We start from the raw sequence: 288,358 nt of genomic DNA, 5'->3' as shown, positions 1-288,358 counted from the left end.
ATAATATGGCTGGCTTAGGGCTTTAGACACTGCATTAGTTTTTTATTGCTATGTAACAGATTACCAGAAATTTAGCTTAAAGTGACCTTCATTTATCATGTTACCATTTCTGTGGGTGGGAAGTCCAGGCAAGGCAGGACTGGGTTCTCTCCTCAAGGTCTTACAAGGCTGAAATTAAGGTATTCATTGGGCTCTATTCTTTACTGGAGCTGCTTCCAAGCTTACTCAGGTTTTTGGCCAACTCAATTTTTTGCAGATGTAACACTGAAGACCCCATTTCTTTGCTAGTTGTCAGAGCTGGGACTGTTTTCAGCTCCTAAAGGTCATCTACATTCTTGACCACATGGTCCCAGCTATCTATCCATCCTCAAAGCCAGCAATGGAGAATCTCACTCCCATCAAAGCCCTCCCACACTTCAGATCTCTCTTGCTAGTCCATTGGAGGGGCTCACTTGATTAATCAGACTCACCCAGGATAATCTGTATTAAAGTCAGTGGCTTTGGGACCTGAATTATATCTGTCAGACCCATTCCCAAAGTTCCTAGAATGGCATTTAGTTGAATTAATGGGAGAAGGCATGTATAGATCAGGGTCCCGGAACTTTGGGGACCATCTTAGAGTTCTTTCTACTAAAGATACATTTTCTCATCAAATCTGCAAGATGTGAGAGTAAAATAATGAGAGGGACTTCTTTTTTACATGCAAATTTCTTTACATTTCTTTACATTCTTTACATTTCAAATTTCTTTAAAGAATTAAAGCAATAATTCTTTAAAGATTATTTTCATTGTTTTATAATTATATCCCATATATGGGATACCCAAGACCCTTGGCTAGCACTTAGCAGAAATAAGGGTTGAAGATGCTACATAGTAACGTATTATTAGAGTCTCTAGAAATAATCCCAAATACTCCTCAACACTGGTTATAAGGCACTTAACATTTTCATACTTATTTTATCACCTGTAAAAGGAAGAGATGAACATTTACCTCACAGGGCTGACATCAGAGTCTAAGGATATTTTACATAAGTGATAATGTTGATGAACAGCTGTCATTTCTTGCCAGCTTACCTGGTGCAGGCACTGCACATACTTGGTGGTATCACTGAAGGTGTGCAGCCCCAGAACTGAGGCTGGAGCCATGATTCAGTCCCAGCTCTCTCTCACTGGGTGAATTTCTGGACTACTTGGAATCTCAGTAACTTTAGAGAATGGTGATGGAAACATAAATGTGGACTTCACCCTAAATACATGGTCAGGAGTGGACTCTACACAAATACTTTTTTTTTTTTGAAAGATTTTATTTATTTATTGGAAAGAGTGAGAGAGCACAAGCCAGAAGAGTGACAGAGGGAAAAGCAAGCAGGCTCCCCTCTGAGCAAGGAGTTGGATACAGGACTCGATCCCAGGACCCTGAGATCACAACCTGAGCCGGAGGCAGATGCTTAACCGACTGAGCCACCCAGGTATCCCTACATAAATACTTTCTTTCTAAAACTGCAGTCTTTCATGATTTTTGCCCTAACTGCATACCATCTATTCATACTACCTACATACCATATATTCATTAAATCAATTTTTTTCATATTCAGGCCATCACAGTCTTGATGTACTTCATTTTTTTTCTAAGCTTATATTAAAATAAATACACAACTGTCAAAAGTGCACTGAGCAGTGGTGTCTGGGTGGCTCAGTGGGTTAGTCCTCTGCCTTCGGCCTAGGTCATGATCTCAGGGGTCGTGGAATCGAGCCCCACATTGGGCTCTCTGCTCAGCGGGGAGCCTGCTTTCCCCTCTCTTTCTACCTGCCTCTCTGCCTACTTGTGATCGCTCTCTCTCTCTGTCAAATAAATAGATAAAATCTTAAAAATAAAAAGTGCATTGAGCAGAATTACCAAGTGTGTTACTAGGGTGCATGTTAAGAGAGAAAGCAGTAAAGATATAAAAATTCCCTTCTAAATAAAAGGTAGTGTTCCTTGAGGTCCTTGGGGAAATGAACTGAGAACTCCCCAGATTTTAAATGACTTAATTTTGATTTTTTTTGAAAAGGTGACTGGAAGTCGAATTCACAGAATAATGAAAAGAAAATGAAAGTATACTCAAGTAGAACTCACACTTATCTCTTCCTAAATCCAAAATTCATGTTATTTTACCTCACAGCAAAAAATGGGAGCAAGGGGAAGGAGGCAGAGGAGGTGACTATGGCAAGTGCAGGGGGAAAACTAGAAATACAGAAGAGTGACAGGCAGAGAGGGAAGGAGGGAGGAGAGGACATATCAGGAAAGAGATGTTTGGGGCGTGGGGGGGATTTAGTAAATCCTTAAGTGATTATAAACCTTCCTTATTATCCATACTTGGGCTCCAATGGGTTGTAAAATGTAATTACCACCTAACACTATTCACTGTATATTAATAGGTGACGGACAGCTCTTTGGGTGTGTTTTCTTTGAAGCCTTTAGAACCCCCTTAGCATCTATGTGATATGGCTGCACAGTAGGGCAAACTTACGAACTGTCTGGCATGCTCATCATCAGGGCAAGGTGACTCCAGGATCTGAAAATCAGTCTGAGATCCTTAACTGAGTCCCTGTCCTCAGTCTAAAAAGTGGCCACACTAACGGAATTCTGGTGACCAACTTATGATCTTGAACAAGTGAATGAGGTGGTTTCAGTGTTTCTTTTTGACTTTCTACTTCTTGCTAAGTGGTTCTCAAGAGGTGGATTTCTTGCAGCCATTTGCTTCAACAACTAGAATTAAATTCTCTGCCTTTGCCACTTCCTGTCCCAAGAAGCCCCACAACACTGACTGCTCAGCACCTAGGGAAGAGCACTTTCATTCTATATTTTAATTAGGCCCTGACATCTGGTGTGGACGGAGTGCTTATTTGCACACCTGCAGGCTATTGGCTGTAAAGGAGCCCAGCCTATCTGGAGATTACTCCTGCAGATGGAGACTGCAGTCATTTAATTTAATAGAGCAATTGTGTGGGCCTTGTAGAATGTGCCGCAACTGTGGAACGCAGGCCCCATCTCAATTCCAGGTAGTCAGTGCTCTTCTTCAAACAAGGCACATTTCACCTCTTCTGTCAATCTTTGTAACAAATACAGGCAGTTAGAAGAGAAGCTTGGCAACAGAGCCACCTTGAAAACCTTTCAAGGAGGAGACGGAAGAAAGGTGGGGCTCCCAGGAAACAATTAAATATAGAGAGACAATGAAACTTGCCAAGGGCTTAAATGATCATCTTCCCTCCTCTGTTCAAACAAAGGTGCCCTGTGCCACCCTCGCCTCATCTAATGAGACACTGTCTGTCCCTGGGAAGGAGGAGGGGCATACCTGGTACCCAGACGGAGGCGAATGTGACAGGAGGTGGTCAGTGGCCTCAGGAGCACTTGTGTTTCCATGACACTGGGGACAGTAGCTTACTTTCCCATGACAGACTGCCAACTCAAGACTGAGGTTCCTGTTTTATGGAACTTCGCCTGCAACATCTGTTTTATTTCCCACTATATCCCAGTACCTCCTATGGGGTCCACCATTTACATTCTCAATAAGCGTTTGTGGGAAGAAAGGAAATGAATGATTAGTCAGCTGAGGTTGTATTGTCAGACCACGGAGACCCATGAGCTTCCTGAATGCATCCTTCTGGACATTCTCAAAGCTCTGGGCCCACCTGGGTAACTTCCTGGAAATTCTGCCCATCTGTGTTCACGGGCTATGGAAATAGTGATGCTCTTAGTTGATTTACATTGTTGCCTAATTATCTCTTGCATACCTGCTTAAATTTTCACTGAGGAGAAAGGGCATTCGGTAAAATAGTGGCAAATGATTCAAAACAGAAAAATGCCTAATGTTAGGTACTAATTAAATGTTGGAGGAGTTGTGATGCATGTGTGGCTCAGTTGGTTAAGTGTCTGCCTTTGGCTCAGGTCATGATCTGAGAACTGAGTCCTGCATCTAGCTCCTTGCTCATCGGGAAGCCTGCTGCTCCCTCTACCTGCCGCTCCCCCTACCTGCCGCTCCCCCTGCATGTGTTCTCTCTGACAAATAAATAATAAAATATTTAAAAAATAAATGTTGAAGGAGTTCAGAGGAGAGGGAATTTCTGTGGCCCAGGAAAATAAAAAAGGCCTTGTATAGGTCTTAAGTATGGGGAGTCAGAAGAATTGTGGAAAGTCTACCAGATAAAGAGGAGTATAAAGCAGTTAGCAGCATGCATTATGGTCAAAGCTGTCTTTCTTTTTAATTAACATATAATGTATTATTTGCCCCAAGGGTACAGGTCTGTGAATCATCAGGTTTACACATTTCACAGCACTCACCATAGCATATACCATCTCCAGTGTCCATAACCCAACCACCCTCTCCCTACCTCCCCAACCCCCAACAACCCTCAGTTTGTTTTGTAAGATTAAGAGTCTCTTATGGTTTTCTCCCTTCCTGGTCCCACCTTGTTTCATTTTTCCCTCCCATTCCCCTATAACCCCCCCCCACCCTGCCTCTCAAATTCCTCATATCAGAGAGATCATATGATAATTATCTTTCTCTAATTAACTTATTTTGCTTAGCATAATACCCTCTATTCCATCCATGTCATTGCAAATAGCAACATTTGGGGGTTTTAATGGCTGCATAGTATTCCATTGTGCATATCTTGCATAGCACATCTTCTTTATCCATTCATCTGTTGATGGACACTGAGGCTCTTTCCATAGTTTGGCTATTGTGGACATTGCTGCTATGAAAATTGGGGTGCACGTGCCCCTTTGGATCACTACATTTGTTTCTTTAAGGTAAATACCCAGTAATGCTGCCAGTTTTACCATTTTCCAGCCACATGAATATAAGTAAATAGCATAATCTCTCTAAACCTTGGTCTCCTTTTTTAAAAGTGGGAATAATTATGATTATGCCACATACATGTCAGAAAACACTAGGATTAGAATATTTCAAAAAAATCCAGACACATAGCAAGTGCTGAATAGATAACGATAATGATAACGATAGGAGAAGATGATGATGGTGAAGCCAATGATAGCCAAGACCCCATAACAGAAGTTGCTCTTTCTGGAAGGAAGGAAAGAAGCTCATGCACTTGGGGAAGGGGGGTTGGCGCTAACAGAGTAGGGCTCTTACTCAAGAAAGACTTGAAAATTGTGAAGTGACAAAGAAATACTGAGTGGTAGAAACATTCAGGACAGGAAAGGAAAAGTTTACTTGCATGGAGTGCAAGGAAGTCAGAATTATAAAGGTCAGGTTCACCAAATGCAAAATACAAGTGTTTAAAGGACTATATCCTCAAATTGCCAAGATACGAAGTTTACATGTATCTGTTCCTGTTGGAAAGACAGCAGCTTCCTCATGTGATTACCATATTCATAAAGTTCAGGACATTTCCACAGACGTGAGCATAGCAAACATCTGGAATTAAATTCCTTTGTTAGGATTTCGAGGTTTATGTGAAATAATCAAGACTCTAACATTTCGGGGAAAAGAACCAGTCAGAAATTTTATGAGGATTGATTCTCCCCTCACCCCAAGTATCCATTTTTGCTTCTACTGAAGTAATAGCTGTAATCCATTTCATGGCCACAGATATTTAATTCCAAATCAAGGATTTGGGAGTCAGATGTTTGTTCAAATGTCAGAATTACCATTAAATGACACTGTGAGTTCAAATTGCTTAATCTCTCTGAAGCATAGCCTCACCATTTGTAAAAAGAGGATGAAACTCTTGTGTTATTTTTTATGGATTAAAATATAGGTAAGCAGTAAGCACAGTGCCTGACACGTCAGGAATATTCAGTCAGAACAAGGTTTTCTCCCATTGCCCAAAGCTGTGCATCCTCACATCTACCTCAGGGAAGATGCGAAGGTGAGAATATTGATCCCAACGAGCCTGGAACTTCTCCATTATGTTTAGGAAATCCCCTGGAGACTGAGTGGAGGCCAGTGTCAAACTTCAGATGTCTTTTGTCATGTTCTGGAGGAATGTGTCTGTGTGTGGATGAAATAGCACTATTGTTGCCCTCAAGTCAGTCTTCAGCAAAGTGAGAAAAATTAAAAAATATAATAGGGTTTTCATAAAGTGAGATTAATTTAACTTAAGGACTATCATTTGTTCTAAGATCATATCATTCCTAATGTTGACAGAATAAAACCATATGAGTATAAAGGTAGTTTGGGGGTTGGGTTTTGTTTTTCACTTAATCAGAAAAGTAAAACCTTAGCAATCCTAGATCAGCTCCCAACATTTCTTTGTAAATTTTATTACACTGTATAAGGCAAAGGATGGGAACCCTTGCAGGAAATCTTCATTTTGCTGATTAGGACAGTAGTGGCAATCACAGTACCTTCCCTTCAGAATTATTGTCTTTGGATATATACTGGAAGCAAGGCTGTGGGAAAAGAAAGATTCTAGTCTTTTTGGTTATTGATTATTTCAAGCCACATGCACCCAATTTAAAACCCACTGCTGTTGTGTTTGTGACGTGCCTGTTACCAGTAAGTGGAGGTGTTGACTTACATTCTGTGGGTAGCATATGCTCAGACTGCCTGATTTTCCTAGAATGAGAATGGAAGTTGATATCTCTCTCTCTCTCTCTCTCTCTCTCTCTCTTTCTCTCTCTCTCTCTCTCTCTCTCTCTCTCTCGGCTTCGAATTCGAGAGTCCTATCCTAAAATTGCTGGCACTTCCTTCTGTTGTCTAAGAATGCTGCTCTGAGGATATTTGTGAAATGCTGAAGTGTGGGCCTGACATCCTCATTGTGGGGCATCATTGCTTCATCTACAACGGTGGCAGTAATGATAGAGGATGCCCAAGGACTCCAGAATTCCTATTAATAAGCACATTCTGGAGCAGAAACAGCCAACATGGGGACTGACTTACTGTATTCAAACAGGAACAGAATTAAGTAAATAGCAACAACATTCAGATTTCCTCTTGCTCCTGAAAGGAAAGCAGTTTTCTTTTTCTGAGGATGGGAGGAGAAGCATGAAATGTTTGCATGAAGGTGATGACTTGGGGTGATCGAAGAAGGCATAGGAAAGAACAGACAGATGGATATTCCTTTGGGTACAGACATCCTAACTCTTCTTACACAGCCTGTTGCCATAAGTGTCTACAGAACATGCTCTGGTGTTTGGAAAGACTCAATCTACAAAGACCTCAGATGTTCACTCGTGCCTTACTGAGTTCAGTAAAACAGATGGAGAAGCAAAGGTCTTTAAAAAAAGAATGGCTGTTTTATTTTCTTTGTGTATATATTCAGTGAAAGATAACTGGACATCATTTATGGATGACAAAGCTATTCTCTTCTTATCAGGGTTAGAGCTTTCGAATAAGCTATCATGCTTACCTCTGCTTCCATCATGATACAATTTAAAGACTGAGGTGCTATTGAAAACATGAATTGTCATTGCAGGAGAGACTTTGGGAAAAATCATAATATAGATTGATCCACCAGAGAGATACCAGGCAGAGCTTTCCTTATCATGAAGGGTGCAGTATATTTCATGGTGTCTGTGCCTAAAATTCTATGAAAATGTGGATAACTCAGAGAAAATAATTACAGCTTAAAAGGATCCAGAAAGGCAATCCTAACCTTCTTTTACTGATTCTTGAATCATACATTTTTTATTTGCCAAAGAAACTCTAAAGATTACAATGTAAATTATGATGGATTGGGCTGCTGGATTGATGGTTATTTTGTAAATATAAAGTCTGGGACCCTAAGATGCCCAAAGCCAGCTTTGTTAATCATCCCACTACTTTATGGGTTTCCCAAGAAAATCATGTAAAAGGAATGCAAAGTACTACATTATTAAGAGTTTGGGAGTGTTGCAAAGCTCTGATACTAAGGTTAGATTGAATCACAGGGTTTACTGAGGTCTCAATTATTAATCTAACCTTTCCTCCATGTCTCTCTACTCCCCATCTGAATCTTTTTTTTTTTTTTTTTTTTTTTTTTTTAAGAAAGAGGAAGGGAGAGACAGAGAGAATGGAGGGAGTAGCAGAGGGAGAGGGAGAGCGAGAATCCCAGTCAGGCTCCATGCTGAGTGCAGAGCTCAATGCAGGGCTTGATCTCACAAGCCTGAGATCATGATCTGAGCTGAAATCAAGAGTCTGATTCTTAACAAACTGAGCCATCCAGACACTTCTACTCCTCATCTAAATCTTGACCCAGTATTCCAAAACATGCCAGTAAGAAAAGAATGATAATAAGGCTCCAACAAGAGCCATGTCTACCTACCCAACTGGGAACACTAAATCAGGAAAAAAAAAAAAAAAAGAGGTTAGCAGACTCTCCCCAGTGGCCAGGCCTGCCTTCATCTGTTTACCATGCAGAGACAGGAAGACAGAAGTATGAGAAAAAAACTAAAATTTTTCAGATTACGGCAACCTTGACAGCTCGTGAGCTCTATGTCAATGCTTTGATCAGTCAGGAAAACATCTTCTCTTGCCTTGCAGAGGAACCAGGAAGAGAATGGACAGAGGCAAAAGCTTCTTGTTGTAGGAAAGTGATTCTAGAGTGCAAGTGTTTCTGAGTCCATAGTAATAACAATGTCCACTACATATTAAGTATATACAATGTGTTAGGTGCTGTTCAGAGGTTTTATGTATTACATCTCATTTAATTTTCCCTGAACCTATTATGCTCTTAGAATTATCATACATATGTAACAGACAAGAAAACTGAGTCTTAGGAAGGTCAGGTTTCACCTCCAGCTATCCTATTCAGTGTTTAAATACCCACTGTGATATGTAGCCAACCACTGGTGACATAATAACATAAAATTCACTTTCACCACCACCCAACCTTTAAGCAGCTTGGATCAACCACTAGTAATTTTGAACACAATGAAGTTCCCCCTGCTATTGAAAATGTTGTTTCCCTATAGCCTACTACAATAAACTATTTGTATCCTCTATAGCCTTGGCTTTCAACTATGGTGATTTGGCCCCATAGACATTTAACATCTGGAGACTTTTTGTTGCTACTTTGGGAGTGCAGAGTGTTGGTAATACTGTAAACATCCTACAGTGCACAGGATAGCCCCCCACAACAAAGAATTATCTGACCTAAATTGTTAAGGTTGAGAAATGTTGCTCTGTTACCATACACAGTAAACTGAACTACTTTCTACATTAGCATTCTTTTTTAATGTTAGCCTTTAGATTTCTGGAGAGAGCAAAATGTCATTCTAACCTTTCCACCTTGTATACATCCCATCCTTACCACACGAACTCTCCAGTCTTCTGTTACCTGCTTGTTTTAATATTCCCCATATATAAGAATGGAGACTTAGACAACTTAGTCTGCTCAAGATTAAATACTAGTGAATGACAAAGCCAGCACTAGATCTAAGATTACCTAGTTTGTATTTCAACTCTCTTCCAGTTACACCATGTCTAATCTCAATCCATTCATTGGCAATAAGGGTGAAAAAATCAATATCTCTGTTCTTACAAAGTTTATCCTCCAATGAACATTAACCCAATATATTCCCTACACAGGTATGAATAATCCCCTTTTGTCATTTGATTTGGTTGTGTTTACTTTTAAAGCCAATAAAAAGATTCTAATAATCCAGGGCTTCAAGGAAAACATGATGAATTTCAAGTCAAATATGAGCCTGTACATATAGATCAACAGAACAGAGACCACAGGAATGCACCCACATACATATAATCAATTGATTTAGACAAAGGTACTAAGGCAATAAAATGGGAAAAGGATAATCTTTTCAATACATTGTGCTAAAATAATTGGATAGTCATATGCAAAAAAATGAATCTTAAACCTTTACACCAGAAACCGCTAACTCAAAAAGATCATAAATCTAGATGTGAGATCTAAATTATAAAACTTCTGGGAGAAAAAAACCTAAGAGAAAATTTTAGTAACCTTGGGCTTGACAAAGATTTCTTAAACATGATACAAAAGCATGAACTATAAAAGAAAAAATTCAGATTTCATAAAAACCAGGAAGTTTGCACTGAAAAGACACTGTTATAGGAATAAAATAAGCTATAGACTGGGAGAAAATATTTGCATGACATATCTAACACAGAACTTATGACTGAGATATGTAGAGAACTTGTAACTTAAAAATAAGACCAGCAACACAAAAAAATTTTAAAAAAATAGGGAAAAGATTTGAACCAAAAACAAATTGCAAATTAAAAAAATACATGAAATATATGCAGAATCTTTGGTCATTAAGGAAAGGCAAATAAAATTCATAAGGAAATACCCCTGCAACATATTAGGATGGTTAAAAATTAAAAAGACCACAAATTGGTAAGAATTAGGAACTAGAACTTTCATACACTGTTGGTGGGAATGCAAAATGGTAAAAAATCATTTGTAAAGCAATTTGGAAGTTTCCTAAAAATTAATTTTATAATTATATATCCACTTATACCCAATTATATTGAATTGATTATATCTCCACTATTCAACCTAAAAATTCCCTTCCTAAATACCCAAAGGAAACAAAGAAACTGGTATCCCACTCATAAAGACAAATGTTTAGAACAATTTATTTACATGAGCTCAAAACTGGAAACACAAATAAATAGTGTGTCGTATACGCTGTACAAACAGCAAAAAGGAATAAATTACTGATACATAAAAAACAGAAGAATATTAAAATAATTGTGCTGAATAACAGATGCCAAACACAGCCACACACCCCCTCCAAAATACTGTATGATTCCATTTATATAAAATTATTAAAAATGTCCCGCATCGGGCTCTCTGCTTAGCAGGGAGCCTGCTTCCCCCCTCCCCACCTGCGTGCCTCTCTGCCTGCTTGTGATCTCTGTCTGTCAAATAAATAAAATCTTTAAATTAAAAAAAAAATCTATTAAAAGGGGCACCCGTGTAGCTCAGTGGGTTAAAACCTCTGCCTTTGGCTCAGGTCATGATCCCAGGGTTCTGGGATATAGTCCTGCATCAGGCTCTCTGCTCAGCAGGGAGCATGCTTCCCTCTCTCTCTGCCTGTATCTCTGCCTACTTGTGATCTGTCTGTCAAATAAATAAATAAAATTTTTTTTTAATTATTAAAAATGCATGTCTGTAGGACAGAAAGGAAATCCAATCCTGGAAGGCAGGAGTATGAGGGACAGGGATTTAGAAAGAGGCAAAAGGAAACTTTTGAGGTGATAGATATATTCATTAACTGGATTGCAGTGATAATGTCAGGAATGTATACTTATGTCAAACTCATCAAATTGTATACTTTAAATAGACATAGTTTATTATACATCAAATATACCTCAAAACTATAGAAAAATGAAATGAAATAAAGTGTGTCTGTGGCAAGGAGAATGGGCTGTGTCCTCTAGCTTCCTTTTCACAAATGGAGGCCTGCTGCCCAACAGTGAACATCTGTATCTATCCCTGTAGTGTTAGCCACAGTGGTCATTCCCATGATGACTGCTTCTCTAGGGCCAGCCTACTGCAGTCTTCTGATCTCAGTCATCTCTAGGAAGGTTCTGCTGGTGCAGCCATTCACTGGTCAACCAGCACACAAAGAACTGAAAAGGCAATGATTGCTTAGAAATTGCACATCAGTGACATCAGTGGCCTCATCTTGGGTAATCTTCATCATTAAATATGGATTGAGTTACACCAGTCATTTTAGAGTCAAAGGCATAGCTTAGAGGTCATACAAGTCCCAATCTGCTAAAACACAGGGTCTGAGCACATATGTCACTGCCATAGAACCTTACAGTACATGATCCTTCAGTTTCATTTCACATTTTTATTTGTTCCCTGATGACGTATCTTGGAAAGCTTATTTGTTTTGACTCTCCTTTGTCTTTTTCCTGACAAGAAACAATAAAATCCTGAGACACATGAAGACCACAATTTGTCAAGACATTTATTTCCCAGCAACCTTCTTTTTGGGAATAGGTTAACTATGTGTTTAAGACTTGGGAATCTACATTGATGATATTTGGGAAGATGACTATAATGCTCTTGGACAAATTTCTGTAATCTTACCATCATCTGTGTGTATATATATATATATATGTGTGTGTGTGTGTGTGTGTGTGTGTGTGTGTGTGTGTATCAGAAAGGGGTGATAACATACTATACATGACAGGCTGCTTGCTGTAGTAGAAACTATCACAAACTTTGCACTCAAATCCAAACTCACAGACTATAATTTCCGAGCTGTATGACCTTGGGCAAGTTTCTTAATGTTGCCTCAGTTTTCTCTTCTGTAAGGTGGGATAATTGTTGTAATGGTTTAGTAAGATAATTTCTTTAAAGGACTTAGTACAAGAAGAAGTCATAGTACAGACATTCAGATCATGGAATCTAAAGCCAGACACACTACATTTTAATTCTGGCCTTACCTTTCATTGCTTAACTTGGATTACTCTGTGCCTCAGATTCCTCATCTGTAAAATGGTCATACCTCACAAGGTTGGCATGTCAGGATTCAATTAATTAGTAAATATAAAGCATTGACAACAGTACCTGGAATAAGATGAGAACTCAGTAAATGTTAGCCATCATCAGCATTATTATTGTAGTCATTTGTTATGATGTGTGCAACATAGTAGGCATGGATAAGTGGTAGGAATTGTTCATTTAAGATGGTCTCTTCTGGTTTTCAAAACAAATTCTGTTCCCTATAGTACCCCTGAAGTAATTCCAAGAAAACACAAATGTTCTTCAGATCACGGTAGGAATGACACTTTTTTTTTTCCCCTGTGTGTGTGTGTGTGTGTGTGTGTGTGTGTGTTGCTCAACAAAGCAAATAGAATAATAACTAATGTGAGATTTTAATTATCATGTATGTCAGTGATGCTGCTTTGTAAATCAAAGTTAATTCTGAGTACTTGCTACTTCTTCGATCCTCCTACCATCTCAGGAGCAAGCATGCTATTTTCTTTGTAAACAACAAGGGTGCTTCTAGAAAAGATGTTCAGAACAAGCAGGGTGCCATCTATACTAACCAATTTAGAAGGCTGGGAATTTAGACTTACCATATCAAGTTACACTCGAAGTATATATCCTAGAAAGGGAGGAGAACATGATGTTTCCTCACTGTAATGTTAGAGCACAGCTTCCTCCAGCAGTTGTCTTTGGACTAATCCTTCAAAAGTTGTTCCAAATTTTTTGAATCAATGATTTTGTCTTAATAGTCCTCTGCAGCACTCCTTTATATAATGGATTTTTCTTTTGTCTAAGTGCATAGTTTTCAAACTTATGTTTACTCACATTAAATCTTGCATGGAAATGTAATTCACCAAGCAGAAAATAAGAGGAGCTGAGGGGTTTAGTTTGAGAAATAAAGCCAATTGCCTCCCAACCAAACCCCACGCGTACTCCTGTCCCCTAGAGCTTCCCCTGAAGTACTTCCAAGAAACCCTAAATGTTCTTCAGATCACATCTTGAAAGTTTCTATGCTGAAGAAACTTTCTTCACTCAGTTTTCTAAAGAAGCTGCTTCATCATTACATTTGTGTATTTCATGAAAAGCCCATAATCTCTAAGACCCCTGGTTTTACCTTTATCCATTTCAATCAGGTTGTCTTTAAACTGCCTTCTTTGCAAAATGAAAAATCCAAAATTTTTAATAAATCAAAAATCCTTCTTCCTTCCTACTATCATTCTCCTAATCAGTATAATGATTTTTTAAAAAGGAAATATAGGGAAGCTTTCAAGATTCTTTAGTCTGGAAAGATACAAGCAAAAGTTTGGAATGATTAAAGCCCATGAAATTATCATGGGGCTGGAGAGAAAGAAGATGTGTTTGTTCAGCAAATCCTTCACTAACAGATACAAGGAGATTCTTCCTTGTAGCTTGACAATAAATATCCACTCAGAATGAGAATTTATTACTAAAGCAAATATAGATCAAAAATAGAAATTGCTTTGCCAAAAACAGACCAAATAAAGATGACAAAGCTATCAATGTTTACTACTCATCAGTCTTGGGATGGCAACTCCATGATATGTGCCCCCATTCCCACATCCAATGGCCAAGGCAGAGATCACTAAGTGATCAAGGCTTAGGTGTAGCTTCAGAGTCCTTCACAACACAGCATTCCAGGCAGCCACTACCAATTAATCAGATTAATCAGGATTGGCATGGGATTTGAAGTCTTTCTGCCAATAATAATCAAGTTCAACCTGCAGAGTTCACATATAGTTGACAACGTGCCCACCATCACACAGCTAGTAAGTGGTGGAGAGCCACATCCTTTCACCAATACAACTCTGGGTCCATTACCCTGAAGAACCTTCGTTGGACCCTGTTTGAGAATGCCTGTGTTTGTATTCCCCACCTCCACATATAGGGAGCTAAGAGCATCTCCTACCCTTCTTTAGTCCTCAAGCTGTTCCACAGTTTTTAGTTTCCTGAAGCTTTTCAAAATTGATGTCACTAATACTATATATGGGTGCTATCTTGCAAAGGTTAAGAGCATAGGGATCACCTGACCAGGCAGAACTGAGTTGGTATTTCTGCTCTGCTACTTACTTGATGTATGATTTCCAGGACACAGTCTAAACTCCTTGAACTCAGTTTCCTCATGGTTAGAACAGATCCCATCTCACAGGGATGTTATGAGATTAAATCCAATACCGTATGTAAAAGTACCCAGCATGGGGGCCCAGAGCTCAGCAGGTAAAAGATTTACATGTAAGAGTTTTCCTTTTTCCCCTTCCCTTCTTTCCTTTTCTCTTTTCCTCAAATTCAGTTCCATAAGTTAACTCCTTGACCTTGGGCAAGGAACTTAACTTTTCTGAGTCTTCATTTCTAGAATGAGGATCACATTATTAGTAACTACACTGAGTTGTTATGATGGGTATACAAGATTAGAGCAACAGTAGCAAACTCAATTTACAACATGGGTATTGACTCCATACAGAGAATCTTCTAGAACACTAAACAGTTTCTTTGCACATAAATATCTAGCCCCGGAGGCTTTTTCCATGAACGTTTATGTTACAGCCAGTGGAAGTAGAACTGGCAGCTACTGTTGGAAATCCCAGTTCTCTCTTAAGAGGGAGTCCTTACATAATAGGTAGGGATAGTCATTGGATTTCAGGTTTACAGATTTGGATTCCCACTGACTCTTTCATGAAGTTGCTCTGTGCCCTTTAGGAGATCTTTTCATTTTTCTGGACTTCAGGGTAATCCACCATGCCCACCTTAAAGTATTAGTAACCCAAATGAGAAATGACCCAGGGAAATCTAAATGATCTACAAATAGGAGGAATTTCTTTTCTTTTTTTTTTTTTTCTTTTTTCCTGGAATAAAAAATTAGGGTTGGGGGGAGAGATCTGCCCCCTTAAGTTTGAACTGGCTATAGTTTATCTTTATTCTCTTGTATACACAAATGTCTTTTTCTGTGACGATTTTTTTAACTAAAAAATTAGAAATGTGGCTGCCCTACTTAGAGTCAAGAATGTCTTTGAGCAGCCGTCTCTAACTCCTACACATATAGTCAATTAGAGGTTGTACACTGATCCAGCGCCTCAAAGAATCTTCTGATCTTTATAGTAAAAACTTCATGTTCAGATAATCTCTGAGTTGATACATCTAATGACCTAGTTGATCCACAAAAAAAAAAAAAAAACCATGAAACATACCTTTCTTTTTACCTGTTCCCCACTGCAGACAGACACGTATGCATATGTGCACGCAGATAAACACACACATATTCCTTTCTCCAGACCCCTTGGGTCAAACATTTCAGAATTCCTCCTGCCAAGCTTCTGTGAGATTCCAGAATGACAACCGTGGGGACAGCATCAGTGACAGTGTCAGTTGTGATGAATCATTTGACCAGCAGCAAAGTTTCCAGAATGGAGTGAAAGCACTAGGTAATTGAGAACGAGTCCTTTGGGCTATTAGGTATCTAGCAGATGGTAAGATAAATCCTCATCCCTTGCTAGTTATTAAAAAGAGAGAGAGAGAGAGATTTTTCCCCTACAAAGAAAGTGAAAGGACTAGACCATTATCAGTTACCATGGCAACTCAGATCCACTACATGCTCAGTTCATCCTGTCACTACGGACGACTGGAGGAAAAAAAGGAAATAACACTATGCTTCTCTCTGTTTTTTGTCAAATATTTTGAAGTGACATTTCATGGCATGAGCCTAAAACAACTTTTTCTGAGAGGAAAGGCAGGGAGAACCTGAGAGGTAGATAAAGGGGGAGCGAAAAGCCTGGGGAGGCTGGGGATGTGTTTGAGAGGAACTAAGTGTGGCTGATGTGGTCAGTGCCAACGAAACGGAGAAGGATGGAAAAGAAAGCAGTAAATATTTATTGAGTGCTCACCACATGACTGGCACTGCTTAAGAATAAATAGTCTACAACTTCTCAGGGTTCTCCGTCTGGAAGAGAAAGACTAAACAAGCAATTGCCACATAAGGGGCACTTTGTTCCAGGTCAGAAATATAGGAAGTAGTGGGAGTAGGTGTCATATGGGCTGACATAGGTGTTTGGAGTGGGAAGTGGTGGGGGTGGTTCCCAAGAAAATGTCTGAGGAAGTAGTAGGGGAAACCAGGTGAACAGGTGTTGGGCCATTGTTGATTAAAGGAGAAAATGTGCAAAGGCCTTGAGGAGAGAGAAGCCTGGATCCTGAGAGACTGTAGGAGCTCATTATGGCTGGAGTGGAGCTTCAGAGGACTTAAGAGGAAGGATGAACTCAGCGGGAGAAGTTAGCCGAGGCTAAACTGCAACTTATGATGAGTCACATTTAAAGGTTTAGAATGTACCTGGAAAGCAAGAATACAATTTGGTCTTTTAAACAGATTTGTAGCATAATGAGAATCATGCCAGCAGCCGAGTGGAGGGTGGTAATGGTAGAGGGAATGAGAGACACACTTGACCAAGTCAACAGTGTGGATGATGGAATAGACAAGACTAGTGGCAGTGGAAAGATGCTCGTGGATTCTGTAACTAGAGCCAACAGAACATATTGGGGATGAAAGGGGGAAGTGAAAAATGAAGCCCAAGTTGCTGGGCAATGGAGTGAATGGCTGGGCCACTGTCTAAGAGGGGTCAGTGATGGAGAAACGAATTATGGGCCATTTTGGTTAGTTACCAAAAAAAAGCCAAGTTTGTTAGAATTTTAGAAGGCCACTTGTCACACTTTTGTGTGAGATTGTGTATGGGTATACTCAATTTAAAATAGGCCTTGTAATACTATGCAGCCATCAAAAGAAATGAAATCTTGCCATTTGTGATGACATGGATGGAACTAGAGGGTATTATGCTTAGCGAAATAAGTCAATCAGAGAAAGACAACTATCATATGATCTCCCTGATATGAGGAAGTGGAGATGCAACATGGGGGGTTTGGGGGGTAGGAAAAGAATAAATGAAACAAGATGGGATTGGGAGGGAGACAAACCATAAGTGACTCTTAATCTCACAAAACAAACTGAGGGTTGCTGGGGGGAGGGGGGTCAGGAGAGGGTGGTTGGGTTATGGACATTGGGGAGGGTATGTGCTATGGTGAGTGCTGTGAAGTGTGTAAACCTGGCGATTCACAGACCTGTACCCCTGGGGATAAAAATACATTATATGTTTATTTAAAAAAAATTAAAATAGGCCTTGTGACTCTTATGAGAAGATTACATGTTTACATAAGACATAACAAGAAGGATCCTAGAATGAGATCTTGTGTAGACTCCATCTTCAGATGCAGAATTGCAACCACAGCAGAACAGTTCCCAGGGTGTCTTCTTATTCTATCTTTACTTACATCCTACACTTCTTCTGCATCTTTCATTACTGCTGTCTGCACATGAAAGACCAGAGATCATCCTTAGCCTTGGAGGAAAAAGGAAATTTAATTTCCCTGTTGCAATTTGCACTAATATACAGGAACTTAGCTTTGGTGGAGCTCAGCAGCCTCAGACGTGGTTGGAGAAATTTATAGTGACAATGCCAAAGGTGGGCCATGCTGGAATCTGGTGAGAACAGGATTTGGCCTATATGAGTTCTATCTGGTGGTGGTTGGCCAGCTGGCTGGCTAGAGGATTCCATCTGTGACCCTCACATGCTCTCACTTATGCTCTCTCCTTGAGTAAGTCCCGTGATAAACTCATTGTCTTCTTCCAGTGGTCTGTAGGCTTGCTCCAAAGGTTGGACTCATCCGTAGACTCACCCATATGTAGACCATGCAAGATCTTGGCTTCTGCCATTTTAACTGCTGGTACTGTGCATGAAGTCAGAGGATTTGAGACCTAGTACCACAACTGGATGTCGTGTTAATCTTGAGCAAGTTTCTTAATTCTCGGAGAGTTTCCTTCTCTGAGTTAGAGGAATAATAGGGACAATAGTGAACCCCACCCTTCCTCCGCAAGTGGTGGTGAAGACTATCAGTAAGACAGGGCTTGGAAAGTAGGTGCGGAAACTGAAACAGGAGTTGGGGCTTGCTTTCATAGCATGGAGAGAGCATCTGAATTATAGAAAGAGAAGGAGCAAATCTCCTGATTCCTCCTTTCTGCGGGCATGCATGTCTAGACCTCTCTGTCAGGCCTTCCCTTAAGGGTAACCGTGAATTTTCCTATTGGAGGGTACTGCAGTCTGAGAAGACAGAATTCTGAGTGTCATGGAGCTACCACTCCCAGGCAATTTTTCCTCCCACATGGATAAGACTGTGAAAAAAATAAACTTTCCTCTATACCTGTACCTTTTGTCAACTCTGTAAAGTAGCCTTGAACACAGACCCCTAAATAGGGTTACTCAGTTTATGCTTCCTCCAGTAACTAATTAAAAGTTAGTTTTAATTAACTAATTAGAAGGCATTCCTTCTAATTAGTTAACTAATTAGAAGGCATTCCAAGAGTGGTAGAGTGTGGATTTGGATTCAGACTATGTTGACTCAGCTCTGACATTTACTGTGGTATATGGTCCTGGATAAGTCATCTAACTTCTGTGAGTGTCTATTTCCTCATCTGTAAAAACACATATAATCATTCTTAAACATTCTTAAAAGGATTAGAGGTACTTTATGTCAGAGGCCAAGTGTAAGGCCTAACACAGAGCAGGCACTCAATAAGCAATAGCTATATTATCTCATGTTTTTCATTTTTAATTTCTTTAATAATGGGGAGGGAGGAAAGAGCAGAAGGAGGGGGAGAGAGAATCTCAGGAAGACTCCACACCCAGTGCAGAGCCTGACATGAGGCTCAGTCTCACAACCTTGAGATCACGACCTGAGCCAAAATCAAGAGTTGGGCACTTAACCAACTGAGCCACCCAGGTGCCCCTATATTATTTCATTTTAATAAATCATACTAACAAAAAAGGTGCTATGCTTCCCCAAACCTTAGCCCACCCTCTCTCAAACTTTCCATCAATTATGATGGCTCCATAATGATTCCTCCCATCCTGAAGGAAGCATCTGAATTCAGTAGTTATAAAGCCAGTTGACATCAGAGAAGATGGGGAAATACCACATCTCTGACTAACCCTGTGACTGCTCAGAAATCTCAGCTGACATCACCCTAGCTGGCTTCTAGAAGTCACTCCTGCATCTCAAGAGCCAGGTCCTCTGAGAGAGGGTGCATGTCTGCGGGCACAGGAGGTAGGAGGCAGGAGAGCTAGGGGAAGAGATTTAGGTGGGTGTATGCTCCCAGGCTCTGCTTTGTAGCCCTATGACTGCATAAAGGGTGGATGAAGGGTATTTGGTTTTAATTGGGAAATGCTATCAATTGTCCCAGGCTCATTTAAAAATCCATTAGTATCTGGAAGCAGACAGATTAAGCAATGAGGAAGAGCAAAGCAAAAAGGCTGTCAGCGCCCTGCTTTGTAGGGAGCGAACGGCCTGTCTAAGCTTCGCCAGAGTGTGCTGCACTGAATGCTAAGAAGCTACTAGAGTCAATTTCGAGATGCTGGGGAGAGAAAGGAGGTGTCTGGACCAATTCACACAAAGTCCTGGGCAGGCTTGTTGTTCTCACAGCTTCCAAAGGTGGTACCGCAATGATCTGCACTATACATTTCAGGTTTCTGCAGCTGTTTCTGGCAGCCTGGCAACTATGCCACCCAGCTCTGAGCCATATCAACACCTGCAGATAGTTACTCCCCTTTGTCACCTCCCTATTTGCCAAACTCTGAACTGGTTCCAGCAACCTTTTCATCCTGGGAGACACCAGTGAGGCTCAGAGTCGATAGTGGACCTGAGGAGGACAGGGCAAAAGATGACAGAGATACACCAGAGGGGGGATGAAAATAAACAGGACATGGAAAAGAAGGGAAGACAAAGATAAAAGCAAGCTAGAACAAGAAATGAAAGGGATATAAGTAGGGCTGTGTGTTCATTTCCTAGGGCAGCCATAATAAAGTACCAAACTGAGAGGCTTAAGACAACAGAAATTTGTTCTCCTATAGTTGTGAAGCCTAGAGGTCTAAAATCAAGATGTCTGCAGGGCCATGCTCCCTCTGAAGCCTCTACAGACAGGATCCTTCCTTGCCCCCTGGCTCCTGGTAGCTTAACTCCCACCTCTGTCTCTAACTTTACATGGCCATCTTTCCTCTGAGTCTGTGTCTACATCTCTTCTCCTCTTCCAAGGGGAGTAGGTCCACCCTAATTCAGTATGACCTCATCATAACTTGATGACATCAGCAAAGATGAAAACTATATCTAGAAACCTATCTGAAAACTTGAGTGATCTCATGCAGTTGTTCTGAGGATTATATAAATGGATCAACTTAAAACCACTAGAAAGTGCCTGCCCCGGCCTAATGCTGAATAATCCTTCTCCTTGTGCTTACCTCCTTTCAGGGCTCCTTTCTCAGTGAGTCTTAGCAGCTGTTTCAGTACAGTGGCCCAAAGCATGAATTCCAAATGCAGAGATGTGAGGAAAATATAACCGGGTGGGTAAGAAAGGCAGCCACAGATTGCAGACAGAAAAACTTCAAATCTTGGCTTTAATGCTGCCAATGACAAGTTTGTTGTGCATATTCTCTATATGAGATATTGTACTAAGAGCTGTTGTGGATTATTTGCAATTAGTCCTCGTGCCAAGTCTATGAGGAAGATATTATAATGACTCTTATTTCATTGGCAAGGAAACAGAAGCTGAAACTCCAGAGTTTCAGGTGGGATGCAATCCCTTTAAATTATGACAGCTAAACCAAATATTTTTTAAAACACTGTATACTGTAAACAAGCCCATCTGCAAATTGGACCCATCCCACAGGCAACTACTTTGTAATCACTGATAAAGAGCCAGTGCTGGCTTTGAGCCAGTTCCAGTCCCATTTTCTGTGTGACCTTGGGTGAGTTACATACCCTCTCTGGGCCATAGTTGAGATGTTCAATAACTTGCCAAGGTCACAAAGCTTGTAAGTGGCAAAACCCAGGATTTAAACCCAGGCAGTGCAGTCACTATATTTAATCACTACACCAAAGGCTTCAGTAAGTGTTTCTGACAATTCTAAGACCCTCCACCAACAAAGCTACCCAGATCTAGGTAGGACACAGGATACTGACCCACTTGCCCTGGCTGAAATCTTTAACAGATTCCAACAAAAGCCAGTAAAAATGAAGGTGAATACCTGGAAGATTGCATAGACTTCTTTAAATGTGAAGGGCAAAGAAGAGGTAGTGAAGGTCCCTGCATCATTTGGCCTAAGATTGTTTCACTGAGCTTTTTTCCCAGTCATGTGACAATTTTAATTCATGCTTCAAAATAAGAGGAATCTGGCTTTAATATTGTCATTTAGTCCTAAAAGCTCTTGATGTGAAAATGAAGCTGTCCAGTGGTTTTTCAAATTTATTTTTAGCAGAAAACCCTTTTAAAAAAAAAAAAATGGAACCTTACATAGAATGCCAGCATATAAAATAGAGTCAGCTGGTGTCCATTATGTGCTGCTAAGGCATAATAATCATGATGATGGTAATAATAGCAGCTAGTCCTAGCTGAGAACTTGCCGCATGCCAGGCACTATTGATTCTGCGACCTGACCCATGGTAACTCATCCAAGCCTTACAGCAACCCTCTAAGGAAACTGAGGCACAGAAATAGTACATCATTTGCTCAAGGTCACAGAGCTCAGTGTGAGAGGCAGGCAGGCTGCCTGGAGGCCTAGGGCTTTTCCCATCCTCCTGCTCTGTCATTCACTCCGGTTCACTACAGCTGCTTGCAGATAACAACCAGCTCTACAGAGCTGTGCCTTTGCAGCTTGTGACTCGGGGTCCTATCAGACCATTGTTCAGTTTTACTACCCACGGGGACGTAATACATGTGAAACGTCTCACCTAGCTGATAGGTACACAGGTCTGTCATTGTATCTCAGTCTTAGCTAATCTGTCTTTGAGGTGTTCCATCAGGTATTTCAAAAAGATATTCATGTCTGCCTCAAAGCATACATTTTAAGGCAGAATAACCCAAATGTTGGCATCCAAATTTGGTGAAAATCTGTCCAGCCTTCAGAGCACTGACAAACAAGCCAGCACCACATCCACTGTATTGACATAGATCAAGGAGGAGCTACAGTGATCCAAGGGAGCCAAGGGCCCAGCAGTAGCCAGGAGGCAACCTCAGGGAGCCTTAGGCTCTGGGAACCAGCAGGAAAGCCATGGTTCTAGACAAGAAGAATGTGCTTGTCTTCTCTGGAGAGAAATGATATATTTGGAAGTAGAGTCAGTTTGTGGGACTATGGGGTAGGGAAACACAGCAATGATGGGAGTTTTGAAGCACCCTCTAAGACATTGGTCACAGCTTCCTTGGGATTCGCAAAGGCACTGGTAATGTCAGGACCAAACATGGTATTTAATTTGCATGAATGAGCTGGTGCTGGTGATACAAACAATAATAAGATAAACTTCTCTTGAGCTTGGTTTTCTTTACACTTTGCTGATGAAATATAACATTTAAATAAAACATGGAATTTAAACATTAAGCTTCTGGGAAGTTGAACCAGAACAAATTTCTCTCAACCTTGGCATTATTGACATTTTGGGCTGGATAATTCTTTGTCATAGAAGTGATCCTGGGCATTGTAGGATCATTAGAATCATTTCTGGCCTCTACTAACCACAGGCCATTAGCATGAACCTCCCCTTCCCTAATGTGTGACCATCAAAAATATCTCCAGATATTACCAAAATGTCCCCTGGAGGGCAAAATAAATCCCAGTAGGACACTGAATTAGATGATTTCAGAAGTACCATTTGGCTACAGTCCTATGATCTCTGTGATATTTTAGATGTTTTTATATAAAAAGTCAAACTTGGTAGATTTTTCCTACTGTTAAACTTGTCCTTTATCTAGATGCCCTAGTGGATATGTTGAGGCCAAGAGCACAGTGGTTTGCCTTCACTCCAGTTGCTCCTGGCTACTTGACCTCAAGTCTGTTACTAAAATAATTTAGCTTTAATAATCCTTCTCAGGTTCACCTCTCATCACCTCCTGTTGCTTCCAACTGTACCTACCAGCCTTTCTCTTGCTGCAAATGTGAAACTGGAAGAAACATGAAAATAAATGTCAAGGGTCTTGGTTAAGGCTAACTCACATACATAGGCTTTCTCTTATCAAGGGGTATCATTTATTTTTTACTTTATATTTTTAAATTGTCTTTCCCCCATCAACTTTCTCCAGTAATTCCTACTTAATTAGTTAAAGGCTTAAGTCACCCTCTGTTTGTGAGCATAAGCATGAAGAGTTTGAACCTCATACTCAAAACATAGGCTAGGTTTGAATGCCAGCTCATCCAACCACTAGTTTCAGACTTGTGGGTAAGTTCCAGAAAGTCTTAGCTTCAGTATCATTATCTACAAAACGGAGACAGTGATAGTGCCAGCCCTCCAGGGTTGTTAGGAGGATTTAACAAAATGCTGGATATAAAGTGGTTAGCAAAGTGCTACGCATATAGTAAGCATCGATAGACACTATTACCCTTAGCATCATCACCATTATAATTATTTTTAATTATCACTTCATTCCCTTTCCTCCTATTTAGCTAGAAGTACCTGGAGATAATGACTTCAGGCAGCCGGGGAATTGCTTTAGGAACTTCTGTAAAAATCAACATTTTGGAAAGCAAATGATAACTTAGTTCATTATCCTTTTTCACCATTCAAATCACCAAGCAAGATGTCCACAGGATATCTACAAGGGACTCAGCCAGCCCGAACCAGAAACCAGGAAGTTCCAAGAGACCCCTCCCCCAAGTCCCCAAATTACTGTTCTTTCATAGGCACCCATATATGGCCTCCCCAACTCCCTCCACTTGCGTTTTCCAATAGTAGCGACCCCCATCCTTTGAAGCGACTACCCTCGACTCAGAATGACAGGGGAGAAAAGATCTTGTTTCCTTGGTGATATTTATTTTCTCAGCAGGTGAAAAACAAAGACTTGGAGGGAAAAGGTGAATCTTAGGTGCAACCAAAGTAGCTCCTGCCCCTTTCTCATCACCCAATATTAACTCCTTGCTGCCTCTGTGTCCAGCCTATAGGAAATCACCCTTTAGGATTTAGGGGTTTAAAAGTCAGACCTCTTTTTTTTTTTTTTTTCATCAGCAAAGATTTAACTGTTTACCATGGAGTCCTATTTTTTTCTGTGTATGTGATCACCCATGAGGGGTCTGGATGGTAGCTTTCTTTGTATATAATTAGTATACAGAGTAGCATCACACTTATACCCTCAGTCTGGAAATGCCCAGACCTGGATTTAAATCCCAGTTCTGCCATTTACTAGCTATGAGGGAAGGATTGTCCCTGCACACATTTCAAGACACTCTCCCATCCAGCAGCACAGATGGTCCCCGTGCTAGCCAACCTCCAGGAGACCAGAGTACATAGAACCATTAAACAAAGAATGAGAGAGGTTGTTTTTTGCTCAAGATGATAGATCAGTTTGTCATGAATCAGAGAATATCTCTGGTGAGTTATTTGACCTGTATGAGCTTCAGTTTTCATATCTGTGTTTTTTCTGCACTGGTTCTAATGATTCACTTTGTAGACAATGCTTATGATACACTAAGCTCAAATCCTGGCATCTAATGAATGCTCAATAAATCATTCTGAAAAGAATGGTTATTTAGATGAAGACAAGATGGTCTATGAAGAACAGTATATGAAAAGATCCCCCACAGCAGCAGTTAGGACACCAGATCTGTCCCCAGTGGGGAAGTTATCTTGAGTGATTATCTCAACCTCTGCAGCCCAGTTTCCTACTAGGTTAAAATGGAGTTAATATTATCTGCCTCCAGTTGTTTAGAAAGAGAGGGAAAGGCTCATCTGAGCTCCAAGGTGGTATCTTTGAAAAATGTAAAGTACAAAACAGATTTACTAATAATAATTTCCTCATTCTTTGCATTCTTTGTTGTTATTGCATTTGATCCTGGCAATGGCAGCTAACAGGCTTGGTTACCGTTCTGCCCTTCTAGCTCATTCCTAGACAAGGAGAGCCTGCTGTAAACCTTTGCTGAAGACACCTCAAGGCAGAGTCAGATTGACACCCAAGTGTCTGACCTCAAGCTTAGTTTCTTTCTCACTCACAGAATGTGAGGAGTCCTACAGAAAATGTTCCCGTCTTAACATCCCAGGGAGCCTGGATATACTGACTAATGGCATTAAACAGAATGAGAGGGGCACCTGCGTGGCTCAGTGGATTAAAGCCTCTGCCTTCAGCTCAGGTCTAGGGTCCTGGGATCGAGCCCCGAATCGGGCTCTCTGCTCAGCAGGGAGCCTGCTTCCTCCTCTCTCTGTCTCTGCCTACCTCTCTGCCTGCTTGTCTGTCAAATAAATAAAAATCTTTAAAAAAAAAAAAAAAAAACAGAATGAGAGGCATCAAGTGATTCTGTGTAGCCATTCTGTTTGTTAAATTTACAGAAGCATTTCTTCAGAGCTGTTTGTCTTTCCTTCCTTTTCCAGCTCTTCAGGGTAAAAGAGCGTTCAGCTGCTGACAGCTGGTGACATGCTTACCCTGGGAAGAGTTCATAAAGCATCACTGCTCCCAGGAGAGCTGTTTGTACAAGACTGGGAGAGGGCTCAGTCCACTAACAGGAGCAGCAGAGACTGCCTGTAGAATAAACATGCAACTTCTTGAAGATCATCACTGTATTTTGAATAGCTCCCTAATAGAGGCCAGGGCGAGGGAAGGAAGGATTGAGGAGGCCATTTCTATTCCATGACCTTATAAAGTCCCATTGCTATAAGAGCTGAGTGGGTTAGTGAACTGTCAAGGGATGGTGATCTCCCAAAGCAGATCAGCAGTGTGTCAGGGATGAAGGTCAGGCAAAGGTCTAAAGTCATTCACCACTGCTACTCCTTGTCACAGAACTCAACTGGAAAAACCAGTGCGGGCACTCTTCATACTCCAGGGCCACCCGTGCTTCTCAGTAGCTGAAGTTAAGAAACTCGAGGACAGGTGGTACCAAGGGACCATTGTCTGATTTGGCATTTGTTCTGGGCTGAGACCCCAGACCCTTGCTGGGCTGATTACAGAAGGTAAGAAAAATCAATCTAGCACTAAGATTGTTTAGTTTTGGAAAGAGAAGACCAGAGGCAAATCCGATAGCCCTTCAGATATTTGAAGAGAACTCTTAGGGAAAAGAAAACCATGTTTTTAACCAGGCTCCATAGAGCAGAGCAAGGGCCAAAAATGGAGGTCACAGCAAGATGACTCTGCATCTGGAAAATTGACATGTCGTTGGTCCAAAATGGAATGGACTGCTTTGTGAAGTAACAAGTTCCCCACTGGAGGCATCTAAGCACAGAGTGGTTTACAAATTGTTGTAGGTAGGCTTAGAGTTCTCTTAATGTTCAATAAAATCACAGCATGTGTAGGAATTAGCTCTGACAGTTGGCCCTGAAACAAAAATCATATTCGGTTGATTCTGAAAATCCTTTAAATTGTCCATAAAGTACTCTATCTATATATCCGTGTGATTTTATTTCTCACAGCCCTGAACAATTAAGGCTGGATTTCCTCTGGGGACCATGTGGTTGAAAATGGGTCTTTATACACTGGAATCACTTTCAGTGGGGTTAGATGTTTGCGGTTTGGAGGAATCATAGCTATTCACGTCTCTCACCAGAGCATGAGCTGTGTGAGTGGATAGATGAGCAGGAGGACCCACGTACAGTATTTAATTGCTATACATTTATATGTGTGTGTGAGCATATGGCACAGAAGGTTGAGGGCGCCAATCAAAAATGAAATATGCCGCTGGTTTATGAATCTCACAAAATGACTGCAGAGGTAAAATCTGGGTGAAAATTATAGCATCTTTGCTATAATTTTAAAGGCTTTTTATCTCTGTCTTACATGCTAGGGTCTTCGCCCCCACACACACCTTTATTGGGGTATAATTTGAATATAATAAAATGTACCCACTTTAGATGTACATTCTGAGTTTCAACAATTGTAGTTTTGTAGCCATCGCGATCAAAATATAGATCACTTTATCACGACTGAAACTGCCCTTGCACCCGGGCCCCTTTGCAGCCAATCCCTTCCCCTTCCTCTTGGCCACTGGAAACCACTGATCTTTTCTGTCACTATAGGTTTCCCTTTTTCAGAATTTCATATAAATGGAATCATATGGTATACAACTGTGTTTTGTGTTTGACTTCTTTTACTCAGGATAAATGGTTAAGATGATGCAATCATCTTGTTGAGCTTATCAATAGTTCATACTATTTTATGGTTGAGTAACAGTCTGGAGTATAAATATATGATAACTCTTTATTCACCTGTTGATGGACATTTAAGTTGTTTTCAGTTTTTAACTGTTATAACTAATGTAACTATAAATATATACATTCAAGTCTTTGCTCTCTTTTCTCTTGGGTGAACACCAGAAGTGGGAATGTCAGGTTGTTTGGTGAGTATCTGTTTGACTCTATAAGAAATGGTCAAACTCTTTTTTGAGCCAGCTGTCCTTTTTTGCCCTGGCATCAGCACTATATGAGAGTCCTAGTTATTCTGAATTCTTCCCAACACTTGATATTCTCACTCTTCAATTTTAGCCAGCTTAATCTGTGTAAGTGGTTTTAATTTGCATTTCTTTAATACCTAATGATGGCAAGTACCTTTTCATGTGTTTGAGAATTGGAGGAATCATAGCCACTCATGTCTCACCCATGCTTGTTTTCAAGGGCTCATTTTATCTTCTTTTGTGAAGTACTTGTCCAAACATCTTGTCCTCTTTCTAAATTCAGTTGCATTTCGTCTTATAACTGAGTCGTTAAGAGTTCTTAATAAATTCAGGAGGCAATCTCTCTGGTGGATATATGTTTTGCAAACATGTCCTATGATAGTATATCTTGGTTTCTCTTTTTCTCTGTGTATTTCAAAACCCAAAAGACTTTAATTTTGTCATGATCTAACTTGTGAATTATTTTCTTTTATGGTTTGTGCTTTTGGTGTCCTATCTAAGAACTCTTTACCTAACCTAATGATCATAAAGATTGTCTGCTATGTTGTCTTCTGGAATTTTGTTGTTGTTGTTTCAGCTCCTATATTTTGGTCTATGATGATTTCAAATTAGCTTTTGTGTATAATGTAAATAAGAGTCAATATAATTTCTTTCCCCTCACACAGATATCTAGCTATTCCAGTACCAGTAGTTAAAGAGAATATCATTTCCCCCATTGAATTACCCTTGGCACCTTTGTCAAAATCAACTGATTATTTTTAGATTCTCTGTTCTGTCCCACTTATCTGTCTATAATTACACTAGTACCACACTGTCTTTCTTTACGTGAGTAAATCAGGCAGAGAAGGTCCTTCAAACTTGGTCTCCTTTTTCAAGAATTTTTTGGTTATTCTAGGTCTTCTGCACTTTCATATAAATTTTAAATTTAACTTGACAATTTCTTCAATGTTTTTCTGCATCTACTGAAAGGATTGCATGGGTTCTCTTCTTTATTCTTATCAATTATCAATATGATGAGTCAAATTGATTGATTTTGTATGTTAAATCCAACCTTGAATTCCTGGAGTAAATCCAAGTTGACCATAATGTACTGTCCTTTTTTATAATACTACATTTTATTTGCTAATATTTTGTCATAGGTTTTTAACCAATATTCATGAGGGATATTGGTATATAGTTTCCTTGTCTTGTGATGTATTTGTTTGATAATACTGAGCTTATAACTTGAGAAGTGTTCCCTTCCCTTGTCTTTCCCAAAGGAGTTTGTATAAAGAATTTTTTTTTTCCTTAAATGTTAGGTAGAATCCACCAGTAAAGACATCTGTGCCTTGTTCTCTTTGTAAAGAGATTTTTATTTTATTTCAAATTTTTAATTGACATAGGAGCATTCACTTCCTTTTTTTCTTCTTGTGTACGTTTTGATCATTTATGTCTCTCAAAGGAAAGCTGTCAAATTGATTGCCATAAAGGTATTCACAATATTCTCTTATTATCATTTTATGTCTTTAGGATGTATAGCACTTAGTGATATTGGTATTTTGGTTATTGTATTTTTGATAAATTGATACATCGATTTATTGATTTTTTCAAAGATCAATTTATCTTTTGGTTTCATTTATTGTTTGGGGGTTTTTTTTCCGGTTTTGTGTCCAAATTTTATTTCATTGATTTCTATACTTATGTTTATTCATTATCTTTTTTCTTCCTTTACCTTGGGTTTACTTGGATGTTTTTCTAATTTATTAAGGTACAAACCTAGATCCTTGATTTTTAGATCTTCTTTTTTAATATAAGCAAATGAAGCTATAACTATCTCTCAAGACAAGCATTTAGCTGTATCACACAGATTTTGATATTTTATTTTAATTACCATTCATTCAAAATATTTTTTCTTTATTTATTTCTTCTTTAGTGCACAAACTGTTTAGAACAGCATTGTTTACTTTCCAAATACATGGTACTTTCATAGATAACTTACTGCTGTTGATTTTTTTTTAATTTTATTTTTTATAAATATATATTTTTTCCCCAGGGGTACAGGTCTGTGAATCGCCAGGTTTACACACTTCACCGCTGTTGATTTTTAACTTAATTCCAATGTTAAAGAATATACACTGTCGACAAACCATAAGTGACTCTTAATCTCACAAAACAAACAGAGGGTTGCTGGGGGGAGGGGGGTTGGGAAAAGGGGGGTGGGGTTATGGACATTGGGGAGGGTATGTGCTATGGTGAGTGCTGTGAAGTGTGTAAACCTGGCGATTCACAGACCTGTACCCCTGGGGATAAAAATATATTATATGTTTATAAAAAATAATAATATAATTTTTTTTATTTTTTAATAAAAAATAATAAAATAATAATTTTTTTAAAAGAATATACTGTCTCATTTCAGGCTGTTTAGACTTATTGACATGTGTTTTATGACCTAATACATGCTGGTGAGCATGTGCCCTTGAAAATAATTTATAGCTAGCAGTTATTAGTAGTTCTATAATGTCAATCGCATAAAGGTGATTGGTAATAATGTTCAGATATACTGTCTTTACTAATTTTTTGGCTAGTTCTACCAGTTGCTAAGAGAAAGGTATTAAATTTCTAATTGTAATTGTGGAATTGTCTGTTTTTTCCTTTAACTGTAACTGTTTGTTTCATATATTTATTTAATTCATATTTAAAGGTCTGTTATTAGGCTCATATATGGGCATGATTGTCATGTCTTCCTAATAAAGTAATCCTTTTAATGTGAAATTTCTCTCCTTACCTGTCTTGAAATCTTTTTTCCCTGATATTAATATAGCCACCCCAGTCCTGTTACGCTTGCTGTATTCACAGTCCTTTTTTCCTATCCATTTACTTTCATCATATCTGTGTATTTTTATATTCTTTTTATAATAATTCATTTATTATTCATTGATTTTTATCCATTCTGGCAATTTCAACATTTTAATTGAGGTGTTAGGTTTCTTAATATTTAATGTAACTTTTATTTGGTTATGTTTTATTCTACTATTTTGGTATTTATTTTGAATTGCCCTCTCTGGTTTGCTTTTATGCTATCATTGCTTTTCTATTCCCAAAAAAATTTGGATTATTTTCATAAATTTTAGAATTCCATTTTAATTTTTCCCTTGGTTTTTTAGCTACACTTCTTCATATTATTTGTTGTAGTAGTTTTATTTGGTCTTAAAGTATAAATCCTTAAATTTTAATGGTCTACTTAGAGTTAATGTGTAACATTTCACATGAAATGTAAAAGCTTTAGAAAAAGTCCATTTATTCTTCTTCTTCTTTTTTTTTAATTTGACAGACAGAGATCACAAATAGGCAGAGAGAGAGAGGAGGAGGAAACAGGCTCCTGGCTGAGCAAAGAGCCCAATGCGGGGCTTGATCCCAGAACCCCAGGATCATGACCTGGCCCAAAGGCAGAGTCTTTAACCCACTGAGCCACCCAGTCACCCCAGTCCATTTATTCTTCTACTTCTATCCTTATGCTGTTGTTATATGTATTATTACATATTATATATGTATTATATACATATATAATTTCCCTAGATCCAGTCCTCTGTATTATTACATATTACATATTATAAAAATCCCAGAAGGCAATGTTATCTTTTTTCTTTACACAGGCACATGTATTATAAACAAATTAAGAAGAAAAAAGCCCAAAATAAAGGTATTTTTTCTTTTTTACATTTAGACAGGTATTTACCATTTCTGATGCCTTCTTTTTTCCTGGGGATTTGAGTTTCCATCTGGTGTCATTTTGCTTTAGCCTGAAGAAGTTCTTTTAGTGTTTCTTGTAATACAGATCTGATGGCAACAAATTCTCATAGTTTTCTTTCATGTGACAATGTCTGTTTTGCTTTATTCTTGAAGAATTATTTTTGTTGGTTATGTAATACTGTTTTTTCCCTCTTTAACTCTTTAAGAATGCTCCAATCTCTTTTGGCCTTTAATCAAACCATTGTTCCCTTATATGTAATGTGTTAATTTCTTTTTTATTCCTTTCAAGATTTGTTCTCTTCCTTGGCTTTTCATAGTCATTGACACATGTATGTGCCTATGGCTTTTTTCATATTTATTTTCCTTATAGTTTATTGAACATTTGAACTGGTAAATTTGCCTTTTATCAAATTTGGGAAGTTTTTGACCATTATTTCTTTACATTTGTTTTATTCCCCATTCTCTCATTTGTATCCTTCTGGGATGTCCGTAACATTCATATCAGACTACTTTATATTATTTAACAAGCCCCTGAGGCTCTGCTCATTTTCTTTCTGTTCTTCACACTGGATAATTCCTGCTCTATCTTCAGATTCACTAATCTGATCTTCAGATTCACTAACTTTTTCCTCTATCATGTCTATTCTCCATTGTCTATCTAGTGAACTTTTTTATTTCAGATATTTTATTTTTGGTTGTAGAACATTATTTTTTGCATCTTTATTGTTCCTGTATCTCTGCTGGGATTTTAAATTACTTATTGCAAGCATATTTTCTTTTATGTCATTGAAAGTGATTACAGATTCTTTTAATTTGATATCTGCTATTTCCAGTCTGTGTCATCTTGGGGTTAGTCTTAGCTGATGGGCTTTTTTCCTTTTTAGAATTAGTCACATTTTCCTGGGTTTTATATGTTGGGTGTCCTGGACACTATGAATGTTAAGTGTGGAGATTCTGGAGTCTGTTGTTTTTCTACAAGATACAGTTTCTTGTCTTTTAACAGGCACATACTCGGTTGGAATTGAGGTGTAAACTCTTTTTCTTTCAAAGCAGCTCCCACTTCAGTTCAAATCTGTTCATTTTTAATGGGTATTCTTGGATTCTGTTCCATCATGCATAGTTCAGGAGTGAGCTAGAGATGTGAGCAAACAGAACTTGGAGTTTCCCTCCCTGACTCATTCCTGTCTGAAAATACTCCCCCATCTTTCTACAGTGGGTGCGGTTTCCCTAGATCCAGTCCTCTGGCTACCCATGTCACAAAGACAGATTTTTGCAGAAACACTCCCACCAACGCTCTTCACCAACCACACTGCCCCCTCCCATCACCTCCTCTTCCACTCTGAGCTTGTCTTCTCAGCATTAAAATCATTTCTATTGACAGGGAAATGCATTAACACATAAAAAGTTTTATTTGTACGGAACTCTACTCAGGTGAGGTTTGCCAACATTCCATTTCTTAAATACTTCTTTATCATTTCTACCGATACCTCTTTACTTTTTTTTAATATTTTATTTTAATTTTTCACTGTTCCAAGATTCATTATTTATGCACCATACCCAGTGCTCCATGCAATATGTGCCCTCCTTAATACCCACTACCAGGCTCACCCATCGCCCCCTCCTCCCCTCCAAAACCCTCAGTTTGTTGATCTTCCTCTCATCTTGATGCCTTCTCTAGTGCTGCTTTGGTTATTCAGATCCTACTATCTAAATTATAACTCTGGTCCCACCTTGAAACTTGCTGCCATTCTGTTCCAAGTTAGCACTGTGTCCTTTGAGTAATGTTTTGTTTTGTTTTGTTTCTAGAATTTCAGCAGTTCCATCACATACAATGTCTTGGGCAGGTCTTTACCTTTTGAGATAAACGGGGTTTCTTTTCCCTCATAATTGGGCTAAACTCCATGACCACAAGAAATATGTCTTATGCAATTATTTTCTTCCTCCATAATAATTAAAGGCAGATAGATAAAGATTAAATCCAAAATTTGCTACTTATTTACTATCTATTTCTTTTTTTTTTTTAAGATTTTATTTATTTATTTGACAGATAGAGATCACAAGTAGGCAGAGAGGCAGGCAGAGAGAGAGGAGGAAGCAGGCTCCCTGCTGAGCAGAGAGCCCGATGTGGGGCTTGATCCCAGGACTCTGAGATCATGACCTGAGCCGAAGGCAGAGACTTTAACCCACTGAGCCACCCAGGCGCCCCTACTATCTATTTCAAACAAGTTACTTATTTCTCTAATTTCAGTATCCTAATTTCTTTTTTTTTTAATAAAGATTTTTATTTATTTATTTATTTGACAGAGACACAGCGAGAGAGGGAACACAAGCAGGAGAAGTGGGAGAGGGAGAAGCAGGCTTCCCACCAAGCAGGGAGCACCATGCAGGGCTCGAACCCAGGACCCTGGGATCATGACTTGAGCTGAAGGCAGATGCTTAATGACTGAGCCACCCAGGCACCCCTCAGTATCCTAATTTCTAAAATAGATTTTACAATACCTGATTTATGGGGCTATGTTAGGATAAATAAAATTATTTCCCCAGTACAAATACTCTATTATTCTTTATGAATGCTCTTATACCTTCTTTTTTCCTTCAAATTTCCAATGCCTCTGTCCCTTCTTCATTTTCACTGAATGAATTTTTGCTTCTGATTTCACTGAGAAAACTGTGAAATCAGTAGCAGTGAAAAGGAAGGTCCCACACATTCCCACCAACTAATCTACATTTATACCTACATATATGCCCATTTTCCCTGTCTTTCCTCTTGGGAAATGTCAGCACTGCCAAAAAAGGCAATTCCTTCACTTGGGTACTTGATGACATTTTTTAACTCAAAACATTGTTCCTGCAATTATTCCCTTTCACTCCTTGTCATCAGTGTTCCATCCCAACTCAGTCATCCTACGAACATGGAAACATGCAGCGATGACTTCCATCCTTAAAGCAAAATGAACTTCTTCTCTTGACTTCATCCTTTCCATTGTCATATCCCCTATTAACAATCCTCAAAAGTTGTTTGGAATCACTCTCTACCTTTCCTTGTCCCCCATTTTCTGCTAGATCAATATGCTCAGGCATTTCTATCAATCAACTGATGAGAACATTTCTTGTTAAGAGCTTCATTTTGGCAAATCCAATGACCAGTTAACACTCCTCATTCTTCACTTTTTTCACTAGCTTCCAGGATTCTATTTTCCGTTGATTCTCCATCTATTTCACGGGCCATTCTTTTTCAATCTCCCAGATTCAGTTCCTAGGATACTTTTCTGCATTCATTGTCTAGCTGATCTCATATTATTCCATTGCTTTAAATACTATCTACACATTGATAACTTGAAAATGAGTATCTCCAACCTAGATCTCTTCTCCAGATTGCAGATTTAAATAACCAGCTGTCTACTGGTTATTTTCACTTGGATAATTAATAGTTATTTCAAACCGACTTATGTAAAACTGAACTCCTAACCTTATCTCTCAAGCCATCTCTTTCCATAGTCTTCCCATCTCAGTACATAATTACTCCCTCTGTTTCAGTTGCTTGTGTCAAATATTGTACTCTGCCCTTGACTCCTGTTTCTCTTTTACCCTGTATGTAATACATCAGGAAATTTTTTAGGCTCTTCTAAATACCTTTACAACCTGACTGCTTATCATCTCCAACACTAGCTTACTAGTCTAAACCACCACAATCCCTCAGGTGGCAATATTATTTTAGTAACCTCCAAACTGCTTTTCTTACTTCCATTCTTTAGCTTCTGCTACACTGGTCTCCTTGTCCTTCTCAAAAATGACAAGCATGCTTCTGCTTCAGGGCCTTACACTGGCTCTTTTCTCTTCTAGCAGTTCTCCTCCTCAAGATATCCTGTGGCTTTATTCCCTTGCTTCTACTCTCTGGTCAAATGTCACCTTCTAAAAATTTTCTCTGACCTGACCATGTAAAATAGCAACCATACCTTCATTAACTAGTCCTCTTACCCTGCTTTATTGATAGCACTTCATTGCACTTATCACTATCTGAACTCTCATATAGTAGTTTCTCTTCTTCTCCCTCCCTCCCTCTCTCTCTCCCCCCAACACACACTTGGAGACAGGGATTTTGTTCTGCGTTGCTTCACTGCTGTATTCCCAGGGCCTAAACAATGCCTGACATACAATAAGCACTCAGCAATTATTTTTGATTAAACGGCTGGATGAATAATACAAATTGAGGTCCTATCACAGTACCTGGAGTACAGTTAGCACTTAATATATCCTAGATTTTATTACCAGGCACTTGATAAATATGTGTTGAATAAATAAATGAGTTTCTTCAAAAGTAGCTGAAAGAATGTTATCTGTATTGAGCCAGAACCATGATCTGCCTCTTGATCTTGTGTCTCATCTCCTGATTACTTCGCTAGATTCTCCATCCAGACACTAGGTGCCCAGGGTTCAGGAACCCATTGCATCATCCTTGTGAAAGATCCCATTAAGGTAATCTTACCCTCAAACACCACCAAAGATGTCAGGAGCCCCTACCTGTTCACTTTGCCAGAGAAATCCTCTGTGCAAAGCCAAAAAAGAGGGGTTCAACTCAGATATGGCCTGGCTGGTCCTGAAGACAGAAGACTGGGTCAGGACAACATGGCTGCTCGGAACTTAAACATTAGAAGCATTTTTATTCCCTCTGTTTTCCTTAGACCCATGCACTGCAAACAAGACTGGTTCATCTCAGTAGGGGTCCAGAGTTTATGACTTTTAATATTTAGAAGGAACTAAAAATAATAATGGAAACTATTGTTGAGTAAGACAAAGCAGCGTCTACATCCTCCTCATAGTTTCTCTAGTCAGAATTAGCTATTTCCTTGGTTAAATTTCTTTGATTCACATACTTTAAAGTAGAGGAATCCAAAGACAGGCTGAACCCAGGCCTCTGGGAGGGCAGAGGTCCAGGACCCTTTTTACCAGTATTCTGCCATTAGATTGACACATGTCAGCTCCAAGCCTAGAAATCATTTGATTGGGTCAGCTGATTTTGAGATACACAGGCTTAACCAACTGTTCCAGCCAATTGGCTGGAGGAGGTGGGGTTGGGTCCTAAGAGAAACATGGTACTAGGAGTAGAAAAGTTGTAGTTTTCAGAGAATGAAGAATAACTAGACAAATATCCTGGAAAGGGTCTCAAACACATAAGAGAAAGTAGAGGGAAATTTAGAGGAGGGGCTTGATAGGCAACATACACATACAAAAGAAAAGTGTTTTGCTGCCTCAGTCATCTGATCTAACAACAAAAAAAAATATTGATTTTTCCCAGGAGCTCATTCAGCCTTGAGCATATGCAACAGCTATGCATGCATCATTACAACTCTCATCAAGCAGGGGGAAAGTGCATCAGGAAGACAAAGAATTAATTTCCTACCTCATCATGTGGTCTTGGGCTTATGATTTAACCTTTTTTTTTTTTTTTGCTTAAATTTCCTCATCTATAAAATGGGAAGAATACTATTTCCCACACAGGGTAAGAATGAGGTAGTGTAGTACGGAAGTCAAGAGAACAGACCTGAAGTCCAAGCAACTGTTCGACCTGAAGTCCAACAACCTCACCTTCTCAGAGCTGCACACTCTGCATCTCTAAAACAAGGACAGGTGTATCTACCGTGGACTTTGTCAGCACAAAATAATTTATAAAAGAACAACACATAAGGCCTTATAGTTCAAGGGCTTAAAACTGTAGTTAAAAACTTTTTAAGTAAGTAATGGTACTTTGAAAAATATAAAACACCTGTGGGTGCACACTGTGGTTTTTTATATTGTCACTATTACTATTATCATAGCTTCACCACTGATTCAAGGAAGCACAGTAGGAACAATAACAAGGAAAATACAACTTCAAAGTATGTTCTTATCCTTCCTTCTTCAAAAGACTCTTCCTTGCTACCAAGTAAAATAAAAATACTCTGCTTTGCTGGATAAAGTCATCTCCAGCCTCATTTCTTGCATTCTCTCCCCCCTGTTCCTGTTGCTTCCCTTGCTGTATTTAATAACCCAAGCTCACCAGCTATGGGTCAGTCCCCAAATACACATGTGACTTAAAAATCCCTGTGACTTTATTTGAGTCACTTTCTTCTCTTGGAAAAACCCTTTGATTAAGCGCTACCCATTGAAATTCTTATTTTAAATCCTATATAACTTCCTAGACCCTTATTGCGATGACTACCATTGCTACCTTCTGAGTTATTCATTCACTCCTTCAAATTTTCCTTGTACCTTCATTCATAATTAGCCCTTGTTTTATTTAGATATTCTATTTAGTTATTTATATGACCCAGCCTCTCACCCCATTAAAAGCCCCTATAGAGCAAGGGACAGCTCATTGTTTTGTAATCCCTGCTAGCCATCCCAGTGGCTGACCTATGGTAGAATACAGAGTTGTTGGAAGGGGAGGGAAGGAAGCAAGGCAGGAAGACAGTGTGCTGGAAAGGACCCTCTGTGGAGCTCCCATGCGTGATCCTGACAAGTATTAGCACTGTGTTCCAGTCAACTGGGCTACCCAGCCTAGCAAGAGTACTCAGAAATGAAAAGATAAACTTCTGGTTATAAACCTTGGGAAGGTTTTCACCCTTTCCATGCTGGCAATCATGGAATCCCAGAAAATCTAAACCCTTAAGAGACCTAGTGATAATTTAACTCAGTATCTCCATATTAAACATAAAGAAACTGAGGCCCAGGGAGATTTAACCTCCAGTCCCCCAAAGGCATTACATGAGTGAACAACAGACCTGAGGCTAGGATCAGGGCCCCCTCTATGCCTGCCATGTCCAGACCATCTTTCCTTAGCTTCCATCTGCCATTCCAGGGCTTTACCTGATTTCCATTTTCCTGGGCTTGACCCCTGGCTTGTCCCCAGTCCCTTACTGGCCCAACCCAGTACTACAGTGGCTCATTCTAGGGGCTTGTTACTTTGAACTTAAACAAGGAGAGAGGAGTAGTACACAGCCCAGACTGAAGCAGCCAGCAAAAGGGCTAATTGAGCCCACAAAGTTAGAGAGAATCACAGTCCATACACCCACCTTCACCTTTGACACCAGTTGCAAGTTTTGGGGTTCCCAAGACCACCCTTGGGGTTGTTGACTCACTAGCAGGACCCAGAACACACTGTATGCTGTTAGACTCATGGTTATGGTTTATGACAAGGAAAAGATACAGAGTAAAATCAGTCAAGGGAGGATATTCATGAGGCAGCTTCCAAGAAAGTTCCAGACATAGTTTCTACTGTCTTACACCCTTAGAACTGGGAATAGTGTTACTTTCCCAGCATCAATGTGTGACAACACATGCAGAATATTTGCCAAACAGGGATGCTCCCCTCACACTTTGTGTGCTGAGTTTTCACTGGGCTTTCATCATGTAGACACAGCCATCTGCCCACATGGCTAATCTCAGTCTCCAGCCACTCTGCATGTTGAACTGATACTACATGACACAAAGTTCCCACAGTAAATTGCATTGTTAGACTATCTAGCATGACCCAACATCCACAGGCAAACAAAAACACTCTCAGACATGACTTTCTGTGGCCTTAGAAGTTACTTCCCAGAAGTAGAGGGAGAAAGGCAGACCTCTTTCAGGCAAGGTTAAAATCTTCACTATTACACAGATTCTCTTCCTGACCCTCTTTGCCCTCACTTCAGCATATTGGGAAATTCTTGAGCTTTGGAGACAGATAGGCCTGGGCAGGCTTTATCATTTACATCCCCATGACTTCAGCCAGGCACTGATACCTATAAGCCTAAGTATTTCCCTTTGGAAAATGGAGATAAAATACCTATCACTTGCAGTGTTTGTAAGGATCAGAGTTAATGCTTTTAACATACTTCATATAATTCTCACATGTAGGAGGTACCAAATAAATGAGAGTTGGCATTAATACCTTCTGTTCTGCAGTCCTTTCTTTATCCTTTTCTCTCTTGTGATCTCTCTCTTTCTTTCTCGCTCTTTCTCTCGTGATCTCTCTCATTCTCCCATGTCCTGTTTCCTTTTCCAACCTTTCATCCTCTCTCAAAATAGGAGGATGTCACTTCAGTGTGCTGTGAGTAAGAAAATGCCAAACGCAGAAGAACCAAATCTTGCAGCAGCCTTGGGATATGCTGCCCCCTAGAGACAGCCCCTGAAGGTCTATGTTGGACAGAACCAGCTGTCCCAGGCTGGGATGAACAAGAGCTAACACATTGTAATAACTTAGCTCCACTCCAGATCTGGTGTAAATTGAAGATGAAAATGTGTTTTCCAAAAATACACGGGCTGCTACAGATATCTGGTCCTGTTTCACCTTTGGTTATACAATAGTCTTGCCTGGGCTTCTCTTCTGGGTTCACAGGGATGGCTGGGCTCACATTGCAGGAAACGTTCAGAAGAAAAGCTCTGTGAGTAGCAACCAGCACACTCACTGCACAGAGAGAGAATCTAAAGCACCCAAGAGTAACCTTGACCCTGTTCTAAAGGCAGGTCTTAGACCACGGAACTCATACCCTCCTGAGCTGTTCTCACGCATCTTTCAGAAGCTCCCCTGATGCTGCCTGGAATTGTTCCAGGATTTAGGAAAGGTAAAACTTCTCCAGACTCCTATTCTGTGATTCAGATCAGCCTGTGTACACTTTTCCTTCAGAATACGTTCTCCTACATAGCTATAATCATAAAGAAGGAAACTTGAAGAAGTCCTGGTCCGGGACCTCTGTTTTCAGACTGTTAAAGACCCGCGTCACAGGTGTGCTGTTCCCTTCCCTGCACTGCTTCCCACAAACACTTGGAATGGTCAGTGGTAAGGAGCCTGTACATTTTCTGCATGAGAATCTCATGACAAGCCTATGATGGATTCCCAGGCAATAAAAGCTGGGTGAGACAGTTAAACACTGATGCACTGCCTTTATTTTACCTGCAAGCTCTAGAGAGAGAAAATCACTTCTCCAAAGTCACAGATGTTCTTAGTGAGCTGAGTAGGTGACTCCCTAATCTTGGGTAATGAGTAAAGATTGAACTGAACTAAACAAAGATTTTGCTTTCCATGACTCCTGGCTATTTTTATACTTGGCCTCTCTTATTTGGCTCGAAATGATATTTCCCCTGTGAACATTCCTTCCTTCCTTTCCCTTATTTGTCATTCTCCCTCCTCTTCCTTTTCTAAATCAGGTATCATTACCTTTTTCAATCTTGATATTTTTAAAATTATCAGGTCAGAGGAATAGGGTCCTCTTCCTTAGTTAATTAAAGCAACAGATATTTATTAGGTCATTCCTACACACAAACTAGTCTAGGCTATCTAAATACTGGAAAGGACAAAACAGACAAAAATCCCCACCCTCATATAATTTATATTTTATTAATGGGAAACAAATACATAGGAAAATAAAAAATAGCAAAAAAATATATATCAGATGGTGATAAATGTTTTGGAGAAAAAAATGTAAGGAAGAATAATAAAGAATATTGAGGCATAGGGGGCTTGCTGTTTAGGGTGGTTGGGGAAGTCCCTAGTGAAAAGACAACATCTGAGCAAGAACCAGGGGAGGTGATCAAGGGAGCCCAGTGGGTATTAGGACAGACGTAACAGCAGGTTCTTGGGCTCTAGGGGGGCATGTCAGGAGTGCCCTAAGAACAGTGGGGCAACTATGGCTAGAAGAAGGGACTTAGGTGATCAGAGAAGAGAGGAGGGTCCAGAAAGTATAGGATCTTCTGTTGTAACTGCAGAGTAACAAGGCATACAAACAGAAAGGAACTTCAGTTACTTTGACTTTTACTCTGAGCATATGGGAAGCCACTGGAGACTTTTGAGTGTAGTTATGAAATCACTTGATTTATGTTTTTAAGAACAAGCATGGCTACTCTTTTTAGAATAGACTCGAAGGAGCCATAGTAGAAAAGCAGTCAGCTTGGTTTTCATTGCAACAAGCCAGTTGAAAGATGATGGTGTTTCAGACCAGCATGTATCAGTGGTGAGAAGTGCTCAGACTCTGTATATATTGAGGCAGAGAAGAGGTGGTATTTCTTGATTTCCTGTATATGATCGGATACAGGGTAAAACAAAGAAAGAAAGTCAAAGGCAAATGAGAATGACACAAAGGTATTTGACCAATGACTGGAAGGTTGGAGTTGCAATTCGGAAACAAATTATGATTAATCTCTTTATGCCTCCGTTTTCTCATCTGCCAAATGGGTAAGCTAATTGAAATGATAAGTTTGTAAAAGTTAAATGAGCTGTTAAAACCAAAATGCTTGGGATTTTTCCTGGTCATAATAAGCAAATGTTAGCTACTAGTCTCTTGATTCTCCTCTTTTTCCTGCTTGCTTCTTTCAGAGAATCAAGCATAGTCTCTGATATGATCTTGTGTGTGTGTGTGTGTGTGTGTGTGTGTGTGTGTGTGTTTTGTCATCTGTTTCCTTCACCAAAATGTAAGCTTCATGAGGACAAAGATCTCATATATCAAGTTCATTCTGTATTTGTCAACTTCTACAACAGTTTCAACCTTAACATATGCTTGATAAATATTTATGAGTAGAAGTGTGAAAAGACAGAACACTTGGACTGCCTGGATTTCTCATGATGTTTTTGTTTGGCATATGTACTGTCGGTTTCATACACTCATACTTGTCTGTTTGCTGTTTAGAAAATTTGGTCCCTGACATTAAGGAGAGCCTTAAAAGGTAGACCACACATAAGTTGGTGCACTCTGAAAAGTTTCTTTGTGCTATGACTTGATGAAAGGAAAAGTTCTACCTAAATACAACCATCAGCAGGAGCTCTGAGATTCTGGCCACCACAGTCCATGCCTGCTCCTTCTGAAGCTGAAGTGAATGCACCTGGTTGTTCTTTAATTAGCGGAGTCATTGCTCTGCCTCCACCCCCTGGTTCTGCTGTCAAGATGTCGCACATTTCTGAGCTAGCTTTCCATCCCAAGATGGTTTAGCTTGCTGTGCATGGCTGGAAGAAGGCAGGAAAAGGGCAAGGAGCCAATTAGATTGAAATGGAATCTGGTCTTTGGAGGCCCCTTGTCAGGGTGAAGAGTATTGGATGTTCCCAAAGATGACAGATGCTTCTTTATTTGGGCTGATCTTAGGGGTTAGAGGTCATTTGTAAATAAGATTTGCTCCATTTGGTATGGCAAGTTCTATTCTCTGTGCCTTGTTGTTTTTTTTTTCAGTCCCTGAGTGTTTTCTCTGTGTTTTGACATGCTCACTGCCAGCAGAAAGGCCATTTGGTCTAGAATGAATATTTCAAATCTTTGGGAGCAGCTGAAGTAGCAACCAGCAGTTAGATAGGTTCCCTTAGGGCCCAATGATCAGTTCATATATTGCTAAAAGGAATTCAATGGAAAGAGAAAAGGTAGAACAACTGGTATGATGAAGGAAGAAAGGAAGGAAGGAAGGATGGATGGATGGAAGGGGAGAGGGAAGGAATATTAGCAAAGTCTCAAAGATTATTTTCTCTTATTTAGCTGAGAGGAGAGGAAATATGCTAAACACTTTTAGTCTTTATTTTGTTGGTCTAAGTAATCTTTGTATAGATGATATTCCATGGAATGTAATTTCCAAATAAATAAAAACCCATTCTGAATACAAACACAAATGTTAATCCAAATCAGGGAATTTTAACTCAGGTCAGTGGACTCACAAGTATCCATGAAATGCCTGAAATATGCTTTTTAAATATATTTAGTTAACAACCACCTGTAAGGAAAGCCCTTAATATGGTGCAGTCTTTGTTCTAACATTTTAAAAGTTTTATCTCATGTAATCCCCACAACCCTAGGAGGTAAATATTATTACTATCACCATACAAGTTCTGAGATATTAAGATACCAAGATAAGTAGGACTTAACAACTAGTAAGTGGCAGAGCTAGAGTTTAAACTCAGGTAGTTTGGATCTATTGAATACACAGTGTAATGATAGGTCAAGGAGAGGACGTGGATATAGATTGTTGTTTTTTTGTTTTGTTTTTTTTGCTTTGCTTTATAAAAGAGGATATATTGAAAAGAATCAGAACATCTCATAGAATTCAAAGGCAAAGAGAGCAGCTAGCCTCATGAGGCATTAGAACCAGAGAATGCTAAGACATCAGGAGCCTTTGCAACAATCTATCTGGTATCTTAGCTTTTCTTTGTGTTTTCTCTGCAAAACTGGCCTATGAACCCACTCATCAACTGAATGTGGCCCATCATAGCTGACAAACACATAACCTCAGCTTCTTAGCCTTTCCTATCTGGCTCTCACCTTTACCTCTCATCTGTGGCTCCATGGATAAATAATGATTGGCCTAAGTTGATGGGGTTTAAAAGTTTAATTTCTAGAAGCTTCATTGGATATTGTGAGTTGCACTTCAGCAACCTGTTCAGAACTGTGCATTCCATGTTTCTTCCTTCATGCCATCATACTCATGACAATGAACCTGAGCCTTGGGGAAGACAAAAGTGTGGGCTTTAACCCAGGGATGATAATGTTGAAGATCTAGCAGAACCCACTCTATATCTTGAAACTTTATTTTCCCTTTTAATAAAATCAATATTATAAATCAGGTCAGCATCACCATAATTACCTATCAATGCTCATTGCTCAGGAAGTGATAACATTTGAGAGAAAACAGACTATCCCACCCCAGCATATGCCACTTTGGCACATGGATTATTTCAAAATGAAGACAGGGCCGATCAGACTGAGAAAGAGCTTTTTACCTCCCCCTTAACTGCCTAAAAGAATTCAGACAGGGGTCTGTACGAGGAAGAGAGCTTTATATCAGAAAGGCTTATCTGCATGGCATAGTAAATATTTGTTTATAAAACAATTGCTCTTCACATCTTCCTATGAATTATCTTTCTTCTCTTTGAAGTCTCAAATCCCTACCCCTTCTCCTTAGAGTGATAGGTAAGTCTCAGTTACCTGATATTAGGGTCACATATTTTTATGGGGCTCCCACACATACAAAGTTTGTTTTTCCTGTTATCCTGTCTTTATAAATTTAATTATTAGATTAACCAAAGAACCTAGAAGGGAAAAAGAGACAAGATTTTCACCCTTACACATTCCATAAGGACAGAGCACCATTATTCATGAATTCCTAGGTGTTCTGATGAATCCTGACCTCTGATTCAGGAGAATAATGTGTGTACATTGTCCCCAACTTAAGTAAGCCCAAGTGGCAATATTCTACTTATATTGCTTTAATCATAAGTAACATGGCACACACACATACACATTCACACCTTGGCAGCCACAACTTGTATTAAAACTGGCCTACTCACTAGGTCAATGTAGACCCTCATGTCAGTTACCATCCGAGTGAATTAACATCAAGAATAATAAGAAAAGGCAACGGACTGAGTCATGAGATGGAATAAGTTTTGATTGCATGGGTTTATGACCAAACATGCAAAACATATGCTTCTTCATCGCAGCTACTATTCTGACCAAGGCAACATCTCCCTTTGAAAAGTGGACAACAGATGTTGTGAAGCATCAAAGAAATTTTCAGCATAAGTAAAGGATAGTTTGAGCTCTTCAGGAAGAAGAAACTATACACCCAAGGAAAAGCTACATATGCAGAAAAGAGGCAAGGCAAGAATCTTTCAGAGAGTTCAAGAGTTGAAACTACTGATGTAGGATACTAGCAATTGCATGGTATTTTACATCACAAAATAAGGATAAAGATTTTCTGGACCCATTGCACAGGTTTTCAGGTATATTGACTCATAAGAAAAGTTTAGGAGTGTTGATTTTATTTTTTATTATGTTATGTTTGTCACTATACAGTACATCATTAGTTTTTGGTGTAGTGTTCCATGATTCATTATTTGCATATAACACCCAGTGCTCATTACAACACGTGCCCTCCTTAATACCCATCATGGAGCTAACCCATCCCCTGACTCCCCTCCCCTCTGAAATCCTCAGATTGTTTTCTAAGTCCATAGTCCCTCATGGTTCATATCTTCCTCTGACTCCCCCTCTTCAGTTTCCCCTTCCTTCCCCTAATGTTCTACATGCTATTACTTATGTTCCACATATAAGTGAAACCATGTGATAATAAGTCTGCTTGACTTATTTCACTTAGCATAATCCCCCCCAGTTCCATCCATGTTGATGCAAATGATGGGTATTCATCCATTCTGATGGCTGAGCAATATTCCATTGTATATATGAACCATATCTTTTTTATCCATTTGTCTGTTGAAGGGCATCTCAGTTCCTTCCACAGTTTGGCTATTGTGGACATTGCTGCTACAAACGTTGGGGTGCATGTGGCCCTTTTCACTACATCTGTATCTTTCAGGTAAATACCCCTTAGTACAATTGCTGGGACATAGGGTAGCTCTATTTTTAACTTATTGAGGAACCTCCATACTGTTTTCCAAAGTGGCTGTACCGACTTGCATTCCTACCAACAATGTAAAGGGTTTGCCTTTCTCCACATCGTCTCCAACATTTGTTGTTTCCTGCCTTGTTAATTTTTGCAATTCTGACTGGTATAAGGTGGTATCTCAATATGGTTTTGATTTGAATTTCCCTCATGGCTAAAGATGTTGAACATTTTTTCATGTGTCTGTTAGCTATTCATATGTCTTCTTTGGAGAAGTGTCTGTTCATGTCTTCTGCCCATTTTTTGACTTGATTATTTGTTTTTGGGTGTTGAGTTTGAGAAGTTCATTATAGATCTTGGATACCAGCCCTTTATCTGAAGTGTCATGTGCAAATATCTTCTCCCATTCTGTGAGTTGCCTCTTAGTTTTGTTGACTGTTTCCTTTGCTGAGCAAAAACTTTTTATCTTGATGAAGTCCCAATAGTTCATTTTTGCTTTTGTTTCCCTTCCCTTTGGAGACATGTCATGAAAGAAGTTGCTATGGCCAATGTCGAAGAAGTGACTGCCTGTGTTCTCCTCTAAGATTTTGATGGATTTCTGTCAGACATTGAGGTCTTTCATCCATTTAGAGTTTATCTTTTGGTAGGGTGTAAGAGAATGGTCGAGTTTCATTCTTCTGTATATAGCTGTCCAATTTTCCCAGCACCATTTATTGAAGAGACTATCTTTTTTCCATTGGATATCTTTTCTTGATTTGTCAAAGTTTAGTTGACCATAGAGTTGAGAGCCCAGGCTCTGTTCCACTCATCTATGTGTCTGTTTTTGTGCCAGTACCATGCTGCCTTGGTGATCATAGCTTTGTAAGATAGTTTGAAACCAGTTTTTCAATATAGTTTGAAACTTGATGTCCCCAGCTTTGTTTTTCCTTTTTCAACATTTCCTAAGTGATTCAGGGTCTTTTCTGGTTCCATACAAATTTTAGGGTTGTTTTTTCTAGCCCTTTGAAAAATGCCATTGATATTTTGATTGTAAGGGCACTGAATGTATAGATTACTCTGGGCAGCATAGACATTTCAACAATGTTTATTCTTCCAACCCATGAGCATGGAATGTTTTTCCATCTTTTTGTTTCTTTTTCAATTTCTTTCCTAAGTGTTCTGTAGTTTCTATAGATTCTTTACCTTTTTGGTTAGGTTTATTCCACATTATCTTATGGGTTTTGGTGCTATTGTAAATGGAATCAATTCTCTGATTTCCCTTTCTACAGTTACATTATTAGTGTGTAGAAAAGCAACTGATTTCTGTGCATCAATTGTGTATCACATCACTGAATTGCTGTATGAGTTCTAGTAATTTGGAGGTGGAGTCTTTTGGGTTTTCCACATCAAGTATCAGGTCATTTGCCAAGAGAGAGAGTTTGACTTCTTCTTTGCCAATTTGAATACCTTTTATTTCTTTTTGTTGTCTGATTGTTGTTGGTAGGACTTCCAGTACTATGTTGAACAATAGTGGCGAGAGTGGGCATCCTTGTTGTGTTCCTGATCTTGAGAATAATATTTGTTGTGGGCTTTTCATAGATGATTTTATGAAATTGAGGATGTTCCCACTATCCCTACACTCTGAAGAGTTTTAGTCAGGAAAGGATTCTGTATTTTGTCAAATGCTTTTCCTGCATCAATTAAGAGGATCATATGGTTCTTGTCTTTTCTTTTATTATTGTGTTCTATTACATTGATTGATTTGTAAATGTTGAACCACCCTTGCATAACAGGGATAAATCCCACCTGGTCATAATGGATAATCCTTTTAATATACTGTTGGATCCTATTATCTAGGATCTTGAAGTATTGACTTTAATCTGAATTCAGTTCAAAGGACCCTGAAGCAAAGAATGTTTAAGAAGCTTGTTGGAGTGATATTGGCCAGGAAAGGAAGCCAGCATTTTCATTTCAAACTCCATTGCACTCAGAATTTTGTCACTTCTTAAAGAAAAAGAAAGAAAATACAACGTAGACTTTACATTCACTATTTGATTTTTGCTTCTTAATAATGTTTATAAAAGCACATATTTGGGTGTTATTTCCCCCCTCATTTATTTTCATAATTAGTGTTGGTTTTTTATGCTATACAAAGTTTCCATAGGGTAGTAATAATTCATAACATCTGTCCAATGGAAATAAATGTTTACATTATGTCAACTAGATTTGCCAGCAGAAAACAATTAGGTTAGGAGTTACATATATATTCAGGGTATATTCATGAGATAAGTAGTCAGTGCCTTGGGAGGGGTTGTAGTGCTTCACATTTGATAAGCTCTCAACCAATTTACTCCTTTTAAAGCAGGCACTCAAAAAACTCTGCCCTTTGGAACAAACTATTCCAAGTCCAGTAAGGGTTTGAATTTTTAAGAGGAGAGGAAACTCTGGGGGATCTAGATCCTTCTCTTCAGGAAGAGAGTGTGAAAACCAAAGTCCAAAATGGTGTCACTTAGGCCAAGTCACCAAACCAGAGCTTACTACCAATTCCAATTTCAGCCTCAACCTCCCCTAGAAATGTAGTCTTAACTACTAAGTGAGGAATTTTCTGATGAGCATCATTGAGGTAATCTGCCATATGGATCCTCTCCATCCCCCTAAGGAAAATGTAGCAATCCACCTAATAAGACCCCTGATCTTTCCGCCTAACAGAAGGTGGCCTTGCCTAGAACAATATTTTTTTTCTTTTGCTATTAACTTGCTTATCCCACCCTCCTTCCTATAATAGCCTTCCATTTTCTACAACTCCTCAGAGCTCCCCTCTACTTGCTAGATTGGATGCTGCCCAATTCCTCAATCAGAAAGCAAATTAGATCTTCAAATTTTTGTTCTTTAACAAGAGAAAAAAGAGTGAATGAATTACTCAAAAGAAGAGGAGAACTAGAAAACACACATACCCTTCTGAAAGACACACTGGATCTTACCCTCCACCGAACTTATCAAATTTTAACATTATTTCATTTTTGCTTTAGAGGTTTTTTTAAAGGTTAGACATATAAGTGAAATTTATGGTGTATCCCTCTGTAGTGCTTCTTCTTCCTTCCTTCTCCAAACACAACTATTGTCCTAAATGTGATATTAATTATTCCCATACATGTTTTTCTACTATAAACAATATATAGTATTCTTTCAAGCCTTACCTAAATGGTGTTTGGGATAGAAACTCTTAATTTCCTATTCAACATTTATTTATTAGTTGACCTACTCATTATTTACTCTTCTGTTTTATAGAACAGGTAGTATAATCTGGGTAAAAATGCGCCCTACTAAAGACCTACATTTCTCACCTTCTCTTACAGCTTTTAGGACAGCCAGTGAGAGGAGAAAAGGTCATTGGGCAGGGCTTCTGGGATGACCCTTTAAAGTGACTCAGCTGACAGCTATACCATTTGCTCCTCCTTCTTTTTCCTTCCTACTTGGAACACAGCTGTGGTGGCTGAAGCTCCAATAGTGTTACGCTCAAGTTTTCGAATCTGAGAGACCACCAAGGAGCCAACACCGATGCAATCACACGAGAGTTTATTTGACAAGCTTAAGCTTGGGTCCAAGTATACTGGATGCAGCGGAGTAGGGACTTAGACCCCGAGACTAGTTAAGGGAGGGGTTTTTATGGGTCATTACAAGACACTTGGGGAGGGGGTGAGGAGGAGAAGTTTCAGACTTCTCTGCAGTAAGCAGATTAGCTGTTGCCGGAGTGTTGCAGGGTGGGGTACTTTCTTGGAACTAAAGCAGGGTGGGGGTCTCTGGAACTAAAATAAAGTAGGGGAAAGTTCAGCCCTTGGGCCTGAGATGGCTGCCATAGCTAAGATGGCTATACTTGTGCTAATGCTAAACCTGAGGTGGAATGGCCTTAATTTTCTCGGCCTCCACAATAGCTCTTTTGTTCATGATATCACCTAAGGTCAGAAACCAGTACTAAGAATCATGGAACAGAAAGTCTAGGGTCCCTTATGATCCTGAACTGTATCAGCCCTGAACTGCCTACCTCTAGATTCATTTTATGTTATAAATATGAATATAAATACAAATATCTTGTTCGAGGCACTTTTTATTGTTAAATATAGTTGAACTTCACCCTAAATAATAGAGAAACAGTGTGAATCCTCTTCCAAACTGAATTTTTCTCTCAACATTATATTTTTGTTGCTCAGCATTCTGAGTGTATTTTATAAGGCAGGTACAGTGTTAAAATCACTAACTCTGGGATTAGACTGGCTGGTTTACAGCCCAGCTCTGTCACTGGTAGCTATGAGACTTGGGGGTAATTAATTACATTTTTCTGAACCTTAGTTTGCTCATAAAACAGAGATGAAATAGTACCCCTGCCAGAGGTCAGAGAATTAAATGAGTTCATATGTATATGCAAAGTGCTTACAGTAGTACCTACAGCAAAATAATTAAGCTATAGAGAATTATTAATTATTATTTTGCTATTTATCCATGATGATACAGTTCAGTTTTAAGTGCCATATAATATTACATTTTATAAACATGCTATAATTTATGTTTTCATTTTGTTTGATGTGTATGTTTCCAGTTTTTAACTTTTACTAAATGATGATGCATTGAACATTTCTGAATATATCTTCTGAATTTTGAATATACATGTGAAGGTTTCTCCAGGGTATCTACCCAGAAGTAGAAATTCTGAGTCTAGGGACGTGTGCACTTCCAGCCTGGCCTGATAAAGCTAAATTGCTTTCCAAAGTGGTTGTAACAATTTATATAAGAAAAGTGCCCATTGCATTTCATCTTTGCCAAATCTTAAGGTAATTAGAATTAATTTTTGCCAATCTGATGATACAGCAAGGTATCACTTTGTTGTTTTAATTTGCATTTTCCTGATTACTAACAAAGCTGGAAATAATTTCATGTGATTTGGAGCCATTTAGGTTTCTTCTTCTGATAATATCCTGTTCCTGTCATTTCTTGTTTTTCTCCTGGGTTGTTTATCTTTTCCTTTTTGAATTTGTTTATGTAATAATGTTACAAACATCTCTTCCCTTTCTGTGACTTGCCTTTCTACAATCTTTAGGACACAGAAAATTTAATGCAGTCAAATTTATCAGTCTTTAATTATTGATGTCTTTGCCTTAAGAGTTGCCTCCCTACCACAAGGTCATAAGGATTTTCTTCTATATTTTTATTGCAACAGGATTTTTTTTTTTTTTTGGTCTGCTGTGTAAAGTAGAAATTTTTGTTATCGTTGTTTTTGCTGTTATATAAGTTAACAATCTCAACACTATTGACTGAGTATTCTGTCCACACTGATTTGTAAGGCCACATCTGTCACGTATCAAGTCCCCATATGTACACAAGTCTGTTGCCCAGCTCTCTGGTATGTATCATTTGTCTATTTGCTATTTTGGTGCCAATACGCACTGTCTGAATCTGTCTCCAAGGGGTCTTTAATCCATGAGATAATTCAAGAACCTTGGTTTTTGGCATTGTACAGATAAATCAAATCATCGGATGGATTTTCCCCCATTCAGACAGTTCTTCCAGCACTACGTAGGACCAGTCTCAGTGCCACAGAGACACAGCAGAAGGGAGGAATAGGTTTAACTCAAAGCTGCTTTTTACCTCTCTTCTCAATATATACCCTGTGGTGTTTCAGACTCCAAAATCCATACACGCATTCTGCCACCATCAAAGTCTACTCTACATGATGCTGTACTTGCCAGTCTCCCTTCCCCACATTGTTGCACAACAAAGCCATTTGTCTTTCTAATGGTCTAGAGGAAAAGAATGGTATCTAGGCAATATTTATAGCCTGCATAATATGAAGTGCTTGTGACAGAGACCATCATATTGGAGATGTAAATCGTCACCAAATCCCCACACACATGACCCTAAAAAGACTGAGAGAATTGGAAATAAATTATCCACTCACCAGATGGAGTGTTATCTCCTTGGCTCTTTCATGAAAGGACAGAATGAAGTGATCAGAGAGTGGGAGGGGAGGTGAGTGTAGCTATCTACGTGCGTTAATTTGCTTTTTTCTCATTTTCCAACATCAGAATAATAAGCCAAACAAAGTATACCAGAAATAATGCTAATTTTGTCTTATAAATCAAATTTTTAAAAGCCTGCAACACCCTAAAAATGTTTAAATGGTTGCCAAACCCCCTGGGCACCCAGGAAATATCAGTGAGTTTGCCTTAGCAGCCTCAACCACAATCAATCAGACAGGAACATAAAAAGCAAAGCCCAGTGGTTTTCCTAAACATCCAGGATCTCTAGCCAAGGATTGAGGTTTAATGAAGAGAGAAGAATTGAGCCTCAGGGACTAAGGCTTCAGAAGGGGAAGATTACCTAGAGGTGTGGGCAGCTCCCAACCCCTATCAGACAGTCCAGCCAGGGGACATTACTCTGTCATTCTTCTTCAAGCTTTTGGTGGCAGATTGATTTATCCCTGTGCTGCTTTTCCACATCTCCATGGACCTTTGCCATTTAAACCATAGGAGTATTCAAGTGGTGACAACTGTTTCTCTACTTTTTTCTCATTGTGTGTGTGTGTGTGTGTGTGTGTATGTGTGTCTTTTCTCTCCTCTTCTGTCTCTGCATTTACAGGTTTGTGGTTTTGTCATAAGAGACTACAGCCATTTTCTCCTTCACAGTCTTTTTCTTTTTCTTTTTAAGATTTTATTATTAAGTAATCTCTACACCCAACATGGGGCTCGAACTCACAACCCTGAGACCAAGAGTCACATGTTTCAGTGACTGGGTCAGCCAGGCTCCTGCCCTCCTATTTATTTATTTATATATTTGTTTGTTTGTTTATTTGACAGACAGAGATCACAAGTAGGCAGAGAGGCAGGCAGAGAGAGAGGGGAAAGCAGGCTCCCCACTGAACAGAGACCCTGATGCAGGACTTGATCCCAGACCCTGGGATCATGACATGAGCCAAAGGCAGAGGCTTTAACCCACTGAGCTACTCAGGCGTGATTCCTTCACTCTTACAGAGCTCCTTCCACACACCCAACTTTAATAACTTCTTCTTGACTATAGGAAACAGATTAACAGTTATGGTGTATTGTTCTCCAGAAAACTATCTGTGGATCTGTTTGCTCCATCCTGAAGATAAAATGTGCATATTTCAATAGACAAAAAAGAATATGTGTTGTTTTCACCATCCAATGCAAAGTCTCTGTCCAGAAACTCTTGCTTACAGTTTAATGAGTCTTCTAACAACCAGAAAGTCCTTTTAGAATCTCAAATGATGTAAAAAAAAAAAAAAAAAAAAAAAAAAAAAAAAAAAAAATAAAGATCATGGAGAGTCCAGGCTCCCTGCACCGAAAAACCAGACTCCTAAGCACCCATACCAGCTCGAACATTCTACTCATATTGGGAGAGCCAGAAGTAGTGTGAATTGTACCAGAAAGTCACTTAGTATGATTTCAGGTATAGATAAAGGGATATAAAACAAATGAACAATCCATAAACAAACCTTTGACCAACTGAGTTTCTTGGTGCCAATGACCAAGTATCATTATAGCACTGGGGTCGAGATCTGTACTGTTCTCCAATTTAAAATGCTCTGTAATTTAAGAAATGTTTTAAATGTCCAGATGAAAAATAAATAAAGTCTATAGTTTAGTTAATTGTTAATTGTATGGTACTGATGCTAATTTATTATTTTGAGAAATATAGCCTGATTCTATAAGATTAGGAGAATGTCAGGTAAAGGAACTCTCTGTACTATCTTTGCAATTTTTCTGTAAACCTGGAATTATTCTGAAATCAAAAGTTTATTTTTAAACAAATAATCCAGGGCAATAACAGATATCAAAAGTTATAGGAACAAACACAAATGGCTCACACTGAGGTAGAAAAACCAAAAGCCATGCTGTCCAGGCTGTGCATTAAGAAACTGACAATTCTACAGATTATCTTTATGACCTTAAGCCACCTAACCTTTTTTTGTTTATTATTCCAGAGTAAAAGAGCCATCAGATTGATCTCTAAAACATGGAAAAATTCAGAATTATTCACAGCCATGCCCTCCAAACCACAATTTCAGCAAATATGAAAATTTAGTACAAACAAATTTAATCCTGCAATCTTCTAGTTCACCCAGACAGTAGCAGTTCTGCTGTGTGCAAATATCAAGTCATTTCTAAAAAAACAGGGAACTGAAGAGCTGGTAATAAATAAAGACAATGTATTGGAAGTAAAGGTTTACATGAGATAACATTAAAAGATAAATATTGAATGCATATGAATTGTGATCCTGGAACTGCAGAGAGAGCTTTTGCTAGGAGGTGTAAGAACACCGTTTTACATGTACTTTAGTCAGAAATGCTCCTAAGCAGTTAAGGACATGCAATCCTATGTCATGGGGAGAGAGTTTCAGAAACACTTCCCCGGCAATTTATCTCAAAGATCCAGCCATAATCATTGAGATCTAAGAAGCCAGAAATCAAAAACACTATTTCATAAATCAGAATAATTTTGTTTGTATGCTTCATAACAGATGTTAGCTACAAACAGAATTAACTTCCAGTTTCTTGTATTAAGAGAGGCAAGCATTAGAAAGATCTAGAGAGCAGATTCTGAGTGAAACTGTATCATATCTGTTGTTACTTTAAAAGGAAAAATTTCATTTATATTGAAATTATGTAGTATGCTACATCAATTGTCTTTTTCAAAACATTATATATTATTTTCTCAAAGCTTGGTCACAAGGAAGGGGAACTTCTGCTATGAGTTCTCGAATTCCTTAATCACAGATCCTTCTAGGTGGGCATATTGAGGAACTTAATGCCTATGGCTAGAAAGAACCACCATAATACTTCAAAGGATCATTTGGAGGGAAAAATGGAATAATAGGTTGAGGTTTTTTGAAATTCTTAAAAATAATATTGCAATACAAATTTTTTCTTCATCAAATCAGGCACCTCTTGGTGTCTATCATTGTACTGGGGAAGGAGGTGTAAAGAGTTGATTGTTTCCAGGAGGTACTGGGGTAAAGTCATGACTAAACACACCAGGCACTGGGGAAGAGTGGTGACTACTCCCAGAATGCACTAGGGATGTTAGTGGGGACTGCTTTCAAGAGACATGGAGTGGGGTTATTAAAATGGTGGCTGCCCCAAGAAACATGGAGTGTAGAGTGGTGACTGCCCCATAGAAGCTTCAATCCAGACAAACGCATAGGCTCAATACACAGTACTAGGAGTTAAAAGGGGATAAGGACAGAGTACTCTGAAGCATATGAGTAACCCTTAAATCATACTTTAGGACCAAGGAAAGTTTTCCAGGGGAGGGAACATCTAAGTCAAAAAATGAATGAAGATTAGCTAGGCCTGGTGGTGGTGGGGAGGGGTAGAAAGTGCTGCTGATATTGGTTGTGACAGTGAGAGACACAAAAACAAATACAATAATTTCCTATGACTAGAATAGAGCACAAAAAAGAGGTAAGAGGAGCTCTATCTAGTTCATGGAGAGAAGGATTTATAAATTACTTTAAAGTTCAGTTATTCTATCTGATGGAAACTGAAAGTTAGAAAGGGTTTTGATCAAGGCAGTGACATGAATGGATTCACAATTGGATGACATCTTTCTGACTTCACTTTGGGAAGACAGATTGGAGGGGAGCAAATATGGAAGCAAGGGGACCAACTATGAAACTATCCATGTATTTGAGGCAACTATGGCTTAGACTGCTGTGGTGGCAAGGATCCCAGAGGAGAGTAGACAGAACTGACAGAATGTATATAGGATGGAATCAACAGGACTTGGTAACTGATTGGATACATCAGGTGGGAGAGGAATCAGAAGCCTAGTCAACTGAAGGCATAGCACTGTCACTCCACGAGATAGGGACTGGAGTTAGCATCAGATAACGGGGGTAAAGATAATAAGTCTCTCTGGAAGCAGAGATTGACATTCTTAATAGACATCCAGGTGATGATATCCAATAGACCATTAGGATCTGGCTTGAAACTCCTCCTTATATTAGGAATGGAAGTTTGGAACTTGTAGAAGCCTTTTGAGAACATTATCATGGCTATATTAATGTAATAAAAAAGGATAAATAATAAAGATGAGAGGGTTTAGGTGTTGTTTTGGAAATGTGAGAATATTCAGCCCAAAGCATGTATAAAAAAATAACTCAACCAAAATAGATCTGAGAAAAAGACTCCATTTCTGAAAAGAGAAAGGATCAGCCGCTTAGCAGTCACATGCTCTGAGACCTGACCTTTTAAGGATAGGCTATCATCTGGGGAGGAAATAATCTGCCCTCTGACAAGGTCCCTCATCAAGGTCACTCATCTCCTTGACTTCTGAAAAGTCAGGGTGAGAATTAAACCTGAAGCAAAAGTGTTAGAGACACACATGGGTGTGAGTGATTACCTAGGCAGATTCCCTCATTCATAGAGGAAGGAACTAAGGCCCAGAGAGAGTAAACAACATGCCCTCTGGTCACACAGCTAGTCAGTGAGATGTATAAGCCAGGTGTCAGCTTGGCTTGGCTTACCCCACCCTTTAAAATCCGAGTTAGATGAACTTGAACCCCTATGTTATATCCTATGAAAAACCTCATGCCACCATTTGCCTCCCAACTTCTGTGAATTCTTATGGGATTTTTGTTTTTCCTCGTCATCTCTACTTCTGATTTCCAGCATTTGCTTAGTTTCTCATTCTCTACTCTTTCTTGTGCCTCTTCTTTTATCTTCTTCCCCTGGCATTGAGCCAACCAAATATGGGAACAACTCTTTCTTGACTTCTAGACCTCTACCCCTAATCAAATGCTATCATTTATACAAGTCCACTCTGTGTTGTAAAGTTTTATGAAAAAATTTCAAGTAACATGAAAACACATTATACATATTCCAATATCATACATATTTTTAGTGAATATTTGACCTTTAAAAAAAAGTTCCATATATACAATGGAATATTATTTAGTCATAAAAAAAGAAGGAAATCTTGCAATTTGCAACAGTACCAATGGATCTTAAGGGCTTTACACTGAGTGAAATAAATCAGAGAAAAATACTGAGTAATCTCACTTATATGTGGAATCTAAAAGAAAAAAAAAAGTGAGCTCATAGAAATAGAGAACTTGGGCATCTGGGTGACTCAGTCAGTTAAGCATCTGCCTTCAGCTCTGGTCATGATCCCAGGGTCCTGGGATCAAGCCCTGCTTCAGGTTCCCTGCTCAATGGGGAGCCTGCTTCTCCCTCTTCCTCTGCTGCTCCCCCTGCTTGTGCTCTCTCACACATATGCTCTCCCTCTCTGTGTCAAATAAATAAAATTAAAGTTAAAAAAGAAATAGAGAAGAGATTGGTGGTTGTCAGAGGTGGTGGTGCTTGGGGTGGGTGAAATGGATGAAGGAGGTCAGAAGGTACAAACTTCCAGTTGTAAAATAAGTCCTGGGTATGTAACATAAACACATGACTGTAGTTAATAATACTATATTGCATATTTGAAAGTTGCTAAGAAAGTTCTTAAATATTCTCATTATAAGAAAAAAAAATGTAATTATGTATGACAATGGATATTAACTAGACTTACCATGGTGATCATTTTGCAATATATACAATTGTTAAATCATCATGTTAGACACCTGAAATTATTGTAGTGTTATGTGGCAATTATACCTCAAAAAATTTTAGAAAGTCCCTCTACTTTTTTCTGACAATGCAAACACCAACTATCTTAATCTCTATTTCTTATACTCTTGCCAACTAATTCTCTCCTCCTTTCCCTTCCCCTTTTTTTCTTCTACTTAATTTGTGTTCCCTAGCCTTTCATCCCAAGTGTTGATCAGTGTGCATTTCCTTCCTAAGGAAACTCTAGAGACACCCACTAAAATATCAGTTTTTCTCACCCCATTTTACAGATCTGGTCCCATTTTCTTTGCACTGAGCCAGTTGTCTAGTCCATTTGACCCTGAGAAAACTCCTCCCATCTTTCCCAGGTCCTGCTCTCTCACTGCCTACCTCACCTCAGGCTTTCCTGGAAGTATTAGCATGTAACTCACAGAATCATGCGTATGTTTGGAGTGAGGTGAACTGAGCACATCAGTGTGTCCTATTGTCTTTTAACTGCTTTCACTCCTGCAGACTTCGAACAACTTTCTTCACCCTTCAGCTCAGCACTGATTTATTCAGCTTGTGCAAGCAATTTGTTCACTTTTAATTAGACCCAATTTAATTATTTTATCAGTAAAATAAACCAAAAGAACTATAAAACAACTTTTAAGTGAAATCACCTTTCTGCCTGAAGGGATATAAAATATGAAATTATGCATCTCATTTTACCTACCTCTTACAAAGAGAAGATTGCCTACATTGTCTTTTTATTTCCCAAGATCTTCTGCCTTTATTAGGAAGATACTTGTGAAATCAGGCTTGGAATAGAGGAAAGAAAATAAGTAAAGGTAGTTTTCAATAGACAGCAGATATTTAAGGGCATAAGGGAAGGTCTTTCCAGGTTTGCCCTTTAGCAGTCCCTACTTTACAATGATCTGGGAGCTGGTTAGGAGTACCAGTTTCCTATCCCATTCCCAGCATTTCTAACTTAGTAGGTCTGAGAGGTGGGAACAAGAGACCTTGCTTCTGGGCACCTAGGCTTTTATTCACTAATTGACCACTTCTGCTTCTCCAGAAAGTTTGCCTTGTCCTACTCAGTCATTCATGTTTTCTTCTACCTTTGGCAACTTCCAGAGCTTGCTGTTTGTGTTTATTCAATTCTCTGTTGATAGCCTATCTGTTACCTTTCCTGTGTATAACCTCATCTCTCCAACCATCTTGTTGGGGCGGGAACTGTGCATTACAGAACTTTTTCTCTGCACTTAGCCAAATACCCTGTATTCAACTCTGTGCTCCCTCCGCTACACCAGTCTTTCCAACCTTTCAAAGCCCAAAGACCTCTTCTTTCATCAAAGAATTTCATAACCTACACCTCAGATTTGGTATAATTTTAGTATCTTGGATTGAGGAAATATATAATAGCAAAAGTTTACCATGAAGTCACTAAGGCCCTTAAACAAATTTGCAATATATCCATTCCAACCCTATCTGCTACACATTTGCAAAGGTAGCAGCTCACATTTGCAACAACATGGATGGAGCTAGAGAGTATAATGCTAAACAAATTAAATCGGAAAAAGGCAAATACTATATGATTTCACTCATATGTGGAATTTAAGAAACAAACAAAAAAGAAATCAAAGGAAAAAAAAAAAAATAAGAGAGAGAGCCTCACCGAAGAACAGGCTCTTAACTATAGAGAATAAACTGATGGTTACCAGAAGGGAGGTGGGTGAGGGGAGGGGTTAAATATTTGATGGGGATTAAGGAATGCATTTGTCCTGATGAACACAGGGTCATGTATGGAAGTGTTGAATTATTATATTTCATACCTGAAACTATTATAACACTGTATATTAAGTGAAATTAAAATAACTGAATAAATAAAAACTTTAAAAAGAGAGAGAGAGAAAGAAAAAAGAAGTAGTAGTTCACATATGTATGCAGCATATAATGTGTTCCATCTACAGACTATGCCTGGAGCACATACAAATTCTCTTAATATCTCACTATCAACAGCCTTAACCCAGGGCAGCAGCTAAAGGCCAGTATCTACAGATCCCTCTCTTGGCCTCAAATTTGAAGGAGGGCACCCAAATAGAAGGTCAAAGTGTTCAGAAAGTGTAGAATCCCTTTCTTCAGCTAAGAGGAAATAATGACAGGCCTGACCATATCCTAACTGCCACATTGACACGTTGCCTAGTAGCCCTCAGTGGATTAATCCTATGCCCAAATCTATGAAGAAATGTCATTTAACTTGGGACCTGGTAGAAACCACCAATTCTCGCCAAAGATTCTATGTATTTGCCCACATAGCTCACCCTCCCTTGTAGCCGAGGTTAGACCATGTGGCTGATTCTGGCAGCCATTTGATTATGAGCAAAGTCATGTAGTTCACGTCTACATCTCTGTTATGGCTCTATTTAAAGCCACATGTTAAGATGATGAGGCAGAGGGAGCCTGGAGCCCTGAGCCACTGGATTGAGGAGAGCTAATTTGGAGCTGCAAACCCTTAGTGGTTGTGCTAAGCCACTGAGATCTAGGGCTTCATCTCACAGCCTGGCCTGTGGCTTAGCCTGACTAATATACTAGGCAAAGCCTGAAGAAAGGGCCTTCAAGGGAGACAAACTACTAACTGCCTAAATTCTCACACATGTGCACACGTGCACATGCACGCGTGCACACACACACACATGCACACACACACATGGGGTGGGGGAGGCAGACGGGAGGTAGAGAAAGAAAGCTTGGAGTATTTGAGAATACTGAATAAGAAAAAAAGATATAGGTGGGAGCTGGGTCACATGAAGTCTAATGTAGGCCACAGTGAAAAGTCTGGGTTTTATACAAAAACAATCATAATCATTGAAAGTATTAAGAGACCTGATATGATCTGATTTGCACTTTAGAAAAACAACTTTGGCTGTTAGGAGGAAACCAGGGTGGAAAGGGAGCAAGCAAGGATGTAGAAAGCCAACAGGAGTCTGTGCAGTGGTCCATACAAGAGACAATAATGTCTTTTCTTATATTGGAAGCAGTAGAAATGTTGAGAAGCAGATGGATTTGAAAAATATTTAGGTGAACACATGTAGAATTTAAAAATAGCTTGACTGTTCATCAAAAAAATGAAATTTTACCATTTGCAACAATATGGATGAACTAGAGGGTATTATGCTAAGTGAAGTAAGTCAATAATAGAAAGACAAGTATTTTATAATTTCACTCATATGTGTAATTTAAGAAACAAAACAGATGAACATAGGGGAAGGGATTGGGAAAAATAAAATAAGACGAAATCAGAGAGGGAGACAAACCATAAGAGACTCTCAGCTATAGGAAACAAACTGAAATTTGCCTGAGGGGAGGCAGCTGGAAGGGGTAGGGTAACTGGGTGATGGGCATTAAGGAGAGTACTTGATGTAATGAGCACTGGGTGTTATATGCATGTGATGAATCACTAAATTCTACCTCTGAAACTAATAATACACTATATGGTAATTAATTGATTTTAAATATAATTTTAAAAAATAGACTGTAGCAAATGAAGAAGAAATCAGAGATAACTTCTAGGTCATTTGGGTAAAGGGAGATGCTACTCATAGGAATGGGGGCTACTGGAACCAAAGTGAATTTTGGAGAGAATCCAAATCTTTAGAAATATTAAAGCTGAGATACCTAGAAAAGAAGAGAAGATGGCAAAGAAGCAGTGGGACACTCCTGTCCAAAACTCATGAAAGATGTCTGAGCTCCAAATACACCTAATGGGAGACCATCTTGCTGGGTACCTGGTGATGCCCTAAACTCCAATGAACCTGGGGAGTAATGAAGTAGAGTATAGCAGACCATAGAACTTTCTTCTTGTCTGTTTAAGAAACAATTGCTGTCCTTGAAAATCTGTTGGCGTAAGGCTCTTATGGACCAAGATGCTAAGAAAAAATCAGGGTAAACCACATTCACAAAAAAGACTGGTAATGGAGACTGAGTGTGGTATGCTATTAATACTTCTATAAAGATCTACCCTCTGGTCATTCCCACACAACCCCATTCTGTAGGATTTCATTTGTGACATGTCTTCATTATCTCCTACAGAAGTACCTCCTTCAAATTAAATTTTATCTAAGGTGATTGCTATTTCCTTCTCGCTCTGCCTTTGCCTTTTACTCCCAGCAGCCTCCAAAAGCCACAATTTCCACCCCACCCTGTGCAAGGGCCTCAGATGCATTTCTTATTCAAAATTTCTTTCTCTCTGGAGGAAGTCAGCATCTGGCATCCTAATTATAGGACACGTTTTGTACCCGGTGAATGAGGCACAATCACAGCTCCTGCTCCTCCCAGTGGGAAGGACAGAGCACTTTCTGGTACTTACAAGAACTGATTGCCCACAGCAGCTATATGTAGAATTCTGGAGCCGCATAGAAGGCAAATGAAGGCTCTGACGTTCCGCCATCCTCAAGACTTCTAGCCTCTCTGAATTCCACTGAAGAATAAGGTCTCCCCTTGGGCCATTCCTTTCCCAGCTTTCTCAGCCAGGTTCTGGAACTGGAAGCCTTAGTGACAGGCTTTTAAACTGTGATTCTGTTCTGTGGTCTGCAACTAAACGTATTTCCTTGAATCTAAAATGTCATTAGCTTAATAATGTGTTGTGAGGGTAAAAAAGAAATATTATCATATCAATTATGTGACATATCCTAGGTTCAAAACATTAAAATGTTAAAAAAAGTACATTTTGGATTCTAATAAATATAGGTTTTTCTAACAGGGAGGAGGAAGAAGTTTCCATAAAGGAATCATTCTATTCCCCTTACTTTTGTTTCTCCATCTATAAAATGGGTAGGGGTAAAATAGGTAGAGGACTACATAAAAGTAGTGGCCATTTCCTTGAGCAAATCCAATCAGAATAAGTGGGGGAAATAACAAAATGAATAGGGAATTGGTAATAACCTTGTAGTATTGCAAATTTTTCCTTGATCTAGTAGAATATTTGGGAAATGGATAGGAAGCAGTTTCTCTGGATTTTTTATTTAATTCAGGGTTGATGAAAAGCCTTTTGTTGTTTTGACACTTCTGTGGGAAACAAAGAACTTGCAAAACATGTTAGCAGCATTTCCTGCATTAGTAGGTAAGCATCGAATAATGAAAATGATACTTTCTCTATAATTGGTGATGTTTCTGAACCTGGTTCCCCCAATGGCAAAGGGCGATATAGAAGGTCTAGGACAGTGTTGTGATAATGGGCCAGCAGTTTTTATTTCAATAAAAGTAGGTCCATGTTAGTGCCTATGAAAAATAATGTGTATCAAACCCCTAATTTCAGATATCAGTGTTATATCAGAGTTATAGTCAGTGTTATATCACTGTTAAAGTCAATATTTAAGCTTTAAAAAAAAACGAGTTGACTTAAAACATATTGCATTTAATAAATCAAATGATCTTTGGGTATGGTAAAAATTGGAAAGGTAATTCAAGAATGATTGCAATTTGGGGAAAACTGATATAATTGATTGATTTAAGGACATACTAACCCTTGACTACTCTAAGGTGTTATGGTTTGTTAACTAGAAGTCTAAGAGGAAATTATTTTGTGAGATTCATACATTTTGTAGGGCTCACGGTAGAGTGTTTTAAAAACTCCTGTGGTTAATTGAAGGCCAAACTTTCTTAGATTCCAATTAATTTTAATATCAAGATAGTGTACTTTTTATCAAGAATCTCAGTGTAGACTAAATTTAATTTTATAGTTGTTTGTTTGTTTGTTTTCCCTTCATGGTCCTGCCTAACTGATATACTTTTTAAGGAACTGGACACGAAGGGAAAATAACTCTCTAGTCTCCACTTACTACTACTTTCTAGCGTTACTTGAATTTTCTTCCCATTTTTAAAATCAATATTTGCTCTAGCCATAGGACACTTGTAAATGTGGCTTCTTCCTAGGATGCTTTCTTACTTACAGGCACAATGCACATATATACACAACACATATACACTTATCCCATCCCCCTTACAGACACAATGCACATATACACACAGCACACATATACTTATCCCATCCCCCCTGATTTCAGCTCAAACCCCACCTCTTCAGGGACTAGGCCACACCCCTCTGTAGTACAATCACTTTGGGCCCTTTTCTCCTTTGTGACACTTATCATGGTTGGTGAATATACTTGACCCTTGAAGATCACAGGGGTTAGGGGTGCAGACACTCCGCACAGTCAAAAGAATAAGCACAAGTCAAAATCTACATATAACTTTTGACTCTCCAAAAACAACTACTAATAACCTACTATTGACTGGAAGCCTTTTGGATAACATAAACAGTCAATCAGCACATATTTTGTATGTCATACGTATTATATTCTTTGTTCTTACAATGAAGTAAACTCGAGAAAAAAATATTTTAAAAATCATAAATTACATTTACAGTACTGTTCTGTATTGAAAAAAAAATCTACATTAAAGTGCACACAAGTGTTTCAAACCCATGTTGTTCAAGGATCAACTTTACATTTATTTCTATGAGTGTGTGTTTAGCTTTTGAGTGCCTCACTAAAGTGCAAGTTCCAGAAGAAAAGAAATGGATGTGTAGGTTTTACTCACTTAGTACAAAACAAGAGTTCAATAAGTATTTTTTGGTTCGAAGAATGACTGGTTGATTGACTCCTTAACAGTGAAAATGGGATTTGCTGAAGATGGGGTTTCCTTGGTTTGTTAAAATAAAAAAGTAAAGGCCTAGGGTTAATTGGAATGTGGGCCAGGCTAGATGGAGAAAGTTGGGGAACAGGATTTCTCAGTAAACTGTAATTAACTGTAATTAACTCAGTACGTTAGGCTAATGGTCCACCAAATAGAAATGTACCCCCTACCATCTAGAGGACATTCTGCCCAGGGGAAAATGATAGTGGTGCTAGAAGGAATTACTACTTCCAGCCAGAGGGATCGGAGTAGGAATTAGCAAAACTAGAAACTTCTCAAGCTTATTGTTAGTGGGAGGTACCATTTCAGAAAATTAGGAGAGAAAAGACTTTGTAACTGATGGACCTTACAGAGTTGCTTCAGACAGGGCCCTCCCTCTAGGCAAGCAGTAATAAACCACACCGCAGATAAAAGGATTACAAAATACCGCCTAGTTTCCTGATCTACTTTTCGAAAGAACTTGCTTACTTGGAAGAATGAGTAAACAGTGGGTTAAGGAACAGCTGTCCCAACAGGGTCTTGGCCCCACCCAACCCATTCCAGTAAGTTTCTGGCAGAGCAAAGCCTGGGATTCACCGCTCTGGTCAGGTGCTTTCCCTGCCTAAAACTCTTCAGGACTCCATTCTACTCTCCCCACAACAGCCTTAACAAGCCAGCTGGTCAGGCTCCCCACTCAGTGGGGAGCCTGCTTCTCCCTATCCCTCTGCTGCTCCCCCTGCTTATGCTCTCTCTCTCTGTCAAATAAATAAATAAAATCTTTAAAAAAAATAAAATAAAGGGTTCCTGGGTGGCTCAGTTGGTTAAGCCTCTGCTTTAGGCTCAGGTCATGATCCCAGGGTCCTGGGATTGAGTCCCACATCGGGCTCCCTGCTCAATGAGGAGCCTGCTTCTCCCTCTCCCTCTGCTGCTCCCCTTGCTTGTGCTCTCTCTTATTCTGTCAAATAAATAAATAAAATATTTGACAAGCCATCTGGTCCTTGTCTGGCCCTCCAGCCTCAACCCTTGTTCTTTGTCCCATACTTCATGTGCTCTATAGGACACTCCTATGAACTTTTGTTTGTTTCTAGAACCAGTTCTTCTCCATGGAACACCCCTGCACAACCTTCCTACCTAGCTAAGTATGTATATGTATATATGTATACACACACATATACAAACATGGACATTATTTTCTGAACCACTGAAACATCTTGCCCCTTTACCCATAACTACTTTAGGATGAATTTTCTAGGAACAAGAACGTTTTCTTATATCACCACAATATAATTATTATAATAGGAAAATTTGACATTACCAAAATGCTATTACTAATCTTCAAATAATTTTTAAATTTTATGCATTGTCCATTTATGTCCTTTATACCTATATTATCCCCCCCAGGCCAGGATCCAACCCGGGATCACACATTACACTTAATTATCATATCGTTTTAGTCTGTTTTATTTTTTTTTTATTTTTTTAAGATTTTATTTTATTTTTTTTATTTGACAGAGAGTTAGAGAGAGATAGATCACAAGTAGGCAGAGCGGCAGGCAGAGGGAGAGGAAGAAGCAGGCTCTCCACTGAGCAGGGAACCCGATGTGGGGCTCAATCCTAGGACCCTGGGTTCATGACCTGAGCCAAAGGCAGCCCTTTAACTGACTGAGCCACCTAGGAGCCCCTTTTTAGTCTGTTTTAATCAGAAATAGTTCCTCTGCCTTTTTTGATCTTTGACATTTAATACCTTTAAGGTAAGCTGATTATTTTGTAAAATAATCCCCAGCTTGAGGCCTTTCAGTGTTTCCTTGTGACTACCACAGAGATGATGCCATGTCCTTGGTACATCATAACAGGAGGCACAGAATGTCAGGTTATACCATATTGGTGATTTTGCTTTAATCTCTTAGATTAGGTAGTGCCTGCCATGTTTCTTTACTACAATGATTCTTTTTTTACTATTGTAATTAATAATTTGGGGGAAAGATATTTTGAAACTATGGAAATATTCACTTCTTCATCAAACTTAAATCTACTTGTTTAGCATCCATTTTATATCTGTTTTATTTTTAAGAAAGTTTATTTTACAGTGTGAATAAAGAAAAGCAAAAGATAGGATATGAAAAATGGACTTTTTAAACCACCCTACCTAAAATACCTGCATCTCCCATATCAATTCAGTCTTCCTTTTTAAAGTCCTTATTGCCTAAAATTGAGAGAAGCCTGATATGTATGGCATTAGGCACGGCAAGATTTCTCATTTGCATTTTCAACCCTATTCATGAATTATCTTTTCATTTCCTTTTCTTTTACAATAATAAAAAAAAAATCCTTGAAAGGAACATTTTTTTATAATGAGAAAGAAGATATACGATATTATTTCTGGCTTATCATATGTCATAATATTGCTTTTGGTCACATTATGATGGGCATCAGTAATTGCATTTATTTTTTCATGCTTGCTACAAGGGCTCACTTAAGACTCTGAAGAGCTCTTCTGGATTGAAAATCATTTGGATTGATTAAACTCATGAGGAGAATTATGATAAGGGTCAGATCATATGGGCATCAGGAAGGTAAAATATTACCATTTAAACTAGAAATGGAACTTTTTCTCCTTTAAAGAACCATATTGTCAATGACAGGTGAGGTTGTCATCGTAAGATAAATAATACCTGATGTTTACTGGTCTATTTATTCAAAAGAAAATCATCCTGTGAGCCTAAGTGAGAAGCCCCATTATATGCAACTTCTTACAAAGGATGTCTTTGAATAAAATCCTTCAGGGTCTTTAAGTAAGAATGGCCAGAGGGAAACTTGAAGTCTTATTTATAGGTTCCATTAAAAGAGCTCAGGAACCGGAATATCCTAGATAAAGCAGTACTTTGTCCCCCATCTAGGAGAATCATCTGAAAAAGTGCTCAGTTTCAGAAACCACAAAATGGAGTTGGAGAGGAAGAGAAGGGTGTCCCACCCTCACACCCAGTCAGCCACATTAAAAAAAAAAAAAAAAGGTGATGTCCCCGGAACGACATTCTGTACAGCACAGTCACCTTAGGCCAAAGTTTCCTAGGAAAGAAACTATCTCCTCTGTCCCACCTATTGCTCTCATTTGAGGTTCTGACCACAAACAAAGTTCTCCAAAATATCTGTACCAGAGAATTTTAGAGATAGAGAACACCCTTCCCTTTAAGATATGACTCAGCATATTTTTATGTACTATTTAATTCACTCCTTACAAAAAGCTTGTGAAAAAGGTAGAATAAGACTAGTTTTCCTCATATTATAGTGAAGACACTGAAGACTGTGAAGATGAAGGGACAGCTCAGTGTTAGGAACAAATCACAGATCACATTCTGACCTCTGGGGGTCGTAGCCCACTGGGCTATACCTTTCCTGATAGGCTGAACAAGGTCATCAGCACCCTCCCCCCATCTTAAATGCTTTCATGGTACTTACCACTGTGCTAGTTGTGTATTATTTATATGATTATTTTCTTTATGTCTCTCACTCTTGAACATATGGTTTATAGGGATTGAACCTTTTTGGTTCATATTGTATCCCAGAATCTACCTTGGATGGATGGGTAAACAAGTGGGTGAGCCAATATACCACTTATTTTCTTCTGACCATGGCAACTGCCTGTGTCTATTTTCAGACCGTAGCTTGCTATCAGAAATGGCCCTCTCAGTGGACTCATCTTGGCACCGGTGGCAGTGGCGAGTCAGAGATGGCCTCCCCCAGTCTCCATCAGAAGCCACACCTCTGTTGTCCCAAGCTAGAAGAAGGCAAAGCTACAACCTGACACAGCAGCGGGTTGTGTTCCCCAACAACAGCATGTGCCACCAAGATTGGGCAGCGGTCTCCAGGAAATACTCTGGCAACAGAATCTGCACGACCAAATATACCTTCCTCACCTTCCTGCCTCAGAATCTCTTTGAGCAGTTTCATAGGTATGCAACCAGTTGGCCAAGTAATATGTGCTTTAACCAAGTATTTGCTAGTATTTCTGAAACAAAGATGCTGCCCTCGGGGCCACTTAGCCTTTAATATCCAAATGCATAAACCTTGAAAAGACTTGTCATTCATTTGCTCATTCATTCATTAGATAAATATTAGATTCTACTCTGTGTTAGGCCATGCATTAGCTGCTAGAGATACATGAGGGGAAGAAAAGAGAGGGATTGTCCTGACTATTTTCTAGTAGAAGAGATAGGCATTAATTTTAAGAATTACATAAATTGATATAAAATTAGAACTTAGAGAGATACTTCCAAGGAGAGGTATATGGTGATCTTAGAGTGAATAGGAGGGAGATCTGGCCTAGTTAAGAAAGTCAGGAAAGACTTCCAGGAGGAAGTGACAATTGAATTGAAGTAACCTGAAAGAAGAGAATACATTAACTGGATAAAAACAGAAGTCAGGAAGGGAGCCAGGGGAATGTTCCTGCCAACAGAACTTCATAGTGGCAAGAAGGAGCAAAATGCACTTGGAAGACTTAAAAATGTAAGCCATACTTTCAAGATAATATATGCAAGATCATCTTTTATTTATAAAGCAAAATACATACCAAGCTATCATCCTAAATTTTGTAATTACTATTACAAGCTATCATTTATTGAGCAAGTACCATGACTGAGAACCCTCTATTGTGTATGTAACAAATATTATCCTTTGTAATATTTATATGAGCCCTTAAAAGTAGATAGTACTATCCCCCTTTTATACAAGTTGAAACAAGCTCCAGAGGGTCACACAACTAGTGAACACTTCAAGTTTGAATGTATCTGATTTGGCTAAAAGGCCCAATTACCATAATTCCAGGTGACACTGAAAGAGAATATCATTTCTGTTGGTAAGGGCCAACAGTAGGGAAGAAGGAATGAGGAGAGTATATTTTCCTCTCCGTGGTTTTCCCTCACACTTTGCTTGCTCCTTCCAGATGGGCTAACCTCTATTTCCTGTTCCTGGTGATTCTGAACTGGATACCCTCCATGGAAGTTTTCCACAGAGAAATCACCATGTTACCATTGGCCATTGTGCTGTTTATCATCATGGTCAAGGATGGCATGGAGGACTTCAAGAGACATCGTTTTGACAGAGAGATCAACTGCTCCAACATCTGGATATATGAAAGGTAAGAGAAATCACTCTTCTGTTTGCTTTCTTGCAAATAGGTTATACATATTCACCAGCCTTTTCAAAGGATTGGTCTCTCTTCTCACATTTTATTTTCTTAAGTTCACTTAATTCAGTGACTCTCAACCAGGGCAGTTTTTCCCAGGAGGGAACATTTGACAATGCCTGGAGACATTTTTCGCTGCCATATTGCGAAGGAAAATGCCAACGGCATGTAGTGGATAAAGGCAGAAAGATGATGCTAAACATCTTACGCCATGCAGGACAGCTGTCCACAACAAATAATGTCAGTGATATTGAGATTTACATACCTTAATTTAACATGTATAAGCACTCAAATTATTAAATACAAGAATGCTATATTATTAATAGTACAGTTGGAAGCTCAAGAATTGATGTCTAAAATTGACTAGATTGGGGCACCTGGGTGGCTCAGTGGGTTAAGCCTCTGCCTTTGGCTCATGTCATGGTATTATGGTCCTGGGATCGAGCCCTGCATTGGGTTCTCTGCTCAGCAGGGAGCCTGCTTCCCCCTCTCTCTCTGCCTACTTGTAATCTCTGTCTGTCAAAGAAATAAATTTTTTAAAAAATCTTTTTAAAAAATCTTTAAAAAAATTTTAAAAAATAAAATTGACTAGATCATCTCAGGAGACCAAGTTTAAAAGCAGCTCTTTGGAGAGTGAGTGATAGGCTATGTCTCCCATACAAGAAAATGTATACCATTTTTTTTTATATACCATTTTTAAAGCATCTGAGGCTTCTTGTTTTTAAAACTTAACCAGGTAGGTTTTAGGACCTAGAGTTGGCACACCTGTTCTTGGCTGCCTGGGTGGAAAAGGAAGATCCCCGTGGGTGCTGTCGATATTCCAAGAGGCGGAGTCTCAAGAGGTAGAAGGAAGTGGCCTGGCAGGTGCACACCTGTTCTCTGCAAGCTTTTTCCTTGTCATTTCTCACCTGGTGTTTGTAAACCAGCTTTTTATTTTTAATTTTCCTTTTGAAAGAAGAGAGAGAAATTTCCAGCAGAGAAGGCAAGTAAAAGATGTCAGGGACATGACTCACTGGCAGCTCAACAATGGGACTGATTAGGGAAAAACTCTTTTATGGGGAACTCATGTGCCGTGCTGTAAGAATTAAAGAGACGAATTGAGCCGAGATGAGAAAGGAAGGGAAGAAAGGGCGGAAAAGGAAAGAAGACAAGAAACGAGTGGTAGTCTCCAACCTGCCCTTTGAAGGATGGTCCTGCAAAGAGAATCCCAACAGGCATTATTGTGGAAATCAAATTAAGACCAGCAAGTACACTGTGTTGTCCTTCATACCCAAGAACATCTTTGAACAGCTACACCGCTTTGCCAATCTCTATTTTCTGGGAATTGTGGTTCTGAATTTTGTCCCTGTGGTCAATGCTTTCCAGCCTGAGGTGAGCATGATACCTATCTGTATCATTCTGGCAGTCACTGCCATCAAGGATGCTTGGGAAGACCTCCGGAGGTACAAATCTGATAAAGTGATCAATAACCAAGAGTGTATCATCTATCGCAGGTAAAGCAAAACCCACTGGGGAAGTCTTGTGGGCCCAGCTCTGATATTTCTATGGCTGCTGCCACTACCGCTATGGTTGATAGAGGAGATGGAATAGGGAGAGAGCGTTATTTTATTTCAGTGAAGCTGTTTAATTCTCCACAGTCAGAATTATGATCTAAAAGCAAAAAACAGATTAAAAAAAAAAAAAAAGTCTTGAATCCATTGCTTATTTTTGCTAAAGGTTTTATTTATTTATTTATTTATTTATTTGAGAGAGAGAGTGCACAAGCCAGGGGAGGGAGAGGGACAAGCAGACTTTGCACTGAGCATGGAGCCCCAGGCAGGGCTAATCTTGCAACCCTGAGATCATGACCTGAGCCATAACTAAGAGTCAGACACTTAATAGACTGAGCCACACAGGCACCCCTTGAACCTGCTGTTTATTAAAATTAAGAGGTCTTTATTATGTGGTATTTTCTTTGGTGCTTCAAATGTGTTTAACATTTAAGAATTTTGCATAAATTTTTCATCCGCTCTTAGTCTGGTGTTACTATGAGCGCAGTGGAGCATATCTGGAGAACTTTAGATGGAACAGGCATCACTCTTTCAGGAGAGCTGTAGAGCATTTTTTTTATTAGATACGCTGGAGACACACACTGCCTGAATCAAACTGCTCATTAACTACATGACCGTAGGCAGGTGACCCAAACTCTCTGAGCCTCATTTTGTCACCTATAAAATTGAAATCCTTCCTGGGGTGGTCATGAGAATTGCATCATTCGAAAGTGCTTAGCACTATGCCTGATATATAATAAATGCTCAATACACAAGCTGTAATTGCTTTATTTTTAGACTATAAAACTCATGTTAGCTCCATCATCAAGGCTTTCCTTAAGATTTCTCTTTGATGTCGTGCCAACAAAAGCAAAAACGGTGAACCACCTGTCTTGCCACATTTTTTAAAGTTATTTCATACATGCTTTTGTTTTACAAAGGTTCCACTGAGGGTTGTTAGGGAAAGGACATGCACTTGGTCAGCCATATCCATGTCCTTCTTTAGTGAAAGAGAAAAAGATAAGAGTTGTTGTAGGTCTTAACTTTATGACTGTACATGTAGCCAACAAAGAAGCAAGGGAGTCAAGTCTGGGCTTGAAGAGCAACTGCCTGCGGTGACTGAGGGCTTTCTGGGCTAGCAGTCTGAAGCCACTGATGACTAAGTCGCGAGCAGGGACGGTCTTGACTTTTTTGGCAGATGAGGAAAACATCCATCTCTCTCAAAGGGCACCATCCCTCTCACTTTATCAACCTCAACTCAGCAGAAGTTCTGCCGTCACTTTGGTCACTCTTAAAATGAGAAGGACTGGCTTCAAGGTGTGCACTACAGCCTTTTAGTGGCTTCCTTCTCAGGAGGGTTTCTATTCCCCAGGGAAATGGAGGGTGACCGACTTGGAGCTGGCTGATGAAAGGTTTTATAAGAGACCATTGAATAGAAGGGACTCATTTGTTCCAGGGCACCTCTATGAAAAACTCCACTCCCTCCCTCAGCAGTAGCTGTGCTTCTGGTCTTTTTGCTTGCAGGGCCACAGTTGCATGTCTAAAGAAGTTAATCGGAAGCGTGTGTGTGTGTGTGTGTGTGTGTGTGTGTGTGTGTGTGTGTGTGTGTTTTCAGCTGAATCTAATTGTCTTGATTGTTGTTAGCACACTGAACACCTAGAGATGAGATTTAGTCATTCCTCACCTTTGAATAATAAATTATAAAGAGAGGGAAAATAATTGTCAGGTTGCCTTTGTTTGAAGAGACTGTCAACCAGTCCACCCCATCATTTTTTGTTTGTTCCTTTTCTCCTTTGTTGTTTTCCTCAGAGAAGACATACAGGGGTGAGCCAGGAAACTGTTTCCTTAGGGAAGAATGAGTGTGAGCACCTCAATTAACCTGATCCTATTCTCCCTCATCTGCCAGAAATCCTCTGCCCTAAGCCTCCTAGAGTCATGGGCCTGTTCTTGGGGATAATCTCAGTGTTGATCAGACCCTAGACTGACCTGTGCTGGGAGCTGGTCTGACATAGGCCACAATGTTGTTCTGTTCTCAAAATAGCTTCCAGGGAACAGTGAAAAACGGAGGCAATAGCAATCCTAGCAAAAAGAGACCTTGGTTCACAGGTTCACTGGCAGTGAGGGGCATAAGAGGTTTTAGAATAGCAGTATTTCCCAAAATGTATTCAGTGGAATAATAATGACAAAGAGGTAGTCTCTGAGAAAAAAGGCATTCATGATAAAAAAAATAATACATTGGCCCTCCTAACCTGTGTTCCATGAGGGAACTGAGAAAAGAGACACCATAAAGAAATCTGTCCATCCTTAATTCCGTGTTGTTCCTAACTTACTTAACTTGGAAATTTTTTCTAACGTATATTAACATCTCAATTTGGGGAATTTTACCTTCTTCAATATAACAAAATAATTGACTACAGGGCCAGGCAGGTAATTGAATGAATGAAGTGGACTAGATACAGAAAGGAAAGCAATATTATCTGTGTACAAACAAGTGGGAACGGATCCTCTGCATCAGTGCTAGGATGAGCAAGGAATGGTGAGCACTCTGGGAAATGGGGGGACCCACGTTCTCATATCAGGAGGCAGAGCTGGCCACCATATGGAAATATAGACCTAGTATTGCCAGATTGTCTGAATTTTATTAAAGGAGCTTAGAAGTTAGTATTTTTATTTTAAATAACCTGATACTTAAATGAAATAATCTGATATAATTTTTTCAAATACTTCATGCCTATTTTGTTTGGTCTGAAGTTCTTATTTTGCCTGTGAGTCCCTAGTTTGCAAATTTTGCTTTAGCCTCTGGCCCTAGGAATCTGGAGTCTCTGAAAAAGAATAATTAGATTCTTCTTTTGAGATTCATCTTCAGTGAAGGAACCTCTTAACCTCTTTGCTCAGGGATGGGGTGTAACTTTGAAGTGAGAATACAGGCCTGGTATTCAGTAGGTCTAAACTTGAAGCCCACATCTACGACTGACTATTAATAATAGCTTAGAAAAGTCATTTAATCTTCTGGATCTGTTTCCACTTTTGTAAGACTTGGGAGTCAGACTAGATCTTGTCCTGTGAAATGGGCTCTCAAAGAAGAGAATCCACAACCAAATAAATTCGAGAAATAGAAAATACTTGACATTTCTCTCGAATCTAACAATGCACAGCAATATAACAAAGGTCCTAGGAGGACATTCCATAAGTAACCTGTCCAATTTTGTTTAATTGAGTTGTGTCTGTTGGAATACGCTCTACTATAAGCAGCAGAAACCAATTCAAATTTAAGCAACAAACAGACTTGTTGGTTTAAGTCACTACAAATGTTCTGAGGTGGTCAGGTGATCAGGTATAGTTCAGTCTGCTTTCTCGATCTAGCACTTAGCTGTCCTTCTCATTCAGTCTCCTCTGCATTATCTTTACCCTGGGCAGATTTCCCTCATGGCAGTGAAATGGCTGCAGCAGCTCCAGCCTTCACATCTACATGTGGTAACTCACAAAGGGAAAAAGAAAGGCACTTCTGGGAGTATTCTTGCAAGGGCAAGAAAGCTTATTTTCCCAAACCTCCTCACACCTCAGTGACCCCAATGGGTCACACGCTCATCTTTGAACCAAACCCTATGAGTAGGAGACGGGATTATGTGAACTAAATTTAACTGAACCACAGTTCAGCATGAAGACCATTTCCCTGAATGCATATGTGCTACCCAGAGAAGATGTAAAACCCAAATGAAAATAATAATAATAATAATAATAATAATAATAATAATAATAAAGTAGTTTCTAAGAGAAGGGGGACCAGATATTGAAGAGGCCACTTCTGTGGACTCAATACCATCATCTTAAAATATGTTTGAGCCTAAATTCTTTGTAAATTGCTTTGTACATATTAACAGGAGCATATACTTTTGGGGACATTCTGTACTATATATCAGTAAGGTTCTTCCAACTCTGAATCAATTATTGATTCTATAAAAGACCCTGGAATAGGAAGCTAGGAAATTCTAGGTAAATGTTAGTTATTACCTTAATTGATGGATGCTGAAGGACATTTCCTTTTGCCAAATATCGATGGTACATGATAGGATGTCAGGCAAAGAATACAAGATCTAAGAGGACAATTTGTTTTTTGAGAACAATGTAAAAGCTTATATCTCAGGCACTAGCTCTATCCATTTTGTCTCAGCATAACACATTTGAGAAATGTTGCCTCTCTCTCTGTGTGTGTGTGTGTGTGTGTGTGTGTGTGTACATACACATGAGGGTCACTGAATACTAGGGCCCTTAGAATTTTGCTCAACCCAATTCTATGCATCATACAGCCCAGACTTGTTTATACTGTGAGAGACTCCTTTTGCAAACAGCAGAAGCCTTGTTAACAGAATTACAATCCTGTTAGAGCATTTTCTTTTAATATAGCAACTGTGCTTGTGATCTAAAGGTGATCCATTAATCAGATTTATGGAATGACTTCAAGAAGAGATTAGCTTCAGAATTGTATTAGCTTACTTTCTCCCAGGGCTCAGTTTAATGAATCTAGGAACCATACCCAGCAAGAGATTTCTATCCTTCCATTCAGCTTAGTAAATTTTTGTTTGTATTCAGAAAACATGCAGTAAGGAAGCAGGGGTGTGAACCAAGGAGATCTGTGATGGTGTTTGTTCCCATATTATAATGAAACTAAAGCCCTCCTGTGTCTCAGCAGCAGTTGGTCACTCTTTTGTTCCCAAATGTTCATTTGGGATCTATGTGTATACACCACATAGTAGGCCCTGAGTAGACCCCAGGGGTTCTCAGTCCAGGGATCACAAGGAACTTGTAAACAGCTACATTGTCCTATGCCTATGCACAAAGGGCACAGTCATTAAGGGGATGAGGTGATGCATCTGCCTGCAGAAAACATCAAGGTCGAGGGAAGCCTTCCCTGAAGAGGTGACATTTCAAGAGGCATTAGAACATGAGCAACATTTAAATGGGCAGAGGAAACGCATTTTAGCTCATAGCCTGTTCATGCATCAACTAAAGGTTGTATGTGTGGCTTATGCTGGTATCAAAAAAATGCGATCAAGAAACATCAGAAATTTAGAAGAATGGCTCAGATTAGAGATTTTGAAATTCTGGCTCTTTTACCAATTCTTGCCTGGAAGTCAGGTGGCCACTGTAACAGATGCTACAGGAGAGTGGCCAGTCTTCCGACAGCATGGCACTGAGGGCCTGATTTCCCAGCAGTGACCAGCTCTACTGGGAAGAAAGAAGCCTGACCTGCAACCTGTTTTTAGTTGTATGTCAGTCATCTTTAATGCCAGAGCCCCTACTGGAAAGCCTGAGAATGCAGAAACCAGAAGTCTGGTCCTGGGTCTGCCACTAATTAGCTATACGACATCAGGGAAGCCGCTTAAGCAGTTGGGGCCCCATTTGTCTCCTCTTTAAAGAGTGGTCATAATCTCTATGGCATATTTTGTGAAAAGACATACAGTTGACATACAAGAGGGCTTGAAAATAACAGAGCTATAGAAACAAACTATGCAATGCGTGCCAAAGGAGGGTGAAAAATGAGTGTCAACGATGGCATTTAAAATGTGACCTCTTACTGGATGCTTGGCGTCAAGGACTTTGGCCTCAGACCTAGGACTGTCCAGAACTGCCACATACCAAAGCCGTGACTGTGTTTAGTGATTTGATTCCTTGAACCTTCATTTCAACCCCTATAAAGTGGGAACAATACTAGCTCCTAATTCTTAGGGAACTGTGGAAGGAATGAGATCATCTTTATAAATTAACTTCCTGTTTGCACCATAAGTAGTACTAAGTACTTTTTTCCTTAATTTCCAGTGACTTCAACTCTAATTTTTTCAGCAACAGGCCCAGCCCGAGTCTTTAACTTTCATGCTACACTCCCCACACATGCAAGGGAGGAATCACTCATGTTAGTAGTGAAAAACAAGGCTCTGCTCCCTTCTTTCTATTCAATGTGGCAGAATCTGAAACCTGAAATCAAGAATCCCCTCTGAAACCTAGCCCTCTTTCCCCCTCCTCCCTTTTCACAGAGTACCTGAGCACACCCACACCAACAGTCACATTCAGTCAAAGGATCCAGAAGGCCTCGATTAGCCCACAACCAAGGGCACTTTGTCCAACCCAACTTCTAACACAGAGCATGCATTAGAATATCATACATGTGTGGTTATTAACAAGGCAACGGTTTGGGTCTCATTTCAATATTATTTCATCTAAATAATGGCTTTCACTATTTTTTCCTCTAAATAATGGCTCTGTGGAAAACCCTAAGGAGAGGAGATGGTTGATAAGACAGAATTCAGACTTTGCCAGGGTTATTCTAACATCGAGATACATAAAAACACTTTTCTCTAAAACTATGTCCCTGGGTTGCTGTGGGTGCTGAATGAGAGAATGTATGTAAAATGCTTAGCATAGTGCCTGACGCTCAGTAGCCTTCAGAAAATGTTAGCTATAATCATGATAGCCAGGAGTTACCATGAGTTTGACCCAAGACGATTAAGGAAGAAATGCCATTGGCTGGCATTTGAAACCACATGAGAGAAGACAAACTCTATAGCTAAAGAACTTGAACTCCAAGCTCTTGAACATAACAAAATGGGCCTGAGGGAAGAATCTGAAAAATGCAAACAACAGACAAACGTCTAGTGTCATCTGAAGCATGACCATGAAAAGCACCGCTGGCTGGAGTTTATGGATCAGCAGCCCACTGCATTCATCCCACACATCTTTGCTCTGCATTTAGCATCAGCAAACTAGGCTCCATTCTGAAGCATTGATTTTACAAGCACCCACCCTATTCCCGCTGCCTCCCCTGAGCTCAAAGAATGCCATAAACTATTTGGGCCAATTCAACTTGTCATTTCAGCATCGAATGCATTAGGTCTTCTCCAAAACTCAATGGATGGAAGAGTCATAAAACAAGAATCCAGGTGTCCCTGAAGCTCTGACCTCATGTCAATGGGCATGATTTATATTTTGGCAGATAGGGATTTATAGCCTCTTAAGGAGCTCACAATTCCAAAAGGTGAGGCTCCTATTTTCAACCTGGCTCTAGTTGTTTAGGTCACCAGTTTCTGAGACTTCATCTGCATTGTAGCTCACTCCCAAACAGAACCAAGAGACCACATCAAGCCATGAAGCTTCCATGTCTGTCACTTATATGTCCAAATAGACACACCTGTGTCACCTTATGCAAGTTAGAAAACCTTTCTGGGCCTGCTTTCTCATTTATGAAATGGAGATAATGGTAATAATAAAGGTTGTTTCATTATTAGGTAATATAATGTAGCTAAATAGTAATGGAGCTTAAGTGCTGGGCAGAAGATAGATAAGCATATTGTGTTGTATTGTGTTCTGTTGTGTTGTGTTGTATATTACCAGAAGTCTCCCCCCACCCCCGGCAAGTCCATAACAAAAAGCGAGAGACTGGATATTAAAATGACTAAAAGTTTAGGAAAAGCTTCTCTTCTGCTGCCTCATATTCAAAACAAATCTGCACAGAATAAGTTACTAAATACTTACCAAACACTTCCCCATATGCTAGGCATCCCCCACCAAATCCTATGTAGGAACAGAAATATAAGGCTCAGGAGTCATCCCACCTCTCCACAAGTTTGTTACATTGTTAAAAGTAAAAGAGACATGAAACAGTTAGGAAATAGGACCATAGTATGTCGGGAAATGGAGCAAAGAGAGGTGCACTACTGATATTCAGTGCCCAGAGTTGAAAGTGAAAGGTCGCATTTACATCTGCAGAGGCTCGAGGAAAGTCTTTTGGGGTGACATCTCATGCCTTCAGTACTCCCAAGCTGCTTCTCCATAATCTGGGAATGTGACCTTGATGACTTGCACCTATGAGTCTCTTGTCCCTTGAGCATGGTGTTTCGATGGCCATCACTGCTTTGTGCCATTCTGTGCTCATTTCTGCTTTGTGTGTGTGACAGGTGTGTGCACAAAGAGGTCAAAGAATGGACTATCCCTTGGAGCTTTGATACAAAGATGGGACTCTCAGTATAAAGAAGGACTTTAATAACAAACATAACTGGTTGTGTTAGGCTCATTGACCTCTGGGTGAGGTCACATTAATACATATACTCCAGTGACACTTAACCCCAAACTGCTGATTTGGGACATGTTCTCCCACCCTAATTTCAAGCCACCCCCAGACATGCCTAAGCATCCTCAGATACAGGGACTGTCACTGTGTCCCTCAATATTTCCAGTCAAGCCAGAAATCAAGGTACTCTGCCACTCCTCTGGCCCCCTACTATCCCTTTCTGGTACTTTTCTTAGTCCTGTAAGCCTGAAGCCCTCTCACTTGTGGACTGTAGCTGACAGGTGGGAAGGGTTAGCAGAGGGGAAGGAATAGCCAGGCAGGACACACTCACAACCCAGGCTCAGGCTGTCTTTAACGTAGATGCTTTAGCTTCTGTTCTATTTCCTGGAGCCAGGTCAGGGACAGAGGCCACACAACCCTTTTATCTCTTTGTCCCTTTTCAAATCTTCTATACCTTCTTGCCACTTTCCTCCCCCAAGGGAAAAAAAAGAAGAAGAAGAAGAAGAAAATACCTCATTCATATGAAATCATAAAAATAGACAATTTCACCCTCTCTAGTCTACCGTCTCCACAGCAGTGAACCTGTTTGCTCCAAGCTAATAATAACTACAATGATAATAATAGCAGTAGGAAATGCCATTTGCTGTGCAGTCATTAAACACTTCTCATATATTATTTTAGTTAGCTCTCACTATAACCTATAGAATATATTTCAGTTGTCCTATTTGATAGATGAATAAATTGAGGGTCAGACAATAAAGCAGTAGATTCAGGGCAGCACCACATGTAAGAGATAGTTCCAGGTTTCAAATCAGGCTCACCTGACTCCAAAGCTTTTAACCATTCTCTGGTACTGCCTCTACCTCATCACACCACTGGAAAAGCAATGGGACATTACAAGTATTCCTGAAGCAGCCACAGGGCCCTGGGTTCTCTTCCTTGGCACCATGGAAAGGGTACAGGTTCTAGAGCAAATTTTGTTACAGTGTACCTTGGCCAGGTCACTCCTAGCCTCAGTTTCCTTACCTGAATAATTTCCTTTCCTTACCTTTCCTTACCTAGAATTGGAAATCCATCAAATCCCTTCTCTCCTGATTTTGTTGTTGTTTATTAAGATTTTCATCACCATACACAAGGTCATCTGGATTTTCTCCTATGTTAACTTCTGAAAGTCTTAGAGTTCTGTGTTTTGCATTTAGGTCTATGATAAATTTTGAATTAATTTGGGGGAAAGGTATAAGGTCTGTGTCTAAATTCATTTGTTTGTCTGTGGACATCCAGTTCTAGCACCATTTGTTGAAAAGACCATCTTTCCTCCATTGTATTGCCTTTGGTCCTTTGTCAAAGATCAGTTGAATGTGTGTGTGTGTGTGTGTGTGTGTGTGTGTGTGTTTCTGAGTTATCTCTTCTGTACCATTGATCTGTTTATCTGTTCTTTCACCAATACCACATCGCCTTGATTACTGCAGCTTGAAGTCCTGAAGTCAGATAGTGATAGTCCTCCAATTTTGCTCTCCTCTAATATTGTGTTGGCTATTCTGGATCTTTTGCCCCTTTATATCAACTTTAGAATCGGTGTGTCATCATCTGCAAATGAACTTGTTGGACAGCACTGATTTTAAGGGTATTCTTTCCTGGGAGTTTGTGCCCGTAGCCGGAGCCCTAAGTCTTCAATCAGCTAGATTGAGTCCCTCTTTTCTGAACTTGGGAAAAGGATTCAGTATTTAGAGTTTCCTGTGTTTGCATATTGTGTCGCTGGGCCTGCCATAAAATGCAATCATGGGCATAAAATGGGTGTCCCAGCTGCGTGAAGGAGAGAGCGCTGGACCTGGCAGAGCGGGGAGTTAGCACTCACCATGATATTAAGAACCATTCTCATTGTCCTTGTCCTCATCATCGGCATCATCATCATCATCATCAAACGAGCTTGTATTTATTGAGTACTTACCAAGTGCAAAGCCCTGAGCTCAGTCCCTGTCATGGGTCATGTCACCAAACCTTTCAACAAGCCTCTGAGGGAAGTGCACATACTACTGTCAACTGAAAAAACAAAGGTTCCGCGAGGTTAAATAACTTGCCCAGGGTCACATGGGTAATAAGCTGCGACGCTAAACTTCAAACCCACTCGTAACCCCTACACTATACTCATTCTCCCTGGCATTCCTCTTTCACCCTGGGGTAGGAATGTGGACTCTTCTACATCTGCCATTCAAGCTTCTGGAAGGACAGCTGAGGTCAGCTCATCATCCTGTTTTGAATAGATACTCCTATAGACAACCAAACCTCCTGAGAAATCCTCTCTCCTCTAGTTCCTTAAAACTCTTTTTGTAAAACCCACACACTTGATGAATGGAGCCTTAAGCATCCTCTCCTTCCCCATGTCTCTCCTTTCACCTGCCTCCCCGTGGCATCCAGTTGGTTACAAACCTCTCTTGCTGTTTATTTCCCTCTTAATAAGCCCCATCTTCTCTCGGAAAGCCATTTAGCACAGCTCCACTTAATTTCTCCTTGAAGCAGAATCTGCCAGATGGAGTCTTCATCCCAAGCCATGTTGATCTGTCTTATTTTTAAACAGCAGTGAACACCCCATGAAACTAAAATAGCAGTCGGTTCCCAGGTGTGACTCACTGAGCAAGGAGGTGATCAAGAGCGCATGGAGTCATCCACCTGAGGCAGCTGTTCCGAATGACTTCCTCAGGTGGTGCCCAGCCAGCTGCTGACCACATCTGGGTGTCACTCAATGCAGGAGCATGCTGCTTTTCCACATCAGCTGGGCTCAGCCACTCATCACTTCCTCTGGCTGGACCCCGTTTGGCTATGCATCCTTGCCTTTCCCACAAACATGCTCACACTCCTGACTATTGGGGAGACAAAATGGACCCAGAGGACCAAGAGACCAGCACAAAATGGCCAAGTGAAAGAATGAAATGTCTCATTTTTTACCCTGTTATTTTTATCTCCAAAATACCTGATTTTTATCTCCAAAAATTCCTTTAAAATTTGACTCTGATTCTAGAACTAACTATATTTGAGTTAATATAAATATAATTCATCAAATTATGTACCAGCTAAATTGCTAAACCATATCCCTACACACACACACACACACACACACCAGGTTTTTTAAAGCTAACATCCCAAAATCATGTTGATTCTATAGCTTCATTATCCCAGACACATATAATAGGTTGTGTGCTTCAAGGCATATGTGCCTCTGTTTCAGGTGTACACTCACAAAGATGGGCAGTCTCTTTCATAAGAGAGGATAGGCCTACAACAGGGACTAAGAATGTTTCTTTACTTCCACATGTCATCCTAAGAAAGGATTAACCTAAAGGAAAAACAGAAGTGATAGTTACTAGTAAGGCAGTGACTTCCCTGGGATCTGAGGAATAATAGAAATCAGAGACTGGTCTGACTTTCTGCATCTTGGGTGGCTCCCTGACCTCATTATACCCATCATCCCAGTGGGAATTGACAACATTCAATCCCAGCTCACAGAAGTGACTGCTTGTAAAAATGTATATACCATAAGCTTATCTCCATAACTCTCCATCTTCCATAACCTTAAGAGCCCAGAGCCCATAATAAGCAGTGGAGTCTGTTATTAGAAGGTGAAAGAATGAGGGGTGTCTGTGTGGCTCAGCTGGTTAAGCATCTGCCTTTGGCTCAGGTCATGATCCCAAGGTCCTGGGACAGAGCTCTGCATCAGGCTCCCTGTTCAGTGGAGAGCCTGCTTCTCCCTCTTTCTTTGTTGCTCCCCCTGCTTGTGCTCTCTCTCTCTCTGTCTAATAAATAAATAAAATCTTTTTATTAAAAAAAAAGGGGGGGAGGAATGAGATTCAGTGTTCATAGATGAGAGTATGCTGGCCTTGCCTCTGATATGCCTATGTATGCAGCAATTCCAACTAGCACTTGCAAATCTTCTGAACCAGTGTGCTCTGGAAGTTTTGGCAATGGGGATATGGCTCAGAGTGTAAGGCATTTTCACTAAACTCAATTTCAAATACCAGGCAGAATGCTGAGATTATAGAGATCAACTGAAACCCACCATCCCCAAAGGCATTACCTGATAGGACATAGAAGTCAAAGCTGGGAGGTGGGGAAGAATGTGGACAGGTTGAGTGATAATCCTTTATTCCTTGGATGAATTTTGCTATAACATTTAGGAATTTTTTGTTTTGTTTTAAGCACCCTCTCAAAAAGAAGAACAACAACAAAAACAGTAAAGAAAGCTAGTCTTTCTTTGACCCTGTGAGGTTACTTCTCCCACGGAGAGTATGGGCCATTCCAGTTCCTTTAGGTAGCCTTATACTCAAACATTTATACTCTCAAGAAAAAAACAAATCCTTCCCGGAATCAGCAGAGAGACCATGAATTATTTGACAGTAATATTCACATTCCTGGCGGAGGAGTAGCCACCCCAAATACATCAAGAAACGAACAGGTATATTTCCGAAATGCCACTGAGAAAAAAAATGAGGGGTACTGTCCCTATTCTTTACAGGAAAAATAAGTGGTAAAATAAGTTGATGGAATCAAAAAAGTGTTTAGAAACCTGTTAAATGTCTTTCCATGGAAAGAAGCACTATTACTATTACTAAAATGCCACAGGTGCATTGCCACCCAAATCCTCAGAAGTGGTGGCATTAGTCATTTGGATAATATTGCCCATGGACTGATTATACCAGTGGCTGCTTTACTGTGCTTTCTGGAGCCATGGGAATGTCCACAGAATTCTGTGGTTCTTTAGCATGGCAAGATGCTCCCCAGGGGTGCCTGGGTGGCTCAATTGGTTAAGTGACCGCCTTCAGCTCAGGTCATGATCCTGGAGTCGCAGGATCAAGTCACACATAAGGCTCCCTGCTCGGCAGGGAGCCTGCTTCTCCTGCTGACTTTTCTCCTCTCTCTCTCTCTCTCTCTCTCTCTCTTTCAAATAAATAAATAAAATCTTAAAAAAAAAATGCTCCCCAGTACTAATGTCCCTGATTATCTTATAGATTCAGATCAGACCTTTCCTTAATTGGCCTTCCAGATGAAACCACACTCATTTCAGGGGATTAGGAGAGTCCTTTGCATAGATCTTTTGTGACAAGAACAATGGTGTCTTAGAGGGTATATTTGGGGTTCTCTAGAGGGCACCAAAGAAGAAAAGAAGACCTCAAACCCTTACCCACTTTAGGGACTTTTATGAAGTTAAAAAGGAAAAGCAAAATTCCAGTCACATCTCTTTCTCTGTGAAAGAGTAGTCTTGTCGTGACCAGGGCACCCAGATTCCAACAGAAACATTAACATGCCAGAGGGACTCAGCACCAGTGGAGAAAAACAGCCAAGAAGAGCCTGCTTCCCTGGGCCTGACTGGGCTCAGAGGTACCCAGCTGAAAACCAGCTGGGTTCAGTTGAAAAGACAGTGTGTACAATATTGGTTTGGTTCCAAATCCCATATTTGGAACATTTCCAAATACAGAGGAACATTTCCAAATACAGCCCTAGACAAAACAGCCCACACTTTCAGGACAGGTCTTGAAACTGTCATACAGGAGTAATGAAGGGCACTTGGAGAGTTAAATTTGACTTGGCAAGTCCAAAAGGCTTCCAGAAATACCTGATAAATGCCTTAAAATATTTACAAAATGGTAGAAGATGGAATAGATTACCCAGGAGAGCAGAACTAGTTCAGTATTTAGCTAAGTGGAAGGAGGACTTTCTAAGACGAGAGCTCCTTGAAATGGAATGTCTTGACTTGGGTAGTAGGGAGTCCTTTTGCTGATGGTGCAAAAGCGGAGGCTGCCATACCACCAGAGACCTGAGGAAAGAGGGGAATACTTTTGAGAAGGTAGGATCTCCAAGCATTGAAAACTGTGGGGTTGGATGTCAACTTGGATCTGGGCTTAGGTTTCAGATATTTTAATAAGACCTTGGGAAATTTTTCTTTGACCTTCGACTTCCTCATTTGTGAACTGGGTCTAATATTCATTTCAATAAGCTATTATACAAATAAAGAAAGTATTAACTATCACTAGTACTTGGCATAGTAGATATGCTGCTACATTTGTGATTATTGCTGTCATCTTATATCTGAGCTTGATAAATGGGGTGGGAAGAGAAAGTTCATAATTTCCTGGGATTTCTTTAACCCTCTGGTTCTATGATTACCGTGGGTCCCATCCCATCAAACTTCTGGTGCTATCTTTCTAATTCCCTGATTGCCCAGAGTTTTCCATTTCAGCATTGTCCCAGATCTTTCTACACAATGGTTTATATCCTCACTTTCCTAATCAGAAACACTCTTTCCTGAACAACCTTTCCTTGCAACCCTGCTTGCTACAGTGATAACTGGCTATTCTGGAAAATGATGTATATCAAGAGTACTAAAGTAATATGACTATGTAATCACCTTCTCCTTTAATTTTTTTTTTCTTCTGCTAGGAAGCAAGGATGAGCATAGTACCTAGTCTACAGCCAACAGTCAATCAAAACTCTAAAGGCTCATGAGGACAGATCTTCTATTAGTGGGATTCTATAGACCATACTTAGCTTTTCTAGAGAGTTATGACGGTGGTTATTTGGGGCAAGGTAGAACACTAAACAATCTTGTGACAGGCTCCTTGAGGGATATTTAGGCACAGGCCAGGCCTTCCTTTATTCACTTATTAATTCTCTAGAGAACCTTAAAACTCACTGTTGTTCTTCTACCCAAGAAAAGAGCGGAGCTACGTGCAGAAATGCTGGAAGGATGTGCGTGTGGGAGACTTCATCCAAATGAAATGCAACGAGATCATCCCCGCAGACATACTCCTCCTCTTTTCCTCAGACCCCAGTGGGATCTGCCACCTGGAAACTGCCAACCTGGATGGAGAAACAAACCTCAAACAAAGACGTGTTGTAAAGGGCTTCTCACAGCAGGTAGGGCTCTTTCTAACATCTTCATAGATGAGGTCAAAGGGAAGAAGCAAGCCAACTCTACTGGGAAATTGAACTTAGTCTGATAGCTAGAGGAAAGAGTAGGGGATGCCTTCTTTTCCCAAGCACTTAGCTATACTTAATCTTCCCAGCAAGCCTCTTGGTGACTATTATCCCTTTATCACAGATGGGGAAATAGTCTTAGGAAAGTTGACTAACTTCCTGAAAGCCTCAGAATTCCTAAGTGGGGTCGTACTCTATTAATGAAACTGTGTTCTGTGCTCTGAAGAGTCTAATATCTCTTCAGTTACCCTTAGGACTAACTCACTTTTCCATGCTTATGCAGTCCTTGCCCATCCTCCCCAGCTCCACTCCCTCAACCACTTCCTCTTTGAATCTTCTCCAGAACTACTTTGACTCCAGTATAAGCTACAGGAAGTTATTGCTAACTATTTTTCCACTTGTGTATATCTTACCTTATCTCCTTGAGAAACAGGGAATGATCATCACCACTTTTAGTTAACGCCCATATACTTACATGTATGGTACCATAGACATCATAAGGAAGTTACAACTGTTTAGTGGTTAAGAGCCCAGGCTCTGGAGGCTGACAGAACTGAACTCAAAGTCCAACCCAACCATTTATTAGTATTCTCACCTCAAGCAAGTTACTATTCTCTCACATCTTTATTCCCTCATCGGGGAAATGGGTACAAAAATAGTCCTTCTCCATTAGGATGATTCTGAAGACTAAAGGACATGTATAAAAATTATTTAGCATAAAGGTAGACACATAGTAAGAAACCCATAAATAGCTAGCAGTAAATGTCAGTGGTGTTCAGAGGCAATATGTGTTGATAAATTGAAACTAGATGCAATATTCCAATTTTCAATGAAAATTCCTCTTGGAAGGGTTGGTTTTTAATCTAGAACCTTCTTCTGCCTGTGGAAAAGAATAGAATTCTATCAGTTTCTTCACTCTGTCAGCCTTCGGTGAGAGAAAATTAAATGAGTCAGGGATTTAGGGGAAAGAAGGCAAGTGCTTCATTCCTCAGAGATTCTCTTGAACTAGAGTTCAGTTATCCAGATGGAAACTTCTTGAGAGAAGTTTCAATGACAACTTGACAACTGTGACAACTTGTTATACCTCACTTTGCCTCTCTCCAAGCACCCGATGAGCAGTTCTTGAAAAATCTCTTTGGTGTGATTGATTCAGTCCTCAGAAACCTGTTCTCTGACTTCTACATAGTTCTTCCCTAGTTCTCCTCTGAGATTCAGAGGAGATAAAGACAGCAAGGAACAAAATGTAAGGTTTGGTGCATAGTAGGCCCATAATAAATGGTCTGTTACTGCTACCTCAGCTGTATTTACTACCCTGGGCATGGAAACCACCATGACCACTTTGCTGCCATCTGCTTTTTCTTGCTATTTTGCAAGTTCAGTCTTTCCATTGGTCTCTCTCTGTCTCTCTCAAACAAATAAATAGAATCTTTTAAATAAATAAATAAATAAATAAAATTTAAAAATTAAAAAGTAGCCTCAGCCAGCTCTCTAAGAAGGAGGAATTTGGGCTGCTCTTTGCTACCTTGCTTCTCCCTTATATCAGTGTGAAAAGATCTCTGAACATAAGTAGAATTCTATTCTAACTCTTTACTATAGCATTTCTCAAATGTGTTGGACAGACATTGATGAGAGTTGCAGGAAAGTATATGTTGCAAAATCATAAAGTAGAAGACAATAGGTTACAAATTTTCAAATATTTCACAAAGTACTGCCTGACATCTCAGGTAATTTAAGAAAGCTCAAGGAGGAGAGAGGAGGGGGACTAGTATGTAGCATCTCTAACCATTTCACCACAAAGAACTTTTGTTCCACAGAACATACTCTAGGACTACTGCAGGAGACGTAGGATCACAATTTAGGGATTTGGTCCAAATATATTACAGGTGTTCAAGATGTACCATCATCACCACAGGGAGAAACTTTTAAAAATATATATGCATTCTTTCCCATTATCACTACATTATGGCTCTCTAGGACTGAGTAGGGGTTGGGCATGCATATTTTTTAAATGCTCTCCCATATGATCTTGCCATGAGCCTACCACATACCAGCTTTTTTGAAGACCTGTATGACAAAGGGAAGGTGTCACCTCAAGCACTCACAAAAAACCACTTTTAATAATAAGAACAAAACTACCATCTCCATGTTTCTTAGATGTGCCTGTGCTTTTCCATACATTGTCTCTTTTAGTCCCTGCAACCACCCTATGAAGTAGATATTACTATCCTCATTTTACAGATGAAAACTGAGCAATAGAAGTAGAATATTTCACTATTGTCTCAGAGAAGATTTTGAGCACCTACAGGTATGGTTTGTTGCGAAATTTGATATCTTAAAAAATAAGTAGTAAAAAATAAATTAAAAAAAAAAAAGCATTTCTTAGTTTTCCCTCTAACCCCTAATAGCTATAAGACCTTCACCTTGCCAAAAGGGTTTCTACTAACAGAGATTTATAGAAACTTCCCACCCCATCTGTACACCCATACCCATTTTTACCATCTTGAAGATGATGAGAGATTATTATATTTTGTTAATTTAGGGTCGATAAGCAAACTTTGTCCCAGCTCCCCTAGATCAGCATTTCTCAAGACAGAGTGTGCCAAATGCTTATTTCAAGAGATAGTTCTTAGAAAACAAGGTTCATTGTCAAATCTGATTGGAAAAACTGTCCTGTGGACCCCTCTTAGAGGGTCCAATGTACATTAACATAGCAAGGTCTCTGAGAAGATCCGCAGTCAACAGATCTTTTAAACTTTCTTTAACCCTGAGTTTTCAGAACTATTTCTTGGCACAATAATTTTAGCATTCCCATGAAAATTTGGGAGGAAAATTAACTTGGATTGTGGAGCATGCATGATCACAGTAGCTGAACAGTAAACAGAGAAGGACCTAGGCAATTCATCCTTCCCTTTCCTATATAGGTTCAAATGAAATCATAAACATAAAAGAGCTTCTCAAAAGTATCTTTCTCCTGTGACAAGTCACATCATTCTCAAGGTTGCCAAAGAGTCGCTTTCAAAATCCTTTTCTTAGTATTCAACTTGGACAAGGCCAACTTTTTTTTCAATTTAGAATTTTATCATGCTGGGTGATCTTTGAATTCACAAAATTATTGACCTGTTCTTAAAATATTTATTCCCACATCCCATTGCTGAGGAAAGGGAAGGAATCCAAAATTGGGCTTATGCTAAGGTCTGCTGAGCAGGTCAGAAGACTTTATTAGAGAATTAAATTGTACCATTCTCTCTTTGATGACATTCTGATACCCAAAATCTCTTCTTAAAAGGATTTCCAAGATGGGTAGGAGGCATTTAATACCTGAAAAGGAGTATGTGCCTTTATTTTGGTAAATAGAAAATACCAAAGCCAAAGAATCAGAAATGAATTCTTCCAATTAATATTTCAGATGAAACATATTCCTGGCTGTCTATTATCCAAATCACTGAATCCTAAGTCCTACTAAAACGTGCATCAGATCATTTCCTAGTGGCCAGCCAAGTGCTTACCATGGCAAGTAGGATATGTGGGTGAGCCTCTTTGTTGTCAACTGGGAGCTTGTTAAAAATGCAGAATTTCAGGCCCTGCCGTAAACTCAGTCGGAATCTGCAGTTTAACAAGATCCCCCACGTGACAGCCGTGCACAGCAGAAAATTGAGAACTCTGGCTTAGGGCATCATCAACTGATGTAATAATTGTGCTTATCTGTTTATTGCCCAAGTTAAAGATTTTTAATTGACTCTCCCTTTTAACTAGCTTGCCTTCCACGAAGGTTAGTGATTTTAAGCCATTTTCTCAGTTAGGAAGAACCACTGGAGCTCGGATCTTCTATAGTGAATGTGTGCACTGACTTGAACATATTTAGGCAGCAGAGCACTTTGCCGAAATACTTGAGGGAAGGTAAGGAGTCCTTTATCACCCTCCCATTTCAATGACGACACACCTAGAAAGAAGCAAAAGGTAGCTATCCTCTCAACCCTGCCTGCCCTGAGAACCAGAGGAAAAATCCCCTTTCCTGGGGGATTTTGTAATAAGACCTGTCCCTGGTAGGCTGTTGCAAGTTTCCCTTAAGAATGATAGTCTTTCTACCTATTGACCACTGCTTAAATGTTGAGCAGAGATCATATTTTCTAGAATCCCTTCAATATAAAATCTACATCACAATATATAATGATAATAAGTAATATCAATAGATAAGTTGATTGATCATACACTGTATGCCATGGGCAGGTCTCTTAAGTGTTTTAGACCTATTATTTTTCTCCTCTCCATAAATAACCATGCGAGGTAGGCACTTTGAATATCCCCATTTGACAAATGAGGCAAGAACAGTTAAGTAACCCTCCTATCAGTGAGCTGAGCTTGAATTTAAACTCAGGCAGAATTATTTTACTTTAACATTTTTTCTTTTCTTTTTTTTTTAAGATTTTATTTATTTATTTTTTTGGCAGACAGAGATCACAAGTAGGCAGAGAGGCAGGCAGAGAGAGAGGAAGGGAAGCAGGCTCCCCGCTGAGCAGAGAGCCCGATGCGAGGCTCGATGTGGGGCTCAATCCCAGGATGCTGAGATCTTGACCTGAAGGCAGAGGCTTAACCCACTGAGCCACCCAGGCGCCCCTTACTTTAACATTTTATTATGGAAATTTTCAAGTGCATTCAAATGTAGGGAGAATAGTATGATGAATTTGTAATGTGCCCATCACCCAATTTCAACAACCACCATAGCCAATTTTGTTTTATCTATAGCCTCGCCTTCTTCACTCTGCAAATTATTTTGAAGTAAACTTCAGTGTTGCAGCATTTCATGTGTAGATACTTTAATTAATCTAACTCTCAAGGATACAATTTTTAAAACTTGCAATGATACCATTGTCACTCCTAAAATATTAGCATTAATTTCTTGATGTCAGCTTTGAAGTCAGTGTTCAGTGTTTTCCAGTTTGTTTGACTAAGAATCCAAGTAAGTCTAAAGACCCAGATAAGTTTCTCTTTTACTCTAGGGGTTCCCTGCGCAGCTTTCTTTTTTTTTTTTTTTTTTTTTTTTTTTTTTTTGTTTTTCTTGTATATTCAGTTTTTGCTGCTGAATAAATCAGGTTGTTGGTCCTGTAAAATTTCCTACAGTCTGGATTTTGCTGATCACATTGAGTCCCAGCTGTGTCATTTAAACGTGTTTCCCTGTTCATTATATTTCTGTAAATTAGCAGTTAGAGCTCATGCCTAAATCTGATTCAGGTTAGGTTTGTGTTTGAGAGTATATATGTCACTTTTGCATGAATTGATTCCCTCCCATCTTGTAAAAGGTGACCAGTGAGTTTGTCTTTTTTGGTATCAATATGCACTGATGGATTTAAACAAATTTGATATGTGTCAAATCAGTGCAGTTGTTGTCTTTATTGATTACCCCATTTTTAGCTGGTGAGACCTTCTCTGAGTTGGCTCCTGAGCTCTTTTTCATGATCCCTGTAGTCTTAATAGATCAAGTCCCTTTCAATGTAAAATGGGATTTAGAAATCACAATAAGACATGTCAGAGGTATATACAGCTATTGGATTGATCATTATTTCCATGCCATTTAAATGGACACAACTAGGACTTTTTAAAGATTAAATAATCAAGATTTATGCTGATACTTGAAATTCAGGACTAGAAGACTTTATACAACCTCATCAATATGAAATATGTAAACCCTTCTCTCACATCAGACAAAGTCCTTAGCCACTGTACTACACAGCCTATTTTACTACACAGTCCCCTTGGATATTTGACACTCACAACAATCCTTGGAAGTAGACAAGGAAGGGATTAGTAACATTTTCAAGATGAGGAAACAATTGCAGAAAAATTAAATCTTATCAAAGATTACCCCACGAATGCAGTGTTATGCCAAAATTGGAACTCAGTTCAGATGTACGTGATTATTTTTCCCATTGCTGAAGTGATTCTTAGATCCTTTTAGGTATATATTTTATTTCTCAAGTAAATACAATTTTCACAGATATAAAAATACTGCAACTATACAAGTTTTGGTTGTAATTATTTGCAATAATAATAATTAGACCAGGAAGGAAATAACCCTACAAAAAAACTTACTTTTATTTTTGATAGCCCTCTGACCTATTTTTGGCCAGAGTTGTTCTAGGGCGTGAGCACCACACACACACACACACACACACACACACACAAAACACAAACATGGGAGATCCCCTCCCCTTCCCAGTGTTTAGCAGTATTTGGAAACTTCTATTAAAAAGTCTTTTTCTATTTTTGTCCCTTCAGGACCTTATGAGGAAGCACTGCTACGTTATGTGAAAGACATAATCATGCAAAGTGTTAATAGATGATAGCTTAAACTTTTCCTCCTCCCCACTATCTCCATATACCATGAGAACATAATTACCTTTGAAAAGTGGCCTTCGCAGTCATAACCACCAGGGATAATTGGGAATATTTCAGGCCAGTGTGGGAACTATTTGACGTCTCAAAAGAGAACCATACCAATCTAGTATAAGGATTAGGCAAGACTCTTCGTTGGGGCGCCTGGGTGGCTCAGTGGGTTAAAGCCTCTGCCTTCAGCTCAGGTCATGATCCCAGGGTCCTGGGATCAAGCCCCGCATCAGGCTCTCTGCTCAGCGGGGAGCCTGCTTCCACCTCTCTCTTTCTCTCTGCCTACTGTGATCTCTGTCTGTCAAATAAATAAATAAAATCTTTAAAAAAAAAAAAAGACTCTTCGTTGCATGTGACTGAATTCTGATTCATAGTAGCCTTGACAGAAAGAGAATTTACTGAAAGAAAATAAGGTGAATTGGGCCTTAGGGTAGTGTCAACCAGAAATTTAGAATCCATCAGTGCAACCCTCATTTCTTGTCTGGGTTTCTCGCCATGTTTGGCTTTCATCTCTCACAAATAGACCTAATACTCACAGCTTCACCTCCAGAGAAGGACTGGAAATTTTCCTGATGTCTGAATTGAAAGGTATCCCAAAGACAGGGACTGATTGGCCTGGCTCATACTGTGCACCCATCCTTAGACCAACCAATTAACTCTGGCTGGAGGGAAAGGATTCTGAGATTAGCATCCTCTACTTGGACTTGATGGTGGAGATTAGCCTATGAGGCAGGAGGGTTCTGAGCAGCTCACCAATAAATGTCCATTAAATATGTATTGTGAATCAGGGCTATATGTATCTAACTTACCTATGTGCCCTATCTCTGCCTACACAGCATCCTCTGTAACGTACCTAGAGTAAATCGTTCCTTCCTCTGTGCTCCCATCGACCACTTCTGTCACTCTCAACCTTTGTGCCTGCCTCACTGTAGTTCATTCAATGAATTCACTTTTCCAACCAGTATCCGATGAGGTCCTTTTATTGCCAGATACTGTGCCAGATCATTTTGTTGTTGTTTATTGGGGTGATGCACTACGATCATATCTTTTGTGAGCAACTGAATAAAAAAAGTTTCTCAAGTCGGAATTCATACTCTCTTCTCAGTGACTTCTTTTGCCAGAAACATAAGGTACAAAACATTGGCTCTCATGTCATTTTCTTTTGTCTCAGTTATCCATAGCCAGAAAAAGGTATGCAGAAAAGTTCTGTCTGTGCAATGGCCTGCGAAGGCACCACGGCCCATCTGGTGGCCATGTTTCAGGCGTCATGTAGTCCCTCATTCATTCACCAAATATCGATGGATTAGGTCCTCTGTGTCAGGTGCTGTAGTGTGCACTAGGGGTTCAGGTTTAAACAGGAGAGATACAAGCTGTGACTATATACGCTAACAGGGAAACACAAAGACAATGATTGACAAACACTCCCACAAATAATTAGTAATTGGTTCCTTCTAAGAATGACAGAAGAAGTCATTCTTTTTCCAGTATTCGCTTGGCATGCCAAACCCCTGCCTTAGAGGTTAGAAAATGTCATAGCGCAATTTCAAGATTAAATATAGTCTTAGCCCTGAATAAGAATCAGAATGTCTGTCCACTTGAATAAAGTCCACACAAGACTGTAAGGAATCCTTAGATAGGATCTCCCATCCACAGCCCTGCAGCCCAATCTGTGCGCTTTAGCGGGAATCTCTTGGGCAGGCAGGGAGACCCAGGGTGGTTGCATAATGCAGACCATCTCCTCACCCAGAGTCATAAAGGAAAGTAACTGCCAGTCACTCTGTTGCCGGTTATCTTGAAAAGAACTCTGACTCGACCGAGAGCAGGAAGGTTATCGAATGCTGGTAACTGTCTTTAGTTTTCAGATGGAATTCTCAGAAATCAGAAGGTCATCTAATTTGTATGCTGGGAAGGAAATCTTGGTCACCTGGCTTAGCAGCTAGGGAGTGACGAACGTTTGATTCTAGCATTATCCAAACTAATAAGCTTTAAAAAAAAAAAAAAAAAAAAGCAAAACTTTAAAATAGTATCCTCCTAAGGTTGCCTGCAGTGTATCTCCTGGGTAGCCACCTGGGGAGCGTTGTCTTTGTATCCTGAAATCTTGCTCCACCTACATGAACACTCCACTAATGAGCTAGTTCTGCTTTGTCATCCTCTCCCTGGTATGGGCTGGTTTTTCTAGTCATCTAGCCTGAGGGTCATGTAGAAACAGAATGAGAGCTGCACAGAAGTTTGGCAATCCCTGGTTCAATACTTCTTTTTCACAGGCTCAAAGTGAAAACTCAATAAATAAGTACATTCTGTGTTTAAGGAGTTTAGCTGATTTCTTTAGCTGATTTCCAGTTAACAGAATCTTTCTTGAATAGCTCCTCATAGCTATGGAGGGGTTTCAAGGTGATATAAAATGTATTTTTCTCCTCTAAGAACTTAAGACTATGGGCACCTATTTTTTTAATTTCAAGACCCTTTATGACTATCAAAAATCTTTGATAACCTTGCCCTGCCTAAGCCTTCTGACCTGAAAGCAATTGTCCTTTCAGTGTCCATTACTTAAGAAAATAAACCAAAAAGGTACCATGAATTTGGATTTGTAATTTACTGATCTCAAGAATTCCTAAAGAAATCAGAAAACTGGGGTGCCTGGGTGGCTCAGTGGGTTAAGCATTTGCCTTCCACTCGGGTCATGATCTTAGGTCCTAGGATCGAGCCCTGCATGAGGCTCCTTGCTCAGTGGGAGTCTTCTTCTCCCTCTCCCTCTGCCCCTCCCCTTTTTCATGCTCTCTCTCTCTTTCTCAAATAAATAAAATCTTTTTTTTTTAAAGAAAGAAATTAGAAAACCATGTATGAGACTTATGTTTCTGCTGTCTCTGGACAACATCCTGCTGCATATAGGGATTTATAGACAAGCTGCAATGTGTAATCTACCAGCTGGCTTATAGAAATAGCTTGATATTTAGCAATTAGAAGCATAAGATATTACAAGTTCCAAGTGAATTACATGGATATTAAGAATTGTCCCAGGGCACCTGGGTGGCTCAGTGGTTAAAGCCTCTGCCTTCGGCTCAGGTCATGATCCCAGGGTCCTGGGATCGAGCCTCACGTCGGGCTCTCTGCTCAGCGGGGAGCCTGCCTCCTCCTCCTCTCTCTCTCTGCCTGCCTCTCTGCCTACTTGTGATCTGTCTGTCAAATAAATAAAAATCTTTAAAAAAAAAAAAAAAAAGAATTGTCCCAAGCAAGACAGATTGCTACAATCTGTGGTGGACACATGGGTCCTATTGGGCCTGGCAATAAAAGTTTAAGAGAATTATCAATATGGAAAACTTACAAAGAAAGCATGATAAAGGAAAGGCCAAGAGGGTTTTTCCTTTGGGCAGACAGCATTAAATGCTAATGCCAAGCAAAGAACATGTATAACCTTTAGAATCAGACAAACTTGGGTGCTCATGAGCTGTGTACTCTTAGACAAGCTACTTAATACAAGCAACACTCAATTTTCTCTCCAATAAAATGGGGCTAACTTGTCCTCAGCACTTCACAGGAGAGCTGGGAAGATTGGATAAAATCAGGTCAATAAGGGACAGCATTCTGTGAACTGCAATTTTACCAAATAAATAAAAATCATTAATTTTTTTAAAGGCCAAGATATACCCATGGGACTGAATAGGCCACTGTTTTGATTAGACTTCTTTATTTGCAGGAAATGGAAATGATTCCGACTAACTTAAGCAAAATAGTAGCCTTGCAAAAATGCATCAGCAGGTAGGGTGGAGGGGAAGAAGCGTACCATGTGGCTCGCGTACCGTGTGGCTCACAGAATCAAAGGAAAGCTGAAAACCCAGGTTCAGAAACAAGAACCAGGAGCCTCAGTGCAATGGCCAAGTATTGGGAGCAGCAACTACTTAATGATCTCCATTGTTTTTTCTTCCTTGAGTCATTCCCCTCAAGTCAAAGTCCCACAGTGGGAGAGTCTAATGGGCAGGGCATCTTGACGTAGCGTCCCATCAAGATTACAAACCATGGAGGAGAGGTAGTTTCCCATAAGGAAGTGAAAGGACTTCTAATGAAAAGGAGGTAGACTGGAAGGCGGGTAGCCAGAAAACAACAAACAATTTGGAAACATCACTACAAACAATTTGGAAACATCATTCATACATATGTAATCATATTTATGAATCAACATGAAATTCATTTATGAAGAATAGAGGAAAATAGTCCTAGAAAAGTAAAAATTGAGACTGGTGCAGGAGAAATGGCCCATTCCTGTTACTGGAACATAATTTCATCCTCTTTGTTAAACCTCGGCCTTCCTGATGGGCCTCGGAGAATGCAGCTCGTTGATTCTGGGTCATAAGTCAGTGGATACCTTAACCGCAGAGAGTCATCTCACACTCGCACTTGGCCCACTTTCCTCTGCTTTCCCAGATACTGCCATTGATGCACCTGGGCTAAACTGGGAACTTTGAGTTGTTTTATGACTGCAATAACTGATTTGTGTCAAAAACCTCTCCATTCTTTCTGATTCTCTCTCACTTTCCCCCGTGGCTCATATTTTATGGGAATTCAATTAAATTTTTGAATATATGAATGAATGAGTGAGTGAATGAACGAATGGATGAATTGGAGACTAGTTTGGCCCATGTTGGAATGTTGGGATCTATTTCTTTTACTACTTTTTTTTTTAAATACAGATTTCTCATCATTCAATCATTAGGAACTCCCAGTCATAAAATCTAATCTTTTTTTCCCAATTGAAAAGAAAAGAAGGAAAACATCCTATCATGTCCTCTCCTGATAGACAGATAGGATAGAGTGTGTTCTCAATCTTGGCAACTTTATATCTCCTTAGCCTGGAATTGGTTCTAGAGCAATTCTCAGTTCTACCCCCAGGAAATGTCTATAAACATTTTTGGTCATCATATCTGGCAGAAAGAGAGGGTACTACTGGTATGAGATTGGTAAAGGCCGGGAGTGCTGCTAAAATCAAAGAATTAACCAGCCCCAAATGTCAGTAGTGCCAAAGTTGAGATACCCTGGTCTAGAAATGCCTTGACTGCCTACCAACTAGATGTTTATGTAGATACTAGAAAAAAGGATGAGACCAAGCCAATGACTCTAAGAAACAACTTTATAAAATGTAAAAGTCTTTTAGAAAAAGTCAAATAAAAGCATTTAATGGAGGCAAATCAAAGGTCAGCATGACAAGATGATGTAGTTTAGATTTTTCTTGCTTTCTTGTTTGACTCCCTTTAAGAAGGGTGAGGTGATCATGATGACTATAATAATGATGATTTCCAGGCACTGGGGCTTGCTTATTTTTTTACTAAGATATAATTGACTTATTATATTAGTATTAGGTATATAAACAATGATTTGATATTTGTATATATTGTGAAATCACAATAAGTCTAGTTAACATCCATCACCTCACAGTTATAATTTTTTTCTTGTGATGAGAACTTTTAAGATCTCTCTTAACAAGTTTCAATTATACAATGCGGTATTATTAACTATAGTCACCTTGCTGTACATTGCACTGCATGACTGACTTATTTTTTAACTAGAAGCTTGTACTTTTGACCCTCTTTACCCACCCCCACCTCTGGCAACCACCAATCCATTCTCTATATCTATGAACTCAGTTTTTTGGGTTTGTTTTTCAATTCCACATTTTTGAATTTATTATATCAGGTACTTCAATTATAGAAAATGGAAAAGAAACACAGGAAAGGAAATAGAGCTGAGGAGAAATCTTTTTTTTTAATTTTTAAAATTATTTTAATTCAATTAATTCACATAAAATGTACTATTGGTTTCAGAGGTACAGGTCTGTGACTCACCAGTTTTATATAATATCCAGTGCTCATTACATCACATGCTCTCCTTAATGTCCATCCCTCAGTTACCTCATCCGTCCACCCCCCTCCCAAAGGGAGATCTTAAACACTAATCTTTCCTTTGTGCATCAAAATAACACCATCGTTAAAAGAACCAAGTGTATGGCATCAGAAGTCCCATAGTTAAAGCTTGCCTTCTCACCTTGCTAGCTGTAGGTCTTTGGGGAAGTTACCAGGTCTCCTTAACCTTAGTTCCTTTACTTGTAAAATAGAGATAATAATAGTCTCTGCCTGGGGAACCTGGGTGGCTCAGTCAGGTAAGCCTCTGCCTTCCGTTAAGGTCATGATCTCAGGGTCCTGGGATGGAGCTCGGCTTTGGGCTCCCTGCTCAGTGGGGAACCTGCTTCTCCCTCTCCCTCTGCCACTCCCCCTACTTGTGCTCTCTTGCCCTCTGTCAAATAAATAAATAAAATCTTTAAAAAATAATAACAATAATAGTCCCTCTCTGATAGAGTTATTACGTGATTTAAAGGCAATAGCATGTATAAATATTTAGTTGGTTCTTAGCACATAACAAGCATTCATAAGTGTTAAAGCAATAATAATAAAAACAGGACAGAGAGGATCAAACGTATTGATGATGGTCACGATGATGACCACAGAGACAACAGTGATGATAATTGGCTTTGGATTCCAAAGATGTGAACCACAGTCACGGAGATTACTTACCAAAGACAATCGCTTTACTTCAGTCTCTATTTGCACATCTGTCAAAGTCTCCTACAGTCACTGGGAGAACTTAATGACACGTGCCTGGTGTATAGGAAGTGTTTGAGGGAGGAGGGTCTGGCCTGAAGGGTGGCAGAGACACACACACTCCTCTCCGGAAAGGGCTATCTTTTCCTGGACCCTGATGGCTCCCCCAGGCCATTTTGCTTATTAGTGGGGCTTTCTTAAGCTGAGTCAGAAAGAAACGTTGGATAGGTGGGTTTCATCCACAAGTTATGAAAATCTGTGCTGTAATAAATCAGAAGGGAATCAGAAACTCCTGAAGGAGGTTAATGTAAGGACCTTGCAGGGTTTGGCAGGTCCCTCCATGCCCTCCTGTCCTTGGACTCTCCTAGCAGCTCCCCGGAGTGACTACAGCAAGTCCTTCAAAGCAAGCAATCCCCAGAGCTTATCTTTGAAGATGGCAAGACCCACATGCCCCTCTTTACAGCCCATTTTGGGGAGGGAAGTAAGGAGCCCAGGGGACAGGTAGCTAGAAAGGGTCACCTCCTCAGAAAAAGAGGGAGATGGACAGAGGACCCAAGGCCAGTGCCCAGAAGAAAACGAGAACAAGGGACACTTGAGGAAGAAGGTCCCTGGGAAGCCCCAGCACAGGGACAAGGGAGGCCAACCTCACATTGCCGGCATCTGCCGGGTAGGTAGGATTCAGCAGACACCTAGGACTCACTGCAGCAGGATCATTAGCTCTGAGACCCGCTGCCACTCATACCTGAAGTGAGTTTGGATTTAGAAAGCCAGCAATGAGCCGAGCGGCATGGATCGGAGTGAAGCGCACACCTTAATCAGGGGCATGAAAGCAGCTGACAAATTACAGCGTCATTTGTCATCATCTCAGGACTCGGCAAGTGTTTGTCCCTGAAAGAATCAATCCCTGGAGAGAAAAGGGCCATATTTTTAGAAACTCCTGGGTGGGTAATTTATTTCAAGTGAGTGGAGAGTTTATTTATGTTGGCGCCCCCACAGATCCAATGGACAGTATATTTAGATGAAGCCAGAAAATGTTATCATTTCTTCTAATCAATTTGCCCCTTTGAACAGCTGCACCTTGAAACTTTCAGCAATAAATTCAGTTCCCATGCTATAAGCTCTACCGAAGAAACCATTTCTCACCCCACCTTTAGCATTCCTTCCTTCTACTGCATGGCATGTTACACCTGCTAAAACTTTCCATGTGGATTCTATTCTGTCTGCTGGGGCACAAATGAGACAGACAGGGGAGGTGGAGTTAGCCCCATTCCACAGATGGGAGACTGACGCTCAAGAGGTAAAAGGAGTATTAGCCCACGCGGGTAGAAATCAAGATCTCCCCTCCTCCCGTTGTGCCCTCCCCCACTGGATTGTAAAATTTTATATACCTAGATAACCTAATGAAAGAGAAATCATGGAGAAAAAGGCAAGCATGTGTCTGGAGTACTTTGCTATGGGAATGTTCACTGGGGGACAGCGTGCTGTGCAAGTAAACGACAGGAGTCCTCCAGTCAGACTTGGATTCAAATCCCAGTCCTGGGACAGCCATGGGCAGACTGCCTACCCTTCTGAGCCAGGGTTTTTCCATTCCTAAAGAGGAGATAATTGGTATTTCTACTTCACAGGATAATTGTAAGCTTAAAAATAAATAATATATGCAAAGTTCTCATCATAACAGCTGGCAGAAACGAATACAGTAAAGGCTGTTTATTGTGTTTTATTAGCTACAATTTCTACAGCATGTTCGTAATAGAAAAACAAATTGAGACAATATAAATGTGCCGTAGTGAAATGGTGAAATGAATATGGTGGCATTCATACAACAGGTTTCTATGGAGGTGTTAGTAAAGTTGTGTAAAAAATTTAAGATGTAAAAATTTCCAATTTACATGAACATCATCATTTTTTTTTTGAAATGTACAAATGTATGTATACCCATACATAGATGTATGCATTGGTATATTTTTAAAATTATATTTTTTTCAAATGCTACAAGTAATTATATACTCAAGAATATTAATTCTGGTTACTTCTAGGTGATGTAATTTGTAATCTCTTTTTGATTGTGTCTGTGCTGCCCAATGTGGTCGCCACTTGCCACAGGTAGCCATTTAGTTAAAGTGAAATAAAATCTAAAAATCAGTTTCTCGGTCATACGTCCACATTTCAATAGCCCCATGGGATGAGGGGCTTCCATATTGGACACACAGACTCAGAACACTTCCGTCATTGCTGCAGGTTCTGCTGGATGACGCTGGTCTGGAAACTCAAACCCAAGCCTGCCAGAGAATTGTGGGACGGGCAGGGACCTCCCTCTGCCGTGCTTCCAACTTGCCAGCATTTTCAGTGCATCTGATTCCTCCTTCTCACTGAGGATTTCAGTTTTCTTCTAACATTCTACAACTATCATGATGTGACAAAGCAGGGATTGCCTTAGCTGTGATGGTTTTAACAGTGCTTAGCTCTCCTAGTAAAATTAGATCCCTCTGATTTAATGCCCTCCTGCTGTTCTCTCCCTCACAGGATGTACAGTTCGAACCCGAACATTTCTGCAACACCATCGTGTGTGAGAAGCCCAACAACCACCTCAACAAATTTAAGGGTTATATGTAAGTCTCTAATGTCCCTATGCTGCTGGTAATTGTTTCCCCTACAGCTAGAATACCACATCCTTTCTTGAAATGGCTGAAGAGATTGAGGATGTGTCTTTCTTTTTACCATAAAGAAAACTAACAACATTGGGAAACTTTTCCTTTTTTTTTTTTTTTTTTTTTTTTTTGGCCAGAGTGGCATTTAATTATTTTGCTGGGCTAAATTTACTCATTTTTTTTAAACCTCTGGTGATGAAATAACATCAAAATCATGACCGCACTCTGATTCAGGAAAGGCAAGATTTCATTGAGGTCAGTGTTCTCACAGAGCTTGCATTGCATTGCAGGTAAGAACGGGAACTTCTGTGTTTGACAGACCTGAGTTTGAAATCAGGTTTTATCACTTACAAGCTGTGTGCCTTTGAGTGAATTCATTAACCTCTCTGGGCCTTGGTTGTCTTATCTGTAAAATACAGATTACAAGGTCTACATCATGGGACTTGTGTTTTCTATGAATTAAGTGGTTTATCGCACGCAGAACCCACAGCACAGCAACTGGCACAGAGTGAAGGGTTGATGGCGGCTGCGCTCTTGTCTATGCCTCAACTTTAGTTTGGCCTGAGAATTTGATGGTAATTCTGCACCCATATCAGACTACTGGTCTTAATGCAAAGATAGACCACAAAAGAGCAATGGAAACGATGAGAATATGAGCCCTCACACAGTGTTTTCACAGTTTCTAGAGTACTTACAGGGAACATCATCTCTTTCATCTGTCCAACCACCCAGGGAAGTGACGATTATGATCCTCATTTTCCAGATAGGGATAATCTAAGACTTTCCAGATACACCCAAAGGCGCACAACAGGTACCAGACAATGCCAGGACTTGAATCCTGATCTTTCCACTGGAGCCCCAGTATGGTTTGCATTGTTGTGCAGAACGAGGCTCAGCTTGGTCAGGTGACTTCTTGACCAATCGGGTCTGGAATGAGGCTTAAGTAGTCTTCTTGGAAGGCAGATGTCTATGCTTTCTCTCCGCCCACATTTTCTCTGGCCTGTGTTGTCAAGAGGAACAATGAGCGAGGGGAAAGGATAAGAACAATACAAGATAAACAGCGGCTTTTAAACACAAATTATTTTAAAATGCACAGACAACACAGATGGAGACAGGCAGAGAAGGGCCAGAGCTCCTGGCAAAGAGGAGGATTTGTTGCCTGCATCTGTTCAGGTGAACTTGCCACCTGCCCCAGCAAAGAGGCCATCCCTCCTGCCCGAGGTTTGTGGATTTAGTTCAGCCCAAGTCAGCTGTCAGACATTCTCATGTTAGAGTCCAAAGAATTGCAAATGGAAAGGACTCTGATTCAGTGCAAGTTAATGGGGCACTACTCTGGGAATCCTAGTGTTTGTGAAAACAGCATGACAGCTGCTATCTATGGCCTGGGTCCCTGAGTTCTAAGATGTCCCACGTATCAGGTGTGCGGCCTTTGAAAAACCTCTCGCCCTCTCTGGGCTTCATCTTTTTCATGAGAAGGATAATCCCCCTTCTAACTTCCCAGAAGTATGAAGAATCAAATAAAATGATATAAGCAAACTTAGTTTATAACCACAGTAAGGAATAATTGGTATTAAAAGGCATATTGAGTGGCAGGATAGCATTCTGGAGCCAGACTTTGTGGACTTGAATCTCCATTCTGCCATTTACTAGCTCTACAAACTTGCCTCAGTTTCCCTTTTTACAAAGTGGTTATGGTAACGTAACCTATCTTCCAAGGTTGTCATGATGATTAACCGAGTTAGTAAATGGAAAACAATTATAGCCAGACCTAGAAAAATGAAGTATTGAAGAACTAAAAGAGAAAGGCCCTAAGGGCTCAGATTATTATTCTTTTTGTTCTCCCTAATGCTTTGGGGAAGTTATATTTAAATTTAAATGATCCCAAAGGAAGGGCATCAGGGTTGATAAAGGTCAGACCCCAGGTAATAACTGGTGTTGGGTGGCTTTAGAAACTTCTTGTGTGAGGTGGAAAACTGCAATGCCCCTGAGACTAGAGCAAAGAAAAACCTCTTGGCTTTCAGGAGCTGCCTCCCCCATGTGGCACAGAGGGCTACTGTCCCCCTCCTGTGAGGTCCGTTTATTTCACAAGAGACGGAACAAAAGGAAGGTGGTACAGGAGAGAGGCAAGTGAGAGATGTAGCTCCATATAAGAGGACCCTTGCCAACTCACAGGGGACAGAGTGGGGGGGAGGAGCAGCACTGTCTGGTGGCTTTGGCAGACTTGCAGTCAGACCCCGTGGTCTGGTCCCTGTAGCCAGGCGAGACGGAGTATGGGAAGGCTGCTTGAGGGAACACTGTGTGGTCTTTGGGATATCCTATCCACACTAAACCATTCTGAGTGAGAAAACTGAAGCCAATGCTTTTTCAGCAGAACCCTGACTTTGAGGTGGGTAGATGATGATTTCCATAAGGATGGATAATTCCCTTTTAATGGTCTAGTCCCCACCAGGCCTCCCAGGAGCAATGAAGGTTGTACTTGAACTTGGAAACCAGATGCCAAGTTAATAATACCCATTGCTCTTCTGAAAAAAGGGAGGAGAGGGATCGTGTTCACTCACCACTTCTAATTCTGTGACACTAACCAGTGATAGCATGAAGAGGCCACCAAACCACTCCTGGTATTTCTTCATCCCCAGGGAGCATCCTGACCAGACAAGGACAGGCTTTGGCAGCGAGAGTCTTCTGCTTCGAGGCTGTACCATCAGAAACACCGAGGTGGCTATTGGCATCGTCATCTATGCAGGTCATTGACTTATGTTGTCCTTCCCCTTGTGCTCCCTCCTCCAGCTCCTCCAAGTGCACCTGCAGTCAGTGGGAAGCCACAACAGTTCTGAGGGGTACAAGCAACTTCCCATTTCTCAGCTAAGCAAAGTGAGACTAGAATCACAGCAGGTTATTTGGTTCACAGGAGATGTACTTAGATGCCAGGCTAACATCACTCATCTGAACAGGAAGAGGGATTCGTGCTCATTCACCTCTCATGGTCTTGTGACCCAAAGGCAGGATGAAGAGTGCTTTCTTGAGCCTGAGGAATAATAATCTCACCAAACTTAACAACTCCACCTTTGTGTGAAAACTGTGCCTCTGTTTCCTCCTCTAAGCAAATGGGAAGGACATTTGGTTCAGCCTCACAGCATACTCGTGAGGGTCAATACACGAAACAAATTATGTCTAACACAGTGAGCACTCAGGGGGTTTTAGTTGTTCCTTCTGCAGTTATGTGTGTATTATTTATTCATTTCGTGGTGCTCTAGCTTCTCCTTTCCACTTTGATCTTGCTTTCCAATGGAAATTTTTAAAAATCCTGGCAGCGCTTCTCACAATGAACCCGAAGTCTGAGAGGGCCATCTTGGGACTGCTGTATACCCAGAACTTAGCTAGCGCCCAGCACACAGTTGGTGCTCAATAAATTTCAGCTCTTACACCAACAACTGCAGACTCTTCCTCTGCAGAGAAAACTCAGTCTCCCTGGAGTGTTTACCTTTGCTGGAAGACCCCAAATTATGTTTTCCTGGGTCTCCCACTCACTAGGACATCTTGAAATATTTTGCTTGTTTGGTATTTTCTTTGGTTTGATTTGATGGATAGGGCAGAGCATTTAAACATCAATCTACCTGAAGATTCACTTTTTGGAACTGTCAGAGAAAAACAGGCTTTTAAACAAGTGATGTTCCAGTCTAGCTAGCTTTCCCTAACTTGGTGGAGGGGGATTGTTTGTCAGTTCAGGTTAATCTTTTCAAGGGTTTTTGGCAATGAAGTTCAATGCCATCTGGTAGACCTATGAAAGATAAACTCTGAAGCAATCCCCACTCCACCAAAAAAAATCCCACATGGGCTTAGAGTTTGCTTCTCTGCCTGATCAAAAGCAAAATTGTGAGTGTGTGATGAACATGGTAAATGAGGGGAAGATTGGGAGAGAGTGAATCATGACTCTGGGGAGTCAGGCTGCTTGGGGGTGAAATCTACTGGCTGGCTGCCATGTTCCTGAGTGTGTTGGTTAAGCTTTCAAAACAGGGATACTAATAGTTCTCACCTTGTAGGGTTATCAGGTTCAAATGAGATTGTCTGTGAAAGGGGCTTAACACAGTGCCTGGCACATATTAGGCTCTCAAAAAGTGTGAGCAAAAATGATACTAATTGTTTCAGTATAATTATCTAGAGTAAGAGGTTCTCAACCTTGGCACTATTGACATTTTGTTCTAGATTGTTCTTTGTGGTTGGAAGCTCTTCTATGGAATGTTTAGCAGCATCCCTAGCCTCGAGATGCCATTAAGATGTGACAAGCCAAAATTTCTCAATACATTGCCCGGTGTCCCCCTGGGGAGTAAAATCATTGCTGGTTGAGAACAACTGGTCTAAAGTCATAGTCTCTCTTCTGACAATATGGATGAACGAAATAGGAGCACCTCAGAGTCAAAGGCTCAAAAAGGTCAAAGTGAGCCTCCAGAAGGAAGAGATCCAACATACGTGTGTGCTCCTCACAAAAAACATGTATTGAGCTCCCGCTGTGTATGAGGAAGTAATTCAGATACTTTGTGTATGTTAATTCACTCTCCTGCCCAAACACACACATACAACTATTGTCTCTCATTCTGCAGATGAGAAATTGAGGTACAAAGGGATTAATTCACCCAAGGTGATTTGTCTCCTGAGATTAATTCCTTATAACCCAATGTCAAGTCTCTACGGAGATAAGCCCTGACTCTAAAGACCACATTCCAACCATTACACCATACTGCCTTCCCTGGGAGCCTGTTTACCAAAAGAACAGAGGGCTCTCAGAAGGTGGGAAGCAGGTCGGTAAAGAGGGAGGTCTAGGACCCTGATGTGAGGTGAGCCTGAAGCAGGTGGGAAGGCCACAGTACCATCAGCACAGTCAGCCTGTGCTCATTGCTCTGGAAACCCCCCCTTACAACTACAGCAACTTGAGTCTGATTAATAAGCCCGGAGTTTGCTCACTCCTACTGTTTTGTTGCCACTTTAAATCCACAAGGCAACCAGCTAAAGAGCATTAAAGCCATTCACTGCTAGAGCGGATATATTGGTTTTCTTTAATTTTGCACAGCAAATATGTGTTGTTGTTGTTGTTGTTGTTTTTTAATTTGCTGAGGAATATAACATGGTGTTTAAGTTTAACAGCCCCAAAGGAAAAGCTCTGTCTGAAGACAAAATCTCAACTTGGCTCTCAGCTCTTAGCTGTGTGGCCTGGGTACCACGATTGGTAGGAGAAAGAGTAGGAATCAGAATCCTGGGTTCTCAGTATGGCTCTGACGTTATGGCTCTTTCCCTTTAGTCAGGTTTCTTCTACTCTCTGGTCCCCAGTCTCCAACTGGAACAAGGGTAACTGGATGAGACTGGTAGTTGTCAAATTTTGTTGTCCTATCTTTGAACAAAATTTTATGCAGAATTCCAAGATAGGTGTAGAACGGCTCAAGGCTAATGCTGGGGTAGAGGCCTTTGGCCCCTACCACCCTTACACAAGCAACACCAACATCTTGGGCGAAGAAGCAAGAATGAAAACTACTGGCCTAAGGCACTGTCCTGCCACAAGGCCTTGGTATGCACTGTTTCCCAAGGCCAAAACCATGTTTGCCCAACTCTTTTGTCTCCCTTCAAATGTCCCTTATATGTCATCTCCTCTGAGAAGCCATTCCTGACCATGTTCTCTAACACCATCTCTTACTTTTTAGCTCATTGTGTATTTCCTAGGAGTTATTACTAACTGTAATTATTTATTTGTTTTCTTAAATATTTTCACTAAAATGTGAGTCATCTGCCTCATCCTTGTATCCTACAATTAGCCCATAACAGTGTCTTTGTGCAAATTAGGAAAAAAAAAAAAAAGTCTTTCCTCCAGTCAGTTTACTGTCATTTGCAGAAGTTTATCATGGTAAACCTACAAATCTAAAACAACTAAAAAATGAAGGGTGTTTCTTGAGTTGTACAGTGTAAAACCTGTGCTTAGTAGCTCTATCAGTGTGAACCACGGTGTCTGGTGTGGAGGTGATTCTCAGTAAATACATGGTGACAAATTGTGTGAGGCCTCTACAGCTGTTCTCAGCAATCTCCCTGAGGCAGGAAAGATTTGGGTTAGAGGAAGAAGCCTCTCTTCTATTGTAAGCTTCCGTGAGAAGAGCTAAGGATATGATCCAGGCCAGAGGAAAACAGATGCTAAAGACTTATTACCTCATTTTCTCTCAAAGGCCATGAGACAAAAGCCATGCTGAACAATAGTGGCCCACGGTACAAACGCAGCAAGATTGAGAGACGCATGAACATAGACATCTTCTTCTGCATTGGGCTCCTCTTCCTCATGTGCCTCATTGGAGCTGTAGGTATGGAATATTCTGGAAAGAACAAGACAACAGTAAACTTCTGTTTCTTTGGGCAAATTGTTTCAGCTCTCTGAATCTCAACTTCCTCATCTATAAAATAGAGTTAATGAAAATAAGTCCCACTCTGTAATTTAATAAGATATCAGTCAAATAAAAATGCTTATGGGACACCTGGCTGCCTCAGTTGGTAGAGCGTGCAACTCTTGAGCTCAAGATCCTGAGTTCTAGGCCCACGCTGGGGGTGAAGATTACTTTTTTTAAAAATGCTTATGAAAATCTGCTGAAAGTATTATGCACTCTAAATATTAGGAATACCATCTATCATTTATTTCTCCAAGAAATACTGAAACCAGGCACTCTCTAAGCATAAGAAAATAAAAAGATGCATCATTCTGAGGACTGGTCCTTAATGAGCTCACAGTTTAGCAGGAGGGAGTCCAACACATGAACAGAATTGGTAAAATCTGTCCTACACAGTAAAGACTGCATGCAAGCACTGTCTTAGTTTTCCATTGTTGCTATAAAAAGACAACACAAATTTAGCAGTTTAAAACAATCCTCATTTATTGTGTTACAAAGTTAGAGGTGAAAGATCCAAAATTAATTCCACTGGGTTAGTTCAAGGGTCAGTAGGGCTCATTTCGTCTGGAGGCTTTGAGGGGAGACTCTATCCCTTGTCTTTCTGAGCTTCTAGTGACTCCTTCCTCTTTCTTCAAAGTGCATTACTCCAATCTCTCCTCATACTTCCTTCTCCTTTTTCTGTAGTAGTATTTCCCTATGCTTCCTTTTTCTTTTTCTGTAGTAGTATCTCCCTTTGCCTTTTTCTGTAATAGCATCTCCTTATGCCTCTTCTTTATAAGGACATTTATAACTACATCATTGGGCCCACCAGGATAATCAACGATACTCTTCCCCATCTCAAGACCCTTAACTTAAATCACATTCTCAAAGGTCTTTTTGCCATGTAAGTTAGAGAGCATATTGATGGGCCAGGGAATTAGGACATGGACATTAGAGGCAGCCATTATTCACTCTACTATTGGTAATATGAGAGCATCAGGGGAGGAAGTCTTCCTTGAAGAGATGGATGGAGCTGATCCCTGAATGCAGTCATCATTACCACAGGAGGTAGATGGCAGAGGCAGGATGGGCAGGCAGCTGTGAAAAGAAAGAAGTCACTCTTAGCCTCGGGCACAGCACAAGTAAAGCACAGAAGTAGGAAGGAGAATCATTTTATGCAAAGGGGTATTTGGCTCTTTGGTGTGGCAAGAGTAAAGCCAAGCATGGAGACCTAATTAGAACCAGGCTGTGGCCACGTTCTGTAACTGCGGAGTGTGGAAAGCTGCAGGAGGTACAGACATGAATAATCTGAGCCATTTAAGTTGATTCTCAGAGTATAAGCAAAAAGGAATATTTGCTCTTATCCACTCTCTCTAAGGATGGTCCTCAGGATCCTAAAAGAGACCCCAAAAAGAACCAGGGACGATGAAGAGGAGAAATTCATGTGCTAAGTCCAGAACCCCCTGCTGATCCCATACCAGTGGGCAGCAATGGTGTGTGCTCTTTACTTGCCTTGGTCAGAAATTGTGCTCATCACTGTTCTTGGAAGATTGTGTCTGAAAAGATAAGACTTCCTAGGGCCCAGGGAGATTCTGTGTGCCACCAGAGTGAGGACGATGGGATTTAGTCTTGTGAGTAGCCGGGTTTTTAACTATGCTTCCCAGATATGTCCAATGGCACTCCAGGTGAGGGTGGCCCACAGCTAGCAAGAGAACACCCAGAGGGCCAGCAAAGTGGGGGGACAACACCATCCGGGTGAGGCCACCCTCATGCCCTCAGAGACACTACAGGAACTGTTGCCTCTGCTTCAGAACAGATTTTTCAGGGGATGTCAGAGCTGGAAAGGATGTTCGAGATCATCTCACTGTGTCTCCAGAGAAAGGAAGTTAATGATTAAAAGGTCACACAGGGAGATAAGGTATAGGCAAACCAGAATCTGCTTAGCAGATTGCCCAAAATAATAAATAAATTGAGAAAGTAACAGGGAGGGGCAGAATTATATGCTGTCTGAGAATCACTACTCATACACAGTGACAGGCCTCTGGTGGTGCCTAATTAAAGCCCAGCCCTTGCTGTAAAAGCTCTCAAGTGTGTGTCATTCAAGAGTTCTCTATCACATGCTTGCTTGGACTGTGCAAAGATGATGTTTCTTTTTCCTTTGCCCAAATGTCCTCCACAGGCTTTTCTGATCACTGATACGTTCCTGGTCTCCAGGACTCCCCAAGGGTTCCTCCTCCATGTAGACTTCCCTGGCTCCCTTGAGGGCCAGAGTTATTCATTCTATAATATTACCTTAAAATAACCTCATGGCTGTAAGTCTCCTTTCTTCTGCAGTATATCATGGTGTTGGGCCCAACCTCCTGGGAAAAGAAGCACAGGGAACAGGGCAGTATCCCCTGGGATTTTTATTCCCTGTAGTTCCCTAGGGCTGAGAGCATTATACACATTTGGTCATTCTATTTTCACAGTAACCCTAGAGAAGAGGTATTATTACTAACTGATAGATGAGAAAACTGAGATTCAGAAAACTCTGTAGCACTTCCTCCTATTAATCCTCAAGTGATGAATGTGGTTGTCCCCTTCTGTGGACAAGGAAATGGGGTTCAGTCTGCATTTGGATATGTTACTATGAGTTCTCATAACATTTCACACTCCGCATAGTACCTCTTAACACTCTGTGGGATTTGTCCCTTTACATCTGGTCTCTGAATTATTAGACCTCCTCAAACACAAGAGCTGAGACCAATTCCTTCCTGAATTAATAGATGTTGGATAGAGCGAGGAAGGGAGGGAAGCAGGGAAGAGTGGGTGAACAGAGATATGGGTGGATGGAGTGTGGAGAGATGAACTGTGGATGGACGGATGAATAGATGAATTGTGAAAATGTGGATGGGTAGATGAATGGATGGGTATATGCATGGGGAAAGAAGAGGGGCTAGCTTATGGGTCTATCAAGATCCCCAGCTATGAACTGTCTACCACACAACTGAAAAGAACTTGTGTTCCCTATTCTCTTTCCAATCCCTATATAACAGGACTTCATCAAAATATAAGTAATCCGCATGCTAGTCTCCTCCTGGTAGGACAGACTTTAATGCCTTCAAGAGATGGAAGTGTAGGGTATGAGAAGGACCACTTTAGATGAATACATACACACAGAATTAGTCTGTATAGAATAAAGATGGGTTCTTTCAAAGCAACTCACTTCTGGGAATAAATTAGGGGCTGATATAATAGCCCTTAATTAGACTAGTATAATTAAGTGAGGATTCTTCTTAATCTCTGATTTTGCCTACTCGCAGGTCACCGCCTCTGGAATGGGACCTTCAAAGAACACCCTCCCTTTGATGTGCCAGATGCCAAGGGTAGCTTCCTTCCTCTTGCCCTTGGAGGCTTCTACATGTTCCTTACAATGATCATCCTGCTCCAGGTAGGAAGCCCTCCCTAGCTAGGGGCTCAAGACCTGTGACCAATACCTGCACAACTTTGTGAAATAAAGAACAAATAGTGCTGTCCCCAAGAAAGAACTGACTGAACTAAGATGAGAAAATGGCCATTGCCTTCTTGTGAGTCTTTGAAAGCACTCACATTTGGGTTAATGTCAAGACCAGCCCTACCTTGTGGAAGGAACCTTGCCCCCCCAGATAACAGTGGAGGAAAATATTTACCAGGCTTTTCTATTTAAGCATAAGATTATCGTAATAATCTAAGCGCACCTACCCCTTTGCCGGATATAATAGAACAGGTAAAATCCTAATCACCTGGGAACAGAAGAAGATAAAATATCTCAGAGAACTACAGAGAACTGTCAAGCCCTAAGGATTGGGAGAAAGAAACCACAAGTTAGTGTTTTAGCATCTGATAGATTGAGAGGGAAAAAACACAGCTGGCCCTATAGAGGAGAAAACACACAAGCATAGAGCACCTATAAGAAAGGGGCACTAAGGAATAAAAAGATGAGTAAATTCTCGAGGCTCTGGAAGAAGTCACAGTCAATGGAAAGATGAGGGAATTTGCAGTTTTGTTTTTATGAGGCTCCATTTACATTCATTGCAGTATTTGAGGGTGCTTTGTTGTCCTCTTACAGGTGAACTTTTTTCAGTCATTAGTTCATTCATTCATTTAGCAGAGTAATCTTTTTTAAATGTGAGTTGGGCCATACTCTTCCTCTGCACAGAATCCTCCAATGGTTTAACATCTGCTCGAAGAGAAATACGCAGTCCTTATAACAGCGAACGAGGCCCTACATGATCTGAACTCTGACTTCCCCCACCGGCCTCATCTCCTAGCCATCTCCTGCTCATTCATATAAGACCTGCTTACTTTTTCTCCTCAATTACCCAGTCGGCTCATACCCCAGTCTTTGCCCCAGTCCTCTTCCCACAGATAACTTCCTGCTTCACACCCTCATTTATTTAGATCTCTGCTCAAAGTTCATGGTCTATAAAAGAGTCCCTTCCAGTCACCACCTTCTACCCCCTTGACTTTTCTTTCTCACTACCTGATATATATTTCTTTGTTTGTTTACTGGAATGTGAGGTCTTCAAAGTCAGGGATTTTGTTTTGCTTGCTGCCATCTCCAGGACCTAGCACAGGATCTGACATGCAGCAAACACTCAGAAGACGTTAGGTATTGAATCCAGAACAGCAATCAACAATGGATCTGAATACATATAAGAGTGAGCAACAGCCCTTGGTGGCATAGAGATCTGAAGGGCATCAGGAAACTCTGGACGGAGGCACTAGAGCTCCTCTCCCCCTAACCACTCAGTCATTAAACAACAAATAGTGAGAGCATACCCATACCAGACCTCCCTGGCACCTGTTTTCCAGATGCTCCTAAGAATTACAAGGGAGGAATGACGACGTCATTGACCCTTAGTTTCTCAGAGAAAGTCCATCGTGTGAGCTGACCTCAGTTTTCCATTAAATGCTTTTGCTGCCTACTGGTGAGAGTTCTGAGACAGGGAACTGGCCTGGTCTCTGACACTGTGGGACTCAATCTCCTCACAGGTGCTGATCCCAGTCTCCCTGTATGTATCCATTGAGCTGGTGAAGCTCGGGCAAGTCTTCTTCCTGCACAATGACCTTGACCTGTATGATGAAGAGACTGATTTGTCCATTCAGTGTCGAGCCCTCAACATCACTGAGGACTTGGGCCAGATCCAGTATGTCTTCTCTGACAAGACGGGGACACTGACTGAGAACAAGATGGTCTTCCGGCGTTGCACTATCATGGGCAGCGAGTATTCTCACCAAGAAAATGGTACGAGAGTTCCCAGGGGCCCTCACCACTCTTTCTAAATGAATCATCCTGCTATCCTAAAAGAGTGGTAATGAAAGACATTTTCCTGGCTCCCCACAGAGGTTTCCTGGCTCTGTGGCAGATTGCTTCCTCTATCGCCGTGGGCTTCCTTTTCATAGATCAATTGTGTTGTGTTCTTATCACCTGTGAACTTCCCTTGCTCACAAAGGCTATCAGTGACCTCCTGTGTGGAAACCCTCCAGTCAGTCTTTGCTGCCATTACACACAGGATTTTTATCTGCCAGAAATGGACTGGGGACATGTCCAATTATGTACCAGGTATATAACCAAGATTTAAGAATTTTGGGGGTCACTTTACCTGACATGTCAGGACGGGCCTCAGTATGGATGCATGATCAGATTCAATACATCCAGGAAAAGCCTTCCATGTTAACTGATCTTTTGGAATTTTACTGAGGCAGAACTTTGACTTAGGAGGTATAACTGAAGAATGCCAGGATGGTCATCACAGTCATCACACATGGACTGAAAGTGACCTGTAAAGCTGATCTGATTACCTCAGCAGCTCTCCACGATCACCACCACAAACATACCACACATACTTTCTAACTAAAGGAAGACACCCAAAAGAGCAGCACCCATTCTTTTGAGTGGGAGGAATGGAGAAGAAGAAAGGGGGAGATATTATGGGTGGCCCAATCACCTTTGCCATGCGATAACCATTTACATGGGAGCTTCTGATATCTTTTTAATAATAACAACTACCATGACCAGTACTCAGAGTGTATCAATCACTTTGACATACTATTTTATTAAGTCTTCCAAACAACCCTATGAGTTAAGTATTTCTTTTTAATCCCTAATGGAGGAAATAGGAGCACAGATTTAGTCAAAGCTCAGTCACATAGCTAGGAAGGAGTAGCACTGGATTTGAATCTGTGCAACTTAGTTGTACCCCTCTTTCTCCAGTCAAGGTAGCCCAGTTGCCCATGTTCCAGAGCAGCAAAGTGCTCTTACCTTGTGTTCTTTCCTCTACCTCCAAAGTCTGGTATCCCCAAGACCGTGACTTGGCCAAGGTATGACTAGTGCAATAACAGGACTCCTTTCTTGCAGCCAAGCGACTGGAGACCCCAAGGGAGCTTGACTCAGACACTGAAGAGTGGACGCAATACCAGTGCCTGTCCTTCCCAGCCCAATGGGCTCAGGGCCCAGCAACACAGAGGGGCCAAGGATGGGCCCAGCCTCTGAGGAGGTGCCACAGTGCCCACGTACCCATCCAGGGCCACTCTAGACAAAGGTCTGTGGGGCGCTGTGAAAGTTCACAGCCTCCCGTGGCCTTCAGCAGCTCCATAGTAAGTACCTGTTTTTTACTCTTCAAGCTGCAAGTGACCTCTTTTGGGGGATAGATGGGAGGGGGCTCTGGGGTGTGAAAGAGAAAAGACTGTGCAAATCCTGAAGAGCTCTCAAATGGCAGCCCTTGGTCTTATATTCAGTCCACATATGTTCTGTTGGGCATATACACTTCTTGTTCATTTTAAATGTTCAGTGTTTAGAAATTGGGAGATTTCATATAAACATATAGATCTTCTTCTTAAACAGGAATTGGAAAATTTCTCTACATTAAGCCAACATTTCCTTGTGGCAATAATTGGCTTGAATGATGGAATTGATGCTCCTTAGACTGGGCATGTTGTCTTCTGTTATCACAGGCTATCCCCCTTCTCTGTTTACCCCCATCACTGAACTGAGAGCCAGCAGCATGTCCATGATGAATGTTTTTCCAAAATACAATTAAAGGAAAGAGAAATGATCGTGGCAAAGAACATCTATGTCAAAATTACCCAGTACACTTCATTCCCTTAAATTAATTGCCTGGCCCCTATGGGGATTTGACTTTGCAACTTGGGTCTAGAGCTTTTTGTATATGTTTCCTTCATATCTGATCCAATGTTAGAGCTATCACTAAATCCCTGGCACATAAAGAAATTGAGTTTCTTCTCCAAGATTACACCGCATTCCCTAGAAGACAAGGTCAGAATCAGAGCTTTCTGAGTCCTGTCCCATTCTACTTTCCTCTGCACCATGTTCTTTCTCTAGGAGACACATCATCTAGGGTCTTTTGCCCTTGCAGAAAAAGCCACAGGGAGCCCCAGCTATGCTGAACAAGGCCCACATCTTAAGAAAGGACTGAAATGCTATTATCTCATTATTAGAAAATTAGATTTTTTAAATTATCCTCATAATGAATTTCCTTCCAATTTTTATTTTCTCCATTAAGACACACATAACTACGTATATTTAACATTTCTGCAGTCATAGTACCTACGAATTAAGTGTGATGGGTCTTTTTAATCTGAAATAATATCGAAAGCATATTCCATACTGCTACCTAGTTTTTAAAAAGTTTTTTTAAAAGGTTTTCTGATTGTGAAAGAAGAAATTCTGTGAGTCTATGTGTTCTGGGTTATTACTTATTAAACTTGAGGTGAGTACAAAGTTAATTCTCTTATGTTACTTCCACACAAAGAAATGCAACATTAGCAAGGAAAAAGCATTAGCCATGGGTTAAGACAAATGATGTTCATAAACATGCAAGAGGAATGATCCATAGATGCCTTTAGGAAGAGCTTTTCTTTCCTTCTTTTTCTCAGGTAAGATAACAGAACATGCATTTTGTTGCATCTTTCTCTTCTTCAATTTAATTTTGTCCCCTCTGACTATAATGCTCTTCCTCCAGCTGCTTACCTAAATATTTCAGCAATACATTTCAGCAATACATCTAGTGAATTCTCACCAGGCACAGATGCTAAGTCTTGCGTTGCAAGTGTCTTTTGACACCTTCCAGTCATGGATGCCGTGGGCATCCCAGGTGCCTGAGAATGTCTCCCCCAAGACACACAGAGAGAAACAGGAAGCTTTCTTTTGTAGATCTCACTTGGGACGACACACAGATTCTCTCCCCCTTGTTCAGCCTGACAAATCTTAGTGGCTCAGGAAAACTGCAGCCCTGAGCCAGCCAGGGGAACTTCTATTCAGGGCCTATCTATCACTAGGGCCTACAACTATCACCGGCTGTTCTAAAAGTTAAATAGCATGATGTTCATGCCGACCTGCAAGGTCCCTTTCAGCTATAAATTAGGTACATTCGGGCTCAAATGCTCTAGGTTTTCATTTCTGCTCCTTCATCTACTCTGTGACTTTGGTCAGCTTACTGAGCTAGAACCTCAGTGTCTTTGTCTTTAAGAAGGATTATTGTTCTGTCTCCTGAGTTTATTTTGAGGACTTAATTCTTAAAATCATGTGTTCCAGATAGATAACTAGTAGAAGTCTAAAACAGTGTTTCCCAAGGAAAGCTGTCTAGCTGGTATAAATGTTCATATCTGATGACCTGGGAAATGGGAGTTTTCATAAAATGCACTGTGAAGCCCTCTCCCGTGAGATTCTGGTATATATGGTTTAGGGTAGGGCCTGAGCATTCACGTTTTTTTATTTCTGATAATTCTAGAGAGCAACAAGATCAAGAACCTCTCTAAAACTAGCATTGCCCCCCTAGGAAATCATCTTCATTTGACTCAAATGGACATCTTCTATAGCTTGGGAGGCAGTGGCTAAAGAGCGTGATTTGGGCGGCCTTAAAGGGCTCTGACACTAACACATAAAATATCTGTGGCTGGAGTGGCAGATCCTTGAGTCAGTCCATAGAGAATATTGGTGGCAGCCCTGGGGTGGACCTCCTGGCTCCTGCCCCCACCCACCCTTGGCAGGCTCTCCAAGCTTGTGTCCTCTTCCATCTGCCCATCTGGCATTCAGTCTGGTTGGATAATAATCTCTTGGCACCACCGGTTCTTTACCTTCCCTTTGTAAATCAGTCAGAACTTGCCTCTAAAACCACCATGATGCCAAGTCCTGGCAGAGCAAGCACCCTACCACAATCTAAAGAAGGTGGTTGTTGGTTTCCTTGGAACTTTGCCCTAAACCCCGAACAAAATGAGCCATCAAGGCTAACAACAGAAGCTGGCTTTTTTTCTTTTACTACAAAGAACAAGGAAGTATCAGTTAATGCCTCTTAATTGGCTGCTATAAAATCTGTGGCTTTAGGGTGGGGATAATACACTTAGGAGAGTGGTGAGTTAGTTCTAAGCCAGTTTAAGAGTACTGGCAGATGGAAAATGAAATGGTTCCCCCACCCTCCCAGCTGCGTAAGAAGCCAAAATTTGAGCAGAGAGTCTTTGTTTAGAAGTGCCACTTACAAGAGGTTTTCCAGAACCATCAGACCAAAGAATATCTTCCTAATCATAAAATTTGCACTGGAGCCCTTACACTCCTCCACATGGCACCACCAATTCCTTCTGTGGGCATGGCCTCTCCCACCTGTCTGGAAAGAAGGCAATGGAGAAAAGTAAAGACAGTGTCTTTGGCCCTCTGCCTCCTTTCCTTAGTTTTGGTCTTACTTCCTTTCTTTGAAAGAAATGTGTGCAGCACTTCCAGTCTTCTCTGGACGGATGAGGACAGCCCACAGATACAAACTCCCACTCGAAAGTTAGATAAGAGTCCTGATTTAATTAGCCAAGCACACAAAATCTTTTCGGAATAATGCAGCCACACAGGGCAGGAACAGATGAAGCCTCTACCAGCTGTGCCTCCCATAGCTTCCAGGGTACCAGAAGGTGGCGCACAGCTGCAGTGACCCTGTTCACATGGCATGAGGTCTTGCAAGATCTGGAAAACTCCCTTCTTGCTAGACCACTTAGTTTCTTTCCTTGGGGCTTATGTCCCTTTTGGGAAGAGCTTATCTTAAATCCACATGCTTCTATTTAAGCAAATATTTGCTAACATTGGATTCTCCCAGTTTTTGTTTTTGTTTTTTCAAGATTTTATTTGACAGAGAGAGGGAGCACAAGTAAGCAGAGGAGCAGGCAGAGGGAGAGAGAGAAGCAGGCTCTCCACTGGGCAGGAAGCCCGACGCGGGGCTCAATCCCAGGACCCTGGAGTCATGACCTGAGCCGAAGGCAGCCACTTAACCAACTGAGCCACTCAGGCACCCCAGGTTCTCCCAGTTCTTGAATGAAAGGCAGCGTCCTCTAGGTCACAGCCTCAACCTCGGCAAAATTGTAACTTTCTTAAATCCTAGTTCAGCCTCCAGCTCCCCAGCAACCCAGAAAGTTTGTTTACACAATATAGTGATATAACCACATAATTAAGTAAGTAGTAGAAAGTAACTAAAAGTCAAATGATAAAAAATAAGTCTCCCTCCCTCCTCTTCTCTTCCCACAACCCTGGTGACAACCATTATTTGCATTTTCTTGTGTATGTCCCAGAGATGTTCTACCTATATGGGAGCATACAAGTGTGGTATACACATGAGTACATCCTTTAGTGCAAATATTAGCATACCCTGCGCATTGCTTTGGACTTTTTCTTTTAACCTAGTGAATCTGAGGGAATATTTCATAGATGTAGACAGATATTCAATGGAGAGCTGCCTCACCTTTTTTTAATGGCTGTTAGAATTTGTTGGGTGGTTGAGCCATTGTCTGTTTATACATGTGTATTTTTCTATAGTATTCTTCAAACATGATTGCTAAATTGTATCTTTTTTATTTTGATTGATACTTCCCAAGAGGTTATTAGTTCTGACAGTCACCCACAACAAATAGAAGGATGTGCTTCCATCCACTTCTGCCAATTCTGTGTATCTACTCAGTATCTACATTTCTTTGGAATAGCCTGTCATTTATTGTCAAACTTCAAGTAAGCTTCCACAGTATAGCATGTATTGTTCTAAACACTGGGATATAAGGTTTAATAGGGTCTCGTCCCTGATTTCAGAAGTTACAACCCAAAAGAGAGGAGAGAAGAACACCAGTGCCTATAGAACACTCCTTTTGGTGCTGGGTGTAGGGTGCCGAGGGGCTGTAGGAGCCCAGAAGGGGTGCGCCTGCATCCGATGAGGCCTCAGGAGGGCTGCCTGGAAGGGTTAGCACCTGAGCTTAAGTTGAGACAAAATTAAAGGTTAACCAGAGCAAAGAGAAGACCATCTAGTGGGGAGCAGCAAGGAATGCAAGTGACATGGAAAACTGGGGTTTTGAGGAGTAGCTGGAACAGAAGGTGCAGGTTGGAGAGAGGTTGACACCTGGAGATGGAGGCCCGGGAAGAACCATGCCACAGAGACTTTTCTTCCAGGTTGGACACCAGGGTTCCCCTTTTACTTCCACTGCTGGCTCCATGGATTCCTAATAGCTACACCCGATGAGTGATTGTTGTCAATATCAACTTGAGTGAGTTATCATTAAAACTGAGAAGAGAGGGGCAGACTGGAGGTTGGCCTGCTTTCCCTAGCCTTCAGTGGGGGACATAGCTCAGCCATGTAGCACACGGTGGCCATATAAATTCTCGCTGCTCAAACTGGGGTTCTGGGACCGGCAGCATAAGCACTGTAGAAAAGCAGATGCTCAGGCCATACTTCCAACCCACTGAATCAGCATCTGAGTTTAAACCAGAGGCCCAGTTGATTGTGTACATGTTAACATTTGGGAAGGGCTGGCATGGAGTTGAAGGGTTCAGGTGTTGGCATCAGGAGGCAGAACTGGGCCCACGCCCCATCCTTTTTATTAACTATGTGACCTTGGTCAAATTACTTAAACTCAGTAAGCCTCATTTACCTCGTAATTAAAGTGGGAGAATAATAGTACCTATTTCAATGCAGTCATGATAACTAAACGATGTCCATGAACACACTTACCAAAACACCTGACTTTGATATAATTTCTCAATAAATGTAATCTAATGATAATAATAGGATCCTTGAGGGTATAGTGGGAGGTCCAAGATCACCTTCATCAAAGAAGGTTTGAATGAGCTTTAGGTGTTCTGCAGTAGAAAGAAATCCAACCAGTTAGGTGGCTGGCTGCCACAGAGCTCTAACCTGAACAACCAGGTAACCCACAATTTTATATTTCTCTTCCCTCAGAGAAGTAGACTAGCCAAAGGGCTCAAAGGTGGGTGGGAGCATTGCTTTCTCTAAGTGTCCTAAGTGCCAAGTTCCTAAATGTTAATGGGCCAGACAAGAAACCAATGAGCTGTGGGCAAAGGGAACCATGAAGAACTTTGCCCTGTGGAAACAGTCTGTGGTGACAGGATAAAGCTTAACTGACGTCTGCTGCTGACACCTGCAGGCTGGGCCTGCTGCCAGTGCCAGAGAGAAGTAGGCCCTTTGCAGAGACTTTTTTTCCAGTGATGCATTTTTGTATGATTGGGTTGAAATAAGAAGGGTTTTAACAAAGAGATCCCATGAGTTAATCAGTGATGGAGTAGCATGGGTTTGAGTGCTTGCTGTCTGCCAGGCACTGGGGACATACCATAGGCTGTCTCAGCCCTCATGGCACTCATAGACTAAAGGGTAAATGGACAAGCAATAAATGGCCATTAAATCATTTTAACTGTGTCACCGTTTGGAAATATGTAACACATAGCTTGGAGCAAAGCAGTATGTTGTCAGAAGCTGGGAGTCAGCTGGTGTGAAAACTGTCCTAGTTCTGACCCTAATTCAATGTTCATCTTGAGTAGTTCACTTCCCACCTCTCTGACATTCAATTTTATCATCAGGAAAATGGGACATTTGGCTTTGCTGACCTCCAAGCTCGTCCGCAGCTCTGTGAATCTGTGCAAAGGGTTAAAAGCGTCCCATTCATGTATACCCTCAGCCCCAAATGAAATCTTTTTCCTGAAAAAAGGAGATTCCCATAATCCCTTTTATAATCTCACAGACCATCTGTTGAGTCCTAAGGATTAAATATATAAGCCTATTAGTTGTGCTTGGGATGCCAAACACCAAAGACGCTCACTGTCAGCAAGTATCAAAGGCTACTTCCTCCTCATGGGGGATCTTGCCTGGCACAGAGGTTAAGAGCATGAATTCTGTTTGGACGATCTCAAATCAAGTAAAGGAGTCCCTTTCACTTACTGTGTGACCTTGGGAAAAACACTTAATCTCCCAGGGCAGCAGTTTCCTCATCTGCTACATGGGTAACCAGGAGAATGATTGTACTCAACAGATAAGGTTGCTGTGGAACCACAGTGGGATAATGGAGGTCACCAGAATGGAAGAAGTACTGTACGCATAGAAACTATTGTTACTACCTTAAGAAACGAACTCAGAGCCCCTTGAGTGTTGATGGTGCACCGATAACAGGCAGTGGATGGGGTCTGGAATCTGGCTAGGGGCGTTTGCCGATGAGCATTAATAAGGGAGCACTGCCACTTTACCATAACCATGGAAAGGAAAGGAAGACTCTAGACTTGCAGTGAGAGGGTCTGACATCTGATTCTGGCTTTATACTGACTCACTGAGTGATTGGTTAAGTCAGCCCATCTTTCTGGGTTTCAGTTAGGTTGGGACTGTGAGAAGTCAGTGAGATCACATAAATGACTTTGCTTGGAAAAGTAGGAAGAGCTATATCAAAGCGAACTCCTGCTAGGAAAACTGCATTCAAAGGCAAAGAGGTTGGATAGTGCATGCTCCCTTCCTAGGCTTTCTGAAAATAGTGACACCATATGGTCTGGATGGTTCACCATTGCTTATCACAAGGCAATGAGAAGAAATGCAGACTTGATACAGTTTTACTAGCACTCTTCCTGTTAATAAGTACTTTTCTCTGGATGTTGTTTTCCTAAGATGGTGTGAACCGGAGGAGTGTAATGTTGACTCTTGGAAAGCACTGCAGATGAAGGCTGGAACTCTTTGCTCTAGTCCATTTCCCTTCACCTCCCTGTGCTGTTTGAAAGCCCAATTCATATCCCTGCAGGTATCAAGCTCCTCCCCTGTGTGTCTGGGTTTCCTCCCCTGTGCTCTCACCTGTGCCAGCAACCCCAGAGAGAATACAGTCTGACTTCTGGAGTCATCGCATTTGGTAATCAGAGAAAGACACAGTCTGAGGACTCTTTCTCCACAGGGTTCTGTTTCATTTTTTTCCTTTTTTTTTTTTTTTTAATCTCAACTTGGGTTTTATTTGGCACTCAGTCCAGTTCACTGGCACTCAGTCTTCACCCTACACAAATTAATCCAGATTCCTTCAGCCCATCTTTTTCAACCATTGAATTTCTTCTAAACTTTAACCTATGGACTATGAACACTGATAGAAGTAGTTTTGTGTGGAAACATCTTTGCTTGGTGACTTTTGTCGTATCTGTTAAGAGTCAGTGTTTGTTGAGCTTCTGCTTCAAACAAAGCAAGAGCCAGGGCTCTTGAATATACAGCTTTGTGGAAAATGCGGTCTCTATGTCTGAGGCTCTTACCCTATCTCCAGAGAGATTCAACATGGATATAAGAAAATTGAATTTTAAATATAGGTCAATATGTGGTGAATTCCAAAGGGACAGCACAAGTGCAGTTTCCGCAAGGATGGAAAAATTGGAAACCCATGAGTCAGATCCAGCCCACAGACTTTTCTTTCTAAAAAAACTGAGTTCTCACATCATCTCTCTTCATCTTGAAAAATCAATAGATCTGGCAAGCTGGACTAACACCAGAGCACCTCACTAGCAGAGCACTTGCCACCTTTTAGGCAGGGTAGGACTTGCCAGGGCTCACAGCCCCTGCCATCCACAGTGTCCTCATCTGTACCGTGGCCCACTACCTTCATTCACCTTACCTACATGACTCCTGTGGACATTCTAAGTTCAAGAACACGCTGTTGTGGCTCAAAAGGCTGAGAACTCATTGTGGGCTGGATAAGATCTCATGGACAGAGGGAACTTCTCATGGACAGAGGGAACTTCTCACAGCTACTGAAGTCTAGGTGGGATTTTGGCAGAGAGATGGTTGTTCCAACAGGATGTGGTCAGAGGCGTTTAAAGGGAGTATACATCCAAGAAGCAGCAAACGAATCAGCAGGCTGAGCAGAGGGTCTGCACAGAGAAGCAGCAGGAGTAAAGAGCAGGAATGCAGACTGGAAGAATTTAGATGCCAGACCAAACTGACTGTGCTAACATGAAGATCTCCTGAAGGTTTTCAAGCTCAAGAATACCTTGAGGGAAATGATGTTTTAGAAAGATGCATGGTTGGGGCGCCTGGGTGGCTCAGTGGGTTAAAGCCTCTGCCTTTGGCTCAGGTCATTGTCCCAGGGTCCTGGGATCGAGCCCCGCATCGGGCTCTCTGCTTGGCGGGGAGCCTGCTTCCTCCTGTCTCTCTCTCTGCCAGCCTCTCTGCCTACTTGTAATCCCTGTCTGTCGAATAAATAAACAAAATCTTAAAAAAAAAAAAAAAAAAAGAAAGAAAGAAAGAAAGATGCATGGCTAATACATACGAAGGGTTAGAAAGAAGAGAGGTGAGAAGCAGCAACACCACTTCAGAGGCTGATGCAGAAATCCACATTTGAGGACTAGAGATCTGTGCCTGGCTGAAAGCATCAGGAATGAAGGGCAAATGGCAGGGAGAAACTCTGAGGGAAGGGCTGCCAGAGTCTGTCACTGATGGGCATGCAAGGTGGAGGGAAAGGGAGGAATCACGTACAAATGCCTTGACCAGGCCTGTGGGAGGAGGAGATGTGCTGGAGGCATGACTTCGGGAAAGACTGTATCATCCTTTCCCAGGTGAGCAAAGAATCTGCTGGAGGGGCCTCCGTCCCCTGTCCCTTCAGGAAAGATTCTCATCCAGGCCTTTCCTTTTCAGGAAAAAGATGTGACTCCAGATAAAAATCTACTGCCCAAAGTGCAAGATGCTGCCCTGTGGCTGGAGACCTTGTCCGACACCAAAGCTGCCAAGCCTTTCCCCTCCACCACCTCCTCCATTGCTGACTTCTTCCTTGCCCTGACCATCTGCAACTCTGTCATGGTCTCCACAACCACACAGCCCCGGCAGAGGGTAAGGATCGCTGGGGTGGGTGGTGGGATGGACGGAAGGAGGGCTCGGGTAAGAGGTGATGCCCTGAACAGAGAGACAAGACACTTGATCCCTAGTCACAGAATCACCACCTCATCACTGTGACACTTTGAACATATTCTTTATCTTTTCTGAGCCTCGGTTTCCTCATTTTTTAAATAAAATGGCAGAAGTTATATATGCACTTTCTCTATAGCTTTCAAATTCTTTATCTGTCTACAGGATAGATATTAAAAGTTAATATTTACTAAGCACTTGATATGTGCCAGACCTCATGCTAAACACATTATCTGCATTACCATTTAATCATCATGACCCCAAAACCCTATAAGGTATGTCCTTGGATTTCACAAGAGAAGACAGAGTGGCTCAGAGAGTTTCAGCAACTTAACAAAGGATGTATATTCGATACACAGCAGAACCATCTGTACAACTCCATAATAATATCACATTACCCTGGTCTCTGCTTTTATGTGAGGGCAAAAAAAAATTATTATGATTATTATTATTAACACCATGGGTGAAGTTTTGCCAATTTAGAAATAATGCAGCTGGATGGATGTTTATAGAAGTTTATACTCTGAATTGGTTTTTAGTACTAAAGATGGATTGCTCTTCAATGATCCACAAACTCTCACCCAAGGTCCGTTATGAGTGACTGATGAGAATAACTGAGTGTTATAACTGGTGATGTGAAATCAGGAAAAAGAAGGCTCACCCAGGTACCAAACCAGAGCCTCTCATTATTACACCTAGATCCCAAACTGCTCTGAACAGTCATTCCAGCCACTGAAAACTCTCCAAGTTATCAAAAAATTTTTAGAGAGCTTTAGGAGACAGAAAACATTACCTGAGAAATTAGTTCTGTTTTCAAGAAAGGAAGAAGTACATTTTGGGAAAGACAGCATTTGACTCTCAATTTTCAAATTAATGGGGAGATATATTAGCTGTCATGGAACTCGGGAGTCCAATCTCTGGAGCCAGGCAGCCTCTGATTTGAGTCCAGCTCTATTACCTACACACCAGGTGGTTATGGCCCATTTATTTAACCTCTTTGTGTCTTGGTTTCCTCATCCAGAAGTTGGGATAACATAGCATCCCCTAGAGTTGCTAGCGAGAGTGAGATGAGATGCTGAATGCAAGGATAAAGCAAACAAAGCAATGGTAAGGACTTAGGTAATGTGAACTCTTAATATGGGTCTGGCTTTTGTCTCCTTTTTTTTCCTTTGTCCATGACCAGAGCAGGATGGTAAAATTGAGCATTATCAATCCCTAGGACATCAGGGCTAGAAAGAACTATCTTGCCTAATTCCCTCACGCTATAGATAGGGAAATGAGGTTCACAGAGAAGAGAAGCCCATAATCACTGAAACCCCAAATCATGCACTTACTACAAAATGACCTTCATAGTCTTCCATAAAACAGCTTGACATTTTTTCCAACACTGAGAGTTAATGTTCTACTTTCCTCCTTTGACCACAAGGTCACCATGCCACCCTCGACCAAAGCTCTGGGGACATCCCTGGAGAAGATTCAGCAGCTCTTCCACAGACTGAAGCTTTTGAACCTCAGCCAGTCATTCTCGTCTACTGCGCCCTCTGACACTGACCTAGGGGAAAGTTTGGGAGCCAACATGCCTACCACAGACTCAGAAGAGAGAGATGATGCATCTGTGTACAGCGGAGGCTACTCCACAGATGGTGGCTATAGGAGCAGCGCATGGGACGAGGGCGACATCCAGGGGTCTGGATTGGAGGTTTCCTTGGAGGAGGTGCTGGAGGCCCCAGCTCTAGGCCTGGCCAGCCCTGAGCTCTATTATGAGGCTGAGAGCCCTGATGAGGCAGCCCTGGTGCATGCTGCCCATGCCTACAGCTTCACACTGGTGTCCCGGACACCAGAGCAGGTGACCGTGCGCATGCCCCAGGGCACCTGCCTCACCTTTGACATCCTCTGTACACTGGGCTTTGACTCTGTCAGGAAAAGAATGTCCGTGGTTGTGAGGCACCCACTGACAAGTGAGATCATCGTCTACACCAAGGGCGCAGACTCAGTTATCATGGATCTGCTGGAAGACCCAGCATGCGGTGAGTCCCACCTCACCAGGGCTCTAGGAAGAGGGCTCCTTGGTTTAAGAGGCAGCACAGAACAGTAATAAGGAGCTTGAGTTATAGTGTCGCTTAGTCCCACAGATCCTAATTTGAACAGAGGCCACAGATGCTTTCCTCAAAGCAGGTTCCTTAAATCATGCTGCCTTCTGCATCTCCAATCCCTGGAGAATTATAGTGCTCGTGAGCTTATTAAAGACTTAGGGCAGTCTTACGCTGGAGAAACCTCTTTACCTTTATCCCAATTTCTGGTTTTTCAAACTCATTTAAACATGGAGTAGCCGTACACAGTTTTTTTCTACCATGACACCCATTAACATGCCATAGAACACACTGTGGTCCTAACTCTTAGCCAGCTGAACCCAGAAAGGGAAGTGACATAAGAGGGGTGCACAGCTAACCAGTGGTAAATCCTAGGCCGGGTATCCTGAATCCCAGTTTGGAGCCTTTTCCATGCCACCAGAATTCTGCACCAGGCCCAGTCAGCTCTGGGAAGCCTCAGGTGTCGCTCTTTATCATCCTCTTCCCCAGCTTCCCCCAAATGGATTTTCATAAACTTGAGCCAAGCCAGAAAAATGTTCCAAAGTCCCTACATATCCGTGTCCAATTTTGGAGCAGCATGAATTAGTGTGCAGCCGCTTCCTGATTGCTAACAAGAAGAAGACAGTTATGGGGCCATGATTCTCCCGGGATAGCAGATTCCAGCCAAGCTTTAGAATTGCCCAGGCAGCCCTGTTCCTCCTGCAGTATCAGCTGTGGATCAAAGCCAAGAGGTTCATGGGGATTGATGAGTGTTTAGAATGGGAAGGGAGCTAATTAGGTCTCTTCATCCCAGACTCTGGCAGACAATGAATTCAGTGTTTCTGAGTCAAGGGAACCACGGCACTCTATCCCTGGGCAACAGCCATCCAAACTGCCCTAGAGATGTTTTTTGTGGGTTTTTTTTTTTTTATTTTTTTCCTCACCTGATTCCAAAATGGATTAGAGATGCTTCCAATAAAAGACGTGTACACAATATTACCATAAGAATTGAGAATCAATGCTTTGAAAAGGAGAGAAGAAAATAACCCTAGGTATAATAGATTTACAGTGTTTGAGCATTCAATTTGACCCTGAGGTTCCTGGTAGCCTGAGCAAAAAAATAAACTCCAAGGCACACAGGTAGAAGGCAAAAGGGACTCATCTTGGGGAGCTAGTGTCTTTGAAAATAAAATATTATAAACAGTGCTCATTGGGACAGTAGTGCTCAATAAGCACAAAGATTGTGCTGAAAGCACCAGGGAAAAAAGTAACATCTGGAAAAATGAGATAATCTTTAAAATGATTTTTATATTGCATAAAAACAGCCTTGGAATAGTATCATGGGAAAAATCAGAGATTTGTTGCACTTCCTTATATTTATTTTACTGTAATGAATTGTATGTTTGATTTTGCATTATATGGAGGGAATAGATGAGGTACACAAAATCTGCTTACTACCTAGGGCCTCTGAAGATCGCAATCGAGCCCTGGTAAAGAAGAATTTGGAAGCCTTTTCCCAGCTCAGCTTTATACAGTGCTGCACCTGATTAGTGATGTCTGTGACATCTTAAGTAAAGGAGGTGGGGATGACATCAGAGCTGCCCCAGACCTGCCAACCCAGGCCAAAACATTCTTTTTATCTGATAGAAAAAAGTACTGGATTTTCAGGAGAAAAAGATAAAAGAAAACACATCAGACTTCATAAAGGGAACGTTGCACAACACAATGAAATATTTTTTTGAGCTAGATTTATAGGAAATGCAAAAAATATTTTTTTCTAGGGCCATTTCCTATTATAGAAAGAAAGCCTAACTCAAAAAAAAAAAAAAAAACCAATGTGATGAAGAGTTTAGCAATGAGATCTAGAGCTGTGGCTATCCTGAGTCCTCAGTTGTATAAAGACTGGAATAGAGGACATAGGGGATCATGGATGGTAGGTCTAAGACTTAGCAAACTGTTGATCATCCAGGGCTGACTGCTACATGGAAAACACCAGAGGTAACAACAAAGATTCAGACTTCTGTGTCTGGATTCAGCAGGGCTTCAACTGGGAACCTCTATTATTTGTGTAAGTTCCCAGGTTATTTTGATGCAAACTTGTGTTTGGGGACAATAACCTAAGACAACCCACCATCCCTAGATAGGACTTTTCTCAGCCAGGCTTTTGTGGATCAGATATAGAAAGCAGAAAATTTAAGGATTCCTGGAGTTATCATGACATCATGGCAACCAAGAGAGATCGTCCGTATTTCTGGGGTGGGCTATAAGGGGATTCCTCCTCACTCTTTCAGAGTGTTAGAAACAAGGATCCCCAAGCATTTGTACATGACCTCATGGAGGACAATGACTATTTGACAGCAACTGACACGGATGTGGAAAAGAAGGTGAGGAAAATTCAAGCCAGGACCCAAAAGCATCTAGACTTGTATGCAAGACATGGCCTTCGAACATTGTGCATCGCCAAGAAGGTAAAAATAAATTCTTTTTTTAGTAGCTATAAGGTCTCAACCCTGAGTCTGTCCTTTCTATTTCTTTTTAGAAGGCCCTTAATATTGGTTGTTTTAACATTTTCAAAATTCAAAAAAAGATATATTTTCAAAATTCACTATTCTGACTCACCATAAAGACCCAGGATCTTGACAATTATGCTGGGGCAGAACTCTGAATGGCAAGGTTCCATTTCAGTGTAGCTTTGATGTTCCCTGTTTTTCCTTATATATACATATATAATTGGTAACCCATAACTCATAAAATAATTTTTAGTGTTCTAATTTTACCTTCAAAGTAGACTTTTTAAATTTTGCATTATTTGCCTAGACTTGAAATTTGGGAGAGACTATGTAATCACATAAAAATCTAGATTTCTGGTTTCTCTTAAAAATTTAGAGGATCTGATGAACCATGTCTCCATTCTTGAAGAGCAACTAATAGCTAGAGCTTTGTAATAGCTGATCCCTTTAATATAGGGTATATTTTTCTGTGTTCTGCAACTGGTCACAGCCCCTACCTTCCCTGTTGCCTTGCCCTTGGCCCAGCTGTAGTCTTGTAATTACCAACCTCTTGCCCTGCAGACCTTTGAATTTGCAGACCCTGCTAGAGAGGCAGGCAAAGAGATATGAATCCCAGAGTAGGGGCATCTAATGAGGCACCTAAAAATCAGATAAGGGAGCTATGATGACATGCATTTCTAGATGACTAAAAGTTGTTTCTTCTCTATAAATTCCCAGAGCTCTTCATCTTTTTTATGACGCTTAGTGCAACTAAGTTTAAGAGCACCCACTTTAAACTCAGACCTACCCAGGTACAAGTCCCAATCTCACTACTTGCCTATTATGTGACCTTGGGAAAGTTTCTTCACCTCTCTGAGTTTGGGATTTTCTTACCTGTAAAATGGCATTAATGGTCCCTACCTCATACAGTTATTATGGAGATTAAAGTAATATATATACAGTGCCTTAGACAGTGACCATTGCTTACTATCCATAAATTGTAGGTATATCCTTACCACCTTCTATTTTCCATTGAAATTCTTTGTGCATTTTTGTCTCCTCTAATAGAATTATGAATTCCTCAAGAGCCAAGGCCTACATGTGTCCCCTTGGTTTTCCCCATAACGCCATATACAGAAGGAAAAGCAAGGAATATTTGATTGTTGGACAAAAGAATCATTTATTGCTATTAGAGACAGTATGCACATGATGCCAGCAGAGGGGTCTAATGTGCTATGGACTCTAAGGGAGGAAGATACGTCCTCCAGTTGGATTCTTCCAGCTACTGTTTATCTCCAGTTGCTGGTGGAATAGTCTACCAGGCTATACAAGATCTGACTGCTGCTTACCTTCCCAGCCTCATTGCTGCCTCTTCTCTATCTGGCTCTCCATCCTTTAGCCAACTGGTATATTCAAGGGAACAGAAAGAAAGCTAAGTTCATTGCTGTTTCATGGCTTTTGCCTTTGGCCCTCTCCATGACTGACCCCTTCTCATCATTGGATCTCAACTTGCATGTCACTTTGTCTAAGAGAACTGAAGATCCAAATGAGATAACCACACAGCTTCCCCCATCTAGTCACACTCTATCACGTCACCCTCTTTGTTTTCTGTAATCCCTTAAAGTGATCTGTCCTTTTAAGTAATTTACTTGGATTAATGTCTCTCACCCTCCACTAGTACATAAGCCCAGGCATGCAGGGATCTTGTCCATCTTGATCACTACTATACCTCCAGTGTCTAGAGCACAGCAGGGGCTCGCTGGTGATAATGGAACCTGAGGATCAATATCTCACTGATTCATGCATTCAAAAAAAAATCAATAAGGAGAAATAATTGTGTAGGAAAGTATAATTCCTACATCTAATTGTGTAAGGAACCTCAAACAGGCCCACAGAAAATGCTCTGGGATTCACCCTACATTTGGAAAGAGCCTCTTCCTTGTCCTGCAGGTCATAACTGAAGACGACTTCCAGCGGTGGGCCAGCTTCCGGTGTGAGGCAGAGGCATCCCTTGACAACAGAGATGAGCTTCTAATGGAGACCGCACAGCATCTGGAGAATCAACTCACCTTACTCGGTAACTAAAATAAGTCATCACTAAATTTATAAAAAAGGAAGGCTACACACTGTAGAGGGAGTTCTTGGCCCTGACTCTGGCACTGCTGCAGATGTGTCTCAATTAAAAGCCTTCCCTGGAGTGCCCTTCCAGGTATTTGGCACAAGTGGTACAGATACCCAATCCAGACTCCACAAGCCACTTCCTGAGGATGCCCAGGAGCATTCCCAAACTGCCTGCTGGATGAAGCCCAGGAGCTTGGTTACTTCTCCTCCAGTTATTCAAATGTTTATTGAGCACCTACTATGTGCCAAGTGGCATGCTAGGTATTGGGACTAGCAAACAAGAGCCATAGGCCCTTTCAGAGCTCAATCTAGCAAGGAAGCTGGATGATTAAACAAGGAATTTCAACCAAGTGTGATGAGGGCCGGGCTGGAAGATTCACCTGGTAGTATGGGCGCAAAATAGAAGGTACCAGCCTAGACTGGGGCCAGGGAGAGTGCTGGAAGGCAGGAAATGAGCAGGGCAGAGGAGCTGGTCAAGCAAAGGCAGAGAGTTGTCAGGCAGAGGGAGGGGCCTGAAGACGAGTTAGATGTGAGACAGCCCAGACGGACTGGAAACCCCAAGGTCTGCCATGACTGAACCGCAGAGTGTCGGGGAGAAAGCTCAGCGTGACGCAGGTCATGAAGGACACATAAATATATGCTAATGGTTGAGAGAGAAGGGAGGAAAAGCAGGGACAGACTCGAGCTTCACAAAAAGCTGCTGCTCTATGGCAGTTCGACCGATAACACTGAGGTAAAGATGAGAAGCGGGGAGACGGGCTACGAGGTAGTCTTATGTTTCTGTGGGAGGTAAAGCATTACCTGGGCAGAAGGAGGAGGCTCTGTTTATCAGGGTTAATCACCTCAGAGCTGGCAGCAAGATCTGGAAAAGGCAATGCCTGATGTGTGTACGTGCTGACCACATGGCTAAAGCCTTCTTTCGTCTTGGGAGGCAATGCTGAGCTGGGGATGAGGGCCAAATCCTGGTCCTGGGCTGTGTGCTCGGGGACCTATCCCCTCACCCCACTGAGCCCTAGCTTCTCCTCCATGTAAACCAGACTGTTCCGAACTCTCCGCCAGGCAGAGGTGCAAGGGGAAAGCACCAGGAGTGCTGTAAGAAGACGGTGACGACTTTATGGATTAAAGGTAGCAGCAAGATTTGTCAGGAAGGGTGGCAAATGAGGAGACCTGTTCCCCACCTCCTTCAGCCTTTTTTCTTTTCCTGTGTTTTGACTCCAGGGCCTTTGCCCACTGCCTCCCAAGGCCTTTCTGAAAACTGGCCATGAGAACTTATTTTAACAGGAACCAGAAGGTAGCCAGGCCAGACAGCTCTATCCACACGCAAGGCCACAGAACGTCATCCCACTCAGGCACATGACTCCCTCCTCACTCCCTCTGCACCCCCTACCCCCCCTACCAAACCCCCTCCAGGTTGCTTTTGTGTCAGGGAGCACTTCGGTCTCAGTCAGCAAGTGGTACTCCCCAGCTGGTTCTACAGAACAAGAACACGCATGTCGGAGCTGTCGGCTTCCCTTGCTGGGAAAGACTCACGGTGTTTCTGCTTCATTTTTTTCTTTCATGCAAAAAAAATGTATTTTTCCTCTTTTCTCCTTCACTCTGCTTCCCTGTAATATAAATCAGCTTCAGAATCTCACCTTCCAGGCTAAGCCTTGGAGGGAAAGACAAGGCCTGAGCCATCACTTTTCATGGGGTTGTTTGCGCATCTGGGCCTGCAATACAAAAGAGGTACATTTCAGGATAGAGTCATTATTATTGTTCCCTCAAGGTGGCTTGGGAGGGGAGGATTGGGGCTGGGAAGAGATTTCATCTTACCACCAAGAATCTGCTACACCACGAAAGCCGCATTGCATTCACCCTGGGTCCCACACTATGAAACGATCTTTTCAATATGCATCCACTGTAACTGCTTTGCCAACCTATTGTCACTAGGGATTATTAAAAGAAATGAAATGCCTTGCTCCTGCCAAGAGTAAAATGGGTAGCCATTAGTCTGTTGTCTGAAGTGAATCTCAATTTAAATGCAGATTAATTTATGCTTAATCACTTCACAACTATTTAATATTTGGCTATATATTCATCAGGGTTGGTGCAAAGCTTGAGATCATTCAAAAATTATAGAGTCTGCATATTTAATTCCAAGAACAGTATCAAAAACCTGAGTCCCAATTCTGCCGTGAGCTGTTACAGAGCAAAGTCTCTGCACTTCTCTCCAGTTTCCTTGGGGCTAGACCCACCCAGGCGGTTTCTCCACACCCGGCTCAGCCTCTAATCTCATCCCACCTCCCCCAATCTCCAGTCCTTCTCTACAATGATCTTCTTAAAACTCAAAACTGATCCCGTCACTCTCCATCTTAATTCCCTTTAATAGCTTTCTCATCTACCAAATAAATCCGAAATCCTGTAATGCCCTGACAAAGCTCTGTAGGATCCAGCAGACTTCCTTTCTTCCTGGCCCCATCTCTTACCCCGCTCTGCCTCCCTTTCTGTGCCTTCTTCTACTCTGACCTCTGGGCCTTCATATATGCTCATCCCTCTACCTGGAATTCTCCTCCTTTGCCCTTTCTTGGCCTTGTCTTCTAGGTCTGAGCTCAAATGGCCCTTTTTAACAAGATTGTCCCTGACTTTCTGGAGGAAGTTCAGGTCTCCTAGTGTATGGCACCCTCAGCTTTTCTTCTCACATAGTTCAGTTATAAATCCTCCTTCAACAAGCTTTTGAGTTGCAAAAGGGTAGAGACCCGCTCCATTTCACGGTTGTATGCTGACTGCTTAGCACAGCCTAGGACATGGGAGATAGTTAATAATCACTATCTGGTTTGAGAGGGCTTGAGGGAATTTAAGCAGTTTTTCACGCTAATTGTAAGCTCTGGTGTCTTTGATCACTCCAGGAGCCACTGGGATCGAAGACCGGCTACAGGAAGGGGTTCCGGACACAGTTGCTGCTCTGCGGGAGGCTGGCATCCAGCTCTGGGTCTTGACTGGAGATAAGCAGGAGACAGCAGTCAACATCGCCTATTCCTGCAGATTGTTAGATCAGACTGACACGGTTTACTCCATTAATACAGAAAGTCAGGTGAGACCAAAGTAGGAACCAGATGTCCAAGTGCAGAGCAGTCTCTAAGCCAAAAGAGATAGGCTTATGGGTGGGGTTTGGGTACACAGGGAAGCACCGCTGCCCCCAAAATATCACTGAACCTTGGAGCTCAGAGGCCCTCAGGAGTCACCCACTTCAACCCCATGCACCACTGACCAGTTTGATCACATTACATCCAGTAGTACATGTTAGAAAGTTTTGATCTTCTAACTTCCACCCTTGGCCCAATCTCCACGTTTTACAAACGAGGAAACTAAAGACCTTTGGGACAAAGTCACTTGCCCAGGGTCACCTTTGGTAGTTTCTGACAGAACTAAATCTAGAACACTGTCCTCTCGCCAGGCCAGTGCTATCTGTGCCGTAACACATTGTTTGCTCACAGAACCCCAGTTGTGAGTTTCTTCTACTTTGGATTAACTCCCCCATTGAAAAAGCCCCATTCGCATTAAAATGATTCTGAGTTTAAAATCTCAGCTCCAATTTATGTGTCCAATTGGTTTGCCACAGAATAAAACCTGAAGGGAATGATTCATGAGACAGCATGCTTAGATAGGATGGGAGAGAGAGAGAAAGGGAGAAGCAGAGTCCTAAAACTGCAGTTTTCAACCCCCAGTAAGATTGTGGGCAGCAGGGGATGGGGTTTGGAGAGAGGATTGTGTGAAGTCTGAGGAAGAGTATTCGAAGTTACAATACAATTTTATATTTGGGGGCGAAATCTATTTTCACAATGCAAACTGCAGAAAGTGAATTCCAACATCTTGGCTGATTTCTATGGGAAGAAGGCATTGAGATGTATGCTCCTACCAGAAGGAAACAAGCAGGAAAAGTATCAGAGGGGCGGTGGGAGGAGGGCATAGGGAGATGTAGTCATACCGTGGGGAAAAGGATGGAGAAGAGGGAAAAAGATGGGAATGAACAGCACAGAAAAGGGAGTCAGGGAGGATGCTGGAACCATACTCTTTCAGTTTTGCTTAAGACTGATTGGCCCTGAACAGAGGTTTAGGAGGTTTAAATCTGTTTTTTTTTTTCCCCCCATAAAGAATCACATGCACATATTTTTTTTTTAAAGTAGTGTATACTATGAATAGTGCCTGAGGCCTTTTGTAAGAATTGGAAAAATTACTTTCTTGTCCAGTGCACAGATTATGCTGTGATTAGATTAAACCCCAATGAATTTTCAAAATGAAAATAATCTTGGGGAAGTCTTTGGCATTAATATTATGCTTAGGAAAGAAATTTTTTTTCTAATTTGCTGCTTGATTGAGTACTTGATCTCTATAATAATAGTTGATATCTGCCTGCCCTGCTTACAATGGAAACTCTATTTACAAGGATTATTTCACTCCAGGTGATCCCAGAAGGAGGACATGGGCAAACTTGAGTCAGTCAGACCAAGAGGGATAGAGTGGGCTTTCGTGGTTTCTGTTAAAAGTAATGTGTTCCTCCAGGAAGCTGAAGATGTTTAACAATTAATTAGCCAGCGTTCTTAAGGAACAGTGGGTCACATTTCATGTTTTGTTCAGTCACTGTTGATTCATTTAAAGCTGTCTGGGACCCTCTCAGATGGTATCTGAATGTTAGCCCCTGTCCACACCCTAAGCCCACTAAACCTCTAAGATTAGTTTTTCTCACCCCCTTACCTGGCTACAAGGATATGTAAAGCCAGAAACTGGGGAAAGCCATTCCAAATCTCAGATTTACTTAAACCCTAGTTTAATATAATTCTGTATTCAGTGAATAATTTCTCCAAGGGTTTTAATCTGCCTAATTCATTATAAATTGATTTAGGGCTACTATTTCTTTATTATGTACCTTAAATCTATAAGCATGTTATGGGACCTCTCTAGACCTCAGGGTTCACATCCATAAAATGAGAGAATGACTAACCCATCACTGAAAGGGCTGGTCTGTCAAGGAATTTAGAAGGAACTAGAGTATTTGATAGAAATTAATAACAGCAATGATTATTATCATTATTAGTAACATATATTGAAAGCTTAATATGGTCCAGGTACCAAACCTCCCAAAACTTCACTCTCTTCATATGTAAAACAGGGATTAGAAAGATTTATTTCAGAGGCTATTGGCAGGATTATGTAAGATCATAGAAGAAAAATACTTATTAGCACAGTATTTGTCTTAGTTAGCAAATTACTCCAAAATTTAATGGCTGCAAACAACCAATATTTATTATCCCACAGTTTCTGTGGGTTAGGAGTCCAGGGGCAGCTTAGCTGGGTACCTCTGGTTCAGGTCTTTCTGGAGGCTGCAGTTAAGCTGTCAGTCAAGGGTATGCGCTCATCTGAAGGCTCAACTGGTAGGTTGTTTGGACGTGGAGAGAAGCCTTTCTTCCAAGCTCGCAGACATGATTGCTGGCAAACTTCAGTTCCTCACCACATGGGCCTCTCCATAGAGCTGCTTCACAACATGGCAGCTGCTTTTCCCCCACAGCAAGCCGTCCAAGAGAAAGAAAAAAGAGTGCCAAATTGGAAGCCATGGTCTTTTTATAAGCTAATCTGGAAGAGACTTCCCATCACTTTTGCAGAATTTTTAACATTAGAAAGGAATTGCTAGATGTAGCTCAAGCCCAAGGGAAGGGATCAGACAGGGGCATGCATCCCAGGAGGGCAGGGATCATTGAGAACCATCTTAGGGGCTCCCTACCACAGTGCCTACCATATACTAAAGGTTAGATGAATGGTAACTATTTGGTTATTATATCACAATTTGAAATAAGTAAATTCAGAGACTTTGAAACTTATATCTCCAATGACTTCCTGCAGCCATATGTTGGAGAAATTTATATAATTTGTGTCTGCCCCAACTCCCAGCATGGACTGTCTTGATCTCTTTCCCAGATAAGTGCTTCAGGCATAACCACCCACTCCTGGAACTACTTCCTATTACCCCTCTAGGTTCTGGGCATACCCTATTGCTTGTAACACTCGATTCAGCATCCCCTAAGGGAAGACTCAGGAATGATTATCTGCAGTTCTACTCACTCCAGAATAAATGACTCCAAATATTCTCAGAAGCTTCTAGATTAATGGCCCCCAAACCTATCGTATCAGAACAGTCTTCACAATTTTTGCCTAAATCCACATATTACCTGTACTGTTTTTTTTATTTAATGGTTTCATTTAAACTGACTGACTTTAAACACTTACATTTATTTTTAGAAATTTGTTAGCACTACAGTAAATGAAAATCATCCTTGCCATGAATAAAAGAACACTGCTAAATAAAGATCATGTGGACAAAATCAGAGAGGGAGATAAATCATAAGAGACTCTTAATCATAGGAAACAAACTGAGGGTTGCTGGAGGGGAGAGGGATGGAGGGATGGGGTTACTGGGTGATAGGCATTAAGGAAGGCACTTGATGTAATGAGTATTGGGTATTATATAAGACTGATGAATCACTGACCTCTACCTCTGAAACTAATATTATGTGTTAATTAATTGAATTTAAATTTTTAAAAAGCGTATAAAAAACAAAACAAAAAAATAAAGATTATATGAAAAAAAAACAATGCTATTAAAATTGATGATACAGTTGACTGCCACAACTTTTCTCTATCTTTATTTGAAAGTAATGTTGCAAAATCTAAAGAGGTACAAAGGATATATTTAGAACCAAAAGGTGACTTTATCTCTGATACAATCAAAAGTAAAAGAGGAAAATTGTTAAGAGCAAATAAATTCTTCACTAGGTTTCAGGGTAAACATCAGAAAAAATCAGTGAGAAGTTTCTTTACATCATTAAGATGTTCACATTCATAGTCAGTTTTAACCTCTATGACCAACACATTCATGCCAACAGATAAACATACAATGTATTTTTTTTAATTAAAAGCCATAATTTTGGTAATAATGATCTGCCTCCACTAGTAAGTTGGGTGAGCTAGGAGAATTTACTAATGATTTCACTGTTTCAGTTGCCTCATCACTCAATTTCCTCAATTTAGGAGAACTAAAATGACTTATGAGAAATAGAAAGCACAATACCATCATGACATTATTTATTGGCTTATACCATTCCTGTATCAGTCCCCATCTTGCTGAACTACTTCTACTCCCATTCCCTAGCCATCTCTCTTTTGCCATTAATCTGCTTCCAAATTAACATTGCTTTGATGCCTTTTGAAATATTGCAGAGAAACGAGAGAAATCAGAGAATGCTTCCTGAGTAATCACTATGGTGGTAGAGTTTCATAACTATTTTACTAAAGGATAAAGTGAAATCTTCAACCTACATTTCTAGTGTTGCTTACTAATACCATACTTATTATTCTGACTCTATAGGAAACTTGTGAATCCATCCTCAGCTGTGCACTGGAAGAAGTAAAGCAATTTCATGGACCACAGAAGCCAGACTCCAAGCTCTTTGGGTTCTGTCTACCTTCTGAGACACTACCTCCCTCCTCAAGAGCTTCAGTCCCAGAAGTTGGATTGGTCATCGATGGGAAGACATTGAATGCCATTTTCCAGGGAAAACTGGAGATGAAATTTTTGGAGTTGACACAGTACTGCCGGTCTGTCCTATGCTGCCGTTCCACCCCACTCCAGAAGAGTATGATAGTCAAGTTGGTGCGAGACAAGTTGAGCGTCATGACCCTTTCCATAGGTACCTATCATGCCGAGATGTGGGTGCAGCCTGTGAGGCTGATCTGGCAAGAGGCCTGGACCAGAGTTGGAAGGTCATGTGTCAAAGTCAAGATACCCAGGCTGAGGATCACTGTCTTAGACTGAGAGAGTTCAAAGTGACAGCCAAGACTGGCAGCTGGGAGATGAAGCAGAGGCTCAGCAGAGTGGGAGAGTGAATCAAAGTTCTCAGGATGAGCAGATCACTAAGGAAAACTTGGGACTTGAATGGAGGTTAAAGCCAGAAGGAATCTCAAATTCAGAACATTCACATATCTCAGTAATATACACTCAGGCCAATTCAGTTCTGGGATACAGCCCATTCCCCTTTTGATACTTAACAGCTGGCATAATAACATAAACATCAGGTGTTTGTGGATTTGATATTCTGCTGAGTGTTGATGGCTTGTGGGGAGATTGTAGAAGTTGAGCCTATCCCATATGTTCATTCCAAAATACAAGGCCCAGCACAAAGCAAACACTCAACGAATGCAGACCTGTTGGTTGATGAAGAAATTCCTCATAGGACCCTAAACTTTAAACGTGGTTAAGGCAGAGAAATCAAAACTGTACCTATATCAATCCTTCCAGGGACAAGCAAACCTGGTTTCCAAGAATCTTCACAATCTGGTCTCCACTAACCCTCTAGCCACATTCTTCTCCACAGCTACTGTCTGTTCCCCAACATCTGGCACTCCATGCTCTAACCAGATGGAACTGATTGCCATTCTCCATGAGCCTTGTCCTATCTCTCTTACTCCCGAGCCTTTGCATTTGCCAAGATATTTCCTCTGTAAAATACCCCTTATTCCAATCCCATCTAACCTTCCTTGTCTCTGGGAACTCCTGCAACACACAGTCCTCACAGCTGCAGAGCACTGATATGCTTTCTGCAATGGCCTGCTCAGGAGACCAGGAGTTCCTTGAATAGTGGGAACCATATCAGTCTTATCATTTTGTCTGTGCTCTGCACATACCAAGCACATAGTAAACATTACATTCATTTAGGGATATTCCTACAGATGGTTCCAGGTTCTATCCTTCCTACACAGACATAGAGAGTTTCCTTCCTGGCATTTCAAATTAAGAAGCCTATTTGCACATTGTTTTTTCTCCCAGTCTTCAGGTGAAAGCAATTCAAACCCAAAAAAAAAAAGGGGGGGGGGCGGCATAGGCAAAAAGACAGGGAGCAAAGCTTTAGCAACTGCATCCTGATTTTATTCCCCAAATTGTCCTCTTCAGAACTTTAAACACACACAAGGCAACAGCCCAGGACTAACATTCTGAGGTAAGAAATTGGCTCCACTGCCACAGAAGCAGAAAAAAAAAACCCCCACAGGGTGAGTTATGGCATGATTCCATACCTCTACTTCCACTGGTTTGCTAACAGAAGAAGTTAAAGAGTAGATTTGTTCTCCATGGGGAAGAAGAAAATAAATAATGATCATTACAAGAATAATGGCTACTTACATTCATAAAGTTTTAAAGATTAATTTTATTGCCAAATAACAAAGGAAAGAAAATTCTCTCCCCGATTCCATATTCTCCATGTTATCTAATACATATTTAAATGCATTCTATTATGAGAAGCTACTAGAAAAAGGGGTGGGGCCAGGAGGAGAATGAAGGTAATGCGGGCCACAAACCATGGCCACCGGGCTGAATCCAGCCCACTACATGCTTTTGCAGGGATATGAGAATGACTTTTATGTTTTTAACTGTGAAACATGTACAAGACTATTCGCCTTTCAGCAAGAAGAGTTGTTCAGTTTTGCTTCTTGGCCCACAGAGCCTAAAATATTTACTATCTGGCCCCTTATAGAAGAAGTTTGCTAATCTCTAGTCTGAAAGATAAAGCTTTGGGAAAAGCCAGGTTTGTAAGGAAAGCCTCATTGGGTAGAGCTGTGCTGTGTAAAATGGTTGCTACCTAGCTATATATAGGTATTGAAATTTATAATTAAATAGAATTTCACCAGCCACATTTCGATAGTCATATGGGGCTCGTGGTCTCCATATTAGACAGTAAAGATAGATGATATTTCCATCATCACTGAAAAACTATATGACAGTGCTGGAGGCTGTGTATTTTTGTGCCTTAACCTCCAATTTCCTGAAATAAACACCTTAGCTCATTAAATGGGAACACAGTGTGATTAAATGTTCCTCAACTAAAAAAAAAAAAAAAAATCAGGCAATCCCATTTTCCTATATTCAGAAACAAAACTGAACACCATCCCTGTCCTTGGACACCATTGCCAATCTGATGATTTATCTGTCCAGACCTTCCAATGGTCTTAATACGGTAAATATTTTAGCTTCTACTGAGTTAGGAAAGGTAGCAAAGATCTTCGTGCCAATGCTCCTGGGCCGCTTCCCTAGCTTGGTTTACCCTTGCAGAATCTCTATGTTGCTCAGATTCTCCATTTGCTCATTAGTGAAGTCCACTGTAACATTTGTGAAGGCCTTTTATTGTAAACTGCAAAGCCATGCCCCAGCCTCACTCACCACTTTATTCCCAATACCTAATATTGTGCCTAGACAAAAGGTACAATAAACATTTGTCAAATAATAGAGCTTCTTGTCAAAGAAGAAAAGGCTATGGTGAGTGCTGTGAAGTGTGTAAACCTGGCGATTCACAGACCTTTACCTCTGGGGCTAATAATACATTATATGTTAACAAAAAAAATTTTTTTTTAATTAAAAAAAAAGAAGAAGAAGAAGAAGAAACCTCTCTCAGGCCAAATACTGTAGCAATGACTTTTCTTGTAGGACTATTCAGAGCAATGTTAAATGTATTCAATTATGTACAAATGGGGAGACTTTAGAGCCATTCGTGTAACACCCTTTTCATCGTCATGCAGCAGTTAGACCAGGAATAAAGACACCTCATGATCTCTCTCCTTTCAGGTGATGGAGCAAATGACGTAAGCATGATTCAAGCTGCTGATATTGGAATTGGGATATCTGGACAGGAAGGCATGCAGGTACTGTCCCCCTCAATTATTCTCATTTCTTCCCTCTCTCTGACCCTTTTTGGAGAGTTATGGAATTCCCCCCCAGTGTTGGAGGATCTTCTCCCCAAGAGCTTTGCAGAATTATCATCTCAGAGTCACAGGGCTTCCATGCCTATACATAACGTCCATCACTATATCCTTTGCTGCCCAGTCCTTCTGATACAGAGGAAAATTGAAGGATGCTTAGCCTTTTTTTTGGGGGGGGGTGCAAAAAAAGTGGTTTTATTAAGGCATGTGGAAAGGACCCATGGGCAGAAAGAGCTGCACCAAGGTCATGGGGAGTGGCCCGTTATATACTCTCAAGTTGGGAGGGAGTTACAGATAGCATTAAGTCCCTAGGGAATTTTGGAAGTAAAGTTTCCAGGACCTTGAGGGGGCTTAGCTTTACCAGCAATACCTGTATTCTAAAGCCTCCCTGAATGGGAGGGCTAAGCTTTCTACTGACTCCGTTCTTCCTCTCTGTAACCTCTATCCACATCCAAGAGTGCGGTGCCCTCCGTGAGCAGTGATATATATAAGGACATTTGAAAACATTTTTCAATTGCCATTTTAGTCTTGATGGCTAGATTGACCTATAAATTGTAAGGTACACTTACTAAGTCAAAATTCAGCTTGGGACAAGCATACTAGCTTGAGCTACTAACATTTCCCACTAAAACAGACCCCACTTTGTGGTTTTGAATCATTAACAACTATATTCCCACCACTAGTACAGACAGGAGGCATTGCCTAAATTTGTTGGTGAGGATGAAAGAACACAGTTACCTTTTGAGTTTCTGCCATAAGCCAGCACTGTACTAGGCACCTTGCATTTATTATTTCAAATGATTTGAACAATCACATCCCTGTGTGTTAGGAATTATTATTCCTTTTTTTTTCCCTAGATGAAACCGATGCTGAGAAAGGTTAAACAGCTTGACCAAGACTTATACCAGGGTCCATAACCAGCCACTTCCAAACCTCATACTTCTTTTTTTTTAACTAACATATAATGTATTATTTGTTTTAAGGGTTCAGGTCTGTGATTTATCAGTTTTACACAATTCACAGCACTCACCATAGCACATACGCTCCCCAATGTCCATCACCCAGCTACCCTATCCCTTCCACCTCCCTCCCCTCCAGCCCTGTTTGTTTCCTGAGATTAAGAGTCTTTTATGGTTTGTCTCCCTCTCTGGGTTCATCTTGTATCATTTTTCCCTCCCTTCCCCTATGATCCTCTGTCTTATTTCTCGAATTCCTCAAATCAGTGAGATCATATGATTATTGTCTTTCTCTGATTAATTTATTTTGCTTAGGATAATACCCTCTAATTCCATTCATGTCATTGCAAATGGCAGCATTTCAGGGTTTTGATGGCTGCATAGTATTCCATTATATGTATATACACCACATCTTCTTTATCCATCTGTTGATGGGCATCTAGACTCTTTCCATAGTTTCAAACCTCATACTCTTAAGAGTACCATGACCTATGTCCTGTTCTGAATAATCCCAAAAACAGAAGACACAGTTCAGCTCCATGTAAAGGAAGAGCTCTCCCGCCATCAGCTCCATGTGAGGGTGGAGCCAATGCTCTTCCGCAGGAGGCAACCAGGGTGTTGAGAGGTGTGAGGCTTTTCTGCATGGACGCCACTACTTTCTGGTTAGCTGTCGCATCTCTAGCATGGTGCCAACACATTTTAGGCCACAGTTAATGTTTATCAGATAAATGGAAGGAAATGGAAGGCCAGACTAGACCACTAATTCTTTACAAGCTGCCTTTCTTGGATTCTAGTGAGGTTTGGATTTTTCAGAAGAAAGGATGGGGATGTCCAATTCCAAAGAGCCACCCTAGGTGCCACTTAATGACAAAGGGTCTTTTTGGCCCTACCAGGTACGGACCTAGAACAAAGCAGAGCCCTCAAGGGGGACTCTTTGGTTCACTGGTGGCCATGGATAGAAGCTGATGTCTCTGTTCTGCCCTCTCAGGCTGTTATGGCCAGCGACTTTGCCATATCCCGCTTCAGACACCTCAAGAAGCTGCTGCTTGTGCATGGCCACTGGTGTTACTCGCGCCTGGCCAGGATGGTGGTGTACTACTTCTACAAGAACGTGGTGAGTAGCCCTATGGGAACCTCTTGTGCAGGCCTTGGTAGGCCCTGCCAGGGGACCCGCTCCTACCACAGTGGTAAGAAAAACAAGCTCAGTATAAGGGAGGGAGACAGGCCAGCCTAGATTTTGAATCCTGAAACCTTCCTACTAGCTCTGTGAACTTGAGCAATATAACTCACTTCTCTGGGTCTCAATTTCTTCTTTTGTGACATTATTGTGAGCATTAGCAGCACTGTATGGAAAGCACCTGGTACAAAGAAGGCAGCATGAGTGGTTACAAGCATGGACTTTTGAGTCAAACATAATTGTTTCAAGTCTAGGCTCTTTTATTTGGTAATGGCCTTATACCTTCTTTTTACCATCTGTAAAATGAGAATGATAATAGTACCTTTCTCCTATATTTGCTAGAAGGATTAAAGGAGAGCTTGTTTATAAAGTGATTAGCACATAGTAATCACCCTAGAGTCAGCCATCATTTTTATTATTGCTATTGCCATTGCTCTTAGATGGGCTCCATAAAGGAGATTTACTTTCTGACTACAAGAAAAAAGGACTCGATAATTAGCCTGACACATATCTTAAATTTTCTCCCCAGACAGACCCACCCCAATGCAAGCACTATACCTCACGCCTTGGGAGAGTACAGGTTTAAGACTGGAGTCCCTGGCTTCACCTGATACATACATCATTTCAGCTTCCCCAGCCTTCCCAGCAGGGAATTCACTGAGGTCAGGACATTAAATAAAATGTCTCATGGCAAAAATGTTTGGATTGGGGAGATCATCTGGGTTTTAGTCTTGCCTGACTCTAGCATACTGTGTGAACTTGGAAGTTATTTAACCTCTCTGAACCTTGGTTTCCTCATCAATAATATGGAGACACTAGGACTCCCTCTGTCCCTAGAAGTATTATCAAGAGACTTTAGTGCCAGAGCTCAGGAAAGCATGTGACACTATACAATCATAGGAAGGTAACATTGTTTCTCCTAAAAAATACATCCATTTCTGTCTTGTTGATAAGAGCCCAAGGCAGGCACACCCTAACTGAGGCATTAAAACTTTCAGAGGCTCTTATTTGAAAAGCCCTTGATTAACAATGGGTATTGGAAAAAGCCAGAACGTTGCTGTACTAAGGGAGGGAACAAGGGGCCTGAGTTTTCATTACCTAGTTCAAGGACTTTTAAATAATCCCCAAGAGTCTCCAAATAGAATCCAATTCCTGTTTGCATAAGGAAAAAGGGAGGATTAAGAGTTGAGTGACGAGTAGAGTGATGTCAGAGAAACACGTTAGCCAAGTAGCAGCTGCAAAATTGCATTTTGTCCCCTTGTTCCATTCTCCCAGTCCTGATTTAGGCATTGTCACAGTTGCCCTCCCTCAAGAGTGAGCATTTTTGTGCAAAGTTCAATGTATACGTAAATAAACAGCATGACAAAAAAATAATGTAAATTCGATAAACTGCATGGTAATATTCAGCCAGTCTATGCAAACAAGTCACTCTATTTAACTTGAAACTCACTCTGGGCATGAAAGACTGTTTACTTAGAATTCAAAATGCCCATTTAATTTTTTTTTTCTTGCCTCCAAAGGAGCTGTTCTTTGAATAAGCACAACCTCTTCTCCACATTAAATTTGTGAAATAGAAAAGGAAATGTTTCCAGCCAGCCATGCTTTCAAAGCTTAAATGGTATTTATTTCCAGCCTGATGCCGTGCTCGAAATTGTGATACTGATGCCGCATTATCTCCCCATTGCAATTAGAGGGTGGAGAACTATGACTTCCACATCCGAAACCAATTTCAGAGGGGATTAAAATGCTGCCTGCTCTGAAATTTGAACAATGAATTAATTACTGCACTGTAGCTTCTTGGGAGGAAAACGCAGGCCCCCCTCTCAGTGATGCCGTCACCAGGTTCTGGGCGCCCCCTCTGTAGGGTAGAGATTCCAGCGGATGGAAGCGGAAGCAAGCAAGGTCCTAACAGGGCCTGCGGAGGAAGAAAACAGTGTTAAACTCCAGGATATTGTTGGGACAATGCAACAACGACTGATTTCATTTATTCAAATCATTATTGAACATTTCCTGAGCCTGACAGTCTAAATCAGGGCTCAGTGAGCTTGTTCTACAAAGGGCCAGTAAGAAATACTTTAGCTTTGCAGGCCGTGTAGTCCATGTTACTTACTCCTCATCTGACCTACTCACCTCTGCTGCGGCAAAACGAAAGCAAACTGCAGACAACGTGCAAATGAATCGATGTGGCTGTGTCCTAACAAAACCTGATTTATGGCTGGATTTGGCCTGTAGGAAGTGGTTTGTCATCTCCTGGGCTCCATAAATCTTGCTTCTCAAAATGTGGTTTCTGGTCCAGAAACATTAGCATCACCTAGATGCTAGTTAGAAATGCAGATCCTTAGAACTGTGTCCTGGGACTACTGTCTCAGAATGTCGCTTTTAGTAAGATCCCCCGCTAATTTGTATGGACCTTAAAGATTAAGAAGTATTAGGAAAAGAAGTATTACTATGCTAAAAGAAAAAAAAAATACTTTACAATATTTTCTTATGCACATCTCCCTCGAAGAAGGTCAGGGTGCTAAGGACATATCACCAGGAGATTCTTGACCTAATCAGTTAGAAAGAAAGTAACATTTAAGCTAGGACCAAAAAGAAGAGCTAGAACTATGAATTTGCCAGTTTCCTTGCCAAGAAGGAGAGGCTTGACAACCTGAGTCTTCATAGAAAATATTTCAGGAAGTTTATAATTTTATATCATATACTATATCTAATTCCAAAAAAAAAAGAGATGAAAGTGACTTATAGTAAAAACAGAGGCAATAGAGAAGCAAGAAGGGAAATTTATAAGAGTATAGAGCAAAATTACAGAAAGGAAAGAAGTCAGTTGTACCAGGAACCTGGGTTAAGATGCTAAATATTAAATGTCTGGTTAAAACAAGCATACCAGTTCTCCAGGAGGAACACTCTCTCTTTCCATCAATTTGTCAAGCAAACCTTTAGAAGGTCACACAAAAACCTTCAAGAAACTGTCTTCTGTGGCATTTTTGTTGGAAATGAAAATTAACCTCCATATGGTAACTTTTTCTAACAACCCTTGATAAATCAGTATTAGATTATAATTCAGCAGGAATGGTTCTATGGAAAAATGAGCCAATGATATCCAAGCAGTGTTCTCTCCCTTTGACTAGGGATTAAAACCCTTCAATACTGCCCATGTGTGAAGTGTAAGGCAAGGAGCTCAGTAAATGCTAGTTTTCCAACACCAAGGTCCCCAGAGTTCTCCACGCCACTCTTGATTGCTATAGTGTCCTTGGTACTTAGCACAGCTGGTTAATGTTTGGCATAGCATCACTAGCATTAACATCCACCAACATCTATAGGGAACCAACCACATACCAGGTGCTGTCCTGGTACATATGTTTATGTATGTATGTAACTCTGAGAGCTACGTGTAATATTGGGGTTAAGACCAAAAATATGTGCTAGAACCAGACTGAGTTCAAATCCCAGCCCCAATCTGCTACTTAGCAATGTGGCCTTGAGTAACTTACTTCAGCTCTGTGTCTCAGTCTTTTCACCTGTAAAAGGGGGATACTACCTAACTCACAGGGTTATTATGTGCATAAATGAGTTAATATGTGTGAGGTACCCAATAAATCTTCCATCAGCCCTGTGGGGGTAGGGACAGTTATTGTCCATCTATAGATATGGTAGCTGAAAGCCAGAGGGGTTACCCAGATCACACAGCTAAGTACATCACAGAATCAGGGTGGGACCTAGTTCCACTGTACTCCAAAATCCCCAGACTGAATGTCCTCTCCACCATGGCATTCAGTGTCTCCCAGAGGTCGAAGCACCCTGTTCTCCAGCAGTTGCCAAATTCTTTGTGTGTTTTCTGCTGTCCAAGCATCTCTAGCACCATGTCTCAACATAAATTGTTCAAGAAATATCATGTGATATCACACTTGACCAGAGAGCTTCAGACAGCCTTCAACACCAGCCAGTCACTGTTCTCTTCCTCCTTTAGCTTAGACTATGGCTGGAGCTTGGGTGAAAACTGGGTCAAGCATCATAGAATCTACCAGATAAGCTTGTACAACTTAAAAGCTGCAATTTGGAGAGGAAAGATTGAGGCTTATAGTCAGAAAGACCAGATCTACATTGCAAATATCAGACAATGGCCTACAGCTGGCAAACTTGCTGCCTTGCTCTCTTGGCCCCCATGGCGGGAACTGCCAATCACAGCATTCTGTGTTCAGTACTTTCCCCCACTTGTAGCACTTTAGGATGGATCCACCTGGCCTCTCATGGTGTAGGATAAATGACTCTAGACATTAGTGCTGGACACTGAGCTGTAGTCTCAGATCTTGAATTGGTTTAACAAGAGCATCCACTTCCCCCATCATGTTTATGAGGATGGACTCTAGAGCCAGAACATCTGAGCCTGAACTCCAATCTGTTACTTAATAGCTGTCTATTGCCAAAGCAAGGACTCTGAGGCTCAGTTTCCTCAACTGTAAAGTGAGAGTAGTGATGACTGCCTCATGGGGCTGTTAGGTGGCTCATGGGTCAGAACAGAGTTTAGCAAATAGTAAGTGCTTTGGGTGTTTGTGTTGCTATTAGTAGCCTCATCTGTAAGATGGTCTCACTTCCAGCTCTGGCATCCTAGGCTTCTACAACTTCAAGTCACAGTTCCAGCCCCAGGTGGCCAAGGGTATTTGGTACGGTCACTTAGCCTATCTGACCTGCTCAGTCTACCTATGTGTAAGGGAGATAAGAGTTACTGTCTTGCCCATCTTGCTGGGGAGGGAGAAGCAAGGCAAGGTTTTCAAAGGGAAAAAAAAAAAAGAGAGAGAGGTCAAAGCTTCATACAGCTGCTGAATGCTAATACCAAGGGGACTTCAGTATTTCAAGTTCCTCTTAAGCCAACCATGTCAAGTGCACAAGTGGTTGTTGTTGATCTCAAAAATCTAAGTCGGCCCGTAGTATATTTCAAACCTACCAGCAGCACAACAAACAGATTGAGCCTTCTCACTCCTTCTGACAGAAAGATGCAAGGTCCAGGATATCTCAGGGCACCAGGATCTCTTTCAGAGCCAAGAAACATCCCACAGGTCACCTGAGCAGAAAAGCCAAAGGATAGAGCTCCTTAGCTAGAATCTCTCTGTTAGCATTGTTACTGTGTAATCCAATAGGAGATTAAGAAAGTTTGGGGGTAGTCAAAAAGAAAGAGCTTTGAAAACTCAGATGCTGGTTGTGTGACTTTCTAGCTCTGAACTTGGACAAGAGGTAAGTGAGTATCTGAAAACCTCAGATTCCTTGTCAGTCAAGTAGGGCTAATAACATTATCATCAAGATATAACATTAATATAATATGTACTATTTTTATTAGCAATAAGCTTTCAAGAGTCTTGGGACAAATTAGGTCTATGGCACACCTAATGTACTATATACTAAAATAGTATAATATATATCACACACCTGGCATGAATAGAAGCTTCAGTAATCATCATTGCTGTTACTAGAATTAGCATGTCCACGTTATTAAAATTCTAGAGAACCTCTTCAAAATAACCCTGGCCTAACAGTTAGAACATGAACATTCTAGTTTGTACACAAACCTGCTGAATGATTTCTTGTAATACATTTCACCTTTCTGTGCCTCAGTCACACAGAGCTGAGAATTTCTAGTCCTAACTCTGGGAGCAGCAGTTTATGTGACCATCTTGGTCAGGTTACCAAAGCATATCACAGTGTGGTAGGTAATACTAGTGACCCAGCCCATCTCAGGGTGGGGTGCTTTTGAGTGGGAAACAGCTTTAGAAAGCATAAAGAAAGAGGGAGAAGATTTCTTACTCTTCTGAGTTGCATGACCATTAGGAAAATAATGTAAGGAAAACCTCATGAAATTATCTTCCCACCAGTCTTCCTGCCCATGGTCTAGTCTTTCTATGATTCCTTCCCCAGGATCACCGCCTTCTTTTTCCACATTACTGCTAATAATAACTACCTTATCCCATGCCAGGTCTAGGTATGACTGTTCCTGTGTGAAAGAGGGCAAGGTGATGTTCAGAAACGTTAAGCAATTTGCTCCGGTTGACACAGCTCATAAGTGACAGACCTGGAAATTCCAAACCAACCTTTTCTGCCTCCACAACCTGTGCTGTTAACCAGCACAGTGTACTTACCTTAACGAGTCGGTGTAGTTCCCTTCAGGTCCTAACTCACAGTCATAGTTGTTGTAGCGGCAGCTGCTACTCTAAGGATTAGTTACCACTGACCCTTACACAACTCTGCGTATCACAAATGAGAAAACAGAAGCTCCAAGTCAACGTGGTGACTTGCCAGAGGCTCCTAAGCAGCTGTTGGTGACCACGGCCCACGGGTCCTCACTCACAAGGCCACACTCTCCACCTGCAGTGCTACGTCAACCTGCTCTTCTGGTACCAGTTTTTCTGTGGTTTCTCCGGCTCCACCATGATCGATTACTGGCAGATGATATTCTTCAACCTCTTCTTCACGTCCTTGCCTCCTCTCGTCTTCGGAGTCCTCGATAAAGACATCTCTGCAGAGACACTCCTGGCGTTGCCCGAACTGTACAAGAGTGGCCAAAACTCTGAGGTAAGATGGAGAGGCCCCAGCTCCTCCCTGCTGGTGTCAGGGAAGGAGCACTGACCTGGGGTCGGGGGCCTTGCACTCCCGTCGCCACTCTGCCTCTGTCCTTCCATGTGACCCACTCCCCATTCCTGGCCTGTTTCTCATGAGGGTGATAGATCAGACCAGTGGGTTTCTAGGAAATCATCAGGATGGCTTCCTAGAAGGCAGAAAGAGGTCACACTGACACCCTGAATCGTTTGGAGAAATCAGACCACGGGCACTCCAGGTGGTCCGATTTGCACAGACACAGCCCAGAGACTGGATGGAAGAGACACACAGGGAAACTGACTGCCTTGAAGAAGCGTTCTGGGAAGAGGGACATTAAATGCATGAGAATACCTCTGGGCCCGGGAGAAAGGTGTTTGAGAGCTAGTAATATTTTGTGGACAGCCAACAAAGAACCAAGCCCAGTCCTAACGCAAAAATGGTAGGAGAGCAACAGAGCTACCCTAGCACATCAGGCGAGAGAGACATAATGATGGCACACGTACACCCAGAGCTCCTCTGATTTTTCCCCTCCCTCTGATGTGCTAGATGTATAATGTATTCCTTGGGTATCTAACAGTAAGAGAAGTTAATACAGCAAAAACAAACTGAGAATAGCTTCACTTTTCTAGGGAAGGCAGGAGGAGGGAAGCACAAAATGAGAACTTGTCTCTGAAGCCACGGAGCCCTGTCTGTTGGGAACCTGTGATCCTGGACTGGGATGGAGAGCTCCCTTTCAGATGTTATGTAGAAATCTTAGAATCTCTAAACTTACCAAGTGTGTATTACCACTAGTGATGTGCTAATGAATGGTAGTTATTAATACCTGAGCACTTCCTGGGGACTAAAGCACAATTGCATTTAGATTTCTCAAAACCCAAGGAGATAGTTGATGTTGTTTTTACCCTTTTTGTGGAAGCAGCAGCCATTATCAAAGCAGTTTAGTGACTTTCACAAGGTCATACAGTTAGTGGCACAGCTAGGACTTGAACTAAGGTCTGTCACCTCCAGGTCTATACTCTAATTTTTCCATCTTATTGCCTCTAAGAACACTGTAAATACCATATTGTCTGTCCAGGTAGCACAAGAAAGTTGCTTACAAAGAATGGAGGCTCACTTTGGTGGTTAGTTGATGTGTTTTTTCTTGGCAGTGCTACAACCCGATGACTTTCTGGATTTCCATAGTGGATGCATTCTACCAGAGCCTTGTCTGTTTCTTCATTCCTTACCTGGTAAGTTCTATAACCCCATTCTAACTATACAAATCACAGAGTGGAACTGATCCTGTTAATATGAAACACTGCAGCACAGAGGCCCCATCTGCAGACTACATCCAATGCAGTATTTGAAAAATCAGACTGCTTTACCAAAACATCTCAATTTTTGCTAGCTTTTGAGAAACTGGAAGCTACCATTATACTGGGTCATTTTTCCCACATGGCAAAAACCCAGAATTGACTCACAGCCCTGGTAGATGGTGTGTGTGTTCTCCAGTTTGCCATAGTCCCTACCACTCCCTTTTGTCTTATACCTAGCCTTCTACACTTCTACACTTCTACAAATACTGAAGGTATTTGAATTTATAATCCTTGATTTATATTTAGATTTGTGATTCCAGGGTCAGGGCAGCATGCATTCAGGCAATAAGTTCTGATAATAACAAATGCTACATCATCTGAAGTAAAAGCAAGAGATACCAGCCCCATCTCAGTATGGTTCCCAGTTTAAAGAGTGGGAATTTAGATAGTCAAGCATAGCTCTATTTCTCCTGGATAGGGTACCACAAGGTAGGGTAAATGCATTCTTTTGTAGTTAGTGACAAGATGGGTCAAGGAGACAGTCATTTTGTGCTTCACTTTAATTTCCTATTTTACAATACTTTCCTTCTCTGGGACTCTGCTTGCCTTTCTTGGTTATTTTTTGCCCCTACTCTGTGCTCAACACACCTACCTTCTAGGCCTATTTGAACTTTTCACCCTGAAGTTCTCACCTTTGCCTGGCCTGCCTTTCCTCTCTTTTCAAGAGATAAACTCCTCTTATTATGGTCTCAGCTGATTATCTTCTCTTCTGTACCCCCAGGGTATTTTGTACACCTTGTACCATTATATCATTTATCCCCTTAATTGTACCACATTTTCCCTGCCTAGTAGACTATAACCTCCTTGAAGGTAGACACAGAAGTATCTTAAGCATTTGTCATTGTGCCTACTGGTTCAGCCATTCCAAAATGTTCTGGAATAACCATCGTGGATTCTGCCACAAATGTGTTTCCAAAGAATTTAGCCATATTAACTCACTCCTCATCTTGTCTGTTCCTTGGGTCAGTTCCTCACGGATGGCAGCTGCATATCTTCTCTTCATTCCTTCCCCTCCCACAACACTCACCTTGAATCCCAGGGCACATCTAACAGTGCTTGCTTTTTCCTTCTCTGCAGACCTACAAGGATTCTGATATTGATGTCTTTACCTTTGGGACACCCATCAATACCATCTCCCTCACCACAATTCTCTTGCACCAGGCAATGGAAATGAAGACTTGGGTAAGCACCTCAGAACCTCTCTGACCTAAAATATTTGAGTTGTTTTACTCAGTATCATTGATCCACTCTAGAAGTCAAGCAGAGAAAGAATTATCATATGTTTCACTCATATGTAGAACATAAGGGCCTTAGGGGAAAGGAGAGAAATTCCCATTCCCTCTGAATGGGAAGAAATCAGACAGGGAGACAAACCTGGACTCCAGGAGACAAACTGGGGTTACAGATGGGAGCAGGAGTGAGGTAACTAGGTGATAGGTATTAAGGAGGGCACGTGTGGTGATGAGCACTGGGTGTTATACACAACTAATGAACTGTTGAACACTACATCAAAAACTACTGATGTACTATATGCTGGCTAATTGAACATAATAATAAAAAAGTAACTCCTGAACTCCTACCTGTGTCCCACTTGTACAGGGATAAGCCAGGTATAAAAGATAAAGTGCCTCGCCTCAACTTGGTTATCATCTATCCAGGATTATGAAAATTAGGCCTATAAAACTATGAGACAATTCATTGCAAAAATTAGGTATGTGGGGTTAAAAGCTTTTAGGGTATTTTGGAGATGAGGAAAACAGTAGCCTGACTGGCCTTAAGGCTGTGTTAGGGAAGCATATGCTCTCCATTTAATTTCAGGGTAAAAGATTAGAAGGCTACCTTCATGTGAGCACACTTCAAGCATGTCCAAATATCACATCTCAGTATCTAAAAAGGTAATACCAGCTTTTTCATTAAATTCTTATAGTCAGTGATAATTATAAAAACAAAGAGCTTAAAATCATAGAGCAGGTACCTATTTATATGATTTTTAATGTATCATCTTATCTAACATCCCAGAGCACTCTGTAGGTTTTGGGGGGTAGTGGTTAGTCTTATACAGTGCTGTAATTATTCCTCAACAAGTTTAAGGTACACAGGATAATCACTTGATATGCATTTATTGTAAAGTAATAGATGTTAATTAAATTAGATCAGCCTGTACGACGTGAGAGCTAGTAGGAGCCACCCAAGGAAACTTACAGATCACAGACACCCTGTGTTCCAATTCATGCCAAAGACAAACAGAACAAAGTGATAAAACCAAAAAGGTATAGTCAAGATTAAGCACAGGATAAATTTCTTCAAGAAGCACCAGCAATAGAAGAGGCTGAAGAACAGTGAAGTAGAGGAGGGAGAGGTACTGGCCTGGCTCAAACTAAAGGCTTTCCAGAATCCAGGACAAGAAACTGACTGGGGCAGTGGGGAGTCTGGTCCCTATGGGGTAAGGAAGATTGGAGCCCTGTTGACTGCTAGGTTCAAGGTCTTGGCTAGAGTAGCCCACTCAAGAAAGCAAGCTAAAGAAAAGTTGACAAGGACATGCTATTTGGAATTCCAGTTTTATCAGAAGCCATGAGGAAGGGAGGTAAGGGTCAAAGATGATTTTAATACTGGGAACTGAACCAAGCTGAGGAAACATAGAACTCTTCAAAATGAACACTTCTGTCACTGAAATTAAGGATGCATTTTGTGGGATCCACTCTAGATCGGACTCTGACAAATAGTAAACTACCAGATTGAAGATATGATTGGGAAATCATCTGGAATGCCACCAAATCTACCAGACTGAAGATATGATTGGGAAATCATCTGGAATGCCACCAAGTACGATAAAGTAATTCAAAGGAATAATGGCTAGAATAAATGGCTCCAGCATCCGCGTAAGAGTCATAGAAGAAGAAGAAAAAAATGGTAGAGAAGCAGTATCTGAAGAGATAATAACAGAAAATTAAAATAAATCTAAACATATCACTTGGATATATCACAGTGAAACTGCATAGCATACAAGAGACAATCTTAAAGTTGACCAGAGGCTATGGACAGCTTACTTGAAAAGGAATAGCCGTTAAACTGACAAATAATAGAAGCTAGAAAACAATGGAATAATTATCTTCAAAGACCTGAGGGAAAATAACAAACAGTTACACATCACTTAGAACCAGGGCAAAATCAATGACATTTTCAGATAAACAGACATTGTAAGGTTTGCTATTCCCAGACCCTCAGCAAAAGAAGAAACATACTTCTGTAAGAACATAAAAGCCAAACTGTAAGAAACAACAACAAGGTAAGAAAGGATTGTTCATTAGGCAATTTATGCTAAAATCTTCATCATTAATAAGAGAATAGAAATATGTATTTAACTATCAATTTTTCCATAAAAGTCCATATTTATTTAGTGTGTCTCAAAACTTAAGGTCTCTTAATACTTGAAAATGTATCTTCAAAACTTAAGGTTTACCCATAAAGAAATAGAAAGAAATAAGAGGGAAATAGGAAACTATCAATTCTGCATGGTGTAGGAAAGATAAAAAGTTAAGAGCAAAGAAAAATGATAGCCCCCCTCAAAAAAAACACAAAATAAGATGTTCAGAATAAATCCAAATGTATCAGTACTCATAATAAAAGTTAATGGATTTAATTCACCTATTAAAAGCAAAAATTATCAAACTGGATTTTTTTGTCCAGCAGACATAAGGACAAATAGACAAATTCACAATTGTAGTGTGAGATTTATATACAATGCTATCAGAAACAGATCAAATAGAAAGAATATAAAACCCTGAAATTATCACATTTGATCTAATGTAGTTGGTAAACATACATCTTTTCAAAAACACATAGACCATGTACCAAAAACTGAAGGACCAAATTCTAAATTCTTACAGGAATTTGAAAGAATCATAATCATCTTTTCTGACAATGCATTTAAATTAAAAACAAACAATAAAAAGATAGTCAAACAAACCTAACATGCCTGGAAGTTTCAAAATATACTTCTAAATAACCCATGAGGTCAAGAGTAAATCATGATGCAAACTATTGCTGAATGACTATAAAAATGCCACATATGCAAACTTGTGGGATGAAGCTAATACTTTTATTATTAAAAAACAAAAAGATAACAAGAATTCAATTCAAGGAACTTAATAGAAAGGATCAATAAAACCAAAACTGAGTTCTTCAAAACCCTAATAAAAACTAATCTGTGTTACTCAGCCTTAAAAAAAGAATGAAATCCTGCCATTTGCAGCAACATGGATAGGATCTAGGGAGTATATGCTAAGCAAAGTCAGTCAGTCAGAGAAACAAATACCACACTTGTGTGGAATTTAAGAAACAAAACAAACAAGCAAAAGGAAAGGCAAACAAAGAAACAGACTCTTAACTATAAGGAACAAATTGATGGTTACCAGAGGAGAAGTGGTTGAGGGATGGGTTAAATAACAGATGGGAATTAAAGAGAGCACTTGTGATGAGCACTGGGTGTTTTCTGGACTTGTTGCATCACTGTATCACACACCTGAAACTAATATTGTACTGTATGCTAACTGAAATTTTAACTAAAAAAAAACTAATCTCTGGCAAACCTGATCCAAAAGAAGACACCAAAAAGACCACAAAAATATGAGAATGATTGGTAATTATAGATAAAAATTTTAGGTATTTTTTGAAAATTTAAAACAAGTTGGTAATTTCTTTACATGTAAAATTTACCAGAACAAGAATGGTGAGAGTGTGCATCCTTGTCGTGTTCTTGATCTCAACAGGAAGGCTGCAAGCTTTTTCCCATTGAGGATGATATTTGTTGTGGGTTTTTCATAGATAGATTTGATGAAGTTCAGGAATGTTCCCTCTATCCCTATACTTTGAAGCGTTTTAATCAGGAATGGCTGCTGGATTTTGTCAAATGCTTTTTCTGCATCAATTGAGAGGACCATGTGGTTCTTCTCTCTTCTCTTATTAATTTGTTCTATCACATTGATTTGCGAACGTTGAACCATCCTTGTAGCCCAGGAATGAATCCCACCTGGTCATGGTGGATAATCTTTTTAATGTACTGTTGGATCCTGTTTGCTAGGATCTTGTTGAGAATCTTAGCATCCATATTCATCAGTGATATTGGTCTGAAATTCTCCTTTTTGGTAGGGTCTTTGCCTGGTTTGGGAATCAGGGTAATGCTGGCTTCATAGAAAGAGTCTGGAAGTTTTCCTTCTGCTTCAATTTTTTGAAACAGCTTCAGGAGAATAGGTGTTATTTCTTCTTTGAAAGTTTGGTAGAATTCCCCAGGGAATCCATCAGGTCCTGGGCTCTTGTTTTTTGGGAGGTTTTTGATCACTGCTTCAATCAAAATCAAAAGCTTCTGCACAGCAAAGGAAACAGTCAAGAAAACAAAGAGGCAACCCACGGAATGGGAGAAGATATTTGCAAATGACAGTACAGACAAAAGATTGATATCCAGGATCTATAAAGAACTCCTCAAACTCAACACACACAAAACAGATAATCATATCAAAAAATGGGCAGAAGATATGAACAGACACTTCTCCAGTGAAGACATATAAATGGCTATCAGACATATGAAAAAATGTTCATCATCACTAGCCATCAGGGAGATTCAAATTAAAACCACATTGAGATATCACCTTACACCAGTTAGAATGGCCAAAATTAGCAAGACAGGAAACAACGTGTGTTGGAGAGGATGTGGAGAAAGGGGAACCCTCTTACACTGTTGGTGGGAATGCAAGTTGGTGCAGCCTCTTTGGAGAGCAGTGTGGAGATTCCTCAAGAAATTAAAAATAGAGCTTCCCTATGACCCTGCAATTGCACTACTGGGTATTTACCCCAAAGATACAGATGTAGTGAAAAGAAGGGCCATCTGTAGCCCAATGTTTATAGCAGCAATGGCCACAGTTGTCAAGCTGTGGGAAGAACCAAGATGCCCTTCAACGGACGAATGGATAAGGAAGATGTGGTCCATATACACTATGGAGTATTATGCCTCCATCAGAAAGGATGAATACCCAACTTTTGTAACAACATGGATGGGACTGGAAGAGATTATGCTGAGTGAAATAAGTCAAGCAGAGAGAGTCAATTATCATATGGTTTCACTTATTTGTAGAACATAACAAATAGCGTGGAGGACATGGGGAGTTAGGAGAAGGGAGTTGGGGGAAATTGGAAGGGGAGGTGAACAATGAGAGACTATGGACTCTGAAAAACAATCTGAGGGGTTTGAAGGGGGGGTGGGAGGTTGGGGGAACCAGGTGGTGGGTATTAGAGAGGGCAAAGATTGCATGGAGCACTGGGTGTGGTACAAAAACAATGAATACTGTTATGTTGAAAATAAATTTAAAAAATGATTTAAAAAAATAATAATAATAAAAATAAAATAAAATAAAATAAAAAAATTTACCAGAACATAACCAAGGTCATTTAGCAAACCTGAATAAATCAGTCACCATTAAAGAAATTGGCTAAAATAATCCTGATACCAAAAATAGGCACAGAAAGTTCAAGGAAAGAAAATTATAGACCAATCTGACTAAATGAACAGAGATATAAAAATTCTAAATAAATTATTGACAAATTAACTCGGAAGTATGTGAAAGCTGAGAAAGCCCAACCAAGGAACTTTCATATCCTGGTAGTAGACCACAAACTATAAGCTGATGCCACCACTCTAGAGAGCAGTTTGAAAATAGCTGGAGATTGGGGCCCCTGGGTGGCTCAGTGGGTTAAAGCCTCTGCCTTCAGCTCAGGTCATGATCTTGGGGGCCTGGGATGGAGCCCCGTATCAGGCTCTCTACTCTGCCGGAAGCCTGCTTCCTCCTCTCTCTGCCTGCTTGTGATCTCTGTCTGTCAAATAAATAAATAAAATCTTAAAAAAAAAAAAATAGCTGGTGAAGTTTAAGTACTCACCTGCTAGGACACAATTCCACTTTTAAGTATAATGCACCCTGGAAATACTCTTACATGTGTATATACAGAGGTGTCTTTAAGAATGCTTATTATAGTATTTTTCCTAATAGCAGGAGAAAAAAAAAAGGAAAAAGCCTAAATGTTCATCAACGGGAAAATAAATTGTGGCATATTCATATAATAGAACAGTTAAAATAAATAACCAAAGCCAGATCCATCAACAAAGATGGCATTCCAAAGCATTAGGTCTAGTGAAAAAAGTTAAAGACGCATTCATAAACATGTATGTATAAAATATGCGTAAGAATGGTAAACCACTGAATTTATGTTCGAGACTGAAGAGAGAACATTTGCAGGGGAATCATGGGTATTTTAATTGTATATGTTAAATTTCTTTAGTGAAAACTGGAGGAAATATGACATAGTTGAAATTGATAAAGCTGGATGTTGGGTATATGAGGTATACTATCTGTTTGCTTGAAATATTTTCTAATTTAATTACATTTAAATAAAAGAAAACTAGCTCAAGACATTTTCCAAGAGGAATTCTACTATCTACCACCCTCTTAACCACTAGATTTTTTTAGCCCTTCAAAAGGTCCTGAAAAGTACAATCAGGCCTCGACTGTGTATCACATGGGTGAAGAACTAAAGATTCTGTACCTTGATTGCTCAGCCCACCTTCTCACAGCACTGCATGCATCTGCTTTCAAAGAGGGGACCTTTTCCTTTCACTCCCCATTCAGCATTATTAACCCACCCAAAGCATTTCTAGACCAGCTAAACCGGTAGTTACTTGTAATTTCTGGTGCTCTTAGAAAAGGAGTCGGTTACTAAAATCATTATGAGAAAGTGTATTTCCCTTTTGAAAGTACTTGAAGCCAGACACTTTCTTGGGTAGAAATTTAACATGAATTTTAGGAACTGTCAGTTTTCACTGACATGACATTCAACTATAATAATGACTTGTCTGCTTTAAAAGAGGATAGAATTAAAATATGCAGTAGCTATAAGATTTAAGTCAGGAGAGAGATAAACAGAGTTAAAGTGCTCTAAAGCCCTTGTATGATTCAGGAGTAGGGAAAAGTAGTTAGATACTTTAGACTATGGTAAGTTAAGATTGCTTATTATCATTTATTGAGTAATCAATGAAAGAAAAGAAATGGAGTACACAGCTTTCAAACCAGTAAAGGGAGAAAATGAAATTGTACAAAATAATCAAGTTTAAAAGAAGATAAGAATGGGTAAAAGAACACAAAACAGGACAAAATAAGATCGGACAACAGGAAACACTATTGCTTTGAACATGAATAAACTGCCAGCCACATGTGGAAAAAATGGATTCCTCACACCAAACAGGATTTTATTTATCTAACATTTGAAAAACAGAGTATATAGGCAGTGAAACTACAAAGAATGGCTTGTAAGTATCACCAAATTCAAGGGTGAGACAGAATCTTTAGGGGTTCTTTGAGTAAGTATGTTCAAATTCTGGGTGATAGCAATATGGGTGTTTGCTTCTAATGCTCCATTAAACTGCATGGTTTGTTTTTTTTTTTTTAATTTTTTATGTGTGTGTTGCATTCCCCCTCAAAAAAAGTTTAAAAGGAAGTTTGTGCCATGATTTCACTGCCCCCTGATCTAAGCTATAGTTTCAACAGTGTTTACTTTTCCTTTCCTTCCACAGACCATTATCCACGGGCTTGTTCTTATAGGCAGTTTCCTGATGTATTTTGTGGTATCCCTTGTTTACAATGCCACCTGCGTCATCTGCAACAGTCCCACCAATCCATACTGGGTGATGGAAGGCCAGCTCTCAGACCCCACTTTCTACCTCGTCTGTTTCCTCACACCGGTCATGGCTCTTCTCCCAAGGTTTGAGCACAGGGATTGTTTTCTTCCTAGAACCACAAAAGTCCCCCCCCTTAATAAGCTATTTTCCTAAGCCAAGAGTCAGGAGTTTGACTCCTGCTGGGAAACTTGAGGCTATTGTTTCAAAAACAGGATATTAGATCAAAGAGAATAATGAATTAGAAGGCAAATAAGAGGGACTCTGATCCCAGGTCAGCCACAGAGTAGCAAAGTCACCAACTGGCATGGCCTCAGTTGTGACACCTATAAAATGATAATTCCTGCCCTATTGCCTTACAAATTTTATTGTGTATAGGGATCATTTTGAAAAGTTCTGTGATCCTTTATTAGCCCAGGAGTCTCATAACTCTAATAACTATAGGGACAGGCACACAACTACAGTAAACCAGGTATAGTACAGACATGGGGAGAAAGACCGTCTCAGCTTCTCCCTATCATTGTCACCACAAAAGATCAAGTCTCAGCATTCAGAACTTTAGACTTCTTTCAGAAGTTCAAATTTTGCATGAAATAGCCAACTTTTTAAAATAATTCAAATTTATTACACATAAAAAAATGTGTATTAGCCAATAAAGCATTCCAGCCCAAAGACTATTTCTAACATTTCTGGCCTAAACCTGCATTTTACTTTTCCAGAAGAATAACAACAACAATGCCTTGCATTTCCTTGAAGCTCTTTCTTGCTACACACTATCTAGCACTTTGTCTTGCTTTTGCCATCAACTAGATGTTAGGCAGAGCTATAGTTCTAGTGCCACTTGCTCATGGGACAGCTAAGTCCCAGGAAGGACCCTAATGTTTCTATAAGTCCACCAAAAACCACAGTGGGAACTGGATTCTCCCAATTTTGTGGCCACTGTTCTGTTCTGCAGCCCATACTCGAATTAGAACAGTCAGTGAACTTGAACATGTACGTGTGTTCAGGACTTAGCCCCTCTCCATCCTTAAGATCTCACCACTCTGAACACTGAAATTCAGCCACCTTATCATCATAAACTGTAGTAAACAGACTATCTCAATATTGTGCAGAACTTTCTCTAATCCAAAATTAGAGAGCCATAGCCAGTCATACTTCCGTTAATAAATGTGGCAGCTTGCTTACCTAGGTTGGTCTCCATTTTCTTGTCCTAAGCCAGCTGAGAACCTTGATCTCTGATGCACCTCTGATGCAAGGTTGAAGGCTGAAGATACCTAGATGGAAACACAAGGTTTCCTCACCTTCTTGCTCTTATTCATGCTGTTCCTTCTATTTGGAATACACTTTCTATTACCAAACCTCCTCATCTTTTGACATTTCAGCCATGACCAATTCCAACCCTTCTATGATTTCACCTACGTTCAAGTGGAAATACATTCCCATCACCTGGGTGTGTCTCTGTCACTGCCTGTAGCCATTTGTTATAAATCGTCTATCTCTGACCATTAATTTCTGGACAGAAGGTATACTCCATATATTTATATAACCAATACTTAGCACAGTTCCTGTCACATAGGCTTCATTCTGAGACAAATGAGCAATCCAGGTTAGAAAAGAAAGGGGAATAAAAGAGGACCCTTTTTCTTAAGAAACCTGCAATCCAACAGACAATTCCAATAGAACTGTTACCATAATACAGGGGAAGTGACAAGTTTTGAAAAAGGGCCTTGAGTGAAGAACAGGAAGCAATTAAGAATAAGTACAAGCTTCAGAGGATGTATTGCCCACCCCACCCCACCCCTTCTTTGGCCCAACTCCTTGGGAGAGACCATTAAGAATGTGGTTTAAGTACTTTTGGGTTAAGTACTTTTGTTCACACTTTTGGGTTAAACAGTTATGATCACCACAAGCCAAGGACTGAGCTCCCCTGTTCCATATCATATTTAGGGTATGGAAGGAAAAGTCATTAGCCTATATTCTTTGTCTTACGCTTGGGTGAGAAACACCTAGAGCCAAAACCAATCAGATTGCTAAGGATATTTGAAAAGTATCAAGACTGTTGACACCTGTTTTGAAAAGACAAGCCTTCAGCATTAGAGCTTGTTATAACAGATAGGGGACAAGTTAGGAAAAAGTTAACAAATATTTGCTTGCTAATTAACATAGCGCATAAGTTAAATCTCTGTTCTTTATCATCATTTACTAAGAAAAGCAGATATTTCCTCTGATAAAGATTATTTTAATAGTTCCAAGGACTATAGACTCATAATCTTGGAAAAATAAATGTTTCATATAGAAATCTACATGAAAGAATGTTTGCCACAGAAAACTACTCATTCACTTAAAGTTGTAAACTACATTTATCATAATGGAGATTGATTTCACACACCAAGCTTGTGATAATTAGCCCACTAGCTGTGACCTCACTTATCTTGGTCTAATTAATTCAATTAGACCAAGATAAGTGAGGTCACAGCTAGTGGGCTAGCGGTATAAAAGAAATGTACAGATTCTCTTAAACTAGGAACATGTAAATTATTTTATAGATAAAACAAAAGAAACTACTGCACTAAGTTTACAACACAAAGGAGTGTCTTAATTAGCTATAAGGGAGGATAACCATCCTTGAACACTCTTTCCTTGGCTTCAGTAACACAACACTCTGTTTGTTTTTCTCCAACTTCTTTGCTTCCTTTGCTGGTTTGTGTTCTTGACATGTGAATGTCTAGCCTTGGTCATAGGTTCTTCTGTCTTCTAAGTTTATATTGTCTCCATAGACATAGCAACCACTATTGTGAAGTTAAGTATCATTTTTAATAGATGAATCTCCAGTATAAATTCCTAGTCCAGACTCTCTTCTGAATTCCAGATGTATCTTTCTAGCTACCTATCATCACCACCATGAGGCACGTTTACTCTGAGGAAACAGAGGCATCTGTAATTTAATTCATGATCCATCCTCTATCAGCACCGCTATCAAAGAAACAGGTCTCTTCCAGAGTTCTCTCCATCAAATGCTACCCACTTAGGACCAGGACAGAACAAACTCCTGGGAGTTATCCTTAATACCACCTATCACCTCATATCTGACTTGTGGGAAGAACAGATGGGTTTATCCCCTAGTATTTATCAAATCCATCTACTACTTCCATTTCTAATCTTTTTACCCCAAATTACTTCAGCAGTCTCCTAATGGGTTTGCTCTAACCCATTTTCATTGTGTCAAAGTATAATTTTGTCATCTGTTTCTGTCCCACCCCCCACCCAAGAGCATCTCAAGGCCATCACAATAAAGCACAAAAACCCAAGATATGGCTGCAGTCCCTGCCTGCTCTGGCCCTACCAAACCCTTCTGTCTCATATTCCCCAACTCTTATCCTCACTTTCCATACTGCAGCCATTGTATGCAGGATTTTGTTCTCATCCCCTCTTTGCCTGCCTACCTCCTACACATCTCTCAGTCCTCAGCTTAAATGTTTTCTTCTCAAGGAAGGGCTCTCACACCAGATCAGGTGTTTGACACTTTTCATTGCTCTCTCCATTTATAAAAATCTATTTATGTGCTACATGAAAGCAAGAACCTTGTCTTGTTCACAGTTTGATCCCTTTGGGCCTGGATTATTGTAGGGCCTTTACAGGTATTTGTTAAATAAATGGATGGAGAAAAGAAAGTGATAACTTGAGGGAAAGGCTTAAATTTCCAAGAAATTGAATCTTTCCTAAAACATATACATGGCCACCTGTACTGCCTCACTGGGTGAGATGGAAAGAATAGGGGAAATTTTATCTTATTCCATTGGACCTACTGTTGTCTTCAGAAACCCTTGCCCACTGTGAGGTCACCCTAAAGCTTTTAGACAATAGTGGAAGGATAGAGCCTTTCTATAAGGCTTTAGAAATAAAACTTTTTAAAGAATTATTTTTGGAAAAGACCATGAGTGTTCTCCTGACCAGTGGAATTACCTTTTAGGTTAGGAAATTGACACCAAAAGAGGGAACATGAATTGCCCAGTATCACAAGATGGTGTAATGGTGTGATTCTTTCTCCATACACCATATAGTTTTACTCACCTCCCCACTCCTTTCTTCTCTAAACTTGGACTAGAGAAAAGATTCAAACACAGAGACTCCCAGAGTCCACCTTCAACTTGGCAGAAACAAAGGAACACGAGTTAACCATCAGGGAGGTCAATTAGGTCCTCAGTTATGTCAATTAGGTCCTCAGTTAGGTCAGTTAGGACCTCACTTAGGTCCTCAGTTTTTTCATCTAGAAAATAATGATAATACAGTGATGCTGTCAAGTCAGTCCATAGATTCAGGGGAAATATGTATTTAGAAACTACTTAAAAATTAGTAAGTTCCACAAAGGGTTGATCTTACAAAGCAAATACATTTACCTGAATTAGAATATCCCAGAAATAGAATGGACCACCTTCACATGGTAGATAAAAGCCTTGGGATCCAGAGTGCTCAGTTCTGATCACAGCTCTGTCGTTGTGTGGCTCTGGACAAATCACTTAATCCCTTGGTGCCTCAGTTTCCTCATCTGTACACAGGGGAAACAAAAGTACAAACTGCACAAGATTGTTGGAAGAATGAAATGAGTTAATATCTAAAACACTTAGGATAGCTCAGACACACAATAAATGTTAGCTATTATATTTTGTTGTTGTTGAACTCCCCATTACCAGAGGTGCCCAGGCCTAGATTTGATAGCCAACAGTCAGGACTATAACAAAGAGGATCTTGCCCTGTGTGGAGAATTGGATTCTAAGGCCCTTTCCAATCCTGAAATTCAAAAAGTCCACAAAAAAACAAAGTACTTTTATTGTGTTGTCTCCCACCAGGTACTTTTTCCTATCTCTACAAGGGACTTACGGGAAGTCTCTGATCTTAAAAGCTCAGAAAATCGACAAACTCCCCACAGACAAAAGAGACACAGAAATACAGAGCTGGAGAAGCAGACGGAGGCCTGTCTCTATTCCTGGAGAGGCTCAGCCCACCCACCATCCAGTGCCACCTGTCCCAGAACAAGACTTCAGAGTCAGTAGCCCGAAGAGCTCTAGCCCTCCCAAGAGGAAGTACAAGGAGGATTGGGTGCTACATGGAGAGAAATGCAGCAGAGACCATCTGAAGGATCGCCCATGCCCAGGGGAATCCTCAGCTAAACCCTCATCCAGGGAATACCCTCTTCTGGGGCCTAGCAGCACAATGGCTTCAGGAGGCTACTCAAGGGGTGGACAGATTGATGAGGACAGGCCCTTAAGCAGGGGCAGTCATCGCCGATCCCAGAGTTCAATGACCATATGAATGGCCTGCAGAAATCTGTACAAACTCAGAGGAAGCCACCCAGTTGATGACCTAATTAACCCATGAATCTTCCTCTTCATGGAGGAACCAGGCTTGACTTCCTTGGAGAAAATGCTGGCCCCAAGGGCTTTGACAAAGGACTGGAAACCAGTCAACCTCTAGCTTTCTCCTGCTGCCAGGCAGCACATCATGCCATCAAAATTTTTATAAGAAAGCCATGTTTTTAATATATTGAGTTGTTAAATATTTTAGCCCAGAGACATTGCTGTGACCTTCTAGGTAAGTAGAGCCAATGGCCAACACAACAGGGCCATAACTTTCTAAGATTCCAAGAGATCTATCTACGCAGGCATTCTCTCAGGATATGGAAGTTTCTGAGCTTGTCAAGCCATCACCTCATCTTATTGTGCCAAAAGTTAAAGTTTCAGAAGAGACCCATATACAAAGGTACTTCATCTTGAGTATATTGCAGTGGTAATTATGTCAAGTTTAATAATACTTTCATTCATAGAGAATTGGGTTGCTTTCTGTCTCTAAGCCAAAGAAAACATCTAAAGATTAAAACTGGTTTGAACTCAGTATCACAGACACTTCTGAGAGTTGTAGGTCCATAGCTAGTATAAGAGACAACAACATAAGCATGCAAAAGTGAATGGGTGCACTATAAACCCCAAGCTTTTGCTAAAGGACCATATGTCCACAATCAGTACCAAGAGAATTGGAGCAGTACTGTTTAAGCTATTTATTTATTTTTAAATAGAAGTACTCATCCTTATTCAGATATAAGACTGGTAGACTTTAATACCTCTGGACCCAGAATAAACCTGTATGATAGAGAAACTCTAAGCCCAAACAAGGACACCTCAAAGGACAGGTCCAGTATTAAACTCTATCATTAAGCTTATCCCAGATTCTTACCAGCTGGAAGACACTGGCCCATGCTTCATTTATATTAGGGAGAGTCAGAGAAAGTCTCATTTCAGAGGTTAAGGGATTATGGAAACTTCTTTTTCCTAGAGGTTACAAATGCCAAAATGTACAAGTGATCAAAACAGTACTTTGAAATGAAAGAATGCATGATAGAATTCCAAGAGGCTATCAGGAGAATTCAGGCCTATTATGGACAAGGATAGTGTATCCCTAGTCTTTAGGATAAGTCAGACAAGGCTACTGAACCCTCTCCTCCTTAAGGTAGTACCTGTATATTAAGCAAAAATCCCTGTATATTAGTGATGGATGCAACATGGGTGACGAGTCTTTGAGCCTAAGAGTCATAGCCACCCACAAGTTGACTTATCACTTAAGTAACTTCTCAGCAAAGATGCACAAAAATATCTCAACAATCAAATTGGCAAATGACAGACTGGGCTCATCCTCTGAACTTCTGCAGACAAGCCTGAACTGGAGGTATGGTTTAAAGGCATTGTGTCCTTGGAACCAATACACTGGATCTCTTTTACTGACTGTGCCACATAATGATGCCAATAATGGCCAACAGGAGAATCCTATATGCTGATTGTTAGAGAAGGAGCAGGTGAACACAGCAGGCAATGCAGTAATGATAGGAATTGTTCCAAATGAGAGGATTGAGCCAAAACTTGGATCTTGGGGTCTCTGCTTTCCCCATTTGATTCCCGCCCACTCCTGCAAGCCAGATTGAGAGCAGTAGGCTGTTTTAGAGAAGAACAGAGTAGTGGGAAGAACACTGGCCTCAGGAGATCTGGGTTTGAGTCTTTGCTTCTGTACTCTCTAGGAGCCAGGAGCCTTGAAGCAAGATGCCATGCCTGCAAATTAGGTTAAAACTGCCTTACCTTCCAGGCTTGGCATAAGGATCAAGTCAAAAATACACAGGGGATGTGTAAACACTTTGAAAGTTGTAACACCCTCAATAGTAACACAGGGATTTCATTTCAGAGCTAAGGGAAAGCAAGGTAATGGGAAACTTGTGAAAATGACCACTGTACCTATATGTCAAACCATACCCAACATTGTGATGTTGTGCTCTTTCTTGCATGACCAAACAATCCCAGATTGCCTGGGATTTTCCAAGTTTTAGCACTGAAGGGCCCACATCCTAGGAAACCCCTCAATCCTGGGGCACCTGAGACAACTGGTCACCTACTCTTGCCCCTCTTTGAAACCAAACCAACTGTGACCATCCAACATGCCATCTTAAGGGAAAAGGTTATAACAACTTTTCCTATAACATTATGCTAATGATTGTACTTAGTACACTTTCATACTTTTATGACCTTTTACTGATTGACTGGAAATGTGTTATCCTTTATGAGGAAAAAAAATAAACATTGTTTTCCATAATTGCCTGCATTTCTGAGTACCTTCTCATCCATCCATCCACCCTTCTTGCATTCATTCATTTATTCAGTAGTCTGTCCATCCATTTATCTATCCAATAAACTTCTGTTAAGCTCCTGCTAGATGCCTAGTGATGTGCTATGTGCTGTGAGAAATTCAGTTCCTATCATAAAAGAAACACATACCTTGTCAGACAGAGTATCAGGTACATGTCTGATCTAACAAGAGAGTGTGACACAAAACAAAATGGCTATAAGAATTAGAAGCACACAGAGTCTCCTCTGTCTGAAACTCTAGCCTGGCTATCCTCCTCTTGATGGAAGCTTGACACCAACCTCCAACCCAGATTGATTCAGGTGCCTCCTTACACTCCTTTGGAAAAGATCAAGTGGGTGCCTGCTGTACACAGCACTGTGTTAGGCAGCAAGGATAAAATAGGAGAGAAAATGGGCCCATCTCCTGCCCTCAGGGGATTTACAACCTAGAAGAGAAGACAACCTAGAAGGGAAGCTAGTAATTAAGGAAATAGATAAATGAGACAGTTGAACTCTATGAAAAGAAAGAAGAATGAAAAAGAAGGGAAGGGTGGTTCCCAGAAAAGGCTTTCACCATGATAATACGGCAGGGAAGGGCTATTCCAGATGGAGAGAATTAACTACCAAAGCCCTGAAAAGGGGGCGCCTGGGTGGCTCAGTGGGTTAAGCCTCTGCCTTTGGCTCAGGTCATGATTCCAGGGTCCTGGGATCGAGTCCCGAATCGGGCTCTCTGCTCGGCGGGGAGCCTGCTTCCTCCTCTCTCTGCCTGCCTCTCTACTTGTGATCTCTGTCAAAAAAATAAATAAAATCTTAAAAAAAAAAAAAGCCCTGAAAAGAAAGAGTTTGGTATACAGAAGAAGAAAAGAAAGGTCAGGATGACTAGAACTCAAATAAGAAAGAGTAAGTGCCCTCACGGTAATGTTAAGAGTAACAACCACACTAGCTCACTGTGTGTTTGACAGTAGACTAATGCACATCATCATGGAAACCTCACAGCAACCCCCCGAGGTAGGTAATATTATGCTCCACTATTTCAGTTAGCTTCTGCAACATACCAAACCACCACCACCACCAAATGGAGTGGACCAACACAATTACTTATGCGCTCATGATTCCCTGTGCAGCTTGAGGTGGAAGGGCTGGGATCTCCATCCTCGAGAACATCAGCCAGCATCATCATATGCCAGGAATGTTCTGGGAGTGAGAACAGAATCTACAAAGCCTCTTAAGACATAGGCTTAGAACTCATATATCATCCATGTCACTACATTCTATCAAAGCAAATCACAAGGCCAGCCCAGTTTCAAGGGAGTGGGGAAAATACATTCCACCTTTAATGGGAGGATCTACAAAGAAATTTGAGGCCATTGACAATCCACCGCATCCCATTACAAAGGGAGAAACTGAGGCAAAGACAAGCCAAATAAATATGGCACAGTTACACAATTAACAAGTGGGGAGGCAACATTCAAGAGTCTGAAACCAGAGCCTATACTCTTAGCGACGAAGCTACACAACTGCAAGGTGGGGCTGAATAGGCAGGTAGGAAACAGATGACAGAGGGTCTTGTCTTCTCCACATTTTCCTGAGAAGCAAGGTAGTTCAGTATTCAGTGAGCTGGAATTCCACCCTAACTCCATCACAGACTGGCCATGTGACCCAGAGAAAGACCACACTGTGTTCAGCTGGGTTGCACACTCAGACAAAAGCTTAAGTAAAGAAAATACTAACAGCTAAGATGAACTGGAACTCATGCCTACCCTGCCCTAAAATATCTTCCCGTGAGCTGTTCACCTAGCCAGAACTTTCTATTCTGCCCTGAGAGCCCCAGGAGAAATCACATAGGAACAAATTCTCCCATGCAATCGAAGAAGAGATGGCCCTTCCCTGCACCTCCAACCCAGGCAAGATTTCACTGTTAAAGAAGGTGGGGATTGTGAGCTGGGCCAAGCAGGCCTTTTGAGAGCATTACAAAAGGAGTCCTGCCCATCTGAACTTTAGGATGCCCACAATGAGGATACGGGTATTGTCAGACAAGAGCTGAAACCCGGAGCCTTTTTCTTCAAAGGCGTTCTGGTGCCACCTAGCATCAGTGGAGGAGCTGCTGCTTCTGATGACTCTTCTTGCAGCTAGAGCAAGGAAAACAAGATGGAAGGGGAACTGAGCCAGGAGTTGGAGCCCAGATTTCAAGTCTGCTCTGCCAGTGGTGTCCACTGTGACTCTGGACAAATCCCTTCACCAGGTTTCAACCTCAAACTGAGGTTCTCTTGGCTTCCCCCAAACACTCAAGGTAGGAACTGGACTGGTTTTAACATTCTGTGGTTCTAAGAGCTATTTGTGAGGGGTTACAGTGCGGAATGCCCTTGTGCAACTGCAGCCTTTGGTTTACTATTTGTGCAACTGTCTGATTCTCTATCATGCATACACACAGTGGAAAATCTCATAATGAAGGGACCCTGCAATCTTTTCTCTGCTGTGTTCCAAGTGCTCAGTACATGGCAATGCTCAACAGTGTTGTGACTCTGGCTGTTGAAGAAACTCATTAACGGGCGCTGGTCTCAGAGGGAGTAGAGCAGGCAGGACAGCAACACTATTTGGGAAGATAATGAACCCCCCAAGCCTTTGCAAGGCCCCTGGTTGCCTTTCTCAGATCAGTAGATTGTAAGGAGCTGCAGGGCCAGGGAAGCCACCATCTCCAGCTGACAGGGGGAAGCCCGAGCTAGGACATCTCTCTCCCTCACACAGGCTGTAGACTCACTCCAGGTACTGAGGTGTCTAAGGAGTGGGGAAGAACAGCTTTAGGCTGCTAACTCCTCCATCAACACCTCTCTATCCCCAGCCACTTACTCTTTAAATAAAGCACCAAGTTGAGTCTCCAGTACCCTTCTTCCATGCATATCACTTTGCCTAAGGCCTCCTCTGTCAATATGCCTAAGCCCCTCCTCTGTGCCCTGACTCTCAGTCTGTCTACAGGAGAGGCCAGCCTTTCTTTCACAGGTCAAGCCTGGGGAAAGACAAGCCCAGGCACCTCAGGAACCAATACCACCTGGGAGGCAATAGTACCCTCAGGCCATGTCCCCAGTGCCAGTTCAGCAAAGGGAGGCTGGCTGACCAATTTTTTAGGAAAAATGTTTTTTCCCCCCATCAGTGTCATGAGCTTTTCTTACCCCAGCTAACCTTTATCCCACAAGATGAGGTGAAAGGTATCACTGCAGAGGCAGATGACAAAACCCAAATAACAGGTAAGTGGATGAGCCCAGAGTTACCAGCTAATTTACAATTAGAGCTGAGACTGGAACTGGGGTTCCCTAACCAGTTAGTGAGGGCTCTTCGACCACCTCATCCACCAGAGATTAACTGGCAGTCCTTTCCAGGGCTGCTTGGACATTTAAATCTCAGAATGTTAATCCAAAGGAGTAAAATTTGAAAATATCAGGCCATATGGCAGGTGAGTCAGGGTAGATTTGACCACAGAATCCTTCCAGAACTCCTCATATCACCCTGTTTGCAAAAGGGCAGCCTACGGTTGAAGGGTAGGGTTATACCTCTCAGAATTCTCTTCTCCCATCTGCAGGGTCAAAAGTGAGTCCTGAAACCCCTCAGCTGCTGCCTCTAAGCCTCTAATCCTATCTTCAAAACTACCCAGGTTTTCTGGGGGCAGGGGGAAAGAGGGAGAAAGATTTGTAATCTTTTGCCCCTTTTTACAAAAAGAACTGTTTGAAAAGAAGCGTCTATTTGCTTTCCCCATTTATAACAGACCGGTATGTTAGGCAATGAAAGTGGTCTTTCAGGAAGGGGATACAAGACCCCAGGGAAGGTTAACATTTGCTGTGCTTCCAGCCAAGCACTCCTCTTTTTAAAAAGCAAGGAACCAGAGAAGGAATAGAAGGCCCAAAGAGGGGACATGAACTTGCCAGAGATTGAAAATCACCTCTGCTATCCTCAGCTACCCCATGAGCTCATCCCAGGTGGCTGGAGAATAGTAATTTAGGAGGTCTGTTCCAGGTTGAAAATGAAATTTATGGAGTACCCTTTTACCAAATGGTCCCATTGGTGCCTCTCCCAGTAGGACCTCATATCACTCTCCTGGCTCCATTAATCAGTTGGCTCAGGATAATCAGAGGATGTCTTTAGGGCATGCTCTTAATGAATATCATGACCAAATGTGAGAGCTTAGTAACATAGTTTAACAGCATTGTGGGGTACTTCATCATTAAGAATAAGCAGGCATGGGAGTTCAGGCAGAGTGGGAGACCAGAATGGTGGCAGGGGCAAGGGAGCATAGACACCTTTTGTCAGAAGACCCTTTCTTTAGAAAGCCCTTGTTTCACCCCTGGAAGTGATGGCCCACACATCAGGTGGCTCTTGGAACAATAGGACAAACAGGGAATACACCTCGTTTTTTTTGTTCCCTGTAAATGCCAGTATTTTTTTTCCATTCTGCTCCTCTATAAAATGGAACAAGGAAGCCAACTAATGTCTGATAACTTGCTCAAGTCAACAGACAAATATGTGGCTGAAAGAGGAGATTCAGCTCCAAGATGCCCAACTTCAGAGACCAAAATATTAACAACTACACTACACTTCTATAGTACAATGAAAAGAGCCCTGACTAGATTTAGGGTTGGGATATCTGGGTTCCCAAATCTATAAAGAAATTATATAAGACTTTTCTTCCCTTATCATTTTCCATCTTTAAAATTAGGGGGTTGGCATGGAGACTTCTAAAGCCCCAGATTTTTCTGAATTCATCATTTACTCTCACCTGTAAAGAACACATACTCAGTTTACTCTTAAGTGCCCTTGAAGCTTTCACTCAACCTACCAGTAAGAAATCTTTTTTCAAGTAGATGAGTTGGAAACCAGAATAATCAGCTCTTGTACAGGATAATTAGAGCCACTAGCAAGTCAATTGAAGACCTGCTGACTGGCTAAGCATTAGAAAATCACAAATACATCTTGGGGATGGAGAGCAGGAAAAGTAAGCAGGTGGTAAAGAAGAAATATGAAAAATGTTAAGATAAATCCCAAAGGAAGTAAGCAAAAGCTGTGTGTTCTACTTATGCCCCAACTCCTGAGTCGGGCATACACTGGGCCCCCATCACTTGATCCTGACCTGCCTTGCCAGGCAGAACACCTGTTCAAGGGAAACTAATTGCTTACCATTATAAACACACTGTATACTTTCCAACTTCTGTGCCTTTGGTTGAGCCATCTCCTCTACCTAGAATGCCTGCTCAAAGCCTGAATCTCAAATTCAGCCCTCTAGAGACCACTTCTTCCATAAAGCTATCCCTAGTCACTGAACTCCCAAAGCTCTCTGCACATATCTTATGGTATTCAATACAGACACTTCTTGTTACTCAGGTCTTTCCCCCCACTCCTTAATCATACTTGCTAGAATGACAGAGCCTGAAGTGACAAGTCCTAAATGATTCACCCCAGGGCTAGAACCAAGCCTTGGCTAATGATTATAGTGGACCGGCTTATAAGAATGTTCTTTCATCTACTCCTGACTACAAATCCAGGAGGCATAGGTAGGGAAAGACATTTCCTCTGCCTCTCCCCATACCAGAATATCTCTGCTTCAGCCTCCCACTTCTTCTCTTCCCCAAAGGCAAAGACCAAAGGATGATCCAATGGTCAATGTTCCAGAAAAATCCATAGTTCTTGAGGACCTAATCTTAAAACAGCTTCAGACACATTCTGGGTTCTCCTGTCTATCTTCCATTTCCTCTTTCCATGAGGTCAAACAGTACAATTAGGCCAAGTGTCACTTCACAGGGAAAACCAATCTCTCTTTTGCTCCCTTATCCATCTTCGACTTGGGGCCACTGGGCTCACATTTATAAATAAATTATTTTTGTTTCCATTCTGCTAATGTTTCTGGTAGTACTAGTACAGGAAGAAGGAAGTAGACCACGGGGAAAGTGAAGGCCCATCAAGGGGAGATTAAGTGATTGTCCATGTGAGTTGCAGACATTCTTGTATTCTAGGTCCATGATGACACCAAAATACATCAAAATTTCAATTGGTATTTTTAATTTCCATTTTACAGGTAAGCAAACTGAGACTCAGAAAAGTTGGGTAGCTTATACAAGATGCACTACTTTTTAAGTAGCCTCTATACCCAGCATGGAGCCTAACGTGGGGATTGAACTCAGGACCCCAGGATCAAGACCTAAGCTGAGATCAAGAATCAGATGGTTAACAAACTGAACCACGAGGCACCCCCACAAATAATGCATTATTTTTAATAATGATGTGTGTCAATAATGCATTAATAAGAGCCAGAAAAGAGGCAGAAAAGTTATTCCAAACCAAGACCAGATTCCCAGCCCACTGTAATTAGCAACAAGGGCAGCCTGGCCTTTGGTAAACAGCACATCCTGTAATTTTCCACAGTTCTGTCTCCCAGAGTCTCTCAGGGTCTTAGTTTGTACCTCTAGCCATTTAAGATTTCCAGCCTCCTTTCCTCCCAGTTTTCCATGGGAACACTCTCCAAACACACATAGAGCCTGGGAGAAGGATTGGCACCCTGAAAGACATGAGACATTGGCTTAGCTCTAATTACAGCTCTAAAAGCCTGTGCTGTGCCTGGTAGACAAACCATACCAGAAGCACATTAATTTTCTGCCCCAGCTGTCTCCCACCTTGGGAAGGCTTATATTGCCATCCTAAAGGGGCTCTTTCTGAACCCCTGATGTGGGAGAGATGCACCCATCCCTGCCTCTCTTCTTATTTTTAATTAGAAGTTCCATTAAAACCACTACAGCAATGAGGCACACACCAGGCAACATACTTCAGGACAATTAGCACACTCCTTGGGGGGCTAAAATGGCCTCAGCCTTGGTCTGGGCAACATAATTGCACCAAAACATACAGCCTACTAGGAGGCTCCCATTTTAAGTGGAAAGAAACAATTAGTCACAAAATCTATCAGGCAGTTAGATCTGTAGGAAATTATTCAATATGCATAATTTAAAAGTTTTCCAGGGGTTGAGATATATAGAAATTATTACTTGCCTATGACTTGGTACATCCATAAGCAAACCACTATGTCCACCCACACTTACCCCATACTATTAATGCTCTGTGTCTCCGTGTGTAGATGCCTACCACATAGAGTCTAGTTGTAATTATGTGTCTGGATCACTGTAGACATTATTTCATTCCTATAATGTGGGAAATAATCAGTGGGGCAGAGGTATTATGGAAACCCCATCTACCTCACTGCCACTTTCTGAATCCCCAAGCCACTAATTAAAACCTGCCCCTAAGATAGCTCCTGGCCAAGTCATCCTGGTGATTCTGAGAAGTAAATAAAAAGAGCAAATTAGAAGGCCAGAAAGACCTTTCTGAACACCAGGAAAGCTGAAGAAAATCACCCGAGGCTCCCTGGACTCTGTTTGAAGCCACACTCCCAGATTCCACATGCAGAAGCATCTCATCTGCATTTGATCACCCTTCTCTAACACTCATTGCTGAACCATTGTACCTTCCGCAGACCAGCAGTGCCGCTATAATTAATATTCAACTGACATTGCCACTGCACACTCAAAGCCTGTTCTTTCAGCCTTTTCAAATCCAATTCAGACCAAAGTAATCTTTGCCCTTGCATTTTGGTTCAGGCAGCAGCAATTGTTAGGATGGCAGATAATGGTTTATTAGCACTACCGAACAGCAAAGTTGCCCAGCATGATAGCGGTCATCACTAGGTTTCTGAAACTAAACTAGGTCTCACAAACTAAAATTAACAAGCCAGAAGGACACAAATACTGGTGCAGGAATAAGGCCATTTCAAGAAGGATTATTAATTGTAATTTTTCATATAAGACTACAGATGGAGTAGGAGGTTGTGAGGCTTCCAATAAAGGGTGTGGTCCAGCTAATAAGAGGCAGCCACTCTTTGACCACTAACTTTAGACTCTCCACAATCACCCTTCAAATCTCATTATTTGTGGATCTAGAGCAACTGCTACAGTGTAAGGAGGCCTTAATTCAAATCCTAGACTAAACCACTGCATGACCTTGTGCAAATTCTTTCCCTCTAAGGAACTCAGCCCCTTATGTTTAAAATGAGAGTTAAAAAACGAACAGTAGTGGCCATTACCCTTCATAATCATTTCTGGAGAACACAGAGATAGGCAAAAGTCAACTGCAGTGAACATTTTAATTAAGAGGATCAGTCCTATAGAAACAAGATGGCAGAGGAGTAGCAGACTGAAATGACATCAGGTCCCAGGAGTTCAGCTAGATGGTTATCAAACCATTCCAAACATCTACAAATTCAACAGGAGATAGAAGAAGAGGAGCAATTCTAGGAACAGAAAATAGACCACTTTCAGGAAGGTAGGACATGCAGAGAGATTAATCTGAAACAATGGGAAGATAGACTGTTGGGAGAGGGGCCAGCTCCTGGCAAGCAGTAGAGCAGTAGAGCACAAAATCAGAACTTTTAGAAGTCTGCTCCACTGAGTGACGTCACTCCAGAGGCTAAGCAGGGGTGGAGCCCTTATGAGGAAAGTGTGGTCTCAGGTCCCACAGTGTCACAGAAAGACCAGGGGTGTCTGAGTGTGGCAGAGCTCCCAGGTATCAGAGCAGGGAAGCCAACCACAGACACTGAGCCGAGGAGTGGGCTCTCAGATCCATGATCCTTTAGTCTTGCAAAGTTAATTTTTTTTTAATTTTTTTTCTTATTCTATTTTTTTAACTTTTCCTCTCTCCTCTTTTAACATTTTTTAAATACTTTATCTTAACAATACTTTTTTTTTAATCTTTTTAAATCTTCATTGTTATAGTCATATTTTATCCCTTAATTGTATTTAACCCTACTTGTTGTATACATATAGGGGGTTTTTTTCTTTAAAATTTTGGGATACAATTTCTTCTAATAAATCAAAATATACCTTAAATCTAGCACATGGCTTTGTTCTACCCTCCAGCCTGATCACATTCTTTTTTTTTTTCTTTTCCCAACCAACTTATTTTATCAATTCTTTTAGAATGTTAATTTTCATGTTTACAGTCATATTCCATCCCTTCATGGTCTTTTATATTTTTTTTCTTTCTTTAAAGATTTTATTTATTTATTTGACAGACAGAGATCACAAGTAGGCAGAGAGGCAGGCAGAGAGAGGAGGAAGCAGGCTCCATGCTGAGCAGAGAGCCCGATGCGGGGCTTGATCCCAGGACCCCGGGATCACGCCCTGAGCCAAAGGCAGAGGCTTTAACCCACTGAGCCACCCAGGTGCCCCTTTTTCTTTCTTTAAAATGTGGGGAGGTAGTTTCTTCTAAGAGATCAGAATACACCCAAAATCAAGTGGGTGGTCTCTTCTATTCACCAGTCTAATATATATATATATTTTTTTTTAATTAATTTTCCCCCTTTCTTCTCCCCCCAGTTTAGGGTCTCTTCTGATTTGGTTAGCACATATCTTTCTGGTGTCTTTGCCACACTTTTAGTATTATATTCTCTCGTTCATATATTCTTATCTGTATAAAATGACAAGGCAGAAAAACTCACCACACACACACACACACACACACACACACAAAACAACAACAACAACAACAACAACAAGAGGCCATACTGACGGTTAGGGACCTAATCAGTACAGACATTGGTAATATGTCAGAACTAGAGTTCAGAATGATGATTATCAAGGTGCTACCTGGGCTCAAAAAAGGCATGGAAGATACTAGAGATACCCTTTCTGGAGAAATAAAAGAACTAAAATCTAACCAAGTTGAAGTCAAAAAAGCTATTCATGAGGTCCAATCAAAAATGGAGGCTCTTAATGCTAGGATAAATGAGGCAGAAGAGAGAATTAGTGATATAGAAGACCAAATGATGAAGAAAAACGAACCTGAGCAAAAGAGAGACAAACAACTACTGGACCACAAAGGGAGAATTCAAGAGATAAGTGGTACCATAAGACAAAACAATATTAGTATAAATGGGGTCCCAGAAGAAGAAGGAGGAGAGAGGCAGAAGATATGTTGAAGCAAATTATAGTAGAGAATTTCCCTAATATGGCAAGGGAACAAGCATCAAAATCCAGGAGGCACAGAGAATCCCCCTCAAAAATCAATGAAAACGGATCCACGCCCCATCATCTAATAGTAAAACTTACAAGTCTTAGTGACAAAGAGAAAATCCTGAAAGCAGCTCGGGACAAGAAGTCTGTAACATACATAGAAATATTAGATTGGCAGCAGACTTATCCACAGAGACCAGGCACACCAGAAAAAACTGGCATGGTATATTCAGAGCACTAAATGAAAAAAATATTCAGCCAAGAATACTATATCCAGCTACACGATCATTGAAAATAAGAGAGATAAAAAAAAAAATTAAAAGAATTTGCAAACACCAAACCAACCTTACAGGAAATATTGAAAGGGGTCCTCTAAGCAAAGAGGGACCCTAAAAGTAACAGACCAGAAAGGAACAGAGAAAATATGCAGTAACAGTCATCTTACAGGCTATACAATGGCACTAAATTCATATCTTTCAATAGTTACCCTGAATATTTTCAGAATGGATAAAAAAACAAGACCCATCAATATGCTATCTACAAGAAACTCATTTTAGACCCAAAGACACCTCCAGATTTAAATTGGGGGGGGGGGAGATATACCATGTTAATGGACATCAAAAGAAACCTGGGTGGCAATCCTTATATCTGATAAATTAGATTTTAAGCCAAAGACTATAATAAGAGATGAGGAAGGACACTATATCATACTTAAAGGCTCTGTCCAACAAGAAGATCTAACAATTTTAAGTATCTATGCCTCTTACAGGGGAGCAGCTAATTATATAAACCAATTAATTAAAAAAAAAATCAAAGAAACACATCAACAATAATACAATAATAGTAGAGGACTTTAACACCCCCCTTACTGAAATGGACAGATCATCCAAGCAAAAGATCAACAAGGAAATAAAGGCCTTAAGTGACACACTGGACCAGATGGACATCACAGATATATTCAGAACATTCCATCCCAAAGCAACAGGATACACATTCTTCTCTAGTGCACATGGAACATACTTCAGAACAGATCATATCCTGGGTCACAAATCACATCTCAACTGGTACCAAAAGATTGGGATCATTCCCTGCATATTTTCAGACCACAATGCTCTGAAGCTAGAACTCAATCACAAGAAGAAAGTTGGAAAGAACTCAAATACATGGAGGCTAAAGAGCATCCTACTAAATAATGAATGGGTCAACCAGGAAATTAAAGAAGAATTGAAAAAAATTCTTGGAAACAAATGAAAATGAAAAAACAACTGTTCAAAATCTGTGGGACACAGCAAAGGCGGTCCTGAGAGGGAAGTACATAGCAATGCAAGCCTTTCTCAAGAAACAAGAAAGGTCTCAAGTATACAACCCAACCCTATACCTAAAGGACCTGGTGAAAGAACAGCAAAGAAATTCTAAACTCAGCAGAAACAAAGAAATAAGGAAGATCAGAGCAGAATTCAATGAAATAGAAACCAAAATCACAGTAGAACAAATCAATGAAACAAAGAGCTGGTTCTTTGAAAGAATTAATAAGATTGATAGACCCCTGGCCAGACTTATCAAAAAGCAAAGAGAAAGGACCCAAACTAATAAAATCATGAATGAAAGAGGAGAGATCACAACCAACACCAAAGAAATACAAACAATTATAAGAACATATTTTGAGCAACTATATACCAGCAAATTTGTCTATCTGGAAAAAATGGATGCATTCCTAGAGACATATAAACTACCAAAACTGAACCAGGAAGAAATAGAAAACCTGAACAGACCCATAACCAGTAAGGAAATTGAAGCAGTCATCAAAAATCTCCCAACAGGGGCGCCTGGGTGGCTCAGTGGGTTAAGCCTCTGCCTTCAGCTCAGGTCATGATTCCAGGGTCCTGGGATTGAGCCCCACATCAGGCTCTCTGCTCAGCAGGGAGCCTGCTTCCCCCTCACTTTCTCTGCCTGCCTCTCTGCCTACTTGTGATCTCTCTCTCTGTCAAATAAATAAAATCTTTAAAAAAGAAAAAATCTCCCAACAAACAAGAGCCCAGGGCCAGATGGCTTCCCAGGGAAATTTGACCAAACATTTAAAGAAGAATTAATACCTATTGTCCTAAAACTGTTCCAAAAAAATAGAAATGGAAGGAAAACTTCCAAACTCATTTTATGAGGCCAGCATCACCTTGATCCCAAAACCATACAAGGATCCTATCAAAAAAGAGAATTACAGACCAATATCCCTGATGAACACAGATGCAAAATTTCTCATCAAAATACTAGCCAATAGGATCCAACAGAACATTAAAAGGATTATTCACCACGACCAAGTGGGATTTATTCCAGGGCTGCAAGGTTGGTTCAACATCTGCAAATCAATCAATGTGATACAATACATTAATAAAAGAAAGAACAAGAACCATATGATACTCTCAATAGATGCTGAAAAAGCATTTGACAAAGTACAGCATCCTTTCCTGATCAAAACTCTTCAAAATGTAGGGATAGAGGGTACATACCTCAATATCATCAAAGCCATCTATGAAAAACCCACTGCAAACATCATTCTCAATGGAGGAAAAACTGAAAACTTTTCCACTAAGGTCAGGAACATGGCAGGGATGTCCATTATCACCACTGCTATTCAACATTGTACTGGAAGTCCTAGCCTCAGCAATCAGACAATAGAAAGAAATTAAAGGCATCCAAATCAGCAAAGAAGAAGTCAAACTATCACTCTTTGCAGATGATGTGATATTTTATGTGGAAAACCCAAAAGACTCCACTCCAAATCTGCTAGAACTTCTACAGGAATTCAGTGAAGTGTCAGGATATAAAATCAAAGCAAAGATGTCAGTTGCATTTCTTCACACCAACAACAAGACAGAAGAAAGAGAAATTAAGGAATCAATCCCATTTACAACTGCACCCAAAACCATAAGATACCTAGGAATAAACCTGACCAAAGAGGCAAATAATCTGTACTCGGAAAACTATAAAGTACTCATGAAAGAAATTGAGGAAGACACAAAGAAATGGAAAATGGTTCCATGCTCATGGATTGAAAGAACAAATATTGTGAAAATGTCTATGCTACCTAAAGCAATCTACACATTTAATGCAATCCCTATCAAAATACCATCTTTTTTTTTTCAAAGAAATGGAACAAATAATCCTAAAATTTATATGGAACCAGTAAAGACCTAGAATAGCCAGAGGAATGTTGATTAAGAAAGCCAAAGTTGGTGGCATCACAATTCCAGACTTCAAGCTCTATTACAAAGCTGTCATCATCAAGAAAGTATGGTACTGGCACAAAAAACAGGCACAAAGATCAATGGTACAGAATAGAGAGTCCAGAAACAGACCCTCAACTCTATGGTCAACTAATCTTCGACAAATCAGGAAAGAATGTCCAATGGAAAAAGACAGTATCTTCAACAAATGGTGTTGGGAAAAGTGGACAGCCACATGCAGAAAAATGAAACTGGACCATTTCCTTACACCACACACAAAAACAGAATCCAAATGGGTGAAAGACTTCAATGTGAAACAGGAATCCATCAAATCTTTGAGGAGAACACAGGCAGCAACCTCTTCGACCTCAGCCGCAGCAACATCTTCCTAGGAACATCGCCAAAGCCAAGGGAAGCAAGGGCAAAAATGAACTATTGGGATTTTATCAAAATCAAAAGCTTTTGCACAGCAAAGGAAACAGTTAGCAAAACCAAAAGACAACTGACAGAATGGGAGAAGATATTTGCAAACGACATATAAGATAAAGGGCTAGTGTCCAGAATCTATAAAGAACTTAGCAAACTCAATACCCAAAGAACAAATAATCCAATCAAGAAATGGGCAGAAGACATGAACAGACATTTCTGCAAAGAAGACATCCAGATGGCCAACAGACACATGAAAAAGTGCTCCATATCACTCGGCATCAGGGAAATACAAATCAAAACCACAATGAGATACCACCTCACACCAGTACGAATGGCTAAAAATAACAAGTTAGGAAACAACGGATGCTGGTGAGGATGCAGAGAAAGGGGAACCCTCCTACACTGTTGGTGGGAAAGCAAACTGGTGCAGCCACTCTGGCATGGAGGCTCCTCAAAAAGTTGAAAATAGAGCTACCCTATGACTCAACAATTGCACTACTGGGCATTTACCCTAAAGATACAAATGTAGTGATCCGAAGGGGCACATGCACCCGAATGTTTACAGCAGCAATGTCCACAATAGCCAAACTATGAAAAGAACATAGATGTCCATCAAGAGATGAATGGATAAAGAAGATTTGGTATATATATACAATGGAATACTATGCAGCCATCAAAAGAAATGAAAGCTTGCAATTTGTGATGACATGGATGGAACAAGAGGGTATTATGTTGAGCAAAATGAATCAATCAGAGAAAGAAAATTATCATATGATCTCCCTGATATGAGGAAGTTGAGAGGCAAAGTTGGGGAGCTTGGGGGGGTAGGGAAGGAAAAAATGAAACAAGATGGGATGGGGAGGGAGACAAGCCATAAGAGACTCTTAATCTCACAAAACAAACAGCGTTGCCAGGAGGAGCAGGGAAGAGGGAGAGGGAGGTAGGGTAATGGACATTGGGGAAGGTATGTGCTATAGTGAGTGCTATGAAGTGTGTAAACCTGGCAATTCACAGACCTGTACCCCTGGGGCTAATAATACATTATATGTTAAAAATTTTAAAAAATAAAAATAAATATTGTTGAGGAAGCAGGAATTACGAGACTTACTTAAAAGTATCAGTCTACCCAGGTTCTTCAACTTAGTGGTAACAAGACCAATTCTCAGCATGGGGACAAAGCAGAGTGAGAAGTCAGGTGTCTCCCCATATCTTTTCTGGCTCCAGCACCCTCAAAAGCCTTATGGCTTCTATAACAATTTCTAGGCCTGAAAGGGGTAAGAGAAGGGAATACTTTTACATAATGAAACCCAACACAGAGAAGACGGTCTTATAAGAGCAGAGATGTTTCAGTTGAATAAATAAGCCCATAGAGTGGGAAACAGGAAATAACAACCTCACCTTGCTCTCTTTCCTCCCTCCCATCTCTTGCTGCTGCCCTACACTGACAGAAATCTGCCAGAAGCTGAAGGGCAAGGGAACTCATTGCTATAAACTAGTGGTTCTTACACTTAGGTCAGGATCATCAGAGGACTGTTGAAACAAATATGCCCAGGCCCTATCCCCAAGTTTTCTGACTCACTTGGTATTGGGTGGGACCAGAGGACCACCAGTAATGCAGGAAAGATGTGGATCTCAGAACACACAGTAAGTATACCAGCCAGCCTCCTGCAGTAGAGAGCAGGGTGGAGGGGTGAAAGGTTGATCCAGAAGGGCACACATGCATCTATTGAATCTATACCATTAGACCATGGGACAGCAAACTTTTTCCATAAAGGATCAGATGATACGTATTTTAGCTTTTACAGGCCATACAGTTGCTACTACTTAACTCTGCCATCATAGCACCAAAAAAAAAAAGCTCACAGACAACACATAAATGAATGAACATTTTCTTTTATTTTCCAATAAGAATTTACTTTCATTCTTTACTTATAAAATTTTATTTCCTGCAAATTCATTTAAGTCTAACCCACCTCTATCTCCTCAGTATTCAGAAAACACCGCAAAAGTCATTCCCTGAGTGTCCATATATAAATACTGGGAACTTTACGTGCATTGTATCTTTGCTTTGAAGAAACCTGGATTTAATCTACCCAGTTAAGAACACCACTTGGGTAGCTCTCACTTCATTTAAGCCAATTTCTCATTTCCACTGTGTGTTAGAAACTGCTAGTCGCTCAAGATCCAGAAGTAAATAAGACATCCACAGTCCCTATTTTGGGGGTTAACTGGCTAATGAGATGTTGGTTAAGGTTTTCTGGATACAAGCAACAGATATGAGCCTAAGTAAATTAGATAAAAAGAAAAGTGTTGGAAGAATACTGAAATGCCAAGAGGCTTGAGACACAAACAGGTCAGCAATCCTTCTGGAAGGCTGGAACCCAGAACGGTTCCCACAAGAGTTGCCAAGACCCAAGCCCCACTTCTGGATTCTCGTAAACTCTCTATGGGCTGGGGACCTGGCTTAAGTAGTTTTAAAATTTCTCCTGATGATTCTGATATGTAAACATAGTTGATAACTACTTCTCTGGTCTCTTCAGAAGAATGGTTTCCCTCTTTTGTCATTCTGAATTTTAGTAGATCATGGACTCCTGATAGAGTTAGATGTTCAAAAATGTTCAAAAATCTACCCAAATTCCCCAACTCCCCACCAAGTTTAACAGGTGGACAACAACATGCTCCATCTTTATAGCACCTTTCCAAAGCATCCTCAGGTTTTCTCTTTAATGAGCCCTATGAAGTAGATGGCACAAGTGTTATTATTCTTCAGTAAGGAAACTGAGGCTCCGGTAACGCATGTGCCCAAATACACACAGCAAGTGAGTGGGCAGAGCGGAGACTAGAATGCAGTTCTCCAAAGGGCATTGGTTCACCAACTTGAGCATGAATAAGACACACCAAGGAAATTTGTCCTAGTGCAGTGCCCTTGGCTTCAAACCCAGAGGTTCTAATCCAGGAAGTCTTGAGTGAAGCACAAGTACCTACATTATCACTGAAGTGATTCTGATGCATATGGCCCCAAAATCTCAGTTGGTGAAACACCGCCATGAGGAAAGCATCTTCAACCCATAGCTATGAATATTATCCTGCCCAGAAGCGAGAGAGTAGACCCACAACCTAATTCAGGATGCGTTCCCAACCTATGGTACTTCATTTTCTTTTCCCTTCATCTTATTACCTACTAGCATTAGCTTTCTAGAAAAATAATAGTCAAACTCTAGATCAGCAATAGTGAGTTTCAGTTCAGCACGCCAAGTCTCACCAACTTGCAGTGGCTTTTTAGAGCCTTGGATTAAGAAATAAGGAGATTGGATCAGGTTCAGCAGGAGAATATGCGCTGATCAGTTAGTGGTGTCAGTCATGGGCACAGTGAGGGATTCTGGCAGTCCAGCCTACCCTCTACATAGTACTTTATCCTCAGTTTTTTCTCATTTTTCTACTTAGTATCTCTAGGAAGAGACTAGGTTCTGAGTAACAGATAATAATGATTTTTTAAAAGTGTTTCCATGCTGTCCATCAACTATGGGTTCTGCTTGAGACATTCTGGATGCCATGATTCAAATATCCCCTGAAATCCATCAATGTCTGGGTAGCTGATTAAGCACCATGGACTATAACAGTGTTCCCTTTTCTGATCTCCAGGCATTTTTTTATTTGTATGAGGGGACTTTCTCACATTCTGCTCATGATAACGGATGAGGTGTGAAATTGATTCTGAACACCTAGGAGGGTTATGATTTATCATCATACATTATACCCCATGGAGCTTTACTGGATGAATCCCAACTACATGCAGAATCCAACCACACTCCCACAAAGAAGACACTTAGGAACTCAAGAAATGTTAAGTACAGCTACTTCATAGTTGGCACCCAATGAAGAGCTCCCTTTCATTCGTTAAATCAACGAATATTTACTGAGCACCTAACATATTCCTGGTTCTACTTTAGGAGCTACAGACACTGCAAAACACAAGAGAAACTAATCCTAAGACCCAGCTCCCCTCCCAATTATAATTAGTAAATTTAACTTACCCTCACCTTTAGGTAAACACCCACAGCCTGGTACCTGAGGATCAATACTTGAGGTGTCCTGAACTGGATATCATTGTACAGTTTCCTATACTGCAGATATTGGAGGAACCAACCTGATGACTAATGTTGCACCTTCAGTATTGTTACTCCCAGTACAAAGAATGGATCCATGGAAATTTCTAATGAGGTTGTCCCACATGTGAACCACTCAGGAAGTTCCTCAGTCAAGAAGGGCTTACCGAACGAGAGGTTTGTAGATATCTGCAAAGAATTTTCTCTTCTGCCAACCAATACCTAAAACCGCATCCTTAGGCAGAAATGGACAAGGAAAATGGGGCGGTTCATAAGAAACACTTTAAGTTTTTTGGTATATATGCTCCTAAGGCTTTGTTCTCCCACCCCAAAATTCTGCCTCTCAAGTTCTAGGCTGGGCTTTGGGCAGATACATTTTGAATAAGTACCCACGGGTAAGTCTGCTGAATCTAGAAAACATGGTCTTTAAGTTTCATTTAGATACAAGCCTGATCTCTGTCAAAATACAAGGTACAAATTCTGGTAAATGGATAGAGACCTACCCAACTGGAAATCATGCAGGCTGACTTCTAGTACTGATTTTATCTTTAATCAGCTGTGTGACTTCAGACCAGATACTCCACCTTTCTGGACCGGTGTCATCATATGCACAAGGAGGGAGAAGGAGTAGATCATTTCTGAAGCATCTTGCTTGAGGAGCTAAGTTTATATAGCTATATTTTTTCACATTTGCAGGCCAATTTCACATACTAATTGATTAAGCCCCAGTATAAATATCACTGTTAAGAAGGGTGTTTTTTTTTTACAAGAAAGTAATGCATATTTAAAATATATTTGTGCCAGATCAGCCCATTACATATTTAAATGCCTTCAGGATCCATAATTAGTCTCCTGGGGTGTTCAGTGTAGAATTTTTATAAACTCCCCAGTAACAGAGTCATCTTTGTACTATTTGTCACCTTGCCTTCTGCCTTCCCACCCCCTGTCCCATCATTTAGGTGTCCCTACAGCTGCAGTAGTCAGTCATTATCTGACTCTTACGCGGAAACTACTGGATTTCTGTGTCAATAGGGTCTGTAAATTCCTTCTCCTCATTAATGAATCCAGAGTTGTCTTTTTATCGACCTTTAACAGACAAACTTTCTGCCTAATCATCTCCATTTGATTAATATCCTCACTTTTTGTTGTTGTTGTTCTGATTGCCTGCCTCTCTATACCCCACTCACATACACCTGCAGGCAAATACTCTCTGTGCTGATGGTTAAGACACATGCAACAGATCAGATGGCAAACATCAAGGTTTTTAGGTCTATGGCTTCTCCATGCAGATAATCTCTTCTGACATAGTAATGAATGGGACTGAAATCTGACTGTTTTGCCCATTCAAACTTGTCATGCTGTCCACACGCCTATCTCTAGCCAGGTTACGTGGCAAAAATTAGCAAGAGTAATTCCCTGGGAATTCTTTACCAATCCCTAGTTGCTGCAGCCAGTGTTCATCTTAGGAACGGGTTCACATTTCACTGCTCCTCTAGAATCACAGTGTATTCCAGCAGCAGGTCTCAAAAGTGTAATGTGGTGAGAATTCCACAGGAGAGTGATGATTGTTGGCTTATCTGCTTGAAGCTCCACACTCTCCCTTCCATCCCCTCTTCTATACTACCAGGCCTGGAAGCCTGCATGCTGAATGTCCCAGGTTTTCTTACCAGGGGCTTTTGGTTAGGTTGAGCCATTACAGAGCTCCGGCAGCCAGAAAGGAGAAGTCACCCTGGTTCCAGCACAAGCGTAGGTGGTATCTCTACAGCAAGTCCAGCAGTAACAGTAGCAAAAGGTACCCACCCTCCAAGGTCCCAGCACTGCCTGCATGGGCTCCAGACTAGCTGCTTCCTCCTCAATGGACCTCCCCTGATCCTTTTGAATCCTGTCCGTTTATTCCTCAGCCTCAATCTCTCCTCCGTTGCAGTTTCCCTGACTGGACCATAACTGATAAAGGCAACTTGTGAAGAATGCAAATCCCCCACAGAAGCACCCCTGACGATTTTGATGTGTGGTCTCAGACCATTCTTTGCCAGACACAGCTTTCAAGGTGCTACAAAAATCATCCTGTCTATACTATCGTCCCTCGAGCAGTTTATCTTTAAGTTCACCTTTAGGTAAAAACTCAGTCTGATTAAATATTTGGCAACCAATGCCATTGTTTTACCCCGTAGGTTAAATAACCCCAGCCAGATGGCCCCTTGGAATTAAAAAGATAAAAGCAAGAGCAAAAAACAAACAAAAACTCTTTAGTATCAGATTGGTTTGGGATAAATTAGATCTACTGTATCACTTTCTACAAGTCATTAACATCTCTGAACCTCATTTTTTTTCCAACTGTTCAAGTCTGTTGTGAGAAATAAATGAAACAGAGTTTGTAAAAAGTTAATGTATTTGGTCTTGGCTTTTTCTCCAAATTTTCTCTTAATAAATAAACTGAAGCTGGTATGCATTCAAATCCCCAGATTCCAGTTTTATCAGAGCATCATGAATAAACTCTGCCATAATGATGGTTGAAAAGCACCCATACTTATGGCAACTGATGGGGAAGACCAGTGCTGAAGCCAACCACCTGTCCCTGCCCTCTGGGGAAGAAATGCCCTAAAGAACTCCTGTCTCAAGAGAAGAACCCAGAGAGGCACGTTAATTCTTTTGAGTTTATCCAAGCAACAAGATGATGATTTAATGTAAATTAATATTTTTTCCTAGACAACAAAGAAACAAAGGAAAAAAATTCCTATTGCTGATAATAATCATGGTCAGTGCTTTGAGTATATTCTTCCACACTCTGGGAGCTGTTCCCTTAACCTCCACTTTGACCTCTCCCAAAACCAGCCACTAGTATAAAACAAGAGAACAATGTAGAGGAGACTCTAGAACTCAGAGGTAAAATGGAGGGAGATTACATTACACACTCCACAGAAGCCACTTCTAATTTCCCTCCTTAGATCTCTCGGTCCTTTCAAAGTCCTTCCTGGGCTGTACCTTGGTCAGGCAAGGAGGAAATCAAGAAGAAAGGTAAGAGGGAGGCCAAGGAAGAATATAGAGTTTCTTTACCCTTCCTATTATACCTAATGTCCAGCCTTGTTGAATCTTGCCTCCCTCCACAATACTCCTTTATTATTCGGAACAAGGTAGCAACAAAATTATTAGGATTTTTTTTTTAAGATTTTATTTGTCAGAGAGAGAGAGCACAAGCAGGGCGAACAGCAAGTAGAGGTAGAAGCAGGCTCCCCACTGAACAAGAAGCCTAATGCGGAGCTCAATCCCAGGACCCTGAGATCACGACCTGAGCCAAAGGCAGATACTTGACTGACTGAGCCACCCAGGCATCCCATATTGTTAGGATTTTATTTGTTTGTGTGTGTTTCAGGATTCATACCCCACCCCCAATGAAAGCATTTATTTTTAGCTAAGTGGACTCCCCAAGAGATCCTAATGAATGGAGTTGCCTCCAATAACATGAGTGTATGCATGCAGTATTTTATAGTCAAAATCCCATAAACACAATCAAGACTGTACCTATGTACACATGGGATATAACTATATGGTCATTAATCTCATTTACTCTATCACAAACTTCTCTGTCAATAAATATCCTTTTACATTTTCAAAGCTGTATGGTATCTTACAAAGTATGCATTAAGTAATTCTTCATTGTTGGATACCAGCTTCTTAATATTAGAAATTAAGGAAAAAGTATTCTTGTTCCATCTTTCTCACCTGCCCAGTTATTCCCTTAGGATATAGACTTGAAGAGGAATAGCAGAGACAAAGGTAGATAATATGCACATTTAAAGCTTTGATGTATTTTGCCAAATTGTTCTTCGGTGCTAGACTAGTGAATATCCCATTGAAGACATGAGAGAGTGTTCGCAAGAGGGGATTTGCGAGCCCCAAATGGAATCTAAGAAGAAAGTCCATGTCAAAAAGCCTGGAGGCCTCCCCCTGAATCCTGGTGCTTTATTTTTTTCCTTCAAACAGGCAGGCCTCCTCACTGCCCGCTTTGTAGCCTTTGAACATCACTGCCTATAATTCTTAGCTCTTGCCTCTTCCCTCTCTACCTCCTCCTTTGTGCTTTCTCAAGCAGTTAATGTAACAACTCTAACAACAAATTTTTCATTTACTTTTTTTAAGAGATTTTATTTATTTGACAGAGAGGGAGATCACAAGTAGGAAGAGAGGCGGGAAGAGAGAGAGGGGGAAGCAGGCTCCCCGCTGAGCAGAGAGCCGATTCAGGGCTCGATCTTAGGACCATGAGACCATGACCTGAGCCCAAGGCAGAGGTTTAACCCACTGAGCCACCCAGGCACCCTTCATTTACTCTTAATGCTAACTTATACTAGCACGCAGCATGTTGGCCCTATGTACAGACAGCTGTTAGTGCAATTCTCCTGCAAAATATAACAATCCAAAACTCAACTTGTAATAGCAATTATTTATTTCTTGTTCACAGGACAGCAGGTTGTTTCAGGTGTTAGGGCAGCTACACTTGGCTCTAGCTTCAGGACAGTTTCCATCTAATCCATTGGTCTCACTCTGAGTTCAGGATAAAGGAACAATGGCAATCTGTACCATGTGCATCTCAGAAAGACCTGGCAATCTATTAATTATGCCCACATCCCATTGACCAGAACAAGCCACATGGCCAAGCCCAACATCAATAGTACTAGGAAATATTCTCCTTCCACCCAAAGCACCTTAGGATTACATAGAAGAAAAAGTAAAGATGTGAGGATAATTCAGTCTATCACATCATGTCAATTGTTAAAATACCAAAACACATCCAGGGTGGTCAGAGAGAAATTCCCTACTTACTAAGATTACAAACCACCTAATAACCTTGCCCAGCTGTGGTTACAGAGGCAAGCAGTGAGGCCTAATAGCAGTGCCTTAATTGATGTGGGTAGCCCCTTGCAACTATGTAACAAGCAGTGGTAGTGAAAGCAATGTTGTCTAGCTCCACCCATTACTCTGCAGAGGACCAGCACTGGTGAGGACATCAAAGCAGACAGTATAGTCAACCTGTGCCTCTGTCTCTACCTTCAAGGGTCAAGGCCATATGGAAACTGTTGGCATCTAGGAAAATACCTATCCCCTGACTCATTGACAATGTTCCTCACCATCTACCTACTACAGCAAGGTACAGAACTGTGGGAACTTAACTACTGTCCACTTTGTGAAAGTCTTTGATGCAATACTCATGTCAAACCATGGTTCAGACAGGTATTGAGCCAATAGAAGCTTCATTGAAAGTGCACAACAGAAATTTTAAATTTAGAAAAGGAAAGAACACTACCAAACTCATATTCACAAGGCCAGCATTTCTCTGACATGAAAGCCAGATAATGACACTACAAGAAAAAATTACAGGCTCATAACCTGATGAACAGACATGCAAGAACACTCAACAAAATATTAGCAAACTGAATTTGACAGTACATTAAAAGGATCATACACCATAATCAAGTGTGATTTATTCCAGGGATCCAAGGATACTTCAACATCCACAAATCAATATGTTACACTCTATTAACAAAAATCAAGGATAAAAAAATCTTATAGTCATCTCAAATACATGAAAGGCATTTGAGAAAATTTAAGATGCTTTCATGAAAAAAAACTCTCAACAAACTAGGCATGAAGGGAATATACTTCAACATAAAAAAAGTTCCCATAGGACAAGTCTACAGCTAACAACATACTCAATCAGGAATAAGACAAGGATGCCCATTCTCACCGCTACTATTCAAAACAGTACTGAAAAGTCCTAGGATAGAGCAATTAGGCAAGAAATAAAAGCATCTAAATCAGAAAGGAAGAAGTAAATTTTCTCTATTTGCAGAAGACATGATATTATAAGTAGAGAACTAAAGACTTCACTAAAAAACTGTTAGAATAAGTGAATTTGATCAAGTTGCAAGGTACAAAATACACAGTAATCAATTCATTTCTATACATTAATAATGAACTACCAGAGAAAAATTACAAAAACAATCTCACAATAGCACCAAAAGGAATAAAGTACGTAAGAACAAATTTAAGGAAGTGAAAGATCTGTACACTGAGAACTAGGACATTGATGAAAGAAATTGAATATGCAAATAAATGGAAAGATACTCTGTGCTCATGGATTGGAAGAATGTTGTTAAAATGTCCATACTACCCAAAGCAATATACAGATTCAATTAAATCCCTATCAAAATTCCAATGACATTTTTCATAGAAATAGGAAAAAATCCTAAGGTTATTGAGAAAGAACAAAGCTAGAAACATCTACTCCCTGATTTTCAACTGTATTACAAAGCTATAGTAATCAAAACCACACACACACACACACACACACACACACACACACTAGAATAGAACCAAGAGCCCTGAAATAAATATACTTATTTGATATATATATGATATATATAGTCAATTAATTTATCACAAAGACGTCAAGTATGTACAGCAGGGAAAGGATAGTTTTTTCAATAAACGGTGCTGAGAAACTGATAGCCACATACAGAAGAATGAAATTGGACCCTTATCTTACAACATACACAAAAATCAACTCCAAATGGATTAAAGACTTAAACCTAAAACCTGAAACCATAAAACTCCTAGAAGGAAACATAGGGGATAAGCTTCTTGACAGCAATCTTGGTGGTGATTTTTTGCATTTGGCACCAAAAACAAAAACAATGGCAAAAAACAAAGCAGGACTACATCAAATTAAAAATCTTCTGCACAGCTAAAGGAAACCATCAACAAAATGAAAAGGCACTGAATGGGAGAAAATATTTGCAAACCAAATATCTGATGAAAGGTTAATACCTAAGATATATAAAGAACTATAACTCAATAGCAAAAAATGAACAACCCAATTTAAAAATGTGCAGAGGAACTGAATAGACATTTTTCCCAAGGACACACAAATGGTCAACAGGTATATACGAAAAGGTGTTCAACATCAGTCATTAGGGAAATGCAAATCAAAAGATAATGAGATCACCTTTCACCTGTTAGAATGAACATCATAAAAAAGAAATATTGGTGAAGATGTGGAGAGAAGGGCACTCCTATACATTGATACACACACAATGGTGGGAATGTTAATGGGTGCAGTCACTATGGAAAATAGTATGGAGTTTCCTCAAAAAAAAAAAAAAATTAAAAACAGGACTACCAGATGATCCATCAACTCATTTCTGGGCATGTATCCAACAGAAATGAAAGCAGATCCTGAAGAGTCATCTGCACTTCCATATTCATTGCAGTATTATTCACAATAGCTGACATATGGAAACAACCTAAGTGTCAGGCAACAAATGAATGGATGGACCTTAAGGGCATAATGCTAGATAAACTAAGTCAGACAGAAAGAAAAAGTCAAGTTCTGTGATATCACTTACGTGTAGAATCTAAAAAAAAAAAAAAAAAAAAAAAAAACACACACACACAAAAACAAAAGCTGAACTCATAGAAAGGAGGCTAGAATGGTGGTTAGGAGGAGCTGGGGGTTGGAAGAAAAGGGAGATATTGGTAAAAGAGTAAAAACTTCCAATTATGGGAGGAAAAATATACAGCATAGTGATAATGGTAATACTGTGTTTATACACTTGAAAGCTTCTAAGAGAGTAGTCTTAAATGTTATTACAAAACAAGAAATGGTGATTTTTTTTCTTCCAAGTTTTTATTTAAATTCCAGTTATACAGTGTAATATTAGTTTCAGTTGTAGAATTTAAGGATTTATCACATACATACAACACCCAGTGCTCATCACAAGTGCCCTCCTTAATCCCCATCACCTATTTCACCCATCCCCCCAGTCCCCTCCCTCTAGTAACAATCAGTTTGTTCTCTATAGTTGTTTCTTGGTAATTATGTAATGCAATTGAAGGGTTAGTTAATGCTAGGACATAATCATTTCATAGTATGTAGGGTATCAAATCAACAACTTGTACATCTTAAACTTACAGAGTTTTGCCTATTATATCTCAATAAAGCTGGAAAAAACTCAACAAGTAATTTGGAAAGTAGAGTAATTTAACCAATGATATGAACTACAATTTATATCATTTGCCAAGCAGTTTTTAGAAATATATAGTACACCAACTAAAAAGAATTTTAAAACTTAGCTTTATTTTTTTATATTTTAAATTATCCAACAAGTTATTAACTATTTCGAGCATCACCTCTGCCTGCTTCATGACTACACCTCATAATCTTATTCTTGTACTTCTCTCTCCTACTAGACTAGAACCCATTCCACTGCCCACCCAGAAGGCAGGAATGTCTTCCCTCTGGTCAGAAGATCAGCATGCTAGCACAAAGGAAGTGTCTGTAAATACCTCAATCAGGGACCCCTCAGTGGCTCCGTTGGTTGGACGACTGCCTTTGGCTCAGGTCATGATCCCAGGGTTCTTGGATCAAGTCCCACATCGGGCTCCCTCTCCCTCTGCAGCTCCCTCTGCTTGTGCTCATTCTTTCTGTCAAAAAATAAAAGTAAATAAGTACCTTAATCACAGACTCGATCATCTAGAATGGACCTTGGAGATCACATCCAGGTTTCATTTTACACCTAGGAAAGTTGGGATCTGGGCACAGGACCAGACTTGTGCAAGAACAGGCAGCCATCAGGACCCAGACCTCCTGGCTCTCCTCAAGAAGTCACCCTGAAGCATAAGGGCCAAGAACTTACACCAAGATATGGGCTCAGGTACCAGCTTTGCCACTTACCACCTGTGTGACCTTAATTGTTTAGTTTCTCTCAGCCTCTGTTTCCTCATCTGCAAATTTTAGATACTCCTACCTCCTGAGGTTGTTGAGTCAATGAAATTGTGTGTATGTGTCCTAAGCTCTCATTATCATTATAGCTTTAATGACTACTCTAGGGAAGTCTCTTGTTTTCTCACCATAACCCAAATAGTCCTCTCCTCAGAACCCACAGCCACCATAACCGCATGAAAAGGAAGGAAGTGGGAAATGGAACAAGATGACAATGGACTCTAGCTTGTATGGATACACAAAGGAATACAAAGGGCCTTGACTTTAATATGCTGGCTCCAGTGTCAGGGTGGCTCTAGGGCACCATCTTAGGGTCTGGATTACTTACAGAACTGTGCTAGAGAAAGAAGACCAGCACTTAGGTAGCTCAAAGCAGCCTGTCTCAGGACCTGAGAAAGCCAGGTCTTGGGTCAGCAATATCTTATGCACTCACTATTGGTTGAGGGCACTTCTCACCAACAGTTTTGTAGATTGAGGTCAGAACTCACTACTAGCAAAACATCATCAATAAAACTAAATAAAGAAAAAAATTACAGAATTTATAAAGTTCACTTTGAATTAAAATAAAAAATAAAACTAAAATATAAAAAAAAATTAAAATCTGATCCTCTCAAGGGATCAGATAGCATCATTTCCAGTCACCACTGATGGAGCCAATCCTTTGACAACTGCCCTTCCACTCTCATTAGCAGATAGGCCTGCCATTGGGTAAAGGACCTCTGGGACTTCCTCCTTACAGTGTCAGAAATTCATTCATGATAGAGAACACAAAACTATAAAGCACTAAGATGGAGGACTTTCCATTACCATCCCAATAAGAACCTTTTAAAAAAACATATTTAATAACTATTATAGCTAACATTTATTGAGCACTTAACTACGTGTCAGGTACAGTACAAAGCTTTTTAGTGAACGGTCATTGGACTGAATAGCACACTGAAGTGGGTACTATTATTATCCCTATTTGGGGGTAAGGAAACTAAAGACCTAGTAATGCTAAATAACTTGCCCAAAGGCAGAGGGGCATGAAATAGACAAAGATTTAATTGCTGGTAGTCTGAGCCCAGAGCACCACCCTTAACCAGTGCCCTGCTCTTACTCACTTTACCGTTTTGAGGCCATGTTTCGCCATGGCTCCCAATACTGGTCCAGGACTAAGAATATGTTTTTTTCAAGCTAAGCTCATTGGAGGTCAAGCTGTAGGACCTTGGCCACGCCATCTCTTTCTCTACACCTCTGCCTCACATCAGGTAAATTAAGCAGAGGGTTAGACCAGGAAATGCTGAAAATCCCTTCCCGCCCTGAAAATTAAGATGGTAAATGCCTTCCCAACATCATGTTATGTTCCAAGTTTTACTCTTTTTTGCCAACTAAAGAGCATTAAGGGAAGAAAAAAGAAAAGCAGAGGCTATAAAAGTATGTTTATTAACTAACATAGGGAAATGAAAAGGCAGCCCAGGGGATTCTATTTATATCTCCCTCAAGGATTATGCCTTAATCTCTACTATTTGATTTTTTTAATGCATTTTATGCCTCAATCTCTACTATTTGATTTTTTTTAATGCATTTATTCAGAGCTGAGACCTGTAGGGGGCTCTTTAAGTCTGGCACTGAATGAAATAATTCAATTAAAATAGGCTTGAGGCTTTTGCAAGGTATTAAACTCCCTGAAGAGATTTAGGACTTGATCAGGGCCGCTTCAGCACCAGGGACACCACAGGAAAATATAAGTGGGACTTGGTCACAGGGGTTTCTGGGAACATTGAAGGGATCATCCCAAGCTGCTTGGAAAGGGGGTTGTCAGAGCAGAAGCGGTAGCTCAGGGAAAATAAACTCTGCCTAAAAGATTCCCAATAGTTCACTGGAGTCTAACATTCACTTTGTCACATTACCTTGGATAAAACCTATCCTTACATAGCAGAAAATGAAATCTAGTAACCGTCATTCACAAATACCATTCATCAAGCACTCTCTATAGCCTAGGCAGGATACTGACCTAAGTACTTTTCACACATTTGTTTATACAATCTTCATAACTGTAGGAGGTTAAAAAATCATCAAGCCCAAATGGATAAAGATGAGAGGTATATATACAATGGAACATTCGTCAGCCATCACAGAGAATGGAATCTTGCCATTTGCAATGAGGTAGATGGAGCTGGAGAGTATTTTGCTAAGTGAAAGCAGTCAGAGAAAGACAAAATACCACATGATTTCACTCATCTGTGCAATTTAAGAAACAAGACAGATGACGTGAGGGAAAAAAAGAGGCAGACCATAAAACAGACTCTTAGCTATAGAGAACAAACTGAGGGTTGCTAGAGAGGAGGTGGGCAGGGGGATGGCTCAAGTGGGGGATGGGGAGGAAGGAGTACACTTGCCATGATGAGCACTGGGTGTTGTATGCAATTGCTGAATCACTACATTCTACGCCTAAAACTAATATTACACTGTATGTTAACTGGAATTTAAATAAAAACTGGAAAAAAAATCATCAAGCTCATTTTATAGATGAGAAAACTGAGATGCCAAGTAATGCCAGGACTTGCCCAAGTTTCCACAGTTAACAAGTCACACACTAAAACCCTGGTCTGTGGGGCCAAAACCAGTGCTCTCCTGCACTATGCCACTTAAAGTGCAAGTAGCAGGAAACTGGACTGGGAGAAACACAGGTTTACAAAAAATAGAGACAGTCTCTTTCCTCAGGTGCACACAACCTGGTCAGCAAACGTCACTTGAGGTCAGATCCAAACTTGAGAACAGGGGGAGAGAACAACATTACAGGAAGAGGACGATAGGAAGGAGGCATAGTGCGGACATTCACAGTCTTGGATCTGCCCAAGACTGGCTCAGTTAGCCACTTTTTTTTTTTAACTCACTACTAAAATTCTGACTCCAATCCCAATGTGTAGGGGTTTTTTTCCCCCACCAAACAACTCTCCAAGGTCAGCTGGGTGTCCTGTAACTTTACTCCATTCTGACACTACTTATCCAGCTACAACATTGTATTTCACAGGTTAAGGGCTCAGTTCCACAAGAGGGTGCCCCCACATTCACTTCAGAAACAAGCACAGATTTTCTGACCTACCAGATATAGGTTGGAAATTCCAATGACCCTCGCCTTATTTTCAAATAACTTGCTAGAGCAGCTCATGGAACCTGAAGAAACATTTTGCTTACTAGATTGCCAGTTTATTACAAATGATGGTAACTCAGGAACAGCCTGCTTGAAGAGATGCATGGGACAAGGTATAGAGAAAGGGTGAAGATCCACCATGCTTTCTCAGCAAGCCAGCTCTCCTTACATCTCCACTGTGTTTAGCAGCTCAGAAGCTCTCTGAACCCAGAGCTTTGGGGTTTTTATGGAGGCTTCATTACACGCACAAATGATTAATTCATTGGCCATTAGTGATTGAACTCAATCTCCAGGCCCTTTCTCCTCCCTGGAGGTCAGAGGTCTGAAACTGAAAGTTTGAGCCTCTAATCAGAAGGTTAGTTCTTCTGGCAACCAGCCCCCATCCTTAAGTGCCATCCAGTGTCATTTCATTAATAAAACAAAAGACACTTTTGTCACTCTTATCACAAGAAACTCCAAGGCTTTTAAGACCACCACGCCAGAAATGGGAACAAAGATCAAATGCCTATTTACTATAAATCACAGTCTCGCCACTGGGCATCCCATGCCATTAGGAACTGTGCTTTCCTTCCCCAGTATCTAGCACCTAGATTTTGTTTGGAGGAAGCAAGAATACCTAAATGAAAGAAAAGAGGATATACAAAATGAAGTAAGCCAAAAAAGTAATCTCAACCCTAAATCTAACCATTCTCCTCTGGGGGAAAAAAAAAAAAAGGTGGGGGAGGAGAGCAGGAAAGGGGTACTCAGAACAGGTAGGGTCCAGGATGACTACTTACGAGAGGAGAGAACTCTCTAACAGCCTGAGATATAAGGGAAGCCATTTTATGTTTCTAAGTCAACATGACTGTACATAAACTTTGCTTAAAACAAAAACCCTGGGGCGCCTGGGTGGCTCAGTGGGTTAAGCCTCTGCCTTCGGCTCAGGTTATGATCTCAGGGTCCTAGGATCGATCCCTGCATCGGGCTCTCTGCTCAGCAGGGAGCCTGCTTCCCTCTCTCTCTCTCTCTCTGCCTGCCTCTCCGCCTACTTGTGGTCTCTCTCTGTCAAGTAAATAAATAAAATCTTTAAAAAAAAAAAAAAAAAAAACCTGTTGTATGGTCCATTGTGTACCTGCTTTGTGAATGAGCAGCCTTAAGGAAAACCATCTTGTCCTCAAGATATCAATCAGTGCTCCTACTCCCTGCATTCCTTGTGTTAAAACGTGGGATTCCTGCCTACATACTAATGTATAATCTTTTGAGCTCGTATAAGATGTAAAACATATATAACCCCATGGAAACTGTTCATTCTCCAGAACACTTTTTTCCCTGTGAAGACCTGTTTCCCGGGGAAGGTGTCCTAACAGACTCGAACAAAACTCTTTCTTACTTTTAAAGATTCCAAAAGGTTGGTTATTTTGAGTAAATGCTGTCTGGTCAGTTGCAGGAGATGCCAACAGCTGAAATGCCCACTCTAAATTGCTAGCCTCAGATCATACTTAGGAAAGTTGAGCGTACATTAGAATCTACTGGGGAGCATATTAGGCCACAGATTGCTGATTTGCCCCCAGAGGTTCTGATCAGGAATTTGCATTTTTAACTAATTCCCAGGTGATACTAATGCTGGTTTAGGGTCTACCAAGAAACCTATATGCATATTAGAATTACCTGGGAGCTTATAAAAGCACCCAGAATCCCTGGAGATGGGACTAAATCATGTATACTTTTTTAAAGATTTTATTTATTTACTTACTTACTTAGTTGACAGAGAGCACAAGCGGAGGGAGCAGCAGGCAGAGGGAGAGGGAGAAGCAGACTCCCTGCGGAGCAGGGTGCCTGACACGTGGCTCAATCCCAGGACCCCGGGATCATGACCTGAGCAGGAGGCAGATGCTTAACTGACTGAGCCACCCAGGTGCCCCTACGTTACGTATATTTTTTAAAACCTAGGATTAGGTGATTTCAATCTGCAGCCAAACCAGAGAGTTAGTAATGTAGAAGTATTACTTGAAATTCATGGGCCTGAAATTCATACCCATAAAATAACAACAAATATTTATTGAACACTTAGCATGTAATAGTCACTCCACTGAATACATAACTGCATGGTCTCATTCAGTCCACACTGGAACCTTTCAGGTAGGGACTATTATTCCCATTCTACTGATAAGGAGAGTGAGTGAAATTAAGTGATTTGTCCTGGGCTATAAACTGGTAAGTGACAACCTAGCAATCCAGCTCAGGTCTACATCTGTGCAGACTCAGAACCACAAGACCTGCAAATTTGGCCCCTTCCCAAAACCACTCAGGGCTCTGGTCTCTGCCTTAAATCTTCAGTATTTGGTTGAATCCAGATGCCAACAATCTAAGCTGGAACAACTAGAATCAACTTCATGTTTGGCATCATTTACATGGATGATAGATAGATAAACAGATACAGATCTGTATTCATAGATACATGTATGAATAAACAAATGCCAGTCACAGAATGGTTGTTTTCCTGAATTCAATCCTTTTCTAAACCCAGCTACCGTTCTATTTATAGTCCTTCAGTGGCACTTCCAAAAAAAGTTCAAACTCCAAATACGGTATATTCAAGGCCCTTTCATGATAGAGCCCCTGCCTGGGACTCTGCAGCGCCTCACCCCTCCTCCTCACTTCTCACTGTCTACTGTCAACTCCCCAGATTCAACCAGTCCACCATTCCTTTGTCAATGTTCTTCTTTCTCCTTCCTTCCTCCCTGTGTAGAGAACTTCTACCGATCCTTTAAAACCCAGGTCAACTATCCCTGTTAATCCAAAATCCTCCCCCATATCCCTTCCTGGAGAAATCAGAGCAGCACATGTACCACATTCCATTTTTCCTTACTATTTCTCATTCCCTATAGAGGAATGAGTCAATCCACTGAATTTCCAAGAGATCTTTGGGAAAGGATCCAGGCTCTGTCTGGCTCTGTCCTGAGAATGAGACTTTCCCTAAAGACCCTTCCAGTGGACTGTACTCTCTCCCCTACACTAGGGCTGCAGATGGGGTATTATCCTTTTTCCTCTCTTCCAGACTACTCTCCTCCCTTCCTCTGTAAAACCCCTGTGGCTTTGAATCTCCTGTTATCAGATTACACCACCCACCACCCCTCCTTCGTAGGGTCCCAGTCCCTAGCTCAGAACTTCATTCCTAGGATATTTAGTCCTGGCTTGCCGTCTCTTCCTCTAAGCTCAGATTCCCTGGTCGGTTGTTAACCCTCTTGCCCAATCCCCTGGCCTCTTCACGCTGTCATACTGGCTAAACAACACATCTCTCAGTAAGAACCAAGTCTCTGCCTGCTCTGCACCCACACCCTGGGAGCTGAAAGGAGCTGGAGAGAAATAGAGCCCTGTCAACTGTAAAGTCTTGACCATATTCTTCAAGCAGCAGAGTCCATAAATCCTTCTATCCTCCTAGATGATCCTTTCAAGCCTTTTCCCCTCTCTGCAAACCCCAAGTCCCCATCCCCATTTTCAGCCCTTGACTTGGCTTCTCTAAATTATTGAGAGAAGAAAGGCAATCAGATAGGAACTTGCACAAGTTCCCGCCTTCACTTCACTCCCCCGTGTGTGCATCCATGTTCTTTGATGGCCGTGATGTAGACATCTTCCCCTCTAACCACCATGGATTCCAGGCACTGTGGCACCACTAAGCCCATATTCTGCCCTCTTTGGACCAAATTCTATAGCTCCCCTGGACTGGATGATACCACAAAAATGAAGCTAAACCATGATGTGATGTGGATCTCTTTTCTTTGGTTAAATTAGAAATTTAAACTATTCCTTTTGGTGTACGTGGTTGGCTCAGTTGGTTAAGTGTCTACATTTCAGCTCAGGTCATGATCCCAGAGTCCTGGGATCAAGCCCTGAGGGTCCTAGGATAGAGCCTCACATCAGGCTCCGGGCTCCTTTCTCAGAGGGAAACTGCTTCTCCCTCTCTCTTTGCCTGCTGCTCCCCCTGCTTGTGTGCTCGCTCTCTCTCTCTCTCTCTCTCCCACTCTCTGTCAAATAAATAAAATCTTTTAAAAACTTTTTTTAATAAAAGGAACTATTCCTTTCTGCTTTGTCCCCAAATAGAGGATGAGGCTCTTGATATGCTACTATTTCAACATAAAAAAGGCTGGGCATCCCTGTATTGTTCCTCTGGTAGATGCCTATTTTTCTGGCTTCTGCTTATTTCAAGTACAATGACCCAAAGAAGACAAATAAAATGGGATTTGAGTCCTTAATGTGTTTGTGTTTATTTGGATTTGCCAAGGCCAATTGTTGAATTCAATCAGTAGAAATAAAATCTTATTCAGTCTTTTCCCCTTGTAATCATTGAAAGATCTCAGAAGTGAATTGTGTATGGGGGTGGGAAGTATGTGGGGGGAGAGGAGATAAGATGAAATGCCACTTTCTGTGAGCTCTTTTTAAAAAGTCTTCACTTTTCCCAGATAATTTTTGAAAAAGAATACTATGTATGATTTTTCTCTCCTTCCTTTCTAGCCCAAACTGTCAACCGTTCAAATTCCCACTTTTCTATTACACTAGTTAAGCTTATAGGAAAGAGTCTTCTAAGGGTATTTGCATTTTAATTTACATTGAACACTTACCATCTGCCTTGGCACTATGAAAGTGCTTTATGTCTGTTATTTCCATCTTTACACTCATCTTCACAGGATTGGTAGTATTTTATCATCATCCCCATTTACAGATTTGGAAACAGGCTTAGATAAATTCAGGGATCAGCCCAAGGGCTCTCGGTACTAAGTGGGGGAGCCAAAGATTACACATGAGCAGTCTGACTCCCGAGTGTGTATATGAGGGATGTCCCAGCACCTTCTGTGTGTCCCCCTCTCTGGGATTCCCTCCACTATATCCTATAGTTCACTGGGTATTTAAGAGGAGATTGGGATGAGTGGGATCCAGTTTCCCTGAGAAGATAAAAGATGAGTTAGGCCGATGGACTAGATTACCTGCCTCAGGATAAGAGTTAGCAAAGGCAAAATGCGAATTCTGGGTAGGAAAAAAAAAAAACCTCTCGTGTTTTAAATTCTTATCTGCTAACACAGTGGCAAGGATGGGACAACCCGAGTCTCTAAGTGGCTTAAAGAGGTAATCTAAGATACTGATTTCTAGAATGAAAACTGCTAAGGTTTAAAGCCAGACTCTTCTTTTTTTTTTTTTTTTTTTAACATACAATGTATTATTAGCCTCCCAGAGGTAAAGGTCTGTGAATTGCCAGGTTTACGCACTCACAGCACTCACCATAGCACATACTTTCCCCAATGTCCATAACCCAACCTCCGTCTCCCTACCCCCACTCCCCCTGGCAACCCTCAGTTTGTTTTGTGAGATTAAGAGTCTCTTATGGTTTGTCTCCCTCCCTATCCCATCTTGTTTCATTTATTCTTTTCCTACCCCCAACCCCCCCATGTTGCCTCTCAACTTCCTCATATCAGGGAGATCATATGGTAATTGTCTTTCTCTGATTGACTTATTTTGCTAAGCATAATACCCTCTAGTTCCATCCACGTCGTTGCAAATGGCAAGATTTCATTTCTTTTGATGTAAACCCAGGCTCTTCTTACTGTATGATTGCCAGCCACTTACTTAAACCTTGAGTTCTTCCTAGGCAAATAGGGATAGTAATAGCAGCAACTTCAGAGTCAAGTTGGCACCAAGTGTTCACCAAAGGGCTAACATTAAACTTTGAATGCAGCATGAGAGACTGAATAGAAAGTAGCCAGAACGTATGTAAAAATAAAACTCTAACCCACTATCTGCAACCAGCCCAGGAAACCAACCCATCATCCATAGTACTAAGTGCAGGAAACCAGCCTACTTATATTTGTAAGTCAGATGTGTAAAAAGTCAGCACTATCTCTAGAAAAAAAAAAAAAATCCATAAAACCAAATAACTCCTTAAACAATCATCCTCAAATAGGCAAGACTTCATTCTTAACTGTCACCTTCATTGAATCTTGTCCTCACTTCCAACTTAGAACCACCAGAAAAAGCCAAGTATGCACCTTAACCAATCACACAAGATGTCCTCCTTCTAATTAGCCCACCTACAACTTCCTCGTGCTAACAGCCTTTAATCGGTGTGTACCTGAAGTCTTCCCTTTTCTTCTCTCTAAAGCTTTCCCACTCCTCTGCATGCTCTTGAGTCTCAACCAAAACACAAGTGATGATGGCTGGGTCTCTTGTTATATCCCTTGAAAGCCCTGAATAAATAGCTTTTACCTGTTCTCATTGGGTTGGTCTTCATTTATTTCCACAAACCTTAACCGAGCTCATTCAGGTGAGAAATGATGGGGACTTAGAACAAGATGGGAACAGTGAATACGGCAAGAAGCAAGCAGATTCGGGATATATTTTAAAGGCAGAATCTTCACAAAGAAGAGATGAGAGAAAGTGAGAATCATGTTCTAGCCCAGTAACAAGGTGGGCAATGGTGCCATGGGCAGAAATGGGAAAGGCTAGAGTACGTACATTCCCAAACTGGAGGAACAGTGCTTTAGGTTTACCTACTCCCTGCACACAGAAATATAAATAGCTCCAAAAATCTTCTCTAAGAGACCGTGTCAGCCAGCCCAACATGTGGGCAGAGGATCATTTCCATGGACCAACATACCTTTAGAGTCAGAGTTGATGAGTACTGTAAGCTCCCACTGCCATTTACTTCTCCTCCCTCAAAAACAAATCTTCACAATTCCCTGAATGATATGTGAAATTCTACCCTTGGAACTGGCTTCAACCACAATTAAAAAGTTAATAAGATGGCATAATCTCAATTTGTTTTAAAGTACGTGTGTATCTGGAAGGAAATATAGCAAAATGTTAACCACATTTGTTATCTCTGGATAGTGGTGTTCTGGGTGATTCAAATTTTCTTCTTAATACAGTTCTGTATTGCCTAAGCCTTTAATAATGAACAAGAAATTTTTTTATTAAAAAAATACATTTCTTAAAAATGAGATCTCTGGGATAGGTAACAAATTAAAAGCTGTCAGTCATTTCTTTCCTGGCATGAATAAATGGAGTGTATATCACACATGGGCAAGTTCTGATGGGGAATGTAGAAGATATGAGAACTGGGCTGTCTGTTGGGGTCAAAGGCACACGGGAAATATGTGCTCCCAAGCACTTCACAAGAAGGCCAAAACCAGCCCTGCCTTTGCAGCTATGTGAGGGAGATTAGCCACAGAGCTGGGTCCAGAGAGTGAGCTGTGATACAAATAGATACAGTATTTCCAAACACCATTTCAGGGGAGTCACCACCAGCCTAAGAACAGGGGACAGCCTGTTTTCTAATGAAATAATCAATCTGAAATGCAAACGAAGGGAAATTCAGAAATCGGCCCTCCCAAGAGAACCAGTCTTGACCAATTCAGCCCTGACTAGAACTCATGGTCAAGGTCTGGACTTGGAGAAGCACCAAGGTGTGTGGCCATATTTTGTCACTTGGGTGAGAAAAGGAAGTGAAATGACATTGGGCTCCATTCCCGCAGCGCCCCCCTCCCATTGAAGAGGAAAGCAGTCATCACCAAACCCCCGACCCCAATTCAACAGGCCTTCTGCTCTGAAAACATTAACTCCTTGGCTTATTTTCACTCATTCTTGGCTAAACTGACAAATATCTCTGTTTACTCTGGCTTCAAGCAAAGAATAGTCCCCTCCAAGGCCTAGCATTTAAAATGCTCTGCAGTGTGGCCGATTGATGGTGGGAGGATTGTCGAAGGAGAGTTTCTCTGGCAGTGTGAACCTGGGAGCTAGAGATTGATGGACTCTCAAAGAATCAAGGGCCCAGAAAACTCCAGAAGCACATTTTCCTGCTCAACGGTAACACTGGAGGGAACTTCAGATACATTTGTTTTCATCCCATCCCCATCCTAATCCCAAATTATCCAAAACCTGGAAATAAATTGAAGAAAGAAATGCCTGTCCTTTCAATGTCATTGTTTAAGAGACTCCTGAGAGGATCATTTAATTAGGACTTCGATTTTTGCCATTCACTACTTGTGAAAAGGATGTTAACTTGTAGATTTCTATTCCAAAAGTTACAATTTCATTGCCCAGTAGAACTTCAACCAATTTTGTATCTTTTAGCCAATTTATTTCCACATTCCTTTTGACTGGTTTACAATATAAATGCCCATTCCTTGAGCTTTCTTTTTGAACCACTTCTACCTTCTCACTGAGTCACTCATTAATTAATGAGTTGAGGAAAATCTCTGTACATGCTTATTGTCTTTCATATGAGTCATGTATCAGGGAGTAAGACTTTTCCTCCGACCTCTCAGATTCATAGCTCAGGGCCTACAAATTAAACTCAAATGGACAGATCAGCAAGAGAGAAAATAGATTTTAATCATGTGTGTAGGGGAGTTTGTAAAAAAACAGATATGACTGGGGCGCCTGGGTGGCTCAGTGGGTTAAGCCGCTGCCTTTGGCTCGGGTCATGATCTCAGGGTCCTGGGATCGAGTCCCGCATCGGGCTCTCTGCTCAGCGGGGAGCCTGCTTCCCTCTCTCTCTCTGCCTGCCTCTCTGTCTACTTGTGATCTCTCTGTCAAATAAATAAATAAATAAATCTTAAAAAAAAAAAAACAGATATGACTAAAGGGGCTTATATATATCATCTTAAAAGGGCAAGTGAAAGGGGAGATAAGCACTTGAGGGAAGCAAATGACTTCTTAGAAGGACAGACGTGAAAGAGCACTTAGAAGAGATGGCTGATACGATAGTTTTGTTACAATGTCTGCTTGGGTGTGGTGCCAGTGTCTCATCGCCAAGATCAGAGTTGCTCTCACGGAAGGGATTTGTGACAATTGAGTTCTTTTGAGTTCTTTTGAAAGGCTTTGCTCTTAGGCAGATAAGGGAGCTCAGGATCTTAAATCCTTCGGCTCAAAAAAATTTTTATGCAACAGCAGCATATTCTGGACCCCTTTATACCGTCACATGTTTTAAATTTCTGGAAACTTATCTTCCAGTTTGCAGGTGTGGAAATGTAAGTCTCAAGGATAGCAGAAGAGCCACACTTCAGTAGGATCAGAGCCAGACTTTAAAGCCAGTTCTGACACTAAACTTCTTCCCACATTGTCCAACTAAATAGCTTGTGGCCTTGACCAAGACACTCTCCTCCTCTGAGCTTGGTTTCTACAATCTAAACCGGGGCAGGTAGAAGATGTGACCTCCACAGTTCCTTCCAGATCCCGTGATCTCTGGTAAAGTTAATTCCTTGGCAAAATGATAAAACAGCAAGCCAGACTGATCTTCACATACTCTTCCCATTCCACCCCCATCCCTAATGATGTCATTTCACAGATGAGCCCATGGTCATGAATTTTCTCTCCCCATCAAGACTGCCCTATCCTGTGTCCTGTCCATCAGGGAACCCTTCCAACAGGGACTCTGCTAATGTTATAAACTATAAAGCAATCAATACTAAGGGAAATGGCTATTAAGAGATTAAGGGTCATAATATATATATATATATATATATTTATATTTATATATATATATATGCTCTCCTTTAAAAGGTATCTGTATTTACCTTCCAAGGAAGATAAAATTTTTACTCAGGTGAATGGCGAAATCCCAGGCAATGTGACAGGCAAGTAGGGTGGCTTTGTGAGAGCAAATACTCAAATACTCTTAATGCTCCTGCACCAGTTGTATTTAGAGGGCTGAGTTTTGGTCAAAACAGACTGGAGCTGAGTCCCGGCCAGCACCAGTCCCCACCCCACACCAGCTATTATATATTTTGGATGCTACCCTTGCTTTTTTGTCTTGGTTCATTGAGTCACATCTGCTTCCAAATACATACAACAGAGACAAAATCTCTGCATCTGTTGCTAGGCATTCATCTTCCCCAACCCAAAATGTAACATTTGTACTTGAACACTGCTGTTGATTAAGATGATTAGACTTGATTCTCATTATTCTTCATTAAATAGAAAATAGATGCTTATATATTTTTCTTTTTACTTATTAATCTGTCCTAATGTTTCTACACTGACTATTTCTTCAATGCTAGCGTTTAAATAATGAAAACAACTAATGCGAGACTCTATTAAGGATAAGGAATGAGCCACCATCCTGATCCTTAAAGTGAAGCTTGTCTTTTTAATGCTCTTTTCCCCCACCTCCCTGGCGATTAAAAGCATCTGTGCTGGAGAAGGGTGTGCGTATACATGTTTTAGAGCAGAGGAGAACCAGTAGGACAGTTTTTGCCACTGCCAATGTTGTAACAACATAGCACGTCTTAACTTACCAGAGAATTACTTCAATATCATTTTTTTATAAAGATAATGAAGAGTGATCTTTGGGTTAGCATCAGATCTCAAGGGAATGTCCTGGCCTAGACAAGACATAGCACAAGTGGTCAAAGGTACATGTACAACAATGTTTCTCAACCCTGGTTGCATATTAGAATCACCTGAGGACCTTTTTATTTCTTTTTAAAGATTTTATTTATTTATTTGACAGATAGAGATCACAAGTAGGCAGAGAGGCAGGGTGGGGGTGGAGGAGCAGGCCCCCTGCTGAGCAGAGAATGCTGGCGGGGGGGGGGGGGGGGGGGGCAAGGAGCTCAATCCCAGGACCCTGGGATCATGACCTGAGACAAAGGCAGAGGCTTTAACCCACTGAGACACCCAGGCGCCCCTCACCTGAGGACATTTTAAAAAATAATAATAATACTCATGCCTAGGCAGTGCTCAGACCAATAAAATCAGAACCTCTGGTAGTAAGTCCAAGTATAAGAATAGAAAAGCTCTACAGGTAATTTTAACACACAGCCAGAAGTGTAAACCCCTGGTGTAGAGGGGTGTTCACTGAAGCTTTGCTTATAGAAGGAAAACAATGGAAACAACTTATAGTTTATTGATTGGGTGTGATTAAATTATGGTGCATCCACACAATGAGATACTTACCAGTCTTTTAAAAAATAATAATAATAACACAAATCTATAGGTGTTGGGCAAAACAATTCTCTCCGTCAATGCTTTGGGCACAATAAGTAAGGCCAATAATTTTTTGGGAGGCCTATAAATGTCAGACACCTGGAAAAAAATGTTGATTACAAAATACAAAAACAAAACTGCAAAGCAGCAATGAATAAAAGTTTGTCTATAAAACATAATATGCTATCGACTTCAGTAATTACTAGATTTGATATTCGTAAAATTTTTATTACATTTGAAAACAACTGGTAGGTTATATTCTCACCTCAAGCATTCCCAAGCATGTGTCATCAGTGGTTCTCAAAATGCAGCCTCCACAACAGCATGATCAGACTCACCTGGGAACGTGATAGAAAAGAAGCCTTGTAGGCCTCACCTCCAACCTACTGAATCAGAACCTCTGAGGATGGAGCCCAAGAATCTGCTTGCAAAGCCCTTCAAGTGATTCTGATATATGCTCAAATATGAGAACCACTGTGCCAGATGATTACCAAAATAAAAAGATAGTATTATGTAATTAAAATTAAAATAACCAACCATAAACTAAATAATAAGTAGCCAAGTAATGTATAAAGCACAATTTGAAAATCCTTTCAAAAATTTCTGCTGAGAAAAATATATATATATATCCTCAAATGGCTACACATAAAATTATCATATGATCTAGCAATTCTACTCCTAGAGTAACCAAAAGCACTGCAGGAACTCAAACAGATACTTATACATCAATGTTCACAGCAGCATTATTCGCAATAGCCAAAAGGTGGAGATAACCCAAGTGTCCACCAATGGAAGAGCTGATAAACAAAATGTGGTCTACGTGTACAATAGATTATTTGGCCATAAGAAGGAATGAAATTCTGATACACACTACAACACGGATAAACCTCAAAAACATTATGCTAACTGAAGTAAGCCAACACAAAAGGACAAATAATGCAGGATACAACTTAATTTGAGGTACCTAGAATAGGCAAATTCATAGAGGCAGAAAGTAGAAGAAAGGCTACCAGGAGCTTGGGGGTGGAGGTGAGGTGGGAGTGGGGGAGGGGATTTAATAAGTAGAGTTCCTATTTGGGGCGATAAAACAAAGTTGTGGAAATGGATAGTGGCATAGTCTCACAACACTGTGCTTGTACTTAATGTCACTAGACTGTGCACTTAAAAATAGTTAAAGTGATGAGCTGTATGTTGTCTATATTTTTCCACAATAAAAAAATGCAAGCTGGAGAACCAAGAAAGCCAGAAATGTAATTCAGTCTAAGCCAAACCAGTGGGACCAATGGTGTAAGTCCCCCGTCCAATCTAAAGGCTTGAGAATCAAGAATGCTGATGTCTGAGGGCAGGAGAAGATGGATGTCCCAGCTCTAGCAAGGAGAAAAAATTTGCCCTTCCTCCCACATTTTGTACTACTCAGGTCCTCAGTGGATATGATGATGCCCACCCACATTGGTAAGGAAGGACTGCTTTCTTCAGTCTCCCAATTCAAATGCTAATCTCTTCCAGAAACATCCTCAAAGACCCACTCAGAAATAATGTTTTACCAGCTATCGAGGTATCCCTTAGCCCAAGCAAACTGACACATAAACTTTACCATCACATGTCTACTCTCACCACTTTTGTTCAACATAGTACTAGAAGTCCTAGCCACAGCTATCAGAAAATAAAAAGAAATAAAAGACATCCAAATCAATGAGGAAGAAGTCGCACTTTCACTATTTGCAGATGACATGTTACTATATATAAAAAACCCAAAAAACTCTTAGTACTGATAAATGAATTCAGTAAAATCACAGGGTATAAAATCAGTGCACAGAAATCTGTTACATTTGTATACACCAATAATGAAGCAGCAGAAAGAGAAATTAAGGAACAACGCATTTCAATTAGACGCCTAGGAATAAACCTAACCAAGGAGGTAAAAGACCGTGCTCTGAAAGCTGTAAAACACTGATAAGAAAAATTGAAGATGACACAAAAAAAATGGAAAGACATCCCATGCTCATTGATTGGAAGAACAAATATTGTTAAAATGTCTATATTATCCAAAGCAATCTACACATTTAATGCAATCCCTATAAAATATCAGCAGCATTTTTCACAGAGCTCAAACAAACAATCCTAAAATATGTGTGGAACCACAAAAGACCCTAAATAGCCAAAGCAGCCTTAGAAAGAAAAAAAAAAAAGAAAGAAAGAAAGAAAGGGGGGGGAGGGAGAGAGGGAGGGATGAAGGAAGGAAGGAAGGAGGGAGGGAAGGAAGGAAGGCACTACGGAATGGGAGAAGATATTTGCAGATGATACATCTGATAAAAAATGAGTATCCAAAATATGTTTTAAAAACTTACAAAACTCAACACCCAAAAAATGAATAATCCAATTAAACCACAGGCAGAAGACATACATGGACATTTTCCCAAAGACATATAGATAGCCAGCAAACACGTGAAAAGATGCTCAGATTACTTATTATCAGGCAAATGCATATCAAAACTATAATGAGATATCACCTCACACCTGTTGGAAAATGAACAACACAAGAAACAAACAGATGTTGGTGAGGATGAGGAGAAAGAAGAACCCTCTTGCACTGTTGGTGGGAAAGCAAACTGGTGCAGCCTCTCAGTATGGAGGCTCCTCAAAAAGCTAAAAATAGAACTACCCTACAATCCAGTAATCACACTACTAGGTATTTATCCAAAGACTACAAAAACACTAATTCAAAGGGATACATGCACCCCAATGTTTACAGGAGCATTATCTATAATAGCCAAATTATGAAAAAGCCAAGTCCATCTACTCATGAACGAATGAAGAAGATGTGGCATATGCATTGATGGAACATTACTCAGTGATCAGAAAGGATGAAATCTTAAAAAAAAAAAAATGAAATCTTGCCATTTGCCATGATATGGGTGGAGCTAGAGAGTATAATGCTAATTGAAATAAGTCATTCAGAGAATGACAGATTCTTTATGATTTCAGTCTTAAGTGGAATTTAAGAAATCAAACAAATGAGCAAAGGGGGAAAAAGGGAGAGAGAGATAAACCAAGAAACACACTTTTCTTTTTAAGATTTTTATTTATTTATTTGACAGAGATCATTCAAAGGCAGAGAGGCAGGGGGCGGGGGGGGCGGTGGAAGCAGACTCCCTGCTGAGCAGAGAGCCTGATGTGGGGCTCGATCCCAGGACCCTGGGATCATGACCTGAGCTGAAGGCAGAGGCTCTAACCCACTGGGCCACCCAGGCCCCCCAAGAAACACACTCTTAACTGTAGAGAACAACTGGGTACCAGAAGGGAGGTGGGTGGTGGAACAAGTGAAGTAAGTGATGGGGATGAAGGAGTGACTTGTAGGTGGGCAGTGAGTGATGTATGGAAGGGCTGACTCACTAAACTCTATACCTGCAACTAATATTACACTGTATTTAACTAACTGGAATTTAAATAAAAACTTTTTAAAAATTTTCCCAACACAAATGATCTATTTACCATGTATAAGCTTGGACTATAGGCTCCTTGAGGGCAGGGACTATTGTTCATAATTCTCCAGTATCTAACCCAGCACCAAGATGGCTGTGGCTAACAGTGAATGGATCAATAAGTGAATAAGGGAACGAGCAAGTAAATGAATAAATGAGTATGTAAATAAACAAATGATTGTCTCCTAGGTCTTTAAGTGGTCTAGTATCCACTGAGCTTGTGTGCAAAATTTTGTGCATGAGGTTTTTCATAGAAAGGGTCTCATCTTTCATTTGATTATCAGTGGGACACAGGCCCCCAAAGTGCCTGCAACCACTGATGTAGAGACAGTGAGAAGATGAGGTGACCAGAGGGTTTCTCAGTGTGGCTTACCCTGCTACTCACCCATCCCACTCCTGCATATATATCTGAAGAAATTACCACACTGACTCCTACAGTGACTTAAGTAGTTTTCCAAGGCTCCTGGAAACCCCAGATGCGGTTTTGTTTGCCTCCCTCCTGTTACAGAGGATATGTTGGAAACATGGGTAAAATGCTCTGCTGCAGAGGGAAGAACATATTGCCTTCAACCTAGCTTCTGCACCTAGCTCCATAATCCCCATCTCAAACCACCTAGGGAGGATAATATGTCTGTTTCCAGAAGGGTGGGTTTTAGAGGGCAAATGTCACCTGGATGCCGAAGACAAAAATCAACTCAGAAGGATGGCCTTTGACACAAGAGGTATCTCAGCCATTCCTGTATGAGAAAGTAGAATGAGTAATTTGGAAATTAACCGCACTAGGATGGCCCATCTAGTCTTCTGCCTTTCTTGAGCTAAATGCTTACGGCAGCTTCAAGAGCTCAAATCTAGGGAAATAATTTTCTATCGTTTCTCCTCAGACTATTTAAAACTTTGATTCAGGAGAGCTATGAATTTTTGGATGGAGAGGACTAGAGATCTAAAGTGAAACTATAATTATAAACAGAGTTTTTGAGAGAGGAACGCAAAATGACTACTTTGTACATAATTTTATTATTTTATTATGTACTTTGTATGTAACTTTGTACACGGTTCCACTTACTAATAGTGTGCCCTCTCCAAGTTGCTTAAAAACCTCAGTTTCTCTGTAAGGATTATAGCAGAACCCACCCGCATAGGGCCACTGTCAATGAAGTAACTGGGAAGCATTTAGCTCATAATGAATAGCTCATTATTCACAAAATTTTTCTTTTTCTTTTTCTTTTCAACCAATAAAATTTATTAAACCCTTTTGTGTTCACTAAACTGGCCCTTGGAAATAAAAATTAAATGTAAAACTCGAATTTTTTAAAGCCAAACAATAACTTGGATCTAATCCAGTCCATTTTCTCCAAATCAAATCTTAATTCTAACACACAGTAAAAAAAAAATAGTAACTTGACAAGTAATTAAAAACAGAGCTGCTCTCCTGGGAGAGTTTGGTACAGGGAGAACTGCCCTCTTGCCTTCCACAGGACTCTAGAGTACCAAAGAGCACAGCCTGAAAATCACGGTTGATCCAACCCTGTCTTCTTCCAGGTAAGGACTGTGGGACCTAAGAGTCTTAATTGTTAGTCCAAGGTCACAGGGCTAATCAGAGACAGGCTTCCTAGGCTAGAATCTGGATCTCTAATAGCATGGAATTTACCAACTAGCTATGGAAACAGGATATGTGCATGCTAGGACGTGGAAGAAAATTTAGGCTGTTTTTCAAGTTGTATTATCAAGTCCTTTGCTCTTCAGTTCTCCATTGAACTCTCTGTTCTTTTTTTTTTTTTTTTAAGATTTTATTTATTTACTTGAGAGAGAGAGAGACAGAGCAGAGCAGGAGGGAGGGGCACAAAGAGAAAGCAGGCTCCCTGGGCTCATGACCTAAGCCAAAGGCAGACACTTAACCAACTGAGCCACCCAGGCGCCTCTGAACTTTCTGTTCTTAATAACATGTCTAAGTATCCAGTACCATGAAAAGAGTGATTGCTTACATGCTCAGTGAGTCACACCAACTTTTCCTTCAATATTTTTATGAATTTATGGATTTGTTATGAATTTAAATATGAATGTAAGACAAAAATATTGACATTATAATGAAGGAAAATCCTTTCAAATAAAACATCCTTATTTAACGTGGAAATGCATAGAAAAAACTCGGAGAGCAAGTATTAGGTCTTATTTCTGTTACTTATCTTCTCTGTGCTTCAAACAATGAAATTTATATCGTTTTTATGAATTGATACGCTGACACTTTTAAAACTTACTGAGAAATATTTCAAATAGACAAGATAAGCTCTGCTTGTTCTGTCAGTTGACTCTGAGCAGGGCAGAGTGACCATGAAGCTCGTTGCTTTGATTAAATGTGATTCTTGCCTAATGGCAGGACTGAAGGCAAAGGGCTTCTGGAGACTGGGTGTCTTCATAATTCCCACTGGGGAAGGAACAAAGAAAGGAAGGTGTGACTAACTTCAGTGCTCTGTTCCACTATCTGGGTTTGCTGCTTCGCATCCTCTGGCTCCTTCCTGTAAATATCCCTCAGTACTGCATTACCTCTTCTCAGAAAAACCCACAGACATCCTAGTCTACATTTTGAATCCTCTTTAAAAGGCCTCAAACAAACAGACAGAGCGGAGCTTCCAGAAGAGCCCAGAACAAATGGAGCAGGACTCATTTCCCTTCCATCAGCATCCCCTCCTTTCCCCACCACTAAACAAATGGTTCTTGACCAACATATGCACTCAGTGCAAAGGAAGGCTATGGACCCAGACCTGCCTGGAAAGGTTTATCATATAGTGGTTAAAAGAATCGGGACACCTAGACTTTAAAAGGGAACAAACATTTCACGGGAAGACATTTGATGCCAAGTGAGGTCAATGAATTGTAAATGCCATAGGACTTTAAACAACAGAGAAATCATTACTGATATTTAGAAAAGACTTAGCAAAAAAAAAAATAAAATAAAATAAAATAAAGATGGCACAGGAGATAGGGCTTAAATAATGGCAAGTATTGGATGGACATGAGGGAGGGTGTTCCCAATGGGGAAAACGGTGAACAGAGGACCCAGGAAAGGAAAAAGGCAAGATGGAAGGAAGCAAGTGGGCAGGCTTATCTGTTTGAGTAAAGACAGAAACTGAGCCCAAACCATGAGGGGTCTTAGAGACCAAACAGAAGAGTTTATACCTGCCTTTATTCCCTCCATTCCCAGGTGACGCTAATCTAATGAAATAACTCACAAACAGGACTCAATGACAGACATCTTGCCTCCTCACCCTCAGAAACCCGGGGATGGCAAAGACCTTCCCTGTTCCATGCAAAATCCCATCTGTTGGTAAAAGTTATAAGAACTGTGCAGAGACATGGGGTGCCTGGGTGGCTCAGTGCGTTAAAGCCTCTGTCTTTGGCACAGGTCATGATCTCAGGGTCTTGGGATCAAGTCCCGCGTTGGGCTCTCTGCTCAGCAGGGAGCCTGCTTCCTCCTCTCTCTCTGCCTGCCTCTCTGCCTACTTGTGATCTTTGTCTGTCAAATAAATAAATAAAATCTTTTAAAATAAATAAATAAGTAAATAAAATTTAAAAAAAAAAAAAGAACTGTGCGGAGACAGATTCTAAGATCACAACTGAGCTCACCGTGAGTGCTGCGATTTATAATTACCACCTGTCAAGAACTACAGTAAGAATATCAGTGCAAATGCTTTGTGTTTGCCAACTCTGCTTTATCCAAAAATGATAGTTATCATGGTGGGAAATTCAGGCATTGAGGTCGCTTACTGGGGAAAGTGCTATAGGTTAAGGAAGGTCTTGCCAATTTCTGCTAGTTAGGTTAATGACCAACTCTACCTTTGCTTAAGACCAACCCAAAACTTCTGCCCCAGACTGTAAATGAGAATATTTAACCACTAGTGCTGACATCTGGCCTCAGCAGAGAATACCGTCATTGACTAGTGATGTCTGCCATGGGCTCAGCCCTAACAAGTAATGCTATGCATACTCTATACTTACTATGCCTAGCTTTGCCAAAAGGAACACATGAAAAGTATTTCAGGCATCAGAACCAACAGATGCAAGAAGTTAGGTGTTCTTCTTTGGTTTGGCTTCATTTTTCAAATGATATATGTTTTTCAAATTTTATAACCAAGTTAGCAGGTACGCCATCTATATACTTATGTAATTAATAAGATCAGCCCAAAATAGACTTTATGCTCCAGAATGAATTCAAGACAGGACCACAGAGCTCACTCACAAGAGAGTTCAGGGACTTTAAAGGCTTCAATCATAGCTGTTGTATTGATCTTTATTGGTTTCTTCGGTGAGACCTAGCCAGTGTGGAAAATTCCAGCCCCTACCTGCCCATGATCCCTGGTGCCGATCAGCCCTAATATTTCATCTCCCTGCCTCTAATTTTCTCTCCTGTTGGAAGCCCTTCATCTCCTTCTCTACTACACTCCTGGGGACGGTGGAGTCTGTCGGCAGAGAGAGCAAATTTTTTTTTCTTCTTTTTATTCTTCCTGTAAATGCAAACAAGCAAACAACACTACAAGAACTTTCATATTTGCAAACACCCCAGGGTGCTTCACAAAAATCAATCTGACCAAAAACCACAAAATATAAATTCACCTGATACAAGCACATGATGACTGTGGAGATTTCTCCCCCCACCTCTGCATTACACTGTGTCCATACAAATGATTCTGGAAACTGCACCAATTGTTAGAGCTGCTGGATAAGTCTCAAGGTCAGGAGAATTTGCAGGAAAAAGAAAGCAAATGAAATGCATCTTTAAAGAGGGCCCTCTGCCCAGGAGAGGCCGCTCTGGAGCACATTCAAACAAAAGTAGATGCTTTGGGCAAGATATTTTTCATCTTCTCTTGATGATACTGCAGGTATCCATTCCCAAAGGACTTTCCTAACAGGAGTCTGTGCTACGTGCTTCTGTGATTGTGGAAGAAATGAGGACTGCACTGGGCACAGGGAAAGGCAGACAGCAGGGCATATAAATTTTTTTGCATATAAAATGTTCACCTTTTTCTAATTATAAGAAAAATTCTTACTTAGTGTTAAAACTTTGCAAAACACAAGGGAAAAAACTAAGATCACTCCTAATCCCTCTGCCACCATTGGTTAATGGTATATCCACCAGCAGTCTCCCAAGGCCATGGCAGAAATCCCTGGTACATTCACAGAAGGAAGATTCGTGGGGCTCCCCACACAGCTGCAGAAGCCAAATTTCTGAAAGTGGATGGGTCCCAGCGTCCCCATTTTTGAAAAGCATGCCCAGCAATTCTTACAAGGTCTTCCTCTCTGAACTGTAAACTCCCCTAATGTAGATACTTGTTTCTTTCATTCACTATTGTATTCCAAGCCTGGCACATAGGAAGTACTCAATAAATATGTGTTGAATAAGTAAATAAATTCTATCTTTTCTCCTTACACATAGACTTTTCTTTCCTTTTTTTTTCCTGAAACGTACCCTCACCACTTCCACTCAACCATATATAAGGAAATTGCCATGAACTGGTCACTGTCCTGAGTGTTGCATGCACATATAACAAACCCATAAAGCAATTATTATTTATCCCCCTATTTCTGATGGAAAATCCTAGGTACAGAGAAGTTATGTAATTTGTCCAATGTCACACAGCTAGGAGCTAGTAAAAGCAGACTTAAACCCCAAAATATAAATCTAGTCTTCACTAGACTAGATGCCTCACATCTGCATCCAACTTGGACCTTTTCTCAGATTTTTAATAACATTCTACATTTTTTAATGGTAACATGGTATTCTACCATACAGATTTGCCAGAACTTAAGAAATTATTGGACTGTTCCTCTCTGTTTTTATAACACTATATAAAAGGCATGTTAACTAGGGGTATCTGGGTGAGGCATTCTGTTAAGTGTTCTCAGTTTCAGCTCAAGTCATGATCTCGGGGTCTTGAGATCAAGCCCCGATTTGGGCTCCCTCTGCTTAAGATTCTCCCCTTCCCAGCACTCATTCTCTTTCTCTCTCTCTCAAATAAATAATAAAATAAATCATTTTTTTTAAAAGCACATTAACTAAATTTTCCCACAACTGCATTTTTTTTCCCTTACAATCGCTTCCTGAAAGTGGAATTACCAGGTCAAAAAATCTGAACACGTTTTGGGCTCTTGATTCATACTGATTAATTGTCCTAAAATATTTTAATAAGATACACATCCACAGTAGCACAAATGTGCCTAGCTCTCCCATTTAAAAAAATACAGAAAATTTAAATATCATTAAAAATACATATTTGTGGCTACCGTGTTTGGGGGAGTATTTTAGTTCTTTTTTAATGGAGGCACTTCTCACAGGACAGGATCCTGACAGTACCAGCAGACAAAGAATTAGGCAGGAAAAGGGTTTTTTCCCATACCTCCTAGAAATGCTGTGGGTACTCCTCCCTCTACATGTTTGGTGGGGTGGGGGGTATATATTTTTATTTTGTTTTACCTCTGTACTTTACCTATGGTACACCCCCAAGATATTTCATGTCTGTGCATACCCAGACTGTGAAACAATCATTCCCAGAGCTGACTAACCTAACAACCCTGCATCCAAAAAAAAAAAAAAAGAGCTTATGTCTCCCTATGCAGAGAAGGAAAAAAAGAGCAAGACTCTACTCTTTACTCTTTGCTACAGAACTCCAAATGTAACCATCACTCCTCCAGTCACTGGCTTCAAACACTTTGCCTCTGGTGTAACTGAAAAAGTTATCGATCCAGAGTGTTCTCTAAATGAGCTCACAATCTACTATGGTCTGCCGACCAGCCAGGCTCCTAGGAGCAGCTGCTTCTTTGATCAGCTCTTCCTGGCTCATATTTACTCTGAGAAATTGGAAGTTAAAAGTAAAAGCAAATAAAGATTGAATTTAATTATATTGAACAAAGGCACAGTGTGCAAGAACAATGCTGTTCTTCTCCTCTGATAAGCAAAAGAGAAAGTCTGAGTGGGCACCCAGGCATTGCCTGAAAGGACAACTTTGCTCTGTACCCATCCTGCTTCACTGTCATCCGTTGATTGAGTGTAAGCAATATGCGGCCAAGGACTCAGGGTGGTCACTCACTATGTAGGTATCTGTTAGGACTGATAAAGAGGTTTAGAGTAACTTAAACCATTCTGAGTTGATTGTTTTCTAAGTGAGCCCAGAGGAAGGCAGCCTCAGGTTGGTCTGACGGCTCAACCAAGTCATCAGGATCTAGGCTGTCCTATATTCCTGCTCAAACATCCTCGTGTGGTTCTTTCCACCCAAGCTTAGTGCTCCAGGCTCCCAAGCTCCAGGCGTCAACTCCCCCACTCAAGGCAGGAAATCAGGAGAGGCCATGGCACCACCTTTCATGTGTGCCCTTTTTATCAGGAAAGCAAATGCTTTCCCAGAAATAGCTATCCTTCCTCTTATATCTCATCTAGCCTAGGATCACATGGCTAGTAGATTGGGGTGGGGGGAGTGGGAGAAGGCAGAGTATCCTGCTCAATTTACAACAATCACAAGACTTCACTGGAGTTTGACAAATTCTTGACCCAATAAAATTTGCCATAGAACTGAAGTTCTATTAGAAAGGAAGAAAAGAAAGATTGGCAAATAACTATATTCCCAGCACATAGCAGAAGGCCTGGCACATAGCAAGCACTCATTGAAAACATATTCAGTAAGTCAATAAACGCCCTTGTTCTACAGCTAAGAATGAAGAGAGGAGTACGGTTTGAGTTCAAAGAGGAGAAAAGAGGAGGGTGGAGGGAATGGGGTGGCATCTGCTTCCCATCTATTCTTTGGAACAGGTCTAAGCTGCTATGGTTGAGAGAGTGAAGGCCAGAAACTGATGGGACCATAACTCACGAGCACAACCATAACCCCTGGTGATATTTTGGATATGGGATGATGGCAAGGGGCTCCTGGCACTGTTCATAAGAGCCCAGTGATAATGGGGCACAGAGCTGGGAAGAGGCCTTTTTCTGGTCCACCATATAACCCTGCAATGCTCTGCCCATTCTCAAAGTTGCAAATTTTGAGAGCATCCAGAAAACCCCCTTCATCATGGAAAGCCTACAATGTCCTCATGAAGGGCACTGAGGAAGCTTCAGCAGCCAGCTTTCCAGGCAGCAGATTCTGTCAGGTAGGAGTAGAAGAGAGGAGGGAAAAGGCCATGTAAACCCTGCAGCTGACAGACAGGCTATGGGAAAACATGAGACAAGCCTTGGCAATCCCAGAAATCACCAGGGAAGAATTTGAGGGGGTAAATGCCAAGCATGTGGGGGCTTATGCCAACACAATTTGTATTTCCAGGTTGGTGGTGTTCAGTTGCAAATGGATAAGACAGAGTTGGCTACAGTTTTCCCATACAGAGGAATGTGGCCTACCTAGATTCTCAAGCAGAGGTACTGCCAGTGAGAAGCCTACATGGGAAGCCTGAGTTCAACTTCTCTGTTAGGGTTTGAGGATTATCCAGACAGAGCTGGAATCAGGAGAGTGCTTGGCGGTCAGGACACCTGCTACCTCTAGGCTGTACATGGAACAAGACAGACGGACAACTACTCTTTCACTGGTTTATTTAGGTGGTCCCTTCTCCTCCCTGGGCTTCAATTTCCTCGTTTATAGGGTGAAGGGATCACATTACATCCCTAAAGGTCCTTTCAAAACTAGTGTTCTATTTTGTTAAAAAATCTACCAACATGAAAAAAGTTAAAATAAATTAGAGTGACTGGACTGAGCATACGAATAAAGGTGTGGCCAGACCAAGAAGCAGTAAAACACAGTGGCTAAGAATTAAAGGCTCTAGACTCAGCCAGACCTGGGCTTAGGGCCAAGATATGTCTCTCACTATATGATCTCATGCTTTTAAGCCTGAGATGGGTTTTCCTTGTCAAGTGGGAATAACACCAGCAATCTCATGAAGTAGTGTTCAGAACTAAATAATATACTCATGTTGCCGAGCAAAGTACCAGGCAAATACTAGATGCCTCATAAATGGCACTTTCAACAAACCAGAAAGATGAATCCCTGAGTGACAGTATTCCTTTAGGACCTCAGAAATCTTAATATCCCGGTTTTGGCTTCCAACTCTTTGTTCCAAAAAGACTGTCCATTTTCTGACTACCAACTTTGAGCTCAAGGAAAGAACCAATCCATCATGCCTTCCCGAAAGCTAGACGACTGGGAGTTTTTCATAGGGTATTTCCAGGGTTAACTCTGGACTCAGAAAGGTGTGCAGAGGCCCTCTATTCTGGGAAGGGCCCACCCTTTTTCCTTTCATGGCCCTTGTCTTGTTGGATAGCCAGATAAAAGGCTCTGCCCACTCACATTCAAAAATCTATTCATTAATGGGATGCAATTCACATTATGTGCCTCTAATTACCCTAGGAAGGCAGTAAAAATTAATAAGAAACTAGAGTTTAATTGTTTGATAATGACAGGGAGTTCCAAAGTGCCCTCTTGAGTAATAAAATTAACATTTAAACTAGTTCAGTCAAAGAACCTTCCCTTAAACATAACTCTTCACCATTAGGATGGCTTATTTATTTATTTTATCTTTGGGAAGCTCTAAAATATCACAGATTTAGACTGAACTTTGAGAATCTGCCTAATGTTCCAGGACAGAGACTACATGGTTTGCAGTGTTTAGGGTGGACTATGGATGGACCCACAATACACGTGCATGCACAATAAAATCAGATGGTCTTATATTTATTTAACCAAAGGGAGAGAAGCTTCTCAGAGGACACTGCTTCGGGGAGGTGGAGGCCGGAGGAAGCTGCCAAAACACTGCTTAGGATAGTGTCCCGCAAAATCTCAAAACACAAATTGTTGCTATAACGCCATTCTTTTACATTTGAGCTTATATCACTATTCTGGGGTCTTCCCTAGACTTCAGTTAAAGGGGATATGGTGGTTTTAAAATATGCCTGTGAAAAATGGAGTCTAATTTCCTTTCCCTTGAACATAGGGAAGATTTAGTGATTCTCTTCTAACAAATACAATGTGGCAGAGTCAACACTTTGTGACTTCTAGAATCAGGTTCGAAAATGGATACGGTTTCCACCTGGCTCTCTGTCTTAAGACAGTTGCCCTTGGAATCCAGTCACCAGGTTGTAAAGAAGCCCAAGGGCACGAAGAAGCTGCGTTTGGGTGTCCCAGACAGCTAGGTTCCCAGTCAACATCATCAACGGCCAGACTTATAAGTGAATAAGCCTCTAGATGATTTCAGCATGTAGCCTTTGACCCACCCCACCTGAGGCCCCAGACACAAGTCACAACTCCTGTGCTGATGCCTAACCCACAGAAACCAGAGAGAGATATTAAATAACAGTCATTATTTTATGCCACAAAATTCAGGGATAAGCTGTTACAAAGCAACAGATGACTCCAATAGGAAAGTTCACAGACATTGGGCCTCCTGGTTCTTAAAAAAAAGCCTTAAGGCCAGCAAGGCCTCATGCACAGAGGGTCATCTCAGCCGTGCCTGACCGCTGCCCCTGTCACCAGCCTTTCAACTTGCATGTGCGTCACCCTGCTGGGTGACATACCCCAAAAGCAGCTTATTAGCTTTGGGCAATTTTAAGGTTGAAGGGTTTTCTTATCCTTCACAGAGATAGGACTAAGCACAGTTCATCCACCTGGGATGTTTGCTTTCCCAAAAGAGCTAAGGATTGGCATGGATAATCCTTGAAAGTGGCCTTTCAGAGAGTTCCATCATGTTGTGGCTCATTTCACACATGCCTGGGAGAGGTAAATACCAGCAGAGAGGAAATGGCTATGTTGTGAGCCAGGCCATGTCCAGCTCTCCCCGCTCAACCCCAATCCCACACCCCAAATCCAGTCTCTCACACAAGCGCTGCTCTTCTCCCAGCCAGGCCGGCTGTCTTCTCGTTCGTTCATTTGCTCAACATGTGTTGTGTATCTACGGCGTCGGGGGAAAAAGACATTAAACATCTCCTCATACAAATAAGAACTGCACTCATCCTAAGCACTAGTAGGGGAACATACATGGTCCCCTGGGGAGCTAGGAATATTTCACCTGAGACCTAAAAAATCAGAAAACTAGTGAAGCAGACAGGGGAGGCATGGGATTGTAGGGAGAGCCTTCCAAACAGAAGGCCACACAGTAGGAAGAAGGTGTGTGTATCTGGGGTTCTAAGGAAAGATCAGTCGGGGTGCCAGGAGTGGAGAAAGCAAGAGAGAGAATGCTCCAGAAGAGTCTGAGGAGGGAGGGAGCAATGGGTCATGTGGGGTCATGTAAAAAGATTTTGTCTATATTTTAAGGACAGGCCGCTATTAAGCATTTGAAACAGGAGAGTGACACAGTTGAATTTCTTCATCAAATCACTTCTGTCCCCCTAGCCCCGTCATTTCCCATCTGCACGTATACCTCTTACAACCCAGACCATTTTACATTATAGCTAGTTGCCTAGGAATCTCTTCTTCCCCACCTGGCTGATGGCTTCTTGAGAGCAGAGACTGGGTCCTAACCATAACTGTAACCCATCAGGTTTCCTACTGTCCTTGGTATGAAGTGCAAACTCCTTTTGTGGCCTGCAAGGCCTGGTACCATGTGTCCCTTGACCACCTCACCAGGATCACCTTGAGTCACCTCCTCTGCTCTCCAGTGATCCGCCATGCTCCAGCCACACCAGTAGGCACCTCACTTTCTAGAGAGCTTTTCAAGAAGCTCTGGCTAGGATAGCACAACTGTTTCACATTCTCAGAGCAACCAACGCTTCCCCATCACAGTACCTACTAGGATCTCTATCACTCATATACATTATTGATTTGATATCCATCCCCCCCTCCCAGACTGTCAGTTTCATAAAGGCAAAGAACCTGTCAGCCTTGGTCACCATTATACCCTCAGTACCTGGCACTGTGATGCTTGTGATTGGCATTCCACAAAGAGTTGTTGAATGACAGAATAAAGGAGTAAGAATGCATGAGTAGGTAAATGAATGGATGAATTAATGCATGATCCCAGTGGTCACACAGGCCAACTCAATAGCTGATGTTGGAGACCTCTCTCTGATTGCTCTCCGGTACCTTCAAAGACATAACTGCTTTGCTGGCCTCACTGATTCTCCACTGGAAGAAATATATGTTAGTGAAGGCTTTATGGAATAAATGGATAGTGGAAATGGGTAGAGAAGGCCAGGAAGGCATTTCTGGCAAACTCTGAGTAGTTATTATCTTATTCCTTTTGCCAAGCAAGGGGAGGAAAACTGGCAAACACCCATGTTCAGTGAACGAGTCCATGTAAATGCTGATGTGCACAGGACTTTGGCTGCCTTCAGAAGCTCCCCAAGTCCAGGGCATTTGAAAATCTTTCACAGGAACTAATGGGGTCAAATAGATTCATCCAGGTCAGTGCTTCTCAAACTATTTCTGGTAAAGGGCCAGGTTTTGTTTTTATGTTTAATCCATCAGAGATCAATACCTTACAAAATACAGAAATTATTCACTTGGATGAGGCAGAAATGTCAAATTGCTATAAAGTTTCTAAATGTTTATTTCCCATTTCTGTAATCATTTCATCATGAGTAATAAATGTGTTGTAGGCCTATAGCCAGCTGCCACCCACACTCTGAGTAGCACTAATTCAGGTCAGTACTTATGCTCCCACTACCTCATTCCTAGTCACAGCAGACATTGCTAATCGATCGTTACACCTTTCCCCATGGAGCCCATGCTTGGCCTTAAAATCTTTCTCATCCTAGGGTTCAAGACAGTCATCACCATGTAAATAAACAGGAATCCCACAGGAATTTAAATTCATTTGCCCCTCCTACTCTACATGGTCCACAGATGGGCCACTTGTCATATTCATGCCCAGGATAGGGAAATATCTATATTTTTGTGTCCAGCCTAATGAAAAGTTCATAGAGAATGGCCACTTCATCAAAGAGAGTCTGTCCTGGACTCACGCAGTCTATTAACAACCTTTCTGCAACTTGAGAAGCCCTTAATTCACACATACTAAGAAAAGATGTAGAAATCTATACCACATACAGAAACTTCCGGTGTGTTCTCCAATTTAAACTGTATGGATCACATTCGGGAACAAACTCGCTGGCCCTTCATTGCTTTGATTTTTTCTTCCCTCAAATTCTCCATTCCTATGACTCATTTGCTTTTATCTCAGGTTGTCACAGGAGCTCATTCACAGTGGTCGTCTGCACTTCTCTTTGTCCTCTTTGTCAAAACAGTGAGGGTTTTCATTCCTCCCACATTCAACATTTTCCCATGCAAGATTAAAGCCCCTTAGCACTTCCCTGGTAACAATCTAGCTGTAACCCAACCTCCAGTCATTGTCTTTGAGAGGCCACAGAAGAATCCACAGGGGGGGAGGAATTAATCTGTTGTCTCTGGGCTGCAGATCTGAAGCTCACTCTGAAGAGAGGCAAGTTTCACTTCAAACCTTTTCTCTCAACCTCACCTGTCAAGTTCCCTTTGAAATGTTTCTGCAACTTCTTCGTGGTCCTTACAGACCACAGACTCACAGACTATGAGAGCCGGACTGCGTTGTACAGAGCATCTAGCTAACCCGGAACCCTCTGTGGACTGGAGGGGAAACAGTGAGGCTTGTCTGAGGAGTCAGAAGGCTGAGGGCCCTCACTAACTAGTTGGATGACCTCAGAAAAGCAAATTCACCTCTCAGAGACCATTTCCAAGGGAAACAGATCAGATCCCTAAGATGGTTTGTGACCCACTCACGGGACTAGCTGAGAACTAAATGAGACAATGTGAACAAAAGTATTTTGTCAATGAGAGCCCTACATGAATGTGAGGACCTTAACTCTCCTTCTGATAGCTCCACAGTGAACAGGAGGCTCGCGCTAGAATAGGAATCCTGGGATAGAAAGAAGGGAATGGATTACCCAACATACCCTTTGACAAAGACCACTCAGGAGCTGGAATGAATTTAAGGAAAAGAACTTGGGGAAAGGGGTGTTCCATTTGTAGTCCAATTAAGAGATGACAGTAGCTTAAACTAGGATGGTGGTCATGAAAGGAAAAAGGGGACAGATTCAATAATATTCATCAAGCAAAATCATCCAGGCTAGGTGATAGATTAGATACGTGAAGGGGGGAGAAGAGGGCATGTTCAGGGTGACATTTGTGGCTTACTTAACTGGATAAGGGTGAGGTTCAATGAGACAGGAAAGAACAGGAGAGACCCAGGTAGGTGGGACACAGAAGAGAGATGGCAGGCTTGCTTTCAAATGCATTGAGTTGGAGGCACCTTTGAGAATCCAAGTGGAAATGTCAAACAGGCCATTGGAACTGAGTGGATATGTGTGGCTCAGATATAAATTGTGAAGTGTATCCACACAGGTGGAAACTGGAGTCATTGGCTAGGATAAGATCACTTAGAGAGTACAAGGTAAGAAAAGAAGTGGGCCTCAGACCAAGTCTAGAGGAACCACCACATTTAATGGCAGAGCAGGTAGAACCTCTAGGGAAACCAAGGAGAAACCAGAGAGGCAGAAGGAAAAGCAGACTAGCATTTTTAACCACGGGAAGAACATAATTCAAGAAGGAAGAAATGGCTAGTAGCACCAAGTACTGATAAGATTTCATTTAAGTAAAAGGCTAAAAAATTCAGATGAACAAGGGAGGCCATCAGTGCCCTTTGCCCTTTGTGATAAAGATCATATTCCAGGTCCTTTCCAAACAGTCTTTTTCCTGATCCTTGCCCCCATTGCCATCCAAGGTTAAGAATGGACCACAGATCTCTGGGAAAACCAATCTTCCTTGGGGTCCTGAACACTATGGCTGTCTCAACACAACAGTTTGCAGCTTCAGTTAAGCCTATAACGTTCAGGCAGCTCTACTCCACTCTACATACTAATAAGTCCTATCTACTGAGATTGGTTTCCTACAGACCACAGAAGGCAAATACGTAGCATGCCTATTAACACCCACCAAATCTGGGTCCACATCAGCTGTCACTAATCGATCACAAGTCCTCACCTAAAAAATGTGTGCCTCTGAAAGTCACTATCTCACATGGCAGGATGGCTATACAGTACAGAATCCGGAATCCCTAACTTCATTGTTCCCCACTCACCATCCTCCCCTGAGGGAGGCAAGACACAAAGGAGACAGAGATGAGACACATTCCACACCCAGCATCCCTTTGTCCCTGGTTCCATGTCCCTGGCTGACTGGCTGCATGCAGCCCTGGGCCAGACCATTACATCTATTCCCAATATTGATGTGATTTGCAGTGATTTTCTTTGGAAATCAAAGCTGGGGATTCTGGGCTTTCTCGGAAAAGCAGGCCCTACTGCACTAGAAATGGGGAATGACTGGGCTCACAGCAGAGTTCTGTCTGTTTGGCATGTCCTGTCAGACACGAACACCCATTGGGTCCTGCCCAGCATGGACAATGTGCATGCCACTTACCAGCCTGATCTGGGAGGATGATAAGCTGAACAAAGGAGCAGATGATCACGGGGGCTTGTTTGTAGTCTGCACAATTTATATGTGCGGCAGTCACCCTTGGGAAATTAAATCCTGTGGGATGCAGAGGTGGAACAGACTGGCAGAGGGAAGGAGGGGCTTAAAATGCCACTTCAGAGCACAGGAAAGAAGGTCAGACCAATAAGCAATCAGCTGGCGACCGTAAAAACTTATCTGTTAGCAATATGGAAGAGAATGCAAGTATGTGTAAGGGGACATTTTTAATAGTCTATAAATTGCCCAGCGCACAGGCATCAAAGTCTCTTCCTCTTCCCTTTGAGTCTACCTAGTCTGCCATCAGCTAGAAGCCATTTATTTCCCTGTTCTGTAAAATGAATGGGCTAGAGAGGATGATCCCTAAGCCTGTGATTCCACCCATGACAAGGTAAAGACAGGCAACCTATGGAGTGTGCAATGGGTGGAGTGAGTGGGGAGATGTGGGCTTGTTAAAATCTTGGGGAAGTCATAATAGAACATTCTGTGTTCTGCTGTGATAGGACCAGTGGGCTATCATTAAAAATGCTGTGCTGAGGTTGCACGTGGGTGGCTCAATTGTTAAGCGTTTGCCTTCAGCTCAGGTCATGATCCTAGGGTCCTGGGATCAAGTCCCACATCGGGCTCCCTGATCTGTGGGAAGCCTGTTCTCCCCCTCCCATTCTCCCTGCTTGTATTCCCTCTCTCGCTGTGTCTCTTTCTGTCAAAAATAAAATAATAAAATAAAATAAAATCTTAAAAAAAAAATGCTGTGCTGATATCACTCAACAAAAAATGAACTTCCATTAAAATGCATCTCAAGGGATTAAAGAGTATACACACATGCGCACACGCACATGCAAATGTATCTCAAAATTAAAATAATCTAGAGAAAAAAAGAGTGCGCTAATCTATATTAATTGAAATTGAAAGTATTGATACTATCTTGCTGAGGACGGCAGCGGGCTCATGAAGTGGCCAATTGGTCAATAAGGCAGCAGAGAGATAGGAGACTGTGAATCGCCTCACCCCTGCTGACCCCTCCCACTCTGTATTTTGGGACTATGGTGTCAGGGAATATGAACCCCAGAGAAGGGGGGTTTTTACATAGGATTTTGTTGTCACATGTTTTGATTTGCTTTGTTTTTTTATCTCTGTGATGTTTGATACCAGAGTACAGGGAGAGAGAGCCCAACACACCATCCTCCGGCAGCCTGAGGCAGCAGGAGGAGTGTAGACAGGCACACAGGTCCTTAGGGATCCAGTCTGTAGGGCCTTTCTTAGAAAGCCTGTGGCGTTAGACAGAAGTTCCACCTCTCAGTGAGACCCGGCCTCCTTGAGATGGTCTTGTCTGGGTATAAATCCTACAATTCTACAATGACAAGGCAGAAAGTTCCTTATGCATCACTCATCACTCCAGAGCAGTCCTGTTTCCATGCTGTTCTCAAGCGGGCAGTCTCCTGAGCTAGTCCCATAAGGCTCTGGATTCCAGGATAATGGAGTGTTTAATGCGAGTTTCAGGCAGAGACCTGCTTCTCACAGATACTCGTCCAGTCCCCAGAGCAGCTCTAATGCCTCCTCCCCATCAAAGGCAAAGTGAATGCTGGCTGTCATGGTGTGATGTGAAAGAGCCAAGAGTATCTCTTTATCCACTTGCCAAAACTCTACCCAAAGCTCTTCATTTCTTTGTGTTAAGGTATATTCATCTGCTAAAATGAAAGGAGGTGTGAGTCAGAAAACAAAACTGCCTCATATGAAAGAGCCCCCAGAGTTAGAAATCATACCAGTGGGCATCCAAGGTGGGGAGCAGTTCCCCCATCTCATCTTCACCACTTGGAACCAGTAGGGACTTTTCACATCAGGCCATCCTTTAATGAAGGAGCAGTTCAGGTCCAGAGGGCTTATGTCTCTTAAGGAAGATCACACAGCACACTGGGAACTAGGAATGGGGGCCCTCTGGCTCCTCAGCACATTCCAAAGGATCCTACAGAGTAATTTTTAATCCAAGACCCCCATTCCTTTGTTTTACAGACATAGGAACCTCCCTCACAAAAAGTCCCCTTTAAAAATTTCTTTTCGGGCACTAGCATCCTTAGCGAATGGAATGATCACTGTAAGTACGCTTGTGTGTCTGAATCGAGACACGGGGAGCTTGAGACCCGTGGAACTCGACGCGTCCCACACCAGCGCGAACCTTGTCCCTCCGCGCGTGTTACCTGCGGGCTTCGGCTGCCCTGTCGCCCGGCCTTGGTCGTTTGCCTTGGCGCTCCTGCCCCCTAGTGACAGCAAACTTTGCTGCAGTCACATTCACCCGACAAACGAAAGGAAGGGAAATTGGGTGAGAAGAAATAGAGGGAACCCGCATCCTTCTCTAAAAAGGGCAGGCCTGGTTATGGAGATCTTTTTTAATCTCACACACAAAAACACGACAAACTAGACATTAGCCTGCAGCCGATTTCAACCTGCGGAGAAGTGAGGACAGAGGACCAAGGATCCTGGGTTAAAAACAGTTATGTAACTAACTCAGGGACTCGTGAGAATCCCAGGGACTCTGAGAATCCCACGGAGGCAGGAACAGACGGCCTAAAATAGCACAAGAGGGGGACACTGGCATATGGGGCCCCCACCACCACCACCAATCGCTAGCATGAATGAATTCAGAGTCCTGCCCCAGCACAGTCCTGCCCCGCCGTGGAGCTGTTCCCTGTCCGGGATCCTGTGTCTCTCAGACTATCTGACACCCAGGCTGAAGTGTCAGCTCCCTGAGGACAGGCACTGACTCTACTTTGCTGACTATGGAATCTACATCATTAAAACAGCAATTACTACACAAGAGGCTGTCAGTTCATACTTTACAATGGAATTAATAAAATCACAAGTGTTGGTTGAATGAGTTACATCTGTTCTCAGTGGAGAAAGGAGAATATTATTTCAGGGCTTCAGGGCTATGCCACACAGACTGTGTGATTAGTACCCTTCTTGCCATGTTTCGGGACCCTCCTAGTCTATAAAAGACACAAAGATCTCCTGAAGGTGGAGACCCTTGACTATCACCCCCAAATGCTCTCTATTGCCCTTGGGGTGGGTAGCTAGGCAGGTGTCTACCATAATGACACTTTTTGACGATCAGCCTCCACAGGTTCAGCTTTTGTCTCTACTATGGTAGGAAAATCTGCCTGAGAACTGAAGGACAAGCAGGTTAAGAGGCTGTGAGGACGTCAGGAGAACCGACCTTCAGAGCTGCCTCTCTATGTGACCTTGGATGGTGATCCCTGCACTAGCTCTCCATTGTCCCATTTGTAAAATAAAGATCTTGGGGTATCTAACATCAAACTCACTGGTTTTTCAGGTGTCACAAAACCCAACTTAAACTGCCTTAAGGGGGTAAAAAGGGGATATATTTTGCTCATGAAACTGAAAAGCCATGGATTCAGGGTCGACTCAATCCAGGATATTGAGCAACGTCATCTCAGCCTGGTTTCTCTTCTCCATCCTTCAGCTCGGCTTCCCTCTGTGTTGCTCCCCTTGGGCACAGGTTCCCAATATATGGGGGTCTCCAGCAGCTCCAGGCTTTCAGCCCTCTGGCAGAAAAACAGAGGGACTTTCTCTCCCCAGTATTAGATGAAAGTCCCAGGACTGCCCCCACTGGTGCCTTTGGGCCACATGCTCAAAGCTGTCGTCAGGTGAAATTCTGGGCCCCACCAGAATCACACAATTGATACAGAGGCCCACCCCAGAAGGTGACTGGGGAAACACTCTCAGAAAGTGGGGGTGCAGTTGCTAGACAGGCAAACACAGAAACAGCACTGCAGAGGAAGTGATCTTGAAAGACGTTTCCAGCTTCCAGTGCCCTGTCGTGACTTTAAAGAGATGCCAGGGAAGTGGAAGGGACAGTAAAGCCACAGACATGTTCTAGAGTCAGCCCAACTCCAAATAAGACCCGCACCCCCTCTAAAGGGAGAGAGGGGATGATGTTAGCAGCCCCTAGCGAGCAAGTCGTGATGTTGACCCTCCAGAAGCCAAGGGGCATAAAATGAATGGCATTTTGATAACGCCACTAGAATGGAACATTTCTATTTCCCAAAAAGATGGACACTGTCAGTGAGATTCATTAAAAAAAAAAAAAAAATCTTATTAAACTTTCCCTTTCACTGCTTCTTTGTATCTCTGGTTGAAATGGAGCAGGATGCAGGTTGCCATGGTGATGGCTGAATTTTAAATAACAGGGCTCAGGAGCTCTGGCTGCTGGCTGTTCCCGCCCCAGGCAGGAAACGGTGGGGGGAAGGAGAGAGGCAAAGTGAGCAAAGGAAGAAACCTGCTGGGCTCATCCCAGGACACTAACTTCTCCAGCCTGTTCTCCTCCCACTGGCAATAAGGCCCCAAAATCGCAGACTCTGCCTTCCTCAAAGAATGAGAGAATGTGGAGTCCAAATGCGTAAGGACAGGACATTCAAAGTCACTTCGTCCAGCCCCTTCCTGATTCACTCTCATGACAAATGGATTTCTCCAACACTTATACCCCTTCCTGTGAGCAATGAGCTTAGCCCGCCCAAGTTTTAGAAGGGCCGCTGGAAACCTAACCCCAAGAGAAATGTTCAAGACCTAGAGACCCTGAGAGTGAGAGTCTATGGGATTTTTAAGTGAAAGAGGAATTTGAGGGCAAGAGCCTAGTAGCTGTCAATTCAAACAGCCCTGGCCACAAATTCCAGTTCTGCTCTTCTCTCTAGAACCATCTAAGAATAAAATGGAGAAATTCAGGAAGTGAGAGTTCCCCGTGACTGGACACACTTAGGCCAGTATAGGCCATCGAGGAGCTGACTGGCAGTAATGTGTTAAATAGTACCAGGTGTCAGAGAGGTAGGGTCCTGCTGAGGGAAGCTCAGATGAGCGGCACACCAAGGCCTCCCCCCAGAAGCCTTCTGAAGTCCAGGCCACGCACAGGGGAAACCAGAGAGTAAGGCTGGAGAGACCAGCCACGAAGACACTTCCACAAAGCGTGGAAATCTGCTCTGCCGCCTACTGCCATGGGAACCGGCCCTGACAGGGTCAGTTTCGGCTCAGGGGCCTCTCTCTGGTTGCCCCCGCACACCCCAGAAAGAACTAGCACTCTCAGCTGGCCCATCCCTTATCTCCCAAACAAAATGGCTATTCTGGATATGTCACAGTCAAGGCCATTCTGTGTATGTCACAGAATGGCTTCTAGAAGTTAAATAATAATAGTAATAATAAGTTTGTGTTTCTCTAACACAAAAACTGTTGTTTTTCTCAAACCTGGAAAATGGAAAGATTATTATTATTCTCCCCAGGAGAATGCGGAAGAGCCGAGGAGATGGGACCCCTGGGCCCATAGACCTACGACCTGCATCCCTAAACCTGTCCTGTGCCTCAGGCCTGACATTACAACAGCTTGGGGGATAGGATTCCCCCATCCCACTAGGATTCCCTAGGCATCTTGGAATGATCAAGAGAATGGCTTGAGAAAGAGAATAAAGCCAGATTCAGAGTAAAGGGCAGTGACCCAGCATTCACATCACCAGGTCACACTCCTGGGCCTTCCTGAGCAGCAGTGAGAACTCAAAGACCCCCACTCCCGAGGTGGCAGAAGGCACTGGCCTTGGTCTGTCATTGGTGCTGCCCAAGACCTACTGGCCTCTCTTTCCAAGCTTAGATCCCAAACCACCACTTCTGCCCACACAAATTCTGCCCTGCTTGCCCTGCATGTGGGTGCACACACACACACACATACACAGATACACACACAGATACACACACATGCCTAGAACAGGAGGCAGGAGCAGCATGCAGCCTTAGAGATAGCACCTAGAAATCTGTATACACTAGGCTTGTACAGGCATGAAGCAGCTTCTGAGGGATGCCCAGAATCCATCAGCAGAAAGGGACCAGGAGATCAGAGGTTAGGACCATGGGAAGGATGGGGATGTATTTTCCACTCCACATCTTTATGGAAAATGTTTCTCACATGCATATATGCCTTTTTAAGAAATAAGTTCTGCTCTTCCTTCTAGAACATGCATACTCAATTTGTCTTTGTCCTGGGCACCCTTTGCCTCAGTTGCTGGGGCTGTAACATGGAGTTGGAGAGACCTACTCTACTCTTCTCAGAGACCCTTCAGGAGTTCAGTGAGACATAACAATAACAGCAGTGATAATAGTTAAATACACTGGGTGCTCATCATGGACTGGCACACGCTAGTCTCTCCAGCCTAAAACAAGCCTTTGACATTTAGTATCAATCTCATTTATAAAGGAGAAGAAAAAGAAGGCAGAGAGAGGTAACTTGCTCAAAGGCACGCAAGTACATATCCAGCGTTTTGACTCCAGAACCAACACTCTCACCCACTGAACACAATCTGTCCATAGGTATTCATTATCCTAGATGCAGTCCCAAGGGGTTTGGGTGAGTGCTCAGATAGCCTCCACCTGTTCTCCCCAGTATTGGAGTCTCTGTCTTTGCTTAAGACGGTTTAATGAGGGGCAAGAATATAGAGATAAGGATATAAGCAAATTCCGAAGTGGGATCCCTGTTCTAGATGCCAGCATCTGTTTCTCCGCAAGAGACCAGGTCGGTGGGCGTGCCTCTAATGGCCAGAAGCCCAACCTGAGGCTCCCAGTGGCACAACGGACTTGTTACTGCCCCACCCCCTGTCACCATGGCAACGAGAGACCTAGGCGGTCAGGCCTCCCCGGCTGTTCCTGATTTACAGAGCCTTCCCAACTCACGCTTCCCCTTTCACTCTCCTCTTCTCTCTCCCGTGGACTTCGCAACCCTCTGCAATATCCACCAACGGACGGTCATGCAACTCCTCCTGGAACCCCACAAGGGATGAACCACTCCCTCTCCACCCAGCCCAAACCAGTCTCCACCCACCCACCCTTACCTGCTTGCAAGTCTCCTTCCTGCTGCCCTGAAATCTGTCTCCCCGTTCTGTCTAGCTCTCTGCCTCTTCACTGTTTTCTGCTGCTGCCACTCCTTCTTTATATCCTCTCCCCTTCTAGACTGTCTCCACCTCAAAGCTTCTGCTTCCTCATTCTTGATTCTGTTTTCTTCTGTTCCTTCTGCCCCCTTTTGGCCTCTAGCCCTGCCTCTCTCCATGAACATTTGAGCTTCTGGGCCTGTCATCAGCAGCCTGATCTGCTCTCCCCTACCCCATCTCCCCACCCCCACACACACCCACCCCAGTTCAAATTCCGAAAAAGAGAGAATCAGGTTGGGCAAACTTGTTCTTATTTGGACAAAGCTCCTCAGTCAAAGCAGCCTGTAGATTGGCAGCCCTTGGGTCCATATCCAATCTGTTGTGGTTGGTAAAAGGTTGGACCATATGATAGAAGTATGGGCTGTCCCTAGAAGATCATAGGAGTAGCATGCCATTTACTGGCTACCAATACATTTCCTTTTGCATACCAACTGCACTCAAAAAAATATCGGCTGCTTTACAAACTGTGTTGAGATGGACTCAGAGGTTACATCTAAACTCCATGGAATATGAATAATGAGTTTTATTTGCCATGGGCATGCAACAACAACAAAAAAGCCTCAGCCTACATGTCCATCACTTGCCATTTTAGTGTGAGACCATGTGATCTCATGAAGACAAAGTAAGTGGAGGCATCACCTTCCTCATTTGAATTTGCTGCTTCTCTTTATGAGGGCTAAGATTGCATTAGCTTGTTTAGATGGACGGTTCACATCCTGACTTTACACTGAACTTCAGCCACATAAAACCCCTAAGCTTTTTCCATACCTGCTATTAAATTGCATTTCTCCCATTCCATATTATACCAAAAAAAGAGAGAAACCAAAGAGTTAAATTTTACATTTTTCCTTAATAAAGCTCACCTTGTTTAATTTAGCCTGTCACTCCAGTCTACTGAGATCTTACTATGAATGATGTCTTTTTCCTACCTGTTTGATAAATTGTTCACATTCTGTCTGCAAGCCTCTGCCCATGAAATGGAGGTTAAATGTTTGTGCTATCTTCCTTACAGGACTGGCACAATGGAGAGTTTTGATTATTTGCTTCCAGGAACCTACTTTTCACAGTTTGGGGGACAACTGCTCAAGAATTTCAGAAATTTACTTTAAACTCCCGAGTTCATGTGAGTATCTGTCCATTGTGCCCACTGTGGGGATAATCAAAAATAGTTAAAACTATTTCATGGAGGAAGCTCCTTTCTTAGAATAATAGCTATTGTTTATTGAACAACCATTCTGGGTGATAGATGCTTTCATACATTATTTCTAATCCTTACAACAATTTCAGGAGGTAGGTTTTATTATTCCTCCCTCTTTTTTCAGGGATTAGACCACTGAGGCATAAAGCGTTTACTCACTTTCTGAGATCACACAGCTGGTGTGTCCTGTGGCTGAATCCCAGGCCCAGTCTGCCTGACCGGGATCCTATGCCCCTCCTGCTGGGCCACACAGCTTCTCCCTGAGGATACCTCTGAGTGAAGGCAAAACTTGCTGTTGATACCCAAAAAACAGATAATCATGTCTAAAAATGGGCAGAAAACATGAACAGACACTTCTTCCAAGAAAACATACAAATGGCTAACAGACACGTGAAAAAATGTTCATCATCATTAGCCATCAGGGAGATTCAAATCAAAACCACGTTGAAGATTGCCAGGGGCACAAAAACAGACACATAGATCAGTGGAACAGAATAGAGAGCCCAGAAATAGACCCTCAACTCTATGGTCAACTAATCTTCGACAAAGCAGGAAAGAAAGTCCAATGGAAAAAAGACAGCCTCTTCAATAAATGGTGTTGGAAAAATTGGACAGCCACATGCAGAAAAATGAAATCGGATCATTTCCTTACACCACACATGAAAATAGACTCAAAATGGATGAAGGACCTCAATGTGAGAAAGGAATCCATCCAAATCCTTGAGGAGAACACAGGCAGCAACCTCTTCGACCTCAGCCGCAGCAACATCTTCCTAGAAACATCGCCAAAGGCAAGGGAAGCAAGGGCAAAATGAACTATTGGGATTTTATCAAGATCAAAAGCTTTTGCACAGCAAAGAAAACAGTTAACAAAACCAAAAGACAACTGACAGAATGGGAGAAGATATTTGCAAATGACATATCAGATAAAGGGCTAGTGTCCAAAATCTATAAAAAGCTTAGCAAACTCAACACCCAAAGAACAAATAATCCAATCAAGAAATGGGCAGAAGACATGAACAGACATTTCTGCAAAGAAGACATCCAGATGGCCAATAGACACATGAAAAAGTGTTCCATATCACTCGGCATCAGGGAAATACAAATCAAAACCACAATGAGATATCACCTCACACCAGTCAGAATGGCTAAAATTAACAAGTCAGGAAATGACACATGCTGGCAAGGATGCGGAGAAAGGGGAACCCTCCTACACTGTTGGTGGGAATGCAAGCTGGTGCAACCACTCTGGAAAACAACATGGAGGTTCCTCAGAATGTTGAAAACAGAACTACCCTATGACCCAGCAATTGCACTGCTGGGTATTTACCCTAAAGATACAAACGTAGTGATCCGAAGGGGCATGTGCACCCGAATGTTTATAGCAGCAATGTCTACAATAGCCAAACTATGGAAAGAACCTAGATGTCCATCAACAGACGAATGGATAAAGAAGATGTGGTATATATACACAATGGAATACTATGCAGCCATCAAAAAAATGAAATCTTGCCATTTGCGACGACATGGATGGAACTAGAGGGTATCATGCTTAGCGAAATAAGCCAATCGGAGAAAGACAACTATCATATGATCTCTCTGATATGAGGGAAAGGAGATGCAACATGGGGGGTAAGGGGGTAGGAGAAGAGTAAATGAAACAAGATGGGATTGGGAGGGAGACAAACCATAAGTGACTCTTAATCTCACAAAACAAACTGAGGGTTGACGGGGGAGGGGGGTTGGGGGGTAGGGTTATGGACATTGGGGAGGGTATGTGCTATATTGAGTGCTGTGAAGTGTGTAAACCTGGCGATTCACAGACCTGTACCCCTGGGGATAAAAATATATTATATGTTTATAAAAAATAAAATTTAAAAAAAAAAAAAAAGAAAAAGAAAGTTGCCAGGGAGAGGTGGATAGGGAGAGGGTGGTTGGGTTATGGACAGTGGGGAGGGTATGTGCTATGGTGAGTGCTGTGAAGTGTGTAAGCCTGACGATTCACAGACCTGTACCCCTGGGGCTAATAATACATTATATGTTAATTAAAAAGAAAGAAAGATGACATTGAGATACCACCTTACACAGTTAGAGTGGCCACATTAACAAGATAAGAAACAAGTGTTGGAGAGGATGTGGAGAAAGGGGAACCCTCTTACACTGTTGGTGCAAATGCAAGTTGGTACAACCACTTGGGAAAACAGTGTAGAGATTCCTTAAGAAATTAAAAATAGAGCTACCCTATGACCCTGCAATTGCTGTACTGGGTATTTACCTCAAAGATACCCCAAAGATATATATGTAGTGAAAAGAAGGGCCATCTGTACCCCAATGTTGGGGTACAATGGCCACAGTCTGGTGCCAAACTGTGGAAAGAGCTCTTCAACAGACAAATGGATAAAGAAGATGTGGTCCATATATACAATGAAGTATTATGCCTCCATCAGAAAGGATGAATACCCAACTTTTGCATCAACATGGATGGGACTGGAGGAGATTATGCTGAGTGAAATATATCAAGCAGAGAGAGTCAATTATCATATGGTTTCACTTACTTGTGGAGCATAAGGAATAACATGGAGGACATTAGGAGAAGGAAAGGAAAAGTGAACTGGAGGAAATCAGAAGGGAAGACAAAACATGAGGGACTCTGGACTCTGAGAAACAAACTGAGGGTTTTGGAAGGGAGGTGGGTGAGGGGATGGGGAAGCCTGGTGGTGGATATTAAGAAGGGTGTATATTACATGGAGCATGGGGTGTGGTGCATAAACAATGAATCTTGGAACACTGAAAAAAAATAAAATTACATTTAAAAAAAAAACTTGCAGTTGATAACTGATGGCAGAGATTGGGGGTTCATGAGTGTAGTTAACTAAGGGTCACACTGCTTAAAAGCAGGTTTTTAAAAGTATGATATACCCATACTTGCAATATTAAAGGGTGAGGTAGATCTACATGTATTCATACAAAAGACATCTAAGATGTTAAGTGTGACCATTCTGATCTTATTTTTTTTAATTATATTAATGTGTATAGGTAGGAGGTGAAGAATTACAGACTTCCAGTTTCTAGTCTTAATATCTCCATTTTTATTTAATTTTTACATTTTTATATTATTCTACAAGTCAAAAAAAATCTAGGAAAACAATGTGTCAAAGTCATCAGTTCCTGGGGTACCTGGGTGGCTCAGCCAGGTGAACATCCAACTCTTGATTTCAGCTCAGGTCATGTTCTCTGGGTCGTGGGATCAAGACCCGCATTGGGCTCTGCACTCAGCACAGGATTCGCTTGAGATTCTCTCCTCTGCCTCTCCCCTCACTTGCTGTCTCTCTCTCTCTCCCTCAAATAAATAAAATAAAGTATTTTTTAAAAAGTCATCAGTTTCTCTTCCCCTTCAACTCCTGAATGTCATTCATCTGCATTATGCATAAAGATTGGAGCCTCCTGTATCTGTGGTGGTAATACAAGAAACACACTGTCTCACATACAGAGACGAGAGGCAGGCGAGCACCAGGGTTGGTTACCTCAGTGACTGACTGACTTCTGAGGTCCTAAGGCGTATTTGCCCCCTCCAACCTCAGCATGCCACCTGGCCCCCTATACATCACTAACTGGCAGCCACAGCTCTAGGCCTCCCAGGCAGCTACGATAATACCCAGTGAGAAAAAAGTCTCTCTTCCTCTGTCACTCTTTTCTGCATCAACAAGGACCTATTCTAGAAACATCTGCAGCATATTTCTCGTGTCCCGTTAGTCAGAATTGCTTTCCTCGCCCCTGCTAATCCAATGGCTGATAAATGCGATGAGGTCATCAAGCTGAGAATGGACAGATGATTTGCTCCCTGGGACTGGAGAGGCCAGCCCTCTTTGAGGCACATGACTTGTCTGCTCTGAATGATACTAGGGTTCTGTTAACAAGGAAAAAGAGAGGGGACGGCTGTAGGTACCATGGTGTCACACTATTCCCTAAATTAATTATGATACCGTGCTCCCCTTATGAGTGTTCTTACCCAACAACTCTCTCCCTCCCCTCCCACCCCCAACCCATGTATTCTCAGGAGCACATTGTTTCTGAGCCAGGTGTGCTAGGTTTATAAACGATTTGAATATCAAAATGTCCCTTAATGTGCTCCTGATTTTGTTGCTGTTACTTATGCTGAAAAGAGTACTCATAAAAACCTCTACTGCAAACCCAAAGCCATGGTCCAATTGATTTCAGAAACTGAGAACTCTAAAAGCAAGCAAGCAATGATTTTTAGTGGTGGTAATTTATGGCTCAGTTTAGCAGGATATACAGTATTTGACAAGAAGGATTAAGCCGAATGGAATTTAGAGGAGAAATTTAAAACCAGACAGATCTTAGATGTTTTAAAATAAAGTTTTCTACAGGTAGGGTTCAATGTGCTCTGCCAATACTCTGAAAAGCTGGAAGAGGGTTACCACCACCTTCCACGGTCAGCATTTTGTCCATTTGGGAAGTCATCCAGATAAGTCTCGAGCCACATGTAACAAACTTGAGGAATCTCTGATATGGAATCAATTTTTCTGGTAGAGGAGGTTGCTGACCATGACTGCCAGGGAAAGAGAATGAGGAAGAATTGTTGTCTCCCCAGCCCTGTCAAAGCTGGACCTTGAAATCAGTTATTTAACTTCATAACTGGCTTTGGCTTGCCCCTTGTGCTAGATGCCTTCATTTGCTCCTCCTGAGCTACTCTGCTCTCTTCCCCATCCAGCTTTGTGCCCCCAGAGGCTGACCTGCCCTCTGACTTCCAGTTGGGTCTGGCACTAGCAGGAGAGAAACAGGAAGAAGTAGAGAGCACTTCGTGAGATTGGGATGTTTATTCTCCAAGTTTCCTCCCTTTTGGGTCCCCAAGTGCTGGCTTCATTCGGAGTTCTCCATGAATAGTCCTATTTCCCCAATCCCAGTAACACACCCGTCATCTGCCTTAGCAGAGGTAACGGAGCCCTGCTATTACTAATCTGAGGTTCTGAGCTATGCCTTGTGGTTTCCCTACACCCTGCCCACGCCTTTGTAAATAGCTTCTTTATGAAACTGTGCTTGAGTTATCCTAATTTGAGGGTGCCATCTGTTTCCTGCTAACACACCTCTCTAATTTGATCTTATATGGGCTGAATGTTTTGCTCGGTGATATTTCTGTGTTCCTGTCTCCTGAATCACTGCTCTGCACAGGAGCATAATCCACAGCCTCTGACGTCGCATAGAAATGGGCTCAGATCCCACTCCACCATCTATAGCTAGAAAACCTCGGGCAGACTCTTTACCTCTTTGAGCCTCAGTCTCCTCATCTGCAATATGGCAATAATAATAATAATAATGCTACGGTCTCCAAGGAAACACTGAAAATCAAGTGACACTAGGGAGTGGTGGGGAGCAGGGTGAACTACAGAGCTCATGCCACGTCTGAAAAAGGAGGTTCCAGCTCCCTGGATCCCAGTGATGGCTGCCATGAAGAAAAAGCCCGTCCAGAGCTGCCAGTTCTGATACTTCAAGAAGCCAGAAACCTCAATTCCTATACAAAATCTCTCCTTGACAACAATGGTAGTACCATAAGGGCAGTAATGACAATTTTATTCATTACTGTGTCACTGTATAGTGACTAGAAGAGTACCCAGCACAAAGAAATGATCAAAAAATCTTTGTTGTGTATTTTTCTGATTTCTAAATTATAGCAACTGGTGAGGGTGGAACAAAGCCGGTGGGGGGGGGGGGGAGGTGCGGCAAGACTGCGAGAAGGTGAGCAGCTCCTTAAATTTGGCCTCGCAGGCATGTCACTCACCCTCGCCCTGGCCCTGAACACAACACTCGTGTGAACTGCTACTTTAGACTTCTGCTCTAGGACTCACCACAACTGACAGGTGTCAATGATAGACACTTTGGGAGGCCCCCTACGCATTCATTAAGGCTGTATTTTCATGAAGCGGGATGTAGCCATCATCTGCAGAATATGCCCTGTTCACACAGCTCACCTGCAACCAGGCATCTAGTCATTGTGGCCAGGGCTGAAGGGGGATGCAGCAACTTTTTTCAGCCTGAACAACTCATGGATCCTTCTCTCCTTCTCCTGTGTTAGATGGTGTCATATTCAGTGAGAGATAAAGTTTGGCAGGTTCTGAGCCCCTTCCGGTCTGGGCCAGAGATGTGAGAATAGCAATTCCCAGTTGATGGGTGTTAGTCCCTGTATGAAATAGGCTCTTGGGTCATATAAGACAAACACTTAACCTTGGCAAGTATGTTGTGTTGACTACTGTTGTTTGGCTGACCCAATTGTCCTTACCAAATCCCTCTCTTCTAGTCAACTTCTACTCCACAGGTTGGAAACGTTTCAACCTCTTCTGCAATCGGCAGCCGTCACATTACACAATGAATCATGAGTGGAATTCTGTTGGGCGGAGGAAGGAATTCTGGGAAGAAAATGTGCTTTGCTGATAAAAGGGGCAGAAGTGGTTGGTCAGCACCAACTCTTTCACTCTCATCCTACCTTCAGGTGGGATGTGATATCCAGAGCCTTCACAGCCATTTTAAAACCAAGAGGCATGGGAGAGCAAGACTGCAGTGACAGCAGTCTTGATGTCACTGAGCCTCCAACCCAATGCTAATAAATGTCCATATTCAGACTAGATGAGAAAAAACAAATGCCTATTTGCATAAGGCTCTGTGACCTAGATGTCTCACTCAAAATAAATGAGCGCCTTCTGATACTTTTTTTCAAAAGATTTATTTATCTTTTGGGGAATGTGGGGGAAGAGGCAGAGGGAGAGAATCTTCAAGCAGACTCCCCTCTGAGCATGGAGCAAGGTGGGGTACTACTTCACCATCCATGAGATTGTGACCTGAGCCAAAACAAGAGTCAGACACTTAACTGACTGCATCACCCAGGTGTCCTTTCTGATACTTAATCTTAACCTCTCTGTTAAGAAGAGGTTAATAGTAATAATAACTGTATAGTTAATAATAACTGTATCTACAGATACAGTTATAGTATCTACTATAACTGTATAGTAGTATACAGTATAGTAATAGTAATAATAACTGTATAGTAATAATAGTAATAGTAATAATAACTGTATCTACTATGTAATAATAGTAATAATAACTGTATCTACTATGTAATAATAGTAATAATAACTGTATCTACTATGGCAAGAGGCAGAGGCATTAATGAGAAAGTATTCAAAGTCTTGAAACAGAGCTTGGCCCATATTAAATCCTGAACCCTAGCTTCATTATGTATTCATGAATAAACTACTAGGCTTTTTTTTACACTTCTAATGCCATCACAACCCCTGAATCAATGTTAGCTAAAAGCTAAAAGGAAATAGAGACAGATATGTAGCATAGATGGATAGATAGATAGATAGATAGATTGATTGATTGATTAAAGTGAGAGATTTGGAGTCAGGAGGTGCAGAGCCTAAATGTCCAGTAATAGAGAAATGATCATGTAAACAAAGGCACATTCATTCCATGAACTACATATGCAGCCATTTAAGATGCACTGTAAAGACCAAAAGACATGGGGAAAGGCTTATGATAAAATGTAAAATAAAAAACAGAACACACAGACACACAAGCTACATAGAAGGGATGATCCAAATTGTATTTTTAAAAACAGTGAAAATGAAAAGAAATAACCCAAAATGGTAATCTCTGAGCTTGTTGATAACGTTTTTCTCCTTTATGATTTTCTGCACTTTACAAATTGCCCCCCGGGGTTGGGGGGGGACCATAATCATTGTTCGTTACAAATTTTTTATGGTTGTTTTGCATGTTCAAAATTCTTTGCAGTAAACTCATATTATTTATTTGATAAGAAAAATAATTTCATTTTTAAAACGAAGAAACATATTCATTGCCCAGAGACAAATGGAATCTGACCAGTCTTAGAAACATCACAGGACCCAGAGCAAAAATATATTATGGTTTCTTAAAAGCTACCAACAATGTAATTTTGACATACTTTAAAGTTTGACTGTGTGCCAAAGGGTGAAACTGGTCCTATATAAGGGCTCACTCCTGCTTACCAAAGCCAGAGGCAAAAGAGTAAGCCAGAGTGGACCTCCATGTACACTGGTCTCCTTTTAGCCCCATTGGTGAAACAGAGGTAGGGGATTTTTTTTCTTTTCTTTCTTTCAAGTTTATGTGTATTCCTATGAATTTTTTAGGTAAAAAAAAATATCTTTTTATTATAGAGATTTTGGATTTGAGGCTCAACTTCACCAGTTACTAGCTGTATGGCATAGTGAGCAGAAAAGTTATATAACCTTTTGAAAACGTTTTCCCATCTCTAAAATTATGACTATATCTACTTCACTGGGCAAAGCTGTGCTCAACAAAGATGATGTGTGTTCAAGTGTTTCCTAAACTGTAAAGCCCAGTTCAAACTTTGGTAAAAAAAACATAGGCTCTGATTAGACAGCCTTAACATCTTGACTATGACACTAAACAGTGTCTGAAATTTAAGCAAAGTATATAACCTCCCTGAGCTTCAGCTTTCTCCTCTAGAAAGTAGAGATAATATCTCTCCTTTTATATACAGCACCTGGAGCCCTGTAAACACCTACTACAGGAAAGTTGTAATTATATTGTCTGTGCTTTCTCAAGAATAATCAAAGTTAGCTCTTCTGCTTCAAAGAGCTGCCCCAGGAGATAGGAGCAAGATAGGAGTTCCTTCAAAAACTGTTCTCAAAACACCTTCGTGCTATGAAAAGCAAAGGACAACTGGGCAAGATGCCTGGATTCCCCCCGCCTCCCAGAGCATTTTTCCAGACTCTCTAAGCACCCAGACATCCAAGCTTTGAGCTACCTTTCTTGAAATACTACCAAAAAAAGAGATCAAGAGAGTCTAGATGTGGAAAAAATATATATGAAAAAGAAGTTGTGAATGTTAATTTTATGTATCTACTTAACTGAGCCACAGGGTGCCCAGATACTTGGTCAAACATTATCCTGCGTGTGTCTTTGAGAAGGTTTATAGATGTGATGACACTGGGATTTGTAGACTAAGAAAAGCAGATCTCCTCCCTAATGTGGGTGGGCCTCATCCAATTGGTTGAAACCCTGAATAAAGGGTCTGGATAGCTCAGTTAAGCATCAACCTTCAGCTCGGGTCATGATCCTGGGGTCCTGAGATCAAGTCCCTCATCACGCTCCTTGCTCAGCAGGGAGTCTGGCTCCTCCCTCTCCCTCTGCACCCTGCTTGTACTCTCTCCCTCTCTATTCCAAATAAATAAAAATAAAACCTTAAAAAAAAAGTCGGAATGAAACAAAAATGCTGACCTCCTGGGAGTAAGAGGTCATTCCTTCCCCCTTGACTCCTTGAACTCGAGCATTGGTTTCTCCCTGCTTTCAGACTCAAACTGAAAGCCCGGCTCCTTGGATCTTAAGCCTGCAGCCTTCAGACTAGAACTACACCTTGGTTCTCATGGTTCTTAGACCCCCACACTCGGACTCCTTGGTCTCCAGCTTGTTGACTCACCTTGTAGATCTTGGGAATTGCCCTTCTCCATAATCAGTGGGAGCGGACACCTTATAAAATCTATCTACCTACCATTTATATAGAGAGATACCACTTTTCCAGAGAACCCTAAATAGGGATCTTCACCTTAACAAACTGAGACTTGACTGCTGGGAGGATGTGGGGAGCCAATGTGTTAGTGCATCACATGTCTCCACAGCCGGGAAGCAGAAATAGGCAGCAACTACTGAGCAGTGTGTCCAGCTTCCCACTGTATCTCATCAACGTGAGCTGATAAATCATGACCTTCCCCCATTATGTGAGGATGGCCAATCAATACTTCCATTATCATTATTACTCCCAAGGCACCTCTCCAGGAGCATCCGACCTGTTCTCTCCCAAGCACAAAGCAGAAAGAATGATGAATCTGCTTCTGAGATCCCATCAATCAGAGCAGGAGGGAAAGGAGAAAATGGGGTAAAGAAACATAAGATACATAGACGAGAGAGAGAGAGAGAAAGAAAGAGAGAGAGAGAGAAAGAAGAGAAGGAAGGAAGGAAGGAAGGAGAGAGAGAGGAAGGAAGGAAGGAAGGGAGAGGAAAGAAAGAAAGAAAGAAAGAAAGAAAGAAAGAAAGAAAGAGAGAGAGAGAGAGAGGGAGGGAGGGAGGGAGGGAGGGAGGGAGGAAGGAAGGAAGGAAGGAAGAAAGAAAGTTAGTTTGAAAAGCCTTTAAAAGCTCAGTTTTCCTAGAATGTCCAGAGCCCTTTGCGGTGATAGTTAAAATGGCAGTACCCTGGAGATGCCAAGTGTATAGGTCAGGGGAATGACCCAGATATCTGCCTTAATCAACTGCCTCTTCAGGTGATCTCATGCACTTAAATTTTGTAGCTTAAAAACAGAGAGATCTACTCACTCCTGGAAAGAGCACTGGTAAGGATCTTGAGGTTTTTCGGTCCTGCTGTTCCTCTCTCAGAGGTAAGTTTTGCAGAATACCTGTATACACACTTGCAGGAATGGGACGGCATCTTCCATGTCAGCATCAGCTGTGTTCCAGTGGAGCGGAGTAGGGATGTCCCTTGACTGACACCCACAATTCAAGACCCTCAGTGTGCATCGGTCAGCCAAGGGGCTTGTTAAAACAAGCTGCACCCCCACTCCTAGAGTTTCTTCTTTAGTAGATCTTGGGTGGAGCTTGAGGATTTACATTTCTAACAAGTTTTCAGATGATACTAATGTTGCTCGTCCAGGAAACACACTTTGGAAAACCACTGGTTTACACTGTGGATGGATTCTTGGAAAGCAGCGCCTACATTGAGGGTTCCTTTTTTTTTTTTTTTCCTTATTTTGGCAGAAAAGCATAAATTACACAGAGAAAAAAAACACCAGTTACCTTTCCACCCACAATCCATTGAACTCACACATAAGTGCACACACGCGCGCACACACACACACACACACACACACAGTTCCTCTTGAAAAAAAAATCACATTATACATGGGACTATGCTTACCTTCTTCACTGAACACATCAGCAACCTCTCTCCACTCTTCCATGGCACGCCTCTGCAACACAGCTTCCAACAGATGCACAGCGCTAGGGCTGTCTAGATTCATCATAATTGTGCGTGAAATTTCCTTCAATAACTTTATTGGTTTTTTTTTTATTTTTCAGTGTTCCAAAATTGTTTATGCACCACACCTAGTGCTCCATGCAATACGTGCCCTCCTTAATACCCACCACCAGTCTCACCCAACCCCACACCTCTTCCCCTCCAAAACCCTGTTTGTTTCTCAGAGTCCACAATCTCTCATAGTTTGTCTCCCCCTCCAATTTCCCCCAACTCCCTTCTCCTCTCCATCTCCCGATGTCCTCCATGTTATTCCTTATGCTCCACAAGTAAGTGAAACCGTATGATAATTGATTCTCTCTGCTTGACTTATTTCACTCAGCATAATCTCCTCCAGTCCCATCCATGTTGATACAAAATTGGGTATTCATCCTTTCTGATGGAGGCATAATGTCCCATTGTATATATGGACCATATCTTCTTTATCCATTCTTCCGTTGAAGGGCATCTTGGCTCTTCCCACAGTTTGGCGACTGTGGCCATTGCTGCTATGAACATTGGGTACAGAAGGCTCTTCTTTTCACTACATCTGTATCTTTGGAGTAAATACCCAGTAGTGCAATTGCAGGGTCATAGGGTAGCTCTATTTTTAATTTCTTAAGGAATCTCCACACTGTTTTGCAAAGTGGCTGCACCAACTTGCATTCGCACCAACAGTGTAAGAAGGTTCCCCTTTCTCCACATCCTCTCCAACACATGTTGTTTACCAATTACTTTATTGTTTTAATTAAATATGCTCAGTATAAGAATCAAGTAGAGAAAAATACAAAGAATAGAAAACACATCTCCATTTCCACCATCCCAGAGAGGATCCCTGTTAATAAACTCATGTATAGTATTCAATGCACATGTTCCTAGACACATTTATAATTTTACATAAATTGAATATCATCTAAGTTATTTTGTGACCTGCTTTTTCTACTTACACAAAATGTGTTTTAATAAAGCAAATACAACCTCAAAATTCCTCAGGCTATGTATTACTTAATGGAATCTTAATACAAATTAGGAAATGAAAGAGTCTTATGTATAGTGAACATTTACCCACTATTCACAGACCTTCTGTGCTATCATTTCTCAGTGCCTGCACGTGCACACACACATGTGTGTGTTCCATATTTCTTTTTTCAAGTTTGCTTTAAGAAGAGCTCATCTCTAGTAAGGATGAGACTTTTGTAGTAAATCAGAGTTCTGGGTCTAAGTCAGTGCTCACGGTAGAGATGGTCTGAAACCCAGAGCATGTAGAGCTTCTAGTGTAAATTCTGGATTTTGTCCAGCAGTCTAGGTCTAAGAACACTGATCTCTGGTCACAGTTGAGCTCCACCAGTGTTTTGGTCCAAGAATGAGTCACTGACTAAGGGTCTAGTAAGCAAAGGGCGGAAGTGGGCAGGGTGAGGGGGCGGGGAAGGTTCTTGATACCATCCGTAGACCCCAGAGAGCACACACAGGCTCCACACCCATGCCAGGGGGCTTTCATAAGAACCAAGCACCGCTTTGCATCCATAGAATGTAGTTACACATTTTTATACAATATCCTTTTGCTAATTTGTGCCTATTTTCCAAACGAGACTTGGTATGAATACCGGAAGTGCCCTGAGCACAAAGCCCAACATGTGGGAGGCACCCAGTGTGACTGAGAGGCCAGTATGAGAGTGTGCATGCTTTGTGCCTGCCTCTCCTCTCTGGGTCAGACCACACTTTCATTCTGCAAGCTATAAAGAGATGGACATTTCAGCCCACCAACAGACAGAGATGAATCAAAGGTGAGTTTCCAAGAGATGAAACACACTGCTTATTCTCCATCAGATTTAAAACCTAATGAACATCCAGATATTAATTATACAGTCCCAGTCCTCTGCCTAAAGGTAGAAATTGTCATCATCATCATAGCAAACCTGAGCCTCAGAATAGACCAAACTAACTTGGTGACAGAGGAACAACAGAAGGGCTTGACCCACAAAATGTAGCTAACCACGCCAGCAAGTGGAGGGAGTCTTCAAAACCTCTTATCCCCTTTTCCCTGGGAGAAACTAGGGATTCTGGTAAAATCTAATTGCTACCTCTTTTTGCCTGGTTTGGGATATAAAGACACAATATAACCATAACGTATTTATAGAAGGTAAAGAAGTAGAGATTCAAATAAAGGGACATGGGGACTGTAAGAGGGATGTACCCATGCTTCTCATCTTTAAAAGATACTATTTCTCTCTGCAGTCCATGCTAAAGAATGACTGTCACATTCTGTTAATTCTGTCTCATCCCGTGAAGAGGGAAAAATACCACCACAAGGCAGTGCTAGGTGTCGCAGGCTTCACTGGTGATTTTCCCAAAGAGTCTCCTATAACAGCACGTAAAGCACCTAGTACAGCACCTGGATTGCCATAAGTCATCAATAAATGTAAACTAGTAGTGGCAGTAGCCGTAGCAAGAATGACTTACAGAGAACATTCATTTAGCTACCTGGAACTCTGCTCAGCATAGAACTCAAGTTTTCTCACGATTAAATGAGTGTTTTGCCCATGAGCCCCCCTCCCTATTCTTTCAGAGTCTGAGACTTTGCCCTTCTGTCTTCAGTCTCCAGATTCTTCGGCCACCCTCGGGTCTGCCGTCTGCAGGACCCCTGATCCACGATGACAGAGATATCCCAGCTGAAGAACTGAACTTCACAGGTCTGACACTGACACAACCCATGGAATTCAGTTCTCAAAGCTGAGGATACACACCGGCCTTCTGGAGTCTGCATGAAGCCCCCCTCCTTGCAGTCCTGGCCAGCCCCAGCCTATAAGATACGAGAGAGAAAAAGCAGGTGAACCCAGGTCAAGTCATGGCCCTCATAAGTTCTAAGCATTGGGACAGATGGGTGTGGTAGACACGTGCATCATTAAACAGCATTAAACACTACAAAGCTGTTCTTTCCTGCCTCCTGTCCCTAACACACATTGCCGCCTTTGCCTGGAAAATTCTTCCCTCTCTTTAACACCAACTCACCCTTAGGTTCTCACCTTCCATGTCACTTCCTCAGAGAGGCCATTTGTGGCAGAGACTGCTAACTGTTCACCCAACCTCTGTTTTCCCCTCCTTTCACAGTAATAGAACCCCAGAATTTAGTCTGGGCACGTGAACACCCAGTACCTCCCAGTCTTGTGTGACTGAGTTCTGGCTCTGAGCAGTAGTGGTGAGCCCTCCTGTGCCCTTTTACTCCTTCCTCCCTGCTTAGACTGTAGACATGGTGGGGAGCCCCTCCAAGGGAGAAAAAGAGCAGCACATTAGAAGATCCTTAAAAATTGTAGGGTTTCCATGTGAGCCCTAGACTGCTTACACCTGTGCTACTGCACCAGTGAGAATCAAACATTTGCCTCATGTAAACCAGTGCTATTTGGGGATCTCTGCTGGAGCACCTGAATGTTACAGTTTTTCTAATACCTCTCTGCTAACCCCCATTAGCCTCCTGCTATTCTCTTTCATAATATCCAGTTCGTTCCCTTCATAGCACTTACCATAATTTGTAACTATAAATCTCTCTGTATAATTATTTGATTAATATTTATCTTCCCAGCAAGATTGTTTTCCACAAGGGCAGAGACCATGCTAGGGTTTTTAACATATATATAATAGCTTTATCGAGATATAATTCACATGCCATACTATTCACTTATTTAAAGTGTGCAGTACATTGGTTTTTAGGATATTCACAGAGGATGCAATCATCAACATAATTGTTAGAACACTTTCATCAGCCCCCAAATAAACCCAACATCCATTAGCAGCCACTCCCCATTTTCTCCAGCCCTAGGCAATCACTAATCTATTTTCTGTCTCTAAAGATTTACGTATTCTGTGCATTTTAAATAAATGGTATCATACAATGTGTGACTTTTTGTGGCTGACTTCTTTACTTAGCATGATGTTTTCAAAGTTTATCTGTATTTCAGCGTGCATGAGTACTTCATTTCCTTTCTATGAATGGATAATATTCCATTGAATGGATAGGCCACATTTTGTATACCTAGCCATCAATTGATGGGCATTTTGGTTTTCCCATTTTTTGCCTATTATGCATAAAGCTTCTGTGAACACATGTGTTTTCATGTGTCTTGGGTAAATACCTAGCAGTAGAATTCCTGGGTCATATGGTAATTCTCTGGTTGACCTTTTGAGGAACTGCCAGACTGTTTTCCAAAGTGGCCGCACTATTTACAACTCTGCCAGCAGTGTAGGAGTTTCAGTTTCTCCACATCCTTACCAATATTTGTTATTCTCTTTCTTTTGATCATAGCCATCCTACTGGGTGTGAAGTGGTAGCTCACTGTGGTTTTGATTTGCATTTCCCTGATGGTTAATGATGTTGGGTATCTTTTCACATGCTTATTGGCCATTTGTATGTCTTCTCTGAAAAAAATGTGTTTTCAGATCCTTTGCCAATTTCTTAAGTGGGTCATCTTTTTTATGGAGTTGTAACAATTCCTTCTGTATTCTGGATACGAGTCCCAAAAATGAGATTTGGAAACATTTTTTCCCGTACTGTGGGTTGTCTTTTAACTTTCTTGATGGGTGTGTGTGTGTGTGTGTGTGTGTGTGTGTGTGCATTTTCCATAATATTACTTCTTGCTTTAGTATAATGTCCAGATCATGATAGGTACCCCAGAGCTTAGGAAGGAAGGAAAGAAGGAAGTTAGTTTTAGAGATCATGTGGCTTAATTTCCTTATTTTATAGGTTGGGAAACTGAAAGTCTAAAGACATTAAGAGGTTAGCATGAGGAGATAATAGAAACAAGGGCCTAAAAGTTGGAACTGAGTTTAGTCCCAGCTTTTCTCCTATCACTGTAACAAGTAGGCAAATCACATAACTTCTCTGCACATCAGAGACCTCATCCTTCCAATCAGGTACTGGAAGGAGCAAAATAAACAATGCATGAGGAAGCACTGCTTGACCATGAATTATAACTGAGACCCAAGATCAAAGAGCTTAATCAATCAAGTCAGAAAAAAGTGGTGACTTGCCCAGTTTTGGTCCAGGGTGCTTGCTGGGGCATCATAATTCATTTTTCAGATTGTTGCTGATTTCCATCATCAATTAGGCTACTTTCCAGTTCAGTGCAGGGAAGGAGGCACTAGGTTAGTCCCAAATCACACAAATTTTGAGTCTTCCTACCCACTGAGAATCCTAAACAAGAAGTGATTCTTCCACTAAGTAGAGCCCTGAGCACAGATTACATCTTACTCACTACTGAATCCTTGGGGTCTAAAACTGTGCCTGGCATATGGTAGATGCACAAAACTATAGTTTAATTAGTGAATCAATGAATGAATGAATGAATGAATGAAAAAAACAAATGAATGTCAACTGTAATATGAACCTGAATCTCAAAATCTTTATGAAGCAGATGAGAATGAATTTTCCAGGGTGAAGAATTCTGAGGTGGCATCTGGGCATAACTAGAGGTAGTAATACAAAATAATTGGAGAACAGGTTTTGAGTTGGCCTCCAGGGTTGTATTCCCAGCTATGCCACTGGCCAGCTGTGTGATCCCAGACAAGTTACTGACCTCTCTGAGACTCACTTTTCTCACCTGTACTATCAGGATAGCAATAGATCTAGGTCACTGAATTGCTGGGATTGAGCCAGGTAATGTTTCTAGAACACAGCGCCTGGAATGCTGTAAACATTCAATAAATGGTAGTTTTATATCAGAATCAGGAATGAATGATGTGATGGATTAACAAAGTCTGTCACAAATACAGAGAAGGAAAGAGGCAGCCACATATTCTCACCTCTGCTTCTACTTACATCTGTCTAGATCAGTTGCTGTGATACACGTATGCCTTCCACTCCTGTTCCATGCCAGGCTTCATACTTCATTCATCCATGGCCCTAAGCCAAAGCTCCAAGCATTTTTTATTCTGGTTGGATCCACACAATTTGGTGATTACTATATACAGGTCTTGTACTACTCACACTATAGCATCAATTCCGCCTGCTCAGAATGATCCACTGGGCACTTGCTTCCCTGGATGGATTGCAATGGCTTCTCCATCATCCTCAACTAAATGTAGCCTTTTACACTTAGAATACAATGCAGAGAGCAATGTATGTACCTGCACTGGAGGGACTCCACTGCTTCAGCTCTTGGGTCTTTCTTCCTTTCTTCCTTGGTAAAGGAAAACCAAGACAAGGAAGGGGGAGAAATGATACCCTCACCCTAACGTGCTCCAACATGGATGACCCTAAGACAGGAGAGCCAGCAACACAAAAATCTAATGCCATGCAATGTAGTAACTGCCAATTGACAACTGCTTGCCAGACCCACACAAGGCACTTCGCATGCAAATCTCACTTAACTCTCACAAGCCATAGGAAATAGATACTGTTGCCATCTCTACTTGACAAGAAAAAAAAAAATTAAGAAGGAAGAAGAGGAAGAAAAAGGGAAGTAGTGCTAGAAGGTAAGTGGTTAAAACACTCACCCTAGGGCATGCTTTTTTTTTTTAAGATTTTATTCATTTTATTATTTGAGAGAGAGTTGGGGGATAGGGGGAAGTGGGGGCTTAGAGCAGAGGGAAAGGGAGAGAATCTCAAATAGGCTCTGTGCTGAGCATAGAGCACAACAGGGGGATCAAATCTCCTGACCCTGACTGAAATCATGATGTGAGCCAAAACCAAGAGTCAGATGCTTAACCGACTGGGCCACCCAGGCACCCCAAAACTAACACTTTTAACCATTCTGCCCCACTGCCTGCCTCTTGGAGAAATTTAAAAAATTAAAAATTAAAATTTTAACAAAGTTTCTTCCATAAAAGAAAATAAGGTGGCAAGGAGGTATAGAGATGAAAAATAAGGAACCATAGGAGGGGCCAGCAACGGGTGGAAGGGAGACCTCACTCTAAGACTGCTCCTAGGAAGACACCTCCTCCCATAGTCCACCCTGGCTCAGTAAATGGAACTCAGGGACCCAGGCTAAAACTGTGGCATATCTGACCCATTTCTCTCATACACCCCATTCAACCTTCCACAAATCCTGAGAGCTCTTCTTCATAGCACACAGCACCCTAAGCCCTCACCTGTACCCAAGACCCTATCACCTGCCCCCTATACCCCAGCAACCACCTCCTTGCTGCCCCATTCCATTCCTGCCTCTACGGTCCACCCCCAAAGGGCAGTCAGAGGAATCTTATCAGCAAGTAAATCAGATCATGCCACTTCCCTGAATAAAGCTCTCCAAAGTCTTCCTTCCCACTCAGAGCTTGGTCTGCGGGCCTGTGAGATCTGGCCCCTCCCATCTTCAGGCTCATTTCCTACCAACCTTCCCCCACTCATCCACTCACTCCCAAGTGGCTTCCTTGCTGTTTTGATTACCACCCAGCCCCCAGGCTATTGCCTTTTCCTGGAATGCTCTTCCTCCAAATATTTTCTCTGTTCACCTCTCCCTTCTTTCAGACCAAGCGTCACCTCATCAGGATCACCTGACTCCCAAGCTAAAATAACCACAGACATGCCCACCCTCATTCCCATGGGCTCCATCCCCTTGCCCTGTTTTTCTTCTTCATAATGTTTCTTATTCTTGGATAGTTCTGGTTACTTCTTTGTTACCTATCTGCTTCAGAGAATGAAAACTCCATGGGAGTGTGCACTTTGACCAGACTCATGCCTGGTACAGAGTCAGTTCTCAACCTGAGAACTCATTTTCATTATCTTCCCCTGAAAGAGCCTTTTTAGATATATTTTCCTAATCACCCCCACTATGAAATTTTAATACCACAAAGAGACTGTATACTGTTTATGTATTATACATATGTCTATGCTTCATACATTAAGAACAATAAGATTTTTTTTCACCACAACCCCCAGCTGCCTCCCAAAGAGCCAATTCCCATGCTCTGGGGTCCTATTTCCCCCATTGGCAATGCATGGAATAGGTGCTTGATGAGTATTTGTTGAATGGCTACAGTGGATGAGGCGGAGAGCAAGCTGAAGACACACATCATACAAGCTACTAAATTCAGCTGGTGAAATTCTAAGTGGCCTCCCTGCCCCAGCCCTCCCAACTGTAGTACAAGTACATCCTGTCAAGCCATGTCTGGTGACCACCCAGGACTTTTCCAATTTGGGTTTTCAGCTTTTTTTCTTTACCCTAATCTTGTTTGCATCCCAGCTCTTACTGCTGTTTTGGATGCCTCGATTCACCCTTCTTCCACCTTCCCCTTATCCTCAAGCATGTTTTAAAACCCAGATAATTCATTCACGCATGATGCATCCTTCATCCCACAAACCATCATTGAGTGTCTATGTGAGCCAAACTCTGGAGATAAGAAGATTGTTATGATCCAGCCCCTACCCTCTAGGAGCTTATAGGTACATGAGGGTAGACAAACAGGACATTTAGTACAATATGCCAAGTGCCCTAGTAGGAGAGACCATTTGCTTTGAAAGGACAACTGCATCAGTCCAGGGGAATCTCTCCTTCCACAACATTCATTCAGTCATTCATTGTCAATGATTTATGGAGCTCCTGCTCCATGTAAGCTAAGCCCTGGGACAAATGCTGGAGATACAACAGGGAACAAGAGGAGCATGGCCCTTGCCTTTGACCCCATGGAGATCACCAAATAACAAGAGAGACCAAGCTCTCAAGAACAATCATACAAAACAAGTGAGCTCAAATGTGAGCAGTGCCACCAGTTGAAAAGCACAAGGTCCTATGAAGCACCTGGTGGTTAGGAAGAAGTGACATTAAGAAGAAATCTGGGGACACGTGGCTGGCTTAGTCAGTAGAGCATGCAACTCTTGATCTTGGGGTTGTGAGTTTGAGCCCCATGTTGGGTTTAGAGACTACTTAAAAAACTTAAAAACTTAAATAAAGAAGAAGAAATTCTGAAGGATGAACAGGCTGTGGTCTAGGGAGGAGCAGGTGAAAGGGTTGTTCAGGCAGAGGTAACAGAATCTTCAAACACTCTGACATAGGATGTGACTGGGCACAAGTGGGGACTGGCAGGGGCCCCTCTGCTGGGGCCAACAAGATTAGGGATGGCATGGAAGTAAGGAAGGGTGGCCCAGGCAGCCTTTCACATCAGCGTTGCTCAGGAATTTGGAGTTCACCCTAATAGAAGACAGAAGAAGCAGGGAAGCAATGGGATCCCCATTGCACTGTTTAAACATTCTGGGCTGGTATGGCAGAAGTTGGGAAGAGGGCGAGAAATAGTCCTGCCTATCCATCACGCAGTTTAACACTGGAGCCTGCAAGGTCTTGAATCCATCAGTGCGAGTCTTGTGAGACTATGACATTCTCAGAGACAGGCATGAAATTCTCAATCTCTTTAGCCCCACCCCATAACAGCAGTGCACTGCACATGGTTGATGATTAGAAAACATTTCTTGAATAATTATTTTGTAATAAACTCTAGGCTTTTCTTATAATTAACGACTTCTTCCTTCTCTCTGTCCATGGAAAGATCATCTCTTGTCCCCACACGTTCTCGCTCTGAAGACCACCATAACTTCCAGACAACCTCCCCACAAGTACCCTGAACAGTCACTACATGGCATGAACAGGGGATATCAGAAACTCCACCTGGACCAAGTCACCCAGACCATCCAGTCTCAGATTCCTCAGTCTACAGTCCCAGCAAAGCAGTAGTTCCCTCCTGGGCTGCTCACGAGCCAGGTCAAAATGAACTTAAACTATACAGCCAGAATCATTTCTCAGCCACAATACAGAAGAGGACAGAGAAACTCAGAAAAGTAATTGTCTCCTATTTACCAGAATGTACTCTGCACTGTGAGCCATTTTGTCAACTTCATGAGATTTGTAGTCAGAAAATAAAAACCAAAAACAATACAAAGGATTTTTAACCATTGACCCTCTACACTTATCAACACTACTGTTCCAGTATGAGCATTTCCCCAGTGTAGAACTCAGGAAAACTGAAGCTGTAGTCAATAAAAAGTTAAATTCTTTTCTGAGAGAGTGTTCCATTGTGTAACTCCGTTGGGTAAATGTATAATTTATCCTATGAAAAGAAATCTCTCACCTGACTTGGTCTTGGTCCATTATGATAGTAGAGTTATTCACTTCTATTTCCAAGAATTCATCCCCTTCTCTCTTACATCTTTTCCCCACTGTTTGAGGGAAAATAAAAGCTAACCCAAAAGTAGTTACAAGTATAATCTTGTCAAACAAAATTTCTACTGTGGCATTCGGCTCTTGCTATATAGGGTTAGAAAAAAGGAATGCATTTTCAGTATGTGGGGCTTTTAGAAGAGCTACTAATCTATTATAACTTTATAAATATAAAATCCTTTCAAAGCTAAATTAATCCTTGTCTTCCAATTCACTCCCAAAAGGTGTAAAGGAGATGCATCCAAATTGCTTTATATGCTCACTATAAAAAAAAAAAAAAGTTCCTTACATAGCACTTTATTTTTAAAAAGTTTTTAAATAGTCTGCATAATTATCTCATTTAGATCTCTGCTCATAGGCTTAGGAGGAAAGCTGGAACACACATGGCAATATTAAAGAAACAGGGTCAATAAGTCTTTGCCAATAAGAAACTACAGGGTTATCTTCTAGCACTGAACTTCCCTAGTCCTCTCTGTAAAACAAAATCCACTGATGACCACGAGGAAAGTTCTTGCAATGAGAAGAGAGACTTACCAGAACACAACTCAGCAAACAAATGATCACAGCTGTGTGTCAGGCGCCCAGCCCCTCTAGGCTCTGGGGCCCAGCCATCCAGGAAGCACATGACACCTAGCCCAATACAAAATACACTTCAAGTCTACAGAAACTGTCTGAGGGCTGAATTCATCACCATCAAAAGTGGACAATTCTTTTCTCTCTGGTCTTCCAGCCTATCCACTTCAAATTTGGTAATTTTTTCCTATTTTGGTGGAAAAGAATTCAAAGCTCCATGCCTCTGTGTCCATGACCTTGATTATCTGTCCCCTGTGTACAGACTCTGCCCATGTCTAGGGTCCCTGCCTTTGTGGTTACTAAGGTACCATATCTGAAGACTTCTCTGACTCCCTCCCACTTCCCCAGCTTTCAAGGTTCACTTGTCAAAACCCTCCAATTTCTAGGGCGTATTTCCCTGTAGAGGCACAGAATGTCACATTTGCCCTGGATGTACCCCCCACCCCTTGCACAGTGCCCAGCTCATGAAGGACACTCAAATAAATAGTCATCATAACAATTATCATAATAGCTCAGATGTAGGAAGTGCTTACGGGCCAGCCACAGAGCTGAATCTGTTGTCTCTTTAAAAAAAAAAAAAAAAAAAAGATTTTATTTGTTTGACAGCAAGAGAGGGAACACACCAGGGGGAGTGGAAGAGGGAGAAGCAGGCCTCCCACTGAGCAGAGAGCCAGATTCGGGGCTTGATTCCAGGACCCCGGGATCATGACCTGAGCTGAAGGCAGATGCTTAACGACTGAGGCACCCAGGTGCCCCGAATTGTCTCATTTAAAATTCCCAACAAAGCTACGTGGTAGACGCTACGATCAAAATCTCTTCATAGAGGAGAAAAGGTTATGTGACTTGCCCAAGGCAGCGCAGTCAGTGAGTTAAAAGAACTGGAATGTTCAGCCTAATCATTTCAACTTCAGGACCTAGGCTCCCAGTCAGCCAGCTGCCCTGACAAAGTGAATTAACCAAGCCTCACCAAGGGCATCAAACTAATGAGCCTTGTCCAGCCCACTGTCCCTGCAGCCCAGGCAGGGACATTCCTCTCTGTCCTCTTCAAACAAAATCCTGGTTTCACTAGAGGAAGTGAGTCCTTTGGAGTAAGGTAGAGACAGCCCATACCCCACCCTCCATCAGGAAGATCTTCTTAAACACTAAAAATAATCATCCCCACAAGACAGGTTCTCGGGCAAGCTTAATAGCAAACAGTATGATGTCACAAAAGCTGATGCTATGACAAAAAGAAGGGAGTGGGCGACTAAGTGACACAAATGACTAGAAGCCACATCTTGCTTCCATCTCCCTCTGCCTTGCAAGATGAGGGTACATTTCGACAGAAAATGAACACAGCTTTCCAGAAGCCATCAAGTGAATGAATCAGGTAAATCCTCAGTCTTCTCTTGAGCAGAGATGTCTCCCTTCCCACTGTCATTACTACCTCGCTTAGAAAATCATTTCTGGGCTTTTCTGCTGCTCACAGAGCTGGATTGTCACTTAAAAGCCTGTTAACTAACTGGAATTGCTCTTCTGTAGCTGCAAATAAAATTCGCACGCAGCTCAGATGAGTTTATCATGGGAGCTGATTAATTAGCAGTTATGGAGCTCTGAAAATAGAGTTCCATTTCATTAACGAAGATGTGATTTTTTTGGCAAATATTGTTGATTTCAACACAGTTGCTCCACGGGTGGGGAAGATATGGAGGGGGTAGAAAAATGGGAAGTCTGCGTGGTTATTAGGAGTGAGATCAAATATAAAGGACTTTTTTAAATAATAGTAATAGCTAGCATTGAGTCAGGGGCTGTCCTACCAGGGCCTGTTCTGAGTGCTTCATGTGTATTTGTTCCATTGGTCCTCAGGACCATCCTAGCAGACAGGCTCCATTATGATTTACATATGCAGTGTATATGGAAGGAAATGGAGGTGCATGGCTACTCAACAGGGTTTAGTAGGGCCAGGGTTAACTGTCAGTCAGCTTGACTTCAGAGTGGTGCTTCTCAGCTGGGGAGGGGCAGTGGTGACACCTAGGCATACTTACAATGTCTGCAAAAAATTTTGAATGTCTTGAGTAGTCAAGGGTGCTAATGGCATCTGGTGGGTAGAGGCCAGGGATGTTGCTCAACATCCTATAACACACAGGATAGTCCCACAGCCAGGAATTTACCAGTCCCCGGGGCACCTGGGTGGCTCAGTCAGTTAAGCATCTGCCTTTGGCTTAGGTCATGATCCCAGGGTCCTGGGATTAGGTCCCACATTGGGCTCCTTGCTCAGCGGAGAGTCTGCTTCTTCCTCTGCTTCCTGCTCCCCCTGCTTGTGCTCTCTCCATCAAATATTCTTTAAAAAAAAAAAAAAAATTACCCATCCCCAAAAGTCAAACCCTACTTCAGAGCCTCAACCTTGCCATCGTGTCCAAGGCTTGTGCTCAGAGAATAGGGCATTCTGTATAAGGGGCAGGTCAATAATGATGACCTCTTCCCTATGTGTGAGCAAAATGCATCTACTCCTTCCTGGCCCAGTCCCCTCAGCAGCAGCAACATCCATAAACAGGGTTACTAATGCCCCTCTTGCCTGAAGTCTGGATGTGACCCCTTAAAAGCCCTGTGAAATCCCAGATTCCCTACCAAAAGCTATGAACTCTCTAGAAATAATATTAATTAAACATGTGATATTGGGACAGAAATAGCAAACACATCAATAGAATAAAAGTGAGATTCTAGAAAGACATCTGTGTATATGTGGGAATTTAGGACCAGGCAAAAATATCCTTTCAAATCAAAAAAGCAGCTGAGAGGGATATATAGGAACTCTCTGTACTATCTATGCAACTTCTCTATAATTCTAAAACTCCCAAAGTTAAAAAGTTATTAAAAAAAAAAAAAAGCAGAGGGGGAAAAACTGACATCCATAAAGGAAAAAATTAATATCAGATCTGTCTCACACCATATCAAAAATACACTTCAGATGGATAAAAGAGCCAATATAAATAAATAATGCGATAACAACTAAAACTATAAAGTTTTGTAAGTGTCAGAATAAATCCTTACAGCCCTCACTTGAAAAAGGCTTTCCTAAACAAGGCACAGAAACCAGTAGGAAACAGACTGGCAAGTCTGAGACCACCTAGGTGGTGATACCGCTGTGTGTTGAAGGAGGGAGGAGTACCAGCTCAGTAAAGAAGTCATCCAAATGGTTTTTGCAGCTTTCCTCTGGGAGAAATTTCTTAGCCAACACTTTGAGTCTCCAGTTACAGAAGTCAAAGGGAAAGGCCCTTGGGCGGATACCCACTGGCATTCCTCTCTAATTAGCTTTAGACTTAGGAGGGAATTTCTTCCTTCTCTCTGCTCCTGGTATCACGGGGTTGAAGGAAGTCCCTGGCAAGCAGAAGGAATGTTACTGGTGCATGGGCACAACCCCACAGCTGAAGTCTCGGCTTTGGTACAGCAAGGGGCTCTTTTCTTATTATTCTAATATCTGAGCTACTCAGAGTGACATTCCCTCCAGCAGTGGGAGAAGCTTGTAGCAACCACTATAGGTCAGACAATTGCTGATCCCTGAACACCAGCCCCCCGCCAAAATGATAGTACTCCACCACTCTGCCCAGCACCGCAAGACACAAAGATAGAGAAAATTGTTCAGCTCCACATCCAAAACTCTGGTGCTATCTTCCCTTGCCGTCTATGCAGTGTAATGCCTGAAAGTCCAAGAAATAGAAAAAAGTCCAAGAAAAAATCCAGGAAAGTTGTTTTGTCATGACATTGTGTTATATCTTCCAATAAAGTATGTTTCCAGATAGTCATGTCCTTAAGGATATGCATTTCTGGAAGAGTAAGGAACCTAAGAAACAGCTGCACGGAGGTGTAGGTACAGGTCACCCCTTCAATAATACAGCAACCATCCATTTATATTTTCCCAGAATTTTTTTTTTTTTTTTTTTGAGAGAATCAAGGATACTTTCCTGGAGAAAGGACAACAAATAGCATATAAAACACTATTATCAGAGCTGGTCTGGAATGGAAAAAAGTCAGATGTGAGTTTGAATCCCTCCTGGGCAGTGGCGCCTTGAGTAGGTCACTTGACCTCTTTGAGTCTTGATTTTCTTAGCAGTTTAATGGGTATAATTCCTTCATTCAACAAATATTTAATAAGCTCCCATTATGTGCTAATTCTACTTATCTCTACCAACCTACGAATTTTATGGAAGAATTTCATGACCTACGAAAATGCTTTGCAAACTGTAAATCATAAAAATATTTCATTAGTTATTGCTAAAGAATTTTTTTTAAGATTTATTTATTTATTTATTTGACAGAGATCACAAGTAGGCAGAGAGGCAGGCAGAGAGAGAGGAAGGCAAGCAGGCTCCCCGCTGAGCAGAGAGCCCGCCCGATTGGGGGCTCAATCCCAGGACCCTGGGATCATGACCCAAGCTGAAGGCAGAGGCTTTAACCCACTGAGCCACCCATGTGCCCCGCTAAAGAATTTTTTTAAATTTGTTATTATTAAGATGGAGGCTAGGACCAAAATAAGGAATTTTTGCCAGATTATACACCATCTAGTGGGAAGAATCACCTTTGAATCCAAAAAGTGCCCCATAGCTGGCTTTGAGGGACCACACCCAAGATTATAAATTGCTGACAGCCGAAGAAAATAAGTATTTGCTACAGATTTAATCCAAAGGCCTACACTGAGAAGATGAGACTACACTGAATTCCCAAAGGGCCCTCAGAAAAAGTGGGGGATAGGAATTCAGAGACAGGATGACCAACCAGCATCACTGGCCTTCCCGCCAGCGCGCCCCACCCCATACCAGGGCCTGGTGGAATCCTACAGAAGACCCCAACTCCACCTGCCCCACACACTAACAAGGCAAGCAATTCTAAATGATCTGAGCAAACTCTAATGTCAAGTTTTCTACCTTCCTCTCCCTCGGTGAGCTCCAACCATGAAGTTTCTTGTATCCCTGCTACTCTGTCCTGACGACTACAATGCATAAGGACAGTGAGGTGGTTTGTATTAAAAACAAACACCTGAAGAGAAATTTGTTCTGTTCAAAAACCCAGAATCAACAACTTGGGGGCAAAGGCCAGCCCAGTGCTGCCATGAGAAGGGTTTGGGGCAAAACCAAGTGCCAGCCCGAGCAGGCTAATGAAATAATGGGCACTGAATGTGAGGGTCCCAAATGACAAAAAAATACAATAATACAATAATTAAGCTTTCAGGAAAGAGGAGCTACACTACTTGCCCAAATAATATACAAGTCAAGTTCAGTAATGTAAAAAGATTAAAGAAAAACTTTTATATCCAAAGACTGAATGAGATCAAGAATAGGAAACTACAAACAAAATACAGCAGCAATAATCTCCCACTCCCTAAGCCCCCAAAGTACTTCATAGGTACCGTGCAATATTTGCATGCTACTGTCACTGCAAGAAAGTTTATGACTTGCTAGATAGAGGCCACAGTCCACACACCGGGGCTTAAAGCATATTGTTTCATGATCCATATAGGTCCTATCCCACTTCCCAACCCCACCCTACCCCACCCTGAAACTAACAAAAGGTTAAAAATATTTTCCTTTTGGAAATGGAGCTACATGTTAACTAAAGCACTGGAAATATCTCCAAACCACTGACATTTTTATATTTATAGACCATGACAAGAGTCTCACCTATTTTAACTCTGATGTCATTCAATATGCTTTAAACATCTTGATTATATCTTTAATGTGCCATTTACTCTGCAATAATCCACCGTCCAAAGTCTGCTGCCTCTCAGACAGAAGATAAGTACATAATAAATCAGCTTGCAATGATTATTTTTCCCAGCTCATACTCACAGAAAGCTCCTAAAATTTCATTTTACTTTATCTTTTCCAATTCGATGCCTGGTTCTCCCCCTCCTCATTTTGCTTCTTCCACCTGTCCATCCAGACCTCCCCTTTGGCATGGCTTCCTACCCAGGTTTCACCACTCCACTCAGAGCTGGCACCGCCGTCCAGGGAAGGAAGAGAGCTGTCAAGTGTCTTGGAGCAAGAGCATCTTTCTGGAGAAAGGCTCTTGCTCACTGGAGTAGAGGAAGGCACGCAGAGGCCTATTTGCATATGTTTTTATTCCATTTCCACACCCTGCACGCAAACGCTCTCTGGAAAGTCCCTTCTCAATTCCCTCCTCAGCGCAAGGGGAGGGGGGTTGGTTTGTGGGGGGAGAGGTTGGGCCAGAACGGAAGGTTCCAGCATGACAGTGTCAGTCAGCCTCTCCCTGGGGGAGGCTTCAGCCTCCTGCTGTCCACTGGGTCTGGACCCACCAGTCGGGGCTGGGGTCCCTCTTCCAGTGGGCCCCTGGGAGCAGAGCAGTGCTCTGGCCTGTGCGCTCTGGAGAGTTCTGAGCAGGATGCCGTGCTCTGCTCCAGCCTCCCCCGAGGAAGTTCTGGTCAGGCGCTCGGTCCCGGGCTTCCTGTCTGTACTCTCCGCAGCCCCGTGGGGAAATCCCAAGACCTTTATCCGTGGCCCAACAAGCCTGATGGCTTTTCAAGTATGTGCAGGCTGAGTTTCGGTCAAAACCTCAATTTAACGTTAACCAAAAATAAATAAATAACATGTGTGCAGGCATTTATTTTAAAAGAAAGAAAGAAAAAGAAAAGAGAAAAAAAGAATCAGAAAGAGGACCAGGCAGAAAGTTCTTTCTCTTTAGTGGCTACAGAAGGCCTGGATTTGCTCACCATTTGAACAAATGGATGCTTTCAAGTGTAAATGGGCTGCTTGAAGTGGCAGCCAGCAGACCCAGAAATTTCTCTCCCAGTCCTCTTCTCCAAAATGTGGAGAGACAAAGCAGTCTTGTGTCTCACTCAGCTAAGGATAACAATAAGAGCTAATTTTTAATGGGCACTAAGCCTGCACCAGGCACTCTGCTAAATGTTTCACATGCATGGTCTTTCCAGATCCCATAGCAAGCATGTCAGGTAGCCAGTAGTATAACCCCTGTATCACTGATAAGTGAATTTTACCCGTGATGAGGTTAGGGCGACTTGACCAAAGCCATGCAATCAGTAGCTGCTTCTGTGGGTGCCCTTTGCTTCTCCTCTCCCCAAACTGGACCAGCCTTGGGATGTGCAACGGCAAAGAAGTGTTCCCAAAGAAGAGCAGCAGGACCTCCCTACGCTGAAAATTTACTTATGGACCGAAAAGAGCCAGTTCAAAGGTTTTTGCTTCCAGGTAGAGTTAGTCATACCCTGACCTCCCCAGAAGGTGTTCACTGCTCCCATTGCTGGACTCCCAAAAGGTTTTTTTGAATTTCTATTATAGGTAACTTTTTAAAAAGTAAATATTTATTGAGCACTTACTATATGCCACACAACTATACATTACATGCATGTTCTTACTCAATCCTCCCAATGACCCCAAAATGTGGATATTGTTATACCCTGATTAGAAAAGAGGAAACTGAGGCTCAGAAAGAGTTAAAGACTTGCCCCAGGTCACATAGCTAAAAGTTAGCAGAGCCAGGCCTGGACCAAGGCTTCCCCTCCTCCAGTCCCTGAATGCCATCACCATCTTACAGTGCCTCTCAAGAAGGTCAACATCAAACCCATTTGCTGATGTGAGACACTCTCTCTGGGAAAGGGAGCAGCTTAGGGATGTGGGCCAGGTGCCAGGCAGCTGAGTCATCTCTGAGCTGACCTTTAGGCACTGTTCAGTATTTGCTGAAATACTGGATGGATGGGAGGGAGGAAGGATAAGCCAACGAGAAAAGTTAAGAGTACTCTTAACCAAACCCACATTGAATTAAGGAGTTGATGACCTACTTGTGAAACTTTTATAAAAAGCTAAGAGTGTGTAATGTCAATCGGTGATTATCTTCAGATGAAATGTGAGGTCATTTGGATCCAGCGTAGGGACCAAGGGCAGGCTCCCCCAAAATGGGCCACTTTGGCATATTGGTGATTTTAAATAAGTTACTGAAGGGACAGCCTGTGTAAGGAGAACACTCAGACCCTTCCTTCTCTGTCCCCCTTGAGAGTAGGAAATAAATCTCCCACGTGAAAGACACCCTCCCTGTACCAGGAGGTAGAGAGACAACCTTATCACCAGAGAGAGGAAATTTAGAGCTCAGAAGTCTGTATAAACAACCCTGCTCCCTTTCACTAATTTACTACCGTAGCCCAAATTCTGATTGCAGCTCCCAGAGTTAAGTCTGCTTTGTCTTACCAATTCCTCCCCAATTTATTGCCTCTTTGCCTAAAAAGTATAAAAACTGCCTACCTTGATCATTTCTTTAGGTCTCTGATTCACTATTGGGCCTCCATGCATGTATTATAAAACTTTATGGGTTTTTTTTTTTCCTATTAATCTGTGTCATGTAAATTTCATTCTTAATCTGCTGGAACACCTGGGTAGAGAGGAATTTGTCCTTCCCTTCACCATTGACTGGGGCTAGACTCAAACGGAAGGAAGAGGAAGAACCCAAGCCTGGATGGTTTCTGCTACCAAGTCCATTACCCCAGTCCAATTGGTTAACCTGACTTCTGCATTCCTAATGGCTCCCTCATGATACCTGGGGCCCATCTGGTACAGTTTTCCAGAAATATGCAAGGGGCAGGATTTAACGTCTATGTGCCGCCAGCAGTAGGCATCTCCATCTTGTGTCTGCTGCTTCAGTAAGAACAGACTTAAAATCTTGAGTCAGGTTTTCATGGGCAATAAGAAATTTAGTCTCATCCTTTTATGGTCAAAATTGATTATATCATTTTTGTTTTATTTTGTTGGGGGCAGGTAAAGTGGAGGCGAACTTAAATACCATTCATGGAACCTATATGCCAGGCAAAGAGCTAAGTACTTTTCCTACATCATCTCATTTAATGCTCATTAAATGGGTCTCACCATCTCCATCTCAAATGAGAATGTACACATGATGGACGCTCCTTCCCAGGTACAGAGTTAGAAAGGCAGTGATAAGAGGAAGGGACTTGTGGGATGGGTGTGAATCTTCCTGCCGGACAAGGACACTGCCTTTCCTGGTTTGGAGTCTCAGTCTAACCGAATGCCACACTATGCTCTTTACGGTCACCCACAAATACAAAAATTAATAGGATTTATTGAGTCGGAGCCACTTTCTACCCCTTTACTTGGAGAGCAATGGGAACAACATCAGTACAAAAAGTTTTGAGCCTTGCATTGTTTTATTCTAAATCCAAGCTGGGCCACCCTTCCTTTTGAATAATTCATTCACTGCCCCCAACCTCTACCATTGTATTAGACATTTCCAAATGCATCCATATCCCACAGTTAATATCACATAGATGCAGGCCTTGATTTTGCATAATATTATATTAACTGAAATGAATGTTAATATACAAGTTGAGGTAAAGTTCATAAAGTTCATAAAAAGTTATGATGTTATGTTAGGGAGGCATTTAATTAAACAGTTGTTAATTCTGATTTATGTGAGTTTCTTTTTGAATTTTGGCACCAGTTTTTCCCCAACGAGCCACTGACAAGCGCATATACACGCATATTGTCCAGAGTCGCTGGTGTGTCATCTGGTTCCATATTTAAGTAATGGCTTTGCTCCATGTTTCACAATGCACAGACAGGAAACCTGAGAATCTTGCCACTATGCACCTTAAATATCACTGTGTGGGCCCAGGGGTACAAAAATGTCAAACTGGAGAGATGACCCTCAAAAACATGCCCATGAGTACCATAAGCATGTCTCCACCTGAGGTCTTTGGCCCTCCGACTCTTTGATCCAATACGGGGAAATTGTGACATAGAGAGCTATGAAAGAAAATACCCCCAAATGTCATGGTGATGGTTGTGTTTCCAGCCCACTCAGTAGCTAAGATGCTTAGGGTTCTTGAACCCAGGAAATCCCCCAAAGAGACAGCTTCTGTTGGGGTAAGGGTTAGAGTTGGTACCTCAATCAGCTTATAGTTCAGCTGGAACCCACAGTCAGGATTCAGACCCCTGTCTCTGCAGGTTCAAGTGAAGGTTAGCTGTGCCTGGTGGACTGCCGCTCTCAGAAGGAAAAGTCCATGTAGCCAAGCGCCCTTTGGCTCAGGTGCTGTGTACAAGGCATAACAAGCAGCAGCCCAGCTTCCCCCTCCTACCATCACAGCACAGTACTGTCTGGCACGAATGCCCTGTCCAATGTTTTATCTTCTCGTGTGCGAATAACCGGTCCCTCCAACACGGCTAACACCTGTAAAGGCAACAAGGAGTAGTAGAGAGAGCCAAACATCAGACTCCAGTTGAGAAAAACTAACTCAACCTCTAATTCACTTCCGACACAATCAGGAATAACTCCTACCTGACACAGCAGGGTTAAAAACTTAAATTTTAAAAATCAGTAAAGTGCCAAACATAATACATAGTCCATAACAGACCCTGAAAATGACAGAGCAAGAAGTTCACCTACTAAATATCTCAGTATTTCTCGGGTGGCCCTTCTATGAGCCGGACTCCCAGACAGCTCTCTGAAACTTTGCTCCAGGGAAAGAGAGCATACTACCCTGTTAGAAAAACAAGCAGGAAAACAATGATAATGCCAACTGCATTCTTGCATCTGGAGAGTCTGCTCCTGAATTGAAAATGTGGGAGTGGACAATCAAGACTCCCTAGAGGTGGGAACACCACAACAGGCCCAGAAGAGAAACAGAGTGTGCCCACCAGCAGCAGGAGACAAATGCTGGAGCACTGACAAGCTCGGACCCAGCAAATGAAGGAAGTCATCAATAATGTAGCAAAGATTTTGCCAAGCAATGCTCATGAGTAAAACTGCTTTAACATCCAAATACTGGCAGCAAATCTCGTCCTCCAAAATAGAGAACTGATCAAACCAATTATGGTGCATCTACCAAATAAGCATTATCTACTCTATTTAAAATGATGATGATAAAGAATTCTTTTTTTTTTGATAATAAGGAATTATTGATAACATTTTTAAAAAATGTTTCAAAAGGGAAAAAATACTATAAAATGTTTGTTGTCATCTAATTTCTGCAAGAAAAAGTGAAAGTAACACACCAAAAAGTTAAGAGTAGTTATTTATAGAAGATGTGACTATGTGAGAACTTTCTGACATTCTCTTCAGTATTTCTACTTAAAAAAAAAGAAAAAGAAAAAAAATCCAAGTGTACTACCTTTATAAAAAGGGGGGGAAATATTAGTTTGAGAGAAAAAGGAAGGAGGAGAAGGGAAAAAGGAAAGGAGGTCAGAAAGCAGGGGTTCATAAACATCTTCCCAGCAAGCTACTTCTCCTCTGCAAACCTTTCTGCTCCACTCCCTTCAAAGCTTTGGCTGGGGAAACCACCCCTAGCCATGCTGCTAGTAAAAAATTACAGATAAAAGGCTAGAAACATATATCCAACGCGTTAACAGGGAGTAAACATTTATAGATCAAAGTAAAATGTAAGTTATTTTAAACAAAAAAGTATTTTGTCTTTCCCATGTACTCCAAAAAGCACAGAAGAACCCCGAAACTATCCAAAAGCTTTCAACTACATGAAATGATCCAGAGAAATATAGGAACATCATCATCTTTCTTAAAAAAAAAAAAAAAAAAAAAAAAAAAAAACCAAAACAAAATACCATTTACAGCAAATGGTATTAAGGAAATGATTTTGTGGAGAATTACTTTCAGTCCCAGTCTGGGTCTGGTTAAAAACTGTGGTGTAACATTGAAGAAAGGGGTCCAGACCCAGACCGCTCCAGTTGAATTTTTTCACTTCCACTTACCAAGGGGTCAACTTACTTGATTTCTTTGACCTCTGTTGTCTTTTCGTAGGGATAGAAAACATTGTAGTATCTTGTAGGGTGTTCATTAGCACTAAGAGAATTGATATGTGTAAAATCTTCAGAACCAAGGCCAACACACAGTTGGGTACTCCATAAATGAATGTTTGATTATTCTCATTGGCGGTTATTATGTACTGGCTGCCTAGCATCCATTTCCCTTCCAGACACTATTCCAGATCTCTTTTATGAAATCACTTCTCCCCTGTTGTCAACCCTATCATTTCGAGGGGAATTAATCCTATACTCCGCTCCAAAGGTGCTCACTGATTGGCTTAAATCACTGTGTGGTAACAATGATGATTGGCTCGGGAAAGGATGTAGGACACATTCAGCCAATGAGAGAGAAGCAATCTGATGCTTGTGAAGAGTCTCAAAAGAGACCCTCTCTCTCTCCCACTAGACCATGAACTCTACGAATGGGAGGCTGAGACTGCCCCAGCCATGTGGCTTTCATAGAAGGAGTCTGGAACTGCCAGAAAGCCCCAGGTAAGAGCTGAAAATGAAGCCATCACTAAAGAAAAGTCCTGGGGATAGCGCTGCTGGAGTCCCTGGATCAGGCCTAACCTGAGGCTCGCCTACTATTCAACAATTCAGTTATATGAAGCAATGAACTGTTATTTAAGCCAGTTTGGTCTGGCCTTCTGTAACTTGCACATAAGAAGCTCTAACTGATTCACTTTTCAGAGATGAATCATCTTTTGCATTTCTTTCTCTGGAACCTGATCCATGCTGTAGCCACTCTCTACCTCAGAATTTGATGGAGTCTCAGACTCTCTGTGAAGAAAGTGAAAGAAAATAAGCTTTCAGCTGTCCTCACCCTTTTCTGCCTCAACTATTTCAACCGACCCCAATTTCTAAGCTAACTTCCAAAACCAACAACACGACTTGAAAAATGGTCCAGGCATTTGGAATAAGAAAAGCACAGAAACCAAGTCAAATGCATAAAAATCCATGGTGTCTGTGTCTTTTAACGCAGTAACCACACAAGAAGAGAGAACAAGAAATGTGATTTGCAACAATATATTTAACCATTTTGATAAAATTTCACTATGAAATCAATGTCTCTGGGATTTTGTGATGAGCTACTTGAAGGACAGGTCATGTTATCACACAGCTTTGAATCACCACAGCCCCTAAGCCAGCATCTCCCATCCAAGAGACACCAAGCCTCACTCGTCAAGGGGAAATGCCCACCATTGAGGCTATACCCTGCTCAAACCACCATTGTCGCCATTTACTCAGCACCCCCTGTCCACCAGGCACTTTGCTGGGCAATTCGCACATATTCTTTTAAATAATTTACCTCAAAGCACATCTGCCTGGTAGTTACTAAACTCCCATTCCTATTTTTGGAGGAGGAAACAGGGCCAAATTGCCCCAGGGACACACAGGTAATAAACGATGGCACTAAGATTAGAACCCTGACTTAATATGTAAAAGACACATTGACAGTGAAACACACATCACATGAGTATGGGGAGAAGAACAAAAGATCATGTGGTTACGAGATGTAAAGGTCAAGGGTATTTGAGGGGAGGCAGTGTGATGTAGAGGAAAAAAAGAAACAAGAGCTCACTCCCGTCTGCTATGATTGATCTTCATGACCTTAAACAAGAAAAAGAATCATTCATTTGTTCAACAAATATCCATTAAAGGTCTACTATGTGCTTAATATTCAAGAAACGATAGCAAATAAAACAAACAAGGTCCCTCTTCTAGTGGAACTTGCAATCCCATGAAGATCCTAGAAACAGAAAGGCCCTTCGGGTTCACCAAGTCCAATTCTCCTCTTTGACAGTCAGGAAGACTGAGACCCAGAGCCAGGGAAAGACGTGAACAAAGTTATACAATGAGTTGGGGAGCAGCAGAGCTGGACCAAAGCCCAGCTTTTCATAGGACCTCCTGCAAACTGTCACAAGGGGGAAGAAGGTTACTGGCACCCTGACCCCATAAGACTCCCCAAGCAGCCGAGATGGGGAATCTGAAGGTAGTTTACTGTCAGAAGAGGTGCACACAAGCATGCTCATACAAAAGCACTTCGATGTGTGCCAAGTAGGGGCTTCTAAGTAAACCATGGCACGTTCATATAATGGATGCTTCTGCACTAAAAAAAAAAAAAAAGTGATAATAACAAGTGTTAAAGTTATTGGCTGGGTCCAGAGGGTTTTGAGAAGCAGGGGGGAAAGCGAGTTGCTTAATGGATGTAACATAATTGGTTCTTCATTTTAAGAAGAAAACATAGATGTGTTTACAAGTTTTATATATTTATATTTAAACAAAGAGAAAGATGTGAAAAAATACACATCATGGGTTTTCTCAGGGATTAGCACTGGAACAGAGAAGGGGCAGATCTTAACCTCTTTATACACAAACTCTATCATCTGACTTGGTACAAGCAGGTGCACTCTTTACTTTTGATCATTGTTTTTTGAAGAGGCAATATATTCACATGGCTCAAAATTCAAGGGACAAAGCATAGAAAGGAAGAAGTATCCTACTCGCTCCATTCTCCAGAGGCTCTACATTCCCAGGGACTGTCAGGTTCTTCTGTATCTTAATGCAAATACAGTGATCTCTGTATGTATACAAGACACAAAACGCTGCACTTTGCACTTTTTCACTTACCAACACATCTTAGATACCGTAATATCTCAGTCAATTTGGACAGCTGTTACAAAACTGGGGTGGGGGGACACAAACATTCAGTCCATAGCATGGATCCTACTCATACATAACGAGCTTTCTTTTCTATAGCTGCATTTATGTGACTGACACCTCACTAATTGTCATCTAGGTTGTTTCCAGTCTTTATTTCAATGACCAATGCTGAAGAGTAACTTTTTAGAAATATTGTTCTAAAGTTACATCAGATTGTATCACACTTCTATTCAAAAACCTTCAGTGGAACCTGGTTTATTCAGAGCCAAAATTAAAATCCTCCCAATGGTCTGCACAGCCCAGTGAGATCTACACCCACAACACCTCCCAGCTCTGGGACCTGATTTTCTACTTCCACCCCTGTCCAGTCCTGTGAGTGGCAAAAGCCTCCCTACTGTTCCTCAGAACTCCGTTGTGTCTCCACCACTCACTGTATCATGGTTCTGATCAAATCTCAAGATTTGTCCAAGGAATCCCCCCGCATTTTGAATAACACACACACCCCAGTGCTGTCTCCCGTAGGCACCTGCCACCATTTGCCCACAGCATTTATCACCTTCCAGCATATGACATGGCTTTCTTGTTTAGCATGGTGGCTGTCATCTGAACACAGCAAGTGGCACACAGGACAAGCTTAAAGAATATGTGTTAAGTGAATGACTGTGAATTGTACACATGTGTGAGCATCTTTTATTATACACATATTTTTAAAAATTAAAGGATATTAGAGTATAGAAAAAAGGAAAGACACACTGTATTTGGAGAAGGGAACAGAGAAGTTGTAGATACAGTCAAGTCTTTCAAAACAACCCCTTTGCATCTAACCATAGGGCATAGTTTGTGTGATTTGCTTGGGTCACCTTGTGCACATCTCAAACAATCCTCATAGTAACCTGTGAGTTAAGTGAGCACAGTTGTTACCTCCTTTTAGGACTGAGGGAACTCAGAGCAGTGCAGTGATTTGTCAAAGGTCACTTAGTTGTGGAGCGGGGAGGGGGCATGGGGGAAAAGAATCCACAGCATGGATCCAAAAACGAGGGCCCTGGTTCCAGAGCCATGCTTTTACCTACGAAGCTTCAGCTCAGACTTCCGGTCAGGCCAGTGGCCTTTTTAATGCAAGTGAAATCCAAGAAAGCCACTCATTTATCAACAAAATCCAAAATCCTTAGCTGCATTTTCACACGTGCACACAGACTCCAGAGAAGTGCTCGAGGATGAGAAGTAACTCACTCGAGGTCGCACTAGCATGCGGTGCAGACGCAATTTGAACCCAGATATTCCTCAGTCTTGAGCTTGCCCTTACGCACCACCCCACACTGTCTGCGCCCGGCCCAGAATGAAGAAAACAATAAATAGGAGGGTCACAGGCTTAGAAAATCCAAAGTGCTCCCAGAAGGCTCTTTGTCCCCAGGGACTCCCAGCGGCTGCCCAAGCTGCCATGCATGGTCTCTGGCAAGTTTAACTTACATGGTTCTTTCAACAGGAAGTGTTGCCAGCTCAGATCTTACTGTGATCACTGCAGCGGCTGGGAGCTCTCGAAGCCACGTGGACAGGGCACGAGAGAGAGAATGCCATACCCACCCTTGAAATGTTGTTTGAGAGGCAGTGGGGACAGTCATCCTCCGGGCCATCAGAGTGCCGGAGAGGTGGGTGGTGTCAGCACACACCTGGCCCCCAGGACCCAGTGACTGTCACTCTCCACATCTCCCAACAGGACAGCATAAATTATGTGTCCGTCTCCAGCAATGCATCCTTTCAGGGCAGAGAGCAGCCGACATTGAACGTGCCACTGACCTAGAACAGGCTTATGAATCTCCTGATGCTGTTCGCACTTGTGAAATAAAAATGAAGCCTTAGGGCTACACTTATTTATAGGTGGTTTCGCTTACTTAAAAAATGCCACCAGCCTGAGAGTTAGGAGGCCTGTGTTAAGATGATATCAATTATTTGCTGACAGCCGCGTGACATCTGAGTCTCAGTGTGTTTTTCCATAGAGCTAGAGGCTGGGCCAGGGCTGTGAATTCAGGCTCAGTTCCACTCTGAGCACTGGTCCTGGCTGATCCCAAGGCCTGGGACCCCCTGTTCCCCCTGTAGCTCCATCTCTCATTCCAGCCAGTGCTGGAGGCAGGCTAAGCCCCTAACTAGGGACTCAGAAAAATCAGGGACATCAAAAAAGGAATGATTTAAAAGCAATAGAAAGTTGAACAAAAGTGTTGAGGTGGGCCCAGGGCCCTGTAGGGAAACATCTGAACTCTTTTGTTATATTAATGATGATTTTCACTAACGGGTAGAGGGGGCACACCATAATCATTCCACAAGAGCATACACTCTTCTTGTCTGACCCTGTTCTGAAAATGTAGGGGCTTCTGACCTCCTCCCTTCCTCTCTCCTTTCATCTGAAAAGATTGTTCAAAACCTCTGCGCCTTGGTCTCCTATTTTTAAAAGTGGAGCCATTGCCAAGAGTTACCCCATAATGGGACATATATACATGTGAGGGGATAGAGATCACTCACCGCAAGGGTAAAGAAAGGTGCTCAAGGTACCCTTTGCAGCATTGTTTGTAAGAGCAAAATAGGGGAAATAACCTAAATGCCCATCAACACAGTGCATTAACTCAGTCATGGGCACATTCATTCTACAGAATACTAGGTGCCCTTCAAGTGAATGTAGCCAATCTGTATGTGTGAAATAGAACATTCTCCAGAACCCATTTCTAAATGAAAAAAATCAAGATGCAGAGCAAGGCATAGTAGACTCCCACTTGTGTTTCTTTTAAAGAAATCTATATTCACATATGCTGATTTATACATGGAATATTTTCAGAAGGATAAACAAGAAACTGTTACCAGTGGTTGCCTCTGGGGATTAGACTAGGCGGCCTGAATGAGAGGGAACAAAGCCTCATTTCCATTCTATATGCTCTTGTACTGTTTAATTTTTTTTTATTACTCATGTGCAGAACTTCTATTTAAATAAACCAAAGGGTCACACTTATATGCCATATTGTTATCAATATTAATGATACGAGATAATGAAAGATCATACTCTGTCAACACCAATCAGAGAGAATTCCTTCATTTCAAAGACTGTGGAGCATTTATTATGTGCAAGGCAACATGCTGTGTGCACAAGCCACTGGGAGAACCCCGAGGCTGGCTCCTCCCCTCAGTAGGGCACAGCGGTCACCAGCTCATGCCCTGGAGGGACGCAGAGTAGAGCTGAGCAGTGCCGAGGATCTACCACTGGGCAAGAGTGGGGAAATCAGGTCACCTCCTTGAACTTCTGTTTCTTTATCTGTAAGATGAGGATAAAGAGCCTGCTCCTCCCCAAGCCCCCCACCTCATTCTAAGCCATTGTTGTGAAGAACAAAAGAGACCCAGCAGGTGAAACACACAGCCCCAGGGGTATCTGGGTGGTTCAGTCAGTTAAGCCTCTGCCCGTGGCGAGGGTCATGATCTTGGAGTCCCAGGATCAAGCCCCATACTGGGCTCCCCACTCAGGAAAGAGTCTGTTTCTCCCTCTACCTCTCCCCTCCCCCATGCTCGTGCTTGCTCACTCTCCCATAAATAAATAAAATCTCTTAAAAAAAATGCACAGCCCCAGTTCTTAGTAAATGGCAAGGAGCATAGGCCACCGCTTGACAGGTTTCTTTTTCTATTTGACTGTAGCTTCTTGCTCTCCCAAAGTCCGGAACCTCTTCGTTTTGGATAACCCCTCCATGCCCTACCCAAACACGCTATCTGAACTCAGGAACAAAACCAATTCAGAGAGAGAAGGGTATTCTCACACTTAAGACTTAGAAACGGAATCCAATATCAAGCCTTGCCAGATAGGTAAGCAGTTTCAGTGGGTGTGGGAGGTGGGAATTCCTTGCTGCGGAAGTGGCAGGAATTAAGAGAGCAAGGTACCAGGCAGCCAAGGAGCAGGCAAGAGCCCAGTGTGGGGACCTGCACCCCGAGAGACCAGTGGGCCCATCAGGGTAAGGTTTCAAAGGCTGTGATGAGGAGCTTCCAAAACAAACTGATACTGGGCGTTGAGGAGCAATGGAATTTCTTGACCTAACAAGGGGATGATGAGGGCAGCAGCAGTGAGGATGAAAAGGAGAAGATGAAAGCTTAGAGACCCAGGATGTGGACTATGTAGGGTCGGGATATTTAGCTGGGGAAGATGAGGAAGAAGCTGAAGACAAACTCCAGAGTTTTAGTTAATGCAATATATCTGAGTTTTCCATAGTGGGTGGAGGGAGAAGTGGGGGACCCGTGTGAGTATGTATAAATGTTGCCAAACACAATTCACTCTTTCTGTTTTAATTTCCAAACTGTTCAGAGGATTTTAATTCATCCAATAAATATTTATTGAGCACTTAAGTGCATTAAGTACTATGCCATGAACCAGAAATATAACCGTTAAGAAAGCACAGCGCTTCCAGGTGATGTGTGGAATTGTTGAATCACGAAATTGTACACCTGAAACTAATATAACACTGTATGTTAACTGGAATTAAAATAAAAGATTTAAAAAAATAAAGAAAGAAAATACAGAGCTTGATCTTACAGTCTTAAAAATCTACAGTGGAGTCCAGGCAGGTTAACAGTCAATCACAACCACGCTAGGATAGAAGAATTCGTGCGATATTGAGATTTCAAGAAGGGGCACCTTCTCTAAGCTGGGGGTCAGTGAAGGCTTAGGAAATCATTTCAAAGCTGAGAACAGAAAGAGAAGTAGGATTTAAGAGGACAAAGAGCCAACAAAGAATATTCCAGGGTAGACAGCAAACATAATGGTCACCGAATGTGGAAGAGGCATAGAGGTACAATATCGCAGGATGGAGAGTGGGAGGTGGGCAGTGAGCAGAAAGGAGACCACAGTGGGACCAGATCACTTTGGAAAGTGTTAGGACTCCATGCATAGGTATCACTCCCTGGGCATTTATTTCTTAGCACCATCACGACATAGCCCAGACCATGCCCCTCAGCCCCAGTTTGCACAGTTAGAGGATTGCCTCTGGGCACATGGCCCTAGGAGATTCCCCTCAAAGCCTGTGCAGAAACACTAGTCAGGCCAATGAGTTGGAACCAAGTGGATTTGAAAATGATGACTTTACTTTTATATCAGATTTCTAAATAGGGATTTTTTTTTTAGCCCCATCAATGTCATGTGCACTGAGTTCCTTCTTTCACTCCCTCTAAAAACAAAACAGAATAAAAGTCATGCAAAATCCACGTGAAGGTGGGTAGCTTGGTGGTGTGATGAGGTGGGACATTCATAAGTACAGAACCCTGTCTACAGACTTCTCCCATCCCTCCATTTGACAATAATAGCTCCCAAGATTCCTACAATCATTTTCTCACCCTCAGGACACAGAAAGTAAGAACTAATTTTATTTTCAAGTTGGTTCTGATGCTTGGAAATATGGTATAGTTTGCCCAAGGTCATCTTGTACTTTGTGGGTCTACCAACAGGACAGCTTGATGTAGTCTCTTGTTCTACTTCTCTCTCCCACTCTCTTCCTTCCCGTTCATTTTCTCTTTTTCTTTCCTACTCTCAATTGCACATAATGGAGAGGTACTTCCTTGCCTTTACTGTTGAAGTAGGGGAGAAAGTGCAAGGGAATTAAGGCTGGTCATGGAGGCAGATCTAAGACCTGCAGTGCGGCAGCAGGAAGAGCTGGAGCCTTCCACAGACACTGCCCTGGATCCAAGGAGGCTGCAAGAACAGCAGAGCAGGAGTCCTTGCCCTCATGTCTCAGCCCTGCCACCCCTGTGATTCAGCTCTCTTCAGGGAATTGACTCTCTCTCCTCCCCCTGGCAACTGACTTTACAGCAGTGTTTCTCAAAATGTGATCCTTGGGACATTAAAGAGACATGATAATCGAGTGGAATTCATGACCCTGGGTAGGGTCCCAGGCCAGATAAAGACACACTCAGGATAACTGATGAGATCAGAATAACAACTGAAGAGGAGAGAATAGTATTGTATATAAGAACTATGTGAGAGTATTGTATCAATGTTAGATTTCCTGAATTTGGTCACTCTACTATGGTTGTGTAAGAGAATAGCCTTCCTTTCAGGAAATACATTCTGAAGGATCTAGGAATAAAGGGGCTTGAGATATGCACACTACTTTCAGTTCAGGGGGAAAAAATGTGTGTCTTTTGTGTGGAGAGAGAGCAAGAGAGAGAAGCAAATGTAGCAAAATGTTTACAGCCAGTCAATCTGGTTAATGAGTACAGAGAATTTCTTACAACTATTCTTGCAACTTTTCTTAAGTTTGAAAGTATTTTTAAGTGAAGAAGCTAAGTTACAGGAAACAAATTAATTTTAAAAAGAAGAAAAATGTTGTCCTGGACCAGACAGCTACATCAGAATCCCCCATGGAGTGAATTAAAACACTGGACAGTTCCCAAGCTCCAACCCAGAACCATGGAATCAGCACCTCTGGAGCTGAGCTCTGGGGAATGGGCATGGCAAGGATCTCAGGTGACTGAGTATACCCTAAAGGCATAACATCCATCAGCCACATTAGGACCAGCCTAGGTTCCTTACAAAGTCAGCTCTCTCACATAGTTCTTATATCAACACTCTCAGTAAAGAGAGACCCCAATGGCCTAGCCTATCTTTTCACACCAGCCTGCATCACAGGCTGCTACAAACCCATTAACTGGCTACTTTGGGGTCAAATGCCTGGTCCAACATTACTGGCTGAGGACCAGGGTACCACTGTCCTCTTTGGGATACATCTTTTGACCAAACTAGATTTATCCCCTAAAAGGTTATGAAAAGAAAAGCCCCATCACTGACTCATGTAGTACATTCTTAATCATGATCCCCACAGCAAAGCCTTTTTCAACAGATGCCATGTGTTTCCTTCCCCAAAAAGAATATTAGCTCTGGAAATCGCATGTAACAGGGAGGTTTTACCCAACCTAGATGTAATCTTTGACAAGCAGAACTCAGGAAGTCTATACAAATTGAGAGCAAATATTTTTCCCAAGTACCAACGATTTCATTCTGTGGTCATTGACCATGTCATGCATTTGAGTGTATGAGATATGAAGTGGCCTATCAGTTTACCAAGTCTTCATGAACATCCAGCTTTCCCATGAGGAAATACCACCTGGATGATACCACTTGGCTTTAGGAACTATATCCTTGAAATACCATATTGCTGATTTGAATTAAGAGCTTAATTTAAACCCCAGCAGGCAACAGGTCAGGAAGGTGGGAAGTGAAAACCGTCTTGATTCCTTTGTTTCCCTCACACCAAGCCTCACACCCATTGCTGCCCATCTAATCCACCAGCCAGTCTTGGAAATTCTATTTATGAAACAAATCGCCAAGGCAACTGCATCTCTCCAGCTTCACTGTCACCAGCCAATTCCAAATGACCATTCTTTCTCCCTCAACCATATGTCTCCTGCTTCTATTCTTTCCATATACACAGTAACTAGAATTTTTTTTAAACTTCTTATTTTAAATAATGCCAAACCAACAGAAGAACACCTACTGCTGGCCACGATGGAGTAACTGGGACAAGATTTACCATCCCACATGAAACAAGTGAAAACCAAACAAAATATATGAAACAAAGGTTTCTGAGATCCTGGGCATAAGGCAATGAAAGTCAGTGATGCCTCAAAAATGGGAAACTATTGAGGGAAGTCCCACAATTGCCCCAGCTCACTACATTATGAGACTTTCCAGGTCATGACATGGGGAGACACAACCCAGGGAACACCTCAAGTTGAGAAGACAGATCTGAAAGTCCTTGAAGTCCACAGTGGTGAGAAGTCACGAGACAGAGTGCCAGCAAGAAGGTGGTGGCACAGAGAGAGCCCCAGAGTTCCACACAGGGTCCTGCTTGAGTGTTCAAGAGAGTACTGATCCTGGCAGGTATGTGAGAAACCTATTCAAGGTTGGGGGAAGAACCACAGAAAGGATTCAAGTGAAGAGTATCTGTCATTCACTTGGCATCAGCAAAACTAGCACCTGGCCCCACAAGCAGATTGGGAAATATCTTAATTCTCTGGGCATAGGGAGAGTAATAAGAAGGGTCTTGCCTTAGTAGAGAGCTATGGTTAACCCTTGACTAGATGCCAATCTGGTCTAACATCTCCTAAAAAGATCTGAAAGGATTAAACTATTTCTAAGTAACTACATCCTGGAACAAAGTTCAAGAAATTTCCTATAGGAAAAGAAAACTATCCAGCACCCAAAAAGTTAAAATTCACAATGTCTGGCATCCAATAACAAGTTATCAGGCATGCAAATAAGCAGGGAAACAAGACCCATACCAAGGAGAAAGATCAATTAGTTGAAATTGGTCTAGAACCAACACATATGTTAGAATTAGCAAAGGCATTAAGTCATCTACCATTGTCTATATATTCAGAGTTAAGTAGAGTCAGAGAATATATTTTTAAAAGACTCAAATCAAACTTCTAGACTTGAAAACTGTGTCTGAAACGTATACTGGAAGGGAATAAGAGCAGATTAGAAAAAATGAGTATTTTTCTGGAGAATCATATTTGTCTTTAGACATTGCTTTTTTTCTCCTACTCTTTCTCCACAGTCCTACCCTTTCTAAAAAAGTAATCAAGACATATGCTTAAAACTCATTGTTTTAAGCAAACGAGTGCAAAAAAGGCAAAGAGTTTAATGGATTCCCTCAAAGTTTCATAACTACTTAATGAAAGAATCCGAACTAGAATCAAGGGAAATTGGCATTCAGAGATATTTCCCTGTTATATAATAGTGCTTCTTCTTTAGGATTAGTTATATAATAGCAAAGCAGTGATGAAATATTTTGATACAGATTAGTAGATAAAACAATTCAGGTATTGCTCTTGGAAATGGACCTCAATTAACACCAGAGGAAGTTGTTAAAGACATAAGAAACTGTGTGCTAAAATTAAAATATAATGATCATCCAGGAGGGCTATTAGAAGTATTTCTCCTCCTAAATCTTTAAAAGAAGGATGTTTTTGAGTCCAACTTTGAGGAATGGTTTAGGCAAAATCATGCATATGGGCACATTGTTTCTGCTTTTATAGTTAAAGAGCAATAAAGATTATAGCTTCTAATTTTATATGAAAACTTTTATCACCATAATTTTTGTCAGTTCCAAAAAGTCATAATACATATTTTTAAGATCTTCATTGGAATTCTCCACCCTTCAATATGGTTTGTTCTGACATGGAGTTAATACTAATGATTTTAGATTTAAATTGTGTGTCAAAAAGGGGAAAAAAAAGGGAGGGGGTGCCTGGGTGGCTCAGTGGGTTAAAGCCTCTGCCTTCGGCTCAGGTCATGATCTCAGGATCCTGGGATCCAGCCCCGCATCGGGCTCTCTGCTCAGCAAGAAGCCTGCTTCTCTGCCTACTTGTGATCTCTGTCTGTCAAATAAATAAATAAAATCTTTTAAAAAAGGAAAAAAAGCAGATTAGAAATTGTGGGAAAAATATTAGTAAAATTGAAGACCCAGTAAACTACACAAAATGGAAATACACAAAGCAAAAGACCAGGAAAAAATGAAAAGAAGCATCACCGAGCTATGAGACAACTTCAGAGGCTTAATACGTACATAATTGCAGCCCCAAAGAAGGGGCTGGGGGAACAGAAGGAAAAGACCATTTGAGGGACGCCTGGGTGGCTCAGTCAGTTAAGTGTCTGACTTCAACTCAAGTCATGATCTCAGGGTCCTGGGATTGATTCTCATGTTACACTCCCTGCTCAGTGGGGAGTCTGCTTGTCTCTCTCCCTCTGCCTCTCCCCTGGCTTGAGCTCTGTCTCTCTCAAATAAAATAAAATCTTAAAAAAAAAAAAAAAGACTATTTGAAAAAATAATGGATGAGAACTTCCTAAATTTGATAAAAACTATAAACCCAGAGATCCAAGAAGCTAGCAAACCCCACACAGGAGAAACACAAAGAAAACATCATAATCTAATTGTTCAAAATCAGGGACATGGGGGCGGTGTGGGGGTGGGGAAAGTAGCTATTAAAAAGAAAAAGCCGTTGGGCGCAGAGCAACAGGGGTGAGCATAACAGATTTCTCCTCATTGAAAAATATGCAAGAGGAGAAGCAGTAGAGCTTGGTCTTTAAAACTCTGAAAGAAAGAAAAAAGCAAAAACTGTCACCCTGGAATCCTACAATATAGACTTTTTCAGACATTACAAAAGCGGAAAGCGTTCATCAGCTGCAGATCCACATGTCAAGAAATAAAGAAGTTCAGCCCAAGGAGAGGAGACCCCAGCCGGCAGCGTGGGGCGTCAACAGGGAGTGAACAGGGGAGAAAGCATGTTTTCTGATTTCCGTCTCTTTAAGAGCTAATTGTTCAAACAAAAATAATGACATTGGAATATGGGGTTTATAACATAGGAGAAAGTACCAACTCATGACAATAAGAGAAATGCAAGCAGACTCCCCAAGCTTCTCACGCTGTACATGAAGTATGAAGTGATAGCTTATCACCTACAAGTGGGCCGTGATGCATTTAAGAAGCAGACGATAGATTCTGAAGCAACCACTGGGGAAAAAAAAGAAGAAAAACAGCCACACACAAAGAGTTACAGCTAATAAGCCAACAAAGAAGTTAACGGAAAAAAAAAAAAATCACTGGTCCAGGATCAAACAGTAAGTTTGACAGGCGCGTCTCTTTAATGTGAAAATGTCCCTCAGCCCTTCTTTGTTTTTCATGACCTTGACCTTGCTAAAGAGTACAGACCAGTTGGGTTGTCTTTGTTGTTTAGTGTTGGGTGGTTGTAGAAGGCCCCTCAGTTTGTGGTTCTCTGTTAAAAGCAATTCTCTTTTACTGTCAATGAGATGGCAACAGGGCCCTGCTGCAATGGCACCCACGGCTTCCCAAGCCCTCGGACTCAGATCAACCATGTTGTCACAGAGCCTTTCCTGATGTGGCCTCGGCCTTCCCCGCTCCCCCGCACTTTTATGTCCCATCACACTCACCCTGTCCTGCACCAACCACAAGGCTTGCTTTCCTTCCTTCCTTCCAGCTTGTTCTCACCTCAGGGCCGTTCCACATGCTCTTCCCTCTCATCCTTCCTTTCTCAGTTCATAATCACCACCCCAAAGGCATCTCGCCTGACCACCACTTCGAAGCAGCCCTCCCACAGAATCAGCCCCACCACTCGCCACTCCTGGTCACCTCCTTTGGAGCCCTTCTCCCTGGCAGAAATGCTCTTCTGCACTTGCCTTCTATTGCCTTGGGCAGAGAGGGGTTCTCAGTACTGAGAACAGTACCAGGCACACAGAAGGCCTTCAGTACATATGTTGGCTGGGAGGGGGTGGAGGAGGGGGAATGAATGCAGAAGGGACAGGGGAGCCAAGGAAGAGAAAGAAAAAAAAAAAAAAACAGGAAAGAAAAATGCTTTGGAAGAAAAGAGATCCCAGGGACATAACATCTGCTGAAAGTTTACCCACATGCTGAGCAGGCGTAACATCTGCTGAAAGTTTACCCACATGCTGAGCAGGCTTCCACGCTCGGGATGTGGACCAGCTCGTTCACAGGACAATCAGAATCTCGAGTCACTTAACTTCTAAGACCCCAGACCCTCCATCAGTAAACCGAGGAAGATATCTAACCACAGCCTCAGAGAGACACGCATGTTCAAGTTACCTCAAGCGACCTGCACAGTGGGTGAAGGCCATATAGAACAGCACAGACCCGTCCTCAGAGGCCAGAATGAAGGTGTGAGGGGGTGGAAACCACCTCTTGTAGTGAATGCCTCGTTCTCCTTCCTGGGAGGGACCCTTAGAGCCATAGGAGGGGGCTCTAAAAACCCCATTTTTTCCACAAGATCCTGCCTCCTGGACTGACAAATTAAATGTCAGAATGAAGAGAGAGAAAATGAAGGAGCAGCCTGGAGAAGCAGAGGGGAGAGCTGGAGAAAGAGGTCTGATTTTCAAGTACCTGGTTCCAGGCCATTCCAGAGGTCTGGCTTCCCTCTTGTCCTTGGTTCCCTGAAACACTTTGTAGCCTCTAAGAATCTTTTTTTAGTGAAGCTAGCTCTGGCTGTTTTCTGTTTCTGCAGTATGTCTGTTGATGTTGGAGAGTTGCCTTCAATTATTTGGGGGGGCCCCTCCCCCTTCCTGGTCTCAGTGGGAAGCAGAGAGCACCTCCCACTACAGAAATGGGAAATGTCAGTCACTGGCTTTCCCAGTGTCCCTTGCAGCTGGGACTGTTAAGCACATGATCCAGGTTTAGCCAATGAGATGTGGATCTGCAGTGAAGCAAGGCCCTGGAGAATTCATTTTACTGGGGTGGTGACAACATCTTCCATCCCATGCTCCCAGGGGCAGCAGCATAAGCCTGGTTTGCTTGAGGACAGTGGCATCTATGCCAGACTGGGGCTGCGTCATCACACGGACTGCTGTTGTGATGGACACCTGACCTCCCTTGTCACTGCCCTTTATCTCATGCCTGATCTGTAGCTTGCCTGACGTTTCTGTGAACCACCCAATGTGCTTTCAATAAATTCCTTTTCTTCTTAAGTCAGAGAATTGGTTTCCGTTACCTGCAACTAAGAACTCCAACAAATCCAGATGCTTTCCACAAGAGTCCTAATTCAAGGAGCTCAGTGTCACCTGAGTTTTAAGTGTATATTTCTGGCCTTTCAACAACCCTTCTCCCTGGCCTCCAATGAACACTGCCCACGGAACTCACGACGGGAGAGCAAGCCCTCGGGTGGAGCTGATGTTTTGGTGCCCAAGCACATGTCGCAAAGTCTGCTGCTGGCCCACATCCCACCTTTATGTGAACGAGGAGAAGGCATGGCAGTCAGCTGGGATGCGCTGTGCCGGGAATGACCTTCATGGCCAAGAGCAGAGGCCCGGGTGGCACATCTCTCCACGGTCTTGCTGGGCTGAGGCTAACAGCACAATGGGCTAAGCACATGTTTACAAATGGACAGAACCTTCACTGAGTTTGGGCTCTGTAGGAAAGTCAACTTGGAAGGCATGGGCTTCACAGAAGCTTGTAAGCTGAATAAAGCCCAGACTTAGTGGCTAGCAAGTTGGACTCCAAGGATGGATTCCCAGGGGAGTCTTAAAACACCCTGAATTTTATATAAAACGTGTGAGGACATATATTCTTCTGGAGAGGAAGTCTAATTATCATCAGCTTGTCAAAACCTCTGTGACCTAACCCCCCCCACCCCACACACACACGCACATCGTAACTCTATAACCACTGGTATGACCTAATCTTTCAATTTGCAAATAAGGAATGGAAGAAACAGAAATGTTCAGAAAGGTCACAGAACTCATTAGTGGTTAAGTCAGAATAAAAACCCAGGTCCACAGCTTAAATAACAGAATTTTCTCTGCTTTAAATAGCACACATGATCATGCCAACAAGGTATCTTCTTTGAAAGAGAATTCTCCCTGGTCTGGAATGTCCCGGAAGGGGTAGCAAGAGCTCACAGATAGGTGTTCCTGAGCCTGGGCAGTGCTGGTCTTTCAAACCTCAGGTTCCCAGTGCCCCAGCCACCCTGCCCACCCCCATCTGGCCTACCACAGGCCTGTGTTAGTGGTAGGGCAGATCAAGGGTAAACCCTGGCCCTCTACTGTTTCCCCCCACTCTCCCATCCTATCCACACACTTGCAGGCACCTTGTACCTGGAGGCCAGTCAGAGATGCAGGAAGCCTGTAGCCTGGAAAGCCACAAGTTGCTCAGCTAGCGATTTAAAACAACAACAACAAACTTTTAATTTTTTTTTTTTAAGTCCTAAACCCACACAGATATGCCTGGCCCCCACATTACCTTCAAGGCCATGTGTTGGTGGGACAAGCTTGTACATTCACATTTACCTCTGTGGGACAAAGCCTTCCTTTTGCGGGTGCCTATAATATTCATTTCATTTTATCAGTTTAAAAATACTGGGAACAGGGCCACCAAACAGCATCCCTGGATGGCTTATTTCTAGGATTTACCAATTCCTTTTTTAAAAAGTCTTAGGAATTACAACACACAGGAATAACTGCTAACATATGGGCCAGGCACTATAGTAAGTACCTGACATACATACTATAATTTCATCTTCACACCAAGGATAAATACTATTACCATCCCTATTTTATATTAGGGAAGTAAGGCCAAAGAAGTAGCTTGATTAAGGTTGCAAAACTAGGAGGAGACAGAGAGAGCAAGGATTTATATCCAGGTCTTGTGGATTCCAGAGACTCAGCTCTTAGCAGCTCTGCTCTGTTGAGCTAAATTGCCTCTTCAGAGAGAGGGTGCTGGTTGGGGTTTGTGAGAACCCTTGACTTTCTCCAGTGCCCTTCATCAAAATGTCTAAGCTTTACAAAGCAGAAGAATGCTCCCATCTTCCAGTGAGCATGGGGCTTCAAGGAGTCTTCAACCATCGGGTCCAGAAGAACTGCAGAGGTCTCTTCTAACCTTCTCAAGTTACAAGTGAGGACATAAAGAACTGGAGAAGGTAAGTGACATGGGCAGAACACGCAGCCAATGAAGAGTCCCATGACCCTAAGTCCAGAAAGCCACCTGCTGAACCAGTGTCCCAGAATGAGAGACATTTTGTCCTCTGTTGTATGGGAGATGATTTTAGGGACACACAAGAGAAAAGCTTTAAATAATGTGGATTCTCTTAACTAATGAGAAAAATATCCCTTGACTTCTCTTTTAGTCCTGATCCAGGAGAGTCTCAGCTCAGTGTGAATATGACTGCAACAGCTCTTTAATACTTACTACATTCCCTTTTTACAAAGAGAGAATGGACCTTTGGTGGGAAACCAAGAATCACCAAGAATGTAGCAACACTGCTTTATGTTGTTCTTTATAGGTTACGCTATAATTATGCTAGGTGATACAAGTTTTCTATTTATACATTAATTTAAAGTTTCCATTTAAGCATATGTATTTAGGTTAAAGAAAAGTTGAATCAATTTAAAGAAAAATATTCAGTGAATACGGATCGCTTGCTCTGATACAAAGTAACCTCGAAAATTTCAATGAAAATAAAACAAATGTGTTACTTCATAATCACTGTTTAAGCAAATGACAATAACTACAACTTTTAAGCATAGGATTCTAATCGTGTTCACGTGACTAGAAATCCACCACGCTCACTTGAGGTTGGGCCCCACGCTCTGCGACTTCCTGTGTGTATAACCCCGCCCTCACCCCTTAGGGGCCCTGGGGGAGACCACCCCGCCACCCTGGGAGGAGTCTATTGGGACGCGATTACCACGGTCCCCGGGCACCGCTAACAGCAACGGAAGGGGTGTGCCGCCCCCTGGTGGACAGCTCGGAAATTGTGCGGCCAGTTTTCTGTTTTCCGGGGTGTGTGAGCAGAGGCCAGCCTGAAACACGGCGGTCCTGCAGCCTCTCCTGCGTATTCTACATAAGCATACTTGTAAACATAGATCTGGGCTATAGATCTATAGATCTATAGATCTATAGATCAGGATGGTGAAGAGGGTTTTATGTGGGCTAGCTAAGACTGAGACCCACCGTCCTAGAACAGGAGGATCGCTCGCTACTGTGAGGGAGGGGCTGATGAGCCCCTCGGGCAGATCTCGGCTGCAGGAGGCATCACGGCCCTGCCTCACCAAACCGTCTCCAGTCGCCGTCTTCGGTCCGAACCCGCTTCCCAGCAGGCTCAGACCTCCCTCGCTCCAGCGCAGCTCTCGCCCTCCTCCGTCATCAGCACCCTTCTCTGGGAAACTCATCAGTCCCACCTCTGGAGCTACTCCCCTTTCCAGAGTACGTGAACGAGCTCCATCCCAATGGACAGGACGCGAATTACCTAATCAGTCAGATCCAGGCTGCCCAGCATCTAAAAACACCCCTGGGTGTTGCTCCGAGATCCCCCCCGGATGATTCTGTGAAGCAGCGAGCCCGGTCCTGGCGTTGGAGCAGACGCCCGGCGCTGCCTGGTGATGCCGGGATACCCAACAGTACCCCTTCCACCAGCCCCTCGCCCCCGGGTTTATTTCGAGAGGCCTCGGGAAATATCGACTGATAAAAAACAGAGTCAAGATTTTCAGATAAAACTTACCACACTCACCAAGCTGAGACTGTCCTGAAGACAAAATCTGCACTTGCCGCCGAACTCGGCTAAACATCTCCAAATTAGAAAAAGCAGCAAGGACGGAATAAGAAGGCAGGGGGCGCCCTCTAGCGGCGTGGTTACACTATCTCAGGAGGAAAAGTGGATTCCGGAAATGCAAAGCAGAGGATTTAGCCTAATTTTCAAGGAGAAGGACAAAGTCAAGTGTTAAACTGAGGCAGGAGGCAGTGATGCCTGAAAGACACAAGTGGGACGTTACTGTCTCCTCAGT

General features: G+C 41.5%; 1 protein-coding gene and 2 long non-coding RNA genes across 5 annotated transcripts; 1 reads left to right on the top strand and 2 right to left on the bottom strand.

Annotated features, from left to right (window-relative positions):
- The first annotated feature begins 67,837 nt into the window (after positions 1 to 67,837).
- ATP10B (ATPase phospholipid transporting 10B (putative)) lies at positions 67,838 to 167,089 on the top strand. 3 transcript variants are annotated; one of them, XM_032851724.1, is made up of 22 exons: positions 67,838 to 68,136; positions 69,126 to 69,320; positions 85,661 to 85,865; positions 101,417 to 101,502; positions 104,178 to 104,284; positions 107,745 to 107,876; positions 111,239 to 111,366; positions 112,950 to 113,202; positions 114,316 to 114,554; positions 123,872 to 124,063; positions 125,565 to 126,165; positions 128,566 to 128,675; positions 130,647 to 130,773; positions 133,703 to 133,887; positions 138,214 to 138,535; positions 141,460 to 141,536; positions 143,538 to 143,663; positions 150,087 to 150,287; positions 151,460 to 151,540; positions 152,744 to 152,848; positions 160,281 to 160,468; positions 165,230 to 167,089. In XM_032851724.1, exons 1-22 carry the CDS (start codon positions 67,862 to 67,864, stop codon positions 165,690 to 165,692), a joined length of 4,398 nt encoding a protein of 1,465 aa, XP_032707615.1. In that variant the 5' UTR covers positions 67,838 to 67,861; the 3' UTR covers positions 165,693 to 167,089. The 3 variants fall into 3 exon arrangements, with proteins under 3 accessions (XP_032707615.1, XP_032707617.1, XP_032707616.1); XM_032851726.1 differs by lacking the exons at positions 67,838 to 68,136; positions 69,126 to 69,320; positions 104,178 to 104,284 and having other exon boundaries at positions 85,769 to 85,865; XM_032851725.1 differs by lacking the exons at positions 67,838 to 68,136; positions 69,126 to 69,320; positions 85,661 to 85,865; positions 104,178 to 104,284 and having other exon boundaries at positions 101,131 to 101,502.
- Positions 144,673 to 150,008, bottom strand: LOC116864268. Its single transcript, XR_004381976.1, has 3 exons — positions 149,855 to 150,008; positions 148,669 to 148,785; positions 144,673 to 145,641 (listed from the first exon to the last, which is right to left on the bottom strand). It is a non-coding gene; the product is annotated as an uncharacterized LOC116864268 (long non-coding RNA).
- LOC116864267 lies at positions 161,617 to 194,212 on the bottom strand. The gene is made up of 3 exons (XR_004381975.1): positions 194,177 to 194,212; positions 164,780 to 164,928; positions 161,617 to 161,656 (listed from the first exon to the last, which is right to left on the bottom strand). It is a non-coding gene; the product is annotated as an uncharacterized LOC116864267 (long non-coding RNA).
- Positions 194,213 to 288,358: the final 94,146 nt, after the last annotated feature.

Source organism: Lontra canadensis, unplaced genomic scaffold (assembly GCF_010015895.1).
Source record: "Lontra canadensis isolate GAN:19392208 unplaced genomic scaffold, GSC_riverotter_1.0 scaffold5, whole genome shotgun sequence".
NCBI classification, from domain to species: domain Eukaryota; kingdom Metazoa; phylum Chordata; class Mammalia; order Carnivora; family Mustelidae; genus Lontra; species Lontra canadensis.
Note: the sequence above shows the minus strand (reverse complement) of the source record. Positions and strands in the feature narration are given on the sequence as shown.

What these genes read in the sequence shown, in the direction of transcription:
- ATP10B (XM_032851724.1), top strand. Translation starts at nt 67,862, where the DNA reads ATGGCCCTCTCAGTGGACTCATCTTGGCACCGGTGGCAGTGGCGAGTC. An exon ending in AACATCTGGATATATGAAAG is followed by an intron (nt 69,321 to 85,660) that starts GTAAGAGAAATC and finishes CTTCTACCCAAG; the next exon opens with AAAAGAGCGGAGCTACGTGC. An exon ending in TGGCATCGTCATCTATGCAG is followed by an intron (nt 104,285 to 107,744) that starts GTCATTGACTTA and finishes TTTCTCTCAAAG; the next exon opens with GCCATGAGACAAAAGCCATG.